A 288358-nucleotide genomic window follows, 5' to 3' on the forward strand; every position below is an offset into this window, starting at 1 on the left:
TCACATTGACACTTCTGTCTTCTTTAATGATGTCATTAACCCTTTCCTTGTTGCATTCAGTGCAGGCAATGCGAGGGCAACTGCTATGAGGCTGATCTTGGATGCTCATGTTTCCATCTTTGAAATGTTTCACCCGTCTCCTAACACTGCTAGCGTCCATGCACACATCTCCATATGCACGCTGAAGTCCTTGGAGAATTTCTGCAGTGGGAATTTCCTGTTTAAGAAGAAATTCAATGACATCATGTTGGCGAAATGAAACATCAGTGGAGGCCATTTTGTATCTACTGCCTGTGGTCCCATGATAAAAGCTAATGACTTCACAATACCTAAATGCATAGCTTAAAATCTGTACATTAAGAAGATGTACTTGTTTTTCCTACATTAATAAATTCTGATTTGTAAAAAATTGTTGCTCATTAATTTCAGTATGACCCTCGTACTAGCTTAGCACACATTTTGCCTAATTCTGTACAGTGTGATCAAAGTTACGCCTGCAAATACGTGCACATTGCCAATTTGTGTACGCAACTTAATTGTTTAACTAGCCAATCAGCGCCAATTATTGACAATTAACAAGTAATAATTAGGTGAGCTAGTTTGATACCGAATAGCTCGGGGGTGGGGTCTGGAATTGGGAGATGGGTTCAACATTTATTGATTGGAATTGTTAAGTTGATTTTCATAGTGAATTGTGGTTATAAAATACTAACCAATATCAACAACTGGGTAAATGAGTAAACTAAATATTGTTCCAAAGTGAGTATAACAAAACAACAACAAAAAAGGAACAATAGTGAAAGTTATAAATATCTTTCTAGAGCGGCGCTCAGACTCCAAGAATGGAACTTGAAAGTTCAGCGTGGGGACCTAACCCCTACAGAAACTTTCAGTGAATCTATCATTGCACCGTCTAATTTGAAAGGTTATAAAATAACTTCATGAAGTGGTAAATGATTTTTAACTCTGAAAAAGTGCATAAATGTCCAGTGCTTAACAAGTGCAAAGTTCAAACTACTTAGCTTCAATGCTTAAACAGCGATGGTCCAGCGGGGTTCTGACGCGTTTTGCCGAACTGGCTTCTTCAGAGAACCCGCTGTGCTGTAAGCCTCAAATATTAATACTCCCTAAACAAAAGAGACAAAGGTGATGCATTTCAAAATCAAATACTTGAAAAAGCAAATTAAACACAAACTCACGACTCTGTCAGCTGGGTACCTAGTTCAAAAAGGAAGGACTCTCTCATATCCTGTGACATCTAACCTCAGCTGAGCACCCAGTACTTATGCAGTAATCAGCTGTCTGTCATCTGTGAAGGAACGTCCACCATTCAACTTCACGATTCAAACCAGCAGGAGTGACTGTCTTCCAATGGTAGATCCATCTCTGTTCTCTTTTCCACAACCAAGCTTGGATGTTACCTCCTCGCGTCAGCTGAGCTACTTCCAAAACTATAAATTGAAGGTCAGAAAGCTGCATAAGTACTGGGTGCTCAGCTGAGGTTAGATGTCACAGGATATGAGAGAGTCCTTCCTTTTTGAACTAGGTACCCAGCTGACAGAGTCGTGAGTTTGTGTTTAATTTGCTACAATCCTACCCCCCCACCCCTTCCTTTCTCTCCCCCTCCCCTCTCTTGGTTCCCTCTCCCTCCCTTTTCTCTTCCAATCCAACTATGATAAACATCTGCTAAATCCCCAATACTTCCTTCCTCGTTGCTTGTAATTCCGACAAAATTTTGTAAATCCGTGTTCAGACCGGATCCTAATTTAATTGATGTGAACTGCCTAGAACTCTTTGGGTATGGCGGAATATAAGAACTTAATAATAATAATAATGTCACAGGATATGAGAGAGTCCTTCCTTTTTGAACTAGGTACCCAGCTGACAGAGTCGTGAGTTTGTGTTTAATTTGCTTTTTCAAGTATTTGATTTTGAAATGCATCACCTTTGTCTTTTTTGTTTAGGGAGTATTAATATTTGAGGCTTACAACACAGCGGGTTCTCTGAAGAAGCCGGTTTGGCGAAACGCGTCAGAACCCCGCCGGACCATCGCTGTTTAAGCATTGAAGCTAAGTAGTTTGAACTTTGCACTTGTTAAGCACTGGACATTTATGCACTTTTTGAGAGTTAAAAATCATTTACCACTTCATGAAGTTATTTTATAACCTTTCAAATTAGACGGTGCAATGATAGATTCACTGAAAGTTTCTGTAGGGGTTAGGTCCCCACGCTGAACTTTCAAGTTCCATTCTTGGAGTCTGAGCGCCGCTCTAGAAAGATATTTATAACTTTCACTATTGTTCCTTTTTTGTTGTTGTTTTGGTATAAAATACTAACACCATAATATTATAATTATTATATCAATTATTACAGTGAAACTCGAGTCGAAGGGAGACTTGTGTTTTTCGGCTTCCAGGAGCTTTTTAACAAGATGCACGAGTACTTTATGACACAGAGTTGCCTGTTACGTGACCATCAACTGCGAGTTTTCCACCATAAGAGATAAGTCACTGTGTTATTTATTACAGAATGAGGTTACTATGATATATGGTGGTACAGACACTAATAGTGCTATGATGGTCTGATGGCAACCTGTGTTTTGTTTTATATACTTGAACACGATAGGTTGTGGATCTGAGCATTATTTATATATTGCTGTAATAATTGATATAATAATTATAATATTGTGATGGTAATATAGTTGTTGATTATATATTATTATTGTTCCCAAGGTATAGTTCAGTGGTCTGAAACACGCGGCCCGTCAGGTACTATTTTGAGGCCCTCGGTATGTTTATCATAATCACAAAAGTAAAATAAAACAGTTTCTTGATCATTTGTCTCTTTAGCTATAAATTACAAAATTATTATTAAGACTTAGCCAAAAGGAAAGATTTATAAACTATGAAGAGTTTTGCCTCATGCAAAATTGTCAATTCTTTAATAACACATGAACTATTTTTTCTGAGGCCTTCCAAGTACCTACAAATCCAAAATGTGGCCCTGCAAAGGGTTTGAGTTTGAGACCACTGGTGTAGTTGATATAAAATACTAACGCCACCGCCATGAATTTCTGGGTTATTTTTGCTGCTAGAAATGTAGACAGTTAAACCGATATTCTTCAACTGACTATAGCTATAGCAAGATAGCAAAGATAGACCTGCTATTTATGCGGGTCTACATGGTCGCTAAACATAACCATAATTTGTAGAAGTTCTCTCTTTATTTCCTACATATGTTATGTACATGTATGTATACATATATAATGATAAATAAAAATTTTTTTTTTTAAAAACATAACCAGTCAGTAGTAATAAAGATGTGGCCAAATATTTTACCACTTATTAAAGTGTGAAGAATAGTTATTGGCTACAGTTGATGTTTACAATGTGATTGATTGATAATGTCTAGTGAGAGAGACAATGTTATGGAGCCCTCAGAAACAAGCTGAAGGAGCAGAGAAATAGGTCTATAGGATCCCAGCTGATCTTCCGCCCGACCCGGTTTCGGTAGAACCACAATGTTAGCGTGAGTTAGTCTATGTGGAGGCAGGTCGCCTCTACTAAGAGCCCCACATAGGGCTTGAAATGGGCCCACCACACGTGCCCCCAACAACTTATAATATTCAGAACCCAGCCCGTCAGGCCCAGGGGCTTTAGCCAGTTTTAGGGCCCGAATAGCTTGTTGAATTTCCAACCCTAGCACCGGGGCATTTAACAACTCTCGCTGCTCATGTCCCAAGGACGGAATCTGTAGGTCCTGAAAGAAAGTCGTCCTCTGTGCAGTGTCACAAGTCCCCCGGTCATACAGAGCCCTATAGTAATTAACAAAACTCTGTTGTATCCCCGCTATTCTTCTGCTAACGTGTTGAGGGCGCTTTCGGTGCTGCAGAATCCTGGACTTGTTGGGCAACACCCGGGACAGAAGAACGCTCTTATAGTTAGCCTAGACGCAGAAAAAGCGTTCGATAAAGTGTTATGGGATTATCTTTCTTGGGTTCTTCCTCAGTTCGGCATTTTGGGGAGCTTTCTGACTGGGATTCGATCATTATACGCTCATCCTACGGCCCAGATCCTGATTAACGGGGAGCTTACCTCCTCTTTTGAACTCAAGAGGGGGACGCGCCAGGGCTGTCCCCTCTCCCCGATGCTCTTTGTCTTGGCGCTAGAGCCCCTTGCGGCTAAGCTACGTCAGAGCCCCGATGTGCGAGGTATTCGGTTGGGTTCCCAGGAATTTAAAATTAATTTGTTTGCGGATGATATGCTCATCTTTCTGGGAGACGCTGAGGAGGGGGTTCCTCGATTAATAGATCTTATACAGAGATTTGGAGCCTTTTCTGGGTTGCGCATTAACTTTGATAAGTCGGAGGCTCTGGCGATCCGCCCCCCATGTGCTTTGTGGCATGATCCTTCCTTTCCCCTGCAATGGTCTAAGGGTACGCTTAAATATCTGGGAATATATCTGCATGCGGACTCGGGGGTGGTTTACTGGAAAAACGTACTTGATAAATTAGATGCAGTCCGAGCTTTGTGTAAGCGGTGGATGGAATTTCCCCTCTCATTCCTGGGGCGCGTTGCCCTTATTAAAATGGTCCTTTTGCCGAAGCTCCTGTATCCTCTACAAATGGTGCCCCTTTGGATCAAACAAAAAGATGTGCAGGCTTATAGGGGGGTTGTTTCGTCCTTTATATGGCGCTCCCGCCGGGCGAAAATTGGCTATAACAAACTGATTAGGGGGCGCGAGCAAGGAGGTGTGAACTTGCCCGATTTGCGTCTTTATAATGTTGCTGCTTTGTTGAGATGGGTGCATGAATTATGTACGGGTGTTGACAGGTTTGCTCCGGCTGGATTCTGGTACCTTTTGTCAGCTCCGGTGTCAGTTTTTAACCTCCTGTGGCATGGGGCGGGGCCCTGCCCTTCTATGCTTCGACCCTTGAGAATGGCCTGGTGCTGGTGGCGGTCTTCATTGGGGGGAGCGGTGGGACTTTCGCCTTTCACGGAATTGGTGGGCAACCCTAAGTTTCCTGCTGGATCGTTACATGCATTTTTTGCTTCAGTTTGGACGTCTGGGTGTCGTTTTGTGGGGCAGGTTGCTGAAGTTGAGTCGGGATCGGTTCCCTCTTTTCTGGCGTGTCGGGACCGCTGGGGTTGGACCGCAGGGTCTCTGTTTGCATACTTGCAGCTGCGTAGCTATTGTTTGGCGCTTCGTTCACCAGAGGGCAGTTTACCCACTTTCACTTCCCTGGATCAACAGTTTTTGTCTGCCCCGTCTGAATTCAACACGCTCTCGGAGTGGTATAAAGTGGGGAGGGAAAGACGGTCTGGTAGGTTTCTTGATGCTATGGCAACGGATTGGACTCTAGCTTTGGGAGAGCAGGTTACTGCCGATGAATTAATTCTGTGTTTTCAGGAATGTGCCTCTGCCTCCCCTAATGTGAGTCTACGGGAAGTACATCTGCAGATTCTGCACCAATCTTATTTAACGAGATGTAAGGGGCGAAAGATGGGGTTATGGCTTGATGACTGCTGCCCCCGTTGCCCGGCTCGCCGGGACACCTTGGTACATCACTTTTTGGAATGTTCACATGTAGGGCCCTTGTGGATATTTGTGCTTTGGGAGCTGGAGAAAGTTATAGGATTATCTATAGACTGGTCTTATAAGACGTTGCTGTTGGGTGTCACAAGTCCCCTGGTGGAAGCGGGTGTTGGCGAGCCTGGAAGGCGCTTTCTTTTAGTGGCCTTAGGAATCACAAAGAAACTAATTCTTCGTTACTGGATTGGCACCACGCGGCCAACAGTCCAACAGTGGCGGGCCAATATGTCTTTGATGGCTGGTTGGGAGCGACAGCACCGCCGGGGTGTTGCGAGCTGGAAATCTAGGACCTATTTGGATTATTGGAGTTCCTTTTAGTGCTGGTTAGAGATCATGGGTGCTGGGGGTGGGGGGGGGGGGGCTGGAAGGGGTGGGTTTCACTTAAAATTGGATCTGCATGGGAGCTGATATGTTGTGGATTTGTCTATGTTTATTTCCTTTTTACTTGTACCCTTGACTTTTGTACATGATGTCTTTCTTGGATGGTTGCATTTTGTATTTTCTCGTATGCATTGATCCTTTAATAAACACATTTTCAAAAAAAAGAAACAAGCTGAAGGGCTGTTAACATTGGCTGAGCCTGGCATGGAGGGAAAAAGGTAAATTTGTCAGTAAAGAGGGGGAAGCAAAGGGGAGGGGTAGGGAATGGGGCAAGAGCAGAGGGTAGGTTAATAGTGATTAGATAAGAATGTATCTAGGGAGAAGTTTAAGGGGTAAAATGGAATGGGTGAGTGATGATTAGGGAGATGGGAGTGGAGCGTGAAAGATAGGCTTGATAGTTTGATTGGGGGAGGAGCCAGGAGGATGTTTTGTGTGAGAAGTTAGCGGGCTGTTTTTTGTGGGGCATTTGGAGATGGTGGGAGGGTGAAGTGGGTTGGGGAGTTGTGGAAAAGTCCCTGGCTCCCATCCCAAGATTGATGGGGAGGGGTTATTGTTGTTGTTATAAGTTTGTTTTGTCTTTTGGGCATGGGTGAGTGGGTGGGTGGGGGGCACTAGAAGAAATGTTGTACCCAGGGCTGAAGTGGTGTATGGATTAAGGGGCTCATACAAAAGAAGATCTTAGGGCTCTTATGCGCCACCGCCATGAGACAAGGTGTGGCTCTTCGACACTGCAGTCCATCCTGATGTTATTGGATGGAAATGTTAATATTTAATTAGGTGAGATAGTTCAACAACAAGTAGCTCAGGGGTGTGGTCTGGAATTGTCGGGAGATGGGTTCAATATTTATTGATTGGAATTGTTATGTTGATTTTCATTGTGAATTGTGGTTTTGGTAGTACTACCACCCTTCCTGTTGTTTCTTAATGACTTAAGAAGTAATGTACGTCAAGTTAGTTAAAGCTGTTTGTCTTCCTGTAACCTCATAAATTTTTAAATTTTATTGTACAATGCTTTGTACCTTAGGATAATCAAATATTCAAATAAACTTGAAACTTGAAACTTGAAAACTTGATACTAAAGCTGCGGCCAAATATTTTGCCACTTATTAAAATGTGAAGAATAGTTAATGGCAATGGGTGATGTTTATAATTTGATTGATTGATAAAAGCCAGTGCAAGTGCCAATGTTACGGTAAATCAATTTTAATATGTACTAAGGGCTCTTTTTACTAAGCTGCGGTAGCGTTTTTAGCACGCGCTAACCCCCGTGCTACGTGGAAAAAATGGACGCCAGCTCTATGGAGGCGGTAGTGCCTAGCGCAAGTGGCGCGCAGCTTAGTAAAAGGAGCCCTAAATTTTTTAAAGATGTAACAATGAACCAAATGCATGCTTATAAATGCAAATATCTGTTAAATACAATATCAGGGAAGGCATATTTTCAAGCATATTTACTAGGGAACAGTAGCTTGACTGAAAACCCCCTGTGTTCAAATGTGCTTGAAAGTACAGTAAAACCTTGGTTTGCGAGCATAATTCGTTTCAGAAGCATGCTTGTAATCCAAAGCACTCGTATATCAAAGCGAATTTCCCTATAGGAAATAATGGAAAGTCAGACGATTCGTTCCACAACCCAAAAACTTTAATACAAAATACTATACGTTCTTGTTTTGCAAGGCCTTGCTCATTTAAAACAGTCGCTACACTCCCGCAGCATCAGAGAGAGAAGAACCATCGGCTCAGTTGTGATGATGTGACGCGTGTATACTGTATGTACTCGTATTGCAAGAATTTGCTCGTTTAGAACGGTCACTACACTCCTGCAGCGTCAGAGAAGAACCATCGGCTCAATTGTGATCATGTGACACGTGTATACTATATGTACTCGTACTGCAAGACCTCGCTCGTTTAGAACAGTCACTACACTCCTGTAACGTCAGAGAGAGAAGAACCATCGGCTCAGTTGTGATGATGTGACGCGTGTATACTGTATGTACTCGTATTGCAAGAATTTGCTTGTTTAGAACGGTCACTACACTCCCGCAGCGTCAGAGAAGAACCATCGCTCAATTGTGATCATATAACGCGTGTATACTATAAGTACTCGTATTGCAAGACCTCGCTCGTTTAGAACAGTCACTACACTCCTGCAGCGTCAGAGAGAGAAGAACTATCAGCTCAGTTGCGATGATGTGACGCGTGTATACTGTATGCACTCATATTGCCAGATTTTGGGCTCCTTTTTCTAAGGTGTGCTAGGGCTTTAATGCGCAAATAGCGCGCACTACTTTGCCACGTGTGCTAGACCTTAACTAAACCGCTAGCTCACCTTAGTAAAAGGAGCCTTTTGTTTGTTCGGAAGTCACTACACTCTTGCAGCGTCAGAGACAAGAACCATCGGCTCAGTTGTGATGTGTGTATACTGTATGTACTTGTATTGCAAGACCTTGCTGGTATATCAAGTTAAAATTTAATCAAATGTTTTGCATGTCTTGCAAAACGCTTGCAAACCAAGTGACTTGCAATCCAAGGTCTTACTGTATATGTGCATTGCGTTGCATGCAAACATTGGTAGCAAACTATGCAGCATTGTGCGCGCCTAGGGCTCGATATTTAGATCAAGGGAAGTAGCCAGCTATCTCCCATGGTCAGCGGTGAACCGAGAAATTCATTACCAGGCCATATCTGGTGACTGACATTGAATTTCTGGGTTATTTTTGCTACTAGAAATGTATCCAGTTAAGCCGATATTCTTTGACTGACCAGCTAAGCTATAGCGGGCAATGATAGACCCGCTATGTATTTGGGTCCACGTGGCCACTAAACATAGCCGGTCAGCCAATGAATATTGGCGCTGACTTACTATGTCCCATGACACTTTACATAAATTTGAATCATTATTAGTTGTGCACTGGCGAGGCCTTCCAAGCCGCCAAACTAAACCCTTGGCTAGCCCAAATGGTCCTCAAGGCCCACAACTACCTCGACTTCAGAAAATTACTCAAAACTCACCTATTCCGAGACCAAGACCCTTAATGCCCCTTCCAATCCTCTTCCCCCCCCTTCTGATCCTCGCCCCCCCCTGTTCTCCCTCCTCTTCCCACTACTTCTCTCCTTGCTGTTCGCAACTCTATGATCAATTCGATATGTAATCACTTGTAAATACTCTCTCCTTGCTGTCTGCTACTCTATGATCAATTTGATATGTAACCACTTGTAATCTCTGTTTAACTAATGTGAACCGCCTAGAACTCTTCGGGGTATGGCGGTATACAAAAATAACGTTATTATTATTATTATTATTATTATAATGATGCACAGCGGAACTTGAGAAAGAGTCCCGCTTTATTACGTTAAGCAAGGAGCACGGGTAATCAGTGTTGCACTGAGGTTCCACTATTATATATTACAGTATATTGATATTTATTGAAAGACAGTGTTCCCCTCGTTTGTAGGGTATTGGTATGGGATTGCAGTGCTACCCACCTTTCTTGGGTCAGACGTGGGGATTTTTGTGATTCTTGTTTGATCAGTATTCCACCTTTGGGTATTTTTGTTAGTTCCTATTTTTTAATGGCATTCTTTTCATTTCTTGTCTTTATATATTTTGTGCACCGTGCTGTCGACAAACCGAAGTGTAGTTAAAACTTTTAAGAAGATAAGAATTGCCGCTGCTGAATCAGACCAGTGGTTCATCGTGCCCAGCAGTCCGCTCAAGCGGCAGCCCTCTGGTCAAAGACCAGCGCCCTAACTGAGACTACCCCTACCTACGTACGTTCCGGTTCAGCAGGAACTTGTCTAACTTTGTCTTGAATCCCTGGAGGGTGTTTTCCCCTATGACAGCCTCCGGAAGAGCGTTCCAGTTTTCTACCACTCTCTGGGTGAAGAAGAACTTCCTTACGTTTGTACGGAATCTATCCCCTTTCAACTTTAAAGAGTGCCCTCTCGTTCTCCCTACCTTGGAGAGGGTGAACAACCTGTCCTTATCTACTAAGTCTATTCCCTTCAGTACCTTGAATGTTTTGATCATAAATAGTCTCCCAATAACCATCAGATCCGAACCAAATTACCTCACCTCTTCGACTCCCTTATGCTCTACTGACAATTAACTCCTGGACCCAACTCAGTGCCCTCTTTCTCAGTGGTACATATACTATGTAACCTACCAGCTCCAGTTGCACCATTCAAAACTGAACAATCCCCATCTCTCTACAGAACTGTATCCTCTCCTACTTTGTTTTGCATGATACCAACCCGTAAACACATAATTTCAAATGTAAATCGCTTTGTTTTGCGATGTACCAACTTGTATACACATAGGGGTCCTTTAACTAAGGTCCGCTAGCCGTTGTAGCGCGCGCAAAATGCAAACGTTTCCGTTGTAGTCTATGGACGTGTTAGCGTGTAGCGGACGCTATATCAGCTAGCGCACCTTAGTAAAAGGACCCCATAATTTCAAAATTGTAAGTTGCCTTGAATCTGTTTTGGACATACCGTAGTGCGACTCAGAAATCTCAGATTAGATTAGATTATAAGATTGACCTTTTTTAATTGTGGTGAAATGACTTGTTCCTCTGGGCATATGGAATAGATCAGGGGACAAAAGCAGCATGTAGACAATCAATTTGCACATGTACATTCACTACTGTGACCTCCATCACTGCTGCCTACACACATAGCAGGTGAAAATTACAAAGATGCCTGTGTGCTGCATACTTTGCATGTGTTAATTTCTAAAAAGAATCAACACGGATGACTTCTCACTATCATTGCGCATAAGACAGTGATGTTTAAAGTTCTTGCATAACCTGAAATTATGAGGGCTATTGGAAAAACTTTTCCTGAGAAGACCCCTGTATTATCTTCCTATGTATCAAGATGTCCTCCTTCTTCTTCCAAGTCATAATGAACTTATTTTTTTTTTTTGGTATTTTTGCTTCAAGGATCTTAAATATCTTCAAACTCTGATTCATCTGCGTTTTTAAAAGTGGCCATTTGATGAAGCATTAAAATTCACCTTAATGTGTTGGACAACTAGGCACATTTTTATTACCACCTTCAATGCACCAGTTATACCATATTAGCATAATTTTTTTTTTTTTTTTAAAGGAGAGTGGTACATAAAAGTAAGTTTGTAGAGGAAACCAGGTGGATCAGCAGAAATGAAACCCCGAATTGCTTTGTGGCTGAGAATGCAAGAAATTCCTAAAATAAGCAGTGATAATTTGGGGCTGCTTGTAAAAATATTAGGATTTATTTATTCAGTCTTGTCCTTGTTTTCGTTCCCATCTTCTTCCCAGGCTGCATCCCATTATCACTCCACTATTCTAATATTGCTCCTGCTGCTTAAAATTAACGCTCTTATTTCTCAGAACTTGGCTTCCTACTCTTTGATTCATTAATTGGTCATGATAACCCTTTCTCAGGTTGTTTTTTTTCCTTACCTGTGTGCCCTTCAACCTTTTTTGACATCTAACATAAGAACATAAGAAGTTGCCTCCACTGGGTCAGACCAGAGGTCCATCGCGCCCAGCGGCCCGCTCCCGCAGCGGCCCATCAGGTCCGTGACCTGTGAAGTGGTTTCTGTCTAATCCTATAACCTACCTCTACTTCTTTCTGTACCCCTCAATCCCCTTATCTTTTAGGAACCTATCTAGACCTTCCTTGAACCCCTGTAGCGTGCTCTGGCCTATTACAGCCTCCGGGAGCGCGTTCCATGAGTCAACCACCCTCTGAGTGAAAAAGAACCTTCTAGCATTTGTTCTAAACCTGTCCTTTTTCAATTTCTCCGAGTGCCCCCTTGTGCTTGTGGCTCCCCACAGTCTGAAGAATTTGTCCCTGTCTACCTTCTCTTTTCCCATTCAGGATTTTGAAGGTTTCTATCATGTCTCCCCTAAGTCATATGTGTAGCCCTCATTTACCCTCTCTTTTACCAGATGTCCGGGAAAGCCTGGATATGTCCTCTTTTTAGAGGACTGTCTGGGTGCCTGAATGGATTTTCCAAAACCTAGCAGTTTGGAAACCCCTGACGAGCTCCGACCGCATCTGGAGGGCCTCTGGGCATGCACAGATGATGTCGCACACATCCACACATGCTCGAGGTCCTCCAGACGCGGCCCGGAGGTCGGAAAGGAAGAGACAGGGTTTTTTTTTAATGGGGGGGGGGCGAGGCCGGGGGTGGAACGAGGCAGGGCTGGAGGCAGAACAAAGTGGGGCTGGGGGTGGAATGGGCAAGGCTATATGTCTGGGATTTCGCGTTACTAAATATGGTAACCCAAACCCTGATATTTAATTCAGACAGCGATGCGGGTCTGGCATTACATTTCCAGTCTTTGGCCAGGTACAGAATGTATAGGGTTGCCAGATTTTCCAATCGGAAAATCTGGACCCCTGGACCTGCCCCCCAGGCACGCCAACCCTGTAACTTCCTATTCCCGCCTCCGCTGCCTGCTCTTATTGGGCAGGGAGGAAGTCCCTGCATGCGCGGGTGCCATGCGATGACCGCATGTGCGCGTGATGTCATCACGCGGCACCCGCGCATGCACGAACTTCCTCCCTGTCCGATGCAATTTGAGGAGGCTTTTCGAAACCCGTACAAAGTGTAGGGTTTTGAAAAGCTATCCGGACCCCTGGGCTGAATATAAAGTTAGCTCCTTATGACCCCCCCCTCAAATCGCTTCCCATCCCCCAACCATGAATGTACCCTTTCTTCTGATCTCTCTCTTTGCGAGCAGCCCCTATCTCAGACCGTCCTTGCAGTTCTTCCCTGTGACCCGCCTTAGGGTAGGGTTACCGGACATCCGGAATTCCCCAGACAGCTTTTCAAAACCTGGCACTGTGTCTGGGTTTTGAAAAGAAATCACGTTGGGAGGGGGCATAAGTGCACGTGCGGATGCAACGCGGTGACATAACACGCATCATTGCATCACATCCATGCATGCGCGGATACCTTTCTGCCCAAAAAAACAGGCAGCAGGGGGGGCAGGGCTGGGGTATAATTGTATTTTATTTTGAATTGTTTTTTCCTTTTAAAATTACTCTCCACGGTATGACTTGTGCTTATTTGTTGTAAATCACCTAGAGAATGACACGGTGACAAAATTCATCACTGTCCCCGCAGATAACCGCAGGAAACCATCTTCATGTCATTCTTTAAGGAGAGAGGGAAGAATCAGAGTATAATTGGGCACAACCACTGACCCGCAAGCTTTGCTCTGAAGAATGCTGGTGTAGAAGGACTGAGGTTGAAAGAGACACTACAGAATGACAGTCTCTGGTATCCAGAGCAGATATTGTGATGTCATAATGCCTCATTCCACCAGTGCCTAAGAGCCAATCACATCAGTGATGTCACAATGGCTTCATTATCCTTGGCTCACATAAGAATCAGAGTATGAATGGCCACAACCACTGACCCGCAAGCTTTGCTTTGAAGAATGCTGATGTAGAAGGACTGAGGTTGAAACAGACACTACAGAATGACAGTCTCTGGTATCCAGAGCAGATATTGTGATGTCATAATGCCTCATTCCACCAGTGCCTAAGAGCCAATCACATCAGTGATGTCACAATGGCTTCATTATCCTTGGCTCACATAAGCACAGCCACTGACCCGCAAGCTTTGCTTTGAAGAATGCTGGTGTAGAAGGACCGAGGTTGAAATAGACACTAGAAAATGACATGGGATTATTTTATCGTAGTTATCCACGGGGACGGGAATAGTGATGAATTTTGTCACTGTGTCATTCTCTAAAATCACCTAGAACCGTTTTTTGGTTAGGCGGTATATAAAAATAAAATAATTATTATTATAATTGAACACACAACAAAAGTATCATTCAACAACCACACTACAGACACGTTTCCTAATAACTTTGGTATACCTCAAGACTCTATTCTGTCCCCTCTTCTTTTCAATATTTTCCTGGCCCTTCTGATCACTCTTGGGCAGTCTGTCGGCTTCTCCGTCTTTGTATATGCCGACGACATCTCACTAACATTGATGATATTCTTACTATCAATAAAAAACTGGAAAAAAATACGTGACTGGCTCTACACTAATATGCTCTCTTTTAATGTAAACAAATCCAAATCCATGGTCTTCCCACTCAGGCATGGCCAATCGCTACTCTCACCCATTGAATTTAGGTCTATCCCAGTTCAGTCAGTTAAAACTATGAAGCTTTTGGGCATTAGTCTAGATGAGAAATTTACCGTAGGCCAGGCTGTCTTACGGTGCATTTCAGAAAGAAATTAAGACTGTATTGTTTGATAAATTCATTTCCTAAATAGAAGTTATATTAATAACAATAATTCTACTCTGACTATTCTTAAGAAATATGTTGTACTTTTGCTATTTGTATTTTGTACTTCGTTGATTGTCCAGCTCTCTTCGGTGTAAACCGCCTAGAAATCGTCTGATTGTGGCGGTATAGAAGAATAAAGTTATGTTACATTTCATGATCACATCAGTTCAGTCGTAAGGAAATGCTTTCACCGTCTCCACATGATTCACTCTCTTGCAAAATATCTAGACCACGCCTCGCTTAACATTCTCACTCATTCTTTAGTAATCTCTTGCCTAGATTATGGCAATGCTCTATTTAAGGGAATTTCAAAAAAGGAAATTTGACGCCTTCAGATTATCCAGTACACCGCCGGCAAAATTATCTTTAATGCAAAAAAATTTGACCATGATAGAAACCTTCAAAATCCTGAGGGGCATAGAGAAGGTAGACAGGGACAGATTCTTCAGACTGTGGGGAACCACAAGTACAAGGGGTCACTCGGAGAAACTGAGAGGGGACAGGTTTAGAACAAATGCTAGGAAGTTTTTTTTTACCCAGAGGATGGTTGACACATGGAACGTGCTTCTGGAGGTTGTGATAGGCCAGAGCACATTACAGGGGTTCAAGGAAGGTTTAGATAGGTTCCTAAAGGATAAGGGGATTGAGGGGTACAGATAGAAGTAGAGGTAGGTTATAGAAATGGTCAGGAACCACTTCACAGGTCATAGACCTGATGGGCCACCGCGGGAGCGGACCGCTGGGCGCGATGGACCTCTGGCCTGACCCAGTGGAGGCAACTTCTTATGTTCTTATGTTACCCCTCTGGTGGTCAAAGCACACTGGCTGGTATGTATGTATGTGCCGCGATCACGCAAAAACGGCTTGACCGATTTGAACGAAACTTGGTATGCGGATCCCTCACTACCCGGTATGATATGTTCTGGGGGTCTCGCGGCCCAACTGCACACGTGGGCGGAGCTACAAACATAACTTCAGATTTCACCCATTCAAGTCAATGGAAAAAATGTAAAAAGCTGCCATTCTCACAGTAATTCACAAACGGCTTGACCAATTTGAACGAAACTTGGTATACAGATCCCTCACTACCTGGGGTGATATGTTCTGGGGGTCTCGCGGCCCTCCTGCACACGTGGGCGGAGCTACAAACAGAAAATCGGATTTCACCCATTCATGTCAATGGAAAAAATGTAAAAAGCTGCCATTCTCACAGTAATTCACAAACGGCTTCACCGATTTGAACGAAACTTGGTATGCAGATCCCTCACTACCTGGGGTGATATGTTCTGGGGGTCTCGCGGCCCTCCTGCACACGTGGGCGGAGCTACAAACAGAAAATCGGATTTCACCCATTCATGTCAATGTAAAAAATGTAAAACGCTGTGGGACCGATTTGAACGAAAATTGGTATGCAGATCCCTCACTACCGGGGGTGATATGTTCTGGGGGTCTTGCGGCCCACATGCACACGTGGGCGGAGCTACAAACAGAAAATCAGATTTCACCCATTCAAGTCAATGGAAAAAATGTAAAAAGCTGTGGGACCGATTTGAACGAAAATTGGTATGCAGATCCCTCACTACTGTGAGTGATATGTTCTGGGGGTCTCGCGACCCACCTGCACACGTGGGCGGAGCTACAAACAGAAAATCAGATTTCACCCATTCAAGTCAATGGAAAAAATGTAAGAAGCTGTGGGACCGATTTGAACGAAATTTGGTATGCAGATCCCTCACTACCTGGGGTGATATGTTCTGGGGGTCTCGCGGCCCACCTGCACACGTGGGCAGAGCTACAAACAGAAAATCAGATTTCACCCATTCAAGTCAATGGAAAAAATGTAAGAAGCTGTGGGACCGATTTGAACGAAACTTGGTATGCAGATCCCTCACTACCTGGGGTGATATGTTCTGGGGGTCTCGCGGCCCACCTGCACACGTGGGCGGATCTACAAACAGAAAATCAAATTTCACCCATTCATGTCAATGGAAAAAATGTAAAAAGCTGCCATTCTCTCAGTAATTCAAAAACGGCTTGACCGATTTGAACGAAACTTGGTATGCAGATCCCTCACTACCTGGGGTGATATGTTCTGGGGGTCTCGCGGCCCACCTGCACACATGGGCGGAGCTACAAACAGAAAATCAGATTTCACCCATTCATGTCAATGGAAAGGATGTAAAAAGCTGCTATTCTCACAGTAATTCCAACTATAAAACACTTTCTATGACACTATAACCACTAGGGACATCGTTTCTATTCTACCATGGACACCATACATATAGAGTTTGTATGTTCTAACTGTGTTTGTAACTGTTTCCTTCATGCACCCCAGTTCATAATGTTATTACATTACATGAGTACTCACATATGCTGAACTAGGAACACAGGTTCCATTCTGAACCGGGAAAAAAATGCATGGAGTTTCTTTTCAACCTGAGTTTCCACATATTGAGTTGTTTAAATCAATACTGAAACTTTTGGATGCCACTTATTCCAACAGATCTTCCTTTTCAGTTTAAGAGATTGCAAATTCCAGTGAGACTTGCATTCTCTATCACAATCAACAAATCACAGGGACAGACTATTTCATACTGTGGAGTGGATTTAAGATCCCCCTGTTTTTCCCATGGACAACTCTATGTTGCTTGCTCAAGGGTGGGTTCACCCATGAATTTATATGTTCTTGCTCCTGGAGGTGAAACTAAAATTGTTGTTTATAATCAAGTTTTGTGTTAGTTGTATTGTATTCATTTTGTCAAATATTTCACATTATAATTTGAATATTGTACTTTTTATAAAGCTGTTAAAAAATAATTTCATTCACCACTATAAAGTATCTTTATTTCAATCCATTTACTGTGTTATTGCTATAATTAAATACCCGTGCAACGCCGGGGCATCAGCTAGTCACCTATAAAATAATGCTGCTAACCTTCAAAACTAGATAAACAGAACAGCCAGAATTCATCAATAGACTTCTAGTACCCCTAACCTCACAACATACTCTCCGGTCATCAAATCAAAATCTGCAAATAATCCCATCGCTAAAAAGGATCAATACTATGTGCAATAATATTTTCTCTATTACTGCTCCCACGCTCTGGAATTCAGCACCGGCATACTTACGAGAGATCTGCACATGAGATAAATTCAAAACCAGCTTAAAAACAATGCTTTTTAACGATGCATTTGCATTATGACTGTCCTTTTAAGGATATTTAAATTGATTTTTAGCCGTTTTTGTTGCAATTATTGCAATACAGGTTCAATTTTTACCCCTCACCTTCTGTTTTTTTCCCTTTAAAGCAGGGGTGTCCAACCTTTTGGTTTCCCTGGGTTGCATTGGCCGAAAAAAATGTTTCTGGGGCCGCACAAACGCGCAATGCTACAGCAAGACAGAGGAGGGAGCCGGCAAGATGGTAAACACCCGGGGGCAGCAGAGGAAAACACTGAATTGCCCTCAACCGGGGCCGCTCTAAATTCTTCATGGGGCCGCATGCGGCCCTCAGGCTGCAGGTTGGACACCCCTGCTTTAAGGGCTCCTTCTACTAAGCTGCACTAGCGGTTTTGCCACGTGCGCTAGACACTAATGCCAGCATTGAGCTGGCATTAGTTCTTGGCGTGTAGCGTGGGGGTTAGCACATGTTAATCGGCAGCGCGTGCTAAAAACGCTAGCGTACCTTAGTAAAAGGAGTCCTAACTGTTCTTTTCTTTCTGTTTATTGTAGTTCTGCCCTTTTTCCTCTCGTGTGAGTTTGATTTATGAGACTTTGTAGATGTCTTTATTGGATAAAAATTAGTTACCAATTTTAATATGTCTGTACGCCCTGTTTTCTGTTTTTTATTTATTGTAAAAGCCACTTTGTAATTTAAAAAGGCGGGATAACAAAATTCTTAATAAAACTTGAAAAACTTAAAACTTGAACTGTGCAGACCTGGGGGGCTGGTCTAGGGGGTACGGATTTTACTGATGTAAAATCTGGTAACCCTACCTTAGGGTTCCTCGTGATCTAACAGGTAGCTGGACAGGAACAATCCCTACTCTATTCCAATGTTTCTCAACCCAGTCCTGGAGTACCCCCTTGCAAGTCAGGTTTTCGGGATATCCACAATGAATATGCATAAACTTGGTTTGGATACTCTGCCTCAATTGTATACACATTTTTTTTCATATGTATTCATTGTGGATATCCTGAAAACCTGACTGGCAAGGGGGTACTCCAGGACCGAGTTGAGAAACACTACTCTATTCTGCCCATACCAGCCCCTGAGTTCAAAATGGCTGCTATGACATCTAGTAGCAGTCTAGAGGTCAGAGAAGCCATTTTGAACTCAAAGCCAGCCAAAATCTATTTATCTGTGGCATGGAAAGGCCCGGTCCCTGCAAATTCACCCAAGCCTTATGCCCTCTTAGTGTCAGCCTTGCTCATATGCATTCATAATTTCAAGTACCTTAAAAAAAAAGTGTTTACAGCAGCAAGTGCTGAAGACTTCCTACTTAGTCTGGAAACTCTAATAGCAATTTCAAAGTATCATACAGTTTTAAATTACATCGACTACATCTTTCAGAAAACAGATCGAGTGATGCCTGAGCAAAAGCACTAAAATCTTGGCATACAGTCTAAAGCGATAAAGTGAGGCAGGATAACATTTGATCTCATTCTAAGGCAAGGCAAAAAGGAATTCTTTAGCAGAAATCTTCTATCCACATCAAATTTATTAATATAAAATTTCTTTCCCCGTTCAATAAAGGATATATTGCTTTTGCCATATACCTATGAAGCATTCATCTGAAGAGTTTCACAGTATATGGGAGAGATGAATAAGTAAATTTAGGCTTATAAAATTCAAGTTCTTTTTATTAAAGTTATCACGCGACACTCTGGCACAGAGCTTCCAGAGCACTAAAGAAGCCTTGGAACAAATTTCTGTTCTAAAGCTACTGACCTTTTTAACATTAAAATAAAATCTTATATTCTTTTTGCTTGTGACAATTAAATTACACTATCTGGTTAGGATATAGCCCCTGAAAACACGAAGCAAAGAAATTCAATCAACACACATCCTTTCCAGGCACTTAAAATATATATATTTTTTCATCTATCATGAAATTTCTGATATACATTCAGGCAAAATGGTTTTATCGTTTACTGGTTTGGGTCAGAAACAATGTTTAATAGGAATATTCACTAATGATTTTTTTTTCTTTTCGCATATTATTGCTATAGTATAGTGGTCTCAAACTCAAACCCTTTGCAAGGCCACATTTTTTTTAATTTGTAGGTACTTGGAGGGCCGTAGAAGAAATAGTTAATGTCTTATTAAAGAAATGACAATTGTGAATGAGGTAAAACTCTTTATAATTTATAAATCTTTCCTTTTGGCTAAGCCTTAATAATAATATTGTAATTTATAGCTAAAGAGACATATGATCAAGAAACAATTTTATTTTACTTTTGTGATTATGATAAACATACCGAGGGCCTCAAAATAGGACCTGGAGGGCTGCGAGTTTGAGACCACTGCTATAGTAATTATTATTATTATTTTTTTTTACCTGGAGACTGTGATAACCAAACTAATACATTGCTACAATGTAGGTTTACAATTGTAAAAGTTAAATGTGAATATTGTTTTCTATGAAATAATTACTCACTAGCATATGTTTTTAAGGGCCCTTTTATTAAGCTGTGTTAGGCAACTAACAGGGGGTTAACTGTAGGGAGGACAGTAGTGTAAACCCATGCAGCTGTCTATATTACAAAGTCAATCGTTGCGTTAAAACCCCAACTTGCCATGCGAGAGGGCGGGATCTGGGCAGGACATGGACAGGAAGAGAAGTTGGCTGGCTGTGACAGCTACGGCACTCATCATCACCGTGCACTGTCAGGAATGTCACTAGCACAACCGGTCCCTTTACCTCCCCCTGATTAGGGTTACCAGATTCTGCATCTGGAAAAAAGAGGCTACAGGGCCCCGCCCCCACCCCTGGCCCCGCCCCATTCCACCCCCAAACCCCAGCCCCATGCGTACCTTATCTCTTTGGGCTGAGTCTGGAGTGCATCTGCACGGGATGCGACGCGATGATGGCGCACACTTGTGTCGTATCCGCGCATGCCCAGATGCACTCCAGACTCGGTCCCAATCTCAACAGCTTTCCAAACCCGGATATAGTGCTGGGTTTTGAAAAGCTGTCTGGACGCCCGGACAGTTCTCTCTTAAAAAAAAAAAGGACATGTCCGGGTAAATTCGGATGTCTGGAAACCCTACCCCTGATGCAAAACCCTCACCTCCTAACACAGACCTGACCCCTCCATAAATGGAAAAATATATCCCAGCAGTAATACCGTGAGACTACTGCTAGGGATCATCAGTGCCCTTTTGGATTTGGGCACCAACCCAGGTAGCAGCAGAGGAGGTTTCCTGGTGCCATGGTCTACTCATTCACCAATGCTGATCCCAGGAAAGTCCCACAGTAGCATCAGATGTGGGAGGAGAGGGGGAGGTGTTAAAGTCAAAGGCCTAGGGTTTGAGGAAGGGGCAGGCTAGTTGGAACCCAAGCACAGTACAGGGTAAAGCTTTGGATTCTTGCCCAGAAATAGCTAAGAAGAAAAAATAAAAAAATTTAAATTGAATCAGGTTGGGCAGACTGGATGGACCATTCGGGTCTTTATCTGCCGTCATCTACTATGTTACTATGTTACTATGTTGTGCCAGCACTCCTATGTTGTTAGGGGTCAGGGCTGACTTGGGGCTTCAGGAAGAGTCAGGGGTCAGGATGTGTCATTGGGATGCTGAAATTATGCCAAGAGGTACAGGTGCCACATCAGGGGGATCAGGGTTAAGTCTTGTTAGCAGTGTGGGTACTGCATCGTGGGGGGGGGGGGGGGGGTTGAGTTTGTGGTAGGAGGATGTGAGTGCTATATTGGGGGAGGTCAGGTCTGTGTACTGAGGAGTTTGAATGTGCCATTCGTGTGATGGCAAAAAAGCGGATTGATATAGGATATTCATCACCAAGAAACAGCAGAATAATGAAGAAAGTCCATCATTAGAAGTTTATTCACCATATTGATATTAAAATATAAAAAAGCCTGACATAGGCATGTTTCAACCTCCTAAGGGTCATTTTCTTTTGGAGTAATACAGTATATGCTGCATTGGCTGCAAAAGTGACAGCTTCTTTTATATCATACTAGCTGATGACCCGGCGTTGCACGGGTATTTAATTATAGCAATAACACAGTAAATGGATTCAAATAAAGATACTTTATAGTGGTGAACGAAATTATATTTTTACAGCTTTATAAAAAGTACAATAATCAAATTATAATGCGAAATATTTGAAAAAATGAATACAGTACAACAAACACAAAACTTGATTATAAACAACATTTTTAGTTTCACCTCCAGGAGCAAGAACATATACATTATTGGGTGAACCCACCCTTCCCACGTGTGCAGGTGGGCCGCGAGACCCCCAGAACATATCACCCCAGGTAGTGAGGGATCTGCATACCAAGTTTCGTTCAAATCGGTCCCACAGCTTTTTACATTTTTTCCATTGACTTGAATGGGTGAAATCTGATTTTCTGTTTGTAGCTCCGCCCACGTGTGCAGTGGGCCGCGAGACCCCAAGAACATATCACCCCCGGTAGTGAGGGATCTGCATACCAATTTTCGTTCAAATCGGTCCCACAGCTTTTTACATTTTTTCCATTGACTTGAATGGGTGAAATCTGATTTTCTGTTTGTAGCTCCGCCCACGTGTGCAGGTGGGCCGCGAGACCCAAGAACATATCACCCCAGGTAGTGAGGGATCTGCATACCAAGTTTCGTTCAAATCGGTCCCACAGCTTATTACATTTTTTCCATTGACATGAATGGGTGAAATCCGATTTTCTGCTTGTAGCTCGGCCAACGTGTGCAGGTGGGCCGGAAGACCCCCAGAACATATCACCCCAGGTAGTGAGGGATCTGCATACCAAGTTTCGTTCAAATCGGTCAAGCCGTTTTTGAATTAATGTGAGAATGGCATCTTTTTACATTTTTTCCATTGACATGAATGGGTGAAATGTGATTTTCTGTTTGTAGCTCCGCCCACGTGTGCAGGTGGGCCGCGAGACCCCCAGAACATATCACCCCAGGTAGTGAGGGATCTGCATACCAAGTTTCGTTCAAATCGGTCCCACAGCTTTTTACATTTTTTCCATTGACTTGAATGGGTGAAATCTGATTTTCTGTTTGTAGCTCCGCCCACGTGTGCAGGTGGGCCGCGAGACCCCAAGAACATATCACCCCAGGTAGTGAGGGATCTGCATACCAAGTTTCGTTCAAATCGGTCAAGCCGTTTTTGAATTACTGTGAGAATGGCATCTTTTTACATTTTTTTCATTGACACGAATGGGTGAAATCCGATTTTTTGCTTGTAGCTCGGCCAACGTGTGCAGGTGGGCCGCAAGACCCCCAGAACATATCACCCCAGGTAGTGAGGGATCTGCATACCAAGTTTCGTTCAAATCGGTCAAGCCGTTTTTGAATTACTGTGAGAATGGCATCTTTTTACATTTTTTCCATTGACATGAATGGGTGAAATGTGATTTTCTGTTTGTAGCTCCGCCCACGTGTTCAGGTGGGCCGCGAGACCCCCAGAACATATCACCCCAGGTAGTGAGGGATCTGCATACCAAGTTTCGTTCAAATCGGTCAAGCCGTTTTTGAATTACTGTGAGAATGGCAGCTTTTTACATTTTTTCCATTGACATGAATGGGTGAAATCTGATTTTCTGTTTGTAGCTCCGCCCACGTGTGCAGGTGGGCCGCGAGACCCCAGAACATAACAACCCAGGTAGTGAGGGATCTGCATACCAAGTTTCGTCCAAATTGGTCACAGTGAGAATGGCAGCTTTTTACATTTTTTCCATTGACATGAATGGGTGAAATTTGATGTTCTGTTTGTAGCTCCGCCCACGTGTGCAGGTGGGCTGCGAGACCCCCAGAACATATCACCCCAGGTAGTTGGAATTACTGTGAGAATGGCAGTTTTTTACATTTTTTCCATTGACATGAATGGGTGAAATCTGATTTTCTGTTTGTAGCTCCGCCCATGTGTGCAGGTGGACCGCGAGACCCCCAGAACATATCACCCCAGGTAGTGAGGGATCAGCATACCAAGTTTAGTTCAAATCGGTCCCACAGCTTTTTACATTTTTCCCATTGACTTGAATGGGTGAAATCTGAAGTTATGTTTGTAGCTCCGCCCACGTGTGCAGTTGGGCCGCGAGACCCCCAGAACATATCATCCCGGGTAGTGAGGGATCCGCATATCAAGTTTCGTTCAAATCGGGCAAGCCGGTTTTGCGGAGGCAGTTTTTACATTTTTTCCATTGACATGAATGGGTGAAATCTGATTTTCTGTTTGTAGCTCCGCCCACGTGTGCAGGTTGGCCGCGATACCCCCAGAACATATCACCCCAGGTAGTGAGGGATCTGCATACCAAGTTTCGTTCAAATCGGGCAAGCCGTTTTTGCGTTGGCAGCTGTTTTACATTTTTTTCCATTGACATGAATGGGTGAAATCTGATTTTATGTTTGTAGCTCCGCTCACATGTGCAGGTGGGCCGTGAGACCCCTAGAACATATCACCCCAGGTAGTGAGGGATCGGCATACCAAGTTTCGTTCAAATCTGTCAAGCCGTTTTTGCGTGATCGCGGCACATACATACATACATTCGATTTTATATATATAGATTTCAATTCCCCAGTTGGATCTTGGTTAATTAATGTATAGTATTCTGGATCAAAAATTTATCATTCTATTTCATTGATGCAGTTGGTCCTGGTCATGCTATATTATGCCTCCGGCTGCCTTACCTTGGTTACAACAGAGCTCCAAAATATGTTTTATGTGATTCAGTAATGTCACAGAACTTTATTGTTGTTTATATTTCTTGTCAGGATATGTAAGTTAAGCTTTGTGGGCAATATAGACATATATGACACATCCACTTCTGCTTGCCTATAAGCATCTCTGCCAGTGGTCTTTCTTCTAAGACCACCTCCCTTTCTTCACTTAGCTAAACTTGAATTCTTGTATCACTTCTTAATTCCTGGTCATTTCTATACCTTTACTCTGACAATGTCAGTAAGGTGTGTCCTGCCTTCTGCTACCTGGTGCTAAGCTCTCTGTTGCCCTTTCACCTGCCTTGGCTGCTGCTCTCTGTCCCTTTGTGCAGAGTCACTCGTGCCCTCTGCCTGCATCATCCATCAGCCACATGTCTGAAACCCCTTTGATTATAGGACTGTATGCATGGCATCTGACCTCACACAAAGATAATTCTGCTTTTATTCCCTAGAATCTGGAATATTTCACTGCTCTGCTTTCTTCATCCCTGCTCTCCAAACCTTTGTCTATTTTTCTACACCATTTTGTAACCAAGAAGCCATGCCCAGAGACTGCCAACCTCTGAGAACTGCTGATTGTGAATACAATTGCAATATTTATTCAATAAAGCACAATTCAGAAGATTAAAAGGATTTTTGTGTATGTGTTAGCATGCTAATGGTTTAACTTTCTGATAAGTGCATCTTTACGTCAGGGACACTAAAACTAAAAATTTCACCTCCTTTATCCTAGGACAAACCGGTAGCATATTCTCATATGTGGGTGATGTCATCCACAAAGCCCGGTATGGACAGTGAAGCTTTGCAAAGCTTTTGGACTGCCCGCACCACAGATGTGCGAGTGCCTTCCCACCTGATGTCAGCTCGTAGTTCCTCAGTTATTCATTTTCCGTGGAGTGAAGAAGTTGTATTTTTTGGGGACTCCATTCAAAATTGCGTTGCCTTTCTTTCAACATTTTTTTGCCTTCAGTTTTGCTTGTTTTTCTTGATTTCTACTTTTTCGTTAGTTTAAAAAAAACCAAAAAAAAACCCACTCAGCTACTTACCTGTCTGCAGAGTGTTCCATGGTTAGAGAATCACAGTCAGCACTAAAGGCTGCCTCTCTGGCTCTTGGAACATTTCCTCTGCTGCATTCCGCCCACAGGAAATTGTATTAGTGCAGTGGGATGAGGCAGAGGAAAAGTCCAGCTGGCCAAAGTGGCAGCTTTTAGCGCTGTCTCTGACACTGTAGCTGTGGAGGACCCGGTGGGCAGGTAAGTAGCTGAGCACTGGTGGGGGGAGGGGGGGAGGTGCCAAACCTCGGCACATGGAAGGAAGAGTTCAGCTACAGGTGACCCCCCTACCATTATGGAACCCTGGGTATTTTGCCAGGCTTCCTCAGTGGTAGCTAAGCCCCTGATCCAAATTCTGTTTTGTTGCCTTCACACATGGAATGTTTTTTTCTTAAAAGTTCTACAAAACTTATCTATTTGACACAATTCATTTTTATGGCATTGCACCAACTATCCATCAATTTGACCTACTCTGTCGTGATAGAATTTGTGCCCTGGAATTATTGTTTCCCAATGGTTATTCACCTTCTAATTGGTCTCTGAGATGATATATATACAGTATATATAGAGAGAGAAATACTTTTTTAAATTCTGTTGGAAAATCACTGGACTAAATGTATAGCTAGTGTGACCATATGGCTCCAGAAAAAAGGGGACGGATTGAGACATCCGGGTTTTACTTCCATTGAAAGCAACCAAGATGTCTCAATCTGTTCTCCTTATTTCCACTGCTTTCAATGGAAGTAAAACCTGGATGTCTCAATCCGTCCCCTTTTTTCTGGAGCCATATGGTCGCATAGAGAAACTAGTTCCCCTGAGCCTGTGAGTGACCAGGCTTATAAGAGTGTATAAATAAAAGTTTTTCTTATACTTTCCAACTGTATCTGCCAGGGGATTCCTGAAAAATCCGGCCAGGATCTCTCACACATACAAATATTTTAAAGTACCTTAGGTTTTTTTTTTGTTTGCATTTAAAACCTGCCTAGAAGGTAACAGATAATTTGGTCTTTTTATTCAGATTTTAAGGAACCTCAGCTATTTTGGTCTATATTGCAACTTAATTGGAATCTTTTTAAATTACCATTTCATTATTATCCTACAGAGATTCTTCATTCCGAACCATACTGAACATGTGTCAATTTTTTTTGCCACTGGGAATTATTGGCAATTGGAATCGGTATACAATCACACATCAATTGATGAGGTACATATTCTATTATCTTACTGATACATTGTTTTGATACTTGCTGCATGGTGAAGAAATCTAGAAGATTCTGCTTATGGTAACTCAGAATTTGGTACACAGAATCTCCACTGATATATTTGTAGCATGTAACTTAACCTTATATTGTATCTATATAAACATACTAATGTAACCTGTTTCCCTGAAAATAAGACCTATCCCAAAAATAAGCCCTAGCATGATTTTTAAAGATGCTTTGTATAAAAGCCCTACCCCTAAAACAAGCCCTAGTTAAGATCGACCCCCAAAGTCCCCCTCCCAATGAATGTACCCGACACTCCCTGACTCCATCCCTGACAGTAGTGCTGCCTGATTTGCTGAGAAAATTGGACTCATCGATTCAGCAACCCTCACCCCTGCTGCTTTAGGAGGCCTCAGAGCGGAGGTATGTCAGTCTCAAGGTGGGAGGGTTGGTGGGGTTCTGCTGCACAGGGGAATGGGAGGGAGGGATGGAAAGATGATGCACAAAGAGATGGGTGAGAGGGGTGGAAAGATGCTGCACATGGGGGAGGAGAAAGGAAAGAGGAAGAATTAGAGTAGAGGAGAAGAAGGGACTGTATCTAAAAAAACTCAAAGAAGCACTGATTAAAGATAATACAATTCTTAGGAGAAAGAATGAAATGTTGGAGAACCATTCCAGAAGTAATAACTTAAGATTGGTGAATTTCCCTAGGGTTAGTACTGTAACACCTAGAGAAATGTTAAAGAGATATCTTACAGAGATTTTGGAGATTTCTGAGGAGGTTTTACCTCCTTTTACACAGGCCTACTATCTTCCAAATAAACCACAGGAACAGAAACAAGAAAACGTTCAAGACCTGAATATATCTGTATTGCTTGAATTGTCTGATAAGGAAATGGCTGTACCTGCTATATTGTTGTTAATGGTTGCTTTGACACCAGATAAAAATTGGTTATTGAAAATGTTCTTTAAAAATAAGCAGAAGGAATTTTTGGGATTAAAAATTCAAATGTATCCAGATTTGTTCAGAGATACGCAGAAGCGTAGGGAAGAATTTTTGTTGTTAAAGCCAGGAGTGTTATCTCTGGGGGGCATCTTTTTATTTGCAATATCCTTGTAAATGTATTATTCATTATTCCTCTAAAAAATATGTCTTCTTTGAGTCCTTTCAACTGTCTACCTGGTGTCAGGTTAAAAGCGCGCCGGGACAAAGGCGCGCCCAGACAATTGAGCGCAGCGCAGAGGCACGCACCGCTCTAAATTACTGTTTTTAGGACTCCGACGGGGGGTGCGTGGGGGGAAACCCCCCTCTTTACTTAATAGACATTGCGCCGCGTTGTGGGGGCGTTGTGGGGGATGTGGGGGGTTGTAACCCTCCACATTTTACTGAAAACTTAGTGAGGAGTGTGTGGCGCAGTGGTTGGATCTACAGCCTCAGCACCCTGGGGTTGTGGGTTCAAACCCCGTGCTGCTCCTTGTGACCCTGGGCAAGTCACTTAATCCTCCATAGCCCCAGGTACGTTAGATAGATTGTGAGCCCACCGGGACAGAGAGGGAAAAATGCTTGAGTACCTGATTGTAAAAACCGCTTAGATAACCTTGATAGGCGGTATATAAAATCCTAATAAACTTGAAACTTTTTCCCTGTTTTTAGGGAAAAAGTTCAGTTTACAGTAAAATGTGGAGGGTTACAACCCCCCATATCCCCCATAACGCTGGCGCGATGTCTATTAAGTAAACTGGGGGGGTTCCCCAACAAAACCCCCCGTCGGAGCCCCTAAAAACTGTAATTTTGTGCAGCGCGCGCCTCAGCACAGCGCTTAATTGTCGGCGCGCGCTTTTGTCTTTCGCGCCGTTGTCTATGAACCTTCTTTAAGATATAAATCTCGCTTTGTAATCTTAGATCATACAAGATAGAGGACTTAAGCTGAATTTAAGCATAAAAGAATATCTTGATTGGAATATTATTTCTTATTTTTGTGTAATGCTCAAATTTGCTTTCTGTACAAGTTTATACTTGACTAGCTGATGGCCCGGCGTTGCACGGGTATTTAAATATAGCAATAACACTGTAAATGGATTCAAATAAAGATACTTTATAGTGGTGAATGAAAATATTTTTTTACTTTATAAAAAGTACAATATTCAAATTATAATGTGAAATATTTGACAAAATAAATACAATACAACTAACACAAAACTTGATTATAAACAACATTTTTAGTTTCACCTCCAGGAGCAAGAACATGTACATTATTGGGTGAACCCACCCTTCCCATGTGTGCAGGTGGGCCGCGAGACCCCCAGAACATATCACCCCAGGTAGTGAGGGATCTGCATACCAAGTTTCGTTCAAATCGGTCCCACAGCTTTTTACATTTTTTCCATTGACTTGAATGGGTGAAATCTGATTTTCTGTTTGTAGCTCCGCCCAAGTGTGCAGGTGGGCCGCGAGACCCCAAGAACATATCACCCCCGGTAGTGAGGGATCTGCATACCAATTTTCGTTCAAATCGGTCCCACAGCTTTTTCCATTTTTTCCATTGACTTGAATGGGTGAAATCTGATTTTCTGTTTGTAGCTCCGCCCACGTGTGCAGGTGGGCCGCGAGACCCCAAGAACATATCACCCCAGGTAGTGAGGGATCTGCATACCAAGTTTCGTTCAAATCGGTCCCACAGCTTATTACATTTTTTCCATTGACATGAATGGGTGAAATCCGATTTTCTGCTTGTAGCTCGGCCAACGTGTGCAGGTGGGCCGGAAGACCCCCAGAACATATCACCCCAGGTAGTGAGGGATCTGCATACAAAGTTTCGTTCAAATCGGTCAAGCCGTTTTTGAATAAATGTGAGAATGGCATCTTTTTACATTTTTTCCATTGGCATGAATGGGTGAAATGTGATTTTCTGTTTGTAGCTCCGCCCACGTGTGCAGGTGGGCCGCGAGACCCCCAGAACATATCACCCCAGGTAGTGAGGGATCTGCATACCAAGTTTCGTTCAAATCGGTCCCACAGCTTTTTACATTTTTTCCATTGACTTGAATGGGTGAAATCTGATTTTATGTTTGTAGCTCCGCCCACATGTGCAGGTGGGCCGTGAGACCCCCAGAACATATCACCCCAGGTAGTGAGGGATCTGCATACCAAGTTTCGTTCAAATCGGGCAAGCCGTTTTTGCGTTGGCAGCTCTTTACATTTTTTCCATTGACATGAATGGGTAAAATCCGATTATCTGTTTGTAGCTCCGCCCACGTGTGCAGGTGGGCCGCGAGACCCCCAGAACATATCATCCCGGGTAGTGAGGGATCTGCATACCAAGTTTCGTTCAAATCGGTCAAGCCGTTTTTGCGTGATCGCGGCACATACATACATACATCCGATTTTATATATATAGATTATGTCATTGAAAATTATAAATTAAAAAAAAATTATATATATATATATATTAACAGAGATTGATGGTACTGAAAAGTGCTTTAACATTACAGAATAAGATACAAGCCATTTATCAGCAAGCAATTTCCCCACTCTCATAGAACTTTGGATTAAAAGCTGGTTGGCGGATGGAAACAGAGAGTGGGGGGTAAATGGACAATACTCGGATTGGAAAAGCGTCACGAGTGGAGTGCCGAGGGGTTCAGGGCTCAGGCCGGTGCTCTTCAACATATTTATAAATGGCCTGGAAATCGGTACGACGAATGAGGTGATTAAGGGCTCCTTTTCCAAAGCCGCACTAGGGCGCTAAATTGCCACGCGTACTAGCTGCTACTGCCTCCTTTTGAGCAGGCGGTAGATTTCCGGCTAGCGCGTGCTAAGCCAGTACATGTGTTAAAACCGTTAGCACGGCTTTGTAAAATGAGCCCTACATTTGTGGACAATACGAAGTAGTTCAGAGTAGTGAGGACACAGAAGGATTGCGAAGACCTACAACGAGACATATACGCACTCGAGGAATGGGCCACGAAATTGCAAATGAGGTTCAATGTGGATAAGTGCAAGGTGATGCATGTCGGTAACAAAAATCATATGCACGAATACAGGATGTAAGGTGCTGTACTCGGAGAGAGCCCCCCAGAAAGAGACTTGGGAGTGCTTGTAGACAAGTCAATGAAGCCATCTGTGCAATGCTCAGCGGCGGCGAAAAGGGCAAACAGAATGCTAGGAATGATTAACAAGGGGATCACAAAAAGATCAGAGGTTATTATGCTGCTGTACCGGGCCATGGTGCGCCCCCCCTCCCCCCCCGGAATATTGCATCCAACACCGGTCGCCGTACATGAAAAAGGATATAGTACTGCTCGAAAGGATCCAGAGAAGAGCGACAAAAACGGTTAAGGCCTGGAGGAGCTGCCATACAATGAGAGGATAGAGAAACTGGGCCTCTTCTCCCTTGAAAAGAGACTGAGAGGGGACATGATCGAAACATTCAAGATATTGAAGGGAATAGACAGTAGAGAAAGAGAGAACGAGAGGGCACGCTCTAAAGTTAAAAGGGGATAGATTCCGTACAAACATAAGGAAGTTTTTCTTCACCCAAAGAGTGGTAGAAATCTGGAACACTCTTCCATAGGCTGTTATAGGGGAAAGCACCCTCCAGGGTTTCAAGAAAAGGTTAGATAAGTTCCTGCTGAACCAGAACATATGCAGGTAAGGCTAGATTCAAATAAAAACATAAGAAGTTGCCTCTGCTGGGTCAGACCAGGGGTCCATCGCGCCCAGCAGTCCGCTCCTGCTGCGGCCCATCAGGTCCGTGACCTGTAAGTGATCCTTTGGCTAAAACCTTACAATCCTCATTATTCTTCTATCTATACCCTTTTATGAACCAATCTCTACCTCTATCTACATCCCTCAATCGCCATATCCTTCAGGAACTTGTTCAATCCCCTTAATGTACTCTGTCCTATCACAGCTTCCGGATGCGCATTCCAGGTGTCCACCACCCTCTGAGTGAAGAAATATTTCCTAGCATTGGTTCTAAACCTGTCCCCTTTCAATTTTTGTCCGAGTGCCCCCTTGTTCTTGTAGTTCCCAATAGGCTGAAGAATCTGTCCCTTTCCACCTTCTCTATGCCCTTCATGATCTTGTAAGTCTCTATCATGTCTCCTCTGAGTCTCCGCTTTTCCAGGGTGAAGAGCCCCAGCCTTTCTAGCCTCTCAGCGTATGAAAGGTTTTCCATACCTTTTATCATGATGGTCGCTCTTCTCTGAACCCTCTCAAGTATTTCCATGTCCTTCTTTAGGTACGGCGACCAATATTGGGCACTGATCTTTGACCTAAGGGCCGCTGCGTGAGCGGACTGCTGGGCACGATGGACCACTGGTCTGACCCAGCAGCGGCAATTCTTATGTTCTTATTGACTAACTTTTACAGATGTTGAAAAATTGGAAATTCGAACAATAAAACTTCTCCATGCCCACAAACTAATATATAAGAATCAGTGTATGATAAGACTGTACATTCCCTATATCAAAGGAGGAATTGACCTCATAAGCCTCTGTATTACATCTAGAGTTACTATCATAAGCCTTTCCTCCAACAAGAGACCTTGTTTCCCTGATCAAAAATGAATGTTTCAGGGAAATAAAGATGGGCCGAGCACTGACAAAACTTCCAATGGAGCTCAGAACAACGTCTTTCAGTGGGCAATCTTAATCCCCAGTCTCATGATGCCATTTCCATGACTGCGAGAGAATCAAATCAACCAATCCCTTTTATTTCTCATTAAAATAATGCATTCCACTCTATTCTCTGGTTTAATCCATATGGCTTTAGGCACCTGGGCCAACTAGTCTTAGGCCTCCTTCACAGTGCATTCTGGGATGCACTGGGAGTGTCGTAAGACTCCGATTAGTCAGATCCCTATGGGAAGGATCTTAGGTGCCTGGGCCAATCAGGACATTTAAGCCCCTCCTCGTGAAAGGGAAGGCCCACCATTCTGAAGAGGTGGGCCTGCCAGCCAGAGGGAGTGGGCATCCCTCCAGCCAGCCTTCAAGAAAAAGATACGGGGGTAAGTTTTGGGGGGTGGGGTGTTTGGGGGGGAGGACATCCCTTCTGCTGAGGATATTAGGGGAGTGCCGGCCTTCCAGAAAAATATATGGGGTGGGTTTTGGGGAGGTGCCGGCAGGAGGGATTGGGCATCCCTAGGGGGTTGGGGGAGTTTGGGGGTTCTCTGCCGTGGCTGCTCAGCTGATTATGGCAGGGGAATTCCTCCCTTCCCCATCAGCTGAGCGTCAGGGACTCCACAAAGCCGTGATTCTATAACCGGCATCCTAAAATGATTGACAGGCGATCAGCAGCCGCTTTTAAAGCAGCCACCGACTTGAGCGTCAGCTACAGAATCCGTTACAAAGCGTCTCCAATGTGTACAAAATGCATCAATCTGACTACTGAAGATCCTTTGCACTTGCGATTCAGTATCCCAAGCTCCGGCATCGGCCTACTGGCTGCCCATAGCCAAACACTGCATCTTCAAAGGCTTAGTACTTGCTTTTTAAGTCCTTATACAACATGGCACCTGGCTGCATAACAGCCAACCTCCCACCTTATGTCCCAAACAGAACCCTCCGCTCCCAGAAGGAAATGTGTCTTCAAATACCCCCTGGTCGGAGCCTCCAACTAGAAAGTGCCAGACGAACGTCATACTCTCACTTCTTACCAAAGTAATGGAATCAGTTCCCTCCTAACGTCAGATCCTTTGATGGACTTTTGAGCTTTAGAAAAGAAATAAAAGCCTACCTCTTCACCTGAATCCTTAGGACAAGCTAGCATTCAGATTGTTACTCCCAAACCACTGTATTCTTAATAGATGTTCAACTGACTCTCTTTCTGTGCACTCACGGACTCTCTCTGTGCATGCTTCAGGCTCCAAGTATGTGCTAATCCAGAACAATTGAACTAGACACATCCCGCTGTACTCTCCTATTGCCTTAATCTTCTGTTCCCTGTTGTTAATTGTTATGTGTCTTGTTTGCTAACTGTTATGTAATATGTTACCTTGTAATCCGTTCTGGACTCCTTGGGGAGGATGTGAGATAAATCGAAAGAAAGCACAAGCTCACTGACAGTACACATTTGGGAGAGGAGCTTATCTTTTGCAGAAATAAAATTACTTTTAATATATCTACTGGATGGAAACAATACACGCAGACATTTGAATGGAACATATCAGAAGAATGATGTGCCTTGAAGCAGCATAATCCAGTCTAATCCAATCCCTTTGATAAGGTCCAAAGTGCATTACGAGACATGCATTTAGATATAACAATTAAATATCACATATAAAGAGATAACAGAAAACAAGTCCAATAAACTAGAGATTCTAGTCCAATCCTTGGTTTTATATACTTGTTCATCCCTTACAAAAAGGGCTCGACTCAGTTAACAAAATTTCCTAAATTCAGCTAGAGAATGAGATAATTCTACTCCAAAAATATCTTAGAACAGAAGAATCGACCAGAGATTTTTGAAACAAGTGGCAGATGAAATTTAATGTGGACAAATGCAAAGTGATGCACATTGAAAAGAATAACCCAAATCACAGTTATAGGATGTTAGGGTCCACCTTGGGGGTTAGCGCCCAAGAAAAGGATCTGGGTGTTATCGTAGACAATACAACGAAACCTTCCACCCAATGTGTGGTGGCGGCCATAAAAGCAAACAGGATTTTAGGAATTATTTAAAAAGGAATGGTTAACAAGACTAAGAATGTTTTAATGCCCTTATATCGCTCCATGATGCGACCTCATCTGGAGTATTGCATTCAATTCTGGTCTCCTTATCTCAAGAAAGATATAGCGGCACTAGAAAAGGTTCAAAGAAGAGCGACCATTATGATAAAGTGGGATGGAACTCCTCTTGTATGAGGAAAGACTAAAAAGGTTAGGGCTCTTCAGCTTGGAAAAAGAGACGGGTGAGGGGAGATATGATTGAAGTCTACAAAATACTGAGTGGAATAAAAAGAGTACAAGTAGATCAATTTTTCACTGTGTCAAAAATTACATAGACTAGGGAAATACTTTTTAAAACCAATTGGAGGAAATTTTTTTCACTCCGAGAATAGTTAATCTCTGGAACGCATTGCCAGAGGTTGTGGTAAGAGCAGATAGCGTAGTTGGTTTTAAGAGAGGTTTGGACAAGTTCCTGGAGGAAAAATCCATAGTCTGTTATTGAGAAAGACATGAGGGAAGCCACTGCTTGCCCAGGATTGGTAGCATGGACTATTGCTACTCCTTGGGTTTTGGCCAGGTACTAGTGACCTGGATTGGCCACTGTGAGAACGGGTTACTGGGCTAGATGGACTATTGGTCTGACCCAGTAAGGTTGTTCTTATGTTATCAGTTTTTCAACTGGCTAAGAGATTACTGAAGACAAGTACACAATGGTGTCCTTTATTAAAGTGCAGTAAGATTTGGAGTTATTGTGGATTAACATGGGCCTTTCTTATGTGATAGCTGCAAATCCTAAAGCTCACAGTTAACATGATAAATGGTCCTGCATTAATCATGTTCGCCAGTTAACATTCGGTAAGTGCACTACACTACCTGGATGATGCTTCCCTGCTTATTCCCAGCCCATGCCATGGCCTCTATTAGAGAAATTCAGAAATGTGTGGGAACAGGCAAACTACTGCACAGGCCCTTAGTTAAGTGGAGGCGTGACCTAGTGGTTAGAGCAGCTGCCTCAGTAGGGTCGCCAGACGTCACATATCCTCTTTTTAGAGGACTGTCTGGGTGCCCAGAGGGATTTCCGAAACCCAGCAGTACCTGACCTCAGGGCCGCATCTAGAGGGTGTCTGCGCATGCACGGACGTCAACGAGATGACATCATGCACATGCACACGTGCGTGATGTCACTGCGTCAACATCCACGCATGCATAGATGGCCTCATGATCTCAGGGAGGTTCATGTGGGGGTGAGGTGGGAGCGGAGCTGGAGGTAGAATGGGGCAGGGCTGGGGGGGCAGAACGTGGGACCAGGTGTCCTCCTTTTTAATAGATGAAATCTGGCAAGCCCATGGCTCTTCACCCTGCGGTTGTGAGTTCAAGTCCCTACAGCTCCTGAATGTAAATGGAAAAACAATAACCAAGAACACACAAGAGCAGCATGGGAAAAAAAACTAAACCAACAATACAAACTAAAACTAAAAGAAAAAAGAAAAAGACATACTACACAAACCAAATAGGCATAGAAGCCCAAATCACAAAAAAACTATTCCAATTACTAAAAGAACTCACAGACACCAAATCCTACCTAGCCAAAATGACAGCCCTCCCCCTTCAGCCACTCCTTTAGCTGAATACTTTAAAAACAAAATTACAACTGCTAAGACAAACTTCGCAGGACCCCCAACCCACCTAGAAGAGATCACAATGCCCCCCCACAGAAAAAGAATCAGCTGCAACAGATAGAACTTGGTCCCACTTCTCCATTATACAATGGTCCGACCTTAACAAACTCTATAAAAAATACAGCCACGCAGCTTGCGAATTCAACCAATGCCCTCCATACCTATTAAAAACCTCCAGCCTAAAATTCCACACTCTCCTCCTTCAATGGATACAAACCATGCTCACAAATGGCCTTTTCCCACAAGACCTCTCCGAAATCATCGTCACCCCGATCTTAAAAGACCCAAAAGGAGCAACAGATCAACTATCCAACTACAGACCCATAGCCTCAATTCCACTATATGTCAAGCTAATGGAAGGCCTCGTAGCTAAACTCCTCATCAATTACCTAGAAAACCACAATTTGCTCCATCCTACACAGTCTGGATTCAGAACCAACTTCAGCGCTGAGACACTACTAGGATCCCTTCTGGACACAGCTAGACAACACCTCAGCAGAGGCAAAAAAAAATGCCGGTTATTCAACTAGATCTCACCGCAGCATTTGACCTGGTAGACTACGACATCCTGCTACAAATATAAGATACAATAGGAATCACAGGCAACGTACACACATGTTTCAAGGATTCCTACAATTCAGGATCTACAGAGTAAAGACAAACAAAGAAAAATCAGAACCATGGTCCAACCCCTGTGGCGTACCCCAAAGATCGCCATTATCCCCAACACTCTTCAACCTCTACATTGCATCCCTCGGCACCTACCTAAACAAAATAGGCTTAACCTCCTATAGCAATGCAGACGACATCACCATTCTCCTTCCTTTTGATCAGCCTACGCCCACCATGACAGATACACTACACAGAACTCTAGCAACAGTGACAACATGGATGAAAGACCACAAAGTAAAACTGAACCCAGACAAAACAAAATTCATGCTCCTCGAAAAAAATAAAACCCCAACCATAACAAACCTAGTAATAAACTCAATCACATACCCTATTCATCTCTAAAACTTCTGGGAATGACCATGCACCATGCAACCACAAATCAACAAAACAATACAGAAATCATTTGTGGTCATGAGAAACCTAAGGCAAGTTCGAAAATTCTTCGACAGAAAACAATTCCAGCTCATGGTCCAGTCCCTAGTCCTAGGTCTCCTTGACTACTGCAACGTCCTCTATCTCCCCTGCCCCGCAACAATGATAAAACAACTACAAACAGTACAAAACATAGCCCTGAGACTAATCTATTCCCTAAGAAAACACGACAACATCACCGAGGCATACCTCGATTCATACTGGCTCCCAATTCAAGCAAGAATACTATTTAAATTCTACTGTCTATTATTTAAATCCATAAATGGTGACATCCCAGCCTACTTGAACAACCGCCTACTCCAAACTACCGCAACAGGAGAACCCAGACACCATTCACATACCCTCCAATCAGAAACATCAAACGGAAAAAAAATGTACGATGGCCTTCTAGCCACACAGGCAGCAAAACTAGACCAATCTACTAATCGCGACCCCAGACTACAAAACTTTCAGAAAAGAAATAAAAACCCTGCTATTCAAGAAATCCATGAAGACTAACACCGTATGAAAGCAAACCGCTCTACTCTGTAACACCTCTGGACATGTCCACAAATCCTTTTCTGTAATCCGCCTTGAACCGCAAGGTAATGGCGGAATAAAAATCACTAAAGTAATGTAATGTAATAAGTGGTATATAAATACTAAAATAAATAAATATGCATTAGTGCTTTCTGCGGCTTAGTAAAAGAATTCCTACGTGTAAACCATTTTTCACATGCGAAATATGGGTGAGGGCTTAATGCCTTTTAGTAAAAAAAAAGGTCCCAATTTCTTAAGGTGCATTAATGAACCAAATATATCCTATGGAATATATGTCCCTATTTTTCACTAGCTCAACAAAATCACCAGGATTTCCGCTATCTATATCATTACATTAGTGATTTTTATTCCGCCATTACCTTGTGGTTCAAGGTGGATTACAGAAGAGGATTTCAGAATTACAGAACAGGATTTCTGGACATGTCTCAATCACACAGACAGAGGACCCGACAGCGCAACCTCTAGCTGAGATGGGAACACCCCAGCCACCGCCTCATGAAGACCTGTCATATACAAAATTCCTCCAGAAAGTATCCACAGCTCTAGCCCTATCGCCAGCAGAGACTCCAGTCCAAAGCAATGGAGATCGGGGCATCATCAAGTACCTCGACATACCCAAACCCGCCACAGCGCTACCAGTTCACAGGCTGGTAGAGTGCCGCGACAAGATCTGGCAGACACCCTCATAACAACAAAAAAATCCTATCACAAGATTAAAAAACATTCAAAATGTATCTTACTCAAAGTGTAAGTGATAATAGTGCTCAGTCAATTAACACCAGTACATCTCAGGCAGTGGCGTATCAAACATCACATCCTCCCTACCGCCATAAGCCTTAAAAATATATATGAAAGAATTCAAAAGGTCACTTATCTTCATGATTGATTGAAAATTCTTCACCAGGCATTTCCGGGAGATTGTAAGCACTGCTCAATTTGATTTTCCATTGTCGGGTAATCCCAATGTGTAAAAGGTCAGTGTTTGATACAGCACTGCCTGAGATATACCGTTGCCGGTGTAGGTGGTGTTAATTGACTGAGCATTATTACCACTTACATATTTGAGTAAGATACCTATATCTCACTATTCATGTTTTAAATTTAGTTTGCTAATAATCTAATCTGATATGGGATTTATGCGTCGGGCTATGCCTAGAAAAGGTTCAAGGTGACTTACAGTATAATTTACAGAGAACAGTTTAGTACAGTGCAAGGAAGCTTAGACAACATTACAGTACAATGATGCACTAGAGATACATTAAGATCTTTGGGATTCTTTGAGGTAGAGATTGTCGAACCATGCAGTGAAAGAGGTAGTTTGGCACATTTAAGGGAGGAATAAGTACAAGAGTTAATATGGTTCAATGAAAGATGTCATGAAGTAGAGTCTGTTTCAGTCATTAACTAGTGGTTAGCCGAGTACTTGGTTCCATGGTGGTAATAGGATGAAGAGTTTGGCGTTGATGGAAGTTGGGCTTAGTTATTGGTAGAGTTTGTGGAGTGGAAAAGGATGGTCTTTAGTTTCTTGCAAAACATGGTATAGTTAGATTCAGATCTGATGGTTCTCAGGAGGTCGTTCCAAGCTTTCACACCAGAGAATGTGAACATTGAGTGGAATATACATTTGTACTTGAGGTTTTTTGTTGTGGGGAGGTTCAACTGTATCCTGTCGATATTTTTGCATGAGGCGGACCATGCCAAAGAGAATAGGTGAATTAGTGGTGCAGCGGAGCTTCCGTTGAGTATGTGGTGCATAATGCAGAATGTGTTTAATTTTATTCGAGATGAGACAAGTAGCCATTGAAATTGTGTGCAAAAGAAAAGACTGAAAGACAAAAAAAAAAAAAATCCAACCTCTGTAAATCTATGCACAGCTAATAGAAATTAGCAAAAGTTTATTTAGATACAATGCAAATGATTCTGCAGTTAATCTAATTTAAATTATAGGTTTCCTTTTTAACACTTTTTTAAAATGTATATTAATCAGACTTGAATTACTTTACAGATTTCCAATGTGTTGATCTCTTTGTACAGGTAAATGTTAAATTGGGAGTGTTGTGTGTAAATCTAGCAAGAACAGCAATAATTTAGTATTAAACAGGTCATTTCTAAAGGACGATAACTTGCTTCTGATCACATGAACACAGAAGGTGGTGCATCATTCAGTGAATAGTGCATCATATGTTGGACTGTATACAAGCAGTTTAGAAATCCGCATCCAATGTAATGATAAAGTCTAATAGTGATAAAAACATAGAAACATAGAAATAGACGGCAGATAAGGGCCACAGTCCATCCAGTCTGCCCACCCCAAAGACCCTCCCCTACCTTTCTCTGTGAATAGATCCCTCGTGTCTGTCCCATTTGGCCTTAAAATCAGGCACGCTGCTGTCCTCAATAACCTAAAGTGGAAGACTATTCCAGCGATCAACCACCCTCTCAGTGAAAAAAAATTTCCTAGTGTCCCTGTGCAGTTTCCCGCCCCTGATTTTCCACGGATGCCCCCTTGTTGCTGCGGGACCCTTGAAAAAGAAGATATCTTCTTCCACCTCGATGCGGCCCGTGAGATACTTGAATGTCTCGATCATGTCACCCCTCTCTCTGCGTTCCTCGAGTGAGTACAGCTACAACTTATCCAGCCATTCCTCGTACGGGAGATCCTTGAGTCCCGAGACCATCCGGGTGGCCATTCTCTGGACCGACTCCAGTCTCAGCACATCCTTATGGTAATGCGGCCTCCAGAATTGCACACAGTATTTCAGGTGGGGCCTCACCATGGATCTACGAAACTCCTGCGTATGCAACCTATGATTTGCCTTGCCTTGGATGAAGCTTGCTCCACTTGATTGGCAGTCTTCATGTTCTCACTGACGATCAGCCCTAAGTCTCGTTCTGCTTCAGTTCTTGTTAGGATCTCACCATTAAGGGTGTAAGTCTTGCATGGATTTTGGCTGCCCAGGTGCATGACTTTGCATTTTTTGGCATTGAAGCTGAGTTGCCAGGACCTAGACCAGCGCTCCAGTAGGAGTAGGTCGTGCATCATATTGTCGGGCATTGAATTTATGTCCGTTGTGCTATTGCCCACTACATTGCCCAGTTTGGCGTCATTGTCGAATAATGTCATTTTACCTCGCAGCCCTTCTGCTAAGTCTCTTATAAAGATGTTGAATAGGATCGGGCACAGGACCGAGCCCTGCGGCACCCCACTGATCACCTCCATTATTTTGGAGGGGGTGCCGTTCACCACCACCCTCTGAAGCCTACCTCCAAGCCAGTTCCCAACCCATTTCGTCAATGTATCGCCCAATCCTATAGAACTCATCTTTCTCAGCAACCTGCGGTGTGGTACGCTTTCGAATGCTTTGCTGAAGTCCAGGTATACGATGTCCAGGGACTCCCCATTCATCCCTCCCCCCCTTTTAATAGGCTGCGGTGCAGGTTTCTTCTGTGGCCCAGAGCGTCAAATGCTGCAACACTGCTCCCATGCTCATTGGGTCAGTTTGTAGTTTTGTTTCATACAATTTTGTGTTTGCAAAGAGTGTGCTTTGAATTCACTTTATGCACTTAAAACATCTGAATTAATCTTTATAAAGTTGATTTACCGTATTTTTCACTCCATAAGACACACTTTTTTTCCCACCCAAAAGTGGGTGGAAATCTCGGTGCATCTTATGAAGCGAAGGTACAAATTTTGTTACCCCTCCCCCCATACCATTTTAAAACCTGCCTGCTGCCACCGCACCACCTTTCTAAACCCACCCACCCTCCCGCTGCCACTGCACCACCTTTCTAAACCCACCCACCCGCTGCCACCGCACCACCAGCCCGCTGTTGCTGCACCACCTTTTTTTTTTTAACCCCCCCCGGTCCATCCGTCCGTCTGCCGTTGCCGTTCCCCCTTTTTTAACCTGGTGGTCCAGCATCCAGCCAGCTCCTCATTTCCTGGCCAGCGGTGAAACAAATCAGCAGCACAGCCATCAAGAGTAAGCTTTACGCTCTCCTGCTCGGCCCCGCACTGCTTTCTGAATGGCTGCCATAAATTCTCGCGAGTCCAACGAGAACCTAAGGCAGCCATTCCGAAAGCAGCGCAGGGCCGAGCGGGAGAGTGTAAAGCTTGCTCCTGATGGCCGTGCTGCTGATTTGTTTCGCCGCTGGCCGGGAAACAATGAGCCCAGAAGAGCGAAGGCTGCTATGGCAGGCAGGGAGGGAGCGAAGCCGGCTGATGGCAGAATTTAAAAAGGTATTGGGGGGCTTGCCTGGCCCTGGCTGGTTGGCCTGGAGCTTGCTGGCTGGATGGCCTGGGGCTGGCTGACTGGTCTGGAGCTGGCTTGGGGCTGGCTGGTTGGCCTGGAGCTGGCTGGCTGGTTTGGGGCTGGCTGGTTTGGGGCTGGCCGGGGGCAGGCTAGCTTGGGGCTGCCCACCACTAGATGTGACCTGTACCTATCCCGGCCTACCATTAGACCACCAGAGGGGGGACAGGGTACAGGGCACAGTATTTGGTCAGAATTTTTTTGGTTTTTTTTCCTCCTCTGAGGTGGGTGCGTCTTATGGTCAGGTGCATCTTATGGAGCGAAAAATACGGTACATATATGTAAACATTTTATACATGATAATTAACTCCCTCCCTCTTGGATCATTTATTGATCTATTGTCCATTGATACTGAAATTTTGGAGATCCATTTGGGGGTCAAGTGAATAATGTATTGGAAAATCCAGTGGCATTAACATACGATACTGTGCTATTTGGCATGTTAATGAGGGCTAAAAGCCAAATATACTCAAATAATAATAAACTTCTATTCATTATGACAGGGGTTGCCATATAAATGATTATGAAGAACTGGAAAAATTGGGACCGGTTGGATTATACCTTCTGGTGGAATTCTTTATGCCATATTTTTTAAAATGGAGCGTATGATAGCCATACAGCAGGGGTATTATAAGAAATTTAAGGATGTTTGGGAGCTAGTAACAAAATTTTGTAAGGAATGATTATTATTTTTCCCTTTGAATATACATGTCCGGGGGGGGGGGGGGGGGGAGATAATTTGATCTATTTATGGTTGAGGGTAATTGTTGGGTGTATAATGGGGGGGGGGTGATATATATAATTGATATGTACTATAATTTGATAGAATATTAAGTGCTGTTTAAAGTGTAAAATGTTTTTATTAATTATGTTGCACTTATTGCTAGTTTTAAACTGAATAATGAATTAAAAAAACCCAAAACACAACAACTTTGCAAGAGGTTTCCCAATGATGCAATGTACCTGGGGCAAAGGGAGGATTAAGTGACTTGCCCAGGGTCACAAAGAGCAGCGTAGGTTTGAACCTACAACCTCAGGGTGCTGAGGCTGTAGCTTTAATCACTGCTCCACACTTTTCCCCCTGTGATGTCACATCATATGCACAGCACCCGGAAGTGATGTCAGCGAGAGAGCCGATGGTTCGTGAAGAGCACGTTGTTGACCGTTGCAAACAACAATTTCAGCTATAGGTATGGGGGGAAGGGAAGGGGGCGTGCGTGGAGGGGAGGAATTGGAAGAGGGGGGTGGCAGAGAGGAGCAGGGGTGAGTGCTCCCACCAATATGGTGCCTAGTGCCCTCGCCCCCCCCCTCCCCTTACTACGCCACTGAGCGCAGGCTATATTGTGATGCCAATAGAGAATGAATGGGCTTTGGAGCATTTTCCACACGGCACTTGATCGCGTGGCTTTGTAAAAGAGGCCCTGATTTTTTTTTTTTTGCCTGGTTTAATTTCTGAAATAAGCCAAAATATCCCCAAACTGGCCAACAAAATCTAGAAAATGATTAAAAAATGAAGCAAACTTTTTGGGGGTTTCCCCCCTGGGTATTTTTATACCTTTGGTTTCATTAACTTGGAATGCCAAAAGATCTGGATTGGCGAATACACAAAGACTAAAGCTTTTGTTAGATCTGCGGGAAAATTGGTGAGTTCCTATATGTTTAAACTTACGAAGATTAGGAATGCAACTCCACCTACGATAAGAGATTTAAATTATTTTCAACCATTTCATAGAACCCTGAAAACATTATCATTTTCTCAATATTTAACGAACCACTCCTCTTAATCTTTTTTTAATGACTTCTGGTTTATATTCCTTTTCTTTACTTCAATCAATCATTATCATTATCAACTTTATGACTGTTAAAATGCTTGAGTACCTGAATTAAACCTATGTAAACCATTCTGAGTTCTCCTGGGAGAACGGTATAGGAAATTGAATGACTAAATAAATAAATAAAATATTCAGGCACCGGCATTGGACTTTGGGATTTCCGGAGCTTGCCAATGAATAGCTGGTTAAGTGCAATATTCAGCTCTTAACCGGTTATGGGTTAATTACATAAACATAGGACTGATGTTTATGTGGTCCTATTTATACGCCATCAAAAATAGCCAGTTTTCAGTTCAGTATCAACTGTTATTTTCAGTAGCGCAAACCGGTTAAGTGCCAGTCAAAACTAGTGGTTAGCTCGGAACTGGCAATTTAACCAGCCAGATGTTACTTCTGGCCTGTTAAATCACTCTGACTATCGACCCCTACAAGTCAATCAACTAGTATGTTTAACTCCTTTTAACATGACTTCTTTCAAGAGCCTTTTTTCTAATTTATCAATTTGTTCTCCCCTCTTTCTCTCCTTGAATTGCAACCTGGTATTTCTCATGCTGGGTCCATGAGAACAGGCTGCTTAAATTCAAGAATGGATTTTGCGAGGGTGAAGTGTGCAAGGATTTTGCATTCTCATTGTAAATCACTGGCAGTGAGCCAGGAAGCCCCCTCTCCCCCCCCCCCCAGAGGTAAGAAACTAATGAAGGGAGGGGTGCAGGAGAGCTGAAGACTGTCCTGGGTAATGCAGTATTCATTTAATTGGGAACAGGGACTGGTGTAAATTTCTTCATTTTAATTGCAAGAGGGGAAGGGAGTTGTTAAGGGAGAAGGGAAGAAGGCTGCATAAAGTTTTCCAGCCGAGGAGCCACAGGCAGGCTAGTATATGCCAGAGAAAGAACTCAATTTAGGGCAATTTGCTCTGCAAGCTGGGCTGCAGTCTCCCCTGGGGGACAGCAACGAGGAAGAAAATGAAACCAAAAGAGAGCTTGATAAAATCACCTTGCACAGACAATCTCAGCAGAATAGGTTTTAGTGAGTTAAATCTGCCTCAATCAATATGATTCTTTTCATACAAGTTACAAATAAAAAGGCACAAGATTACATTGAAAAGCGAGAATGTAGAGCTTGCCTGATGTTGCACAGGGGAGCTTTAGAGGACTTCTTGTGGAGGGATATATGTTCTTACAGCCATAATATTTTTTTCCCACCCTGGGCAACAGAAAAGCCTTAGATAAGAGTTTTCCCAAGATTAATTTCCATCTTTTGATCAGGGCTTAGAGGCTTTGGGTTGTGAATCCTAACTGTCTTGATGTCTTTTAACAATTAGATACATAGGATTCACATTCAAATTCTAGCAATTCATACGATAACCGAGTCAATAAAGGAGGCAGCATGTTTAGCAAGGAGTAGTAGGCAGATTTTGTACAGGAATCCTTTGATTTATGGAATAACTACACTTATGCTATTTTTTTTTTTTTTCAATATACCTTCGCTGCATATATTGAAACCTATTTTCCTACAGACATTAAAAACCCAAAGAGGTATTCATATATATCTATATATACATACGTGTGTGTACTACTTAGATACATATATAGATACATAAGTACTACTTATATGCATATACTTATATACATATACATAAGTACTACTAATATATATATATATATATATATATACACATACAGTGTTCCCCCATGAATTCATGATTCACGGACTCAATTATTTGAGGTATCTTCCAGTCAGAAAATACAGGGAATGAGTCCGCGAATCAGCCTTCTGCACAGCTGATTCCTCATCCTCTCCCCCCCCCCCCCGGTCAGCCAATCAGCCTTCTGCACAGCCAATTCCTCCCCCTCCCCCCCGAGCATACTGGGTATGATTTATTGCACCTGCCGGCACCCCAGCTGCCCTCTCCTGCCTTTTTACACACTCAAAACCGCATTTGCGGTTTTTCAAAATTTGCGGGTGTTCCTGGAACAGAGCCCCTGTGAATTTTGGGAGAGTACTGTGTGTGTACTGCTCTATTTATTTTGATTTCTATCCCGTTCTCCCAGAAGTCTTTACTGCTCTGCGGAAGGTCATTAGTGAGTCTAGCGACCTGATCTGTGTGGGTAGTCGGTTCCACTTAGTACTACTTAGGAGCTTCATTGTATGTTACCCCCCCAGCTCCCGTCCTAATATTTTTGGAAAGAATAAACAAGCAATTTTCATCTACTCTTTCCACTCCACTCTCTATTTTATAGACCTCTATCATACCTTCCGTGAGCCCTCTTTTCTGAGCTGAAGAGCCCTAGCTGCTTTAGCCTTTACTCATAGGGAAGTTGTCCCATCCCCCTTTATCATTTTGGTTTCCATTCTCTGTACCTTTTCTAATTCCACTATACCTTTTTTTGAGACACTGTGACGAGAACTGCACACACCATTTGAGGTGCGGCCGCACCATTGGATGCTAACAATAAATTATTGATGATGATTGGCACTGATTAGGATTTGTGCATGCATCTGGATGTGTGCTGTAACAATGGGCACCTAAAACCCACAGCGCCAACCCAAAAGTGGCATGGATGGGTCAACAAAGTAAACAGCCAATATCTTTGAAACGAATGCCAGAGAGACGCTGCCGCCATTTTGAAGATTCATTTTCAAGAATGTGGATGTGAAATGAAGGTGTTTGTTTAGTGAATTGGTTGATCAAATCATTTAGTTCTACTACTTTTTTGTTTTGCAGTTATGTGGGTATGATTAATGTGACCATATATCCTGTTTTGAATGGGTACATCCTGTTTTTAGATCATCTATCCCGTTGTCCCCACGCACAGCTTCGGGAAGCTGAAATGTCCCATTTTCAGAAAGAGCATCCCGAAGCTATGCGTGGGGACAATGGGATACCGAAATGTCCCATTTTCAGAAAGACCGTCCTGAAACTGTGCGTGGGGACAACGGGTTAGGCGATCGCGGAGCCTGGGATTTCTCCCTGCTTCCCTAACGCCGACGCAGCAACAGATCAGGTGCGTGCAGTGACTGCACAAGCCTTCTCCCCCGATGTCAATTTTAACATCGGAGAGGAAGTTCTGAGGGGGGGGGAGGTTTGTGCAGTCATTGCATGCACCTGGCCTGTTGCTGCGTTGGCGTTGGCTTGGAGAAATCAGCAGCGGCGATGGCTTGTGGAAGGGGGAGGGGACAGGGAGAGAGAAAGAAAGAAAGAAATGAAAGAAAGAAAGGATGCACAGTCAGAAGGAAGTTCAACCAGAAACTCATGAAATCACCAGACAACAAAGGTAGGAAAAATGATTTTATTTTTAATTTAGTGATCAAAATGTATCAGTTTTGAAAGTATATATCTGCTGTCTATATTTTGCACTATATTTAACGGGATCCGGGGTAGGACCCGCCCCGTTTTGAGGAAAAAATATATGACCACGTTAGGTATGATAGACACCTCAGCCCTGAGGAAGGAAATTAAATGTGATTTCATGTCAGGAGAGGTGCTCAATGTTTCCACAATTAAAAGATAAGTTGAACAAACGTTGAACAGAATTAGAAATAAACTTTAAATTTGAGTTAAAGGTAAATCTGCACTAAACCAGTAGACTATATCTGCTCTAAAGAAATATTGAGAAAATTGGTAAAAAATGAACAATGGATTAATGAGGATTTGAACTGGAATTTCTGAGTAATATACTTAGACTGGCTGTCTGAAGATCCATTAAAACTATTTTGTGGCATTGGGATAATTATTAGTAAACTGATGGGTCAGGGGTATTCCTAAAAGCTGGGTGCAATATTATAGGAAAACAGGTCCAAGGATAAAACAGGGGAAACAAAACCACAACCTCAAAAGCACAGAACAAAGATGGAATTGTCCCAATCAGAATGGTGCACAAAAAAGTGTCTTTCAGCTCATCTGATAAATCCAAATGCATTTATTCATCCAAAATTCATAAAATGACTCTACAACTCGACATGCGCATGTTTCGGCCCAAACGGCCTGCCTCAGGAGTCTACAAGTTTATACATAAGCAAAAATACATTAAAAAATAATACATATTAAACATAAAAAACACATATTTATTTAAAAAGACAGCAAAGGATAAAAACTATATATAAAAACATTAAAAAAGAAAATCTGACGTCAAGTGTTAAAATGTATAAATGTCACCATGGCACTGCATCATACAAAGCAAATATGAAACAATACATAAATTGCATCGCATATCAAATATTTGATAAGAAATAATCATAACAGTTCATCATGCAAAACGGATATAAAACAACCGTAAAGAAATACATCAAAAGATAATCATAACAATTCATCATGCAAAGCAAATATAAAGCAATTCATCACATGAAGCAATTATTAAAGCATGAAAGATATATAGCAAAATAGGTCTCCATACCTTGGGTATTGGGATTTATACCAGGTTTCAGCAGGTGTGTCCGGCACCCAGATTGGGATTTGGAAGTTGGCACCAAGGCCCAGATTCTGTAAACTGTGCAGTCATTGTCAGCCGCCATTCGCAAGTCAATCGCACGGCACCGTTGTTTACAGAATCGTGTCTTCAGGAAAGATAGGCGCTGGAAATGTAGGCGAGGGTTTACAAGGCCTACATTTCGTGCTTACAGAGGTGCTTTAAGATGCCTAACGCCACTTCCGACATTAGCCACACCTACAATGGCATTAAAGCATCATAAAGTGCCTCTGTAGGAGTATTTCCAGCACCAGTTTTTTGTAGGTATAGATAGGCGCCTACATTTTCCTTTTAAAAGCTTTTTTAAATGGCGTTTTCAACTTGTTAGGTGTTGGTAGGCGTAACTTAAAGCTAGGGTTACCAGATTTTACGTTTTAAGGTCAATTATGCTTTACTGTTTATGTTATTGCATTTTTAATATCTCTTTACTGAACCTTGTTGTTCTAATACAATCTTTATTTATCAGCCAATTAAACTGTTGTAATGTACAAGGGGCTGCTGAAAAGTTCTCAGCCCAACCAAGAAGAGAATGACGTGGATACGGTTCAATCAATGATCTGAAACAATGTGAAAATAAAGAATTTTGTTTCTGCAAATTGGCACTTAATGAAATAAGATAACACCCTTTTCAGCTACAGTGGCAAAATAATGCTCAAAATTTAGGAAGTTGGTTGGTTGGGCTGAGAACTTTTCAGCACCTCCTGGTATGTAATAAAAGTGAGCCAAGTACAGGACAATGAAGCCATTGTGACATCACTGATGAGGTTGGCTCTTATTGGTGGAATGAGGCATTATGACATCACAATCTCAGCTCTGGTTACCAGAGACTGAGGCCCTGATTCTGAATAGGACGCCCGGGAGAGGCGTCCTATTCAGAATCGGCCTAAACTAAACCCCGATTCTGTAACCGGCGTCCATGTTACAGACGCGGGTTAGAGAAACGGGTTAGATTAGACACGGCCCGCTACACTTATCGCGGCAAGGGATCTCTCTGCCGCTATAAGTATAGCGGGCCGCGGCCCCCTGACCAGGAGGGTGCCCAAACCCTCTGCCCGAAGACGCACCCCCCCCCACTACCGCCCGCCCCCCGACACTACCGATCTCCCCCCCCGACAATATCGATAGCTGGCAGGAGGGTGCCCAATCCCTCCTGCCCGAAGACGCACCCCCCTCCCCGCCGCTAACAACCCACAAACCTCCACTCCACCAAACCTGTTCTTAGATGGGTCTTGCACGCCTCGTCGAAATGAAGCGGGCCCGCCCCTTCCCGGCCCATCCCGCTGAAGCCTAAGGCCTGATTGGCCCAGGCTCCAGAAGCCTGGACCAATCAGGCCTTAGGCATAGCGGGTCCGCCCATCCCCACTAAGTCTAAGGTCTGATTGGCCAATCCACACCCGGAGGACACCAGGAGGATTTAACATGAAAAAGAGGATGACTGTCTTGAGAAGGATCAATAGAGGTATCTTCAAGAGACCGGTAAGATCCAAAACGTCTCGGCCACAACCATGACATCCAATATCTTTAATCTCTCCCGACGTGCTTTATCCTCTATAGAAGTATCTGTACTCAATAAGGGTCTCTCTTTTGTACCTACCAGTCATTATGCGGCTTTTGACACCAGAGTGGCTGTGTTCAAATTTATAAGATCTTGCAAACTTAAAAAATTTTTTTACACAGAAGATACCTCTATTGATCCTTCTCAAGACAGTCATCCTCTCTTTTTCATGTTAAATCCTCCTGGTGTCCTCCGGGTGTGGTTGATCCTCACATTCAGACCTTTGAAGATCTAATATTGAGGGATATTGGTGGTTTAGAGAGCTATTCTCCTCGTACTCGTTACAACTTATCCAGACAACAACAAGCTGCAGTATCATCTCTGTCATCTGACACCAGCATCGTCATCTTTCCAGCAGATAAGGGTGGCGGAATAGTTATCCAAGACACTAATTCGTATGTTAGTGAAGCTCAACGTCAACTATGTGACTCCACATCAGGGCCGCCATCAGGGCAGTACTACCAGTCCTGCATTCAGGGGCCCGGAGGTGACAGGGGGCCCGGGCTCCCCCAGGGTCCTAGGCAGTATTCCCTCTAAGGCAGCGGTCTCAAACACGCGGCCCGCGTGTGGCTCTCCAGGTTTTATTTGTGGCCCGCGGTCTGGAGGCGATCATTCTCTTCCTTTTGGAGCAGCAGCCGGCTCGTTCGTTCAAAGCCAAAGCCGCGGGTTGGCGGCTCCTCGCGTTATCCACTCCTGCATCGGAAGCCTCTCTGATGTCACAACATCAGAGAGGCTTCAGACGCAGGCGCGGATCTCACAAGGAGCCGCCACCCGCGGCTTTGAACGAACGAGCCGGCCAGACACGCTGCTGCTCCAGTGGCGTACCAAGGGGGGGGCGGTCAACTGTTCTCCTTAGCGTGCGGCTCGCGGCTCGTCTAGAGCAGTGGTGCCCAACCTGCTTCCCTTCCCTTCTCACTGCTGCCATCGGGGATCAGGCCGGCACCGTGTCTTCGATATCCCTGATTCTCTTCCCTGCTGGGCCGACCAACTCTCGCGGTGGCCCGACGTCAATTCCGACGTCGAGAGGACGTTCTGGCTAGCCAATCGCTGCCCGGAACGTCCTTTCCGACGTTAGAATTGACGTCGGGCGGCGAGAGTTGATCGGCCCCGTGCAGAAGAGAAGCAGGGAGATTTCGGCCTGTTCCCGATTGCGGCAGCGGCAGCAGCCTATTCCGCGGCGGTGGTGGCAGGAAGGAAGAAAGAAAGAAAGAAGGTGTGTGTGAGGGGGGACAGGGAGCCAGAAAAAAAAGCAAAAAATGGGGCACGGAGGAAGGAAGGAAGAAAGAAAGAAGGGGGGGGGGGACAGGGAACCAGAAACAAAGCAAAAAAATGGGGCACAGAATCAGAGAAAGACAGACATAGAGAAAGAAAGAAAAAGTTAGGGGAGGGAATGAGGTCTGGAGGAGAGGAAGCATACAGGAGGCTGAAAGAAGGGAAGAAATATTGGATGCACAGTCAGAAGAGTAAAGTGCAACCAGATGAAATTACCAAACAAAGGTAGGAAAATGATTTTATTTTCAATTTAGTGATCAAAATGTGTCTGAATTTATATATGCTGTCTATATTTTGCACTATGGCCCCCTTTTACTAAATCGCAATAGTGTTTTTTAGTGCAGGGAGCCTATGAGCGTCGAGAGCAGCGCTGGGCATTTAGCGCAGTTCCCTGCGCTAAAAATTGCTATTGTGGTTTAATAAAAAGGATGGGGGATATATTTGTCTATTTTTGTATGGTTGTTACTGAGGTGACAATGCATAGAGTCATCTGCCTTGACCGCTTTGAAAAAACCCAGAATTGGAATGATAATTAACATTTTCTCAGCTTTGTGTTTTTTTATTTTATTTTTGGTAGATCATTTTGACTTGGTCATTTTAAAGTAGCTCGCAAGCCCAAAAAGTTTGGGCATCTCTGAGCTAGAGCGTTGAAACTGTGTATTTCTATTTTATCCCCCCTTTTACAAAACTGTGGAGCATTTTTTAGCACCAGCCGTGGTGGTAGCAGCTCTGATGCTCAGAATTCTATGAGCGTCAGGGCTGTTACCACCGTGGCTAAAATCCTCACTACAGTTTTGTAAAAGGGGGAGGGGTTGGTTTGTGATGACATATTCTATACTAGGCGAAGGTGTTTTCTGTGTTCTTTGTGTTTGAAAGACATGGTTTTCTGTTAGGATTGAAGATGTACGATTGATCTGTGCTGGTCTGGCTTGTTTAGTTTTACAATAGGTGTATTGATGTACTGCTCACTGCAATATTTAAGATGCTGCCTTTTCCTAGGTACTCATGTGTGACGTGTGGCTTGTTACTAAAAATCATGTTTTTCTTACAGATGTAGGGGGTGCCAAAAAATGATGGGCCCCGGGTGTTACATATGCTAGGTACGCCACTGTATGTAAAGATACCAGAAAGCTGGCGTAGCAAAAACTTTAAGTAAATTGTTATTCTTCTAAGTTTTGAGTATTTAACCCTCCCACAATCTCACAGGCACTCGTTTCAAGTTTCAAGTTTATTGAGATTTTGATTTAAACGCGTATAACAAAAATAAATTTGGGGAAATAAATAAAACCATTTGAACAATAAACATACAAACATATCCATAGATGATTAAAAATACATAAGGAGTACAAGGATAAACTACATTTGTTTAAAAATGCGTCCTCCGTGCCTGCTCATAAATTTGTGGAGTATGTAACTTGTCACGCATGCATATTTTTTTTTGCACACACCTCATCAATCCTTAGAGGAAACATTGGTCCTAGGCCACCATAGCACAAATTCCTGTATTATGTTTCTGCTGTGCACAACAATAAACAATAAACACTGCTGTCATACTTTTTTTTGTCCCCTGCCAATTTCCTGATAGCACCCCTCCGGACAAAAGGGGGGGGGGGGGAAGGTGTGCGTGGGGGGGCCCAATAGGATTGCTCAGTAAGGGGCCCAGAAATTTCTGATGGCGGCCCTGCTCCACATATTACACATTATTGCAGAATGATCCTACACAAGCTATCTAGGATGTGATTTCTCATGTCCTGGTGCAGGTTCTTGAAACTAGTGTAATCACTGATAAAGAGTTCAGGTTCTTGAGTTGTAAACATCCTCGTATACCTGTGATCTATTTTGTTCCAAAGATTCACAAATCCTTGTTAAACCCTCCAGGTCGACCAATAGTTTCTGGTATAGGATCACTCTTGGAACCTTTATCTGCTTTTTTGGACTTGTATCTCAAACACAGGGTTCCTCTGGCGCCCTCTTATGTCCTTGACTCCACTAGTATGATTCAGTTTTTAGCATCTCTCCAGGATATACCAGCTCATGCTACACTTCTGACCCTTGATATTTCAGCTTTATATACTAACATCCCTCAGAAGGAAGCCATTGAGGTTCTTAAAATTGAATTACAAGCTCAAGAAATGTCAGACATCAGGATTCAGTTTTTGTTAGATTTGGCCAATATAGCACTGGGTATGAATTATTTTCAATTTGATCTAGAATTCTACCAACAGATCAAGGGCACTGCTATGGGGTCCAAAATGGCCCCTTCTATTGCATGCCTTTATGTATCTCAGTTTGAGGCTAAATTTTTGTACCCTTCTGAATTTAGGAAATTTTTTCTATTTTGGAAGAAATACATTGATGATGTGCTGGCAGTTTGGATTGGCACTTCAGAGGACTTGACATGCTTTTTTGATTGGCTTAATTCTTGTGATTCCAACTTGCAGTTCACTATGACCACAGACTACCACCGGGTCTCCTTTTTGGACATTAATATCACGCTGACTAATGGCTGTTTTCACACAACTATCTATCGCAAGCCTACTGATAGGAACAACCTGTTACAGTATGACAGCTTCCACCCTAAACATCTAAGGAACAACATACCAACTGGACAATTTTTACGTCTGAGAAGACTCTGTTCCACGGTGGAAGAATATGTTCATAGAGTGGATGAAGTCACACAAAGATTTTTAGTGAAGGGTTATCCCCCTTCAGTGCTCAAGAAAGCTTACAAATGTGGCTTATATGTTCTTTGCTATTGCAAGCTCATCATACATCAGAAGTCAGTTCGTTGGTCTGTGTGTTACCTTATTCCATTCATGCTTTTCAAATTAAGAAAATAATCAAAAAACACTGGTCTATTATGCAGTATCATGAGGCTTTTCAAGAAGCTCCCAGATTTGCCTTCTCTAAATCTCCTAACTTAAGACAACAACTTACACATTCCCAGTTTTTAAGACCAGGGGTTTCTAGCCTTGTGAGGGGTCAGCACTCCCCATGCGGACATTGTAAAGTTTGTCAACTCAGTGTTACCACTCAACAAATGTTATTACCTTCTCGACACAAGTACACCCAGCATGTGACTAACTACGACTCCCATCATGTAGTTTATGCTATATCCTGCCCTTGCCAGCTGGTATATGTGGGAAGTACCACCCGTGCTTTGAAGCTCCGTATCAGTGAGCATATGAGCCGCATACGCACTGTAGTGCAAGAAGCCCCCCTGGTGCACCATTGGCACAGTAAAAATCATGCCTTGTCAGATTTAAGGTTTACAGTATTGGATCGATACTATAACACCAGGGGTGGTGATACAGCGCGTATGCTGTGGAGGAGAGAGCAGAAGTGGATTTTTGACTTGAACACTCTCCACCCATATGGCCTTAACAACGAGATTGAATGGGTTGCTTTCCTCTAGTCCGGTCTGGCTTGATCAGTGTATTTTTGAAGTTTTTTGCTCACGTCAGAGTTTCTCATGATGTCATCACGTTTATCACGTCCGGTTGCCTTCCCCCCTCTGGTTCAAATATCGGAGTGGGTGCCGGCGTTCTCTGTTGCATGGAATTCCTTTGACATTTTGCACGGTATGTACTGTGTTGTGCTCCTTTCTGTTATGGCAGCTGCAAAGCATATTATATTCAGCATAGGTATGTGGTCTTGTGAAGCCCGTATCTATAGCTTTTTTGACATATATATTTTTTTGCATTTCAGATAACCTTTGAACAATGCTATGGTTGTTACCCTCTATCAGAATTAAATCTCTTTTCTGGCGGGGTCTCCTGAAGCAGACACCGAAACGGGGCCGCGTCGGGACCCTGATGAGCTTTTGCTTTATAACCAAGTCAAGCTAAGTACAGTTAAAAGTATTAGTGGCAACTTGAATGCAAGAAAATTTCTCTTTGACCTATTTGCATACAGTATTTTCAATCAAGTAATTAAGAGATATATACCTAGTTGAAACATTTTTACACCTCTGAGCTGGTCTCGCTTTTAACATTGATTAAGCAATGATTGGAAGATAAACTCTTTTCCTAAGAGGGGGTTACCTCTCCCTCTTCAGAGTTTTATTTCTCTGAGCTGAGTTTTTGTACAGCGAGCCCTCCTCTCAGGTTGTGTAGATTACCGAGTCAGTCTGTCTCCTTCTATAGTTCAGTGCCTTTTCTGACTCATAGCAATTTTGTCCCTGCTGAAGTGGAGACTTATATTACAGGCAAAAAAAATAAATAAATTAATAGTGAATCCTCTCTTAAAGAGGCCTTCACTGGTTAAATATAGAAGCCCGCATGAAATACAAACTTTGGGCTCCTTTTACAAAGGTGCACTAACGTTTTTAGCTCATGTACAGGATTAGCGTGCGCTCTGGTGTGCACTAAACAAAAAACTACCCCTTGCTCAAGAGGAAGCAGTAGCGGCAAGCGTTAAGGCCCTAACACAACTTTGTAAAAGGAGCCCTATGTAGTGGGATTTTGGGGATTGTCCATGGTATGACGCCATTACTCTCTATGTCCATGGTTTCATTTCTACTGAATCTGATCTGTGCTTGAAAAATTCTTTAACACTGTTTTTTTTCTGTCAGCAAAGCAAATTTGCCATAAGAAACATAGAAAAACATAAACACAGATAAATGAAGGCAGATAAAGGCCATATGACCTATTAAATCTGCCTTTCCATGCCATCTACTATCCTTTCCTCTCGTTTTGAGATCCAATGTACTTGTGCCAAGCTTTGTTTAATTCAGATACATTTTTCATCTTCATCACCATTGATCTTCAGGGGTGGGTGGGGGGGTTTCCAGCAGGGGGAACTGGACATCCCTCCTGCCAGTGATCTTCAAGGGGGGGGTTCTGGCAGGAGGAATTGGGCACCCCTCCTGCTGGGGATTGTTTTGAGGTTTGTGGCAGGAGGGATTGGGCATCCCTCCTGCCACGGTCAGTGTGGGGTGGTTTGGGGGTGGCATCCCTCCAGCCAGTCAACTTCAAGGGGGGATGGGTTCCCGGCCGCTAAACTGATCGCCGCAGGGAGATTCCCTTGCGGCGATTAGCTCAGCGGCAACGCGATTCTCTAACTGGCACTTGTGACATGGACGCCAGTTAGAGAATCGGGATGGATTTAGGCGGTTCGGCGATTCTATAGAGGATGCCCGTGTGCGATTCTCAAAAGCCACTTAGGTGGCTGCTGAGACTGGGCATCCTATACAGAATTCAGCCCTGAATGCTAAGTAGCCCATAGCAATAAAATGGGCTTTTTAGCCTTTAGCACACACTAAAGACCTGATTCTCTTTAGGACACTGATCTAAGCAGACGCCTAAGAGGTGGCCGCAGATCATTATTAAATTACGTATTGGCGTCCTAAAGAGAATCGTGTTTATATTGCTGAAGCTGGCATTTTGCAGGCCTCCTTTTAAGGTGTCTGTCTCACGCATACGGATACTTAAGCATGCCCAAGGCCACTTCCAGGTGAAACCACGCCCATGCCCCTCCTTAGGCGTGCTTAAGGGTACCTATGCGTCGCCGTAGATGTGCTGTAGATGCCTACAATGTAGGCGTCCTTCCTCAAACAATGAAAAGAAAAAGTACATCCCGATTGGCTGCCAGATGGTGGGAGGACGTTTACCGCCGCCTTCCTTTTTTGAGAATCAGGACCTAAATCCATTAGCTTACCTTACTAAAAGGAGCCCTAAATATGAAAAATTTTAGGAAAAAATTAAAAACCTATTATTTCTTTCTTTTTTTTTTTTTTTTAAATCTTTATTCATTTCAAATCTTAAATCAAGTACAATATTGACATTTATCAATTAAGCATTCAGATACACTTGAAATCCTATAATAATAATAATAATAATAATAATAATAACTTTATTCTTCTATACCGCCACAATCTTGCGACTTCTAGGCGGTTTACAGTCAAGAGAGCTGGACATTCAGCGAATTACAATATGCAGATAGTCAGAGGAAATACAGAGAGCAGATACTTTAAGAAAGCACGGATATAGAAATACAATTTGTTGAGCAAGAGTATAAGATATACAGTTTGGTAGGCAATGTCTGAGAGGACCTGTTTGGAATAAGCCGCACATTTCAGAAAATACAGCGAAAAATTACGATATGATAAAGATAACAGTTTATATGTATCACAGTACCGTGAAATTCAAGTGGGTTAAGGAGGGTAGAGGGGATAAGGGTAGGAGGTCAGGGGGTACCGTTATTGGGGAGAGCGGGTCCATTGTTTAGGTATTTCAGGAACAGGTATGTTTTTAGGCACTTCCTAAATTCCCCGTAGGTAGTGGGCGAAAGCAGTTGATCTAGGTCTTTACCCCATAAGGCTGCTTGATGAGAGAAAAGGTGTTCGTGGTGTTTTTTTCAATTTGCAACCTCTAACTGGAGGGGAAATTAATTTTGAATGTGTGTTTCTCTTGCGTTTGAATAATGCCCTGTTTCAGCACCAGCCCAACCTAACCCCTTCCCCCGTTTTTACAAAACCGTAGAGCAGCTTTTAGCACCAGCCGCGGCGATAACAGCACAGACGCTCAAAGAATTCCTATGAGCATCAGAGCTGTTACCACCGCGCCTGGCACTAAATAGCGCGCTATGGATTTGTAAAAAAAAGGGGGGGGGATAAGTCAGCAGATTCGGTGGGGCACAGCAAAATAGAGACCCTGAAAGCCATAGGCTCAAAAAAACATCAATGTAGTATAATTTTGTTGATCCATCTCAGTTGAAAATTTTCTTATAAGATAAACCTAAAGTAGATAAATTACCTGAGATTATTAGAGATTGATAAGAAGTGATAAAGTAAAGAAAGGAATATAGTTGTGTCTGTCAGATTATAATTTATTGATCATCATAATATAAAATATTACCCCCCTCCCTTATTTATTTATGAAAATGATTTGTTTCAAAAACCTATTATTTCAATGAATATATATATATTTTTTTTAATCTGTCTTAATCTTTTTGTAAAACGCTTTGAACCATTCAGGTGGGATTTGGCAGAATATGAGTAATTTCAATTCAGCTCAATTCCAAATAGATATGTTCTGTGCACTTTTAAAATAGGCATCCTTTTATAGAATTATTGTCAGCATGTCTAAGGTGAGAAACTGTACATTTATTAACAAAGTCAGCACAGGTTTCCTTTGTATCTTTGTGGGCAGTCTGAAGCTTTGAGTCCTACAAGTCTGAAGATGCTATCAAATGGAACTTTTGCAAGAGGTAACCAACAATTTAAATTATCTCTTCCTTCCATAAAAGGGATTAAAGGAGTCAAGATTTTTAGTCTGTCTCTGATCTTTAAGTTTTCACAGCTTTGGAATGATCTTCCATTTCTTTTAAGGAGTTCCGGCTCATTTCAATTTTTTTTCCCCGCAAATCTTTAAAAACTACTTTATTTGCTAAACACTTTGAAAATTAATTTTCAGAAATTTAGTCTTATTTTTTATGGTTTTTATAAGTTAATTATTGTAAACCGAGTCAAGCTTTCTTAGAATGATGACTCGGTATATAAAGCCAAGCCTTAGATTAGATTAGATTAGATTAGAAACTGATACCAGTCTTCCTCAGGGTTACTGGGACATATATCACCAGGACATTATACAGTACGGTACTGGAAGAAGAAGAACTGCTTAAAAGAGACAGGAAAGCAGACTATGATTTTGACATACATCATCCCTCTCAAACACTGAAAAAAGGGCAATGAGGAACTGCTACACTAATAAAAGACAGATGCAACCCTCTGTTTGCCTTTAGGCATTCAGACAGCTGGTTACCACCCTCTGGCTGGTAGGGAAACCCCTCCCCAAAGTGTCATTTACAATATACCCATGAGTCCTCCTTTAATTCTAATATTGCCTCAGCTGGTCATCCCTAAATAATGAAAGGGCTGTACAGGAACATCACTTCTTTTGGCAGGGGTATTCTTCCAGTAGTAGCATGGTAGCCCCCATATGAAGATATTTTACTTATTGGTAAATTTGCCCCTATGAGAAGGGGTTTGAGAATCCTAATGCATGCATTTGCTGAATCAAAAATAGATGTACGTGGAAGATACTGCTGAGGAAAAAAAATCTTGCTTGTGACTAACACCTTTTGTTGAGATATTGTTCACATAGCATTTCATCCCTGCGAAAGTCTCAACCTTGTGATGTTGTCAAGGTCAGTGACACCTTTCATATACTGATCTTGAAAAGATGTGTTAAATAAATTTTCGTAGCCAGCCCTGGGAAAAAGGGAGATTCTTTTTCATCATATTTTTAGACCTATTCTTTGGAGGAAAGACGGGAGAGGGGAAAATGCACATGGGTCGAGTCTCTTTCATTTGACAGGAAGCTCTGGAATTAGAAGGGCATAGGATGAAGTTAAGAGTGATAGACTCAGGAGTAATCTAAGGAAATACTTTTTTACAGAAAGGGTGGTAGATGCGTGGAACAGTTTCCCGGAAGAGGTGGTGGAGACTGAGACCATGTCTGAATTCAAGAAAGCCTGGGATAGGCACATGGGATCTCTCAGACAGAGGAATAGTTAATGGTTACTACGGATGGGCAGACTGGATGAGCCATCTGATCTTTATCTATCATCATGTTTCTATGTTAATTATTTTTTTGGTCTGTAATTTAATTCAAAGACTATATTCAAAGATATAGACTTACAGGAAACAATCTAAATAATTTTATGCCTCAAACTTTGCAAGCACTTCAACATACTTATAAAAGTCGTACTACTGTTAATTGGTAGAACATTTTTTTGTATGTGTTTGTGTTTTATATATCTACTAGCTGATTATCCGGCGTTGCCCGGATATTTATTTATCCCAAAATGTCCAACCCCCTACATGTCCCACCCCCTATGTCCCACCCCCCATGTTACCCCCCACATGTCCCATATGCCCCACCCCCATGTCCCAACCCCCTACTCTCCACATGTCCCAAAGGAATGTCCCTCTCTATGGGGCTGAACTTAGACTTAAACGGCATCGGGAGTGTCGGTATTCATCTCTGCGAGCCCAAAAACTATGGATTGAACATTAATATCTGTCGCTTTTGATAATTTTAACATATCACCCCCTTCCCACCCCCACAGTATTTTACCCCGTCCCACCTGCACAATATTTTTCCCCAGATAGTAAGTCATATGTGTACCAAGTTTGGTTGAAATCTCTCCATGTGTTTCAGAGTTATGCTGAGTATTCATCTGTGAGCCCGAAAACACTATGGGGTAGATACTAAAATCTGTCATTTTCAATCATTTTTACATATCCCCCCTTCCCACCCCCACAGTGTTTGTCCTCAGATAGTAAGTAATGTGTATGTCAAGTTTGGTTGAAATCTGTCCATGCATTGAAGAGTTATGCTGGAACATACATACATACACACACACACATATATTCAAATTATAATGTGAAATATTTGACAAAATGAATACAATACAACTAACGCAAAACTTGATTAAAAACAACATTTTTAGTTTCACCTCCAGGAGCAAGAACATATAAAATCTTGGGTGAACCCACCCTTGAGCAAGCAACATAGAGTTGTGGGCCGCGAGACCCCCAGAACATATCACCCCAGGTAGTGAGGGATCTGCATACCAAGTTTCGTTCAAATCGGTCAAGCCGTTTTTGCGTGATCGCTGCACATACACACACACACACATACATACATACATCCGATTTTATATATATAGATTGTGTGTGTGCATATATATATATATAGTCATCCCTAGGGGCCTAACGCCCTCTGTTAGGGTGCTTCGGCAGTGACATCTAGAGGACCCCTTCAGGACTTGGACTAGAACTAGGCAACTGCCTAGTAGTGCATTTACTGGTAAGTTTGGGCTTCTACAAGCAATGACCAAACCACAAGTCAGAATGACTGAACAAAAATAAAGGTTTATTAGGGCCACTGGCCAAATTATGTTTTCACACTGTGTTAATGTTCCTGGCACACAGCATGGATAACTCTCATGAAAATTGCAAAAAATAGTTCAACTTCCATACACTGGTCACAGTCTCTTTTTTTGTGGTCAATCTTTTAATTTATTTATCAATAAGTACAAGAAACATGGAACCAAGAATAAGAAAAAATAGTACATCATGGTTACAGCACTACTCATAATAACAGATATGAAGGTACAGAATATCACATACATCGTTGCTCATAGATACTAATGAAATGTTAAGGGCAAGTTTGGAGGAGGAAACAGGAACAACAGAGGACTAAGTAGACTGTATACATAATACTAGACTTCCGTTACCATGTCTCAATTAGAGATGTAACAGGTGACCATATCGCACCAAAAGTGGCCAGAGACTTCATTTTTTCAGTGGCCACTTTCTCATATTTAACATAGAGGCATACAATATTCCACCAAGCATTAGTGTTTAGAGATGTAACATCTTTCCATCTCTAACATCTAGTATCGTCTTAGGAGCCAATTGTAAGAGACAAGATAACAATTTCAATTGGTACTTATCTAAACTTTCATCAAGGGCTAGCCCACCAAAAATGACCACAGCATAGGAAATCCCTGATTGTATTGGTAAAATGGTACATATTACAGACCAGATGTTGGACCAGTAAATGGCTACATTAGGACAATTATACAACATGTGATCTAGTATACCCATAGCAGAGTGACACGACCAGCATATGTTAGAATTTTCAGGTGAGATCTTAGACAGTTTGTTAGGGACGCCCGATGATGGTGTGCAGGCGGGGTGATTCACCTCCGTCTTTGTAGTGGAAGCGCTGGAGTTTGTTCTCCCGTCGCTAATAACCTCACACTGAGAGCGTCCCTACTCCTCAATTGACATTTGGTATTTGTGTGGTTTGGTCTGTTAGTAGTGATTAGCTGATAGACACACTCATAAAGTCCTTACTGACATCTTTTGCCTTCTTTTTTGTATAGTATAATAATGAGGCATTGAGTAAAATACATCCCATATAAACCTAGAAAATACCTTCATCCCCCATCAAACCCCACTCAATCTATGTATGACTACATGTTTTAAATCATTTAATACCCTCTACCCATCCCTCCCCAAACCCTCCCTTCCCTTCCCCATTCAAAGGTACTCTCCATCCCCCATCAAACCTCAATAGGACTACATGTTTGAATCTATTTAATACCTTCTACCTTCCCTCCCCAAACCCTCCCTTCCTTTCCCCTTCCAATGGTACTCTCTACCCCTCCTCAATCTCAGATAGGACACCCATCTTAAAACTGCACTACGACCTTTAGGAAATAAGGCTTGCAAATATGGATCCCATATTTGCATAAACAACATATTTCACTTCCTCATCCTTCCAGCATCTCTAGCTTCCCAGATGGCCAACTGATGCAACTGCTGAAGATTTAAAGGTACAATGCCAGGAGGAGGCAAGTGGGAAGAGTTCGCACCGTAGGATTCTGCGAGGCTAGGGCGGAGCCCCCCCAAACCAAGCAGCGTTCCGTTGCCTATGGTTACAGCTGTAGAATTAAACCGAGGTTGCCATAAACCTGTTGTATATGTCGGAGCAACCTCAACAAGCAAATATGGTTCTCATTTTCATGACACCCGGATTCACCGCGTTTTGCATTGAATTACAGTGAATTTATTCATAGAAAAAAATCCTGCAGGACACTAGTGTGTGTGTGTGTGGGGGGGGGGAGGTCTAATAAAACAAGGATTAGCTCATCCTGTCAAGGCTGGCCAGATCTGTGTGACAACACTTGTTAATAAATAAGGATGGAAGAGAAACTGAATTTTGCAAGTATCATCCGTGCTCTGTATAGTATTTATTACTGTCTGCAAAACAGCAAATCTAATGGCCTGGGGATATTCTGCTGTTGCCCAAGGTTGAATACTCACTCACTTGCTGAGTTAAACATGCAGGCAGCTGGGTTGCTAAATGATTGCCTAATGCATAGCTTTATGAAGCGAGATTTAATGGAAGCGAGAGGAAAGGATGTCAACGGTCAGAATACGTGGCTTGATGTGTTTTGTGTTCAGCATGGATTACAAGTATTGGACATTGCATCTACAGCACTTTGCAGCTTAAATAGTTGGATAATAATTATAGGAAAAGAAAAGCCAGTGCTGATTAAGTTTTCTAATCACTTGTCTAGTGGTCTACGAAATTTTAAAACTGTTTTGAAATGTACTATGTTCTAAATCTTAAGGGGCTCATTTCCAAAACACTTAAGACATCCCCAAAAGGGCACAAATCGACACTTGAATGTTTTTCTCACAAAAACATCCAGGTGCCGATTTTCAAAAAAGACTTTCTGGACGTCTTGCTAGGCTTCCTAGCCGCTGTGCATCCAGAGTTCGGGTGTTTGTGTGTGTGTGTGTGTATTGGAGGTGAGTTATGGATGAGCTTTGGGCATGCTTAGTACTTGCTTGCAGTGATAATTGAACCTTTCGCAAAACATCCAGGATGGAACTTAGATGTTTGGAGCTAGACCTATCTTAAAAACATCTTAAGTACCATTAAAGGAGCCCAAACTTACCAGATGACCACTGGAGGATTAAGTCCTGATCCCCCCCCACTCTCCCCCAGTGATCACTGATTCCCCCCCCCCCCAAGATCTGAATGAAACAGTACATACCTGTCTCTAGGACAGCATCAGCTCGTATGAGAAATCCAACAGGTTTCTTAAGTAGCAGGGTGGGTTAGTGAACCATAGAGAGGAGGACCCAGGCCCATAAGCCACTCTAACCACTACATGTATGTTGAAAAGTCTGAGTCCACCCAAACCCTACTACACTGCTATATAGGTGCCACCTGCAATCATAAGGGCTATTGGGGTGGTAGGCAGGTGGGTATAGTAGGTTTGGGGGGAGATTTGGAGGGCTCACTATAAATTATAAGGGGGGTTATGATGAGATGCTCATCTAGTACCCTTTATGTGAAGTTCACAGCAGTGCCCTCTATGGTGTCCTAGTGCTCTGTTGGCATGTCTGTGTGGCCAGTCCATTATAATGCTGGCCCCTCCCACGTCCAAATGGTCTGGATATGGATATTTTGAACTTGGATGTTTTTGTGGTTAAAATGGGGCATCCTATGGTTTTATTTATTTATTCAATTTTCTATTCCATTTTCCCAGGGGAGCTCAGAATGGTTTTACATGAATTTATTCAGGTACTCAAGCATTTTTCCCTGTCTGTCTTGGTGGGCTCACAATCTATCTTATGTACCTGAGACAATGGAGGGATTAAGTGACTTGCCCAGAGCTACAAGAAGCAGCATAGGTTTGAACCCACAACCCCAGGGTGCTGAGGCTGTAGCTTTAACCACTGCACCACACTCTCCTTTAGACATCCTGATAGCCAAGAAGTCTAAATAACATAGAAACATAATGGCAGCTAAAGACCAAATGGCCTATCCAGTCTGTCCATGCGCAGTAACCATTATCTCTTCCTTGCTCTATGAGATCCCACATGCCTATCTCAGGCCCTCTTGAATTCAGACATAGTCTCTGTCACCACCACATCTTCCGGGAGACTGTTCCACGCATCTACCACCCTTTCTGTAAAAAGGTATTTCCTTAGATTACTCCTGAGCCTATCACCTCTTAACTTCATCCTATGCCCTCTCATTCCAGAGCTTCCATTCAAATGAGACTTGACTCATGTGCATTTATGCCATGTAGGTATTTAAACGTCTTTATCATATCTTCCCTCTCCCGCTTTTTCTCCAAAGTAAATAGATTATGATCTTTAAGTTTGTCCCCATACGCCTTATGACGAATACCACGTACCATTTTAGTAGCCTTCCTCTTGACTGACCCCATCTTTTTAATATCTTTTTGAAGGTGCAGCCTCCAGAATTGTACACAATATTCTAAATGAGGCCTCACCAAAGTCTTATACAGGGTTATCAATACCTCCTTTTTCCTACTGGCCTTACCTCTCCCTATGCACCCTAGCATCCTTCTAGCTTTTGCCGTCACCTTTTCAACCTGTTTGGCCACCTTAAGATCATCACATACAATCACACCCAAGTCCCGCTCTTCTGTTGTGCACATAAGTTCTTCACCCCCTAAACTGTACCGTTCCCTCGGGTTTTTACAGCCCAAATGCATGACCTTGCATTAAATTTTAGCTGCCAAATTTCAGACCATTCTTCAAGCTTCACCAGGTCTTTCTTCAAGTTATTCACACCATCCAGGGTGTCTACTCTATTGCAGATTTTGGTATTTGCAAAGAGGCAAATCTTATCTGACAGCCCTGCTGCATTATCATTTATAAAAATGTTAAAAAGTACAGATCCTAGAACAGGACCTTGAGGAACAACACTGGTAACATCCCTTTCCTCAGAGTGATCTCCATTGATCACTACCTTCTGTCACCTTCCACTCAACCAGTGTTTGACCCAACTCCTCACTTTAGGACCTATCCCGAGGGCACTCAGTTTATTTATTAGACGTCTGTGTGGAACACTGTCAAAGGCTTTGCTAAAATCTAAATACACCATATCTAGCACACTACCGCTATCTAATTCTTTGGTCACCCAGTCAAAGAAATTGATCAGATTTGTCTGATAAGACCTACCTCTAGTGAATCCATGTTGCCTCTGGTCCTCAGGTTTTAGAGTCAATTATTCTACAGAACATTCTATGATAGGTCTTACAACCAACATTCAATAAATCGGTACTTTTGATTTCACTCGATCTATCTGCAGCATTTGACACTATTGACCATCATTTACTCATCAAGAGACTGTCCTCCATTGGTATTTCTGAACAAGTTCTAAATTGGTTTAAATCATATTTTCAAGACAGGTCCGCCAAAGTTATTTTCAATAATTCATCATCAGGAAACTATACAAACTCTTATGGTATTCCTCAAGGTTCTATTCTGTCTCCCCTTTTATTCAATATTTTCTTAGCTCCACTTCTCACACTAAGTCAATCCATTGGATTCTCCATTTTTGCTTAGGCAGATGACGTCCAGATCTTACATCCAATAAATACTGCCGATTCTAATGAGATAACGAACATAAACAATAAGTTAAAACAAATTAGTCAATGGCTAAAAGATAACATGTTGGCTCTGAATCCATCCAAATCTTCAATAATGTTTTTTCCATGGAAAAAGGATCACAAATTTTCTTGGACAATTGCCCACTACAAAAAGTGAAGACAACAAAAATATTAGGAGTATTATTGGACCATGAATTATCCTTCCATGATCAGATTAGTTCTGTAGTTAAAAATCGTTTTTATAAACTACGTCTCATTAGATCCTTAGCCAAAATCTTAGAACCCAAAGCTCTTAATGTTCTAATTCATTCCTTGGTTATTTCCAGGCTGGATTACTGCAATACATTATACCAAGGCATAACTCAGAAAGAAATAAGAAGGTTACAAATTATACAAAACACAGCAATAAAAATTATTACTAACTCAAAAAAAATGATCATGTCACTCCTCTCTTGCAAAAAGCACACTGGCTACCTATCTCACACAGAATAATATATAAAATTGCATTGTTAACCTTCAAAATTCAACAAACCAATACACCAATATTATTACATCTTTATTTAATACCATATTCTCCAGCTAGATTTCTAAGATCAACAGATCAGCATCTGCTCACCATTCCGTCTTTGAAAATAATAGGCACTAGAAGAGCTACAATTTTTTCTATCCTAGCACCCCAGCTTTGGAACATGCTACCAATTTATCTACGTGCTGAAACCTCTTTAGAAAAATTTAAAAACACATTAAAAAGCCACCTATACAAAGATGCATATGAGTAATAGATTGGATAACTTTTTCTATCAACAATCTTAGGATCAAACAATTAAATTTAACCAGATCCGTATATAGGTCACATTCTCTCTAATTCATTCTTAGACCTAGTTTTATTTAAAATATTTTTAATTACCCTCCTGATGTTGTTTCCCCTTAATTGTTTAACTCGGCAGTAACTCGGCAGAGTGAATTCATGGACGGACAAGGCCAAAGCAGCCTGTTTAGAGTGCTGCCAGCCTGACACTACTTAGGGAGGTACCCTATGTAGGACTCGCTTGCGGTCGGCAGGGTTCGGTTAGGAGGGAGGGAAGGATGGGTGTTCGGGTGCTCGCAGGGGGGGGGGTGCCTACTCAAGGGTTCTGATGCACAAGGGATGGGAGGGAGGGAAAGGAAACTGCCAGCGAATCCCGGGACTAGGGCTTATTTTCGGGGAAACACGGTAGTTTGGCAGTGGAGCCATGTAGACTAGCTAAGTAGAAAATAAAAGATAAACAGGGGGGTTCCTACCTAGCCCTCCTAACACATAGAGACTTCTTTATTCTTTTTCAGTCTAGCTTTTCCCACCTATCCTTCACTCACTACTTTTACTGGCTGACTATCCACTAAAACTTCCAAGAGACACGCTTTTAAGTAACTTTCCAGAGTAAACTTTTTAGAGACAGGCTTCTAAATATACTTCTCTGAGGCAGGCATCAAGAAGAGGGGGGGGGGGGCATTCCATCAGTGGCTTCCTCTGGATAGGTAGACGCACAGGTACACTGGGAGCAGCTTGGGGCTCACCTGGGTTTATATGGGCTCTCTTTCCCTCTGTTCTGCAGCCAGTGGGGTTCCTCCCTGCTTCTGCCTTTCATTCTTCTCCTACAATGTTCTTCCTCCTCTCTCAGGGCCAACCTGTAGCTTAAGAACATAAGAATTGCCATACTGGGACATACTGAAGGTCCATCAAGCCCAGTATCCTGTTTCTAACAATGGCCAACTCAAATCCCAAGTACCTTGCTAGATCGAAAGTAATAAATGAGCACACCTACAACTGGTTCCTGCCTGGGCATATCCTGCATCTCTTGGGCTCTTCCCTCTCCCTCTCTGCTCCAGCTAGGCTCTTTCTTCTGCCCAGGCCCTTCATCTCCCATGGGGCTCACTTGTTTTCCTCTGTTGGCCAGGTTCTTCTGGATGGGCTTACCTCCTTCCCTCTTCAGGAGCTCCCTTCAGCATCCTCTCCTGGCTTGCTGGAGCTCCTCTTTAGACTGACTCTCAGTCTGCTTCTCACCAGACCCTCTCATGGATAGCCCCGGCTTGCCTGCTCTCCTGTCCTGACTCATCTCTGTCTCTTAGACTGTGAATTATTCCAGCTAGAGCTGGCATTTTTCATAAGCAGCTCCCTTGGCCTGCCTCTCTGTTCTCCGCTTACTGGTCCGAGTCTCTTTCCCAGACTCATCTGGGGTTCTTCTTGCTTTCTCGGCCTTTTTGGTGTAGGATTTGCACCAGTCAGGGCCCCCCTCCCCCTTCTTCCCTCTTTGATTGGTGCCAATTTGGCACTGGTCTGCCAGATTGGCTGCCTGATCCTGTGCTCCTAGTTGGCTCAGCTCCTTTCCACTGTCAATTTCCTCCTTCTGATTGGTCCATCGGCTCTGCCCTCTCCATGGCCATCTTCTGGGCATGTTCTGTCTCCACCGCAGCTGTCTGCACTTTCCCAGGTGTAGCTGATGGTTTTTTTTTCTCTTTTGTGCTTCAGCTCTCTTCTACCTCCCCACGACCCTTACTGCCTCCTCTCATGTCCAGGCTGCCTGTATTCTTCCCCATGACTTGGAGTGCAGTTGTGATGCATGCCTGCAGCACTTCTGGGTTCACAGGGTACCATTGGCTGTTATCTCCTTTGACGCCGGTTCTTTCCCAAATTGGCCCTACAGGCCCTGATACTGGCAAACCCCCTTTTAAGGGAGACAACCTTTTCTTTCTGCTGATTTATAATACCTACAAGCTTTCCGCTGATTTATAATATCTACAAGCTTTTCTTTAAGCTGATTTATAATACCTACAAGCTTCTTAGCATATAGCACATGCTAAATCTGTTAGCACACGTTAATAAAAGAACCCCTAAAATTCACAGCTGAACAACAACAAAAATCCAAAATATTTCATTGTTAAAATCATGAAGGTAAATACAAATATAAAATATTCTTAAAACAGAATTTACTTTAATTTTAATAACAGTGCATAAAACAAATAGTTATCAATTTCTCTTTTTTTTTTTTCAAATAAGTTTTGATCTATCAATGAGAAATCTGGCACAAATGCAGTTGTGACAGGGTGAAGATCGTGTCACTGGCCACTGGCCAGCAGAGGGAAGCCTCAGCAATGGTAGTGGAGCTCATTTGCATATGAGATCCTGCAAAGGCACCTGAGAGCTGTCCACTCAGCCTGAGTGGAAAAGGGTGCTGAAAAAAAACAGTTCCAGAACAGAGAGCTGGGGAAAATAAGAGTTCTTTCAGCAGTAGAGAGTGATGTAGGGACAAAAATTCATCTCCACTTCCTGTTTCCGCAGTGAAGTGCATATTTCATCCCCGTCCTCGCAGTTTTCATCCCTGTTCCCTCCCCGTCCCTGCAGAATTAATTTTTTTTGTGTGTCTCCCCACTCAAAGCAGAAACATGATTTTATGCAATTTTTATGAGCCTAGGGCATTGCAAATAAATATTTTAAGCCTATACATATATATCAGTGGTCTCAAACTCAAATCCTTTGCAGGGCCTCATTTTGGATTTGTAGGTACTTGGATGGGCCTCAGAAAAGCTAGTTAATGTCTTTTTAAAGAAATGACAATTTTGCATGAGGTAAAACTATTTATAGTTTATAAATCTTTCCTTTTGGCTAAGTCTTAATAATAATATTGTCATTTATAGCTAAAGAGACAAATGATCAAGAAACTGTTTTATTTTACTTTTGTGATTATTATAAACATATTGAGGGCCTCAAAATAGTCCCTGGCGGGCCGCATGTGGCTCCTGGGCCGTGAGTTTGAGACCACTGATATATATATATATATATATATATATACACCTTGGATTCCGAACATCCCAGAACTCAAACAACTTGTAATCCCAACTTTTGTAAAATAAAATTTTGCCCTGGAATCCGAACATATGGGAACTGCAAGCGTTGCTCAGTCCAAAGCTTCCCTTCTGACGCAGCTTCCTGTTTCCGCCTGGGAGGGAAGCTTTTAGCTGCGCACCGCTTGCAGTTGTCATTGCTGATCCTGCTGCCAATGCCAGTGGAGGCCCGATCCTGCTGTCTATGCCGGTGGGGGCCCCAATCTTGCTGTCTATGCCAGGGAAACCCGATTTTGCTGCCTCAGTCAGGGGGGGGGGGCGATCTTGCTGCCTCTGCCACGTGGGCCCGATCTTGCTGCCTCTGCCAGGTAGACCCGATTGTGCTATCTCTGCCTGGGGGACCCAATCTTGCTGAGTTTGTGGGACCAAGGAATGGATTAATAATAATAATAGCAGCTTATATACCGCAGGACCGTGAAGTTCTATGCAGTTTATAATGATTAAAAAAGAATGCTACAATTGAGTAGAACTTACATAGTTGGAGATTAGTAACTAACAGTATATGAGAGCAGTTGTTGTGGGAGAGATTGTGTGGATCAGCTACCTAGGTAATTCAAGAACAGATATGTTTTTAGGTGTTTCCTAAATTCACCATAGTTGTTTGTATGCCTAAGTAGTTTTTCCAGGTCTTTGCCCCATGACGCAGCTTGATATGAGAGGAGATGTTGATGGTGTCTTTTAAATTTGCATCATCTAACCGGTGGAGAGACGAACTTCGGGTGTGAGCTTCTCTTATGTTTATTGGTTGAGAAGGAGAAGAGGTCAGTTATATATTTAGGGGCTAAACCGTATAGTGCCTTAAAGCAGAAACATCCCAACTTAAACTTCGCACGTGCCTCTATTGGCAACCAGTGCAGGAGTTGGTAGGAAGGGGTTATGTGATCGGACTTCTTCAACCCAAAAATCAGCCTAACCGCTGGGTTCTGCACCAGTTGTAGTCTCTGCAAGTTCTTCTGAGAGATTGCCAGGTGGGTGATACTACAGTAGTCAAGATGGCTTAGTATAAGGGATTGTACCAGAATTCTGAATGATGAAGTGTCAAAGTATGCTCTGATGGACCGAAGCTTCCAGAGAGTAAAGAAACCCTTTCTAACCAATGATTAATCCAGTTTCTATTATTTTCAATGGGAAAAATTGTCTTGGAATTCAAATGTTTTGGAACTCGAATGGGGTTTTGAAACAGATTAAATTTGGATTCCAAGGTACCACTGTATATCTATCTATCTGTCTATCTATATATATACACTTCTCCCTCCATATCCACGGTGGTTAGGGGCAGAGCCGGCCAGCGAATATTAAAAAACCACAAATAATATTCGGGCTGGTTCTGCCCCTAATTCCCGCTTCCCCCTGGCTATTTTAAGCCCTGTAAGCCCCTCCTTAAGCCTTACCTGGTGGTCTAGCAGGTTTTTGGGCATGAGCGATCTTCCCGTGCAGATCGCTCATAGGAAATGGCTGCCTTGAGCTTCCGTCGTAGTCTCGAGAGACTACGGGAGCTCAAGGTGAATGTGGAGGGGAAAGTGACAGTGACAGGGAAGCTCCTGTCACTGGTTTAAAACTTGTTTTAAACCCTGCCACTAAAACAGCTGTGCCTATTCCTAAGCCCATGAAGCTGCCCATTAACTCTGTTGCCAGTGTTAAGAGCAGACAGGCAGGGCAGGACAGAGAAGGGATGGCAGAGGAGAACAAAATACCTGTTCTAAGTCACTATAATCCCTTTTATAAATCACCTGGTAATTCTCTAGCTAAACCTCTGGTCAGGAAATCTGCCCCAGTAAGGGTTAAGGAAAGGGGTGGAGCTGACAGGCAGAAGTGGCTAGAGCAGGAGTGAAGGTTACTCTGGAGAATAAATCAGGGCCAGCTGAGCACCCCAGGAAGCAATCAGAAACTTGGGGGAAAGGGAAGGCTAGGAGCTCTGTCTCACTGCCCTGGCTAAGAAACTCCCTGACCCACAGCACTGGCAGAGTAACAAAACGTTGCTTTCCAAGCAGAGGCTAAGTGAAAGGGAAAAGCTCCAGGAGCAGGACTGGCCAAATGCTGCCTCAGAGAGCGAGGAATCTCTTATAGAGGTAGAGAGGGATATCTCTGGGAGAACTGAAATGGACTGCAGCCCTGAAGCCATGGACTATATGTCTGATTACAGTAAGACTTACTCATACACAAAAGAATCACCACTTAATATGAAAAATACACTGGGTAGGTATCATAATCCTATTAAAGAAACCAGGCCTCAGATTCGGAGCATACGCAAAGTCCTATCATGGACTAGACGGTCAGCGTATTCTTACAGCTCCATACTCCAGTCATAGGCCAAATAGCTTAAATTTAGTTTTTTAATAATTTTCTTAAGTGAAGCTTAAATATTGTGATTAAAAGTCCAAAACTTTTAAAAGTGAAACTTAAATGTTATCCTAAAATTCAATCGTATAAAGTTTAAGATTGAACCATCTACAAAGTGTATTATTTATTTGATAGGCAGCTGAGTTACTTATCTCAAGCAGTTTTTCTTTATGGCTTTCACGTCCGATTCTTTATTTAGCCTATTTAATGGCTAAGCCGAAGCGGCCAGTGTTTCGTGGACATCGTTGTTGGTCCACTGCGTCAGGGCCGATAGCCAAAAGATATCTCTCGCAGCAGCAACGTTGCCGAGCTAGGCTGGTGCAGTCCTGAGGGCTCGCTCTCGAGTGGACCTGGGCTCGGATGCTGACGCAGCGCAGGGAGTGACAGTGGGAATGCGCAGCCCGCACCTCCAGCCTCAGCAACAGCTGCACTGATTCAACTCCTGAGGCCAATGCCAGGAGGATTCAACTTGGGTTGATTATATTTAGTTTTGATTACAGTAAGAGCCAGTAAGGTACTGAGTGGGGGAAGGGAATGAAAGTTTGTTCTGTAACCAACATCTAACGTACTTCAAAGAAACAGTTCTGTCCTGAGGGATGAATGTGAGGATGGGTTAGTAGCAGAGAGTAAATCCCTGTATGCAAGCCAAGCACAGTGAGTGGGGGATGGGTAATGGTCACTAACCTAAAAGGAGTAATAAAGCCCGGAGTGGATTCAGTGGCCTGACTTTGCGTAACCCTGATAAGAGGAATTTTGGGAGGGGAATCTTAGACCGTGAAAACAAAGGGCGGATGGTTCTCAGCCCCTGCCCTGAAATAGAGCGGGTGATGGGGGCATTTAGAATTCAGAAGGTCGGGTAGGGAGAACTTCCTGAAGCAACCAAAGGCAATACAATAGTCGTTCCAAGTCCAAGGAGGGGACAGCTTAACTTTGATTTGGGGTTCTTGAAACCCGAAGGCTGCCCAGAACTGTGAAAGCCTGGCAGCAGTACTAGGAGAAAGAGAAATCCTGTTATAAAGGGAAATAGTTTGTTTGGGTTTTTTTTTTTTCTTTCCTGAAGAAAGCATGGACTTGCTATAAAAGAGAACTTTTGTTTACGATAAAACTTTTCCAAGCCTCATCAGCCGGTGTGGCTGCCTTAGAACCAGTGCCTTTGAACTGGGGAATAAAACTTGGAACTGGCAATTATTTGTGGAGTTTTTTTTCTGCTGCGTTTATCCCAGAGTGGCCCTCCAAAGAGCGCTAATACTTGCGCCTGCGGTGGGAGCCGGGTTGCAAGCGCTAGGCTTACCCCTGGCCCCGTCACTATATATATACACACTCGCAGGGAAGTTTAAAGAATGCCATACTCTGCTTTCCCTACATATTCATATGTAATTTTATAGCTACGCTGAATAAAATTCAGATACTGGATATTTAGGGCAGCTTAAACAGAATATTGCTCCCCTCTGTATGAGCAGAGCACCACTCTTTAAAAAAAAAAAAAAGGGACAGCACTTCTGTTATCGATTGTTTTATGTACACTGTATATACTCCAGGAAATTATGTATAAAAAAATAATCAAAACAATGTACAGAAAACCAACATATTGAACAGAATAATGTTTGCAGAATTCTGGAAATATATGGAGTTATTATAATACTTAGCTTGCTAGTCCAGTATCTTCCTATTGGCCATGTAAAAAGTGATATTTCAGCAGCACTAACCAAAAATCCGGATGTCACTAGCAACCATAAACCTTAGGGCTCCTTTTACTAAAGCGTGCTAAGGGGCTCATAATAAAAAAAAAAATCTATAAAGTGGCCTAAATGGGTACTTGGACGATCAAAAAGCCTGATCGTCCAAGTACCCATAATCAAAGCTGGTTTTAGACGTATCTAAAACCAGCTTAGGCCTTTCCCCTGCCTCTAAACGCACAGAGAGAAAAGAGGCGTGTTTAGAGGAGGGGAAAGGGCGGGCGGTGGGCGGGAGGTGGGCTGACCTACACCTAGGCGTGCAGCAGGTATAACCAAAACTTTAGGCAGGTTGCCTAGTCGGCACTTATACGTTTTGACTTAGACCAAGTCAAAACAGGTATAAGTGCCGAAAAGGGGCCGCTGAGCTGATTGTGGCTGCTGCGATTAACTCAGCGGCTCCAGCAACCTGCCTAACCCCTACAGCAATGATCGCGGTAGGAGAGATGGCTCATCTCCCCTGCCGCGATTCACCCTTCCCCTCCTGACAATGATCAAGGCAGGAGGGAGCCCAAGCCCTCCTGCCCCGGGCACCCTCGAACTCCCCAACAGGATCGGGCAGGAGGGAGCCCAAGCCCTCCTGCCCTCGACACAAGGGCCCCTCCTGAACCCCGATCGCCCCCCCCGCCAACTCCACGACCCCCCCATCGCCCCTCCCCGTACCTTCAATAACGTTGGTCGGACGGACGGATAACAAGCCCGTCCGTCCGACAGGCCAGCCATCCGTTGAATGGCTAGCCTTAGGACCTGATTGGCCCAGGCAGCTCAAATATCGCCCATAGGTGAGGCCTGAGACGCCTGGGCCAACCGGAATAGGCCCCATAGGCTTAGGCCCCTCCTGTGGGTTTCTCATAGTGGCGAATGATGTTTTTATTATTCTGTTGATTTGTGTTTGCATGGTACCACCTCTTGTCTATCAGCACTCCGAGGAGTTTGAGACATGGTTGAATGGGGTATGAGTGTTGGTTTGTGGGTTGAATGGGGTGTGGGTTGAATGGGGTATGAGATCGAGTTTATTACTAGGTTAGTCAAGGTTGGGGTTTTGCTGTTTTCAAGGAGGATGAAGTTTGTTTTGTCCGGGTTAAGTTTTAGTTTGCGTTCTTTCATCCATGTTGCTACTGTTTCAAGTGTTCCATGTATTGTGCCTATCATGGAGGGCTCAATTCGGTCGAAGGGGAGGAGTATGGTGATATCATCTGCGTAGCTGTAGGAGGTAATCCCTAGTGTGTCTAGGTAGGAGCTTAGGGAGGCAATGTATAGGTTGAAGAGTGTGGGAGATAGGGGAGATACTTGTGGCACTCCACATGGGTTGGACCATGGTTCTGATTTTTCTTTGTTTGTTTTGACTCTATAAGTTCTGGATTGTAGGAATCCTTTAAACCATGTTAGAACTTTTCCTGCAATTCCTATTGAGTCGAGTTTGTAAGAGGATGTCATGGTCTTGCGATGTAAGAGGTGTTGTCTTGCGATGTCCATGAGTGTTCCTAGTAGGGTCTCAGTGCTGTAGTTGGATCCGAAGCCAGACTGTGTGGGGTGGAGTATGTTGTGGTTTTCTAGGTATACATTTAGGGATTTAGCTACTAGGCCTTCCATTAGTTTGACATAAAGTGGGATTGAGACTATTCTACCGTATCATAATAGCAGTAACATCCACGAGTCACATAACAAGGACCTACTTAGGAAAGCACAGCACCAAACGCTTCAATGCGTACTAGAACCTCAATAAATCTATTGGAAAACTAAAGAAGCCAAATTAGTACAGATCCATCCTGCACAGTTAATGCTAACAGAAAACCATGTCTCAAATTCATATGCAGAAAACATAGACATACCCTCAAACAGTATAAAATAACTAACCACTAATTAAAACTAGAAAGACAGAGAAAAATATTAAATGGAATCCCCAAGCAGCTACAATCAAACACCAGAAAAAAGTGACATCCTCCCGTACTTTGCAAAATATAAAGATAATAGACGTATATTTTAAAAATGGACATATTACAATCACTATATTAAAAGTTAGCACCTGTTGTATTATTCTTTTCCTCCTTCTCATGCACCTCCATGTTCAATATCTCTCCCTCTCCCTCCCTTGCACCCTTGGTCCAACTTCTCTCTTCTCCCTTCCCCAGTGCCACATTCTCTCCCTTTCTCTGCCATGTCCAACATTTCTGCTTAGCTCCCACTATCCACCATCTCTCTCCCCCTCTTTTGTGCCCTAGGTCAAACATCTCTCCTTTCCACCAAAATGTTTAACATTCCTCCCTCTCTCCACATTTCTCCATCTCTTGCTCTTCTCCCTGCAGTCTGTCTCCCTCCTCTCTACCTCATATGTGACTTTTTACCTTTCTTGTCCCTCTCCACTCCTTTGCAGTACCTTTCCCTTCCTCCCCTCCACCCCATGTCCTAAAATCCTTCTTCTCCTGTCCTTTCAACCCGGTGTAGCATCTTTCTTTCCTATCCCTCCCCTACCACACTTACAGCTAACTCTGTCTCTCTTGCTGGCTCCTGCACCTCCCTGTCTTCACTCTGGCTTCAATGGGTTAGAGTCAGCAGTCGCTACAGGCTGCCTGCCACTAACCCAGAAGCTTCTCTTCTGCTGCATCCTGGCCGGGCAGAAACATGAAGTTGTAATTAGCGGCAGAGGAGAGGCTTCCAGGTTAGCGGCAGGCAGCCTGTAGCAGTCGCTGCCACTGACTGGCCCGTTGGACCCATGGGACCCAATCTGCTTCCCTGTCGCCAATGTGGAGAGGTGGAAGGCGTGCCACCCATTGTTATACCCCTGCCCCCCTTCCTGTGCCATCCGTCTATTATTCTTCCCTCCCTCCCTCCCTGCTCCGCCTGCCTGCCATCCATCCATGTCTCTCCCACCTACAGTGTTCCCTCTAAGCCAGGGAGCCAGCTGTGCAAGTCATGATATGTTCTGAGCAAGGGTTGGATTGGGCTGGCCTGGCATGTGTGTGGGGGGGGGGGGGGAGCAAAACCAAGCAATTTTTTAAAATTATGTTAAATTATATTTAAAAAAAAATTGAAAAGTTAAATCATTTCTATTGAACTAAAAAGAACAAATAAAAAACTCAGCAGTCATTTTCAGAATCTTCAGACTGGCAGTGGCAACGGCTCTAGCAGCAGCAGGAGGCAGGAAAGTTAGGCTCTTTCCTGCTCCTGAAGAAGCCACTAGACCACTGGGGTCATTAAAAGGTATTTGGGGAGTGTGCCCTTCATCTTCCTTGCTGTGGTATTACCGTGGAAGTGGTTCCTGTTCCTGTGGCACTACCATGGAATGGTCAGCTGTTGCTGCAGTAATACCGGGCAAAATTGGCAAAGTTTCCCTGTGACTGCAGGAAATCCTGTGGTAAACATGGATTTGGTAACAGTTACCGTGTCACTCTCTATTCAGGAGTCTGGGCGACCCTCAAGGTGAGGAATGCTGGCTTTGGCCTAACCCTCCGTAAGCCTGACTTAGAATGGCCTGTCTGGTAAAGCTTGGAGTGATCAGAGAGAGGATCAAGCTTGATGACTGGCAGAGGGCTTGGTGGACTGAGACAGCGAATGGAAAAGTCCTCAAGGAGAGTGTCTGAGGGACTGGGAGAGTCCTCAGGAAGAGTGGCCGGAAGAAGAGATTGAGTGGCTGGGAGAGTCCTCAGGGAGAGACCAGTGATAGGAGGGTCTGTGGGAAACAGTGTACCAGTAGCTGTGGGTGATGGACAGGTGACCTGCGGAGGAAACAGAGGAATTGTCCAGAAGACCCAGAGAGAGGCAACCAGAGAAGTCAGGTCCTAGCTAAAACTTGGTTTCTTGGTTTCGACGTGGCACATTTTGTTACTCTGCGTCAGGAAACCAGCCAGCAATGTAATCAACTGTTCTTTGCTAAAGGAACAGCAATGGCCGGTATATTTCTCTCAAAAAAAGGGCATTCCTCAAATACATTCTCAGGCTTGACTTAACGGCCATTGCTGTTCCTTTAGCAAAGAACAGTTGATTGCATTGCTGGCTGGTTTCCTGACGCAGAGTAACAAAATGTGCCACGTCAAAACCAAGAAACCAAGTGTTAGCTAAGTTTATTTTTTGCACATATTTAACAAATTGGAGAAATTCACTATTATAACTCTTTGAAAAACGTTTAAAAATCAGCTTAAAAGTATGAAGGATTAAGCAATGATTGGGTGGTGAGGGGGGTTGGAGGGTTTTCTCTCCTTTTTTGCCCCTCCATGTCTCTGAGCTATCCTATCATAGGTAAAGCTGGAGGAGCGTGTGGCGCAGTGGTTGGATCTACAGCCTTAGCACTCTGGGGTTGTGGGTTCAAACCCCGTGTTGCTCCTTGTGACCCTGGGCAAGTCACTCAGTCCTCCATAGCCCCAGGTACGTTAGATCGATTGTGAGCCCACCGGGACAGAGAGGGAAAATGCTTGAGTACCTGATTGTAAAAACCGCTTAGATAACCTTGATAGGCGGTATATAAAATCCTAATAAACTTGAAACTATTGATACACCTTTCTATGTCTTTGTGGGTTGTGTTGTTGGATATATATATTGAGAACTTTCACACCCCATTATGGGCCCCTTTTACTAAGGTGCGCTAGCATTTTTAGCGCACGCTAACCACGCGCTAAATGAAAAATACTAATGCAAGCTCTATGGAGGCGTGTGCGGCATTGTAGCGTGCGCTAAAAACCGCTAGCACACCATAGTAAAAGGAGCCCTATATCTTGTGATATTGTTTTTGTATCCTGAGATAGTCTCTGACTATGTAGACATCTTGGCATAATTTTCACTTCGGTGTGGGCTCTGATTGTACACCACTTTGAAACCTACTGAGATTTTGTGGTGTATAAATCCTAGAGACAAGAATATGGCTAACTTTAAGCAGTTATTTCAGCAGCCCAGTTAACTAGTTAGCTTTGTCTGTTCTACTGTTGCTGAATATCGACCCGCATTTGATTTGAGGTGCTTTCGTTACTGCATGTTAGCCTTGGGGCCGCAGTGGAACTCACTTTGTATTGCTCATGTCCTTTGTCTGTATTTCTTCCATTTTCATGTCTAAGGCTTGGCAGGGTTGATCCTGGAGAGTGACAGCTTTTCTAGCCTGGAGGTTACTTTTTCTCCCCTCGCTGTCAGTGCTAGCCTGAAGCTATTTTAAATAGGAGCTCAGGCCCTGCTGGAAAAATAGAGGAGGAGGAGGAGGAGGAGGAGAAACTGCCTTGGATGTTGGCGTGATAGGATTAGGTGCTCCTGTGTAGATTTTGCACGGTATGGTGATGAGGTTGTAGGATGGTATTGAAAGGGAAGATTGCTGGGTGGCTACAATAGGGATAAGGATGTCCATTTGATGGAAGCAACATAAGAAATAGCAAGTACGTTTCTCATGTTTGACGTCATTGCTCACGACTGTATGCACTGTTGCTCAATGGTGTGATCTATTGCTAAAGAGTGCACACAGTATCGTATACTATTGATGACATTGCTCTGAAATAAAAAAAAAAAAATAACTGGAATGAAATAAAAAATTATATAAAAATTGAAAATTTTATTTAAAAAATTGAACTTTTTGGTCTGCACACTAGAGAATGACACGGTTACAGAATTTGTCGCGGATATCCACAGGAAACCATCTCCGCGGATCACCACAGGAAACCATCTCTTATGTGATTCTTTAAGGAGAGAGGGAAGAATCAGAGTATGAATGGGCCCAGCCACTGACCCTCAAGCCTTGCGTTGAAGAATGCTGGTGTAGAAGGACTGAGGTTGAGATAGACACTAAAGAATGACACCAGGTGGTTAGAACATAAGACCATAAGCATTGTCATACTGGGACAGAGTGAAGGTCCATCAAGCCCTGTTTCCAGCAGTGGACAACCCAAACCACAAGTACCAGGAAGAAACCCAGAGTATCAACATTTAGCCTCCTATATGTACACTTACCTATGAAAATGCCATTTGGGTGCCAAAGCCGTATTTCACAAATAGACCCTCAAATGGCATAGCATTTATTTGCAAGGGATGCATTCTTATGGATGGGCCATAGGCAGGGCAGAGACCTAGGCAGGCAATTTACAGAATTCTATAAGTTGCCGACATCCCTGCTACATATAGGCATCTCCATTTATGCCACATCTATGATAGATGCAAACAGGGACTCCTAAATGTACACTAGTATTATGTAGGTATACTTGGGCACCTAAATGTCCATACAAAATAGATTCTCAACGTGTATTATTGGGGCACAGGTGGAGGTGCCCTGTTTAGAGCTGCCCTCTCTTGTCCCGATTCTATAAATGGCACCTAAAACGCTGGCGCCTAGGAATGCGACCCTTAGCGCATGCCAATCTTAAGTTAGGCACCATTTAGAGCACAGGTGTCAAAGTCGGTCCTTGAGGGCTGCAATCCAGTCGAGTTTTCAGGATTTCCCCAATGAATATGCAAAGAGATCTATTAGCATGCAATGAAAGCCGATCTCGTGCATAGTCATTGGGGAAATCCTGAAAACCCAACTGGATTGCGCCCCTTGAGGACCGACTTTGACACCCCTGATTTAGAGAATCGCAGCTAAAGACGCCTTAAGTGGACTTAGGTGCCGGAAGGCATCTGAATATTAGGTGTACCCTTTTTTGCCAGGCTGTGATGTAGCGAGGGTGGGAGGTGCATGGGCGGTGGCGCCCCTTCCCCACCCCCCTGCCTTGAAAGCACACCCTTTCCCTATCCCGAACCTCTTTTAACTTCTGCATCACCAACGTGCAGCCCGCGTCGGGTCAGCTTTCCCTCTGACATCACTTCATAGGCGCGGGACCCAGAAGTGACATCAGAGGGAGAGCCGACGCTGGTGCGAGCAGCAGGTTGGAGTCGCTGCTTGCTCTGGCGAAGAGATAGAGGTACGGTGGGGGGGGGGTAGTGAAGGTACATGCGACATTGGGGGAGGAGTGGTAAAGAGCAGGGGGGATGGCGGAGATAAGGAGGAATGCCGGTGCTCGGGGCATGGTTTTCTTGGCCTAAATACTGATGCCCAAGTCCAAAATGGTGACCCGTCAAAAGCGCGCCAGTCATTGGTGTGCCGACAATCGCGCCCAGGACAAATGTGCGCCGCTGCTCTGACCGCTATCAGGCCTTCCCGTTTGTGATCTGAGGGGAGGGTGTGTGTGGGAAATCTCCCCACTACACTTACAACTCCGTTCCCATTGAGGGGAGGTCTGGGGGGGGGGGGGAAAACCCCCAGTACACTTAAAACTCGCGCTCTCCTCCCTAAGCCCGGCTCTTCCGCTCTGAGGGGATGTGTGTGTGGGAAACCCCCCTCCACAATCGCGCTCTCATTCGGGGAATGCCGATACGGTCTCAATTTTAAAATTGCCATGAACCCCCCCCCCTACACATACAATTGTGCCCCCCAAATCCCGCTCCCTTCATGCGTGCACTTGTCGGGAGCGTGCATTTGACGGAGCGTAATTGTTGGGGGCGCAATTGTCCTGCGCGTTACTGACGGTGTACCATCCAAAACGGGCACCTACATGAAAAACACACCCATGATCCACCCCTAACCATGCCTGCTTTCTGGTAGGTGCCTTGGACTAGGCGCCTACCTAAAAGTGGTATGTGCCTAGCGAGTTAGGCACCCACTACCCAATTAATTTTAATTTAAGCCAAATATAAGGTGCTAATTGCTTATTATCAATGCTATTTAAGCTTTCTAAATAATCATGTTAGGCACCCAGATTGGCTAGGAACTCCAATCTAGGTGGACAACTTTAGGCATCTTTTCGCAAATCTGTCTGTGCTTATGCCATGCTTTTTTTGAATCCTCACTACTGCTTTTACCTCTGTCATTTCCTTTCTGTTAACTGTATGTTTGAAAAAAAAAAAATAGAACCTGAATCATTATGAAACAGGAAGTTGATTTAAGAATGCCTGGCAATTCAGTCATCAAATTATAGGCACTTACTTTATCAGTGAGCTTTACAAGGCTGTAACAGTGAATTACTGCATGGAAAGCGCAGTTATTGAAGGAAGTGGCGTTCGACACATACAGTAGATGCTCTCTTTAGGACATAAAACTCTTCTTAAACACTTGATCGTATTGTTCTTTCAATATCTTTAATGTCAGTACATTTGCAAGGGAAAAATACGGTACGTCTTCTGGAGGACATATTTTAACCTAATATTAGAGGCTTGTAACTCGCAGTTTCGCCCCACACGGTCTTTAAATTTCCAGATATATTTTTTTTTTTTAGATGTTCAGAATAAATTGTGAAGTTTTCTATGAACTAGATTTTCAAAACTGGCCTCTTTTCTTTCAGCCTGGTGGAAAGAAAAAAAGAGAAATATGCATGTGGAATACAACGGATGTATAGGGGACAGTAGTTGGAGCTAGAGCCTCAGCACCCTGGGGTTGTGGGTTTAAACCCCACACTGCTCTCTGTGACCCTAGGCAAGCCACTCAGTCCTCCATGCCTCAGGTATGTTAGCTAGATTGTGAGCCCACCAGGACAGATAGGGAAAATACTTGAGTACCTGATTGTAAAACTGCTTTGATAAAGGGGATGGGATCTGACATACCACCTTTCTATGGTTACAGTCAAAGATAATATATAGGTACTTGTACCTGGGGCAATGGCAGATAAGAACATAAGACTAGCCTTACTGGGTCAGACCAATGGTCCATCTAGCCCTGTATCCCGTCTTCACGGAGGCCAATCCAAGTCACAAGTACCTGGCAAAAACCCAAATAGTAGCAGCATTCCATGCCACCAATCCAGGGCAAGCAATGGCTTCTCCCATGTCTGTCTAAACAGCAGTCTATGGACTATTCCTCCAGGAACTTGTCTAAACCTTTTTTTAAAACCAGCTATACAATATTAACTGCTCTGATCACATCCTCTGGCAATGCGTTCCAGAGCTTAACTATTCTCTGAGTGAAAAAATATTTCCTCCTATTGGTTTTGAAAGTATTTCCCTGTAACTTCATCGAGTGTCCCCTAGACTTTGTAATTTTTGACGGAGTGAAAAATCGATCCACTTGTCCCTGTTCTACTCCACTCAGGATTTTGTAGGCTTCAATCCTATCTCCCCTCAGCCGTCTCTTTTCCAAGCGGAAGAGCCCTAACCGTTTTAGTCTTTCCTCATACATGAGGAGTTCCATTCCCTTTATCATCTTGTTTGCTCTTCTTTGAACCTTTTCTAGTGCCGCTATATCTTTTTTGAGATAAGGAGGCCAGAACTGAACGCAATACTCAAGGTGAGGTCGCACCATTGAGCGATACAGAGGCATTTGTAACTGAATGGTAAACTGTGACCAATAAGACCACTTTTGGTCCCCCCCCTATACAAAGCAAATAGGCATGGATCCCAAATAACCCAAAATCCATCAACACAATTCTTTTACTTGGCGCCAAAATGTAGGATTCATAATGGGGGTCTAGTCTACTTAGTGGCAATTCTATAATGGCTTTAGGGTGAATCAAGCCATTAAAGAATACTAGCCCAAAACTTTGTTGGTGCACCAAAATATAGGCACACCCAATTTAAGTTGATGCACCTAAGTATGCCATGCAATGCATGCATCTGATAGTATTATTTAAGTTACCCATGTTGTATGGTTGATATGCCCATGGCTTGCTCACATGTATACCCCCTTCACAGTTATGCACTAACCAACTTTAGCACATATATTACGGAATAGCATGTTGCACTTTACAAATAAATAACAATTGCCTCTGATACTTATAAACATTGATATTAGCACATCATGAAAGGTGGGGTGAGTCTCCATATTTTTCACTATTAGCAGGATTATATGCACCCACTAGACTTCTCAGGTTATTGAATGATAATGGAATGGTTATGCCATGTATCTCTAGAACATAAGAACATAAGATTTGCCGCTGCTGGGTCAGACCAGTGGTCCATCGTGCCTAGCAGTCCGCTCACAAGGCGGCCCTTAGGTCACAGACCAGTGCCCTATTTGAGTCTAGCCTTACTTGTGTATGTTCTGTTCCAGTAGGAACTTATCCAACCTCGTCTTGAACCCCTGGAGGGTGTTTTCCCCTAGAATAGCCTCCGGAAGAGCGTTCCAGATTTCTACCACTTTCTGGGTGAAGAAGAACTTCCTTACATTTGTACAGAATGTTTTCCCTTCTAACTTTAGCGAGAGCATGTCTTGTGTCTACCAGGGTTGCACATATTTTTATGTAGCGCTAACATTATAAAATATTCTTTCTATTGCAAAACGAAGAATCTAAAAGAAATTTAAAAGGCAGCTTAAGGAGGGTGGGGGTTCTGTACAGGCTCCACAGGCCACCCAAGAGGTCTCAGAGGGCTGCCACTGGCACACAGGCCTTGCATTGGAGACCACTGCTTTAGAGCATTCCAAATTGCCCATAGCTCCAGGAAGTTGATGTGGAAATCCTTCTCCTGAGCTGACCTCATACTTTGAGTGTGAAATCCAAGATGAGCTCCCCAACTTAGGGTGGATGCATTCGTGTGTTGTAGTGGTTAGAGCTACAGCTACAGCCTCAGCCCCCTGAAGCTATGGGTTCAAACCCACACTGCTTCATGTGACCCTGGGCATGTCATTTAATCCTTCACTGCCCTAGGTACATTATATAACATAACATTTGTATACCACATTACCCTTCAGATCTATATGATTTAACAAAGTAAAGAACTGCTACAAACACAGAGTAAAATATAGATTCAGTCTTTCAAAAATTTCCTAAATAAGTAGGTCTAACAATTTCCTGAAGTTTTGATATGATGTAGATATAAAAAAAATTACTGACGAAAGTTAGCATCCCAAATGGCTGCTTGAAATGACAGTAATCGATTATGATCTTTTATATCGGCAATCTTTGGGCGATGGAAAATCAAAAAGTGTAGCTATTCGAGTAGAACATCTATGATGGGAACAAATGAGTTGATCTACTATATAGGCTGGAGCCATACCAGGGCCATAGGCCCCTCCCACTGCACCCCAAGATGCATTGGGAGGAGGAAGGGCCATCATTCTGAAGATGCAGCCCTGTTGGAAGAAGGGAGTGGGCTTCCCTTTTGCTGATTTTGCTTCAGAAGGTATGAGGGTGTTGGCTGATGTAGGAGTGTGTCAGGTGATGTGGGGGTTGTTGGCTGATGTCAGGTGATGTCAAGGTGATGTAGGGAGATGTTAGGATGATGTCTGGTGCTGTTGGGGGGGGGGAGGGGTAGAGGGCTCAGAGAAAGGTTGCTCTCTTTGGAGGGAGGCTGGGGGAAATCAGTGGGTGTGAGGGAGGGAGAGAGGAATCACATTCTCCCTGCTGGCTCAACTGATCCTGGCAGGGGAATGCATGATTAGCTGTGTCGGCAGGACTCCAACTCAGCTAACCATGATTCTTCAGTCATGATCAGCTGATGGTAAGCCTATGGTTTTTTTCCCTCTTTGGGTGATAGGGGGTCGTGAGCACTGAGGGAGTATGGGAGGGGGGGAGGGGGTCATGCCTTAAACCCTCCAGTGGTCATCTTGCCAGTTTGGTCACCTTTGGAGCACTTAGACCTGTTTTACTTTCATCTAAGTCCCGGCATGTAAGTTCCGCCTAGGATCTCCTAGGAAAGCTTCAATTATTGCTTCAGGATGTTCAGGTTTAAGCCCGTCCAATGCCTGCCCATAATATACCTCCCAACACACCCCATTGAGCTCTGGACACACAGCAGCTTAGAAGTGCTGATGAATGACCAGAAAGTTGTTTTTGATTATGAGCACTTGGATGTCCCTGCTATTAGGATGCCCAAGTTGACTTGGGTTGATTTTTGGATGTTTCAAAGTTTTGATTATGAGCCTCATAGGATGATTGTCCTAAGGTATAGATGCTCAAGACAAGCATATACAGAGGATGAATTTAATGTACATATAGAGTGGAGATAGGGTGTACATTATATATAACATAGTAACATAGTAGATGATGGCAGATAAAGACGTGAATGGTACATCCAGTCTGCCCAACCTGATTCAATCTACAAATTTGTTTGGGGGGGGGGTTATTCTTCTTAGCTATTTCTGGGCAAGAACCCAAAGCTCTACCCAGTACTGTTCTTAGTTTCCAACTACTGAAAAGTTCTTTTTATTCAATACTGGTCGCCGTACCTCAAGAGGGACATGGCGGTACTCGAGGGAGTGCAGAGGAGGGCGACTAAACTGATAAAAGGTATGGAAAATTTTTCATACGCTGACAGGTTAAAAATGCTGGGGCTGTTCTCCCTGGAGAAGAGGAGACTTAGAGGGGACATGATAGAAACCTTCAAAATCCTAAAGGGCATAGAGAAAGTGAACAAGGACAGATTCTTCAAACTGTGGGGAGCCACAAGCACTAGGGGTCACTCGGAGAAGTTGAAAAGGGACAGGTTTAGAACAAATGCTAGGAAGTTCTTTTTTACCCGGAGGAGGTGATAAGCCAGAACTCTGAACATAAGAACATAAGAAGTTGCCTCCACCGGGTCAGACCAGAGGTCCATCCTGCCCAGCGGTCCGCTCCCGCGGCGGCCCATCAGGTCCGCGACCTGTGAAGTGGTCACTGACCAATTCAATAACCTACCTCAAGTTCTATCTGTACCCCTCTATCCCCCTATCCTCCAGGAACCCATCCAAACCCTTCTTGAACCCCTGTACAGAGTTCTGGCTTATCACCTCCTCTGGAAGCTTGTTCCATGTGTCCACCACCACCCAGGGGTTCAAGGTAGGTTTGGATAGGTTCCTGGAGGATAAGGGGATAGAGGGGTATAGATAGAACTTGAGGTAGGTTATAGAAGTGGTCAGAAACCACTTCACAGGTCGCAGACCTGATGGGCCACCGCGGGAGCGGACCGCTGGGCGGGATGGACCTCTGGTCTGACCCAGTGGAGGCAACTTCTTATGTTCTTATATAGACTTATACCAAAAAAGCATTACAATTCAATACATTACAAAGTGACAGCAGCAAATATCATACAAATAATACAAACATAAATTGACATTTCACTATCCCCACACCAAACCTGTACATATGAAACTAAACATCCCCAAACCCTGTACACAAAATGACTAGAAACCCCCCCCTCCCTCCCAGCAATAAATAAACATAAATACAAAAACTCAGTTAAAACAAAAACTGTAACACGCGTCAGGGAGGCCGAAGCCGCACCCCCTTCCACAGTAAACGCCACTGCTGTTCACTCCTTCTTTTTCTCTCTGCTTCTGCAACTTGGCACACTGCTCGCACCACATCCATCGCCACTGTGTCCGGTGCCAGCTGTCGCTGCCTCAGCGACATCTGGCAACGTGCCATCCAAATGAAATACTTCATTAAAGATAAAATAATAAAAAAAGTTTCACCATACACCCTCTTCCCCCCACCACCCCCATAAACCCAATCCGCATAACTCAGACTTTCAAACAAACCCACCTGAAACCCCAAATCCCTGGCCACCCTCCTCCCCACCTCAACTGAAAAGGGGCAAAAACACAAAAAATGTTCCATTGTCTCTAACACTCCCTGGCATTCCCCCCTTGGACACTCCCTGTCAGTCACAGGTCTACACTTTAGATTCGCCCGGACATACATCTTGCCATGCAGTGCCAGCCATGCCACATCGAAGTACTTAGGGGGCAGGCGTGGCATCGCCACATAACGGAGTGCCTGCTGTTGACGTATCCCCGGGCAATCCTTCAGCAGAGGTTCCACCGCATAACACTGGTGCAGCACTCTTTCCGTCCATGTCTTCCTCCCCTCCACCACTTCATCCACCGTTACCCTCCAACTCCTAACTAAACGGGCCATGTCCGCCTGACCCGGCACCGCTGCCAAAACCCCCACCACCCGCTTCTTCCCTATTTCCACTCCCCCCAACCAGTCTTTCCAAAACACTGTTCCCCACGTTTGAACACTTTCTACCCATGCCACCCTTTCCTGCTGTCCCTTCACCAACCCCCCCAAATGGAACTGGAGGAAGAGGGAGGAGAAAAAAAGAATGGGGTTCACCATCCCCAAGCCCCCTTGTTCTTTTGCCAAATACGTTACCCCCCTCTTTATTGGATTTAAGCGGTTACTCCAGAGGCACTGAAAAAAAAGACTATACATCGTAGCGTGCAACCCCTGCGGGAGCAAACACACATAACTAAGGAATAAGAACAAAGGAACCAAATATACTTTCATTAGACGCACCCGTTCCAGAAATGTCAGCTTCCACTGCTTCCAGGCTTTCACCTTCTGCTGCCCTTCCTGGATTTTTCCCTTCCAATTCTCCATTTGATACGCCTCATCCCCACTGAAGACAACCCCCAGCACCCTAACCCTCCCCTCTGGAGGCAAGAACCCACTTGTACTCTCCACCTCCCATGCCGGATCCCCGAGTTTCAACAAATGACTCTTTTCCTGGTTAATGCATGCCCCTGTGGCACCTGAATACTTTCCCAGTTTTTCCTCCATCCACCTAAACTCTCTATTTGAAGACACAAACACAGAGATGTCATCGGCATATGCCACCACCCTGATCTTTGTGCCTTCCCCCATATCTATCCCTGTTAAACCCCCACCCTTCTCCAGCCGCTGCAGCAATGGATCGATGGCAAATACATATAGCAATGGACTTAAGGGACAGCCCTGTCTCACCCCTTTCTCAATGGAGAAACGCTCCCCTCTCCACCCATTCACCAAGGGAAAGGTTGCTGCCTCCCTATACAGAGTCTTCAACCCCTCCACAAACTGCACAGGAATCCCATACTTTGTAAGAACCCCCCACAAATATTTGTATGGCACCCTATTAAAGGCTGTGGCTTGGTCCAAACTAACAAGCACCCGCCCCCCCTGGGCCCTCCGACCCCTCTCAACTGCCTCTCTTATTGTTACCGCTGCTTCTATCGCCCCCCTCCCCTGCACGCCACACATCTGTGCTGGTGCCAGTACTGATGCTGCCACCTCTCCCAGTCTTGCGCACATCATCTTTGCTAAAATTTTCCTATCTGTATTAAGCAAAGAAATCGGCCTCCAATTTCCCACCCTTGACCCTTCCTTCCCTGGCTTCGCAATCAAAACCAATACCGCCACCCTCATGGACCTCGGCAGAACAGGCTGACAGCTAAGCTCCGTAAACAGCCGCACCAAGAAAGGTATCATCTGCTCACAAAATGTCTTAAAAAACTCGGCTGTCAACCCATCTGGACCGGGTGATTTCCCTCTGGTCAGGCCGGCTATCGCCCGTCTTACCTCCTCCACCGTCCATGGGCCATTCAGCGCTTCTGCCTGCTCCTCTGTTAACCCTCCCCCCACCCCCGGGGTCCCCTCTATATATTCTTCCCACCCCTCCCTTTCCTCTTGCCCAACTTCAAAGAGCCCCCCAAAATGCTCTCCCACCACCCTCAATATCCCTTCTCGTGACTCCTGCTCTATCCCCTCATTCTCCCACAAACTCCCCACCTTCCGCCGCATGACCCTCTCTTTGCATGCCCTGAAAGGGTCCAGTGAGATGAAATGCCCATAGTCCCTCTCCCACACTAAAGACCTATATCTATCGTACTGTAGTGCTTCAATTTTTCCCTTGAGTACCTGAATCCCCTCCCCCTTTTCACCCCCTTCCACCCTCCAATTTAATTCCTTCCTCAGGGCTACCAGCCTCCCCTCCCTGTTTTGTGATGCCCTCCTACTTATTTTCTTGAAAAAACCCTTGATCCTACCCTTCACAACCTCCCACCATCCCCCCAATGACCCGTATGCGCTTACAGTAGACAGCTGGTCTGTCCAGAACTCCCTAAAGGCCTCCTGTACACTCTCCTCCTGGAGCCATGCATTGTTGAGCCTCCACAGACCCCTACCCATAACTGGGTTCTTCCCCCCTACCTGTATGCTCACCAAAGCGTGATCTGTAAATTCAACATGCTGCACTTGGGGAGGGTCCTGACAGTCTTCCCTCCTTACAAAAAACCTATCGATACGACTGCGGCATTTCCCCCTGCCAAATGTAAACCCCCCTTGCTTCCCAAAAACTGTATAAATATCAACCAGCCCTGCCCCCTCCCCCACCTGTTTCAAAAATAATTCATCATATCCTAAAGAAAATTTCCTCCCTTCCCTATCCTCCTGCCTCACCACTGCATTAAAATCCCCTCCCCACACCACCCTCCTGGCCGTGTATAAATATGGTCTGATCCGGGAGATTAGAGCTTTACGCTCCCACTTCCTCTGAGGACCGTAGATGTTCACCAACCTTACCTCCTCTCCCTCCACCCTTACATCCAATATCTGCCCCCTCCCCCCACCCAATTCCACCACCCTATGCACTTCCACCGCCCTGGAGTTAAACAGAATTGCCACCCCCCCATAAGCCTCCTGGGCTAATACCCAGTATGACGGCCCCCATTTCCAGTCCCTTTTAGCTTTCCACAATAAACTTGGGTGGTCAACCCTTGTTTCTTCCAACATGATAACATCCAATTGTTTGGAAGCCAGGAACTCATAAACCAGAAACCGCTTTCTCTCCGTTCGGAGACTAGCAACATTCAAAGTTGCAATATTCAAACCGGGACCCCCCATCATGACACTAATTTAGATTTCTTCCCCCCCTTCTCTCCGCTCCCTTCTTCCATTCCCCTCTTCACCACCACCCCTGGCGGGACCGCCTCGCCCTCCGCCAGAATCAACTCTTCCCCAATTCCCTCCCTTTCCTTATCTTCCCCTTCCTTAATCACATCCCTCCCCACCAGCAAAACATCCCCTCCATCTACTTCCATACCCTCCTTCCCACCCACCTCTCTATTTAGAAAAGCCCCTCCCCATCCCCTTCCTCTCCCACTGTCTCAACCCGCAACCTCTCCAGAATCACCACCGGGTATTCCTGCTGCTCTCCCTCCCGACTTTTCTTCCCTTTCCTCTTCTGGGACACCCCACCTCCATCCTCTTCCTCCTGTGCCAATACACTAAACCTATTAGTATCCTCAACCCTATCTCCCCTTCTTTTCCTCTGGTGTTTCCCCACCTTCTTACTACGTACCTTTTCCCATGTACCCTCATCACCACCCCCACCCTCTCTCTCCCCCTCTGCTTCCTGCACCAGCCCTTCACCCTGCCTCACCTTTTCCTGGCTATCTTCCTGACCACCCTCCTGATCCCGTTCCTCCTCCTGTGCCCGCTCCTGCGGTTCCTCCCCTCCCCCATCATTTTCCTCTCGCCACCTGTTATGTGCAGCCCTCGGACATTTGCTGAACGGGTGCCCCAGACATCCACACAAGTTGCACCGAACGAGGTCACACTCCTCCCCAATATGCCCCTTCCCTCCACATTTTACACACATCAGGGTAGGACACACCATACTTAGATGCCTAAACGATCCACATCGAAAACATACCCTGGGCTGCCCCTTGTAAAAAAATTGGATGCGCTCTCTCCCAATGTATGCCACTGGTGGAACATGCTGTATCACATTACCCACTTGACTTAGCTTCATGCTGGCCGTCCATCCACCAGCCCAGACCCTACTCGGGTCCATGATCTTCACTAATGGAGTCCGAAGCACCCCATACCGATTCAACCAGTATGTAAGGTCTGAACTGGGGATGGACTCATTTCTCACCAACACTGTCACTTGCACAAGGTCAGGCTTACTCACAGGTATGGCTTTAAATTCTGCCCACTGCTCCCTCCCCCTCACCCCCTCATATTTTTCCCAAAATAACTCTAAACCCCTCTGTCTCTGGAAACTGATGTCATATTCCGGAACCATTACCGGATGAATACAGGCATACAGGTCCTCAGGGATGAAGCCCAAACCCAGAACCATTCTCAACACCCTGTCCCTTGTTGGCATATTCCCCACCCCCACCCACTTCAACTGAACCACATTTCTTCTCTTAAAAATACCCCCCTCTCCCCCTCCCCCGCTACCCCACCCCCCACCACCATTCCCATTCCCTCCACCATCCTCCCACCTCCCCCCACTCTCCCCTTGCGCATTCCCCCTCCCCCGATTCCCACCCCCCTGTCCCGATCCCCCAGCCACCACATCTGCAAAAGATATTCCCCGTTTAACCCCTTTCCGGGCACCATGCCCACCACCACCAGATCCCCCACCCTCTCCCACCCCCTCCCCAACACCCACATTCACATCCATAGGGATCTGTCCTGCATTCAGTTCTTTCAACTGCAGTTCTTTAGAACAAGGCAAAACTTGCTTTGTCCATTGCTGCCGTTGTGGCAGCACAGCTTCATCACCTACAGCCACCTCCTGCTGTATTTCTCTCTGTAGATTCTCAGGTTCCAGCTCCTGACTCCACTCCACTCCTTCAAACACACTGGAAACACCTCTTTGCTGTACTCTGCACTTTGAATTAGGCTGAGTTCCCTCAGCACAGCTCAGAGAAGACTCCACCCCTTTCTCAGTCACATTCTCAGTCACACAAAAGATTCCACCCACCAGTTCTTGGGAACTCCTCCCCTGAGCTGCATTCTGGGATTTTTCTTGCCGCTGGAACTCAGGTGTTTCCAATCCAGGCTGCTGATCAATCACTTTCAAATCACATTCTTCCTCCTCCTCCTCCAAGAATTTTAGCAAGTTACTGGGCAAACTAGTCTCAGCTGCCTGCTGTTCCAGCACTCCCTCAGGTGCTTTTATTAAAGTTTGTGGTAGCTCAATTTCTGTTTGTGGTTTCTCAGTCTCTGCTAACACTTGCTCAAACTCTATATGAAGTTTTTCAGTCCCTGCTTGTTCCTGGTAGTTCACTCTTTGTGTGGCTTTCTTCTTCCTGCGCTCCTTTGTCCGCCCCTCCTCCACTCTGGTTTCTGCTGTGTCTGCACTCTTTTCCCAGCTGTACCAATTCAGGCTGTCTCCCAACTTTTCTCCAGTAGCCTCTGTGGTAGCTTTTTCTTCCACTGCTGTGGGTGTTTCCTGCACCTCTTCCAACTGTCCTGCTTCTGCACAGGGTTCTTCTGCAGAAACTGCTGCCTGTAATTTCCCCTGGTGTCCCTGCAGCCCTGCCATTCTCTCTCTGTTCCGATACACTTCAGCCATGGGGTTAGACACATCTTTTGTAATACCAGCCATCTCTGTTATGCAGTTCTCCACCTGCCGCTGAAGGTATTGCTGTTCTTTCTTATACTTTTTCTTTTGCTTCTCTGGAGCCAGCTTATACAGAGTGGACACCATACGTTGTTTCTTTTGTAATTCCTGCAGCTTTTTCTCCAGTCCAGCCATCCCCTTAACTGTTAATATGGCTCTTGTGGCCAAATCCATGTCCTTCTCCACCTCCTCCTCCCCACTGAAAATATCCTCCTCTGACCCTTGTGAGTCCTCCATATCCTCCACCACTGTAACAGCCTGGGCTTTCTTCCTGCCCATCTCCACCTCCAACTCCCAGGCCCTACCAGACCCCTGTTGTACCTTTATGCTCCTTGGAATCAATTCTGGAACAGGAACCCTTCCTCTAGGAGCTCTGGGGTCTGGCTCTTCTGGCCTCCTCCAGCCTGATGGCCCAGGCTTTTCACCATCTGGTTCCCTCCTTCCTTCCATAGTAGGCCTTCCAAACCAGGACCTTTCCTGGGAAGGGACCCCAGGCTTCATAGCTCTGACTGGGGCACAGAGCTAGGCCCAGCTCCCACCTTCCACAGGCCTCTGGTTCTCAGTTGCAGCTCTCTCTTCAGCTCCTCTCACAACCACAGTCACACACAGACTGGTTCCAACTACTGAAGTCTCCGTCAAAGCTCACTCCAATCCATCTATACTCTCCTAGCCATTGAAGCCCTCCCCAGCCCATCCTCAACCAAACGGCCATATACAGACACAGACCGTGCAAGTCTGCCTAGTACTGGCCTTAGTTCTTCAATATTTACTATTATTTTCTGATTCTATATTCTCTGTGTTCATCCCACGCTTTTTTGAACTCTGTCATCGTTTTCCTCTCCACCACCTCTCTCGGGAGCGCATTCCAGGCATCCACCACCCTCTCCATAAAGAAGAATTTCCTTACATTGCTCTTGAGTCTACTACCCCTCAACCTCAAATTATGTCCTCTTTTCCTTTGTCTGGAAAAGATTTTGTTCTACGTTAATACCTTTCAAGTAATTGAACGTCTGGATCATATCTCCCCTGCCCCTCCTTCCCTCTATATAGTGGTTGGAGAGTATTCTATACTCTATACTCAGTCAATAAACCCCCAAAACAAACCCAAACTGTATCGATCTGTCTTAAAACCATCACAGAAACATGCTAACTCTGTATTAGGCCACCATCGCAGAAGCACGTGTATTGTAACACAATTACAGAAGCTCATGTAAACCGCTCTGAATGGACTCCCCAGTCATTAGTAATGGCTTAGAAGCTTTCAATAAACAATAAACACTACTGATGTTCTTACAACAATAAGGCGCACGAGCAATAACTCCTGTTAATGCAGAATCTCTCCGAGCGACTTCAACCCTCCACAGGAGTTCAAATTGACCTCTTCATAATAAATACTCCTGTCTAACTAATCTGTAAATCTCACCCTGGCTTCAAAGAGCAGTTGGTATTGGAATACACATTTCATCTTAAAACAAAGCCCCTCTACCCTCGCCCTCCTTAACAAGAACAACAACAAAAAAAAGGCAAAAGCAAATAAAGAAAGATAGTGAATAGATTTTTGAAACAGGTGCTCTAAATCTGCACTAATTAGATTTCTGTTAATTATTCTGCTTTTAGGGAATACAAGAAAGGACTAGAAAACTTGAAAAAAAAAAAAAAGTGTTCCGACATGTTAATTGCTCTAATATTATTTAAACGAAGTAATACATTAATATGACTGTAGAGGGAGAAGGCGATTAAAGAAAACTGTGTGTAGAACTTCTCACGCTATCAAATGGATAGCTGTATTTATTAATCGGTTTGTGCCACTTCGACAGACACGGGGCTCCTTTTATCAGGCCGCGCTAGCAGTTTAACGTGTGTAATGCCACGCGCTTAACCGCCGGCCGCGCTAGCCGCTACCGCCTCCCTTGAGCAGGCGGCAGTTTTTAGGCCAGCGCGGGGGGTTAACGCGTGATGAAAAGTCACGCGCATTAACCCCCATAGCGCGGCTTGATATAATGAGCCCATAGTTTAAAAAAAAAAAAGGTGCACTACCACAGAAAGCACAAATAACATTTAATGTTCCTGTTTAGTGGTTGAACAGGGTAAAATAGAAATTATTTTTGTGCTTATGAAGCCCCCCTTGGGAATGGGTTTCCGACAGAGCTTAGAACGAGGTGTATGTGAACAGGGGGGTTTGAAACCGGCAATTATCTGTCTGTGTTAAAACTGCAAAAGAGGTTTTCTGTCTGCCACTTATCTGACTGCAGGAGGATTGTATCCAATTTATGAAAGTTACATGGCTGAGTGTGCAGAAGAGGGTGGGAAAATCCAAACTCAAATCACGCACTGAGGGATGAATAGAGAAAGACACGGAAACAGAATTTGTCCCTGTCCCCATAGATAAGGTTACCATATTTTTTCTCCAGGAAACCCTGGGCACCTGACCCCGCCCCATTCCGATTTCAGCCCCTCCCCCTGTTCCACCCCAACCCCCCTCCCCCCCTGCAAAGTCTCCTCTTTTCTTCCAGATGAGCTCCAGCCGTGTCTGGAGGTCCTGGAGCTTGCGCAGATGTGTATCACGTCATCCGTGCATGCACAGAGGTCCTCCTGATGTGGCTGGAGCTCTCCAATCTCCAAATTCCAGGTTTTGGACATGTCCAGGTTTACCCGTAGGAACCCATCCCCATCATTCTTTAAAAAGGAGAGAGGGTGGAATCAGAGTATGAATGGGCACAGCCACTGACCCTCAAGCCTTGCATGAAGAATATAGAAGAACTGAGGGTACCCATGGTAAACCACGGGGAGAAATTTTGTCCCCGGAACACTCAAATACTTGGGTGAAATGTGCATTTTAAGAGGTTGGCTAATGAATGGGAATGAAGCTTGTGGGCTCAAATGAATGTGGGGATGTGAGCTGAGCAGAGAAGAATAACAGAAGTGGATATCTACTCCCACAAGTTCAAAAGAGAGCAGAAATGGTGGGGATAATTCACTTGCTATCTAGTGTTAGGGTAAGGTTTATGTCATGATTATCGGAACCCTAATCATGATATAAATCTTACCCTAACACAAAGGCCCGGCTTTTTTTTTTTTTTTTGTAAATCTTTATTCATTTTTATAATTACAATAAGTATGATAATACATAAACACATTTGCACATTGAGAGTATCACTTAATATTCAGCAATAATACCAATCATAAAATCTTATCTCCCTCCCCACCCCTTCATAACAAGTAATTGCAAAACACTCGCAAACCGGGTTACTCGCAAACCGAAGTTCCACTGTACTTTATACATTATGTTATACTTAAAATCTCCCCCTCCCTGAAAAATGAACTTTAAGAATTAAAGGAAAAGTAACAACTAATCATTACAAAATTTTGTTAATGGCTCCCACACATCTTGAAATTTCCTAATATATCCTCGCTGTGTTGCTATTGGTCCCTAGCGCGGCTTTGTAAAAGGAGCCCACAGAAATATGACTGCAGATAAAGGCCAAATGGTTTGAGTCTTATTTAAGGGATAGGTGTCAGTTGGTGAATTGGGATAAACAAATATCCAATGAAAAAAGTAAGTAAAAGGGATTCCTCAAGAATCATCTTTATCACCATAGTTAAGCAGATTCTTTTCTTCAAATACCAACTAAGAAATCACACAAATGCAGTAACAAACGGCTGAGTTTTTAACTGCTTCTTAAACTGAAACCGGTTTACACACAGTCGCAATTGGCCCACCAGTGCATTCCACATTTCAACACCAGCAATACAGAAAGTCGTCGCTCTGGTTTCTGCATAATTTCCCTGCACTATTGGATTAAGGCCTCCTTTGCCACGCTGAATGGCCCGCGTGGCTCGCGCGCTAGAAACTGCTGTAGCAGTTTCGTAAACGAGGGGGGTTAATAGTCTTTGATTATCAGACCATAAGGATCTATTAGGCTTATAGAATGCCACGACTTGTCGATGTGCCAAGGTGTTTGATGGTAAATGGTCTGGTGGACCACAGAAATAACTTTGTTGCACCCAAAATACAACTGGTAACCAATGTAATTGCTTCAGAATTGGCGTAATTTGTGCCATCCTGTCAATTCCCATTACTAACCTAGCTGCGGCATAATTCAAGAAGAAATCTTATTTTTTAAAAAAACTTTATTTATTTATTTTTTGTATACCGCTATACCAAAAGTTCAAAGCGGTTCACAACAAAGTAAAAAACACATACAATCTATATATATATAAAATCAGATGTATGTATGTATGTGCCGCAATCACGCAAAAACGGCTTGACCGATTTGAACGAAACTTGGTATGCAGATCCCTCACTACCTGGGGTGATATGTTCTGGGGGTATCGCGGCCAACCTGCACACCTGGGCGGAGCTACAAACATAAAATCAGATTTCACCCATTCATGTCAATGGAAAAAATGTAAAAACTGCCTCCGCAAAACCGGCTTGCCCGATTTGAACGAAACTTGGTATACGGATCCCTCACTACCCGGGATGATATGTTCTGGGGGTCTCGCGGCCCAACTGCACACGTGGGCGGAGCTACAAACAGAACTTCAGATTTCACCCATTCAAGTCAATGGGAAAAATGTAAAAAGCTGTGGGACTGATTTGAACGAAACTTGGTATACGGATCCCTCACTACCCGGGATGATATGTTCTGGGGGTCTCGCGGCCCACCTGCACATGTGGGCGGAGCTACAAACAGAACATCAGATTTCACCCATTCATGTCAATGGAAAAAATGTAAAAAGCTGCCATTCTCACTGTGACCAATTTGGACGAAACTTGGTATGCAGATCCCTCACTACCTGGGTTGTTATGTTCTGGGGGTCTCGCGGCCCACCTGCACACGTGGGCGGAGCTACAAACAGAAAATCAGATTTCACCCATTCATGTCAATGGAAAAAATGTAAAAAGCTGCCATTCTCACAGTAATTCAAAAACGGCTTGACCGATTTGAACGAAACTTGGTATGCAGATCCCTCACTACCTGGGGTGATATGTTCTGGGGGTCTCGCGGCCCACATGAACACGTGGGCGGAGCTACAAACAGAAAATCACATTTCACCCATTCATGTCAATGGAAAAAATGTAAAAAGATGCCATTCTCACAGTAATTCAAAAACGGCTTGACCGATTTGAACGAAACTTGGTATGCAGATCCCTCACTACCTGGGGTGATATGTTCTGGGGGTCTCGCGGCCCACCTGAACATGTGGACGGAGCTATAAACAGAAAATCACATTTCACCCATTCATGTCAATGGAAAAAATGTAAAAAGATGCCATTCTCACATTAATTCAAAAACGGCTTGACCGATTTGAACGAAACTTGGTATGCAGATCCCTCACTACCTGGGGTGATATGTTCTTGGGGTCTCGCGGCCCACCTGCACACGTGGGCGGAGCTACAAACAGAAAATCAGATTTCACCCATTCAAGTCAATGGAAAAAATGTAAAAAGCTGTGGGACCGATTTGAACGAAAATTGGTATGCAGATCCCTCACTACCGGGGGTGATATGTTCTTGGGGTCTCGCGGCCCACCTGAACACGTGGGCGGAGCTACAAACAGAAAATCAGATTTCACCCATTCAAGTCAATGGAAAAAATGTAAAAAGCTGTGGGACCGATTTGAACGAAACTTGGTATGCAGATCCATCACTACCTGGGGTGATATGTTCTGGGGGTCTCGCGGCCCACCTGCACACGTGGGAAGGGTGGGTTCACCCAATAATGTATATGTTCTTGCTCCTGGAGGTGAAACTAAAAATGTTGTTTATAATCAAGTTTTGTGTTAGTTGTATTGTATTCATTTTGTCAAATATTTCACATTATAATTTGAATATTGTACTTTTTATAAAGTAAAAAAATATTTTCATTCACCACTATAAAGTATCTTTATTTGAATCCATTTACAGTGTTATTGCTATAATTAAATACCCGTGCAACGCCGGGCCATCAGCTAGTTCAACATAAATATGATGACTGAGATAAAGTCAAAACCAGTAAATGGAAACTTATGAGGGGACACTGAAAAGTTCTCAGCCCAACCAACCAACTTCCTAAATTCTGGGCATTATTTTGCCACTGTAGCTGAAAAGAATGTAATCTTATTTTGTTAAGTGCTAATTTGCAGAAACAAAATTCTATGTTTTTTGTCATTGTTTCAGATCATTGACTGAACCGTATCCACATCACTCGCTTCTTGGTTGGCCAGAGAACTTTTCAGCACCCCCTCATATTAATAGGACCACCATGTATATCAAAAATATACTTATTAACCGCAGAGAGATTCAAATGAGAGGGATATAATAAATACTAAACGGGAGACATAATCCTTATGAAACATCTAATAAGCACAAATCAGAACATTCAAAGAACACAGATGCGGCACTACTGCTTTTCTATAATACAGGCTATCCTAAAGCCGAGGAATCAAATGCAGATATTGAATGGGGACACCTCCTACCTACCTGCACCCGACTTCCTAAGCCACGCCGATTGACTTGTTTATAACCTCTCTATCTCCTTCTTGCCTGCTCCCGACTTGCTAAGTTATATTGATTGATTGACTTATTTGTAAATTTTGCTATAGATGTACAGTCTCTTGTCATGTAAACCGCTCTGAACTATTCTGGTATTGCGGTATACAAAAATAAAGTTATTATTATTATTATTATACAGAGTAGAGAATGACAAGGGGACAATTTTCTCCCTGTCCCCGTGGGAACTCATTTTTCCCATCGCGGTGAGTGCTTTTCCTCTCCCTGACCCATTCCCTACAAGCCCTGTCCTCATCTGCACAAGCCTCACACACTTTAAAATCATAAGTGTTCGAGATTTAAGCGGTTAAGGCTGAGCTTACAGGAATGGGGCAGGGACACGAACAGCGACAAAACTCATGGGGACGGGACGGGGAAAAATTTGGTCCCGTGTCATTCTCTATGGCAGAGTGCTTTGGGATAAACAGATGGGCGGCTAAATTCAAGGCATTTATACAATTAAATAAGAAATTGATTTACTTCTTCTTTTACAAAGCCGCGGTAGAGGTTTCTACTGCGATCCTGGGCGCTAAATGTTAAGAACATAAGAATAACCTTACTGGGTCAGACCAATGGTCCATCAAGCCCAGTAGCCCGTTCTGGCCAAAACCCAAGGAGTAGCAACATTCCACACAACCGATCCAGGGCAAGCAGTCATCCCCCATGTCCCCTAAGCAGTAGCTTCCCTCGTGTCTTTCTCAATAACAGACTATGGACTTTTCCTCCAGGAACTTGTCCAAACCTTTCTTAAAACCAGCTACACTATCCGCTCTTACCACAACCTCTGGTAATGCGTTCCAGAGCTTAATTATTCTCCGAGTGAAAAAAAAAATAAAAAAAATTCCTCCTATTGGTTTTATAAGTATTTCTATGTAACTTCATCGAGTGTCCCCTAGTCTTTGTAATTTTTGACGAAGTACCCGTTCTACTCCACTCAGGATTTTGTAGACTTCAATCGTATCTCCCCCTCAGCCGTCTCTTTTCCAAGCTGAAGAGCCCTAACCGTTCTGCAATCCTGTATGATAAATACCATGCCTCCTTCACTTGGCAGGGAAGTACATTCAGGATGGAGTCGGACCAGAGGAAAGCTACTAAAATGGTGTGTGGTCTTCGTCATAATGCGTATGGGGACAGACTTAAAGCTCTTAATCTATATACTTTGGAGGAAAGGCGGGAGAGGAGAGATATGATAAATACATTTAAATACCTATATGGCGTAAATGTGCATGAGTCGAGTCTCTTTCATTTGAAAGGAAGCTCTGGAATGAGAGGGCATAGGATGAAGTTAAGAGGTGATAGGCTCAGGCGTAATCTAAGGAAATACTTTTTTTACATAAATTGTAGTTGATGCATGAAACAGTCTCCCAAAAGAGGTGGTAGAGACAAAGACTGTGTCTGAATTCAAGAAAGTGTGGGATAGGCACGTTTTAGTCTTTCCTCATACCGTTTTAGTCATACCTCATCCCCTTTACCATCTTGCTCACCGCTCCTACGCTCATAGAATTCTATGAGCATCAGAGCATTTATCACTCTGGGCGGGGGTAGAAACCTCTACGGCGGCTTAGTAAACGCGGGGGAGGGGGTTAGTTATTGTGTGTGGCAAGCTAATGCTGGTTCAGAATGAGAGCGGAATGAATGTTTAGTCACTTTCCTTTGTTGCCTTTGTTATAGGAAATATACATTTCTAAATAAATAAATAAAAATACGGCTACATTTAAAACTTTTTTTCTTTAAATTATCATCGTGGAAATAGAGCAAATCTTCCTGCGATACTTCCTCTTCTCTTACATAACACCATCCAAATTCTCTCCATGCCCTTACTGAAATGTGGAGTTTCGCACGCAATGCCACTTTGGAATGCCGGAGAACCCAGCTTCCCGTGTGAAAACTGCTTTTGGCATAGCCTAATGGTTCACATCTTATGCATAACAGGCATGCCATGTAGCTTCTTAATACAAACCATTTCATGCACGGCATGCGCATTACCTGTTCTATCCTAATCTAAGCCTTCTCATTCATAACATACGCGGCGCTGCTTTCATCCTACACACTAAACTTCACCTCTTTATTCACTCTCTTATTCTCTCAGATTCATGCCTCTTTATGCTTATTCTCGTAAGCGTGCGCCTGCCGCGTGCACACAGATCCGTTTTACACTTCTATACCTCTCGGCTGCTCAAATGCACAACGCACATCTATCTGACTCAGTATTCCCAGAACTACAGGAAGATCAAACCACACATCTGTCTTGTGCACTTCTAATTCCAAAATATGTTGTATATCGCTTTGTGTGAAAGATGAAGGCTGCGTATAAATGCGATGCTGAACGTGCTCTGTCACATTAGCGAGTATGACTTGCCTCTGCTGGCTGGAATTAAAAATTAAAGCACGTGAAGGTGCCTGATATATACAGAAAAATCTGGATAGAGTGGCTGCTGTGGCTGGTTGGATCTCCCCAAATGCATCTTTTGTATTTTCTGAGGCTTGCCGGTATTTCTTTTCTTTTGATCTTAGTTCAAATAGCGTTGTTTTGCAATAACGAACTCAAATGACTAACAAAATGGTAGGATGCCACCAGCACAAATAAATAATTGCAAGGTAGTCAGAACATAGGAGACAACATATCATCCATTTGGCATTTCACAGAATCTTTCAGTGAAGCCCAAACTTTCCCATAGCGATACAGAGCACTGGTTCTTAAATCTGCCCTGGGGACCCCCAGCCAGTCAGGTACATAAGAACATAAGAATTGCCGCTGCTGGGTCAAACCAGTGGTCAGTCCCGCCCGGCAGTCCGCTCACGCGGCAGCCCCCAGGTCAAAGACCAGTGCTCTAAATGAGTCCGGCCTCACCTGCGCACGTCCCAGTTTAGCAGGAACTTGTTAAGCTTAGTCTTGAAACCCTGGAAGGTGTTTTCCCCTACAACAGACTCTGGAAGAGCGTTCCAGTTCTCCACCACTCTCTGGCAGACCCCCAGACAGTTGGGTTTTCAAGACATCCCTAATAAATATGCATGAGGCATATTTGCATATAATAGAGGTGACAGGCATGCAAATCTGCCTCATGCATATTTATTAGGGATATCTTGAAAACCCAACTGGCTGGGGGGGGGGGGTCTGCCAGGACAGGTTTAAGAACCACTGTTGTGTGCTTGAGGCGGGACTAGTGGTGCAGTGGTTAAAGCTACAGACTCAGCACCCTGGGGTTGTGGGTTCAAACCCACGCTGCATCTTGTGACCCTGGGCAAGTCACTTAATCCCCCCATTGCCCCAGGTACATTAAATAGATTGTGAGCCCACCGGGACAGACAGGGAAAAATGCTTGAGTACCTGGATAAATTCATGTAAACCGTTCTGAGATCCCTGGGAGAACAGTATAGAAAATTGAATAAATAAATAGTGTGAAACATTTCAGCCTCTGATAACCAGCTGGTATTGTGATGTCATAATGCCTCATTCCACCAATGCCTAAGAGCCAACCTCATCAGTGATGTCACAATGGCTTGATTGTCCCTTACTTGGTTCACTTTTACAACATTATGATTTGTAGAGTGGTGCAGTGGTTAAAGCTTCAGCCTCAGCACCCTGGGGTTGTGGGTTCAAACCCACGCTGCACCTTGTGACCCTGGGCAAGTCACTTAATCCCCCCATTGCCCCAGGTACATTAAATAGATTGTGAGCCCACCGGGACAGACAGGGAAAAATGCTTGAGTACCTGGATAAATTCATGTAAACCATTCTGAGATCCCTGGGAGAACAGTATAGAAAATTGAATAAATAAATAGTGTGAAACATTTCAGCCTCTGATAACCAGCTGGTATTGTGATGTCATAATGCCTCATTCCACCAATGCCTAAGAGCCAACCTCATCAGTGATGTCACAATGGCTTGATTGTCCCTTACTTGGTTCACTTTTACAACATTATGATTTGTAGAGTGGTGCAGTGGTTAAAGCTTCAGCCTCAGCACCCTGAGGTTGTGGGTTCAAATCCATGCTGTTCCTTGTGACCCTGGGCAAGTCCCTTAATCCCCCCATTGCCCCAGGTACATTAGATAGATTGTGAGCCCGCCAGGACAGACAGGGAAGAATGCCTGAGTACCTGAATAAATTCATGTAAACCGTTCTGAGCTCTCCTGGGAGAACGGTATAGAAAATTGAATAAATGCATAAAAAATAAACGCCAATGCTCAGACGTTACACAGCGCTGTATGCGTGTCTTAGCAACACAGTGTTAGTGCAACTGAACTCACTCATAGGGGCAAGCGCTCAGTGAGCCGCTTTGCAGAGAGCAGTATAACGTTGTATTTGTGTGTTTGAGGCAGGGGCAATGAGATACAGCAGTGCCGGTATGCTATGTAATATTCACTCCTAAGTAGAGAATGACACGGTGACAAAATTCATCACCGTTCTCGTCCCCGTGGATAACCGTGGGAAACCATCTTCATGTCATTCTTTAAGGAGAGAGGAAAGAATCAGAGTATGAATGGCCACAACCACTTATCCTCAAGCTTTGCTTTGAAGAATGCTGGTGTAGAAGGACCGAGGTTGAAACAGACACTACAGAATGACAGTCTCTGGTATCCAGAGCAGATATTGTGATGTCATAATGCCTCATTCCACCAGTGCCTAAGAGCCAATCACATCAGTGATGTCACAATGGCTTCATTATCCTTGGCTCACATAAGCACAGCCACTGACCCACAAGCTTTGCTTTGAAGAATGCTGGTGTAGAAGGACCGAGGTTGAAATAGACACTAGAAAATGACATGGGATTATTTCTCGCGGTTATCTGCGGGGACGGGAACAGTGATGAATTTTATCACCTTGTCATTCTCTACTCCTAAGCTCAGGCTTTCAGGCAGTGGCAGCCACGCACAACAGTGCCCACTGTGATGTTTGCGTTTCAGTGCAGCGCTATTTACTCACAGGGGCTGGCACATCAGTCATGCCCTGCGGAACTCAATGCCCACAGAATTGTGCGAAGAAACGATAATAGACCGATTTAAATCGAAACTAAACATTTTTATTCCAAGATGCCTTCGATCTTTAATTAACGGTTCTCTAGACCTTTATTTACAGATGGGTCCCCTCCTGCTATACTACCCTTAATTGGCTACCTATCCTATTTAGAAATGTAATTCTTCCCCCTCCTCACCTCTGCTCCAGCATGTCTGTGCATCAAAATTCATGTACCCCGATTTTATATTTTTATGTATACCGCTTAGGACAATGGTTCTCAATCCTGTCCTGGGGACCTCCCCCAGCCAGTCAGGTTTTCAAGATATCCCTAATGAATACGCATGAGAGAGATTTGCATACCTGTCACGTCCAATATATGCAAATCTCTCTCATGCATATTCATTAGGGATATCTTGAAAACCCGACTGGCTGGGGGGGGGGGTCCCCAGGACAGGGTTGAGAACCACTGGCTTAGAAGCTTGATAAGCGGAATATCAAATTTGAATAAAACTTGAAAGAGAAGGAGGGAAAGAAAACTATGGCTGTACTAGGTGGCACTAGAAGCACCATTAGTCCCCCCAACCCCTATATGTCCTGTCTGTCCAAATTAGATTGTAAGCTCTTCGGATCAGGGTCCGTTTATTTCCTGTTAAATGTACAGCACTGCATACGCCTTTCAGCGCTATAGAAATGATCAGTAGTAGTAGTACATTAGTTATGAGACAGAGAAGCTGGACTTGGGCTGCAGTCGTAGAGGAGCAGAACAGCCGCAGGCAGAGCCAGTGCAGTTCTTATTTGCCCGGCCTGTTTTGGAGAACAATCTTTTTATTTATTTATTTATCATATTTCATTCATTATATCAAGCAAAACACTTATACAGAAAAGAATGATATCGTCTAGATTCAAATTAAGAAAGGAAAAAAAGAAAAAGGCAAGAAAATATAATGCGCTAAAGTTTCTGAAGTCCGCCATTTTGGATCCAAAATTACACAGAGTATTTGAAGAAATTATAGGATCATCTGTAGAATGTTCAATCCAAACAGTGCCAGGGAGGGTCCTGGAGATGGATCTGGCTTGCTTGCAGAAGAATATATTTCAGTATATATAGAAGGCCTCAAACTTTGGATGGCGTGAATAATTTTACAGCAAAGACATGAATTGGAGGTAGGAGCAGTGCTCACTTTTAACACGGTGTGTTTTTGCAGCACAATTAAAACGTATATTAGAACGGAGCATTGTAAAGGGCATGTTAACCATTAGGCTGGAACAACAAAAGTATATTAGCGGCCCAATTAGGAACTTGTTATGTGGGTAAAATAAGGGGAGAGAGCAGAGAGCAATAAAAAATCCATTTATGCAACATTTGTTAGAAGTGTGAAGGGAGGTATTGAGAATATTTTTTTTGGGGGGGAGGGGGAGGGGGAGGTGCAGAATGTTTCTTTCATGGCAGTGTATGTCATGACTCTATTTTTATATGGGATAGGGGTAGGGGGTGTTTAAAAAATGTGGGCAGATCAAGGATTAATTATGTTTAAGCATATGCTAGATAAGTGGTTCCCAACCCTGTCCTGGAGGGCCACCAGGCCAATCGGGTTTTCAGGCTAGCCCTAATGAATATGCATGAGAGAGATTTGCATATAATGGAAGTAGCAGACATGCAAATCTGCTCTATGCTTATTCATTAGGGCTAGCCTGAAAACCCGATTGGCCTTGTGGTCCTCCAGGACAGGGTTGGGGACCACAGTGCTAGAGGATGGAAATTTGAAGTTATTGAGGAGCTGAGGGAACAGTTTGGTGTGGTATTTGGAGATGGGGGTGGGGATAGACATTTTACATCTGTTATAAGTACAGTGCTACATGAAAGCTTAGGGGCTTTCGGGGCTGGACTTGTTGGATAGGGAGAAGTTAGAGAACTTATGGGAATTTATTAAAAAAAAAAAGTTGAAGGATCAATAATAATATTGTACAATTTTTTGTTTGGTAGAAGATTTCATAAGCATAAATATGTGCTTGCATGGGAACAGGACATGGGAGAAACAGTGGAAGAGTATATTGTGGCAAGCCTAGTGCATCTTCTGACTTGCCAAGGTGTAAAATAAAATGAATCCAGTGGCAAAGGGGAGAAAAGCTCACCAGGAAATTTTCCCTGGTTCCTAGACAGTTGGGGCTGACTATCCAAATACAGGTCCTTCTAGTCCCAGTCCCTGGCAGGATAGGTTTGCCCAGCCTAAAGGAAGAGCTAATAAAAACCAGCACAGAAAATCATTTAAACCTTCTCCAAGGAAACAGTCCTATTTCCCTGACAGCAATCTGAAGCTTGGCCAACAGGGGAGCTAGAGGGAGTTTTTGCCCATGCTGATTTCACATAAGCGTGGGCGGGGCTTCCACCAATTTAAGGTAGAGCTTCAGGAAGGGGCAGAGGGAGGTGAATCGAACCAGGCAAGATAGAAGGAGGCAGAGTAGGCGTTGCCATATACTAGGACCCAGCCTAAACTGTGACCTGATGTGGAAATGTTAGAGCAGGAGGAACCTGCCCAGCTAACTCCGGCAGAACTGCTAGCCCAAGAGGAATACATGGAAGTTACTGAGGAACTACCTTTTCAAGATTAGGGTTACCAGACATCAGGATTTCCCCATACATGTCCTCCTTTTGAGGACATCAACGGGAATCCGGACAGCTTTTCAAAACCAGGAATTCAAGACAAAGTTAGACAAGTTCCTGCTGAACCAGAACGTACGCAGGTAAGGCTAGTCTCAGTTAGGACACTGGTCTTTGACCTAAGGGCCACCGCTTGAGCGGATCGCTGGGCACGATGGACCACTGGTCTGACTCAGCAGCGGCAATTCTTATGTTCTTATGTCCCCTAGTCTTTGTAATTTTTGATGGAGTGAAAAATCGATCCACTTGTACCCGTTCTACTCCACTCAGGATTTTGTAGACATCAATCATATCTCCCCTCAGCCATCTCTTTTCCAAGCTGAAGAGCCCTAACTATTTTAGTCTTTCCTCATATGAGAGGAGTTCCATACCCTTTAGCATCTTGGTTGCTCTTCTTTGAACCTTTTCTAGCACCACTATATCTTTCTTGAGATAAGGAGACCAGAACTGAATGCAATACTCCAGATGGGGGTCACACCATGGAGTGATACAGGGGCATTATAACATTCTTAGGCATGTTAACCATCCCTTTTTAAATAATTCCTAGCATCCTGTTTGCTTTCTTGCCGCCACACATTGGGCGGAAAGTTTCATCGTATTGTCTATGATGACACCCAGATCCTTTTCTTGGGCGCTAATTCCCAAGGTAGACCCTAGCATCTGGTAACTGTGATTCAGGTTATTCTTCTCAAGGTGCATCTCTTTGCATTTGTCCACATTAAATTTCATCTGCCATTTGGACGTCCAGTCTTCCAATTTCCTAAGATCTGCCTGCAATTTTTCATAATCTGCATGTGTTTTAAGAACTTTGAACAGTTTAGTGTCATCTGCAAATTTAATCACCTCACTCGTCGTTCCAATTTCCAAATCATTTATAAATATGTTGAAGTAACACCAGTCCTAGTACAAACCCCATGCAGCACTTCACTGTTTACTCTCCTCCATTGAGAAAAATTACCATTTAACCCTACCTTCTGTTTTCTATCTAACCAATTCTTAATCCACAACTGAACTTTGCCACCTATCCCATGACACTTTAATTTTCTCAGGAGCCTCTTGTGAGGAACTTTATCAAAAGCTCTCTGAAAATCTAGATACACTATATCAACTGGCTCACCTTTATTCACATGTTTATTCACACCTTCAAAGAAGTCAAGCAAATTAGTGAGGGAAGATCTCCCTCAGCTGAACCCATGCTGACTGTCTCATTAAATCATGTTTGTCTACGTGTTCCACAATTTTAATTTTTATTATTTTTTCTACCATTTTGCCTGGCACTGAAGTGAGTCTTACTGGTCTGTAATTTCTTGGATCTCCCCTGGAGCCCTTTTTGAAAATTGGCATATCATTGGCCACCCTCCAATCTACAGGTACTACAGATGATTTTAGCACCAGGTTACAGATCACTAACAGCAGGTCAGCAATTTCATGTTTGAGCTCTTTTAGTATCCTGGAATATATACCATCCGGTCCTGGCGATTTATAGCTTTTTAACTTGTCGATTTGGCTTAGTACATCTTCCAGATTCATCAAGATTTCTTTCAGTTCCTCCACATCATCACCCTTGAAAATAGTTTCCAGTTCAGGTAGATCTTTTACATCTTCTTCCGGATGCCATCCCGACGCACAAATATGCTAAGGGGGGCGGGACGCAGGCAGAACTGAGGAAGCCTGGGGGTGTGGCCATGGGTCCAGGTTTTCCTTCGGGAAAACCCTATTCAAAGTGAGCAAGGGGAAGTAATGGATGCTGATATGAATAATATTGCTTTTGTGTTCTTGAATTGCCAAGAGTATTGCTCTAACTTAAGGAAACTTTCTTTTTGGAATATGTCTGTGCACAGGACAGAGGGAAATCTCCTTAATTACTGACACTTGAAAGCTGGATAAGTATTTTTTTCTTTTTGTGTGTGTGGTTTTTTCTCTGGAACTGTTTGGAGTATTGCGCACAGAACTGTTTTGACAAATTTCCTTGCACAAGTATAAGAAGGAACTATAAGGCTGTGTGTGCAAGGAAGGACTGTTTGAATGGAAAGTTTTTGGTTTTCACTTTTTGCCTTTTGGCATCAATGTTTTGCCTTTGGGTTGTTTAACTGACTGGGGAACTGCAAACCTTACCTGTTAGTGACTGTTCATGACTGTTACCATAGAAACATGATGGCAGATAAAGGCCAAATGGCCCATCTAGTTTGCCCATCCACAGTAGCCATTATCTCTTTCTCTCTCTGAGAGATCCCAGTGCCTATCATTACAATATTTTGTCTTTTGTTTCTTCTGAGATAAACCTCTGGCCCTAAGCATTGCTGCACTGAGGAGCAGGGGTGTGGCACAGCTGCAGGAAAAAAACTCCAGAGGTCAATTTAGACCATGCTGCTGTGTTTCCTTTTTCCACTGGAGAGTGTTTTTGTTTTTAAATGCCATATCTTTCATATGTTTTTTTTACCTTATGTGTTCTTGCACCTGTTTATTTTGTGAAACTGCTTTTGTGCAGCTTGTACAATAAAAGACTCTATCTATTTGTTGTTGTTTTTTTTAAACCAAGTCATCTGCCACTGCCCCTTGTGTGTAGTGTCTGGGTTGGTCTTAAAACGGTGCGACTGCCCTTCTGAGCCAACATCCCCCTATAGAGCTTCCACCATTTTGGGAAGCGTGCCTAAGATCAGTAGTGCCACCTAGTGGAGGGCTGCTACAGTGCTGGTAGCGGACCCTGGCAGGTGACAATATGTGAGGAGGTCATGAAGTGATCTGTCTTTTAGTGTTGGAAAACATATAGACAGTAATAGCTGGATGGTATTTTGTACCCAAAAGTCAAACACGTTGATTCATAGTTTGAACCCAAGACCTAATTGTAGAGCTTCTTCTAAGGGGATAACCCCCAAAAGGAATGATTCATTGTACTTGATAGTTAAACTATCTATATATATACTACCTCCCCAGTTGGACAGAGTGTCTGGTACTTTTGAATGCATACACCAAAATGTTGCTGCTGGTTCTTGGAGCAGAGACAAGTGTTCCCTAGTGCTGTCAGACAGAAATGATTAATGAGGATTTGGCCCCTTCTGAAAGAAGCCTAGTGAGCATTGTTCAGGGCATCTGTGGACGTGTCAAGGGAGACAAGGACACCAGTGAACAACCAATTATTTGGCCATCACAGAAATGGTAAGAAAAAGACATCAAGTTGGATAGAGACGCGCAACATTTTGTGATCATAATTTTTAGGTATTAATAGGAACTGGGGAGGAGAGACAGAGAAAGAAAGAGAGAGGGAGAATCAGTCATTTTTAAAATTAGTTTTGATAAGATTAAGTGAAATATAAAAAGATTCCTCCTGTTCTTAAATTTTAGAATAGTAGTCCAGATCACTGACTTATGCACCGGTTGTAAAGGTATACTATTATGCCTGACTGACATCAGGGGGCAGCGCAGATTAAGGGCTCCTTTTACAAAGCCGCGCTAGCGGGGTTAACGCGCGTGACTTTTCATCACGCGCTAACCCCCCCCCCCCCCCATGCTGGCCGCAAGAGGAAGCGGTAGCGGCTAGCGCGCCCGGCGGTTTAGCACGCACTATTAAGCGCATTAAACCGCTAGCTCGCCTTTGTAAAAGGAGCCCTAAAATGTGCAATTTTGAATAGGCTGTCCTGTTTTCATTCTGTGTGGGCACCTTTGGCCCACAATTGAACCACCTGCACTGTTCTGCTTGCAAATTAGCAGCTCACTAAAATTTCATGTGCACTTTACAGTGCCTTTTCTGGCCACGAACAACTGAGAAGAGAGGGAAACCATAGAGGTAAATTTGGAAAACCGAATGCGCAATTTCTGTTTTCCTGCCTTGACTAACGCACATTCGTGGAAATGCCTTTTTTAAAAAACCTGGTTGAAAGAAAAGTGTGATATCAGGCTCCAAATGCAGTTTCAGGCAATAATTTTCCAATAGGATGCTCAAGGAAGAAGTCCCACAATGTACCCATTTTAGGCCTGTTTCCAAAATTGTGTCTCTTTTCTTCTACAGACGCCTTAAATGTAGGCATTAGGAAGAGGTGACGCGGCAAAGAAAAGTCTTTCACTAAAGCTTATTGCAGATAGTGAAGATTAAGAATATAGTTATTGGTAACTTAAAAATATTTATATGAAGATTTGAGAAGACACTAATATATTATATATTTAAGCACAATGAAAAACAACATAGTAACATACATAGTACCATAGTAGATGATGGCAAATAAAGATCTGAATGGTCCATCCAGTCTGCCCAACCTGATTCAATTTAATTTTTTTTTTTTCTTCTTCTTCTTAGCTATTTCTGGGCAAGAATCTAAAGCTCTGCCCAGTACTGTTCTTAGGCTCCAACTACTGAAGTCTCACCCCAGTCCATACACCCTCACAGCCATTGAAGCCCTCCCCAACCCATCCTCCACCAAAAGGCCATATACAGACACAGACTGTGCAAGTCTGCCCAGGACTGGCCTTAGTCCTTCAACATTTACTATTATTTTCTGATTCTAGATCCTCTGTATTCATCCCATGATTTTTTAAAACTCCGTCACCATTTTCCTCTCCACCAGCTCTCTCGGGAGCGCATTCCAGGCATCCATCACCTTCTCCATAAAGAAGAATTTCCTTACATTGCTCTTGATTCTCTCACCCCTCAACCTCAAATTATGTCCTTTGGTTTTACCATTTTCCTTGCTTTGGAAAAGATTTTGTTCCACGTTAATACCTTTCAAGTATTTGAACGTCTGAATCATATCTCCCCTGTCCCTCCTTTCCTCTAGGGTAGACATATTCAGGGCTTCCAGTCTCTCCTCATAGGTTTTTTTTAATGCAAACTTCCTATCATTACATCACCCTCCTCTGGACCGCTTCAAGTCTTCTTGATCGATGACGATGGCTACCAAGATGGATGATGCTATTTTATTGGCATTCTGAAGATCCTAGTTAGATGTGACATTGCTTTATTGTGGGTTCTTTTTGAAACAGTACAGATATTAAATGTAGGCCGGCATTTTACAGGCCTAAATTTAAGGCATCTGACTTTTGTCTACGAGAAGCGCCTAGGCACACCTTTGGATGCCTAAGGCCACTTCTGGTATAAACCACGCCTATGCTGGCCTTAGGCATCTGTAGGCATGCCTAGACATTTCTGTATGCATGCGAGCAATGTCTACATTGTAGGTGTCCTTTGCCCCATTTATATATATATATTTTAAATGACCATTAGACGGTAGTAGGACGCCCACTGCTGCCTACAATTGGGATGACATTTTTAGAATCAGGCCCTTTAAGTCTATTTTATAAAGACGTCAACAATAAACACCAAAACAAATAACATATTTATCACAAATTATTATCACAGATTTTATTTTTGATTTATGGTCTATCATAATTGAAGTGAGCACTAAGCTATCAATGGCATCAACTTTATAGTCGTCAACTCATATTTAAAACAATTTTTTTTAAAAAATGTAAATATTTTTATTGTTGGACTCTCACAGGGTAAGGTATATTAAAAAGAATTAAAATAAAATGTTTATGCACAGAAACCACCAATGATATGAGAAAAATAGAAAAAGAACACCCAGCTCAAGATTGCTAATTGCAGACATAACTGTGTCTTGAGCACACACTGCATCTAGGTAATCTTCCTTGATGAGACCATAAAAATTGCCATACTGGGACAGACCAAAGGTTCATCAAGCCCAGTATCCTGTTTCCAACAGTGGCCAACCCAGGTTCCAAGAACCAGGCAGAAACCCAAAGAGTCTACCCACCTGTCTACCACCCCAATTCTAGAGCTGAGATTGTGATGTCATAATGTCTCATTCCGCCAATGCCTAAGAGCCAAATTCATCAGTGATGTCACAATGGCTTGATAATCCGATACTTGGCTCACATAAAAAGATAAGCGTTGCATACTGGGACTGACCGAAGGTCCATCAAGCCCAGTATCCTGTTTCCAACAGTGGCCAACCCAGGTCCCAGTACCTAGCTAGAACCCAAGTAGTAAAACAGATTTTATGCTGCTTTTCCTAGGAATAAGCAGTGGATTTTTCCAAACCATCTCAATAATGGCTTATGGACTTCTCTTTTAGGAAATTATCCAAACTTTTTTAAACCCTGCTAAGCTAATGGATTTCACCACATTCTCGGGCAATGAATTCCTGAGTTTAATTACACATTGTGTGAAGAAATATTTTCTTTGCTTTGTTTTATCTACTACTTAGTAGCTTCATTGCATGTCCCCTAGTCCTAGTATTATTAGAAAGAGTGAACAAGTGATTCACATCTACCCTTTCTACTCCACTCATTATTTTATAGACCTCTATCATCACCCCTGGCGCTGTCTCTTCTCCAAGCTGAAGAGCACTAGCCACTTTAGGCTTTCCTCATAAAAAAGTCGCCCCATTCCTTTTATGTTCAAGAAGATGAAAATCATATTCAGAAACAATGATCTAACGTATGGCCCAAACTCTACTACAGTGTCGCACTGTGGAAAAAAAGTCACTTCAATCCACTTTTCAAAAACTCAACATGGCATCTAAGCATATTAATCCAATCAAAGCCAGTCATTCAAATGCATCCCCAATCGAATCAGAAATTTCTTTATCATATGAGACTTTCTTCAACACTTGAGAATTACATCCAAACAAATACAATGTATGTTTTCCTTAAAACAATGGGAAATAAATAAAACCACCTCAAAGTAGCAATAGCCATTCCATATTATCACTTAAGCCTTCTGGGTGCAAACACTGTAATGCTTATATCTAATAGTGCTCCTGAAGATTTGACTGACACGGTAGCTTAGTAAAGGGGGTGAGGGAGCGGGGGGCAGTTTGCCCCGGGCACCGTCTTAGTGTTGGCATCGGCACCTGTCCTCCTCTTTCCCCTCCCCACTCCCAAAGACTATGGGACACTCGATGAAGTTACAGGGAAATAGTTTTTTTAAGTCAATAGGAGGAAATTTTTTTTCACTCAGAGAATAGTTAATCTCTGGAACGCGTTGCCAGAGGTTGTGGTTAAGAGCGGATAGCGTAGCTGATTTTAAGAAAGGTTTAGACAAGTTCCTGGAGGAAAAGTCCATAGTCTGTTATTGAGAAAGACTTGGGGGAAGCCACTGCTTGCCCTGGATCGGTAGCATGAAATGTTGGGTTTTGGCCAGGTACTAGTGACCTGGATTGGCCACCCTGAGAATGGGCTACTGGGCTTGATGGACTTTTGGTCTGACCCAGTAAGGCTGTTTTTATGTTCTTATATACCCTGACAGCCATCTAAAGATCTAAGAAAAACTTAAATAAGGGAATGTGAATAAAAAGCAATGTATGCAGAGAGAGAGAGAGAGAGAGAGAAAATCAGTTTCAAAACTTATTTTTTTGTGTGTTGATAGTTTGCGAAAATAAATAGGATTAAACGGTGATCAGATCTGAGACATAATGAGTTATCTGGATGTGTTGTAATGTGGCTTTTAGAAGTGTAAAGTTAATATAATTATATATAACAAGATTATGACATAAGATAGGCATCATGTCTTTTTAAATCAAGAATGTTTTTACTGTAATTATGGTGTCAGGTCAAAAGCGCGCCGGGACAAAGGCGTGCGCAGACAATTGAGCGCAGTGTGGAGGCGCGCGCCGCAGAAAATTACTGTTTTTAGGGCTCCGACGGGGGGGGGGCGTGGGGGGGAACCCCCTTTACTTAATAGAGATCGCAACGCGTTGTGGGGGGTTTGGGGGGTTGTAACCCCCCACATTTTACTGAAAACTTCACTTTGTCCCTGTTTTTAGGGAAAAAGTTAAGTTTACAGTAAAATGTGGAGGGTTACAACCCCCCAAACCCCCCACAACGCCCCCATAACGCGTTGTGATCTCTATTATGTAAAGTGGGGGGTTCCCCCCCAAGCCCCCCCGTCGGAGCCCTAAAAACAGTAATTTTCTGCGGCGCACGCCTCCACGCTGCGCTCAATTGTCTGCGCACGCCTTTGTCCCGGCGCGCTTTTGACCTGACACCATAATTACAGTAAAAACATTCTTGATTTAAAAAGACATGATGCCTATCTTATGTCATAATCTTGTTATATATAATTATATTAACTTTACACTTCTAAAAGCCACATTACAACACATTCAGATAACTCATTATGTCTCAGATCTGATCACCGTTTAATCCTATTTATTTTCGCAAACTATCAACACACAAAAAAATAAGTTTTGAAACTGATTTTCTCTCTCTCTCTCTCTCTCTCTCTGCATACATTGCTTTTTATTCACATTCCCTTATTTAAGTTTTTCTTAGATCTTTAGATGGCTGCTTGAATTGAGGCAGCTTGAAGTTGTGGGGAGCCGCAAAGAGGTCTATCTGAGGCGTTCCCCACTGAGAAAAGATCTGATGAAGGGGCCTGGAATGGAGGGTCCATTCGTGAGGTTGGAGAAGACGACTCAAGTTGTCCGCCAGGGCATTGTCCTTCCCCTGAATGTAGACAGCTTTGAGGAAGGTGTTGTGGCGAATCGCCCAATCCCAGACTCTGAGAGCTTCCTGGCAGAGGGAGGCCGATCCCGTGCCCCCCTGCTTGTTGACATAATACATGGCAACTTGGGTGTCCGTGCGAATGAGGACCACCATGTCGTGAAGCAGATGTTGAAACGCTTGAAGAGCATTGAAAATCGCTCTGAGTTCTAGAAAGTTGATATGATATAGCCGGTCCACGCTGGTCCAGAATCCCTGAGTGCGAAGACTGTCCAGATGAGCTCCCCATGCATAAGTCGAAGAATCTGTCGTGAGAACCTTCTGGTGGGGAGCAGTGTGAAACTGCAAACCTCTGGATAGATTTGAAGAGGTCATCCACCAAAGTAGAGACTGCTGAAGAGCAGGAGTGACTATGATGTGACGAGTCAAGGGATCTGACACCTGAGTCCATTGAGAAGTCAGGGTCCACTGAGGAATTCTGAGGTGAAGTCTGGCAAAAGGCGTCACATGAACTGTAGAGGCCATGTGGCCCAGGAGAACCATCATGTGTCTCGCTGAGATGGACGGGCGAGAAGACACAGACTGGCAGAGACGAAGAAGAGTCTCCAGGCGCTGAGGCAGAAGGAATGCTCTGAGCCGAATGGTATCCAGAACCGCCCCGATGAAGGGAAGAGACTGGGTAGGCTGTAGATGAGATTTGGGGAAGTTGATCTCGAAGCCCAAACTCTGCAGGAACCAAATCGTGGTTAGGGTCGCCGAGATTTTTTAGGGAAAAAGTTAAGTTTACAGTAAAATGTGGAGGGTTACAACCCCCAAACCCCCCACAACGCCGGCGCGATCTCTATTAAGTAAACTGGGGGGGCTCCCAAACAAAAACCCCCGTCGGAACCCCTAAAAATAGTCATTTTCTTCGGCGCACGCCTCCGTCTTGCGCTCAGTTGTCGGCACGTGCCTTTGTCTTTCGCGGTGTTGTCTATGAACCGTAATTATTTATGATTTTATTAAACTGCAAAGATTTTTAGATATGTTGATTATGAAATAATAAGTACATTTTTTAAAATCCTTTATTGCCAGATGCTGTCCTATAAGGCTGCTTTCTTATGAAATATACAATATAGATGCTTGTAACTTGCTCCTTTCACATGAAAAACAGATTATAGTGAATAATTTCCCTTACACCTTCCTAATGCCTCTTTAATATATACCATTATCTGGTATATTGAAAATGTACATAGAGTATAACAATTTACAAGTTAAAAATTTCCACCTTATTAACTTTATTGTCTAATTACACATAATGTTTTCCACTTGCTGATTTTGCTATTGCTGTTTTATTTGAGGAGAATTCAGCATCCGATGACTCATCTCTTATCATTTACAATGAATATTTTGCCAACATATTATCCTAGGTATCCAGTTTGATCCAGGCTGAAGCAGCCTTGTTTGGTTTTCTTTTTTTAATTTTTTTTTGTTTTGTTTTAGAACTCTTTAAACATTTTGAAACAAATTTAGTACAAGTGGGGGTTGCTGCTGTCATAACTGGTTTTGGTTTTTTTTTCCAGTAGCTATATAAATCAAACATACATTTCCCCTCTTTTCTAAGGTGCACTAAGCATTTTAACGCATGTTTAGCGTGTGCTAAATTAATGCATGTGCTAACCGCTAATGCGGCCATAGCATGCACATGTTAGCGTTTAGCGAGAGCTAATATTTACCGCACGCTAAAAAGCATAGCGCACCTTAGTAAAAGAATGGGGCAGTTACTGTATCCTACTAGTTATAACTCTCAAAAGCATTTTAATTCTGTTCAACATGGTATGCTTTCCTCATATTGATATTTTGAAATAAAATTTAGTTTGAAATTTTCCAGATGTAACAATATATATGGTGAAGAAAATGTTATAGTATTTCTTGTTTGGCCTAAAACAATTCTGAGCTCAGTGAGATAAGTATTTCTTATCATATATTGACAATTACACAAGTGCCAATGGCTTTGTCTCATTTGGGGGTGGGGGGTGTCTCTTCATGCCTCATTAACTGTGGTGAATGTGATTTAAGGTGTTTTCCTCTGCAAGCCCATTAGGGTAATGCCATTTTGTTTTCAAGTTTATCCCCTTCCACGATCGCCCCCCCCCAACCCCCGATCGGCCCCCCTGCCGAACCTGCGACCTCCCCTCCAACCCCTCGACGCCACCCCCAACCCTCTACACCCCCTATACCTGAAAATCAGTTGGACGGGTCCCAAGTCCGTCCGTCCGGCAGGCTTGCCATCCTTCAAATGGTAGGCCTTAGGGCCTGATTGGCCCAGGTGCCTCAACCCCACCCACAGGTAGGCGGGTGCCTAAAGTGGGGCCTAAGGCTACTGGGCCAACTCTGGTTGGCCCAGGCGCCTCAGGCCCCACCTGTGGGCAGGGTTTGAGGCACCTGGGCCAATCAGACCCTAAGGCCCACCATTTGACGGATGGCGGGTCTGCCGGATGGACGGGCTTGGGACCCGTCCGTCCAACTGTTTTTCAGGTATGGGGGGGTCATGGGGTCGGCGGGTGGGGGGCCAATTGGGGGTTTGGAGGGGGCAATCGTGGGAGGGGATGAACCGAGGCAGGAGGGTCTGGGATCCCTCTTACCCGTATCTTAGTGGGGGTTGGGGATAGGGGGTTTCACTGGGGCTGGAGGGGTTGGGCTCCCTCCTGCCCCAATTGTTGTCAGGCAGGTGGGTAGTCACCAGGGCAGGAGGGCTTGGGCTCCCTCTTGCCCGATCCGATCGGGAAGAGGGGTGGATCGTGGCAGGAGAGATGGCTCATCTCTCCTGCGTGATAGCAATCCCAAGTGCTGTTCTTGGCGGCACTTGGTGGTATTGCTATAGCGGCAGGGGAGATGAGCCATGTCTCCTGCCGCGATCGTTGATGGTGGTGGTCCCAGGCAGGTTGTCGGGGCCGCTGAACTCATCGCAGCAGCGCGACCAGCTCAGCGGCCCCTTTTTCGGTACCTATACCTGTTTTGACTTGGTCTAAGTCAAAACGTATGAGTGCTGACTAGGCAACCTGCCTAAAATCTTTGGTTATACCTGATGTACGACTAAGTGTAGGTCGGCTCACCTCCCATCCTTTCCCCTCTTTTTGCTCTATGCGTTTAGAGGCAGGGGAAAGGCCTAAGCTGGTTTTAGATACTTCTAAAACCAGCTTTGGTTATGGGTACTTGGACGATCAGGCTTTTTGATCGTCCAAGTACCCATTTCAGCCACTTTTTAGACTTTTTTTTGTTTTGATTATGAGCCCCATAGTCCAGTGATTTTCCACTTTTTTTGTGCCGTTGGAAAATTGAGGAATGAAAAAAAGTGGAAAACCGCTGGACTACCCCCCCCCCCCCCCCTTTTTACAAAACCTTAACATGATTTTTAGTGCCGGCCACGGTGGTAATAGCTCTAATGCTCATGGAATTCCTAAGAGCATTGAACATAAGAATTGCTGCTGCTGGGTCAGACCAGTGGTCCATCGTGCCCAGCATTCCGCTCACGCAGCGGCTCTTAGGTCAAAGACCAGTGCCCTATGTGGGTCTAGCCTTACTTGCATATGTTCTGTTCCAGTAGGAACTTATCCAACCTTGTCTTGAATCCCTGAAAGGTGTTTTCCCCTATAACAGCCTCCGGAAGAGCGTTCCAGATTTTTACCACTCTCTGGGTGAAGAAGAACTTCCTTACGTTTGTACGGAATCTTTTCCCTTCTAACTTTAGCGTGTGCCTTCTCGTTCTCTTCACCTTGGAGAGGGTGAACAATCTCTCTTCCCTTCAATTCCCTTCAATAACTTGAATGTTTCGATCACGTGCCCTCTTAGTCTTCTCTTCTCAAGGGAGAAGAGGCCCAGTTTCTCTAGCCTCTTGTTGTACGGCAACTCCCCCAGTCCCTTAACCATTTATGTCGCTCTTCTCTGGACCCTTTCGAGTGGTACTATGTAATTTTTCATGTATGGCGACCAGTGTTGGATGCAGTATTCCAGGTGGGGGCTTACCATGGTCCGGTATAACAGCATGATAACCTTTTCAGATCTGTTTGTGATCCCCTTCTTAATCATTCCTAGCATTCTGTTTGCCCTTTTCGCCACTGCCACACATTGCGCGGACGGTTTCATTGACTTGTCTCTAAGTACTCCCAAGTCTCTTTCTTGGGGGCTCTCTCCGAGTATAGCTCTTGATATCCTGTAATTGTGCATATGATTTTTGTTACCGACATGCATCACATAAGAACATAAGAACATAAGCAGTGCCTCCGCTGGGTCAGACCACAGGTCCATCTTGCCCAGCAGTCCGCTCCCGCGGCGGCCCGAACAGGTCACGGCCTGTCTGAGACACCAGAAGGGGCCCTCTTGCCACCTTGGTTTCCCATTGAGTTTTATCTTCCCATCGAAGTCCTAACCCTCTGGTCTTGCACATGCACGACCTGGTTGGCTTTCTATACTTATTACTTGGTTTGCTTTCTATACCTGTGTTACATCCCAGCACCTCTCTCAGTATCCCACGATCCCCCTATCTCTCAGGAATCCGTCCAATCCCTGTTTGAATCCCTGTACCGTACTCTGCCTGATCACTTCCTCCGGTAGCGCATTCCAAGTGTCCACGACCCTTTGGGTGAAGAAAAACTTCCTTGCATTTGTTCTGAACCTATCTCCCTTCAGTTTCTCCGAATGCCCCCTCGTGCCTGTTGACCCCTTCAGCCTGAAGAATCTGTCCCTATCCACCCTCTCTATGCCCCTCATGATCTTGAAGGTCTCTATCATATCTCCCCTGAGCCTCCTTTTTTCCAGAGAGAAGAGCCCCAGCCTATCCAACCTCTCGGCGTATGGGCAGTGTTCCAGCCCTCTTACCAGTTTCGTTGCTCTCCTTTGGACTCTCTCAAGCACTGCCATGTCCTTCTTGAGGTACGGCGACCAATATTGAACGCAGTATTCCAGATGTGGACGCACCATAGCTCTATACAATGGCATGATGACTTCCCGCGTCCTGGTTGTTATGCCCCTCTTTATGATGCCCAGCATCCTGTTGGCTTTTTTCGAGGCTGCTGCGCACTGTGCAGATGGCTTCAGTGATGCATCTACCAGCACACCCAAGTCTCTCTCAAGACTGCTGTCTCCCAATAATGCCCCCCCCAATTTGTATTTGAATAACGGGTTCTTTTTACCTATATGCATGACCTTGCATTTTTCCACGTTAAAGCGCATTTGCCATTTGTTTGCCCAGTCTTCCAGCTTGTCCAGGTCCCTTTGCAGGTCCACACTCCTCCCTAGACCTAACACTGCCGCACAGTTTGGTATCGTCTGCAAATTTTATAACCTCGCACTTTGCCTCTTTTTCCAGGTCATTGATAAATATGTTGAAGAGTAACGGCCCCAGCACTGATCCCTGTGGCACACCGCTTGTGACTCCCCGCCAGTCAGAGTATTGTCCCTTTACTCCGACCCTCTGCAGTCTACCCGACAACCAGTGCTCGATCCATCTGTGCACATCCCCTCCCACCCCGTGGTTCCACAGTTTCCTAAGCAGCCTTTCATGTGGCACCTTGTCGAAAGCCTTTTGAAAATCAAGGTAAATGATGTCTATATGTTCCCCATTGTCCACCCGACTGCTTATTCCCTCAAAGAAGTACAGAAGGTTCGTTAAGCATGACCTTCCCTTACAGAATCCATGCTGGCTTGTTCTCAGTAGGCCATATCTCTCGATATGCTCGCAAATACCATCCTTGATCATAGCTTCCACCATCTTCCCTATAATTGAAGTCAGGCTCACCGGCCTGTAGTTTCCGGGGTCTCCCCTCGATCCCTTCTTGAAGATAGGTGTGACATTCGCCAATTTCCAGTCCTCTGGTACCTCTCCAGTTTTCAAGGATAGGTTGCAAACATGCTGGATTGTGCCCGCTATTTCTTGTCTTAGTTCTTTCAGAACCCTTGGGTGGATCCCATCCGGGCCCGGCGATTTGCCGCATTTTAACCTGTCTATCTGCTTGAGGACATCCTCCTTACTTACCTCTATGTGTTCTAATTTTTCAGCCTGTTCCCCACTCATGAGCTCCTCTGAGTCCGGTATATTAGATGTGTCTTCTCTCGTGAAAACCGACGAGAAGAACGTGTTCAACCTCTCAGCTACCTCCTTATCCTCCTTGATCACTACCTTCCTATCCCCATCGTCCAACGGCCCCACCTCCTCTCTCGCTGGTCGCTTCCCCTTTACGTAACTGAAGAATGCCTTGAAGTTTTTCGCCTCCCTGGCCAGCCCCTCTTCATATTTCCCTTTTGCTTTTCTAACCTCTCGGTGGCATTCCTTTTGGCATTTCCTGTGCGCCTGGTGATTTTCCTCCGTTGGGTCCTTTTTTCATCTCCGGAAGGACACTTTCTTGTCGTTTATTGCCCTCTTTACTTCTGTTGAGATCCAAACCGGGTCCTTTGACCGCTTGTTCTTGCCTCTTTTCCTGAAACTTGGGACGTACATTCTTTGTGCTTCCTGCAAGGTGTCCCTGAATAGGGTCCAGGCGCTTCCTACAGTCTCCATCTTAAGGACGTTTTTGAGCTTCCTCCCCACCATTTCCCTCATAGCAACATAGTTCCCTTTCCTGAAGTTGAGCGCAGTTGTTGCGGTCCTCTTTACTGTGGGTGTCCCCCTTTCTAATGTGAATCGGATCACGTTGTGGTCACTGTTGCCTAGTGGACCTCCCACTTCTACCCCTCTTGCAGGCCCCCCTAATCCGTTTAAGATGAGGTCAAGAGTAGCACTCCCTCGCGTCGGTTCCTTGACTAGTTGCTCCATGAAGCAGTCCCTCACAGCTTCTACAAATCCTGTTTCCTTAGTGCAGTTGGAGTGACCCATACTCCAGTCAATCCCCGGGTAGTTGAAGTCCCCCATCACTGTTACACTTCCAGTCCTGCATTCTTGTCTCAGTTCAGCTTCCAAGTCGTGTCCGATTTCCTCCGGCGTACCAGGTGGGCGATAGTACAGCCCCAGTTTTATGCCTGTACCCTTGTTTCCCGGCAATTTGACCCATAGCGATTCCAGCCCCTCTGCCTTCTTTGCCATATCCATCCCGACCGAGTAGATAGAGTCCTTTATATATAGTGCTATGCCTCCCCCCTTCTTGTGGGTCCTGTCCCTCCTGTAGAGCTTGTACCCTGGCAGCGCCACATCCCATTGATTCTCCTCTGTCCACCATGTTTCTGTAATTCCAATTATATCCAGGTCCTCCCCTTTGGCTACGACCTCTAGTTCACCCATCTTGGCCATGAGGCTTCTTGCATTGGCGTATAAGCACCGCAGGTCCCGTCGTTTTTCCTCCACCTCCGTATTTACCTGGGCCGCCTCCCCTTGAATTTCGGGCAGTTCTCCTGTTTCCTGTGCTTCTGCTTTGCCCTTAGCCTTTACTCTCGCAGCTTTCGGTTTCCCCACATTTCCGCCACCCCTCTCCCCAGCTTCTCCTCTGGGTTTTCTAGCCCTACCGGTCTCCTCCTGGGCTATCATCCCTTGAGGCTCTGTTTGATCCCCCTCGCCTTGTGTCACCCCTATATTGCCCTCAGTTTTCGCCCTCGTGCCACCCAGTCCCCCTGTGTCTCTATGCCCCTTAGTCTCTTCCCAGCAAGCTCCCTTTACCTGGTGTTTCCCTCGCTGTCTGATCATAAGATTCACCGGTCTCTCTACTTCCTCCTTGCAGTCAGCCCGTTCAGCATCTGTTCTGGATACTGTTGTCCGAAGCGTCAACATCAGATCAGCTGTCGGCTTTCCCCCTCTCCTCAGTTTAAAGCCCTCTCGATCTCCTTCCTCACATTTGCTGCCAGTAGTCTAGTTCCCGCTGTGCTAAGGTGCAGGCCGTCTCGCCGGTAGAGCTTGCTCTTTCCCCAGAAGGACGTCCAGTTCCTCACAAAGTGGAAGCCCTCCTCCTGGCACCATCTCCTCAACCATGCATTCACAGCCTGGAGGTCTGCCTGCCTCTTTGCATCTGCTCTCGGTACAGGCAGGATCTCTGAGAATGCTATCCTCCGGGTACTCCGCTTCAGCTTTCGTCCCAGGGCCCTGAACTGGTCAGTCAGTGTGGCCATGCTGAAGTTCCTCCGGCTCACATCATTCGTTCCGATGTGGATTATCACCGCAGTCTCCTCTGTCTCTGCTCCGTCCAGGATCCTCTCGATCCTATCAGTGACATCTCGTGTCTTGGCCCCTGGGAGACAAGTCACTAGCCGGTCCTCCCTTCCTCCAGCTACGTGACTATCTACCTCTCTCAAGATCGAGTCTCCCACCACAATAGCAGACTTCCCTTTCCTCAGCAACCTCCTCTGTCTCAGGTCTGTGTCCTCAGTGTAATGTGGTGTCTCTCCCTCGGTGTCCCGGTGGGTCACGGTCTCCTCCTCTTGCGTGATTCCTCCGCTAGGTCCTTCCTCGGTGTCGCCTTGTGGATCCTGGGTCTCGTCTGCCAACATATGTCTGTGCAGCTGATGGTCCTGTTCCTCCACCTTCCTCCTATAGGCCTCCTCGATGAATCTCTCGAGGTCCCTCACTTGGTCCACCATGGGGTCTGCTCCGTCTGTGTCCTTGGTTGACCAGTTCGTCTCCTCTGTGTTGCTCAGTCCCTCCAGTCCCTCGAGTTCCTGGACCTTGACCCTCAATCTGTCGACCTCCATCCTCAGGCTTTCCAGTTCCTGACACCGACTGCATATGTACTCCCGCCTTCCCAAGGGGAGATAGTCGTACATATTACACTCTGTGCAGTATACTGGAAAGTACCTCTGGGTTCCTGGGTCCTCCATTGCTCTCGTGAAGTGCTGGTGTGCTCCTGCTGTGTGTAAGAGAGAAAAAATAGAAAAGGAGAACAGAGAAAAGTGAATTACTTGGCGTTTCTGGTTCCCTCGCAAGGCTCCTTCGCAAAGGCGCTCTCGCTAAGGCGAGCGCCTTTGCCGCTCGCCTTCGCCGCGCGCCGAACGGCCGCGCGCCGTTGGCTCGCCCCCTTTTAAGGGGGAGTCTGGGCTTTCCGACGCTGCTGTGACGCTGGGGGGTGGGCGGAGCTTCCTCTCGCCGCTACCCCACGCTGTCTGCCTGCCTTCCGACCTGCCTGCCCTCGCCCACGCTGCTCCTCTCTCCTCTCCGCTCGCCTCCCGGTGCCTACAACCACCCGCACCAGCTAGCTACAGAAAGAGAAAAAAAAGAAGAACGAAGCTTCCCAGGCTCAGCCTTTTCCTCCCTTTTAAGGGGGAGTCTGGGCTTTCCGACGCTGCTGTGACGCTGGGGGGTGGGCGGAGCTTCCTCTCGCCGCTACCCCACGCTGTCCGCCTGCCTTCCGACCTGCCTGCTCTCGCCCACGCTGCTCCTCTCTCCTCTCCGCTCGCCTCCCGGTGCCTACAACCACCCGCACCAGCTAGCTACAGAAAGAGAAAAAAAAGAAGAACGAAGCTTCCCAGGCTCAGCCTTTTCCTCCCTTTTAAGGGGGAGTCTGGGCTTTCCGACGCTGCTGTGACGCTGGGGGGTGGGCGGAGCTTCCTCTCGCCGCTACCCCACGCTGTCCGCCTGCCTTCCGACCTGCTTGCCCTCGCCCACGCTGCTCCTCTCTCCTCTCCGCTCGCCTCCCGGTGCCTACAACCACCCGCACCAGCTAGCTACAGAAAGAGAAAAAAAAGAAGAACGAAGCTTCCCAGGCTCAGCCTTTTCCTCCCTTTTAAGGGGGAGTCTGGGCTTTCCGACGCTGCTGTGACGCTGGGGGGTGGGCGGAGCTTCCTCTCGCCGCTACCCCACGCTGTCCGCCTGCCTTCCGACCTGCCTGCCCTCGCCCACGCTGCTACTCTCTCCTCTCCGCTCGCCTTCCGGTGCCTACAACCACCCGCACCAGCTAGCTACAGAAAGAGAAAAAAAAGAAGAACGAAGCTTCCCAGGCTCAGCCTTTTCCTCCCTTTTAAGGTGGAGTCTGGGCTTTCCGACGCTGCTGTGACGCTGGGGGGTGGGCGGAGCTTCCTCTCGCCGCTACCCCACGCTGTCCGCCTGCCTTCCGACCTGCCTGCCCTCGCCCACGCTGCTCCTCTCTCCTCTCCGCTCGCCTCCCGGTGCCTACAACCACCCGCACCAGCTAGCTACAGAAAGAGAAAAAAAAGAAGAACGAAGCTTCCCAGGCTCAGCCTTTTCCTCCCTTTTAAGGGGGAGTCTGGGCTTTCCGACGCTGCTGTGACGCTGGGGGGTGGGCGGAGCTTCCTCTCGCCGCTACCCCACGCTGTCCGCCTGCCTTCCGACCTGCCTGCCCACGCCCACGCCCACCTTGCACTTCATTTGCCATTTCGCGGCCCATTCCTCGAGTGTATTTAGGTCTTCTTTGTAGATCTTCGCAATCCTTCTTTGTCCTCACTACTCTGAATAGCTTTGTATCGTCTGCAAATTTAAGCACCTCGCTCGTCGTACCAATTCCCAGGTCATTTATAAATATGTTGAAGAGCACGGGTCCAAGCACTGAACCCTGCTGCACTGCACTCGTGATGCTTTTCCAGTCCGAGCATTGTCCATTTACCTCCACTCTCTGTTTCCTATACGCCAGCCAGTTTATAATCCACGTATTTCACCCTCGATTCCATAGCTTGCAATTTTTCGAAGTAGTCATTCATGCGGGACCTTGTCGAATGCCTTCTAAAAATCCAGATATACAATGTCAACCGGGTCACCCTTGTCTATCTGCCTGTTTACTCCCTCGAAGAAGTGCAGCAAGTTCATCAAGCAAGATCTTCCTTTGCTGAAGCCTTGCTGGCTGGTCCTCATCAGATTGTGTCCATCTAGGTGATCAATGATGCGGTCCTTTATCAGCGCCTGTACCATATTTCCTGATACCGAGGTCAGACTTACCGGTCTGTAGTTTCCCGGTTCTCCCCTCAAACCTTTCTTGAAGATCGGCGTAACATTCGCCACTTTCCAGTCTTCCGGAATCTTTCCCGATTTGATCGAGAGATTGATTATTAGTTGAAGCAATTCAGCTATAACTCCTTTCAGTTCCTTGATTACCCTCGGATGGATGCCTTCCGGTCCAGGGGATTTATCGATTTTAAGCCTATCAATCTGCCTGCATACCTCTGCTAGACTGACCATCAACCCTGTCAGTTTCCCATCTTCGTTTCCTGCATATAGCCTGTCGACTTATGTCATTAAACCCCCCCCCCTCCACCCTTTTTTTTTTTTTTTTTTTACAAAACCGCATAAGAGGGTTTTAGTGTCAGCTGGTGCGCTGAATGCTCTGCTCTGTCACTCTTAGGAACTCTATGACCATCGGAGCAGCGCAGAGCATTGGTACTAAAAATCTCATGTGCAGTTTGTAAAAGGGTGTGTGTGTGTAAGTTTGTAACTTGTTATAATGAGTTGTTTTTAGAATTGCAAACCGCTATAGCTGTTTTTAGTGGTATTAAGGGCTCGTTTTACAAAGGTGCTTTAGGGCCTCAACGCGCAGAATAGCGCGCGCTAAAATGCTATGCGTGCTAGCCGCTACCGCCTCCTTTTAAGCAGGCGGTAATTTTTCAGCTAGTGCACGCTATAGCGCGCGTTAATCTTGTGCGTGCGCTAAAAACGCTAACGCACCTTAGTAAAAGCCCTAAGTGCTTTTTAGTAGTACATTATGTGGTATATTAAGTTGTTTTTAGCGGTATAGTGGTTTTTAGTAGGACAGTATATTAAGTATTAAAACCAAATTAATCAAATCATCCTTTTTTACCACTAACTTTTGCTATTTTCACACAGGTCCTGTTTTATGTAACGAGACTGGGTACTGATGCACCTAACATTTGCCACAAAAAAAATGGAGTAATGAAAATAAGAAGAGGAGAAGAAATACTAGAAAAAGAAATCCCCACTAATACATTTAAACAAAAAAAATGATATTATTATATCCATAGGATCCACCCCAAATATAATAATCATCTAATTGCAACCCTCATTTTGTAACTTGACAATTAAGAGCCTTTCTAGAACGTAAAAAGATTTCTAGTGGTTTACAGGTTTAACTGGAAAAAAATAAATGTTTGGTTTTTGCTAATCGTATTCAGCTTTCTTAAGGGTTCATAGATATCGGCGCGAAAGACAAAAGCGTGCGCCGCTCTAAATTGCAGTTTTTAGGGGCTCCGACAGGGGTTTTTGATGGGGAACCCCCCCCCCAGTTTACTTAATAGACATCGTGCCGGCGTTGTGGGGGGCGTGGGGGGTTGTAACCCTCCACATTTTACTGTAAACTGAACTTTTTCCCTAAAAACAGGGAAAAAGTGAAGTTTTCAGTAAAATGTGGGGGGTTACAACCCCCCCCAACGCCCCCGCAATGCGGCACGATGTCTATTAAGTAAAGTGGGGGGGGTTCCCCCCCCCGCCCCTCCGTCGGAGCACTAAAAATAGTAATTTAGAGCGGCGTGGCGGCATGCGCTGCGCTCAATTGTCTGGGCGCGCCTTTGTCCCGGCGCGCTTTTGACCTGACACCTTCTTAAGTATTGGTTTCTTCTCTTGAAAGTTCCCTCCATGGGTTTAAAGGATGCCTTCTGTTAAATGGTGGTCTAAGAAAGAAAATATTTTGAATTCTTCAATTATAAATTTTTCTTATTTGTAATTAATTTGCCTTTTCTATTTTTCTGTAACAAGTGTTTACTTGTGATATTATTGCAAATGTAATAAAAATAAATTTTTTTTAAAAAATAATTGCAACCCTCATTATCAAATCCACTCATCTATATATATAAAATCGGAGGTATGTATGTGTGTGTGTATGTGTGTATGTGCCGCGATCACGCAAAAACGGCTTGACCGATTTGAACGAAACTTGGTATGCAGATCCCTCACTACCTGGGGTGATATGTTCTGGGGGTCTCGCGGCCCACCTGCACACGTGGGCGGAGCTACAAACAGAAAATCAGATTTCACCCATTCATGTCAATGGAAAAAATGTAAAGAGCTGCCATTCTCACAGTAATTCAAAAACTGCTTGACCGATTTGACCGAAACTTGGTATGCAGATCCCTCACTACCTGGGGTGATATGTTCTGGGGGTCTCGCGGCCCACCTGCACACGTGGGCGGAGATACAAACAGAAAATCAGATTTCACCCATTCATGTCAATGGAAAAAATGTAAAAAGCTGCCATTCTCACAGTAATTCCAACTACCTGGGGTGATATGTCCTGGGGGTCTCGCGGCCCACCTGCATACGTGGGCGGAGCTACAAACAGAACATCAGATTTCACCCATTCATGTCAATGGAAAAAATGTAAACAGCTGCCATTCTCACAGTAAATCTAATACGGCTTGACCGATTTGAACGAAACTTGGTATGCAGATCCCTCACTAACTGGGGTGATATGTTCTGGGGGTCTCTTCACCCAAGAATTTATATGTTCTTGCTCCTGGAGGTGAAACTAAAAATGTTGTTTATAATCAAGTTTTGTGTTAGTTGTATTGTATTCATTTTGTCAAATATTTCACATTATAATTTGAATATTGTACTTTTTATAAAGCTGTAAAAAAATAATTTCATTCACCACTATAAAGTATCTTTATTTGAATCCATTTACAGTGTTATTGCTATAATTAAATACCCGTGCAACGCCGGGGCATCAGCTAGCTAACTATATAAAAGCCCTCAATAAATAGCTGTTACCTCTAGCATTCTGCCTCCCTTTACTATTATCCATGTTATAATGTTCATTCCACAATACAAAAGTTTTCCATTTGGGGTCAAATCGATAGAATACTGGAAAATCCAGTGGCATTGACATATGATTACAGTGCTATTTGGCACGTTAATGAGGGCCAAGAGTCCAATAACTTCCCATAACAACAAATTACTTTTCATCATGACGGGAGTCGCTAGTCAACTTATTCTGAATAACTAGAAAAATTGGGATAGATTAAACTATAATTTTTGGTGGGAATCCTTGCGCCAAACTTATAAATTTGAACACATGAGAGCAATACAATTGGGACATTATAAAAAATTTAAGGATGTTTGGGACCCATTGACAAAATTTTGCAAAGATTGATATTTGGATTTAGCTCTTTGATTATATGCATCCAGGATGGGGTGGGGGTATGTAATTAATTTATTATTGGATTGCAAGGTTGTTTATCTTGATCATTTGCATTATATTAAATGTTTTTACACTTTTAGGAAGGATGGGGGGGGTTATTTATTTATTGTATCATTAGAAGGAATTGAGTGCTGTCTATTGAGTTAATTGATTGATAATATGTTGCACTTTATGCTGATTTTAAAATGAATAAAGATTTTTTAAAAAGTTTTCAGTAGAAAGCCACGTTTTCAGTAGCTTACAAAGACCCAAGTAACTTTCCATTGCGCAATTCAAGTGGCCACTTATATTTCAAGTTAGGGCCAGCATAACTGAATGCTCCTTTATTTATTTTATTTATTTAGATTTTTATCCCGTCCTCCCAGTAGCTCAGAACGGTCTACAAGTAAACATTCACAATGGAGTGTAATTGGACATACAAGATTATACAGTAGATTTAAATGTTTGGACATACACGACTGTGCAGCAGTTTAAATACAGGGACTATACAGCAAATTAAGAGCAGTAGTTTAAATATAAGTAGTTTAGTTTAAATATAAGTTATTTGAGTACAGGCTGAGAGAGGACTATAGAGGAATTAGGGGGAAGATTAGAAAGGAGAAGGAAGGGTAGAGGTGGGGCTTAAGGGGGAGGGGTGTAGACTAGAGAATGACAAGGTGACAAAATTCATCATCGTTCCCGTCCCCGCAGATAACCGCAGGAAATAATCCCATGTCATTTTCTAGTGTCTATTTCAACCTCGGTCCTTCTACACCAGCATTCTTCAAAGCAAAGCTTGCGGGTCAGTGGCTGTGCTTATGTGAGCCAAGGATAATGAAGCCATTGTGACATCACTGATGTGATTGGCTCTTAGGCACTGGTGGAATGAGGCATTATGACATCACAATATCTGCTCTGGATACCAGAAACTGTCATTCTGTAGTGTCTGTTTCAACCTCAGTCCTTCTACCCCAGCATTCTTCAAAGCAAAGCTTGTGGGTCAGTGGTTGTGGCCATTCATATTCTGATTCTTCCCTCTCTCCTTAAAGAATGACATGAAGATGGTTTCCCGCGGTTACCGCGGGGACGGGAACGGTGATGAATTTTGTCACCGTGTCATTCTGTAGTGTAGACTGAGGCTGACCTTTAGTTGAAGAGGAGGGTCTTTACCATTTTCCGGAATGTCATTAAAGAGTTCTGTAGTCTGAGTTGAGGGGGGAGTTGGTTCCAGAGATGGGGAATGAAGCGGCTGTAGGAGCGTTTGCGGGCGGTTTCTGAGAGGAGGGACCTTCCGGGGGGGAATGCACAGGCATGTCTCTGATTCTGAGCGTTTTCCAGCCAATCTCACTGTATCCAATGATGGCAACTGAAACAGGTTCTTCAGAGTTGAACGCAGAACACCTGCCGGAGCGTATTTATCTGACGAATCCTCTGTTCGTTCCACTTCAAAGCTTTAAACACCAAGCATAAAATTTTACGAGGGGCCGCTGAAAAGTTCTTGGCACAACCGAGAAGAGAGCGATGCGGAGCCTTTATAACTTACAAGTTGTTCCACACTTTTCTTGACACTTTTTGTTTTAGTTATTAAAGCGTGCACAATCTTTACCAAATCGGATTCATTCAAAAATGGGCTTAGTTGTTTATAATGAACCACAAATGAACAAAAGCAACCCTTGACCACCATTTCTATTTGAGATTTAAAATTCAAAGAACTACCACAATGAATCCCCTAGGTTTTAATTTTTTTTCTACCAGCATCAAATTCATTTTATTAATCTTAGGCATAGGCCATAATGGTCTATGCTGATGTGATACCCACATTGCTACTGATGGGATTTGTATATTGCTTTTTCTGTGTGGTTTACACAATCAAAGTAGTTTGCATATTTCAGACATATTTATTTTGTGTCTGGGGCAATGAAGGGTTAAGTAACTTGCCCAGAGTCACAAGGAGTTACAGTGGGAATTGAATTCACAACCTTATACCACTCCTTCACACATAACACATCTTAAGAGTAGCCCACATTAATAACTATGCTCCTGAATGCAAAGTCCTTTTGGTACATTTAAGAACATAAGAATAGCCTTACTGGGTCAGACCAATGGTCCAGCTAACCCAGTATCCCATCTTCGCGGAGGCCAATCCAAGTCATAAGTACCTGGCAAAAACCCAACCCAAAACCAGTAGCAGCTACCATCCCATGTTTGTCTCAACAACAGACTATGGACTTTTCCTCCAGGAATTTGTCCAAATCTTTTTTTAAAAAAAACCAGATACAGTAACTGCTCTTACCACATCCTCTGGCAACGCATTCCAGAGCTTAACTATTCTCCGAGTGAAAAAATATTTCCTCCTATTGTTTTTAAAGGTATTACTCTGTAACTTCGTGCAGTGTCCCCTAGTCTTTGTAAATCTTGAAGCCGTAAACAAAATCGATCCACTTGTACCATTCTACGCCACTCGGGATTTTGTAGACTTCAATCAGATCTCCCCTCGGCTGTCTCTTTTCCAAACTGAAGAGCCCTAACCTCTTTAGTCTTTCCTCATACGAGAGGAGATCCATCCCCTTTATCATCTTTATGGCCTCTTATAAAATACCAACTGGTATATATTTATTTATTTTTAGTCTTTACTATATATACCACGTATAGTCTAAGTGATTTACATTCAGGTACTCAGGCATTTTCCCCTCTCTGTCCCAGTGGGCTCACACTCTTATCAAACATACCTAGGGTAATGTGGGACTTGCCCAGGGTGACAAGGAGCAGCATGGGATGGGATGTATACAAAATGACATGATGGCATGAATTTTCTGGTAGACGCACGAGGGAGTGGAGTGTGGATGGAATTGTTAAGTAAGTAGACAGATTATTATGATAAGACTAATATACATATCTACTTGAGTAAACTAGGCATACGAGACAAATTTCACCTTCTTAAGAGCACGCTCAAGACAGGCAAGATTTTTGCTATTTACGCTAGTATTTTATAAGGACACATAGGATCGAATATCATTCAGCCCTATTACAAAATTACCCTTTAAAAAGAGAAGGGGGCCAGGCACAGGGGAAGAAAGTTCACAGCTAGTTGCATGGCTTAGCTCATTCTGTTTCGTGATGTCTATTCATTTATTTATTTTTCAAAATCATTTTCCATTCATGGTAGGCCTAATTTTAAAGTGCAGGAAAGCTGTAATATTATAAGCATTTTATTCTTAGGGACGCCTTCCTTTTTCAAATTGCACTGAACTGGAACATACACTCATTTCTGCAAGAAAAAAATTCTTTCTACTCGGTTGGCAAACTGAATAGCATTAACGAAGAATATTTAAGAATTTTAGTCACATCCGCGTCTCCGAGCCTATAAGAAGCTTTTCGTGCTTTTGGGCTGGCGTTAGATCTTTAATACCCTTTTCCTTTTGTGTCAAGGAGCTCACGAGGCATAAAGAAGCACTGATAAACCCACTTAGATCCCTTCCCGGGCCGTCACCTTCTCCCTGCCAAATGGCTTTAGGTGGGAACTGATCTGTGACAGGCTGCCAGTCAAACAGAGCCTTTCTGAAGGCTGACACAAAAGACTGAGAGCAACGACAAAAGGAGAAAGAAATAAGAAAAGGAGTCGCACCGTATCTGTGCCACACTCCCTTGACCCCCCCCCTTCCCCTCTCAGCCAGACTCAGGGCAGAGGCAGTTTATAGTCAGGGAGATAGTGATTCGCAGTGACCCATCCAGAGCTGGAGGCTGCCCCGATTTATCAGGGATAATAGAGGCAAAAATATAAACATATATGTAAACACGTCTGTCAGTACTGTTTCCTCTCATGAGCGCAGGAGGTGGGGGAGGGAGAGAGAGAAAAAGTGAAGCTGAAATGTCACTGCAAGAATTTCCCCCCCCCTCTATATGGGGTGTTGTGTCATACCATATGAGGTCAGCTATTTTTATTTTTTTTTCCAAGACAGGCAGCGCTTGGCACTTGTTTGGAGCCTGCGAGATGTTCTGAGGGTTGAAAGGGTGGTGGTCGGTGGCGTAGCGAGGGTGAGAGGTGCCTGGGGCGGTGGAGACCCTCCCCCACCCCATCTTCTCCGCCCCGCCTCCTGCCACATGCGTGCACCCTTCCCTGCACCTCATTAATGCTCACAGCACGAGCAGACACTCCAACCAGCCGCTTGCGCTAGCGTCGGCTCTTCCTCCGAGGTCACTTTGTAGGCGCTGGCCCAGGAAGTGACGTCGGAGGAAGAGCCGACGCTGGCATGAGCAGCAGGTTGGGGCTATGAATGTTAATGACTAATACAAACAGGGCTTTAAATCACTTAACATGGCTTCAGCTAGATCAACAATAAATACAGTGGAACCTTGGTTTACGAGCATAATTCGTTTCAGAAGCATGCTCGTAAACCAATTTACTCTTATATCAAAGCAAGTTTACCCATAGAAAGTAAGGGAAACTCGCTTGATTCGTTCCACCTCCCATTCCCCCTCCCCCCGGCCACCGGCGCTGTTCCACCCCACCCCACCACATCCCCAAAAGACCCCCCACCACTGAGTCCACTGCTGCGCTTCCACTTCTCACCCCCCCCCCCGCGAACCGGCATCGCCCCCCTTGTGAATGCCCCCCCCAAGCGAACTGGCATCCCCCACCCGCCCAAACTGAAAGCTTACCCCCAAATGTGGCACCGGCATGCAGCACCAACCCACAGGAGGTGCCTGTGCCCGAAGATCGTGCCTCTCCTCCGGAGAGAACGAGAGCCAGAAGGCCTTGAGCATGCGCAGGTGCTCAAGGCCCAGTCGGAGGAGAGGCACGATCTTCGGGCACCGGCACCTCCTGTGGGTTGGTGCTGCATGCTTGTGCCACATTGGGGGTAAGCTTTCAGTTTGGGTGGGCGATGCTGGTTCGCAGGGAGGCAGCGTTTGCGGGCGGGGGGAGCGATGCTGGTTAGAGGGCGGGGGGACTCGCAAATCGAGTCAATGTTCAGTTTGCGAGTCACGATTTGCGAGAATGTTTTGCCCAGAGGACTGGAAGATAGCCAACATTACGCCCATCTTTTAAAAGGGTGCTGAGGCTGTATCTTTAACCACTGTACCATTCTAACAAACCAAAATTTAGCATGTGAGCCTACTATAGGACAATGAAGTCATTGTGACATCACTGATGAGGCTGCCTCTTATTGGTGGAATGAGGCCTTATGATGTCACAATACCAGCTCTGGTTATCAGAGGCTGAAGCCAGGAGGGATCTCTCCCACATCCTATCTCAGCTGACTCTAACAAGTCTCACCACCCTCCCACCTCCCCAATTAGTAAAAATGATATATTTAAAATCCCTGGGGGTCCAGTAGTGAACTGGGGCAGGAACAATATTTCTATGTTCCTGCCTCATGCATAGCTGCTATCTGAATGGCTGTCATGAGTTCTCGTGGCAACCGAAGACCGTGGGAATTCAAGAGGTTGCCGCGAGAACTCGTGGCAGCCATTCAGATAGCGGCTCTGCACGGGGCAGGAAGATCTCTCCTGCCTCGATTCACTGCTGGACCACCAAGGATTTGAAAAGGTACCATTTTTACTAACTGGGGAGGCATTTTCACCCCCTTTGAACTCATAAGGAGTAGATTTTCACTCCCTCTATTCTGTATCAACTCTTCTCAGTTTAGATTCCCCACGTTCATTTGGGCCCACAAGCTTTATTCATTTTCATGAAATAGTCTCTTAAAAGGTATAATATTCCTCCCAAATGTCTGTGTGTTCATCCCTCAGTGCATGATTTGCATAAGGTGTTATCCAGCCTCCTCTGCTATGTAACCTGCGTGAACTAGATGTTGATATCCTGCATCACAAATAGATGGCAGTCACAACTGTTCCCATTCAGTTTTAATGCAGACAGATAAATGCTGATTTTAAACCAACTATACACAGATTTTCTTCCTTTCAATCTCTGTCAGAAACCCATCCACATTGGGGGGGGGGGGGGGGAATTCATGCAGAACACAATGTCAGATACGAACAGCCTTGAAATGAGGGTTACCCGACGTCCAGGAAAACCCAGACATGCCTCTTAAGGACTTTGCCCGGGTTTTGTAAAGCCACAACGAGCTCCGGCCGCATCTGGAGGACCTCTAAGCATGTGAAGATGACGTCACACACATCCGCGCAGGCTCGAGGCCCTCCAGACGTGGCCGGAGCTCATCGGGGAAGAAGACGAGGCTTTGAGGGGGTGGGCTGGAGGTGGAATGGGGTGGGACTGGAAGCAGAACTGGGTGGGACTGGAAGCGGAACAAAAGCGGGGACAGGGACAGAATGGGGCAAGGCCATGCTTCCTAGTTTCTAAGGCTCCAAATATGGTAACATTACTTGCCTGCTACTTGCATGTATCGTTCCATGGTGCGATCTCATCGGAGTATTGCGTTCAGTTCTGGTCTCCTTATCTCAAGAAAGATATAGTGGCACTAGAAAAGGTTCAAAGAAGAGCGACCAAGATGGTTAAGGGGATGGAACTCCTCTCGTTTGAGGAAAGACTAAAATGGTTAGGGCTCTTCAGCTTGGAAAAGAGATGGCTGAGGGGAGATATGATTGAAGTCTACAAAATCCTGAGTGGAGTAGAACGGGTACAAGTGGATCGATTTTTCACTCTGTCAAAAATTACAAAGACTAGGGGGACACTTGATGAAGATACAGGGAAATACTTTTAAAACCAATAGGAGGAAATTTTTTTGCACTCAGAGAATAGTTAAGCTCGGAACACGTTGCCAGAGGATGTGGTAAGATTGGATAGCCGTAGCTGGTTTTAAGAAAGGTTTGGACAATTTCCTGGAGGAAAAGTCCATTGTCTGTTATTGAGAAAGACTTACTAAAGCTACCAAAAAAGCTATTTGCTTTACACAAAATTATGGTGAGGGAAGGAAAAGACTTCAAGGAAGCACGGCTTTAGAATATTCTGGTTTTACCAAACAAAGGAGCCATCATTAGTCAGAAAAACCTCCTCTATATCCAACATACCTAATATTAATTTATCAAATCCTTTTATGAAATGTTCATTAAATTAATTATAGAAAATGAGTTACTTGACTGATAGAATGGAATGTTGCTACTCTTTTGATTTTGGCTAGGTACTAGTGACCTGGATTGGCCACCGTGAGAACGGGCTTGATGGACCATTGGGCTGACCCAGTAAGGTTATTCTTATGTTCTTACATGAGCCAAGTATTAGACATTGGCTCTGAGGCACTGTGGAATGAGGCATTTTGACATCACAATCTCAGCTCTGGAATGTTGCTCTCATTGGGGTTCTGGAATCTTGCTATTCTTTGAGATGATGGAATATTGCTACTCATTGGGTTTTGGCCAGGTACTAGGGACCTGGATTGGCCACCGTGAGAATGGGCTACTGGGCTTGATGGACCATTGATCTAACCCAATAAAGCTATTCTTATCATATTTGATATGGTGTCCAATACTTTAAAAACATATGAGTCCTAGTAGTGCTCTTCATGCAATACTCTGCAATGTTCAATGGAGCTTCCCCGTTTCACCCAAATGCTTCTTCAGAAGCAAACACTATGCAAAGCCTTTCTAAAGCATAAAACATATGAAAGTATGAAAAACATATGAAAGTATAATAGATCCAGTATGCCAATAGACTTTTAGACAATCTTAATGCACACAACCTCTAACCTGCTTTAACAAAAATGATATTCTCGCCGCTTGCTTTTGTTACTATTCACAATCTTAAAAGATGGTGCTACAGCGTCTTATCGAGCTCGGAAACTGAATGCCGTCATTCCATAACAGAAGTCTCACTCAACTTTATTTGAACTTTCCCGGCAAACACCAGTTCTCCTTACTTCTGATGTCCAAAATAGCGCTATTAATGGACCCAGATGACATAGGAACCGCATTCATTGACAAAACCTGTAGAACTCCTTAAAAAAATATCTGCCAGTCGATTTTTAAGTTTAAGCTATTCGGATATACAGTTTTAAGTCAGTGGATTCAACGTCCCTGCCCCTTCTCCTTATAGTTTCCTTGACCATGTCAATGACAAAACATCAAAGTTGTTGAAAACAATGACCCTGTTCCAAACAATGTTGAACTAACTGCATTCTACTGTGGTTTAGTAAAAGCCAAGGCAAGTGAATTTAGTGTGGAAACTGGTGACTGTGTGTATCTGTATATATACTGAGAAACTAAACTAAGATGAACATAAGAATTGCCATCTCCAGATCAGACCCTGGGTCCATCAAGTCCGGTGATCCGCACATGCGGAGGCCCCGCCAGATGTACCCTGGCATAGTTTTAGTCCCCATATCACTGTATGCTTCTCAAGGGAGATGTGCATCTAATTTACCCTTACCTGTATCACTCTATGCCACTCTTAAGGAGATGTGCATCTAGTTTCCCCTTAAATCCTAGAACGGTGGATTCCGCAATAACCTCCTCTGGGAAAGCATTCCAGGTGTCCACCACTCGCTGCGTGAAACAGAGCTTCCTGATATTCGTCCTGGACCAGCTTCAGTCTATGTCCTCTTGTCCGTGTCGCATTGGACATTGTAAATAATTGCTTTCCCTGCTCCATTTTGTCGAATCCTTTCAGTATTTTGAAAGTCTCGATCAGATCCCCTCGCAGTCTCCTCTTCTCAAGGGAGAACAACCCCAGTCTCCTAAGTCGTTCCTCGTAGTCCAGGTTCTCTATACCTTTCACTAGCTTCGTTGCTCGTCTCTGCACCCTCTCTAGCAGTTGTATATCCTTCTTTAGGTATGGAGACCTAATGAAAATGTTTGTGTGGGTGAAAGAAAATTAACTTGGAAGTTTTTTGTGCGACTTTTGAGGAATGTGAAGTGGATTTTTAAGCATTTTACCCTAAAAAAAAAAAAAAAGTGAGAGAAACTTTTATAAGCCTCTCGACAATAGAAGCATTGCTCGCAAGTATCAGGAATGTAAGAGCTGAGGCACTGGACAACTTGTGGAGCTGAGAAAACATATGGTGACTTTATTTTGAACAAGATTTCAAAAAGAAGGAACGAGTCACTAATTCCCTCCGAGAGAGACAGTGTTTGTCTAATGAGCAAATGGTTGCACTGAAGGTTCTTTGAATGCCTGAAAAGCACAGTTCTGTGTGCCGAAATATAAGTCCTGGCTAATAAAGCTGAATAACTGCAGGTCACGTCGAGGCCCTCGTAGTATTTAGCTTAAGAGCCGTATGTGAGAAATTGAACAGATGCACCAAAGATGCTGTGAATTCCTGAGTGACCTAGCTCTGTGTGCTAAAGTGTAAAGGCTTGTTTAGTGCAAACTGAAGTCCTTGTGGCTTAGAGCAGTGAATCGCAACCTTTGTGCCATGGCACAATAGCGTGATGCGGCAAGATTCCAGGTGGGCCGTGGCGAGATACGAGCCTGTCACTGCTGGAATAAGTGCCGGCGCCTCTCCTCCTCTCTGCCCCCGCCCCCGGCGATGGAGGGATTTTCAAAACCTGGCAGTTTGTCTGGGTTTTGGAAGGCCTTCCCCCCCAAGCTCAAGTCCACGTCTGGATGGCCTCTGAGCATGCATTTGACATCATCGGTCGAGGACCTCTAGACTTAGCCCCGAGTTTAGGGCGCCGCAGTGAAAAAAAAGTTTGCGAGACACTGGCTTAGAGAACCAGTGACTAGAATAGGAGGAAGAACTTAAGAAAGCTAACAGGATGTTGGGCATGATAAAGAAGGGAATCACAAGTAGATCGAAAGAGGTCATAATGCCGCTTTAAAGAGCAATGGTCAGACCACACTTGGAATACTATGTCCAACACTGGTCTCCGTACCTGAAGAAGGATATAACACTGCTGGAGAGGGTGCAGAGGCGAGCGACGAAGCTAGTAAAAGGTATGGAGAACTTGAGCTACAAAGAACGCCTCAGAAATCTGGGATTATTCACCCTTGAGAAGAGAAGACTGAGAGGGGATCTAATAGAGACTTTTAAAATATTAAAAGGAATCGACAAAATGGAGCAAGCTCTCTCACCGACAAGGGGAAAGGATGGAGAGCATGAAACAGCGTTATTCACTTTGTCAAATGTGACTCAGACAAGAGGTCATGGACTGAAGCTGAGAGGAGTCACGGCCATGACAAATGTCAGAAAGTTCTGCTTCGCACAGCGGGTGGTGAAGGCCTGGAATTCTCTCCCAGAAGATGTGGTGGAGGAAACCACCATTTTAGGATTTAAAGTAAAATTGGACGCACATCTTCTTGCGGGACACATTGAGGGATACAAATGATTAACGTATTCGCCCAGGTACGCCTGGCTGAGCCTCCGCGTGTGCGGACCACCGGACTGGATGGACCCCAGGTCTGATCCAGTGCAGGCATTTCTTATGTTCTTATTAAAAATGAATTTTTTTTTTTTGTATCTTTTTAGCTAGGCTCAGTGAAACAATTTACCATAGAACATCACAAGACCACCCACACCTATGAAAGAATAGGAAGACAGGTTTGTTTTTTGTTTTTTTTAAAGATTTAATTAGACAGTAAGTAACAGTCTCAAAGAACAGGAACCTGTGGATGAAAGGAGAAAATGCATGGGTCTCTATGCCAAAATAGATCAAAGATTCCAGAGAAAAGACAGAGGAAAGCTAAGTAACAGACTTACACACAAGGAAAAAAATAAAAAACAAAAAAGCAAGACAGAAAAAAAATTAGAATAAGTACACTTCCTGAAAGATATTTATCTGGGTACAGAGTCAGGGGAGTCCTTGAGAGTTCCTCAGGAGTCTGAAAATTCAAAGCTGAATATATACAAATGATTTCTCTTAACCTCTAGGGTTTGGGGAAATAATCAAAGTCAATATTTGTCTTGTAAAACGGTGAGTGGAGGACTTATCCAGCAACATTAATTTCCAGGTACTTTAGTTAGATTGTGAGCCTTCGGGACAGTAAGGGAATTTTTTAAGTACCTTCTTACTTCTCATTTATAATCTTAATGTATATTTTCTTCAAACCGCTTAGAACCTAACGGATGTAGCGGTATATAAGAAATAAATTACATTACATTACATTACATTACATGCTTGTAGTATGTTTATTAAAACTTTTTGACCGCACTTTGGTTTAGGAACAGCTTGGTTTACGAATAGTAAAATAAAGAGAAAGGAATGCCATTAAAACATAGAAAAGGTAAAAAGCAGATAAAATCCAAAAAGATTAAAATTATTTAAAGTCTAAATAGTTGCCAAAGAGAGGATTCTACTCCCAATATTTTCAAGGAACTGCTAGGCCAAAAAGATGAGTCTTAACCAATGACTTGAATTTTATATAACAAAGCTCAGAGCGAATCACAACTGGAAGAGACTTCCATAAATTAGGAACAGATACAAAAAAAAGAAAAGCTACGTGTTGAACCCAATCGCACCAAATGAACTGGAGGCAAAATCAACTGATAGGTGGATACCGATCGCAAATTACGAATAGGCCTATAAAGAATTAATCATTTTCCCAAATAATCAGATTGACCGGATTGTAGTGCTTTAAAAGCAAGTGATAAAGCCTTATGAATAAGATGAAATTTGACAGGCAACCAATGATACTCCTTTAAAAAAGGAGAGAGATGATCATATCTCTGAGCATTTACAAGCTTTGGAGTAACTAAAGTATAAATGAGAGATTCACAACTCAGTTTATCAATATAAGCACGGATAGAATGAATCCTGAGTACAGAAAAGCAGCAGGACTTCACAACCGATGAAATTTGTAAATGGAACGCGAGTGCAGAGTCCATGTAAACACCTAAGTATTTCAAATAGTTTGAAAGTTTAATAGGTTGGGATCCCAGAAAAGGCGATATGGAAGGTGGTTGAGATGAACTGGTGACCCACAATCAAACTGTTTTCTGAGGATTCAGAATCAGTTGCATAGGTGACAAGTCTGGATTAACAATAGGTTGAGGAAAAACCAGTAAAATATCATCTGCATAAAAATAGTTTTTAATGTTGATGTTTCTGAATTCTCATAGCTAAGGGACTCAGAAAAATATTGAACAGTAAAGACACACCACAAGATAAATTTCTAGTTGAAGAACAGCCTGAAGAAAATGAAACTTTAAAAGTTCTATCTGAGAGGAATGACTTAAACCAGTGGTCTCAAACTCAAACCCTTTGCAGGGCCACATTTTGGATTTGTAGGTACTTGGAGGACCTCAGAAAAAAAATAGTTAATGTTTTATTAAAGAAATGACAATTTTGCATGAGGTAAAACTCTTTATAGTTTATAAATCTTTCCTTTTGGCTAAGTCTTATTATAATTTATAGCTAAAGAGAAGTATGATCAAGAAACTTTTATTTTACTTTTGTGATTATGATAAACTTACCGAGGACCTCAAAATAGTACCTGGCGGGCGGCATGTGGCCCCCGGGCCGCGAGTTTGAGACCACTGACTTAAACCATTCTAACATCACACCAGAAATACTGAAGATTCCAAACAACCTATGAGAAGAGAATGACTTACAGGGTCAAAAGCTGCTGAAAGATCCAAAGATCCAAATAATTTTGCCTTACCCTGGTCAAAAGTTGTGTAACAATCATTAAGTAATGAAGCTAAAATTGTTTCAGTGGAATGGAATTTTCAGAAACCAGATTGTGATGGGTACAGCAGCATAAATAAAGATTCTGCATGTTCTGAAAGTTGAGAAAAAAATGATATTTTCTAAAACCTTTGGAACAAAGAGGAAGATTTAGAAACCAGACGAGTTAGAAACTTGTGAAAAGTCAAGCATGGAGTTTTTCAGAATAGGATAAACCACCACTGTTTTCCATTCTGGGGGAATAACCCCTGAAGTCAAGCTATTTTTAATCATATTCCATAGCAATGGGGACAGACCATGTTTATATTTGAGGATCCAAGATGAAGGAAGAGGATCAAGTGAACAGGTTGTCTTCTTCATTAAGTGAACAGGTTGTCTTCATTCTAGGTTAGTAAGAGAGGGGAGTGTAAATTTTGACAAATTAAGAAGTTCTCAGATATCGAACAGGTATCTTGTCCTGGAGACAATGGCAATGGTGAAGAAGGAAAAACCCTTCTCAGTGTTGAAATTTTGGTTGTACAAGAATCTGCTAAATTCTGAGCTGTCGGTGTAGAGTCAATAGAGAAAGAAGATTTAGGATTAGATAATTTAAAAAAAACAAAAAAAACCCCCTAAAACTTAGTTTTATAGACTGAGACATCAACCAAGAGGAGTGTAAAACATGATACATAAATTTGACAAGAAAAAGTAGACTGAAATAGTTAATTTCCAAAAGTTTTAGCAAACGAAAAGTTTTCAGAACTTTCCAGAATAAAGCAAAAGAATCTAAACTTCTTAATGTAAGTGGTAAAGCATTCCAGAATTCGGTTAATTTAAAAGCAAAAGAATAACTAAATCTCTTAAAGGTTCTGTTTTTACCACTGAGAGAGGGAAATGTAAGTTTTAATTTTTGAGAACTTCTGGCAAGATGAGATCTATGAACATTCCAGTCTAAAGTAATCAAAGTGGCAAAAATGCCAAATAGGATCTTAAAAGCAATACAAATGCACTTAAATTGAATTCTGAGATACACTGGAAGCCAATGTATTTCCTTGAGCAGAGGGGTTACGTGATCAAATGTACTTTACCAAAGATAAGTTTAGCTGCAGTGTTCTGTATTAATTGAAGTCTCTGCAGACTAGCCTTTGAAAGACCCAAATACACTGAATTGCAGTAATCCAGCCTTGACAAAATGATTGATTGAACCAATACAGAGAAGTGTTGTTGGTGAACAAGTGCTCTCACTCTTCTCAGAGCACGGAGACTAAAAAAACACTTTTTAATAAGCAAATTTAGTTGGATCTTAAATGTAAGTGAAGAATCGATAACAATATCTATTTAATATAGCAAAAAGTTTCTTAGGACGATTATTTGCACCAATAAGGTTTCTGGATTTATCCTGAAGAAAATACAGAAACAGAACTTTTGTACCGGTATATTAGAAAAATAATTTGTGTAAAAATTCAGCTGTAGTTACTTTAAACTTGCATTTTGACTGCAGTTTAAATAAGAACATAAGAGTAGCTTTACTGGGTCATACCGATGGTCCATCTAGCCCAGTAGCCCATCCTCACAGTGATCAATCCAGGTGTGATCAGGGCCGGATTAAAGGATAGGCTCAGGAGGCACGTGCTTAGAGCCCGGAATTGTCAGGGGGACCCTAGGGCCGGCGTTAGGGGATAGCAAACAGGGCAGCTACCTTGGGCCCAACAGATCCAGGGAGCCCCGTGGTCCGAACTTCTTGATTGAACTCTTACATTGTCCTTTTCAGAGGGGCCCGGACACGGCAGCTGTTCTCACAAGCTGCCGGCGGCTGCCCCAAAGTTTCCCCACTGCCGCAATGTGCACTGTCGGAAACGGGAAGTTGCGGCAGAGGGAAAACTTCGGGCAGCCGCCAGCAGCTTGTGAGAACAGCTGCCGTGTCGGGGCCCATCTGAAAAGGACAATTTTGGCTGCAGGGAAGAAGTGATCTCTTGCCTCGCCTCCCCCCCCCCCCCCCCCCGTCAGAACACCTCATCTTTCCCCTCAAGGCAGGGCCGACGTTAGGGATGAGAAGGAGAGCAGCTGCCCCGGGCCCTTGCCTTCTCTTTTGAGCTGTGATGGTCGTCTGCTTCCCCGACGCGGCAGGCCTAAAAGCCTTCTTCCTCTCCCCCCTCCCCCTCAGATGTCAATTCTGAAGTTCCGGGCCAACCAGGCAGCGATTGGCTGGCCTGGAACTTCCTCTCCAATGTCAGATTTGATGTCGGGCAGGAAGGCTTGTGGGGCATCAGGGAAGCAGGAGGAAATCGAGGGCGGTGGCTTGGTGAAATCAGCAGCAGTGGCGGAGAGAGAGAAAGAAAGAAAGGGGAGGAGCAGGAAAAAAGAAAGCCTGAAAGAAAGAGACAGGGAGAGGAAGAAAGAAAGAGGATAGGGAGAGAGGAAGAAAAAGTTGGATTCATGGAGGGACAGAGAGAGATGTTGGTTGGGATGAGGTCTGGAGGAGAGGAAGCATGCAGGAGGAAAAAAAAAAAGGATGCACAGTCAGAAGAAAGTGCAACCAGAGACTCATGAAATCACCAAATAAAGGTAGGAAAATGATTTTATTTTCAATATGTGTCTTCAAATTTACATCTGGTATATTTATATTTTGTAAAGTATTAGGGGGCTTACGTGTCATTGTTTCTGTGGTATTTCACTGTTTGCAGTTTGGCTTCTTGGTGGTCCAGTTTAACCATTATCTACATATTTCTATTTTTAGTTTGTGATTAGTTATTCCATACTGGGTGACTGTGTATCTGTGTTCTGTGTATATGAAAGACATGGTTTTCTGTTAGCATTGACTAGCCTTGTTTGGTGAAATGCATCAGGCATGGTTCTTGGGAGCACCTTGAATTAACCTGATTTGAATCTTCTTATTTTCTGCCAATCTTCTTTTGTTTCACGTTGGATTCTTTGGTGGACTGCTTGCCTTGTTGTTTCGTTACAAGTTAACATACATGGAGTGGAACGTACTAGAGGAGTTACAAATTTGGTTGTTTATACATACATATGGGTTACAGTTGGTTGACGTAGAGTAAGGCGTTGTAAACATGGTTATTAATATAGACTTATATTGTAGATAATATTACCGCTTTACAATATATTCGAACACTTTTATATATGTATGGAAAAGGTTCAGAGTTAAAGTACTGGGTAAGTAGGTGGGAAGGGAAGGAAAGGGAATTTGTTCAGAGATGTTTGGGGGTTGCATAGAAGAAAAACTGTGCACTGGTATGCTAATCATTGCTTGTTTTGAATTTATTATTATTATTATTATTATAAAACTTTTTTTATTGGCAAATGGAATAACATCTCACAAGCATAGAATACAGACAAGGATTAGAAACATTTCCAAAAACAATCAAATGAGGACCCCCTCCCCCCAAAGAGGACTGGACTCTGATGTCCTCTTCAGGAAACAAAAGGGCCCAAACTCCCCCCAACTAGCCCAAACCCCCCCCCTGAGCCCCCCCAACCCCCTCCTCCCCCACCCCCACAGAAAATGTCCCAGGTCAGATAGGTGGTGCAGAGTACAGTTGCAATCTATTCACAATTTGACTACGACTGCGTGGGGGCAAACAGTCCAAGTAAGGAGACCAAGTGCAGATAAAATCACGGCTCTTACGAGCAGAGGAACAAGCCAGCCGGGCCTCCCAACATATCAACTCATGTATTTTATTTCTCCAATACCAAATGGAGGGAGGCACGTCGGCCAGCCAATGGTTCAAGATACATTTTTTCCCCACAATATAACATTTGCTCAAAAATAATTTTTCAGCAGAAGAAAAAACAGAAAAACCAGAGAAGTGAGCAAACAACATGTGATAAAAGAAATACAAGTGGAAATAAAGAAGTAAATAAGAAAACAGATAAATGTGGGTGGGGCAAGGCCAGGGAGGGCGCAGTGTACTTGTGTGCCTAGGGGCCCTCGAAGAATTAATCCTGCCCTGGGTGTGATTGGAGCTCCAGGCATTTCTGGTCTTCTTTCTCACTCACACACAAATTTTGGTTATCCAATAAAAAAAACATTTCAGGTTTAAACCCCATTGTCCTCTTTTTCTGAGTCATTTGTAATACAGTATATACAGGTACACAATCCTTTATCGAAAGTCCTTGGGATCAGGCATATTTTGGTTTTTGCAGCTTTTCGGATTGGAATATTCAGCTCTTTTTGTCATTTTTTCCAGCCCTCTGATATGACTTGCACAGAGAAAACACACATGTATCATGTCAGGGAAATTGACTCGTTCTGGTTCACATCATATTTCGGTTTTAGGAGCTTTTTTGATTTTTTAATTTCAGACAAAGGATCTTGTACCTGTACATCTTCTGGATGCCATTTTTCTAGATTTATCACCTATTTTTCTCTATGTTCCTTTGAGGAGCACAGATGAGGTTAGGATTTTTTTAAAAATATATACTGACCCACGTCTTGGGGAAATAGAAATTTCACCTGAGGTAACTGCCATGACTAAAATCTACAACAAGCAGGTAATTGTAGAGCAGGATCATGTTCTTTGGAGGCATGGCATGGCACCTTATTTTATTCTCTGACCAAGCTGACCAAAATGGGTCCTGTGATAGTTGACTTCCTCTCGTACTATCATATCAATCTCTAATGTACTTACTCAAATTTATTTTTTTTCTGGTCACTGCATGCTCTTTGAAAGCCTTGGTTATCTGTGTTGCAGCACTGATACCTGGCCGTTCTTTATTTCTGTGGAAAACATTCTCCTCCTCCCTGTCTTGTCAGCTTGCAACTTCAGGGTAATCTTTGACTCCTCTCTATCCTTCTCCACTCAGATCTAACAAACTGTTAAAACCTGTCAATCCTCTGTAATATTACCAAAATCCGACCTCTCTTCTTCGAGCACACTACCAAAACCCTTATCCATACTCTCATCACCTCTCGCTTAGACTACTGCAATATACTTAGATGGCAACTTCAGCAGTTGGAACCTAGGACATTACCAGGTGGACCTTAGTCTATGGCTCAGAAATATCAAAGAAGAGACAAGTATTTCTAATGAGAATAACTAATGGGCACACTGGATAGATTGTTCAGGTCTTTATCTGTCGTCATTTACTATGTTACTATGCTATAATTGTGTCTACTATTTTGCCCGACACTGATGTCAGACTCACCATTCTATAATTTCTCAGATCACCTCTGGAACCCTTTCTAAAAGTTGGCATTACATTGGCCACCCTCTAGACTTTGGGTACCATGCTGGATTTTAAAGATAAATGACAAATTACTAACAATAGCTCTGCAAGTTCATTGTCAGGTGATTTGTTACTCTTCAATTTGTCAAATTGCCCCATTACATCTTCTACTGTTACAGAGATTTGTTCCGGTTTCTCTGATTCATCTGCATTGAATATAATTTCTGGCACCTGTATCTCCCCCACATCTTCTTTGAAGACCAAAGTAAAGAATTCATTTAATCTCTCTGCTATTTTCTTTGGGGGTTCCCCCCCCATCTTTCTTGGTCTAAATAATTCTGTGCAGTTAGCTACTGAGTGAGCATTATGACAGCTTGGAATATTTGGAGTAGCAAAGTGCATTGAAAAGAAAGTGAGAAATGAAAAGCAGAATTTAAGATAATTGATTGGTTACTTGATAATTTGAATTAATTGGATTGTTCAGGCACACGATGGACCAGTAGGAGATGAATTAGAGATGGCACAAAATAGTTGGGGTTATATATAGAGAGGCACAAACCAAGGAACATCGATTGAGAGTAACACACCATTTTCTGAATGAAGTCTGAATAAAAGTAAGTACAGTAGTTTGAAAGATAACAGTTTTATACAATTGGAAAAAATGTCTCTAGCAATGCAAGATAGCATTCTGTCTCTTATTTCCAAGGGTTACCATATGGCTCCAGAAAAAGGAGGACAAACAGACATCCAGGTTTTACTTCCATTGAGAGCAATGGAAATAAAACCCAGTTGTCTCAATCTGTCCGACTTTTTCTGGAGCCATATGGTAACCCTATTATTTCCTGATTGACATTACAGCTAGAATCATGAGCACATGATCAGTTTCCCATGATGCAGTGCAAAGCAACTGTCAGCATTGGAATGTTTTTGGATTGAAATGAACTGCACATATTCTGAAAGAAGAGTGCCATAAATACTAAGCTGATGAGTTCTGATTGGATATAAACTGCTCTACTTATGTTTTTTCAATAGCTCAGCATAGCTGATAGTAAATTTAGGCTGCATATATTATGCATATTCATTATACAGTAGTATTCTAAACACCAAACTAACTATGGTGTTCCTAAGGACTGGTTTGAATCCCTGAAGATGACGTTAGATTATTGTAACAATCTTTTTGTGAATTTCTTGCCAAGGGCACCACTAATCTATATAAAAATTAAGAAAGCTTTTCTTGGTTTTAAAGGGTGCTTCAGCCTGAGAAACACTTTCCTCACAAATGTTATTTTAGTAAATTGCTTTTGAAGTCCAGATTCCCTAATCACTTCAGGACTTATATGCTTATCATGAAAGTCAATGTGCTTTGATCATACTTACAGTCCCTGACTTTCTGAAACAAATAATCCAAACATATTGAAACCGAAGTGCTCTTACAATAGTAAAGTATGAAGCACATAATTCCAGATTAATTCAAATTCATATTTATTGTTCTTTCACCTCCTCCTCAGGGCATCTATCAGGCTCATAATTAAAAAACATAGATGTCCTAAAAGCATCATAAATCAACACCTGGACACCCTAATCGCCAGGATGTGCAAGTGCTGATAATTGATACCATCTTTCTGTACGTCTAGCGAGGTGTTCTAGCCTCTGTGCGCTCAGAGCATGAGATGGGCGTGGTGGAGGCGTGTTATGGGCAGGATGTCTTGCAGCGATAAAATTGTAGGAGGTTAGAAAAGAAATGGAAAAAATCCCATTCAGATACAGATAAATTAAACTGGAGATCTGCAATTAGAAAATATAATTTTGAACTTAGGAAAGCGAGAAAAACCTACTATGGATGTAAAATAGCTAAGTCCAATAATCAGAGTAGTACTCTTTTTAAACTCTGGCGTTCTTTGACTAATTCTGATCCAAAGTCTGAGCAATCATTATCTTCTTCTGCCGACATTTTAGCCTGCTTTTTTCAAGACAAAATCTCTCTTATTAGGCAATCTTTTCCTGTAGGAAATATTGGATATTTCTCCTCTTATTCCAAAAATCCCACACTGGAGATACCTGTTGATCGCTACTATCCCCTCTCATTACACAGGTCTGCAAAAAACTTTTTTTTAAAAGCTGTTTTGGTTATTCCACGTAATCTTTATGCTTTTTGGTGTGCTGAATCCAAAAATGACCTCTATTTTGTCATAGGACATTACATTTCCTGACAATTTAGATAACTATGTTAAATAAGGCAATACCTCAAAATAAATGGAAATAGACTTCTAAAATTAAAGTTTTATTACAATTTTTTTCATGAAAATCCTTTTTTGAACTGAAATGAGCTCACCTACACACACTAAACTCAATTCTTCTTCCCTGTGAGGCTCCTCTTGGTGCAGTTACGCTTGTGAGTAGCATCTGGAATGTCTCTCTGAAGCATCCAACAGTAGTCTGCCATCATTGTAATGCTCCATTTTCCTTTCCATCTCTTTAATGTCTTGATGGAATCGTTCACCTTGTTCCTCACTCACAACTCCCAAATTTTCAGGAAAGTAGTCAAGGTGGGACTGGAGCAAATGCACTTTCAAACTCACCAGGCAACCTAATGCTTGAAATGCGACAATCTTTTTGTAGTGAGGATCTTTGTTATTGCCTAAAAATTTCTGTACGACTTTTTTAAATGCAATCCACCCTTCTTTTTGAGGATCCATCATGGTATTGACATACTCTTGATCAACTAAAAGCCTTCTAATATCTGGTCCGACAAACACACCTTCTTTCAATTTTGCCTCCGACAGGCCTGGAAACTTGGTGACCAAGTATTTGAAGCATTCTCCATCTCTTGGAAGTGATTTTACAAACTGCTTCAGCAATCCCAATTTTATGTGGAGAGGTGGTAGAAGAACTTTTTGGGAAGGTACCAAAGTTTCTCAGAGGACATTTTTTTCACCGACTGTTAGCAACCTCGGCTGCCAATTCTTCTTGGTCCAGTGATTTTGTCGGTCTCAACTGTCCCATAGACACAGAAAACAAGGGTATTTGGTATACCCAGCTTGTTACCCGAGCAGCATGCACAAGACCTTCAGGTCCCCACACACTTCTCGTAGGTATGAAAGTGTAAAAACCACCGTTGTGGAGTAAAACTGCTTTGAGACTTCTTTTTGACGCCATTGCTTTGAATCATATTGGATTTTAAATTGACCCATCAGACCTTCAACATCGATGCAATAAACCAACTTGTCTTCCTGGGCAAAGTAAGGAACAAACTCCTTTTCACGATGTCTGAACCATGAAGATGACACTCCTGGCAACAATAAATTCCTGCTTTTCAGCCTTGATCCGAGTAACTCAGCGGCATCTTTGGGAAGATTCAAGTCTCTTACCAAATCATTCATCTCCTCCCGAGAAAACAATTTTGGTCTTGTATCATCTTCAAAGTAAGAACTTGATTCATCATCTGGTTCAGGTATGACTTCACCTTCATCAGAGCTAGGTATCTCTTCCAAGGTAGCAGGGGACTTGGGTACTGGTATATCTGTGCTATGGGGGATGGGACGAATTGCTGAATGAAGATTGGGGTATGAAATGGAATGCTTCCATTTGGAATTAAACCCTTTCACATCACATGAACAAAAGTAACAGTCGTCACTATGGTTCTTTTGCTCTCGCCATACCATAGGAATCCCAAAACGGAAAGAATTTTTCTTACCCCTGAACCAGTTTCAGAGGTCCTCAACATACCATTTGCACACTTTATGAGGTGCCCAAATTTTATCTTGATCTCCAATTTTTAATCCAAAGTATGCGAAGTATACTTTTTTCACAAAGTCTGTAATATTCTGCTGTTGCTTCAACACTTTATATTCACCACAGATGAAACAGAAACTGTCTGGCGAATTAATACACTTTCGCAGAGCCATAACATAATGGTTGAAGAATGACGAGCTAACGCGAACTGCGATAAAAAAGTGTGAACAGCCTAGAACCAAGAACCTGATGATGATTTGTGCAGACGTATGGACTGCAGGAGAGAGGAGCTCTTTGTCTTTATACGAGAAATCACAGCTCTGGCCATGCCCCCCTGCACTGACTGGAGCTGCTGCTATCTGCCCTGAGTCTCCCTCCCACTGGATTCTTCTGGAAAGATTAACTCACTTCTACCATTAAAAGCACAGATTCGGGGCTGAGGCTTACACATACAGCATGCTGCTGAGTATCCCAGTAGTCAGACATGTCACTCAGATACTCAGAGCAGCACTTGGGGGAGGGGGGTAAGAGATTGTTTACCTGTAAATAACAACAAAGGGCCAGAAGATAACTAGGGAAATGAGGAAATAGAATTTTTTTCCCTAAAACTTGCTTAGCTTATGTATATATTGCTGACCATCAGATTTACAGTGCTATATTTTTTTTTACCTAACTCGGACAACCCCTTTAAGGTTTTTTTTGCATTTTATATCTTAAATGCACTTATGTGAATTAATTAATATTAATTTGGACTTTAAATTTGGTTAAATCCCATAATATAAAAAATTGATAAATTTGAAGACAATTTTGCATTTTGTGGCAAATCATGATGTCTAGGTGTTTTTTCAATATTTTATTTGTTTTCAGCACACCAAAATACATAGAAATTAGATGAAAATAATCAAACAGCTTTTTAGTCGCACACCTGTGTATCGACCAATCGCCAATATACCATTGTTGACAAAGTTGCTAGAATCAATTACTTGGAGAAATTCTCACTGCTTCAACCTTTTCAACATGGACTTCGTTCTAATTTTAGTACTGAAACCTTTTTGATTTCACTTCTTTCTAAAATCCAACAATTACGACTACAAAATAAATGTTCAGTTTTCTTCAGTTCGATTTGACTGTGGTGTTTGATGTAGTGCATAATGATATCCTGCTTCAATTACTTTCAGATATCGGACTTAATCAGGTTGTCCTTGTCTGGTTTTCTAAATTTTTACTGTCTCGTTCCTACTCAGTCAATATTGATGGCAATATTTCTAACTCCTGGCAGCCTCCTTGTGGGGTTCCCCAGGGCTCTCCGCTTTCCCCAATTTTGTTCAATCTTTATATAACTACTTTGAACACGTATAAGTTGTCAGCTTGAGAAACGCTTTTTACCTATGCGGATGATATCTTAATATTGATCGAGATTGACTTAAATATTACCAATTTAACTTTTAAAATAAACCACTGTATTTCCAAACTTCAAGCTTGGGTTATGTCTGTCCAGATGAAGTTAAATGCAGCCAAAATGAAACTTTTGTGGTTAGGCCCAAAACTGAACTATCTCCCTTCCACTGTCCTTCTGGACTCTGGAGCCTCCCTACAAATTAAGTTCTCCTCCAAGATTTTGGGAATATTTTTTAACTCTTCCCTTACCTTTAAGGATCAAATAAACTCTCTGGATAAGAAATGTTTTTTCCGTTTACAAATGCTGAGGAAGGTAAGATCTCTTTTCCATCAATGTCATTTTTCTGTCCTGGTCCAATTAATTATACTATCTTGGCTAGATTACTGCAATGCTATTTATCTTATTCCTTCATTTTTACAAGTGCAACACATCAATAACTACTAAAAAAATAGGCCAATGTTAGATCGAGAATGTCTATGTAAAGATATTGAAGATAATAATAGAAACAATGGATCTCAAGTGCCCGTGGTTATTTTGCCATTAGAACCAGTCTTGCCATATTTATAGGTGCATATAGAGATAATTGCATCTAAAGAATAAAAAAGAATAACAGCATAATAGAACAACAGTAAGAGTTTCTACATAAAATAAAATTAAAAATTTTTAAAAAGAGACTTTTGGATCGATGAAAGCCCGCATGTAGGTTACTAGCCAAGATTGGTTCTAACAGCAAAATAACCGCAGGCACTTGAGATCCGAAGTCTCTATTATTATCGTCAATATCTTTACATAGACATTCTCGATCTAACATTGGCCTATTTTTTTCAGATGCTATTTATCTTGGCATCACAAAGATTTGCCTTCAAAGATTACAATTGATTCAGAATATCACTGTGAAGTTGATTTATGGAAAAAGCAAATTCGACCATGTGACTCCTTTGCTTTTGAGCCTCCATTGGCTCCCGGTTTATCTCAGAATTCAGTTTAAATGTGTATATATTATTTTAAAATTTTATATGGTATTTTTATTCCTCTTGTTCCTCTTCTATGGAATGTTTATAGATTTTCATATGCGAGAGGCACTCAACGGTTTAAACTTTCCCTCCCTTCTAGGAAAGGAATTAAAAGAGTCAAGAATTTCAGCCTTTCTTTAGCTTTTAAATTTTCCCGATTATGGAATGAACTTCCTTTAATTTTGAGATGCCCCAGTTCTTTCCAATCTTTCCGTAAATCTTTAAAAACTTTTCTATTTGCTAAACACTTTGGGCTCCTTTTACAAAGGTGCGTTAGGGCCTTAACACGCGGAATAGCGCGCGCTCAATTGCCGCACGTGCTAGACCTTAACGCCAGCATTGAGCTGGCATTAGTTCTAGAAGAGCAGCGCGGGTTTAGCGCGCGCTAAAATCCTGCGCGCACTAAAAATGCTAGCGCACCTTAGTAAAAGGAGCCCTTTGAAAATTAATCTCCTCGTATTTTAGCATATTTTTATTAATTTATTGTTAACCGTGTCGAGCTTCCCCTGGTTGAAGACCCGGTATATAAAGTTAAGTTTTAGTTTAGGTTAATCAAACATTTTGCAGGACATCCTGGATGGAACTTATGCGTTTGGATCTAGACCTGTTATAGAAGGGTCTAAGTGCTACAAAGGTGACCAGATGACCACTCCATGCGTCAAGGAAAGACATCCCCACACTCCTCCAGTGCTCACCGACCCCTTTCCACCACACAAAAAAAGAGCAAAAATGTACATACTCGTCTCTAAAACATATGGGGAAGCCAAGTTGAGCTGCATACAAGTGTCTTAAGTAGCCTGGTGGGTGAGCTAGTGAACCATAGAGAAGAGAACCAAGGCTCATAAGCAACTTTAACTAATACATTTATGGTAGAAAATGTGAGCCCAGACAAAACCTACTATACTGCCATATAGGTGCTATCTGCATCCATAAGTGCTATTTGAGTGGTACACAGGAGGTAGGTTTTGAGAAGGAAGTTTGGGGGGGGGGCTCACCCCTAAATTATAATGGGGTTATGGTGAGATGTACATTTGGCACCCTCTATGTGAAGTTCACAGCAGTGCCCTTTAAGTTGTCCCATTGCTCTGTCAGGATGTCTTTGTGACCAGTCCATTACTATGCTGGTCCCACCCATGTCCAAATGGTAAGGATTAGGATGTTTTCAACATAGATGTTTTTATGATTGAAAATAGGGTATAAAGTTAGACATCCCGGTAGCCAAGACGTCCAAGTAGACAATTTTCAAAAATATATATATATTTGGCATACAGCAGTTTACCATTTGAAAATGGCCATTTTTATTCCTCCAACATTGGACATTCAGCTGGAAACGTCCAAGTTGAACTTAAATGTTTTTTTTTCGAAAATGCCCCTCCACATCTTCTCTTTCAGCTCTAATTGGGGAGTATCTTGAATTCAATATTTTACCTCCTTTCTCTCATGTTTCCTTCCTTTATGAGAGCAATTATATAATAGAGTCCATACAACTTTCTAAAATTACTCTGCTGGAAAGTAGGTATGGAGGGGCATTTTTAGAGAAACGGACATTTTTGAAACCAATTTTGGGGGGGAAATTGCCTATTGAGACATCTTGGCCGCCAGGACGTCCAACCTTAGGATGGCCAACTTTGTTTGCATTTTTGACCATGAAACCATCCAAGCCCACGACATCCTAATCCAGACCATTTGGACATAGGAGGTGCTAGAATTATAATGGACCGGCCACAAAGACATGCCAACAGATCAGTGGGGCATCTTAGAGGGCACTTCTGTGAACTTTATATAAGGGAGCCAGAAGAACTTCTCACCAAAACTCCCTTATGGTAAGCCCTCCAAAACTTCCCCCCAAACCTACTATACCCACATATCTCCCACCCCATTATGACTGCAGGTGGCATCTATTTGGCAGAATAGTAAGGTTTTGGTGGGCTCACAGTTTCCACCATAAATGTAGTGGTTAGAATGAGTTATGGACTTGGGTCTTCCTCTCTATGGTTCACTAGCCCACTCATCAGGTTACTTAAGATACCTGTGTGATTCTCTACTAGGATTTCCCATATTCGGTTCTGCTGTTCTAGAGACAGGCATAATTGTTTCATTCAGATTTTTTGGAGGGGTTGGGAGGCAGTCAGTAACCATGGGGGGAGTGTAGGAGGCTCTGGTAGTTTGGGCTCCTTTTTGGCACTTATATGCTTTTAAAATAGGTCTAGCTCAGAGCACCAAAGTTTACATACAGGTACTTCAAGCAATTTTCATATCTGTCCTGGTTTGCTCACAATTAGAGAATGACACAGGGACAAATTTTTCCCTCATGCCCGCGGAAACTCATTTTCCCGTCCCGGCGAGATATTTTCCTGTCCCTGCCCCATTCCTGCAAGCTCCGTCCTCATCTGCACAAGCCTCAAACACTTTAAAATCATAAGTAGCAATATTCTAGAGCTCAGATTACGATGTCATAATACCTCATTCCACCAATGCCTAAGCTCCGTCCTCATCTGCACAAGCCTCAAACACTTTGAAATCATAAGTAGCAACATTCTAGAGCTCAGATTGTGATGTCATAATGCTTCATTCCACCAATGCCTAAGCTCCGTCCTCATCTGCACAAGCCTCAAACACTTTGAAATCATAAGTAGCAACATTCTAGAGCTCAGATTGTGATGTCATAATGCTTCATTCCACCAATGCCTAAGCTCCGTCCTCATCTGCACAAGCCTCAAACACTTTGAAATCATAAGTAGCAACATTCTAGAGCTCAGATTGTGATGTCATAATGCCTCATTCCACCTATGTCTAAGCTCTGACCTCATCTGCACAAGCCTCAAACACTTTAAAATCCTAAATGTTCGAGGCTTGTGTAGTTAAGACAGAGCTTACAGGAATGGGGCAGGGACAAAACATGTGGGGATGGGATGGAGAAATTGAGTTCCTGCAGGGACAAATTGTCCCTGTGTCATTCTCTACTCCCAATCTATCTAATGTACCTCAGGCAGTAGAGGATTAAGTGATTTGCCCAAGGTTACAGAGCAAGGTTTGAACCACAACCTGAGGGTGCTGAGGCTGTAACTCTGATCACTATGCCACACCCTCTACAACAGCGGTCTCAAACTCAAACCCTTTGCAGGGCCACATTTTGGATTTGTAGGTACTTGGAGGGCTGCAGAAAATATAGTTAATATCTTATTGAAGAAATGACAACTTTGCATGAGGTAAGAACCCACAAATCCAAAATGTGGATTATCTGAAATCATCTGAAGCAAATAAGGAAATATTTATAAACTATAGTTTATAAATCTTCCTTAATTGCTTCTGATAATTTCAGCTATACACAACTGAAAGCAGTGCAACATGCAGAAAGTGAAAAACTATCAAAGAATCAACTGCAAGAGACAAGATTTTGGACCAACTATTCTGAGGTCCTTGGTATTATAAAGATTGATTCTTTATGGAAAACTTGTGCCTTAAGTGTCCGGTTGTTGCATCCGTAACCGCCTTCACCTCCCCCAGCACAGGACACAAACACAAGCTGCACCTCCTCCAATGGTTACCTTACATTCTGGAACATTGCCCGCCTCACTGCTGTACCCTCGAACAGGTGCTTTCCTGCATTTGTACATGATTGTGAGGTGGAGTGGACAATCGCGTACAGACGCAGGAAAGCGCTTGTGTGAGGTTACAGCAGTGAAGTGGGCAACGTTCCAGAATGCAACCGCCGGTCACTTAAGGCACAAGTTTTCCATAAAGAATCATTCTTTATAATACCGAGGGCCTGGCAGACCGCATGTGGCCCCCCTGGCCGCAAGTTTGAGACCACTGCTCTACAACATACTTACTGCCATAAAAAAGCTTCTATTTCCACCAAAAACTGCTGACAATGTGCCAAAGTTCGAAATAGATAATGATAATTGTGATTAACTGAAGCAAATTTTGTGATCCCCTGAAGGTGGTCATCATTATGCGGAGATTATAGCCGCTGCTTCAGAGCTCATGGGATCATCTGAAAAGCCAAAAATATCACTGTCAAATTTTCAACACTAATTTTAAAAAAACCAATACATACCGGGCATAAACTGCTCTCACTGTAACTCTCTTGAGTTAGTCTTCAAAATGGCTCTTCAGCGTTTATGTGAGATTTGCCATTCACATACTCATACTGTGATTGGACTTAGAAAATTGACAAACATGGCTTCCAGCCAATCCGCATGTAGTTCTGGATTCCACTGCTGAAAACATAAACCCTTTTAAATCAGAGATGCAAAACAACTGAAAAAGTATCAAAGAACACACACACAACAGTCCTCAATTGCCCATAACTATTAAAAATAGAACCAATCAATAGCCAAATTCAGGCCATTTAGATGTGCTGTACCAAGTTCAATTTAATCCAGAACAACAAGCTGAGTGGGAATGGAAGAAGTTTGCATGGGATTCCTGTGGAAGTCTAATTAAAATTTCTGGTGACTCCAGAATGAGGCTTGGAATGCACTGAGAGAGACAGCTGGAGCAACAGAATGAGGCTTGGATAGTGTGACCATATGGCTCCAGAAAAAAGGGGACGAATTGAGACATCCGGGTTTTACTTCCATTGAAAGCAATGGAAGTAAGGAGAACAGATTGAGACATCTTGGTTGCTTTCAATGGAAGTAAAACCCGGATGTCTCAATCCGTCCCCTTTTTTCTAGAGCCATATGGTCACACTAGGCTTGGATAACACGGAGAGATGAAGTTGGAGCACCAGAATCAGACTTGGAATTCCTAGCAAGACAGCTGAAACACCAGACTGAGACTTGGAACATTCACTAGTTAATAGAGAACACCATCCAAAAAACCATGGGAGGCTGGGAGGAAACAGAGGACTGTGAGCAAGTAAATAATAGTGTTGACCCTTGTGGGGGTGGAGGAAATTAATTGTGGGGATGGAATGGATCCTAACAGGTAGGGATAGACATGGATTAGATTCCATTGGGGATCGGCAGGGATAAGTGAAATTTCTGTCCTCGTGCAACTCTCTAGGCCAGGGGTAGGCAATTCCGGTCCTCGAGAGCCGGAGCCAGGTCAGGTTTTCAGGATATCCACAATAAATATGCATGAGAGAGATTTGCATCTCAAGGAGGCAGTGCATGCAAATCCATCTCGTACATATTCTTTGTGGATATCCTGAAAACCTGACCTGGATCTGGCTCTCGAGGACCGGAATTGCCTACCCCTGCTCTAGACCAAAAGAAGGCTGAGGTTCTGAAAGAGTGAATACAGATTATGTCTCTGCTCTGTGAAATCTGTGAATCCTGATAGGGTAGTGTAGGTCACAGATAACAGAAAATTGGAAAATCCTAAGATAGTTAAATTCACAGAAATGTTTGTTGGAATTTTTCTGGAAGAAGGGAAAAAAATCTCACCCACTAAAATCCATCTACCTCAGGTTGAGGAACCAGGCGCCACCCATAAATGGGCAGAGATGGCTCAAGTGTGTGTATGTGTATGTGTTTGTGGGTGTGGGTGCCCCTGCCGGGTTCGGTCATTACATGTAGATAAATTGTGAAGTTTATTCTTCCACTTTTCCATCCTCATAGGAAAGCCTTAAACACAGCTATAAATCAAACAGCTCAAACCCTGGACATACCAATAATGACATAGCGCTGCCTCTGCTCTACTGGTACATTCAAAGTGCATCGAAGGGATATTCTTTGGGCACACCACTTCAGATCATGCCTCTGCAGTAACACACTGCAGTGTATGGAGCCCTATAAGTCCCAAGGAGGTAGCTTAGGATGACATAATGGAGATATCTTTTTCTCTGTTTCAATATTCATGTTGCACAAGTCTAACTCGCATGCCAATCCAGGGGAGACAGCTCAGGATGACATCAGAGAAACATAAAAACATGATGGCAGATAAAGGTCAAATGGCCCATCCAGTCTGCCCATCCACAGCAGCCACTATCTGCTACTTACCCAAAGAGATCCCACGTACTTGTCCCACTCTTTCTTGAATTCAGACAAAGTCTTTGTCTCCACAATATCTACTGGGAGATTATTCCATGCATCTACCACCCTTTCTGTAAAAAAGTATTTCCTTAGATTTCCTGAGCCTATCACTTCCTAACTACATCCTATTCCTTCTCATTCCAGAGCTTCCTTTAAAATGAAAGACATTTGCCTCAAGCTCATTTATGCAACGTAGGTATTTAAACATCTCTATCATATCTCCCCTCTCCAACCTTTCCTCCAAAGTATACATATTGAGATCTTTAAGTCTGTCCCTATATGCCTTATGATGAAGACCACTGACCATTTTAGTAGCCTTCCTCTGGACCGACTCCATCCTTTTTATATCTTTTTGAAGGTGCAACCTCCAGAATTCTACACAATATTCTAAATGAGGTCTCATCAGAGTTTTATACAGAGGCATAAGGACATAAGAATTGCCGCTGCTGGGTCAGACCAGTGGTCCAAAATGCCCAGTAATCCGCTCACGCGGCGGCCCTTAGGTCAAAGACCAGCACTCTAACTGAGACTAGCCCTACCTGAGTACGTTCTGGTTCAACAGGAACTTGTCCAACTTTGTCTTGAATCCCTGGAGGGTGTTTTCCCCTATGACAGACTCCGGAAGAGCGTTCCAGTTTCCTCTGGGTGAAGAAGAACTTCCTTTTCCTACTGGCCATACCTCTCTCCCTATGCATCCTAGCATGCTTCTAGATTTTGCTGTCACCTTTTCAACCTATTTGGCCACCTTTAGATCATCACCTAAGTCCCGCTCCTCTTTTGTGTGCAAAAGTTCTTCACCCCCTAAACTGTACTGTTCCCTCGGATTTTTGCACCCCAAATGCATGACCTTGCATTTCTTTGCATTAAATCTTAGCTGCCAAATTTCAGACCACACCTCAAGCTTCATTATATCCTTCCTCATGTTATTCACACCATTAGGGATGTCTACTCTATTGCAGATTTTGCTATCATCTGCAGAGGCAATTCAGCAATATCACTGATAAAAATGTTAAAACGAACAGGCCAAAGAACCGAACCTTGAAGTACATCAAGATGACGTCCCTTTCCTCAGAGCAATCTCCATTGACCACTACCTTCTGTCGTCTTTCACTCACCAGTTCTTGACCGTCACTGTTGGGGCCCATACCAAGGGCACTCAATTTATTTATTAGATGCCTGTGTAGAATACTGTCAAAGGTTTTGCTAAAATCTAAATATACCACATCTAACGCATTCCATCTATCGAATTCTCTGCTCACCCAGTCAAAGAAATTGATGAGATTTTTTTGACAAAGACCTGCCTCTAGTGATTCCAAGGCCTCCTCCTTCCTGCCCCAATGTCTTCGCTAATTTTAAAATTGGAGCCACTAGGGACCGAAACAAGTTGAAGGAAGGCTGTCAAATAACAAATACCTTTTGATGTTGGGCTGCAACATGGCTACCCAACATGTGTCAATAACATCTATACCTTCCGGCACCCCCCCCCCTTTCATACTTTTCTTAAAGGATGTCTTCATCGAGGTGAATATTTCCAAATGCAATCTCATTTTTTTTCTTGAGAAATGCTTTATTCTTCAAACAATTGCCTCTTGCCTCCTCTTTCTATCACAAGCTTGGGCTGAGTAGCGAAATAATAATACTACAAAAAATCAGAATGACCACAGGGGCTGCCCCAGAGGTCTTCATGGATCACCATTGGCTGTTGGGCCAATGGGCCTTGCATTGAAGAACACTGCCCTACCCGGTGTTCAGCGGACAGGGCTGTTCTGTTGAACAAATCCCCTGCTGAGCAGTTCAGACTCAAATGCTGATTCAGCTGCCAGCATTTCCGTCTCTCGGCTTGTCTCATTTTTGCTGCTGCTGCAACAGCTGCTGTCCGGCCTGCTCTTGCTGCCCTGCCACTCTTGTAGCTCAGTGTCGTGCTGGATTGGATACACTTTTCTTGCTGCCTTGCTCTTGTGGTCTTGATGCCTGAGTTCTTGCTTTCTTGGTGCCTCATAGAATTCTGGTGCAACTGCTTTGGTGCCCTTTATCTAGGGTTACCAAGTTTCAAGTTTTATTTATATTTGATTAATCGCTTAATTAAAATTGTTTCTAAGCGAATTACAATATATAAAAGTAACATATAATTAAACATAATATTAAAATAAGAATTAACATATAAGATATTATAAAACTAGCAATTTATACAATGAATACAATTAAAAAAAAAAAAGGGCGAATTTACATAAAAAATTTATACAATGATGAGAAAGATATAAACATAAAAAAGGAAGAATAAGGAAAAAAAACATGAAAAAAAAGAAGAAAGGGAAAGAGGAAGAGCTCAAAAATAATTTATAAGTTGAAAGCATCCTTAAATAAGAAGCATTTTAAATTCTTTTTAAAATCGTTTAAGTTATTTTCATCTCTTAACTGTAAAGGTAATGAATTCCAGAGTTGCGGCGCTAATACAGAGAACATATCTTGTCGGCGAATTCCAATAATTTTTAAGGAGGGAATCGTTAAGAGTTTATGGTTGGTTGATCGAAGAGAACGTGAGGTACTATATTTTACCAGATTTTCCAGAGCGAAAATCCGGACTCGTGGCCACGCCCCCAGTCCCACCTGTCCCCGCCCAGTTCTGCCCAAGTCACACCCAAGTTCCGCCCCCCTCATCCCCGCCCCCTCATCCTGGTCACTTGTCGGGAGGGCATGCGCTGAAGTGACATCACCGCATGGCGTCCGCATGTATGCAGATGCCATGCCGATGTTGCTCCTAGCTGGAAGCTTTTCAAAACCCGGACAGTGCTGGGTTTTGAAAAGCTGTCCGGATGCCCGGACATGTCCTCTAAAAGGTGAAATCCGAATGTCTGGTAACCCTACCTTTATACCTTTGGAGCTTTTAGATGTTAATTTCACGGATACTGGGGCCCTTTTCTCATCTTTAGTGCCATATAGTGATTATGCTCATCATACTGGATCAGAGCAATGGTCCATCTAGCCCAGTATTCTGTTTCCAATAGTAACCCACACAGGTCACAAGTACCTGGCAGAAACCTGTCCAAACCTTTTTTTTTTTAAATCCAGCTATGCTAACCGCTGTCTCTGTCTGTGCTGCTTTTGTCCTACTCAGTGCCCTTTTCTCCTCTTCTGGTTACCCATAAGAACATAAGAATTGCCACTGCTGGGTCAGACCAGTGGACCATTGTGCCCAGCAGTCCGCTCCCGTGGTGGCCCCTAGTTCAAAGACCAGTGCCCTAACTGAGACTAGTCCTACCTGCATACGTTCCAGTTCAGCAGGAACTTGTCTAACTTTGTCTTGAATCCCTGGAGGGTGTTTTTCCCTATAACAGCCTCCGGAAGAGCGTTCCAGTTTTCTACCACTCTCTGGGAGAAGAAGAACTTCCTTACATTTGTACGGAATCGATCCCCTTTTAACTTTAGAGAGTGCCCTCTCGTTCTCCCTACTTTGGAGAGGGTGAACAATCAGTCTTATCTGCTAAGTCTATTCCCTTCAGTATCTTGAATGTTTCGATCATGCCCCCTCTCAGTCTCCTCTTTTCAAGGGAGAAGATACCCAATTTCTCTAATTTCTCACTGTACGGCAACTTAACCATTTTAGTCGCTCTTCTCTGGACCCTTTCGAGTAGTATCGTGTCCTTCTTCATGTACGGCGACCAGTGCTGGACGCAGTATTCCAGGTGAGGGCGTACCATGGCTCGGTACAGTGGCATGATAACCTTCTCTGATCTGTTTGTGATCCCCTTCTTAATCATTCCTAGCATTTTGTTCACCCTTTTCACCGCCGCCACACATTGCGCGGACGGCTTCATTGACTTCTCGACCAGTACTCCCAAGTCTCTTTCCTGGGTGGGTCTCTCTAAGTACTGCACCGGACATCCTGTATTCGTGTATAAGATTTTTGTTACCGACATGCATCACTTTACACTTATCCACGTTAAACTTCATTTGCCATGACGTGGCCCATTTCTATTCACATGCCTTTTGGTGTGTATCGTATGCGTTTTTAACATATGTATTTTATACATGTTTAACTTCTGCCTGTATGATTTGCATGTTTTGTGCCTTCCCGTATTCATTTTTCTTTCAATGATTTTATTTGCCAGTATTATAAAAAGGAGTGCTTTTAGGCCTGTGCCTACTAGCCTCCCACTCCTTGCCGAGGAACCTCGTGTTGATGGATGTTGTCTCAAGGTCGTTAACAAGAATGGCCAGCTCCAATGCCGAGGCTCCTCTTTGCAGCCCTACTCCAGAGCCATCGACTTCAAAGTCCGACCGTACCTCGGCTACTTTGGTACTGCCGCCATCGGGAGACCCACATAACAAAGCTAAGAAGTACAGGAACTGTACCCCCTCCAGTGCTGCTGCATCACGAGTATCTTCTCCATCAAAGAAACAACAAATCGATAACTCTGCACATGTGCTTTCTGTACCGACTACCGCACAGGTGCAGATTCCAGTTTCTGGGCAGCAACGAGCGCATTTTGTGCTGCCTACCACACAATTGCTATTTCCAACCCCCCCCACCCCAACCCGGCCCTTGTGCTTAAGGCCCCGCCCACAGGAGGAGCCTAAGGCTCCTGGGCCTATTCTGGTTGGCCCAGGCGCCTCAGGCCCCACCTGTGGGTGGGGTTTGAGCCACCTGTGCCAATCCGGCCCCATTCCTGAGCTGGGTGGCCTGCCGGACGGGCGGGCTTGGCACCCGTCTGTCCGGCCAACAATTTCAAGGTATGGGGATGGGGGGGTCGTGGCATCGGCAGGGGGGTCACGGGTCGGCGGGGGGTGATCGGGGGTTCGGGGTGGGCCGGTCGTGGGTGGGGTGCGTTGAGGGCAAGAGGGCCTGGGATACCTCCTGCCCGTATTTTAGTGGGGGGTGGGGGTTGGGGGGTGTCACCGGGCCAGGAGGGCTTGGGCTCCCTCCTGGCCGGATCATGGGGGGGGAGGGTGGTTGGAAATCGCAGGGCCAGGAGGGCTCGGCTCCCTCCTGGCCCCATTGGACTCGGCAGGGGAGGGGAGTTGGGGATCGCGGGGCAGGAGGGCTTGGGCTCCCTCCTGACCTGATAGTGTTGGGGAGGTCGGGGGTACCGCGGGGCAAGAGGGCTTGGACTCCCTCTTGCCCCGATGTCGTCGGTGAGGGGGTGGTGGATTTTGTAACCGGTGTTGTTTTTGACAGACACTGGTTATAGAATCCAGCTTTTAGGCGAAGGACTGGCTCCTCCTTCGCCTAAAAGCCCTTGTGTTGGACGTTTGGGACTTAGGCGTTTTTTAGGTTCATTATGGGGTATAAGTTTAGATGTAGTGTGGGGGTCTGGGCGTTTAAACAGGTGAACGTAGAGGCAGGCCATTATCAAAAAAAACCTCCTTTTGGACGTTGTTTTTTTTTTTTGATAATTGACATTTTCCCTGCTTCTACTTTCAACGTTTAAGGCCTTAGGCCAAAAGGGGACTTAGACCTTTTTTTTTTATTATGCCCCTCCACGGCTGTATCTCTAACCACTGTGCCACACACTCCCTCTACTGATGATGCCTTTTAGCAAGGTCCATAAGACCCTGATGGTAAACTTCACTCCTTGTGATCTTGGCCAAATCGCTTAATCGACTTTTACCTTCAGGACAAACCTACCCCCTCTTTTACAAAACCCAATAGTGCAGGTCGCTGCGATAACTGCCCCAAAACCCATAGGGATTTAAAGGGCTTCGGGCTTTTGCCACGTGACTCTGTAAAAGGGTGGGGAGGGGTTAAATTGTATGCCTCCTGAGGGGATATACCTACTCTATCTGAATGCAACTCACTAAAAAAAAAGCCATGAGCTAAATCTAAAATCTTTTCTCTTTCCAAAGTAAAAATTAATTGCTTCCCCATGTCCTTTTTTTCATCGTATGCAGTATGCAAGAGGTGGCAGTTTTCGTACAGCGCATCATGTGATGCCCTATTGACTTTTGGATTTTTCTTCTCTTTGATTCACACGCAGACGTGTGAGACTCCTGAAGCAGGCCATTTGGGCCGAAACATGTGCATGTCGAGTCCATATTTATTGAATTCAAGAGTAAAGAATCTTGTGAAATACCCAGAGTTCACCAGTCTTTGTTTGCATTTATCCACTCCATCGTGTTTGAGTTCTTGTTTGAAAATGAAATAAATAAATGAGCTTGTCATTGAAAACCAAAAATGAAAAGACGGAAGAGGAGAGCAATCAACAGGAACATTTTTTGCTTTCACGTCTTTACCCCGCCCCCTTTATTCAAGCTGCACTAGAACTGTTTAGCAGGGAGGTAAGTGCTCCGACGCTCATAGGCATTCCATGAGCATCGGAGCATTTACTGCACCGGCTTGCGCCAAAAAAACCTCTGGTGCAGCCTGATAAAAGGGGCCCTTACCCCCTCGTCTGCGAAAACACGCCAGCGGTTTTTAGCTCAGAGAGCCGCGCTGAACGGCCCGCGCTGCTCCCGACGCTCATTGTGCGGGCCATTCAGCACGGCTCCCCCTGCTAGAAACCGATAGCGCATTTTCGTAGAAGAGGTTAGTCTGTAGATATGGCAAAATATGTTCTAAAAGGATTTTGTAAAATTTTATTAATTGCAGAATAACAGGCTGAGACGTGATCTAGGATCCATCCATTTTCTCCTAAATGTGTCCCTTCTTTGAAATTCTGAACGTGGAAGGCAGGATTACTCCTTTTGAACGGAAGCGTCAGTAGCAGCCGAGCGTTCCAAAAGCCGGTTTTTTTCCCCCCCTCTGGCCAGAAATCTGGGCACAATCCTTAATGTGTTTTCAAGATGAGAAGGGGGCAGAGCTTGTTTTGCGGCCTTGATGAAACCAAGCGACCACACACTTGGAAGAACTGTCATTCCTGATCATTAGCGTCGTTAGCTGCAGTGAGAGCTTGAAGGTAAGCCAACAGCTAGGAAGAGATATGAGTTCCCTCACACCTGCTTCCAGTTCATTTTCTCTCTCTTCCTGATAGCAAGCAACAGCAATTAATTAGCAGTGAAAAGCAACCAAACACATCTCAGAGCCTCAGCGATCTCAGGAAAATAACACACATGATTCTATTATTTTTATTTTCTGTACTCGCACCAAATGATGTGTCTAAACAAGCAAATTATAAACATTAAACAGTTGCACTTTTGTCTTTTTTTTTTTTTTTTTCTATTTTTAAATCCATATTGAGCAACAGAAGAGGAATTGGCTGCCTTTTCTTATTTTAAGCATGTGGTAATTACTAGCTATGTGCTTTGAGTATAATAACAGGAATTAAAAGAGGTTGGAACAAGCTTTGAAAAAAAAAAAATATGAATTATAGTTGTTGGCAAAGCAAAGGCACATTTTCTCGGGAAGACTGGACGAGCGTATTAGTCGCAGTCTGTTGCTATTGTTTTTCGTAGAAGCATGCGAGATTTCACATAATCCTTTTCTGAGACTGCAGTTATTTTAACTGTACTGAAAAAAAAAAAAAAATCGTCAGCCTTGCTGTGAACCAAAATCTGGCAGTGCATTAAGGGGTCTTTTTTTTACTGAGCTGTGTTAGACACCAACATGTGCTTAATGCAGTATGTGGGACATGTTTAAGTAACTGTCAAATATGTGCATGCTAACCACGCACTGATTTTTTTTTTAGGGGATGTGTCAGGGTGTGGAGAATGGAGGTTTCTGCACTAACCAGTTAGCACATGGATAGCATGTGACTCCTTGCTGCCTTCAAACTGGGTGGCAGTAAGTGCACATGCGGTACATAAGAATCTTAAAATACCACACTGGGTGAGGCAGTGGTCCACCTAGTCCAGTATCTTGTTTCCAACAGTGGCAAATCAACATACCAAGTACCTGGCAGAAATCCAAATAGTAACAACATTCCATAATACCCATTCCAGGGTAAGCAATAGCAGGCTTTTCCTCCAGGAACTTTTCCAAACTTTTTTTTTTTTTAAACCCAGTAACGCTAACACTGTTACCTCATCCTCTGGCCATGAATTCCAGAGCTGAACTGTTCTTTGAGTGAAAAAAATATGTCCTTTTATTTGTTGTAAAAGCATTACCATGTTATTTCATGAAGGGGTCCGTTTACTAAGGCGCGCTAACCGATTTAGCGCATGCTAAAGATTAACGTATGCTAAATGCTAAGGTGCCCATAGACTATAATGGGCGTCTAATGATTTAGCGTGCGCTAATCTTTAGCGCATCTTAGTAAAAGGACCCCTGAGTATTCCCTGGTCTTTGGATTTTTTGAAAGTGAAAAATTGGCTCACTTTTATTTTGGTTGCTCCTCTTTGAACCTTTTCTAATCCCACTATGGGCTCCTTTTACTAAGCTGCGATAGCGTTTTTAGCGCATGCAGATTTTTAGCGCGCACTAAACCTCCGCTACGTGGCAAGAACTAACGCCAGCTCAGTGCTGGCGTTGAGGTTTAGCACGCGCGGCAATTCAGCGCATGCTAAATGCATGCTAAAACCGCTATCGCAGCTTAGTAAAAGGAGCCCTATATCATTTTTGAGATAGTGACCAGAACAGAACACAATATTCAATGTGAGATTGCACCATGGAGCGATATAAAGGCATTATAATATTCTTGGTCTTATTTACTATCCTTTCCCTAACATCCTGTTCACTTTTTGGGCTGCCACCGCTAACTGTGCAGAAAATTTCAGTGTAATGACACCCAGATCTTGGGTTTGGAAGTGGTAACCCCTAAAGTGGACCCTAGCATCTGATAAATATTATTACTGATCTTCATCAGTTTGCATTTGTCCACATTAAATTTCATCTGCTGTTTGGATGCCCAGTCTTCCAATGTCTTAAGGTCTTCCTGCAAATTTTCAGAGTCTGCATGTGTTTTGACAGTTTTGAATAGTTTTGTGTCATCTGAAAATTTAATTACCTCACTTGTCGTATCAATTTCCAGGTCATTTATGAATATGCTAAATTACACTGGTCCCAGTACACAACCCTGTGGCACTCCGTTATTGAGTTTCTTCCAATGAGTAAAATGGCCATTTAATCCTACCCTCTGTTTTTTTGCCCAATAACCAATTCCTAATCCACGACAGAACATTGTCTCCTATACCTGACTTTTTAATTTTCTCAGGAGCCTCTCACGAGGAACTTTGCCAAAAGCTTTCTGAAAATCTAGATACATCAAATAATCATGAAGAAAAATATACTTATCCCACACGATGGTAGGTATGTAGAGCAAGTGTCACATCAATGCGGTACCCAGCGTTTTGCCGGAAACAGCTGCTTCAGGATGTGCCGGCTCCTATGATCAGTACAAAAACCCAGCTCGGGGATTATGAAGGCAAAAAAAATCAAAAGAAAATTAAAATGAAAACAGAAAAAAAATGACGTGAGATGTTTTGGAATCATACCCTCAACACTGAAGAACCTGTGGGTCTTAATATTCGTATAGATTGGAACCAGATGTCCTAATATGAGGGAGAATCTTTTGCCTGTTTGTGTTGCATTTTCATATTTTCGCTCTGTCTCCTTAAAGGGGTGTGGCTTATTTGACCTTTATCACCATTGGCTGGTTCTCGCTGATGTCAGGGATTTAAGTGGTGAGGTTCTCTGCGACCATGTTTGGGAGGCCATTTAGGAGCAGAGGAGTCTCAAGTGGTCGGTAAAGGTTTTTGTTTTAATTTTCTTTTGATTTTTTTTTTTTTTTTTGCCTTCATAATCCCTGAGCTGGGTTTTTGGACTGACCATAGGAGCTGGCACATCCTGAAGCAGCCGGTTCTGGCGAAATGCTGGGTACCGCATTGATGTGACATTTGCTCTACATACCTACCTTCGCGTGGGATAAGTATATTTTTCTTCATGATTATTTGAATGAAGAGAGCATGTAATCGAGAGAGCTTGAGTACAAAATTTATGTTTTCCCTGCATTGCTTAAGGCTTTTAACATCTCCCAATGTGAAAGGTTTTTTATGCCACACTTTTTTCACTCGAGACGGTGTATGTATGTGTGTGTGGGGAGGGGGGAGGGGGCTCTGAGGCTTTTTTTCCTTTGCATTGGTTTGGCTAAGATGTTTTTGAAGCCTTCGCACTGACAGGGATTTTGACATTTATTCCCACCTTGTCCTCTTTTCCGTGGAGTGTGTTATTCAGTAGAAGGGGGTTGTATTTAGTATTATTTTGTCCTTCCACACTTGTGTTTGTGGATCTAGTAGTCCAGTAGGCCAGAGTGGGGGCAGTCCCCTTTTGCGTCCTTCCCTTTGCTGCCACATATGACCCCTAGTACAGTGCTCCCCCGGTCATTCACAGTCGGTGATTCGCAGTCCCAGTCATTCGCGGTATTTTCCGACCACAAATGACTGGGCAGGAGAGGGCAGCCTCTTCCTGCACTAAAGTCCAGCCTCACCAATCAGAAGCTGTGTGTCAAAGCAGCTCCTGATTGCTGAGGCCCAACTTTAGTGCAGGAAGAGGCAGTTGGAGCATACCGCGAGTGATTTCCTTCACTCTATCCCCTCCCCATCTTCTCTTTCCTTACTAAATTATGTAACTTCTCCCCTCCTTCCCATACTTTCCTCACTTTCCAGTTTGTCTAGTCTATGTCATTTACGTTCACTTCATTTTATAAATTTTTTAGCCTTTACAAAACATTGTTAACCGGCCAGACATTTGCTTTATGGTCGGGATATTAAAAACTAATAAACTTGGAAACTTGGAACTTACCGGCACTCCGGCTGCCCTCTCCGGCTGCCCTCTCCTGTCTCCTCTGCTAAAACCATATTTGCGGTTTTTTAACATTCGCGGGGGTTCCTGGAACGGAACCCCCATGAATATCGGGGGAGTACTGTATATTTTGTGAGACTGTGACTACCGCTACTACTTATCACTTCTATGGTGCTGCTAGACATACACAATGCTGTACATTAACATGGGGCCTTAGGCACCATTTTCAATGCAGAGCAGCACTAGGGCAGAGGCAGAGGCGATACACTCCTACCAAGTGGTTTATTAGACTGCAGGGAAACCTAGAAGATATGAGCAGAGTCTGGAAATGTTGGAATGGGGCTCCAGGGCAAATTGCAATTGGGATGGGGAACCTACTGGAAGGACTAAAGGAGTCATTTTTTTATTGCATTTGCCTAAAGGTAGGGGACTGGGTCATTGGCCGTGGGGGGGGTGAACGATGACTAGGTGAGGTTTATGGAAGGTTGTTGCCTAATGGGGTGGACCAGGGGATCCATAGAAGATCCCGTAACTAAGACATGTCAACATAACCAGTGGCGTACCAAAGGGGAGGCGGGGGGTGGGGTGGTCTTCCCCAGGTGCAAGGCCCAAGGGGGAGTTCAGCTGGCCACTTACCGGGGAATAGGCTGCCACCGGGGAAAGAAAGAAGCCGGCGCCGAATTCTCCCTCCCTGCTGCTTCTCTTCCCCGAGCCGAGCAACTCTAGCCGTCCGACGTCAATTCTGTCGTCAGAGAGGACGTTCTAGGCCAGCCAATCGCTGCCTGGATGGCCCGGAACGTCCTCTCCGAAGTTAGAATTGACGTCGGGCAGCCAGATTTGGTCGGCCCGCGGGAAAAGAAGGAGGGCGAATTTGGCGCCGGCCTGTTTCCGATGGCCAGTGGCAGCCTTTCCCTGGCGGTGGTGGCAGCATGGTGGTGGTAGCGGCGGTGGCATGGGGGAGGGAAGGGAGAAAGAAAGAAAGGGGGAGGGAGCCAGGGCGCCAGAAAGAAAGCAAGGGGGGGGGACAGGGATCCAGAAAGAAAGAAAGGGGGCAGGGTGAAAGAAAGAAAAATATGGGGCATGGGGAAAGAGAGAGAAAGACAGACATACAGAAAGAAAGGGGGCATGGAGAGAGAAAGAAAGAAGGGGGCAGGGTGAAAGAAAGAAATGGGGCACGGAGAGAGAGAGAAAGACAGACATACAGAAAGAAAGGGGGCATGGAGAGAGAAAGAAAGAAGGGGACAGGATGAAACAAAGAAAAAGTTGGGGGAGGGAATGAAGTCTGGAGGAGAGGAAGCATACAGGAGGCTGAAAGAAGGGAAAAAATATTGGATGCACAGTCAGAAGAATAAAGTGCAACCAGAGACTGATAAAATTACCAAACATAAAGGTAGGAAAAATGATTTTATTTTCAATTTAGTGATCAAAATGTGTCCGTTTTGAGAATTTATATATGCTGTCTATATTTTACACTATGGGCCCCTTTTACTAAACTGCAATAGCAGTTTTTAGCGCAGGGAGCGTCGAGAGCAGCGTGGGGCATTCAGCGTAGCTCCCTGCGCTAAAAAACGCTATCGCGGTTTAATAAAAAGGGAGGGGGTATATTTGTCTATTATTGTATAGTTGTTACTGAGGTGACATTGCATAAAGTCATCTGCCTTGACCTCTTTGAAAACCCGCGGACTATAAATGATAATTAACATTTTCTCTGCGTACAATGTGCTTTGTGTTTTTAAAATTTTATTGTTGGTAGATCATTTTGACTTGGCCACGAAGGTAACGGGGAGGGAGGGAGGGGAGCTGCTGAAAGACATCTAGTAATACTTGCAGGCTTGACTGCAGGGAATTATTTTTGTAAAATCATGTTTTGTTATGTGACTGGCATTATTTAGACTTTAATTTCTATGAATGAATAGAATGAAAATGATATAAAATTACTTGCTTGTTTTATGTGCGTGTGCTGAAGGAAAGTGGAGAGAGAGTGGGCTGAGGACGCTGAAGGGAAATGGGGAAGAGAGAGTGGGGAGAAGACGCTGATTTATAAATTGACAATTGTACAGAATATTGTTTCTTTTTATACTTTAATATAATAAGTTCAATATAAAACAATTCAAGGCTTGTATGGATTGAATCAGGTGGTTTGTGGGGATGAGGACCGAGCTTACGGGGATTAGTCCAATAAAATGGTATTTTCATATTTCTCATTATTTGTTTTATTTTTATTTGTTAATTTGTAAAGTGGTGATTGTTATATATCAGTTTTTCAAATTTACATCTACTGTCTTTATATTTTGCACAGTATTAGAGGACATGTATTACTGTTTTTGTGGTGTTGTGGTGTTGCATTGTATGCAGAGTCTGGTTTCTTGGCAGTTCAGTTTAACTTTTGTCTACATATTTCTATTTTTAGTTTGTGATTATTCCATATTGGGCAAAGGTGTATCTGTCTGTGTGTATGAAAGGGACATGGCTTTCTGATAGCATTGACTATACTGGATCAATTGACTGTGCAGGATCTGGTTTGTTTACTTTTACAATGTATGTGTTGGTGTTCTAGTGCTCACTGCAGTGTTTAAGATGCTGCCTTTTCCTAGGTACACTCTTGTTGTGCGATATGTAGATTGTTACTAAAAATCATATTTTTCATATAGATGGGGGGTGTGTGTTAAAAAATGATGGGCTCCGGGTGTCACATATGCTAGGTATGCCACTGAACATAGCCCACCATTGAATAACTGAAGCTAATCTAGCTGGCCACGTTCAGGATCTTAAAAATAATAAGCACTGACTGACATCACCTGAATATTGACGGCACATTTTTTTCCTGATCTTTATGATTTTCTGTCATTTTAAATATTATTAGGCAAGGTGTATTGGAATTCTAGGGTCATTCTGCAGTATTTGTGGTCCCGTATTTTCATACATAGGATTAGCGCCATTTGAGTTCCGTTAATACACGTGGAGGGGCATAATCAACACATATGTCTAAGTCCGAAAGTTGGCAGCGGGAAAATGCCCATTTTCAAAAACTACATTTAGAATTTTTTTGTTTTAATCGTCTGTCTCGACATCCAGGCTATTGTTCGTCCAGACCTCCATGACATCTACCTTTTATACCACATTTTCAGCCAAAATTTTGTCCAAGTCCCAAACGTCCAGAACAAGACCATTTGGACGTGGGAAAGGCCAATCTTGTAATGGACTGGCTACCCAGACATGGCAATAGAGCAGTGGGGCACCTTACAGGGCACAGCTGTGAACTTCACAAAAAGGGTGCCAGATAAACATCTCACCAGAACTCCCTTATAGGTTATGGTGAGCCCCCCAAAACCCACTATACCCACCTGTCTACAACCCCAATAGCTCTTATGGCTACAGGTGGCACCTATATGGCAGTAGAGTAGGGTTTGGGGGGAGGGCAGTTTGGAAGATACACATGTTCCACCATAAATATAGTGATTAGAGTGGTTTATGGGCCTGGGTCATTCTATCCATGGTTCATTATCCCACTCCCCAGGCTATATAAGACACCCATGTACAGTTCTATTAGGCTTTCCTATACCAGGTGCTGATGTTCTGGAGACAGGTATGTACTTTTTTATTCTGATTTTTGTTGGAGGTGATGGAGTCAGTGAACACTGGGGGCATGTGTGTGGCTCTTTACTTTGTCTCTGCGGTGGTTATCTGGTCACTTTTGATACCTTTTTGGCACTTATATCTGTTTTTACATCTTCGAACTCACAATATTTAAGTTTCATCCGGGATGTTGAGTAAAACATTCGATTATCCCTGCAGGATGACTAACGGCCTCTTTTACAAAGCCGCGCAAAGCGGCTGCGCTGCGCTAACGACCCTGAAGCCCTTAGAGATTTAAAGGGCTTCGGGGCTATTGCCGCACGGCAGCCGCTAGCGTGGCTTTGTACAAGAGGCCATAAGTCTAGGTCGGCCCCCATCCCGTGCACATACTGCCCTAACCAGTCCTCCAGAAACGCCCCTTTCAGCTCTGGGCACACAGTGGCATTCAGAGGCATTAAAAGTCCCGTGATACGTCCAGAAAGTCGGTATGATTATCGGCACTTGGACGGGTTTTTAGGCGTATTTATGTTTTGATTATGAGCCCCTTAGAGTACAGGGTTGCTATATTATGAGTGCTCTTTTTTTTTTTTTTTTTTTTACAGGACTTTGCATTTGTTTATAAACCCCTCTTTTACAAAACCCTAGCGCATTTTTTTTAGTACCGGCCGTGGTGGTTACAGCTCTAATGTCGGAGCAGACACCTTGCTGGATGCACAAGATTGCTGACATCAGAGAAGAGTCTTGGCTCCTCTCCTTATCTTGGTGTCTGCTCCGCAGTCACCTGGCTGTGGGCGCGTGCCCCTCCAGAACACCTAGGAGTATAGAGTGTGTTACTCTGTTCCATTCCTATGGGGAAAAGAAAAGGAGAGATTAAGGTGAGTATTGATCCGATTGTGGTTAAAGGTCCTATGGACAAACATTTATCAACTTTGGCTCCACAATCTGATTTTCCCCTCCTTTGGAAGCTTTCCTTTCTTCTGGGGGTCGTGCCTCTCCCCCACAACCATTATATCATTTGGAAGAATCTTCTAGACAATATAATAGGGATGATGAAGTATCACAGGATCTTATTGCTAGACAAGACTCTTCTATATTGGTAATACAAGGAGGCTCTTCTGCTGAGACTGTTACATTACATTAGAGATTTCTATTCCGCCATTACCTTGCAGCTCAAGGCGGATTACAAAAGAATTATAAATGGTGGGTTACAGTGGAAGATCATTTGTCATTTCTAGAGAGGTAAAGAGTGTACGTCAGGTAGTTTCAGTGTGGCGGGAAGAGGGAGGGAGGAACCAACTTCAATACTTTTTAAACCTTGACCTATAAAAGATTTTGTCTCTAGTACCCAGGAAATTTCACTTCAAAATATATTCCTTACAATTACAAAAATGGATCAGACTTTACAGGATAATTTAATGTATAGTAGTGCTGCCCGATTCAGGAAAAAAATTTTTGATTTGATTCGATTCAGCCTATTGAATTGGTTTTTCGATTCGATTCGGTTTTCCTGCCCAATTGGGTGTTTTTGTTTTTGTTTTTCAAAACATCCTGGTGGGTTTATTTTATAGCCTCTTCACCCCCTTTGCTTTCTACTAATCACACTGGCGCTGTGGTGTAAACAAAATAAACAAACAAAAAAGATTTTTCCTCTCTCTGTTAAATCCTAGCTCATATTTGCGGTCTAACACCAGCTCTGGCAGGATACACGTTTCAAATCTGACATATTGTAATCACAAAACAGAAAATAAAATTATTTTTTCTACCTTTTGTTGTCTGGTCATTATTCAAATCTTGTTGGTCCTAGGCTCTGGTTGTCTTCTGATAACTTGCTTGCTAACCATCCATCTGCCACCTCTGTCCTCCCCTTCCATTTTCCTTCCCTCCCCCGGGGATCTGGCATCTTTGCTTTTTTTCGTCTCCATCCACAGATCCACCTTTTCTCAACTACCCTTTCATCCAGCATCTCTCCCTCCTTCCCCACCACCCCAGGGTCCACCATCTCTCCCTTTCTGTTCCCAACTACCCTCCTATCCAGTATCTCTATCCCCCCTCCACACCATCCCTTGTGTCCAACCTCTCTCCCTTTCTGTTCCTTCCCTCCCTAAATCCCATTGTCCATCATCTCTCTCCCTCTCCTCTATTTTTAGACCCATTATTTTTCCCCCCCAAAGTCCGGCATATGCATATCTCTTTGAACCCCCCCTTCCCTCCCTCCCTCCGTGTACTTCTATACCAGGGACCCCTCCCCTGAAGGTCTTTCCCCCCTGAAGGGCTGTACCTCCTCCTGAAGGCCTGCACCCCAACCCTGAAGGCCTTCCTGTCCCCCCTGAAGGCCTGTGCCACCATCCCTGAAGACCTGTCTCCCTTGAAGGCTTGTCCCCGCCCTTAAAGGCCTGTTCCCCCCCGAAGGCCTGCATCCCACCCCTGAAGACCTGTCTGTCCCCCCCTGAAGGCCTGTGCCACCATCCCTGAAGGCCTGCTTCCACCTTGAAGTCCTGTCCCCCCCTTGAAGGCTTTTCCCCCCCCCTTAAAGACCTGTCCCCCCTGAAGGTCCGCATCCCACCCCTGAAGGCCTGCCTGTCCCCCGTTTAAGGCCTGTCCCCCCCCCCTTTGAAAGCCTGTCCCCCCTGAAGGCTTATCCCACTTCCACCCCGAAGGACTGCGCACCCCTCTTCCCGGGAAGGCCTCTGTGTTCCCCCTGGCCTCCCGCACACCATTTACCTAATTGGAGCAGCCTGCAGAAACGATCGCGGTGCTAGCGATCTTTGCAAACTGCTTTTAAGCTGTTTCCTCTGCCACTGTCCCGCCCCTCCTCTAATGTCAGAGGCAGGATCGCGGTGGAGAAAACAGCTCTGAAGCAGCTTGCAAAGATCGCTAGCACTGCGATCTTCTCTGCAGGCTGCTCCTATTAGGTAAATAGTGTGCGGGAGGCCAGAGGGGAAGCTGGACACCAGGGGGGAGGCTAGACACCAGCACTTCCCGACTGACCCTCCCCTCTCGCCTTCTAAAGCAGGTGCGGCAGCGGCAGGCCAGCAAGAGCAGCGCTGCCACTCCTGCTTTAGGGGTCGAGGGGGGAGGGTCAGCCGAATCAAGAAGCTGATTTTTTTTTTGTTTTAAATCGATTCGAATTGATTCACATGAAGTGAATCGGTGAATGAATTTGAATCGTGAATCGGGCAGCACTATTGTACAGTAAATTTACTGCAAAGACAACTGAAAAATTTATTGATCAAGATAAGAAGCATTCTACTTTTGAGAAAATAGAGTCTCAGGCTAAAACTTTTCAGTCTGTATTAGCGACGTCAGTTAAAGAAAATTTGCTGATTCATTTACAAATCTGAGGCTGCTAAATCTTCTCAAACACACTATCTCTCCCCTAGAGAGATCTTTAATATGTATGTGAAAGATATTTTGCAGTTGAATCTAGAAACTACAGATGTAGTCAATGCTTGTTTACCTCATGCTATTAGGAAGGAAGCTCAAGAGGGAGAGATAGATATTCTAAATTCTCCAGATAGTTTAGACCAGGGGTAGGCAATTCCGGTCCTCGAGAGCCGGAGCCAGGTCAGGTTTTTAGGATATCCACAATGAATATGCATGAGATAGACTTGCATCTCAAGGAGGCAGTGCATGCAAATCCATCTCATACATATTCATTGTGGATATCCTGAAAACTTGACCTGGCTGCGGCTCTCGAGGATGGGAATTGCCTACCCCTGGTTTAGACTTAACAAAGTTTTTGTAAACTTCACAAGAAACTATTCAGTAAAGATCTACTTTGTTAATAGTATTGTCTTAAGTTGAAAAAAGATGGTTATTAAAAGAACTTTTTTTTTAAAGAAAGGAAGAGTATACCTTTTTTGGTCAAACTATACTGATATTCCCTGTTTCTACACAAACTCAAAAATATCGTAACTCCTTCCTCTCATTGAAGCTGAAGGTATTGGAGGGAGGTGAAACTTTTTTCCTAAAGTTTCCTTGCAAATGTCTGGTGACATTGGGTACAGAATCTTATGGGTTTTTCTGGGATCCAGTACATTTAGAATCTTTTATTGTTAATAAAGAGCTGAATTTTCCGGTTCATAGACAACGGCGCGAAAGACAAAAGCACGCGCCGACAATTGAGCGCTGCGTGCGCTGCCACGCCACTCTAAATTACAGTTTTTAGGGGCTCCGACGGGGGGCTTTGTTTACTTATTAGACATCATGCCGGCGTTATGGGGGGTTTGGGGGGTTGTAACCCTCCACATTTTACTGTAAACTGAACTTTTTCCCTAAAAACAGGGAAAAAGTTAAGTTTTCAGTAAAATGTGGGGGGTTACAACCCCCCACACCCCCCACAACGCCCCCACAACGCGGCACGATGTCTATTAAGTAAAGTGGGGGGGTTCCCCCCCATGCCTCCCCGTCGGAGCACTAAAAACAGTAATTTAGAGCGGCGTGGCGGCGCGCGCTGCGCTCAATTGTCTGGGTGCGCCTTTGTCCCGGCGCACTTTTGACCTTACACCGAATTTTCTTCTCCCCCACAACCATTATATCAGTTGGAAGAATCTTTAAACCCCCCTCCTTTACAAAGCCGAGCTAGCGTTTTTAGTGCCGTCATAGCAGTAACAGCTCGGACGCTCATAGGAATTCTGGTGCTATAAATGCTGGTGCTATAAACGCTAGCGCAGCTTTGTAAAGGAGGGGGTATACGATGTCATTTATTTCTTTTCTTTGACTCTTCGATGTTAACCTTGAAGTGGACTAGTAGGAAATAATGTGGAAAAACTTTCTGGCTTATTTCCAAATTTTCTGCTTCGCACAGCGGGTGGTGAACGCCTGGAACTCTCTCCCAGAAGATGTGGTGGAGGAAACCACCATTTTAGGATTTAAGGTAAAATTGGACGCACATCTTCTTGCGGGACACATTGAGGGATACAAATGATTAAGGTATTCGCCCAGGTACGCCTGGCTGAGCCTCCGCGTGTGCGGACCACTGGACTGGATGGACCCCAGGTCTGATCCGGTGCAGGCATTTCTTATGTTCTTATGTTATCAGTTACTCGCGTTTACTGCAACATTTAATAATTCAATAAAAACAAAGAAGAAGAGAGCAGCATTGGATATTTCTCTTGCAAACCGTGATACCAAGAATGCATCTATAAAATGGAAGGTGTTTTTGTGAGTGGCTGGAGGGATGGATGCCATATTGACATGATGTTTTCCTATTTTAGGGTAGCGTCTAGTACAGACGGACAACTCCGGTCCTCGAGGGCCGGAATCCAGTCGGGTTTTCAGGATTTCCCCAATGAATATGCATGAGATCTATTTGCATGCACTGCTTTCAATGCATATTCATTGGGGAAATCCTGAAAACCCGTGGTGAAACAGGGTACTTTTGTTGGGACTGGATTCAGACTAGATGGGCCATTTGGCCTTTATCTGCCATCATGTTTCTGTGTTTCTATGTAAAAGCATGTTTGGATTGCAATTCTTTTTGAGTGAAGATGGCTACAGGAAGCTAAGTATGTTTGTGCTTCTCTTAGGCTTCTGCGGCTGGTGTCATGATTGTAGCAGGTTTCTGGGTCTTGCCGCATCGGTGTAGAAAGAACCGAAGTTTCAGCCATCACGCTGTGGCTTTCTTCAGCATATAGCTGTGTGGTCTGCGGTCCGTGAACCCATTAGATATAAAGACACACCGCAGACCTCACAGCATACCCTGAAGAAAGCCATAGCGTGATGGCTAAAACGTCGGTTCTTTCTACACAGACTCGGTAAGACCAGGAAACCTGCTACAATCATGACATGAGCTACGGAAGCCTAAGAGAAGCACAAAAATACTTAGTTACCTGAGCTTCCTGTAGCAAGACCCAGAAAGCTGCGACAATTATTTTTGTGCTTGTTTACAATTGACCAAATTTTTTTGAGGGGCTCATAATTGAAACTGAAATACATCTAAAAGCCGGCCTAAATCGGCACTTGGACAATTAGTAACACAAGTCGTCCAGGTGCCAATAATTGAACCAGGTTTTAAATGTATCTAAAAACGACTTAGGCCTTCACAGTGCCCAGAGCTAAAAGGGGCTTTTAAGGAGGAGTGTCAAGGGTGGGATTTGAACGGGACATGGGCCTTCCTAGACTTAGTCGTACTGCATGTATAACCAAAAGTTATACAACACTGCCTAGATGCAAAATGGACGTTGTGACTTAGGCCATCTAAAACCAGGTCTAAGTCCACAGGATACTGCCCCAGGGTACTGAAAGAACTGAAACATGTTAATTACCTGAATATTGTAGGGTGGACTATGTAATTCTGATTTTTAATAAGGGTTCCAGGGGTGATCTGGGAAAATATAGTCCAGTAAGCCTGAGTTCAGTGCTAGGCAAAATAGTGGAAACTATTATAAAGAATAAAATTATGGAATATGTAGACAATGGTTTAATAAGACAGAGTCAGCATGGGTTCAGCCAAGGGAAGTCTTGCCTCACCAATTTACTTCATGTTTTGAAGGTGTATCTATGTTTTCAGAAAGTTTTTGACAAAGTTCCTCATGAGAGACTCCTAAATTTTTTAAAAATGGGATGAGGCAATGTTCTGTTGTGGATTAGGAATATGTTACTGGAGAGAAAAAGAGGATAAGGTTAAATGCCAATTTTTCCCAATGGAAGAGGATGAATAGTGGAGTGCCGCAGGGATCTGTACTGGGGCCAGTGTTATTACCATGTTTATAATTATCTGGAAATCAGAATGACAAGAGAGATGATTAAATTTGCAGGTGATATAAAGGGTTCCTTTTACTAAGATGCCTTAGCATTTTTAGCGCAGGCGGGATATTACCGCGCGCTACACTGCACGCTACATGGCTAGAATTAACGCCAGCTCAATGCTGGCGTTAGCGTCTAGCGCGCACGGCAATGTAGCATGCACTATTCCGCGTGTTAATGCACTTAACGCAGCTTCGTAAGTATTCAAAGCTGTTTAAACCCATACGAACTATGAAAAGTTTCAGGAAGACCTTAGAGAGTTGGAAGACTGGGCATCGAAGTGGCAGATGAAATTTCATGTGGACAAATGCAAAACGATGAACATAGGGAAGAATAATTAAAATAATATGTAACCAAATGCCAAAGTCCATCTTAGGAATCAGCATCCAAGAAAAAGAACTAGTTGTGTGGTGTGTATGGTGAATGCCCCAAAAAAAGCAAACAGGATGCTAGGAAAGATTAGGAAAGAGACGGTAAATAGAAACAAGTATGTTATAATGCATCTGTATCACTCCATGGTGTGACCTTACCTTAGGTATTGCATCCAATTCTGGCTGCCATATCTCAAAAAAAAAGATATAACGGAATTAGAAAAGGTTCAAAGAAGAGCCACCAAAATAAATCAAGGGGACGGAACTGCTCTTGTATGAGGAAAGGCGAATGAGGTAAGGGCTTGGAAAACAAATAGATGAGGAGGGATATGATTGAGGTCTACAGTATCCTAAATGTTGTAGAACAGGTAAAAGTGAATGAGGTTTTTACCCTTTCAAAAAATTCCAAAGACTAAGGGCGCAGCGTCGGGAGCAGTGTGGGCCATTCAGCGCGGCTCTCTGCTCTAAAAACTGCTAGCGGGGGAGTAGATGGAAGATTTCTTGTAAGGGATATTGTTGGGTAGGGGTTGTTGGCTGTTTGAACCTGTGGGAGGGTTCGCTATTGGTGAGGGTGGTTGTTGGGAGGTAAACAGGAATGGACTTGGGTAGGATCATAAAGGGAAACTTTGAGGCGGCTGGCAAGAGTGAGTCTGCAGGGGCTGGAGGATGCTCCAGGGAAGCTTTGTAGTGCTGGGGAACAGTGTCTTAGGTGGCTTTTATTGGCTCAGATCAGGTGTAAATTCCAACATCATGGATTCCTTAACTGTACTCCTGCCCAGACCACTCTCCCAGCTTTCCACATGCCCCTTGTCATCTAAATGCATTCCACTTCCCTACATGTGAATGGACACTTCTGAAATAGCATTTAAAACTCTGAGCCTCTCCAGACGTTTACATTCTGCCATTTAAACATGGCAATGCTTTTAAAATAACCACCATAATCTGCAAGATCATTTTCTTTACATTATAGGTCATTTCCATTGCTCTTAATGCCATTTCTGAAAGATTAGAAGACAGGGAAAAAGGCAAGAGAAATAATATAAAATTGTTGCATGTTCCCTATTGATTGCAATTGTAATTCTTCCTTCCAGAGAGCTGGGTTGACAATAGACAGGACCCCCTATGAAATATAAATAATTTGTGATACTTCTGTAAACATCTTGCAATGATAGGATGGGGGGGTCAATTTACTCTCATTTCAGTGTTTCATTATAAAAGAAAACAAATAGCTTTCAGGGAATGTAAACTGGGACCAGAGTAGGTTAAACACTGCACCACACAATCTCTCCAAGATTGTGCAGTTAATTTTAACTGATTTGCATCACTTTGCATTTATCTACATTAAATTTCATCTGCCATTTGGATGCCCTGTTTTCCAATTTCCTGATGTCTGCCTGCAAATTTTTTGCAGTCTGTATGTGCTTTAAGACTTTGAACATCTTTGTGTCATTTGCAAATTTAATCACCTCACTCGCCGTTCCAATTTCCAGTTCATTTATAAATAAGTTAAATAGCACAGGTCCCAGTACAGATCCCTGCGGCACTCCACTGTTTACTCTCCTCCATTGAGAAAAATGACCATTTAACCCTACCCACTGTTTTCTATTCGATAACCAATTCTTAATCCACAACTGAACTTTGCCACCTATCCCATGACTCTTTAATTTTCTCAGAAGCTTCTCATGAGGAACTTTGTCAAAAGCTTTCTTAAAATCTAGTTACACTACATCGACCGGTTCACCTTTATCCACATGTTTATTCACACCTTCAAAGAAGTCAAGCAAATTGATGAGGCAAGATCTCCCTCAGCTGAACACATGCTGACTCTGTCTCATTAAATCATATTTGTCTACGTGTTCCATAATTTTAATTTAAATAATTGTTTCCACTCTTTTGCCTGGTACTGAACTCAGGCTTACCAGTCTGTAATTTCCCAGATCTCCCCTGGAACCCTTTAAAAAAATTGGCATATCATTGGCCACCCTCCAATTTCAAGTAATAATAATAATAATAATAACTTTATTTTTCTATACTGCCAAGTCAGTCAATTTGTACCTTTGCTTAATCTTTTGTAAACCGCATAGAACTTCACGGTATTGCGGTATATAAGCTGTTATTATTATTATTATTAGCTGTACAGACAGCGAATTACAGTATACAGATAAAGATGAGATTACAGCAATTACAGTGTGCAATTAGGGAGAGATCACTGGGCGGTCAGTGAATGTATAATGCAAATTGGCAAGAGGAAAGAAATACTTAGGCTACTATATATATATATATATGGGTTTTTTTTGGGTTTTTTTTACAACTTACATTGAAATGGTTGTAAAAAAGCCAGCGTATAGCTGGATATAATTTAAGAGGAGAAAATTGAAATAGTACTACAGACACTTTTAGCAACAGGTTACAGATCACTAAGAGCAGATCAGCAATTTCATGTTTGAGTTCTATCAATACCCTGGGATGTATACCATTTGGTCTAGGTGATTTATCACTCTTTTGCTTGTCAATTTAACTTAGTATGTGTTCCAGGTTCACCAATATTACGTTCAGTTCCTCCACATCATCATCCTTGAAAATCATTTCCAGTTCAGGTAGATCTCTTGTTTCCTTGTTATCAACAGCAGATGAATCCAGAGACAAGTGGGATTATATCCATCTACCAGCAGGTGGAGATAGAGAGAACTGAGTTGTGTTCAGCCTTATTGGATATACAACCTCCTGGCCAATCAGTATACTCTATCTCCAGCAGGGTGATGGATATGTTCCTCATAGCTCCTGGTTTCTGCTTATGGATTTTGGTCCAGGTCTACTTGGAAAAGAGGGGTGTTATGGCTTAATGGTGCCAGCTTTAGGGGTTATACCTAGGCCCCCCAGGTACGTGCCTCACCCTTTTCAGAGATACGCCTGTTCACTGCAGGTCCCTTTCCCTATCTGACATGGTGCCTTTCATGCTTCTCCTTTCCTACTTTAAAAAGAAAAAACAAAGAAGGCAGTTTTGAGGAGAAATGGCTTTCAACAGCTGTTTTAGACCTCAGGCTTAGGCTTAGTGAATTTAAACGACATGTGTTCCGGCTTCTTCGGCTGACAATTTCTTGTTAAGTGTGGGTGAGGTTTTATTTTTTTCTTGGTTCTGCTGTTAAGTCGGGGTTTCTGTGCGGTTCGAGGTTTGGTAGCTAAAGGAGCCAGCATGGGCTTGGTGAAGCATTTTCGGCAAGCTCCGTTGTGCTTAGGTCGGGGAGCTACGCTGTCTCCATCCCTCTACAGAGGGCACCGGCGGGAGGTATCTGTACACTTTTCCCACGCAGGAGAGATGAGGCCGATTTTACTTCGGTATTTTGCAGCCATTTGGAATACCATACAGCGGCCGTGTGGTGCGCGCATGGTCAGCTGTTACTTGCGGTAAGCATGCTATTTCGATATTTTAGATTTAGTGCCTGCTTGCTGCTAAAATTTGGTATTTGGGCGTGCTAGGTATGTTCAGGGCGCTGGAGCGGGGGCTCTATGGAGCCGACAGTCACCGGGGCTTCTATGGCATTAGTCAGATTTTGGCATGCTTCAGTGGCGAGTTTGAGTTGTTTCAGGGATTCACCACATGTTTTCCTTGCCTTTAGTGGAGTTTATGCCTCAGGGGTGCAGATTGTTACTCCTCTTCCTCCCTGCATGTCTTTTTCTTGCAGGAAAGAGGTTTATTTTTCGCTTTCATTTTTTTTTTGCTGTTTTTGGGGCAAGGGTTGGAATTTCCATTCTCCTTTGGCGGTCACGGGCCATTTCGGAGGTGTGTGTGGGTGTTTACAGCAGCTGTGCACCTTTCATTTATCTTTCTGTCACATAACTGGAACATAACTGGCCCTTCTATTGCTACTCTCAACTTCTTTGGGGTTGTTTGGGGGGTTGTATGAACCTTCAGCTGGATTCTTTCGGTTCTTCATGGGTTATAGTACCGACAGGGACCCGCGGTAGGGTCGGTCACAGGTCTGGCTGTTTTTTTTCTTTCAGCCGTGCTGGAGCAGCAGGAGGTAGACTGTCATGGCATTGGGTACTTAACCAGAGCACCACTGGGTCCAAGTTAGGTTTCCAGTAGGCAAGCTGTCGTGGCTTTCCGATGGGTGCATTGCTGTGCTGTGTTTGGTTTTGGTTTGTGGTCAGTTCCTCAGTCGAGGGGACATTAAATTTCATTGGTTTTGCTGTCTTTTCCTCACTATGGGGGAAATGGGTATTCTTTCCCTGATGGTTGGCAGTAGAGATGCCTTAGGACAGTGAATGGTTAAGGGACTGGAGGAGTTGCCATACAATGAGAGGCTAGAGAAACTGGGCCTCTTCTCCCTTGAAAAGAGGAGACTGAGAGGAGATATGATCGAAACATTCAAGATAATGAAGGGAATTTTCTTAGTAGAGAAAGAGAGAGATTGTTCACCCTTTCCAAGGTGAAGAGAACAAGAGGACACTCTCTAAAGTTAAAAGGGGATAGATTCCATACAAATGTAAGGAAGTTTTTCTTCATCCAGAGAGTGGTAGAAATCTGGAACGCTCTTCCGGAGGCTGTTATAGGGGAAAGCATCCTCCAGGGATTCAAGAAAGGGTTAGATAAGTTCCTGCTGAACCAGAACGTACGCAGGTAAGGCTATAATCAAATAGGACACTGGTCTTTGACCTAAGGGCCGCCACATGAGCAGACTGCTGGGCACGATGGACCACTGGTCTGATTCAGCAGCAGCAATTCTTATGTTCTTATATTTATGCTACTGGTTTCTGCTTCCCTTTCGAGATATTAGGTTGAGGCACTGGCTTGGGGCATACATGTTGGATGTTTGTTTCTTGTAAATGCATAGTCGTTGGAACTTTGATGGGTCACTTAACCCATGTTTCTACCAAGCAGGCATGGTACCAGGATAGGACTGGTACACCCACTCAGATTCTTTTTTCGGTTAGGTGAGCTAGAATATTCTATCTCTAGTTACCGACGCCTGGACACCTACTCTTATCTTTATTCTCCTAGACACGGTTGCATGTATATGTATGTCCGGGCTTTAGGACTTCCAGTGCTGTCTTTCTTATATTCTTTACGAGATGGACGTTGCTGGCACTGGGTATTGGCTTCATGTTTTATATGTTTTAGCATAGCCCTTTTCTCTGGCTACCTGATGCTGTTCTTTTTTTTTTCCTACATTATGATGACATTTTCTGGTCATGGAGTCACTCCACTTGTGATGGACGGTCAGGCCTTCGGGCCTTTCTGTTTGGTCTTTTCGGTATATTTTTTATGTGGACAACTGGGGACTGGTATATTTCGATGCCATCCTTATAGTATAGACTGAGTAGGCTCTGGGACCAAGTAGTCTATATAGGGGCAGTAATTGCCTCTGGTTCATGATACCCTGAATCTTTCAGCTTCTTTTGCATTGCATCAGTGGGCTTTGGGGGTGTTCTGTCATCCTGCTCTTTCAACAAAAACTTTTTTCCTCCTGTCTTTTGACAGTTTACTGGGTGCCATGCTGTCCATATAGAGGGATATGAGCTTGCTTCTCTTCTCTCTTAGTGTTGAGGGCCAGTGTTTTTGTTGGATTCTGCCTAGCAGAATGTTCAGTCATATTAGTCAGTTTTCTTCTCATGAGGTTTTGCTTTTGGTTCTGTCTTTATCTGGGTTACAGCTTTCGCTTCTTCTCTTTGGTTGGTGTGGTTTGGTTGTGACCAGACTAGTTATTCCTGCGTTCACAGTTTTTTTTTTTTTCTTTCTGGTGGAAGTTTCTGGAGTTCGTATGGCTGCAATTTCTTTTTGGTCTGACAGCCAAGCAGTTCTTCAGCAACCACAGGTGAGCATCTGGGGTTTAAGTGGCTGGCGATATTCTTTTCAGGCCACTGCCTGGGCAAAAATTTCCAGTTCCTACTTCTCGTGTCTGAGTCTCATATGCCACTCTTGGGTTGGTGCCTCGTTTCTCCATTTTCAAATAAGAAAGGCATTCTTTTGATGTATCGTGTATACATTTTCCTGGAATGACTGCTGTGCAGGCAAGCACAGGGCTGAGTTGAAGAGGATGCATGTAAGATGCAGTTTGTCCTGTCATTCTGTGAGCTCGTGCTCCTTGGAGACAGTCAGGCGGGGAGGTGGCCGCTTTGGTCGGTACACAGGCCTGTGGCTGTGGATAATTGGTCTGGAACTATATTGGAGCTATTGTTCCTGTCGTGCTCTATTTAGCTATTACGGTCAATTACTCCCCTAATACTGGTTTCAGTTTCTACATTGCTTGGATAAAGGTTCATGCCTGTTATTCTACTTTTATTCCATTTGGGACATTAAATTTGTTGACCAATCCTGAGTATGGACAGGAGAAACCTCTCTTTGGGGTTTCCTGAGGGCTCTTTTGTGAGAGCACGCTCAGGTGGCCTGGTGTCTTGCTTGGAATATAACTGAATTCTGTCTCTCTTTTCAACAGAGGCTACCACCAACTCCGTCACTTGGGACTTCATGAGTGGGGCTGTAGCGACGACAATGGGCCTGGCCTGAACTGGAGCTTTCAGCCACAGGAGGAGAAACGGAAGATATTGGCGCTGTCTATTTCTTTCTGTAGTAGTTGGGCTGTGTTTATTTTTTTCTGCACCTTCCTGAGGGACTTTTCTTTCTCTCACCCTTTTCTGGATCACTGGTATATAAATCTCGGTAAGTCTCCTTGCCGCTTTTTCTCCTCATTTTCTATGGGGCTTGGATCTGTTACCGTTGGTACCAGCATAACGGTTACTATTCGACGGTTTTATATAGCCCATACTTTAGTGAGGGCGGTGATTACAGACATTCTCGGTACATCTGGTTTGTCTCACATGCTGAACTCCCCTGCGGGACAGGGTTAATAATAATAATAATAATAAAAGTTTATATACTGCAGGACCGTAAAGTTCTATGCGGTTTACAATAGTTAAAAATACTACAAATTGAGTAAAACTTACAAAGTTAAAAACTAGTAACAAAAACCTTAAAGATCAGTTACTGTATAAGATTTTGCAAATCAGCTACCAATTGTAATCGCTGCATATTCTTCTGAGAAATTGCTAAATAGGCGATATTACAATAATCTAGTTGACGTAATATAAGGTTACTCCATCTGCATATACTATATTGATTTTCTTTGCTGTCTTCATAGCTTAGACGATATAGGTGGTCTACATTCTACCCTCTCACTTCAGATATGGTCTAGCTAGTCCGTACAACTCTACCTGGAACTGAATTTGTTTCTCTCCAATAGTATCAACTATTTCCTCTCACTTGATTTGGTACTTCTAAGTTCCACCAACTTTCTTAGTGGTTTCTGGAGTCTAGCTTTGCATCCTTCTTAAGGACTAAGCTGGTAGAGGGTGGAGGCTGGATTCGACCATGCCCATCCTATAGCATTCTGTATATAGGTATATGGGGCATTTCCTCTGTTAGGTGAGGATTTCTTCTTGATTTTATTCAGCAGTTCGTCTCTTTGCAGAATACTATTGGTTTAGTAGTTTCAGATGGCTCTTCTTTAGATTGTGAGCCAACAATTTCGATGTTTACTGGCTTGGTCTCCTACAACTTTGCTAGGGAAGGGGGTCTTTTATACTGTTGTGCCCTTTCCTGAATATCGAGGATTTCTCATGGGATAGGTTCATTGGGGGATGTTATGGTTTCTCTCGACAGGAATTCTTATGGATCTTTAAAGTCCAGTATATCTAGTGCTGTGCACTCGTTCTATTCATGGGGGACTGTACTGTTGTGGTTGTTGCAGCATTGTGTTTTAAGGCAATGATTGTCTTACTAACAGGTTTTCTGAGGGTTAGCCTAGGTATCAGATAACCTCTGTGGGGTGCATAACCTCTTCTTCAAAGAATGCTGCCTGGCGGGTATTAAAGATGAAGGATTTCACTATCTTGGTTGTTGTTCTCTAGGTAACCGCCATTGGAGTCTAGATGTGTGGCAACTTCTGATGTGGCCGTCCGTATCTTGGAACTTGTAGAGTTGTGTTCATTTCCTTCCCTAAGTTAGGATTGCTTTGCTACATCGCACTAGTCTCTGGATTCACCTGCTGTTGATGACAAGGAAGGAAGAATTATGTTCATACCTGTTAATTTTCTTTCCTTTAGTCACAACAAATGAATCCGGAGTCCCAGCTTCTGTTGCTTTTCAGCACGGTTTGGGCATGCTGTTTCTGCTGGGTTGTCTTTTCGGGTTTTTTGAGTATTTGTTTTTTCGTATATCACATGTGTGGGAAAGGAGTTTACTGAGTTTCATGTGTGTAATTTTCAGATGCTCTGAGAATAGTTATACTGATTGGCCAGGAGGCTGTGCATCCAATAAGGCTGAGCATAACTCAGTTCTCTCTATCTCCACCTGCTGGTAGATGGACGTAATCCCATTAGTCTCTGGATTCATCTACTGTGACTAAAGGAAAGAAAATTAACAGGTAAGAACATAATTTTTCCATATTCTTCCATAAAGACTGAAGCAAAGAGTTCATTCAATTTCTCCTTTAAAGTTTGAGAGCTAAGTACACATTACTTGTTCTAATAAGCTTTTTGAACATTGTGAGTTTCACTGATTGAAACATTAATTAGTATTTTTTACATATGCGATGATTGGGTGATGGGTCTGGCTATAGGGACTTCGGTCCTTGGCAAGATTACACATCTCTGAGGCATATGTTTTTGCTTTAATTATAAAGTGTGTGAATACTTTATACTTTCAACAAGAGATCATTGCATTTTGTTTGAAATAACACCAATAGACAAACCAGCCTACTTTACCATCAAAGAGAAAAGTAAGCGATAGAGGAACACCACTTTGTAACATAGTAAATGACGGCAGATAAAGACCTGAATGGTTCATCCAGTCTGCCCAACCACACAATCTCTATAAATTAATGGCCAGAAACCCAGAGCTGTGCCTGGTACTGTGCTTGGGTTCTTATCTACTGGAGTCTCCATCAAAACTCACTTCAGCCCATCTAAACCATCCTAGCCTTTGAAGCCCTCCCCAGCCCGTCCTCAACTGAATGGCCCAGTACTAGCCTTAGTTCCTATTTTCTAATTAGAGATCCTCTGTGTTCATCCCATGCTTGTTTGAACTTTGTCACCGTTTTCCTCTCCACCACCTCCCTTGGAGCTCATTCCAGGCATCAACCACCCTCTCCGTAAAGAATTTCCTAACATTACTCTTGAGTCTCCCACCCCTCAACCTCAGATTATGCCCTCTGGTTTTACCATTTTCCTTTCTCTGGAAAAAATTTTGTTCTACGTTAATACCTTTGAAGTATTTGAACATCTGAATCATATCTCCCCTTCCTTTTTGACAATTTTGAGAAATGCTTCATAATAATAATTCTGATATTTAAGCACCCCCTGGGTGAGAGTTCTCCAGATCCAGAGAAGGATGAAAGACGAATGCAGGCTGCTCGAACGACTGCTTTACTTTTCCCCCTGGAACAGATGCTTATTAACCCTAGGGGGCAATGCAGCCTTGTCAGTGGAACTGTAGCTTGCATCTCAATGTATGTATCAAGTGCCAGCTATACCGAGTGCACACAATAGGAACCCATTTAGACTCAAATACAGATTCTCCCTTTGTAAATTGCAGACATTCTTCTACTAAACAACTAGCTATTCTTTTAGAAACTGCAGTTTTCAACATTTCATCATTTTTTTTTTTTCCTTCTCTCTTCCTTTGCCTCAGAGAATGGAATGCAGGCTAGAGAATGACATGGGGACCCTAGTTTCCCCATGGGTTTTGTTGTTGTCCCTGTCATAAGAACATAAGAATAGCCTTATGGTCCATCAAGCCCAGTAGCCCGTTCCCACGGTGACCAAGTCGGGTCACCAGTACCTGGCAAAAACCCAAAGAGTAGCAACATTCCTTGCTACCAATCCAGGGCAAGCTGTGGCTTCCCCCCCCCCTTGCAGGAACTCAATTTTCCCATCCCGTCCCCGCGAGTTATGTCGCTGTCCCATTCCTGTAAGCTCTGCCTTAACCGCACAAGCGTCAAAACACTTTTGATTTTAAAGTATTTGAGGCTTGTGCAGCTGAGGACAGAGCTTGCAAGAATGGGGCAGGGACAGGAAAATAAGTTCCCGCGTGGATGGGGGAAAATTTGTCCCCGTGTCATTCTCTAATGCAGGTAGAAATCAAAGCTTGAGTGCCCCCCCCCCTGTAGAATCAGTCGAGAGCTGCACATAATCTCCAGTTCAGTTCAAGAGTTTCTAAATTTTATGTCTGGGACTTACTCTTTCTCAGAGACCGACACTGGGGATCAAGCTCATGTTAAGAGGTTTGAGTTTTTCCTAAGGAGCACTTTTGCATGACTGTTTTCACAACACTAGTGAAGCTATTGATGTATTCTTGTTACTTAGATGAGTCTGCATTGATTAAAATGTACCTAGTCATCATTAGAGAGCAAGGCGTGGAGAAGCTGGTGATGATGATGGTGATTACGATGTGTGTGTGTGTGTCTGAGAGAGCTGCAGGGGAGAGGAAAAGAAAAAAGAGGAAAAGAATGCACAATGACAAAGAAGTTGGAAGATGAGTGGGGGTTAGGAATATTCCTAAATTATAGATTTTTTTCAAGGTACAGTGGTGCCTCGCATAACGAACGCCTCGCACAGCGAACGCTGCGCACAACGAACTTCATGTCTTGCTTCCTACAACGAACTTCGTTTCACACAACGAAGTCGTCCGAGCTGCATCCTTCCGCGCAGGCACTGCGCTTAACTGCCCTCTCTCCGCCTGGCTCCCTGTGCAGTGGCGGACCGTCGGCTCGCAGAGGCCCGGTGCCTACTGCTGATGCGTTGGGGGGGGCAGAGCTACTCTCGCCGCTTCCCCGATGCTAGAAAAAAAAAAAATGAACAGTTAAGTCCCAGTTTTTGCCGCTGAGACTCTGCCCTCTCTCACTGTAAAATTAGACTCTACTTAGTCTGTCTTTAAATTTAAAAAATGTGTGTTGTTTTAAAAAACAATTATGTTTTTAGATGTATCTAAATAAAAATAATAACAACAAATTTATCTTTTTTTATGTCATCTTAGCATATTTTATGCTACAGAACGAATTATTTTTTTTAACATGTATTGTTATGGGAAAACGCGTTTCACATAACGAACTTTTCGCATAACAAACTTGCTCCTGGAACCAATTAAGTTCGTTGTGTGAGGCACCACTGTATATATAAAAGGTAATATGTGTTTCAATGAAAAAATATAAACAGAGAGTTATGGGGGCAAGACTATAAAGCTACCAAACCACACCAACACCCCATTTATTGAAAAACAAGAAAGACTGGCCGGGCACCTAAGTTCTCAATACAGGCGAAAGAAAAAGCTTCAGATTCTTGGTGAGGTGAAACCACCCTCTGCCAACCCAACATCACTGCTGTAGACAGGAAGCCATCGTGCCAGCACAGGATCCCCCAATCCCCTGAGGAGTCAGGAGGAGGAATCCGATTGCTATGCTCAGTGCTCTGCATGCTGATTGGTCAGCATGTAGTCTTTTAAGGGGATTCAGTTTACAACATTGAGTCTCCGGAAGATGAGCCTATGATTTGAATATCATCAGCATAAATGAAAAATCATAGCCCCAATTGTCTTTACTCATAATCAAAGGCACTTTAAAAAAAAAAAGAAAAGCATAGGAGATCTGTGTGGGATTTCACATGAACAAGACCAGCGATTTGAAATAAATCCAGATTTAGAAGCCGCAGAGTTACTTAGGTATTAATGTTAAGAACATAAGCATTGCCTCTGCCGGGTCAGACCATGCATCCATCATGCCCAGCAGTCCATTCCCGCGGCGGCTCCCCCAAGGTCCATGACCTGTAAGTGATCTTTTACTTAAAACATGTTATTCCCTAACTGTTAAATATCCTGTATAGTAACCCTCTAACTATACTCTTCAATCCCCTTTTCCTTCAGGAAATCATCTAACCCCATTTTGAAACCCATAATCGTACTCTGCCCTACCACCTCCTCTGGAAGCGCATTCCAGGTGTCCACCACCCTCTGAGTGAAGAAGAACTTCCTAGCATTTGTTCTGAATCTGTCTCCTTTCAATTTTTCTGAATGCCCTCTTGTTTTTGTTGCCCCCGCTAGTCTGAAGAATCTGTCCCTCTCTACTTTCTCTATACCCTTCATAATCTTAGAAGTTTCTATCATGTCCCCTCTAAGTCTTCACTTTTCCAGGGAAAAGAGCCCCAGCTTTTCTAGCCTTTCAGCATATGAAAGGTTTTCCATGCCTATTATCATCCGTGTTGCTCTTCTCTGGACCCTCTCGAGTATCGCCATATCCTTCTTAAGGTACGGCGACCAGTATTGAACGCAGCATTCCAGATGCGGGCGCACCATCGCTCGATACAGTGGCAAGATAACCTCCTTCGTTCTGGTAGTGATACCTTTTTTGATAATACATAGTAACATAGTAACATAGTAGATGATGGCAGATAAAGACCGGAATGGTCCATCCAGTCTGCCCAACCTGATTCAATTTATATTTTTTAATTTTTTCTTCTTAGCTATTTCTGGGCAAGAATCCAAAGCTTTACCCGGTACTGTGCTTGGGTTCCAACTGCCGAAATCTCTGTTAAGACTTACTCCAGCCCATCTACACCCTTCTAGCCAATGAAGCCCTCCCCAGCCCATCCTCCACCAAACGGCCATATACAGACACAGTTCAATATTTAATATTATTTTCCGATTCTAAATCCTCTGTGTTCATCCCACACTTCTTTGAACTCAGTCACAGTTTTACTCTCCACCACCTCTCTCGGGAGCGCATTTCAGGCATCCATCACCCTCTCCGTAAAGTAGAATTTCCTAACATTGCCCCTGAATCTACCACCCCTCAACCTCAAAATTATGTCCTCTGGTTTTACCATTTTCCTTTCTCTGGAAAAGATTTTGTTCTACGTTAATACCCTTCAAGTATTTGAACATCTGAATCATATCTCCCCTGTCTCTCCTTTCCTCTAGTCTAGGGTATACATATTCAGGGCTTCCAGACTCTCCTCATACGTCTTCTGGCGCAAGCCTCCTATCATTTTCGTCGCCCTCCTCTGGACCGCCTATTAGTTATGGAATATAAAAGTAGTCCTAAATTTTTAGAGAAGATATATAACTATGCAGCCTCTAGGAACAAATTCTATTATTAGTTCACATTGAGTATCTACATGGAAAGGCTAGGATGGCGCAGAATGTAGGGGTTTCCTCCGACTGCTTCCTATCTGCTGAAGCTATCAATCAGTTAAGCTGAAGACACCTGACCTTTAGGAATCATAAAGACATAATGCCCAACATTCTGTTTGCCTTCTTTGAGGCCGCTGCGCATTGTGCCGCCGGCTTCATTGTTTTATCCACCAGAACCCCCAAGTCCTTTTCTAGTTTGCCTTCCCCCAGTACCATCCCCCCCCCATCGTGTAGTTATACATCGGGTTTCCTTTCCCTATGTGCAAAACTTTACATTTCTCTACATTGAAGCTCATCTGCCATTTATTTGCCCAGTCACTCAGTTTGTTCAGGTCCCTTTGTAGTTCTTTGCATTCCTCCACAGTTCTAACCCTACTGGAGAGTTTTGTGTCGTTGGAAATTTTATAACTTCGCACTTTGTCCCTGATTCCAGGTCATTAATGAATATATTGAAAAGCAGCGGTCCCAGCACTGACCCCTGTGGGACACCACTCGTGACCCCTTTCCAGTCTGAGTAATGTCCCTTAACTCCTACCCTTTGTTTCCTGTCTGACAGCCAATTTCTGATCCATCTGTGCACGTCTCCCTCCACCCCGTGGTTCCACAGTTTCCTTAGTGGGCGCTCATGGGGTACCTTGTCGAAGGCTTTTTGGAAGTCCAGATATACGATGTCTATGGGGTCACCTTTGTCCAATTGTTCGCTTATCCCCTCAAAGAAGTGCAGTAGGTTCGTTTGGCATGATCTTCCTTTACAGAAACCATGCTGGCTTGTTCTCATCAGATTATTTCTTTCTATATGCGCATTGATACTGTCCTTGATCAATGATTCAGCCATCTTCCCCGGAACTGAGGTTAAGCTCAAAAGTATGTAGTTCCCTGGGTCGCCTCTTGATCCTTTTTTAAAGATAGGTGTGACATTTGCTATCCTCCAGTCCTCCGGGATTACCCCTGTTTTCAAGGATAGGTTGCAGATCTGCTGCAGTAACTCCACTGTTTCGTCTCTGAGCTCTTTCAGTATTCTCGGGTGGATTCCGTCTAGGCCCGGAGATTTGTCAGTTTTTAATCTATCTATCTGTTTGAGTACGTCTTCAAGGCTTACCTGCATACATGATAATTTTCCCTCTTGCTCCCCCTTGAAGATTTTTTCCGGTTCCGGCACGTTGGATGTGTCCGCTTTTGTGAAGACCGACGAGAAGAACGTGTTTAGTCTTTCTGCCACCTCTTTTTCCTCCTTCACCACTCCCTTCCTGTCTCCCTCATCCAGAGGTCCCACCTCCTCCCTCGCCGGCTGTTTTCCTTTCACATATCGGAAGAATAGTTTAAAGTTCCGTGTCTCCCTGGCAAGTCTCTCTTCATACTCTTTTTTTGCTTTTCTGACCACGCGGTGACATTCTTTTTGATACTTCCTGTGCTCTTTCCAATTTTCCTCGGTTTTATCCTTTTTCCACTTCTGGAATGATTTCTTCTTGTCTCCTATCAAACTTATGAACCAGTCCCGCAAAAGGCTCGCCTTGCCCCATTTATAGTCAGGTGCCTTCGATCAAGTAAACTTTCACTACTTCTCTCCTGTATTTCAAAATGTGAGTGTCACTGCCCCAAAGGGCTGACTGCACTTTCTGTTCTCAGGGCTACTAAAACTTCATTCCAAATATCAGGCCATTTTTTTTTTCCTTGTCTGCATGACACTCAGCACCATGTCAGAGTTCAATTTCCTGGTCTTTTTCATAGCTGCTGCCCCTTTCAAACCTTTGCTCCTCCAGGGCCTTTAAATGAGCAAAGAGGAAGGCACCACCTTTTACTTTTGGGAATCTTCCCAGATGTTTCTGTGGCAGACAGCAACAAAACAAAACAATGGCAGGTTCTCTTTGACTTCAAAACACAGCATCCAAATTAAACCTTGGTTTCTCTCAGTTCATCTTCCTCACTAACTAATGTCCACCTTGCCTGAGAAGCATCTTAGTGTAACCAGTGATTACAATTACATTTTGTTTACCCACCCCAGCATACTGGGGTTCTGACCTGAACTGCCGTTGGCTCATCCATGGCATCGGTGGGTAGTAGAAGACCTTCTTCTAGGTCTGGAACAACTCTTGAGATTTTCAGGTAGAGAGCACCAGCGTCGGCTTTCCCTCTAACGTCATGTCCGGGTCCTAAGCCTAGGAAATGACATCAGAGGGAGAGCCGATGCAGGCAGCAAGTTGGTGATGCTGCTCGCACCAGGGAAGTTAAAAGAGGTACGGGGTAGGGAAGGGGTATGCACATGCATCAGGGGGACAGGGAAGGAGTGGAGGGGCACCACCACCTCTTGTGCCTCTCACCCTCACTACATCACTGTGGGCAGCCAATATAGTTTCATATAGTAAGGTTGTGGGTGTTCTGATTTCCATAGCCTATATATGAGTCTTACTGCTGCATGTTGAACTTCAGTAGTTGTAAATGTGATAGCAATGTTTTAGAGCAAGGAACCAGTGTTGCATTACAGTAGTCTAGTCGAGATAGGATTAGGGATTGCACTAAAATTCGGAAAGCCTCTGATGGATCTTAGGTTTCTCATCACAAGGAAAGATTGTTTTATTATTGATTGTATGTGGATCTTCTTGGATAGATGGTTTTCAATTTCAATTCCTAGGATTTGGGATTGCAATTCTAATGGAAAGTCTATGTCATCTACTGGAATCCTTAGAGTGTAGCTTGGGTCAGGTGAGGGTCCTAGCCAAAGGAATTTGGTTTGGTTCTTATTTAGTTTGAGGCGGTGGGTTGAGGCCCAATTTTCTATGATGTGGACACATTTTTTGACAGTGGTGAGGGTTTTGCCTGTTGCAACTGTTACAGGTAGCATGATTGTTATGTCTACATAGGTAAAACATTTTATTCATGTGAGATCTAGGTTGGCTCCCAAGGATTGCATTAGAAAGTTGAATACTGATAGTAAAAGTGGTGATCCTTAGGAAACCCAACTGGGAGGGTGCCAGCTGTCAGAAAGTTCACCATCCTTATGTACAGCATAGTGCCAAGAGGTAAGGAAGCCTTGGAACCAGGAGAGAACTGGACTGCTAAATCCAAAATCACTGAAGATCTCAGACACTGGATCGAAGTCTACGAGGTCAAATGTGCTGCTTAGATCGAATTGGATTATGATTGCACTGCGACCCTTGTTTGGTATTTCTTTGTCTTATGTTACTAGTGCTATAATCACAGTCTCAGTGCTGTGATTTTTCCTGAATCCCGATTGTGAAGGATGGGGGATATTGAAGCATTGTAAGTAGCATTCCAGTTCTTCTGTGACATCATTCCTTCATTTTGGTAAATAGTGGAATGGCAGCTACTGGTTGATAATTGGTCACATCAAAAGGGCTGAGTTTTGGGTTTTTGGGAATGGGCGTTAAGATAATTCCTCCTCCTGATTTAGGGAAAAGGTCAGTTTTTAGGTGATAGTTGAACCATTGGGGTTTTGAGGGGCTATTTGATCTACTGTTGGGGTGGGGGTGGGGTGGAGTAAGCTTTGGTTCACCTGGTGCTGATCAGTAGGCAGAGATTTGTTATGAGATACCAACTCATTTTGGTTAGTTCACTGTAGAAGATAAATTGGGTGGGTGTTATAGATGTATTTAGGTGAACTAACATGCAGAGATTAATAACCTGCTTTTATAGCAGGTAAGTTTGTTTAGGTGCTGTAATTGTATTTGAGTTGGCTTACATTCCGAGGTTGGTTCACTATAGTCTGTTGGAGTGATTAGTTGCTTGGAGAAGAGTTGACTCGGGGGTGATATGATAGAGATCTATAAAATAATGAGTGGAGTGGAAAGGGTAGATGTGAATCACTTGTTCACTTTTCCCAAAAATACTAGGACTAGGGGATATGTGTTGAAGCTACTAAGTACTAGATTTAAAACAAACCAGAGAAAATATGTTTTCACACAACGTGTAATTAAACTCTGGAATTCATTGCCGGAGAATGTGGTGAAATTAGTTAGCTTAGTGGGGTTTAAGAAAAAAGGTTTGGATAATTTCCTAAAAGAGTAGTCCATAGGCTATTATTGTTTATTGAAAGTTTCTATACCGTTATCAATTCAGAAGGCTTGGGGAAATTCACTGTTTATTCATAGGATATCCTGTTTTACTACTTGGGATCTAGCTAAGTACTTGGGACCTGAGTTGGCCACTGTTGGAAACAATCAAGCCATTGTGACATCACTGATGAGGTTGTCTCTTAGGCATTGGTGGAATGAGGCATTATGACATCACAATCTCAGCTCTAGAATGTTGCTACTCTTTAGGTTTTTGCAGGTACTAGGGACCTGGGTTGGCCACTGTTGGAAATAGGATACTGAGCTTAATGGACCTTTGGTCTGTCCAGTATGGCAAGTCTTATATTCTTATTGTGTCTGAGCAGGCACTGAGTAACATCAGCATTGTGAGGGGTGAAGTGATTCTCCCATACCAGCCCCGACTCTCTTCACTCTTCCAGTGTTTTTTGGGCCACTACAGTCATTTGGGGGCTTCATTGGGCAGCTCTTGGTGGGTGAGGGGCTGCCCCAATGTCCTGCTTCCCAGTGCTCTGGAAGATGGTTTCCATGGACACCGCAAGTCACATCTGCTTGGAGGTGGGGGGTGGGAGAGAAGATCAATTTTCTCAAGCTGGCCCAAACTCTCTCTGCTCCTCCACTGCTTTTTGGATCTCTGCAGTCATTTGGAGGCTTCAACAGGCAGCTCCTGGTAGATGAGGGGCTACCTCAACATTCTGTTTGTATCCCAGTGTTCTGGAAGATGGCTGTTGCAGGTTCCACAAGTGACATCAGCATTGGGGGATGGAGCAATTCTTCCATGCCAGTCCTGATTCTCTGTACTCTTATGATGCTTTTTGTGCTGCTGCAGTCATTTGGGGGCCTCAACAGGCAGCTCCTGGTGGGTAAGGGGTTGCCATGATGTCCTCCTTCTTCCTGGTGCCCTGGAAAGTGGTTGCTGCGGGCACCACAAGTGACATCAGCATCGGGGGACAGAATAATTTTTCCCATGCTGGCCCTGACTCTGCTTCTCTGTTGCTCTTTGGGATGCTACAGTCATTTGGAGGCTTCAAGGGGAGTTCCTGGTGGATGAGGGTTGCTCCGATGTCCTGCCTGCATTGCTGTACTTTGGAAGATGGTTGTCGCGGACCCCATGAGTGACGTCAGCATCAGGGGGCAGAGCAATTCTCCCATGCCAGTCCTGACTCTCTCCAGTCCTCTAACGCGTTTTTGGGCCACTGCAGTTATTTGGGGGCTTCAATGGGCTGTGTCTGGTTTGTGAGAGGCTGCTCAGATGTCTTGCTTGCTTCCTGGTGGAAGATGGGAGGAGCACATAACTTAGGAATAGGTATTTAGGTGAAGAAAACCCTGGCAAAAATTGGGTGCATCTAAAGTTAGACTGCCTAACAATGAATAATAATAATAACTTTATTTTTGTACCATGGCAGTTCAAAGCGGTTAACAGAGGAAGAGACTGTACATTTACAGCGATGTTACATACATGACAGTGATGAAGCATATAAGATAATGGTGTTACAAGACAAGGCATTAAGTTAAACTAAGCGAACAGTTTAGCTTGGACATTATGTTAGCTTAACCAGACAGGAGAAGTTGGTAGATCCGTAGGCATATCAAAGATCAGGTAGGGAGCAAGGAAGCAGGGGGTGGGGGGGAGTCAAAGGAATTTATCAAAGAGATAGATTTTGATTGACTTCCTAAACGTTTGGTAGGATGGAGAGTTAGAGATGAGGGCGGTTAGGCATTTATTCCATTTGCCAGCTTGGAATGCTAGAGATCTATCAAGGAATCTCTTGTAGAGGCAGCCCTTTAGGGATGGGAAGGTAAACAGGTAGGCGTTTTGTGTGCGAGAGGGGCCTGCAAATTTAAAGTGTTCAGAGAGGTAAATTGGGGAAGAGCCTAAGACTGTTTAGGTAGCGCTAAGCGTGATTCCATAGAGTGTGCCTAACATTTTTACAATCACTCTTAGCATAGTGCTAGTCGACACAGATTTTTTTAGGCGGATTGTATAGAATTTGACCTTGTGTGTGTAGCTGGGAGACATACCCATGACCTACCCTTGATCTGCCCTTGTGAATGACCCCTTGCAATTAGGTGCTGTCCTAATAGAAAAGTGCCTGGTTCAGGTGTAATAATAATAATAACAACTTTATTCTTCTATACTGCCATAGTCAGATGACATCTAGGCAGTTCACACCAAAGAGGGCTGGACAATCAGCGAAATACAAAATGCAAATAGTGGAGGTACAACATTTTACATTTGTAAAATCCGGACCCCTAGACCTGCCCCCCCAGGCCTGCCCATCCCCATCCCGTTACATCCCAGTCCTGCCTCTAATCCTACCCTAGCCTAGCTCTGGTCGGGCAGGAGAGCATGCGTGGATGCCCTCTTGCCCAACGCAATTTCGGGGGAAGCTTATCAAAACCTGGACAAAGTGCTGGGTTTTGAAAAGCTGTCCGGATCCCCGGATGTGTCCTCAAAAGGAGCACATGTCCGGGGAAATCCGGACGTCCGGTAACCCTACTCTGTGGCATCTTTGACATACATAAGTGGTGTCTACCTCTAAGTACCCCCATGGTGTTGCTAAGTTAAACATTTTATCTTCCTTAAGAGCTGAACCTGTAGGCCAGAACATCTAAGGCAGTCGTACCGTACTTTGAGCTGCATTGATATCACAATGTAATGCTTGATCAATCTTAGTCAGAACATTCTAATTGCCTGTGGATTATTGAGTTCAGGGATTGCGCTCCCTATTCATGATATCATTAGAGGGAGAAGACCGATCCTTATCTGATGATGACATGAGCGAAGAGAATGAAAGGCCGGTCAAACAATCCATTGTTTGTGGAACTAATATACAAAGAGCTGTTAAAGAATATTGAGCTCGAAAAAAGGGTCGAATTCATGGAAGAGGCTCACAGAGCTCAAACGTCCCATTTTTACGATGTGACTTTAGGTAGCACAGATGTTTTTTTTCAAGTCATAGTCTAATTAGTATGGGGGATCCTTTGTGGTGCTTGCCTTCACTTTTTTCCTATACTGTTCAAGCAGAGCCGTTGACAAGTAATATATTCTGCGCTAAATTCAGCAGCGCTCTGGACTGCACCTGAAGAAAAGAATACCAATTAACAGAAGAGACATCTCTACACAAGCAACGGCGACCCACTGAAGTCAAAATGACTTCATCTTGGTTGTCATCTGCATTTTAATTTCAAGGGTGGAGGAGGAGGAGGAGGAAAAGGCAAGATAAAAAGAAGCTGGAAAGAGTGTTTCCTGCTGACTGTGTGCGTGATTGCTGCTGCTGCTTCTTTGTCCCCTCCCCCTCTGTATTTACATTGGGTCATTTATTGCCCATTAAAGGAGTAACACTATGTTAATGTAAGGGGTGAAAAAAAAAATAAAAATCAATGCTACTCAGATCAATAGCTGGGGGGGGGAACAGTGCAGCAGCTGGTTTGCAAACAGCAAGCCCACACGGATCAATGACATTACCAGCTAAATCTGCTGATGCTCACAAACTGCTCCGGCATTGCGACGGCTAACCTTTCTCAAGTTCAAGATCTCTAGCAGCTAAATGCAAAAGAAAGTTAAAAAAAAAAAAAAAAGAAAAGCCACACACAGAGTGGATGGATTTGATTCAGATCTATGCAGGAGTAACTGGTACACTGTTCGTTTTAGTATAGATATTAACATTGGGAATAGTTTCTAGAGCAGCAAAGCTACGTATGTGTATGAGGGTGTGTGCATGTGTGTGTGTTGGGGGGGGGGGGGGGGTGTCGGATTTTATTTTGTCCATGAGAGTATTCCAGTCTGTCACATGCTTCCTTGAACTGCAGCATTAACAACTTTGAGATCTCCATTAATACTCATAGAGGAATGTGTGGCGCAATGGTTGGATCTACAGCCTCAGCACCCTGGGGTTGTGGGTTCAAACCCTGCACTGCTCCTGGTCATCCTTGTGACCCTGGGCAAGTCACTTAATCCTCCATAGATCCAGATACATTAGATAGATTGTGAGCCCACCGGGACAAAGAGGGAAAATGCTTGAGTACCTGATTGTAAAAACCACTTAGATAACCTTGATAGGCGGTATATAAAATCCTAATAAACTTGAAACTTGATAGTAAGGGAAGTTTGAGAGTGACGCTTTGTGAACACGTTACATCAGTGATTCTCAACTCGGTCCAGGAGTACTCCCTTTTCAGGATATCCAAAATGAATATGCGTGGCCACACCTTCAAAAAAGATATAAAAAGGATGGAGTCGGTCTGGAGGAAGGCTATTAAAATGGAGCGTAGTCTTCGTCTTAAGGCGTATGGGGACAGACTTAAAGATCTCAATATGTATATTTTGGAGGCAAGGCGGGAGAGGGGAGATAAGATGGAGATGTTTAAATACCTACGTGATGTAAATGCGCACGAGTTGAGTCTCTTTCATTTGAAAGGAAGCTCTGGAATGAGAGGGCATAGGATGAAGTTAAGAGGTGATAGGCTCAGGAGTAATTTAAGGAAATACTGTTTTACAGAAATAATAATAATAATAACAGTTTATATACCGCAATACCGTGAAGTTCTATGCAGTTTACAAAAGATTAAAAAACATTATAAGTTGATTGAGCTTAAAGAGGTGAGGGAAAGAATCTTATTGAGGAAACAGAGAGTACGGTTCAGCTGTCTAGATATTTCAGGAACAGATATGTTTTTAGGCGCTTCCTGAATCCCTTATAAGTAGTGGACGAAAGCAGTTGTTCTAGGTCTTTACCTCATAGTGCTGCCTGATGTGAGAGAAGGTGTTCATGGTGTTTTTTCAGTTTACATCCTCTAACTGGAGGGGAAATGAAGTTCGAGTGTGAGCTTCTCTTGTGCTTGTTGGCTGAGAATGTGAAGAGGTCAGTTATGTAATTAGGGGCTAGTCCGTATAGTACTTTAAAGCAAAGACAAGCGAACTTAAACTTTACACGTGCTTCCATCGGCAGCCAATGTAGCTGCCGGTAGTAGGGTGTTACGTGATCGTATTTCCTTAGACTGAAGATTAGTCTGACCGCTGCATTTTGCATCAATTGTAAGCGTCGTATATTTTTTTGCGAAATTGCTAAATAAGCGAAAGGGTTGTAGATGCGTGGAACAATCTCCCGGAAGAGGTGGTGGAGACAGATACTGTGTCTGAATTCAAGAAAGCGTGGGATAGGCACGTGGGATCTCTTAGAGAGAGTTAGAGATGAAGGTTACTGTGGATGGGCAGACTGGATGGGCCATTTGGCCTTTATCTGCCATCATGTTTCTATGTTTCTAAATTTACATATAATGGAGGCAGTGCATGCAAATCTTGAAAACCTGACTGGCAAGGGGGTACTCCAGGACCGAGTTGAGAAACACTGTTTTCTGTCCACTTTCTGTCTTCTAAAACAAGCTGTACTCTGTTAACAAACTAAGCAGCAATGGTTTGAGGTCTCCAGTTTGTCTGAGACGGAGGAAATGTGTTGCTGGTTCTGAACTGGTTGGTGGATGGTTCATCAGAAGTTTAAAATTCCCGGAGACGAGGTTGTTGATACTCAATGTTCGTACATGTCTTTTCTGTTCCTACCCAAACCAGCATTTTGCAAAAATATTTGAAGGGAGTTTAACACATAGGGCTCCTTTTATCAAGCCGCACTAGCGGGGTTAGTGCTTCGGACATTTCATCACGCGCTAACCCCCGCGGCCGGCTAAAAAACTAATGCAGGCGTTAGCAGCTAGCGTGGCAGGTGGTTTAAAGCGCGGTATTGCGCTTTAAACCACCTCATAGTTAAATGGATTTCAATTCTGTGGCACTTTGGCCCTAAATCCTTAAATTCTGATTTACAGATAAAAGCCTCACAGGTGCTTTTAGCACAAAATATGCTTGCCTGATTAATATTCTGATTCCTTTCAGAAATCTTCGATAACACAGTCCTCCTCAGGGAAAAGATGCAGGGTCTTTTCCAGATAAGCCCCGCCACTAATGCAAAAAGTGCACGGGCGAAAACTTAAGCCCCACCACCACTAATGCAAAAAGTGCACGGGCGAAAACTTAAGCCACGCCACCACTAATGCAAAAAGTACACGGGCGAAAACTTAAGCCCCGCCACCACTAATGCAAAAAGTGCACGGGCGAAAACTTAAGCCACGCCACCACTAATGCAAAAAGTGCACGGGTGAAAACTTAAGCCACGCCACCACTAATGCAAAAAGTGCACGGGCGAAAACTTAAGCCACGCCACCACTAATGCAAAAAGTGCACGGGCGAAAACTTAAGCCCCGCCACCACTAATGCAAAAAGTGCACGGGCGAAAACTTAAGCCCCGCCACCACTAATGCAAAAAGTGCACGGGCGAAAACTTAAGCCCCGCCACCACTAATGCAAAAAGTGCACGGGCGAAAACTTAAGCCCCGCCACCACTAATGCAAAAAGTGCACGGGCGAAAACTTAAGCCCCGCCACCACTAATGCAAAAAGTGCACGGGCGAAAACTTAAGCCCCGCCACCTTATAAATTATTAAACTATTGAAGCCCTCCGAGGAAATTATTCACATGATTTGAATAATGACTCGGGGGAGTTCAAGGGGGGGCGGAGTCCCCCCTTGTATATCACTTTCCCCAAGTATTCACTTAGCATGGTGTAAGCTAAAACTGTGGCGGGGGGTTAACTTTTTGGCGGGGCTTATCTGGAAAAGATCCAAGATGCACCAGTTCACAGCTGTGAAAGCAAACTAACTTTATGTCCTTTGTGCAATTTACATTTGTATGAAACTTGTACCTGGTTTGGAAATGAGAAATCGGTTGCATTTGTGGAGGAAATGAGAGAGGATGCCACTAAAATCCAGCATTTTTGTATCTGGGAAGGGATTTTTCAGTGTGGACTGTGACGATCACCTGTTACAAAGTTCTGATCATGGCTCTCAGTAATTAGGGCTGGGTTTCAAAGGCAATTTTTAATCACGATTAATTGCAGAGACTTTGTTCAAACTTGGACTCCATATTTGAACATTTTGACCCCTGAAAGTCGTAGCAGCGTATTGAATAGGCTCCATTTGTGAGTCCGTTCCTCTCGACACCATTGCTGTACCCTACTTGAGAGTTGTATGTTCATTGGGGGGGTGGGGTGGGATGGGGGGAGCTGGGGGGGGGGTTTTCTTCTGTGAGGTGGGGGCGGTGTTCAATCGCGGGGGACATCAGAGTCCAGTCCTCCGCGGCTGTTGTTGGGTGACATTGTATACCATGTTTTACTATCGCAGTTGTGCTTTCTGTTGTTTTGCATAATAAAACAGATTTGAACATAAAAATTTAAATCATCATTAGTTACACAACTGAGGATTTTTTTTATACATTTATTTATTTCCCTCTCCAGCTCATTGTGACCCTTGGGAAAATCACGTAATCTTCCATTGCCCAAAATAAAAAAAATTAATCTCAAGCGCCTTCAGACCTTGCAGAATATAATGGCGAGGCCCTTATGCTGATTTTTTTTATTTATTTATAAATTTCAAATTATATATCAAGCATAACTTGTACAGAAAGCAATTTAAGACTTACAAAAATTATCCCAAGAAGAAACCCCATCCCCCAATATTTATACAGTAAGCAACCAAATACAGACTTAAATTCAGCTCAAGTCCTCAATTGGGATCCAAAATCTAATATAAGAAAGCCCTAAGCGCGCATGCGCTCTCCCACCTGCGTGCTCCCATTTTCTGTGCGCTGTAGGGCACCACAGGTAGGAGTGCGCATGCGCGAGAAACCCCCAAGGCGGATGTCGGCTGCGGCAGCTGTCGGCGGCTGCAGGCCGCGGCGGAAGATGGCTGAAGGAGCCGCGAGAGCTCCGCAGAGGCAGGAGGTGAGGAAAGAGAGACAGAGACAGAGGGGCTACTAGGGGGACCAGGAGAGATGGTAGGGGATAGGGAGAGATAGACTTCAGGGAGTGTGGAGGGGGCAGGAAAGAGAGATGGTCTTGGGGAAGGACAGAGGGGGACAGGAAAGGGAAAGATGGCAAAAGAGGTGAAACAGGGTCAGAGAGAGATGGTAGAGGGTGTGAAAGGGGGAAAGGGAGAGATGGAAACGGTAGGACCACTGCTGCTTTGGAGCACTGAGGGAGGAAAGGTTGGTACGTCAGGACTGCTGCTGCCGCCTCGGGTAAGTAAACACCCTGTCAGGAGGGCCAAAAGGGTACAAAGGAAATGGTGAAAGGTGAAGTGGTGGGACTGGGATCAGTGGGAGGCAGGGTCCGGGCATGATAGAGGCGGGGCATGGGTGGGGTCAGAGTCAGGGTATAAGTGGGGCTATTCTAGCACCCGTTACTGTAACGAATGTAATGGGCTAAAACACTAGTGTTGATATAACAAGATTAAAAAAAAAAAGAATAAAGTTCATGGTAAACATGGCTAATTAACTGAGACAAGAGTATCATATTTCATTTACAGAGCACTCAGGATTTTTCTTTCTCCGGTTGTGGCAACGACAAAAATGTTGTTAATTGAAAAGGCTCAAAGAAAACATATGTATTTTTATGTACGATAATATACAATGTATGTACATGGGTGACAAAGATAGAATGATGCCCCTTAAGCTATAACACCAGGCTTTAACAAGGCGAGGCTCTTAAGCTGATTTGACTATCTCCTCTATTCCAAACTTTATATCCTGTTCAATATCATATTCTATTTAAAATTCTGTTTGGAGGGAATGTTCTTATAGAGTTTTACATAGGGCTTATTTTTCCCAAATTTAAGCTTTTCATGCGGGTTTGGTAAATTCCCCAATCTGTATCAAATGAGATAAGGATCTTGGCACATTATTTCATGCTTTTTGGTTGTGTCCTTCCTATTATATTTGGGTTCTTTATGGGGTTGTCCTGTTGTGGGTTCTCCAAGGGGAGTAATTTTTGGTAAATCAACAGCTTGTGGGGTATTTGGTCAAAGGAAATGTCTTTTATTTCAGAAGGCATGTATTATTGGGCATAAATGTATGATGCAATTTTGGTTACAGAAAGAATCTCCAAGTTTCTGGCATTGGAGGAACCAGCTGCATCGTTTACTTTTGTTTGAGATTTGGGAGGTTAGGCAATTGTCTAGAAGAACTCGTCTTTTTATGGAAGTTTTGGATCCGCATATTCAAAACCTTTCACCTAGAGCAAGAAGTTTAATTCTCAATGATTTACGTTGAAGCTAAGGTTGTTTAAATTACATTCCAGTTCTTTATTTTTGTCAGCTTTCATCCGGGGGGGGGGGGGGGGGGTGAGAGAGAGATTTGCTGGATGGAAGGGAGGAAATGGGGGGAATGGATGGGTGGGATTATGGTTTATTATATAAAACGTTTGAAGGAATGACAGAATGTTATATAATATATGGATTAGAATTTTAACATTTGTGAAGTATTTATTATTTGTAAAGAATATCTTTCTGTATAATTTATATGCATTTTTACTCTAGTCCTTTAATAAAATGTTTGAACATAAAATTCTATGCCTGACACACAAGGCTTACCATCTAGGAATCCCTCTGTACTTATCTGCACTCATAATTAGGGCTGAACAATTAACATGTTAATAATGTTGAGAAGGGACAGAAACTAGATTGATTTGAAGAGGAGGAAGAAATATGAAAGAAAAGCTGATGGATATAGGGCAGGAAGTAAAGTGGGGGGAAAAAAAGAGTGAATAGACAGAGCACAGGGAAGCAGAACCAGAGATGTGGAACAAGATGATTAGAAAGATATAATCACCAGACAACAAAGGTAAGATAAATGATTTTATTTTTAGTTTAATAAAGGGGTAATGGGATTTGATATACCACCTTTCTATGGGACAACTGAATTGAAATGTGTCAGTTTTGAGAAATTATGTCTGCTATGTATGTATTGTAGCATACAGGAGAAAATGTGGGGAGAGTTTTATGCGATTAATCACACAAATATTTTTATTGTGATTAATCATTCGATTAGAAATTTTAATTGATGTACAGCCCTGCTCATAATCCCTTACACACATATAGATGTTGCCTAAGGCAGTGTTCTTCAACCACCGGTCCACGGAGCAGTGCCGGTCCACAGAAATTTCCTGCCGGTCCACAGGGCCAACATGTGCATCAGGCCCAAAACAGTGTTCGTCAACTGCCGGTCCATGGTGCAATCGATGCGGCGTTATCTTCGAGCCAGCTCCCTCTTCCTAACTGATTCAGTGCACAGGCAGTGGCTCCTACGGACATTCTGCACCTGAACCGGAAGCCTTCTCTCTGACGTTGCCAGATGAGGCAAGGGACGTGCAAGGTGCAATTAGTACTATTATGGGGGCGGGGTCTGGGGTGGACATTGGGTAGAGATGGGCAGGGTCTGGCCCACGACTTAGCCCCGTGTTCTTTAACCGCCTATCCACGGACCGATGCCGGTCCACAGAATAATTTTTTTTATTTCTGCTGGTCCATAGGTGTAAAAAGGTTGAAAAACACTGGCCTAAAGTATCTTGACACTTATTGATTAGTGCTGCCAGGCATCCTTCTGCTGTTTATTGAAAACCTGGAATGATCTCCCACCATCCATTTGGGCTGTACTCACTAAGGGCTCCTTTTATCAAACCGCGCTAGCGGGGTTAACGCGCGCGACGTTTCATCATGCAATAGCCCCCGTGCTGGCCAGAAACTACCACCTGCTCAAGAGGAGGCAGTAGCGGCTAGCGCAGCCGGCAGTTTAAAGCACGCTATTACGCGCGTTAAACCGCTAGCACGGCTTGATAAAAGGAGCCCTAAATTTAAATAATTTCTTCCAGCTTTCATTTGATAAACATAAGAACATAAGAACATAAGAAGCGCCATCTCCGGATCAGACCTTCGGTCCATCAAGTCCGGCGATCCGCACACGCGGAGGCCCTGCTAGGTATTCACCTGGCTTATTTTATAGCCAACCATATCTTTATATGCCTCTCTCAAGGAGATATGCATCTAGTTTGCTTTTGAAGCCTAGGACTGTCGATTCCGCAATAATCTCCCCTGGGAGAGTATTCCAGATGTCAACCACTCTCTGTGTGAAGCAGAACTTCCTGACATTAGTCCTGAACTTGCCCCCCCTTAGCTTCATTTCATGTCCTCTTGTCCGTGTCAAATTGGACATTGTAAATAATCTTCTCTGCTCTATTTTGTCGATTCCTTTCAGTATTTTGAAGGTCTCGATCATATCCCCACGCAGTCTCCTTTTCTCAAGGGAGAACAATCCCAGTGTTTTAAGTCGATCCTCATATTCCAGTTTCTCCATACCCTTCACTAGTTTAGTTGCTCGTCTCTGCACCCTCTCCAGCAGTTTTATATCCTTCTTTAGGTAGGGAGACCAATGTTGGACGCAGTATTCCAAGTGGGGTCTGACCATTGCCCTATAAAGCGGCATTATAACTTTCTCCGATCTACTCGAGATTCCTTTCTTTATCATGCCCAACATTCTATTTGCCTTATTTGCCGCTGCCGCGCATTGTGCCGACGGCTTCAGGGTCCTATCTATCAGTACACCCAGATCCCTTTCTTGTTCACTTTTCCCCAGAGTTGCACCTGACATTCTGTACTCGTATTCCTTATTTTTACTGCCTAAATGCATTACCTTGCATTTCTCCACGTTGAACTTCATCTGCCATTTCTCCGCCCATTTTTCTAACCGACACAAATCGCTCTGGAGTTCCTCACTGTCCTCCTGCGATCTGATTGCCCGGCAGAGTTTTGTGTCGTCTGCAAACTTGATGATCTCACTGGATGTTCCATTTTCCAGGTCATTGATATAAATATTAAAAAGGATCGGCCCAAGTACCGAGCCCTGGGGTTATTCTTAAATTAAGGTGGCCATTGTTTTAATCCAGTCTATGTCTAAACATGATTTGCAATTTTATTTATTTATTATTCCAGCGGTCAACCACCCTTTCGGTGAAGAAATATTTTCTGGTGTCGCCATGAAGTTTCCCAGCCCTGATTTTCAACGGATGCCCTCTTGTTGCCGTGGGTCCTTTAAGGAAAAAGAGATCCTCTTCCACCTCAATACGGCCCGTGACATATTTGAACGTCTCGATCATGTCTCCCCTCTCTCTGCGTTCCTCGAGTGAGTACAGCTGCAACTTACCCAGTCGTTCCTCATACGGGAGATCCTTGAGACCTGAGACCATCCTGGTGGCCATTCGCTGAACCGACTCAACTCTCCGCACATCTTTTTGATAATGCGGCCTCCAGAATTGTACACAGTATTCCAGATGGGGTCTCACCATGGATCTGTACAACGGCATTATGACCTCGGGCTTACGACTGACGAAACTTCTACGGATACAGCCCATGATTTGTCTAGCCCTGGATGAAGCTTTCTCCACTTGATTGGCAGTCTTCATGTCTTCGCTAATGATCACCCCCAAGTCACGTTCTGCTACAGTCCTTGCTAGGATCTCACCATTTAGGGTGTAAGTCCTGCATGGATTTTTGCCGCCAAGGTGCACGACCTTGCATTTTTTGGCATTGAAACTTAGTTGCCAAGTCTTTGACCAATGCTCCAGCAGGAGTAGGTCCTGCGTCATAGTGTCGGGCATTGAGCTTTTGTCGGGCACTGTGCTTTCATCTGTTGTGCGGTCGCCTACTATGTTGCATAGTTTGGCGTCATCGGCGAATAATGTAATTTTACCTCGAAGCCCCTCAGCAGGAGCCGGGTTGCCAGCACTAGGCTTACCCCTGACCCCGTCACAGCAGGTGCGGCTTGATGACATCATGCGCGCGTGCAACGTCATCACGTTATGTCCACGTATGCGCAGACGCACTCCTGTCCTGGGCCCCGATCTCACCAGCTTTTCAAAACCCGGACAAAGTGCCGGATTTTGGAAAAGCCGTCCGGACGCCTGGACATGTCCTCTAAAAGAGGACATGTCCGGAGAAAATCCGGACATCCGGTAACCCTATCTCTATGACTACTATCCTCCTGAACCTTCCCTAGCGAGAATGACCTGAGAATCAGGGTGACCAGGTTCAATTCCCACCGTAGCTCTATATGACTTCATGCCAGTGGCTTAACGGTTCATAGACAACCCCGCGAAAGACAAAGGCACGCGCCAACAACTGAGCGCAAGATGGAGGCGCGCGCCGAAGAAAATTACAGTGTTTAGGGGATCTGACGGGGGGGTTTGTTGGGGAGCCCTCCAAGTTTACTTAATAGAGATCGCGCCGGCGTTATGGGGGGATTGGGGGGTTGTAACCGTCCACATTTTACTGTAAACATTACTTTTTCCCTACAAACAGGGAAAAAGTGAAGTTTTCAGTAAAATTTGGGGGGTTACAACCCCCCAAACCCCCCACAACGCCCCCACAACGCGGCGCGATCTCTATTAAGTAAAGTGGGGGGGTTCCCCCCATGGCCCCCCGTCAGAGCCCTAAAAACAGTAATTTTGTGTGGCGCGCGCCCCCGCGCTGCGCTCAATTGTCTGGGCGCGCCTTTGTCCCGGCGCGCTTTTGACCTGACACCGGCTTAACCCTTCATTGCCCCATGTACAAAATAAGTACTTCTCATATATTATGATATGTAAACCGCTTTGATTGCAGCAGCTGAAAGATGGTATATTAAATCCCATCCCCAGCATCTCAGAATGGCACAGCCTTGTAGAAGTAACGTGGTAGATAAAGGAAAAAACATATGTCACAACAAATATTGAAAAAGATAATATAAAACAAGCAGATGATGTGTCACACCGAGAGTCTCTGCAAATAGTAAAAATCGCTAGAGTTACCTGGGCTTTGAGCATCTGCGCATGCTCAAGGCCTTCTGGTTCTTGCTTTCTCCGAGATTCTCCGAGATCTCTCCGAGCCTTGAGCATGCACAGATCTCTCCGAGATCTCCGAGAATCTCGGACAGAGCGAGAACCAGAAGGCCTTGAGCATGCGCAGATGCTGAAGGCCTAAGCAAGAGGCAGGAACTTCTTTCACCGGCACCGGCACGTCCTGTGGGCTGCGTGCCGGTGCCAGATGGGGTAAGGCTGAATGCTGTTCGGGCAGGCGGTGCCGGTTCACGCGGGGGAGGGGGGAGGGAGCGATGCCGGTTCTCAGGGGGGGCTCGCAAATCGAATCAATACTCGGTTTGCGAGACAAGATTTGCGAGAATGTTTTGCTCGTCATGCAAAACACTCACAAACCACATTACTCGCAAACCGAGGTTTGACTGTATTTGCTTTCTTAGCCACCGTCACACACTGAGCTGGCTATGTTGGGGGGTGTTGCGGGACAGAGTTAGCACATGGTTGCTTAAGGGCTGATATTAATCCCTTAAGCAGCCAGATTTAGCACATAGACCTACACGTAAATGCGGAATTTTGACTTAAGCTTCTATGCATTAGCTGGCTCAAAAATAACTGGATATTCAAAGCCAAATAATGTTTAAATCTAGATTGTGACGTTTCCCTGCTAGCTGATCAAGCTCTTTTAACAGGAGACATGATTATTCTATCTCTTGTACTTGACCATCCAAATCCAGTCTGAGATTCCTGTTTAAGTACACGATTCCCAGCCCTGTCAAGAATGTTTCCCTATTGATTTTTGTAGGCCGATCTGTCAGCGCTCCAGAGAGATAAATTATTTATTGGTGTGAAAAACGGTTTCTAAAATATTGTGATTTTAGGACAGCTTGCTCCAGTCTAAATATGTCCTAGGATGAATGTTCAAACCTAAGGAGAATTAGATGCTTCAGCAACACTGAGTCTGTGAAAAAGTTTGTGTTCAATAAGTTTTATTGATTTTAATACAAATAACAAAGGAAAAGGAATTGGGATCCTATCTTGGACTTATGATATTTCTCTTTTTCTTTTACATTGAGATATTTTATTACCATTTTGCATAGCACTATATTTGTGATGTATTATTCCTCTTGCCTGATTTTACTTGCATAATGCCTATTCACTATTGTGTGTATATTATGTCTTTGAGCAGAAACTGTTGATTTTTGTCCATCTTTACATATGGCTAGCCACAGGTGATCATTTGTGAAAAAGTTTGGAAAAAAAAACCCAACAGCATAGAAAAGAGAGAGAGAGACAAAACATGGAAAATTGAATTACTGTAGGAAGACATTTTGAACCATTACATACTATAGGGGACACTCGATGAAGTTATATGGAAATACTTTTAAATCCAATATAAGGAATTTTTTTTTTCACTCAGAGAATAGTTAAGCTCTGGAGCACGTTGCCAGAAGATGTGGTAAGAGCGGATAGCGTAGCTGGTTTTAAGAAAGGTTTGGACAAGTTCCTGAAGGAAAGTCCATCATCTATTATTGAGAAAGACATGGGGGAAGCCACTGTTTGCCCTGGATCGGTAGCATGGAATGTTGCTACTGTTTGGGGTTCCGGAATCTTTTTTGTTACTCTTTGGGATTCCAGAATCTTGCTATTCTTTAGGATTCTGAATGGAATATTGCTACACCTTGGGTTTTGGCCAGGTACTAGTGACCTGGATTGGCCACCGTGAGGACAGGCTACTGGGCTTGATGGACCATTGGTCTGACCCAGTAAGGCTATTCTTATATGAATGTGAGCTGTTATAGGGCATTTTAATCATATCCTTCATCTGTTGGGATAAGCTGGGCCTGAATGTATAGGCGAAATTGAGCACAATATCACATGTACAGCTATAAGCATGTAGCAGCATCATTTGCAGTGCCGGCTCAAGAGATTGTGGTACCCTGAGTTGATTTTTACATTGGTGCCCTCTCTCCCCGCTTCAATGTCCCACCCCCACATTGGTATTTCAAGCCCACAATATGGTATCTGCTCTTTTCTTTCATGCCCCTCCCTCCCAGTCTACCTTCAAAGTTGTTCTTACTCTTAGAGGTCAACGGCAGCGGTTCACCCACCCTGAATATGACCAGCCCTGGAGACTTCCCTTTGCCATGTGCAGCCCTGGTGAAAATTGGAAAGCTCCAGACTGACTGTAGGCAGTGTGTATGACTTTAAAGTGCGCCTGGCTGCACAGAGTCCCTCTTTAAAGTTTTTGATCAGTTCTGCGACGCCCTGAGGCAGCAGAATTGTGAAACGTTGGACCATCGTTGGTATACCGATCGTCCTTTAAGATAAGTTGAACGTTTCACCTGTTTTTATCACATTAAGCTTTTTTCACTGCACTACACAGAGAGCTTTTTTTTTCCAGACATTAGGGGAGGTTTTTTTTTTAAAAAAAAATGCCAATGAGGTTATTGCCTGAACACCTTTAACTGCCACTGTAAGGTGGGAGGTTCATTTCTGAGGCTTTTCCCTCCTCTGTGTTTTGGTTTGGACTCATGTGTTAGCTCTTGTGTTGGGCTTGTGTGTTAGCTTTTTATTCTCTACTAGCTGATGCCCCGGCGTTGCACGGGTATTTAATTATAGCAATAACACTGTAAATGGATTCAAATAAAGATACTTTATAGTGGTGAATGAAATTATTTTTTTACAGCTTTATAAAAAGTACAATATTCAAATTATAATGTGAAATATTTGACAAAATGAATACAATACAACTAACACAAAACTTGATTATAAACTACATTTTTAGTTTCACTTCCAGGAGCAAGAACATATAAATTCTTGGGTGAAGAGACCCCCAGAACATATCACCCCAGTTAGTGAGGGATCTGTATACCAAGTTTCGTTCAAATCGGTCAAGCCATTTTAGATTTACTGTGAGAATGGCAGCTGTTTACATTTTTTCCATTGACATGAATGGGTGAAATCTGATGTTCTGTTTGTAGCTCCGCCCACGTGTGCAGGTGGGCCGCGAGACCCCCAGGACATATCACCCCAGGTAGTTGGAATTACTGTGAGAATGGCAGCTTTTTACATTTTTTCCATTGACATGAATGGGTGAAATCTGATTTTCTGTTTGTAGCTCCGCCCACGTGTACAGGTGGGCCGCAAGACCCCCAGAACATATCACCCCAGGTAGTGAGGGAATATGCATACCAAGTTTCGGTCAAATCGGTCAAGCAGTTTTTGAATTACTGTGAGAATGGCAGCTCTTTATATTTTTTCCATTGACATGAATGGGTGAAATCTGATTTTCTGTTTGTAGCTCCGCCCACATGTGCAGGTGGGCCGCGAGACCCCCAGAACATATCACCCCAGATAGTGAGGGATCTGCATATCAAGTTTCGTTCAAATCGGTCCCACAGCTTTTTACATTTTTCCCATTGACTTGAATGGGTGAAATCAGATTTTCTGTTTGTAGCTCTGCCCATGTGTGCAGGTGGGCCGCGAGACCCCCAGAACATATCACCCCAGGTAGTGAGGGATCTGCATACCAAGTTTCGTTCAAATCGGTCCCACAGCTTTTTACATTTTTTCCATTGACGTGAATGGGTGAAATCTGATTTTCTGTTTTTAGCTCTGCCCACGTGTGCAGGTGGGCCGCGAGACCCCCTGAACATATCACCCCAGGTAGTGAGGGATCTGCATACCAATTTGCGTTCAAATCGGTCCCACAGCTTTTTACATTTTTTCCATTGACTTGAATGGGTAAAATATGATTTTCTGTTTGTAGCTCCGCCCACGTGTGCAGGTGGGCCGCGAGACCCCCAGAACATATCACCCCAGGTAGTGAGGGATCAGCATAGCAAGTTTTGTTCAAATCGGGCAAGCCGTTTTTGCGTTGGCAGCTTTTTACATTTTTTCCATTGACATGAATGGGTGAAATCTGATTTTCTGTTTGTAGCTCCGCCCACGTGTGCAGGTGGGCCGCGAGACCCCCAGAACATATCACCCCAGGTAGTGAGGGATCTGCATACCAAGTTTCGTTCAAATTGGGCAAGCCGTTTTTGCGTTGGCAGCTTTTTACATTTTTTCCATTGACATGAATGGGTAAAATCTGATTTTCTGTTTGTAGCTCCGCCCACGTGTGCAGGTGGGCCGCGAGACCCCCAGAACATATCATCCCAGGTAGTGAGGGATCAGCATAGCAAGTTTTGTTCAAATCGGTCAAGCCGTTTTTGCGTGATCGCGGCACATACACACATACACACACACATACACACATACATACCTCCGATTTTATATATATAGATTAAAAGCCTCAATTTTTGACCTAATTGTTTCAGACTTCTGGCGATCATTTACAGATATTTGCGACTTTTGGCGTGACATCAACGTTATCTTTCCAGTTTTTTGGGGGACAATTTTTTTCTTTCCTTCTTTTTTACCATGGACCCCTGATGAAGGTTGTCCAAAACACGGACCGTGTTGGGTCCCTCGCTTGGTAAAAGGTTTTTAGATATGATTTATTTGTCACAATAAAATTTGCCTGCATCGTGTACAAGCCTGCAGTTTTGGTTTGTTTGCTTAGCTTTTTATTCTACCTTGCACTGGCCATGTGAACGTGTTATGTATTATTATATGAGTAATAGCAGCCATAAATCTCATGAAGCCTGGCCAGTGTACTTCAGTTTAAGACACCAGTTGATCTCAAGCCTTTTGTAGCTAAGGATCATCTGCATTTACCTCATACATTTTTGAAATTTTCGCTTTCGTGCTACCGCATTCAGGCCTTTCCTTTTATCCTCCTCCTTTTTTCAAAGCAATCAAAGAAATAGTAGCATCCTCTATGTCAGGTTTGTCATCTTCACATGTAATGGCAACACAGACAGAGCAATTAGTGATCAATTTAACTGTCATGTGTATGTCAAAATTCTTTATCAGGTTCATTGAATAACTTGATAGGTTGATGGTCATTGGCTTCTCTCAATTTTTTTAAAAATATGAGATGCACTTGCTAGGTAAGTGTGTAATTGATGATAATGGTTGATCGTTTATAAAAATTTAATGTTTCAAAGTAAGAACTTTTTTTTTCTTTAAATTGCAGATAATTTTACTTAACGCCGTTAGAAAAATGTTTGGATTTCTGCAACTCCCGGATTGCGGGAAAGGATTGAGTACTGAATCCGGAAGCGACGTAACAGAAGAGACCCTTCTCCAGCCATGGCAGGATTAACGCATCCAACCCTGAGCTTCTGGGCTTGTATCTTCGGCTGTACAAGAAAGCTGCCTTTGTGTTTACTGCTGAGGCCATCAGATTCATCTGTAGATGTTTCCACCAACGAACAATGGAGTTGAACGCCTGGGGAAACGGTGACCATTTCCCCGGGTTGAGAGTCTGCTGACTGATAGAGGCCACCACTGCCCCATTGTCCGAGAAGTCTCCGACTGCCTTGCCTTCCAGAACCTACTCCAGTGCCCGCAGCGCTAGCCAAATGGCATTATAAGTGGTTTAAAACAAGTATTGTACAACGTGTGTGTCCTTCTAGGTCCATGTAGGAAAAACATTGTTCAGGATTACTGTATTTCCCCCCAACGATAAGTTGCCCCATGTTATAGGCCGCCCAATTCTATTAGCCACAGAAAATGTTCATTTATGTTTTAAAACTCTAAGATAAGCCACCCCATGTTATTAGCCGCGGTGTTACTGAAGTAAAAGCATCTAATTTGGCACGCCCCTGTAGGCTTTTGCAACTCTATACTGAACAATTAAATTGATAAAATTTTGCACTTACCAATATCATGCCACCATGCAAGTCTTACGCTGCGAATTTAAACTCCAGATCGTTGCTGTTGTGAAAGAAAACGGCAATTGTGTAGCTGGACGCCATTTTGAAGTAGATGAAAAACAAGTGAGAAATTGGCGGAAAGATGAGGAAGCTTTGCACGTGTTTCTACCACTATGAACATTGTCACTATCTATGATTTTTGGAAGTAAACGGTACATTTAAATTCAATGAATCATTTGGGTATGTTGCCTTATTGTGCACTGAATTATACTTTTAGCAAATGAGTTTTCATATTTTTAGATAGGCCGCCCCATTTAAACAAGCCACACCCAATACACAGGTTTGTACAATTAGGATTCTGTATAGGACGCCGGTCCTGGGCGTCCTATACAGAATTGGGCCTACACCCGCCCAAAGTTAACCCGATTCTGTAACCGACGTCCATGTTGTAGACGCCTGTTACAGAATCGGGTTTAACATGCCCAACCCCCCCTCCCTGCCCCGCCCCAATGGCCCCCCTGAAGATCGCCGGCAGGAGGGTGACCAACTCCTCCTGCCGGACCCCCCAATGCCCCCCCTAAGATTGACGGCAGGAAGGTGCTCAACCCTTCCTGCCGACAGAACCTGCCTCCCCCCCTGACGATCGCTGGCAGGAATGTACCCAACCCCTCCTGCCGACCCCCTAACGGCCCTCCCAACAATCGTGGCAGGAGGGTACCAAACCTCTCCTGCCGCCCCCCCATGGCCTCCCCTAAGATCGCCGGCAGGAGGGTGCTCAACCCTTCCTGCCAGACCCCCCCAATGAACCTCCACCCTGAAACCCCTGCTTGGTCTTGCTTTCAAGTTGGATCGGATGGCTCCTCGCATGTCCGGCCAGCAGGCCCGCCTCCGTCCAAATGAGGCGGGCCCACCTCTCCCCTGCCCAATCCACAGGATCCTAGGGCCTGATTGGTCCAGGCGCCTAAGGCCCCTCCCTCTATAGGAGGGATCTTACGCACTTGGGCCAATCAGGCCCTAGGATCCTGTGGGTTGGGCAGGGGAGGGGCGGGCCCACCTCATTTGGACTGAAGCGGGCCTGCTGGCCAGATGTGCGAAAAGCCGTCCGGTCCAATTGAAAGTAAGACCAAGGGGGGGGTGTTCCGGGGTGGGAGGGTTCGTTGGAGGGTCCGGCAGGAGGGTTGGGTACCCTCCTGCTACGATTGTTGGGAGGGCTGTTGGGGGGGGAGGGTTGGCAGGAGGGGTTGGGTACCCTCCTGCTGCGATTGTTGGGAGGGCTTTTGGGGGGTTCGGCAGGAGGGGTTGGACACCCTCCTGCCTCGATCGCTTGGGGGGGGGGGAGACTTGTGGCTGTAGCTGCAGCCGCTAGACTAATCACGGCAGGGAGATCCTTTCCACAATTAGGTACAGCGGCCGCGCTCTTCTGGCCTGCCTCCAGTGCATATAACTAGCCACAGGGTACCATAGGAGACCAGGAGCTGCACCTATAAAGCCTTAAAACCTGATGTGTCTGAGCTGGTCTTAAGAACTCTTTAAGGATGGAAACTGTTTTCAAATCTAGCTAAAATTGTTAGAAGCTTGGACTAAATTTTCCCCAGTATATAGGGTAATTTATTTTTCTATGTTGCCCTAATTTTAAACTGTTTGTCTTCATGCTTGCTTTTTTTAACATTTCCCTGGTCTCTTTACACTCCACATGTTTTTAATTATAGTGTGTATATACTTAATGCAGGCTTACTGCTGCTTCTATTCAGATTAGGAATTAACATTTCATGTTAATCCTGGAGGGTGTGTTTTCACCATGCATGTAGTTTTACCGCTCATGGTGGCTTGACCTGGAATCTCTCACTCGATTTGCAATTTGGCTTCTCAATTCTTTTAGTCTAACATATTTATATTCATATTCCTTCCTCCTCATATATCATTACATAAGGTTACTCTCTGACACTGCAAGGGGTTACGACTAAACTAATTTACAAAATTACAAGATTGGATGAAGAAGGACTTCCGGTTTGGGCATAGACAGCATGGCTGCATGAGCGTTTCGGCTCCCACTTCCTGTTTGGATAATCGTACTATTTGGCTATTACCAACCATTATTTTGATCTACCTAAATACAGCCATCTACCTCTCTGTGCACGCTGTATATCATGGCAACGAAAAAAAACAAATCAGAGGCTTTACCGTCCAATAAACGCCTTAAGTCTGCTCCTCCTTCACCAGACAAGAACAGCTCTTCCTCGGACCTCGTGGAGGAATGCGACCCGGTGCTGACAAAACTACAACAAATTAAATCGATGATGAAATCGCATATTGACATCTCCAAAGATATGCGTATAGAACTCGAGTCTATACACTCACAACTGGCCGCCTCTCAACAGCATTTTGACCTACTTGCTACTAGAGTCTCGGCGGTGGAAAAAGACGTCCCGGCGATTTGCGCCAATTCCACGGCCATCTTGAAACTTTCAACGGAGCTTGAGGATATGGCTAATCGTAGCCGAAGATCCAATTTACGTATTCTTAGCGAATAACATTAAAAAGGGGGACAAATCTTTCTTCAGGTATATTAATGATAGAAAAAGAAACACAGATGGAATAGTACGCCTCAGAAAACCTGACGGAAAATATGCAGAATCGAACACAGATAAAGCCGAACTACTAAATAAGTACTTCTGCTCAGTCTTCACCTGCGAGGTGCCAGGGTCAGGTCCAAAGTTAAAGGCGAAGCATAACTCGAGAGACCCATTTCAGAACCACGAGTTTACACCCAGTGACGTCTACGACGAACTATCGAAACTCAAGGTGAACAAAGCCATGGGACCGGACAATCTGCACCCAAGGGTGCTCAGAGAGCTGTGTGACGTTCTGGCGGAACCGTTAGCCGTACTCTTCAATCTCTCTCTCAGTACGGGAAAAGTCCCATTGGACTGGAAAACAGCTAACGTCGTTCCTCTGCACAAAAAGGGCTGCAAGGCAGAAGCTGCAAATTACAGACCGGTGAGTCTCACTTCGATTGTGAGTAAGCTCATGGAAACACTAGTCAAACACAAACTAGACACGATCCTTGAACCTACGCAACCCCCACCAACACGGTTTCACCAAGGGTAAGTCATGCCAATCCAATCTTATCAGCTTCTTTGACTGGGTAACTAGGAGGCTGGACCTGGGAGAGTCCCTAGACGTCGTGTACTTGGACTTCAGCAAAGCTTTTGACAGCGTCCCCCACCGTAGATTACTGAGCAAGATGAAATCAATGGGATTGGGTGATACACTGACTGCATGGGTCAGTGACTGGCTAAGCGGGAGACTTCAGAGGGTGTTAGTTAACGGTACCCTCTCTGAAACGTCGAGGGTGACCAGTGGAGTGCCGCAGGGATCGGTCTTGGGCCCGATCCTTTTCAACATATTTATAGGAGACATGACTCAGGGGCTTCAAGGTAAAATAGCATTATTCGCCGACGATGCCAAATTATGTAACACTGTGAGTGACACCGCAAGTAAAAATGATTTGTCCGACAGCATGAGGCAGGACCTGCTTTTACTGGAACATTGGTCCACAACCTGGCAGCTGGGCTTTAATGCGAAAAAATGCAAGGTCATGCACCTTGGTAACAATAATCCGTGTAAGACATACACACTGAATGGTGAAACCTTGTCCAGGACTACAGCAGAGCGGGATTTGGGGGTAATCATTAGTGGAGACATGAAATCAGCCAATCAAGTAGAGAAGGCTTCATCTAAGGCTAGACAAATGCTGGGATGTATCCGTAGAGGCTTTGTTAGCCGGAAGCCAGAGGTCATTATGCCGCTGTACAGAAGCATGGTGAGACCTCATCTGGAATACTGTGTGCAATTCTGGAGACCGCACTACCGTAAGGATGTGCTGAGAGTTGAGTCGGTTCAGCGAATGGCCACCAGGATGATCCTGGGGCTCAAGGATGTCTCGTATGAAGACAGGCTGCACAAATTGCGGCTATACTCTCTCGAGGAACGTAGGGAGAGGGGAGATATGATAGAGACGTTTAAGTACATCACTGGTCGAATAGAGGTGGAAGACAACATTTTCCTTCTAAAAGGGCCCTCGTCCACAAGGGGACATCTGTTGAAAATCAGGGGGGGGAAATTTCATGGGGATACCAGGAAGTACTTCTTCACTGAAAGAGTGGTGGACCATTGGAACGAGCTCCCGGAGCAGGTGATCATGGCCAGCAGCATACAAGATTTTAAGAATAAATGGGATGCCCACGTCGGATCCCTACGAGGGTAGCATAGAGGAGGGCAGATTGGGGACGAGTGATAGAGTGTAGATTAGGGGAGGGTTGTTGGAGTGGGCAGACTTGATGGGCTATGGCCCTTTTCTGCCGTCATTTTCTATGTTTCTATGTTTCTATGTTTCTATTCTTGGAGTACCGGAGGGGGCCGAAGGAAACGACACTCTATCCTTCATAACATCCTGGCTCCCTAAATTTTTGGATTTCGATCTCACCCCCGCGCTGGAACTCGAATGGGCTCACCGCTCGCCCTCTACTCCTCAACAAGGCGCCAGACATCCACGACCTATCATAGTTAAGGTGCTTCGTTTCCAACAGGCGCTGATGATCCTGACCACAGCTAAAGGAAAGGCTTCGATGCTCTACCAGGGCAGGAAAATAATTATTGTTCCGGACATGGCTCCCGCAACTGCTGCCAGGCGCAAAGCCTTCCTGGCGTTGCGCCAAGACCTTAAAGACCTGGGGGCACAATACGGCCTTTTTTATCCGGCCCGACTTCGAGTGACATATCGCAACAAGACTGACAATTACTCCGATCCTGAAGTTCTGCGATCGTGGATCCACCAAACGAAAATGGGGTGATCTAGATTTTCCTGCCATCACAACCCTCATCTATCAAGACCCTGAAGATGCATCCCCTAGAAGATTTGACTGCACCAGAACACCAGACGTCTAGATCTCCTTAGATTTTTCTCCTTTGAACTTTACCCTTCTATTACTCCACCCTTGTTGTACTTTACCTGGTATATATGTCTGTGGTCTATATTCCTGAATGGATCCTCCATTTTGTTTTTCGGCCCCTGTTTATTTTTCCCCCTTCTCCTTCTCTCTCTCTTCTAGTTGCACTTTTCTCTGTTTGATTTCTACAGTTGTCTCCCTTTTCCCTTTTATTCGCGACCCTTCCTTTCCTGTTAATTTGCTTGTCCTCATTCAATACATGTACTATCTTTACATATATGCTTCCCTCTCTTTCCACTTTTCCCCTAGATTCCCTCTCCAAGCCCACTTCTATTTGAACGGTCCATTGTTGTTTTCTTGCCTTTCTCATTACTATCTGTACTGAGGTAATGTCTCTTGTCTATGTCTTGTCTTTGCTCTCTTTTCTATTGTTTTCCCCGTTTCAGTGGTCCCTCCTAACTTGCTGCTATACCTCTTTGCTCACCTCATGTACTGCTATGAATCTTCTGTGGTCATGGCTGCTTCTTTTTCCCCTCTGCTTTCCCTGATATACCATTATATATTCGTAATGAACTGTCTATCATATTATGAATTTATGCTTAGACCCTCTTACTGTTTTTGCTATTTCTCATATGATTAATAAATTTCACTTTATTATCATGCCTCTGCTGCACTTATAACATAATGAATTACTAGTACCTATTATGAACTCAGGTTTAGATCTTCTTCCTAATTAATGTATTTGCTTGATTGATGAATTCCTTTTTGTTGTTATGCTCATTCTATCCTCTCAGTACAATGAATTCTCACTATAGTTATGAACCTAGGCTCAGACCTCCTTAATGTTTAATTGTATACGGATTTATCAATGAATTTTATTCCGTCCTCATGTCCCTGCAGCCTTCTTATCCTTATGAAATAGCCATTTTATTATGAACTTAGTTTTAGGTCATTTTTCTGATTAACTGTACCCTGCTTGTTTGATAAATCTCTTTATATTATTATACTCTCTCTCTCCCTCCCACCTAATGTCCTGTCTTTAATATTATGAACTGGTTGATTAACTGTACCCTACCCGATTGTTTTGGTATTATGCTCCTCCTGCCCCTTTACCACGATGAATTGTTTTTAAAATCTTGCATATTCTCTATTTTTCTACTACAATTATATTTTATTATGAAATAATTTTTTTTTCATCAGACCGATATATTCTTCCTTTTTGGGTTACCTACCCCCATCTTTTCCCTTCTCTATTATTATGACATTACCCCTAAATCTTCTTACCAATTAGTTGCACTTGGATGTCCTTACATGTTTTCATTATGTTGATGGAGTATTTAAAATGTCTCACTTATATTTTTTATATATGATGGGATTGATTTCTTCAAGGATGATGGCTTGGTGTTCGCTCTCAGGGATTGATTGTATGGGTTGTTTTATTCTGTATTATGCCTGTTACTCTCCCTTTGATTCCTCTTACTGATGGAATCTCTACTACGTTATATAGTATACATTGTTCTCTCTATAGCAATGTTTCACTATTCATCTCTTTTATATACTCACATGGTTGTTGCTAACTTTCTTTTCATGGTTGGAAAGTTTATCATTTTTATATTTACCATTGTTGGTATTTATTCTGTTCATTTACCAAATCACACTGTTAAGAAATACTTCTTTTTGTATAAGTATTTCCTCTGTTATCTTTTTCATTACCATTGTTGGTATTGGCGTTATCTCTTTTATGTTATTGGTGGGCCGCTTACTGCCTTCGCCACTGCTTCTTTGACAAACTGGCATTCTCTGCTCTCTCCCTCTCCTCCTGGAGTTGGTTCCTGACCTTTATTCTCTCCTGGGACTTCTTTCTTGACTTCTTTTCTTCTTTGCTCTTTCTCGGGGCGGGCATCTCCTTCTGGGATATACACCTCATACAATCTCTATCATACTACTATGACTTCTATTAAGATTGCCTCCTGGAATGTCAACGGTATAAATCAAGCGCTGAAATGCAAGAAAATTATGGACTATCTTAAACTGAAAAATTATGATATTCTTCTCTTACAGGAGACTCATCTTAACTCTAAAGACTGTTCTCTACTCAAGATTCCTGGATATCTTACCCGCTTATTTTCTCCAGCGTTCCATAAGAAAAGAGGAGTATCCATATTGCTCAAATCATCTCTTCAGGCCAGTATCCTTCATCAATCTTCAGATATTGAGGGTTGGTGGATAGCTGCTGCCGTACTCATAGGAGATATAAAGCTCTCTATCCTCAACATCTATGCGCCCAACATCGATACTCCCTCTTTCATTTCCACCTTGCGAGATACTCTTTTGAACTTCTCTGAACATCCTCTGATACTTGGTGGAGACTTTAACCTACCACTGGATGTCCTTCAGGATAGACAATCTTCGTCTCCTTATCGTACTTCTAAAATGGGGACAGAACTTCATCATGTTATTACGGATCTAGGTCTCTGTGACCCTTGGAGACTTTTACATCCCGATGAACGTTCATTTACGTTTTACTCTGCCCCTCATCGTTCTTATTCTAGAATCGACTTCTTTCTTATCTCCAAATCTCTACTCCCTCAAGTTCGAGCCTCTACTATACATTCTATCATATTATCTGATCATGCTCCTATTGGACTCCATATTGAACTACAGCATACTCTTCCTAAACGTATCTGGCGCCTTAACACCTCAATCCTCTTAGAATCCACTTTTCAAGATAAAATTCATAGCTTTATATCTGATTTCTTTACCAACAATGCTTCTTCCACCCCCTCTTTTAATACTGTCTGGGAGGCTTTTAAAGCAAGTCTCAGGGGTGAAGTGATTAGCTTTCTCGCTTGGAAACGGAAATCTGATTCCTTTAAACTTGATGCATTGGAACGAGATATTTCTACATTGGAAAAACAACAAATTCGGGATAATTTGACTCATGTTTCCCCAGAATTAATTCAGAAAAGAGTTGAATATAATTTGCTCTCTCGCCTCAAGGCTCAACAGGACTTTCTCATCTCTAAAACCGGTACATATGTCTCAGCCAATAAAGCAGGCCGTTCTTTAGCTCGATATTTGGCGGCCCGCAAGCAACGCTTGAGAGTGGCTGCCTTAAAGAAAGAGGATGGCACTTTTGTTACCGAGGATACAGCTATCTCTCAAATTTTTACTTCTTTTTATGAGAAGCTATACTCCTCCTCCGCGAATGCTTCTGCAAAGTCTGTCACTTCCTTTCTCCAAAATATATCACACCCTTCTCTATCACACTCTCAGGCATCTTGCCTTGGGGCCTCCATTTCGGAATCAGAGATCTTGACAGCTATTAAATCACTCGCCTCTCATAAATCACCAGGGCCAGATGGCTACCCAATTGAATTTTATAAAACTTTTTCTACTGATCTTGTTCCCCTATTGAAACAGCTTTATGATTATCTTTTTTCATTTCCGGATGACCAAGGGAATTTCACGGAGGCCCACATTATTGTTCTTACCAAAACCGGGAGAGATGATGCATATGTAGCTAACTACAGACCCATATTGTTACTAAATACAGACTGTAAGATTCTGGCGAAAATCTTGGCTCTCCGTCTGGATAAATTTCTTGGTCTCCTTATTCACCCGGATCAAGTTGGCTTCATGCGACACCGCTTTATTGGAGATAATGCACGCACTTTTAATGCTTAGCATTATCTCCAATAAAGCGGTGTCGCATGAAGCCAACTTGATCCGGGTGAATAAGGAGACCAAGAAATTTATCCAGACGGAGAGCCAAGATTTTCGCCAGAATCTTACAGTCTGTATTTAGTAACAATATGGGTCTGTAGTTAGCTACATATGCATCATCTCTCCCGGTTTTGGGAAGAACAATAATGTGGGCCTCCGTGAAATTCCCTTGGTCATCTGGAAATGAAAAAAGATAATCATAAAGCTGTTTCAATTTTGGATCTGGCTCACTCCTCTTCCGACCCTCTGGTCACGATTTCCTTAGACGCGGAGAAAGCATTTGATATGGTTGAGTGGAATCATCTATTTGCCTCCTTGTCGTGGTTCGGATGTGGCTCGGACTTTAACAGATGGGTTCGGCTCCTCTACAATAAACCTTTCTCTAGATTGTGGATCAACAACTCTTTATCTTCTCCTGTTTACCTTCATAGAGGTACACGCCAGGGCTGCCCTCTATCTCCCCTCCTATTTAACTTAGCTCTTGAACCTCTCCTATTAGCTATCCGTCAACATCCACATCTCTTAGGTATACAGGTTGGTTCTCTACAAGTTAAAACACTGGCCTACGCCGACGACCTACTTGTTTTCCTTTCTAAACCTGCCTCCTCTATCCCTATTTTACTTCAATTGGTATCCGACTTCTCCTCTGGCTCGGGCTATCGTATTAACTGGGACAAATATGAAATCATGCCCCTTAACGATATCACCTCATTAGCTGATTGCGGTCCGATCTCCTTTCGTTGGGCTGGTTCTTCTCTGAAATACCTTGGTACTCTTTTTCACCAAGATTCCGATACTATGATGTCCATCAACTTAGCCGCTATAACTTCCAAAGTGGATGCTCTCCTAAAAAGATGGTCGCCTCTTTCGGTGACCTGGTGGGGGCGGCTGGAAGCTATTAAAATGACCATTTCTCCGATTATTAACTACTACCTTTCCATGCTGCCTAGATTAGCTCCAAAAGCTTTTTATAAATCTATGGAGAGCAAGCTATCGGAATATCTTTGGTGTAAAAAAACTCCTCGCATATCAATGAAGATTCTTAAATCATCTAAGGAGGATGGGGGTAAGGGTTTTCCTGATTTTTTTCTTTATCACATTGAAGCACTACTCTGATACAGTTCTATTTGGATGCTAGATGATGATCCAAATAACGATCACGCTGCCTGGGTACATATTGAACAACATCTTACAAACCCCATTCCTTTACACTGCTTACCATATATTTCCCCTTCCTCTCTCCCTTGCAAATCTGTCACCATTTCTGCAACTCTTCAGGCAATACAATATTTTGATGACATTTCTAAATCTGATAGAAGATGTACTCTATCTGCTCCCCTATGGTACAACTCTTTATTCAATATAGATAATCGTTTTATTCATTGGCATCTGTGGATTGATAAAGGTGTGCTGACATTGGGTCAAGTGCTAGATAAAGATACTCTCTTGTCCTTTTCTCAGATAATGGATAAATTTGCTCTCCCTCCAACGGAATGTTTTCGCTGGCTTCAACTCTCCCATTGTTTGAAGAAATGTTCTCCTTCTATTTTCTCCTTCTCTCAGACCTCTCATTTCATCACTTTATCTCAACACGGATTTCTCCTAGGACATTCGATCTCTCTCTTCTATAAAGAACTCAGATCGCATCTTCATCCCAGATCTAAAAGGACCACTGATAATTTGGCGGCCTTCATCACTTGGCATGGCTCTGACAAGGATTGGGACCGCTATTTCAGCAAAATTGTTCGACCTACTGCCTCTGCGAGCCTATCACAATCTCTCTACTTCCTAGCATACCAAGTCTTTTGGACACCTCACAAGATGTTCCGTGCTGGCCTTAGGGATTCCAATCTTTGTTGGCATTGCTCTATAGAACTGGGCGATCTTTACCACATGATTTATTATTATTGCATCATTCTGGACTGAAGTCTGGTGCCTTATCCGACGGATACTACCTATTACTTCCAAATTTAATTTTGATATCCTCCTCTTTAGAGCTCTGGCAGTGATGGACCCACTCACTTCTAGTCAACAATCTCTCCTTAACATATTGATTGCTCTCACGATACAGATGATTCTCCACAACTGGAAATCCGCAGATAATCTAAACATTGTATTCTGGTGGAATACTATTCTCATGACTCATCTATACGAGCTTAAAGCAGCAGAATTCTCTAATAGATATCGGACTATTTCTAGCATTTGGGAACCTATACGACACTTCTCTCCATAACCATTGACATTCCTGATGATTCTATTACGATCTCCTGTGTTTTGCAATCGATCTACAACTCTCTGTGAATGTTGATGCCCACCCCTTTCACTTCACTTTACTTCCTGTCTGTCTCCTTTTCTCTTTCCTTCCTTATCTATATGCTTCATTTTACTGTTTCTCTTTCTTCCTTCTTTCTCCTCCTCCTCTCCAGGATTATGTTACAAATTGTATTGGGGTCTTTTCGTACCCTATTTTTGTATAGACGATACCTATCGCATATTTATCCTATTGTATTTCATCACTTCCTTACTGATTGTTAATTGATCTCAATGCATTCCTTGCTGAATATTTTTGTGAATTGTTTTGTCTTTGAAAACTCAATAAAAACATTTGAAATCAAGATTGGATGAAGAAATTCTCTAAACATTGCATAGTTTTAAAGGAATCTTAGAATAAGGCCCCTATAGAATCAAGTGAGTGGTACAGGTAAGCTGTTTAATAATGGGGATATAGTCTGGTCACATAATTTCAACATACGGTACAGTATAATCTCGTTATAAAGGACTTCAAGGGACCTGGAAAAATGGTTCGTTATATCCAGAGTTGCATTTTTAAAAAAACTTTATGTAGGTCAACTTGAAATAACGTTCAATCAATGAACAACAGTCACTGCACAACCATATCAGCAACATCAAGAACAAAACTCAGCAAAACATTGGTATGGCACGAAATGATTGCAAAACCAGAACACTAAAAGATGTTCTAAAGCATTATATTGTACTGTACTGGAAAGAAAAATACTTTCATTTTCTTCTGGGCTGCATTTTGATACTATATCACCGGCACGCCACGCGCCTTGTAGGTGGAGCCTGCATGTCTGTTATAGCTGAAGAAAACTACAGCTAAAAGCGGCTCTGGGGACCAAATCGGTTGTATGTTATATCCGAAAGTCTGTTATATGCGAGTCCGCTATATGCAATGATTTTCTGTATGTTTATAAAGGCGCACGGCCGGGACCAGCAGACCTCGTCCGCTATAGGCGAGGTTCCGTTATAAGCGAGTCCATTATAACGAGATTATACTGTAATACAGAGCTGCCCAAGTCCGGTCCTCGAGATCTACTGGCAGGCCAGGTTTTCAGGATAACCACAATGAATATGTATGAGAAAGATTTGCCTGCACTGCCTTTTTGGTATGCAAATCTCTCTCATGCATATTCATTGTGGATATCCTGAAAACCCGGTCTGCCAGTAGATCTCGAGGATTGGACTTGGGCAGCCCTGCTGTAATATCTTTTGGCACTTAAAATAAATTTTCCTTTTTCACAGCGAAGTAAATGAGAGTTAAAACTTCAGGAGGACAAATAAAGTTCCAGCGCTACAATGAAAGCAAAATTGTTCGGTACAGCTGCATTAGGAGACATCCATACGGAATCCATTTGCAAACATTAGCAGGCAAAGTATGTTGACGTAAACTTCTTTTCTTTCTTATGTTTAATAGACACTTTCAATGTGCTTAAAAACCTGTCTTGCCTTGGAAGTAACTTTGCCATACAGAAAATCAGGGTTAATGGCAAAGGAAACCACTGAGCTAAGCCAAGAACAGTTTATGATGGTGCCTCGTCAAATGCGCGAAAGACATTGGCGTGCCAACAATTCCGCCCTGACATTTACATGCAGGACAAATGTGCACCACCCTTTGCCTTCCTGTTTGTGCTCTGAGGGGAGGTGTGTGTGTGGGGTAACCCCTCCACTACACTCACCCTCTCATTGAGGCTGCGTGTGGGGGGAACCCCCCCCCACTAAACTTACAACTCGCGCTTTGAGCACTTACAACTCGCTCTGCCGCCCTATGCCTTCCCGTGTTAACACTCGTGCTCTCGTAGAGGGGGGTGCAATTCTGAGGGGTTGACGTGCTCTGAGTGGGTGTATGTGGGGGGAAACTATACAATGATGTGCTCAGGGGGGTGTTCAATGCCGAAACACTCTGAATTAGAAGATTGCCACAACCCCCCCCCCCCACTACACACTTTTCAGTGCACGCATTTGACGGAGCGTAATTGTCGGGGCGCAATTGTCCTGCACGATATTGAAGGTCTACCGTTAATGACATTGACTTCCACCAGAAGATTTCCAGCAGGATGCACTGGAGAAGTAGCTGCTTTAGTAGACACAACAAAGCTGAGAAAGCACTGCTAGAAAAAAAGCCCAAATCAAATAATATGTTGCATGTGAAAGCTTTGCGCACTACCGAGAGGGTTTTGCTGTCTTCTTTGTACTCAATGCGTTTTGTGGTAAAACACTGGCAATGAATGAATAGCTTTTCTGATCATTCCTCTCCAAAAGAAAATATTTTCCAATAATAATAAAAAAAAGTCCTGCTCCATGAAATGACAATGTTAATAATAATGGTTCCAAGGTCACAAAATTACTTTGCCCACTTTCCAGTTTGTGTTGGACACAGAGGGGCCTAATAATAATAATAATAATAATAAAAAGGTCTAAGTCCGTTTTGGGTCTAGAACATTAGTCATCCAAAATCAGCTGTGTCCAAAACTCCATTCTTGAAAAACATGTCCAAATTTTTTTTTTTTTGAGAATCATCTAATTATACATCCAGCCCTTTGATCTTCCAGACCGCTAAGTCATCTATCTTTATACCGCATTCTCATCCAAAAATTGTTCAAGTTCCAAACACCTAGAAAAAGATCTTTTGGATGTGGGAGGGGTCAGCAAAGTGATGGATTGGCAACAGAGCAGTGGGGCACCTTACAGGGCAAGTTCAAGTTTTATTAAGGTTTGTTATCTACGCAATATCATATACTTCAATGCGTATAACATTTTTTTAAAAAAGGAGGACAAAACAAAATGTTTTTATACTATTGAATACAAATTATATACGTTCTAATACATAACTGGTACAGAAGGCAAGGGGGATGAACTACAATCTTTAAAGAAAGAGGAGAAATATTTAGGGAAGAACACATGGTGGGAACACATAAGAAAAAAAAAGAGGAGATATAAAGGCAGAAATAATCATAGAAAAAAAAAGGATAAGTTTGCGACCTACTCGTAGGTCTGATTAAGGTCTAAAAGGTTTAGTGATTGGTAAATTATGTTGTCTATGTTCCAAATGCGTCCTTATACAGGAAACTTTTTAAGGAACGCTTGAATTTTTCTAAAGAAGGTTCATTGCGTAAGTATAATGGTAAATTATTCCAAAGCTGGGGGTGCTATAACCGAGAAAATGTGAACTTCACAAAAAGGGTGCCACATAAACTTCTCACCACAATTCCCTTGCAGGTCATGGTGAACCCCCCAAAACACCCCCAAAACCTACTAGACCCAACTGTCTACCACCCCAATAGCCCTTATGCCTGCAGCTGGCACTTATATGGCAGTACAGTAGGGTTTAGGGGGGGGTTTGGCAGGAGCACATGTTCCACCATAAATGCAGTGGTTAGAGTGGCTTATGGGCCCTAGTCTTCCTCTCTATGGTTCACTAGCCCACCCCTCCAAACTACTTAAGCCACTTCTGTGCAGCTCTACTAGGCTTTCCTATGCCAGGTGCTGTTGTTCTGGAGGCAGGTATGTACATTTTTATTCCAACTTTTATGGCAGGGGCGGGGGCGGGGGGTCAGTGATTACTGGGGGAGTGTGTGGGGGGTCTGTACTTAGTCCCTGCAGTGGTTATCCAGTCACTTTGGATACCTGTTTTTAGATCGCCTAAAAGTCACAACCTATAAGTTCCTTATAGGCAGTCTCGTCAAACTTTTGATTATTGTTGCAGGACGACTAAGTTCGGTTGGCCCACCTCCCGCCCACCTCCCGCCCTAACCACTCATTGAAAAACGCCCTTTTTCACTCTGGATGCACTGCGGCAATCTAGAGGCCTAAGATGCCTTTAGATACATCTAAAACCCATTTCAATTATCGGCAATTGGATGACCTGTCTTTTTGATCATCCAAGTGCCGATTTAGGTGGGTTTTTAGACATATTTTCATTTTGATTATGAGCCCCATAGTTTATACATTCAGATACTTGCATTTGTGGCCTGCTGTTTAGACAAAGCCTCTTTCTGTTGACATAGTTGCCAGGGAGGATCCTGGAGCTTTGTTAACCCTGAGTTTGAATTAACTCTCAGAACTTATACAGGTTGTGAAAAGGCCTCTAACTACTACCGCTCCTTTCATTTAGACCAGAGTTCCTTCAACCCTTTAGAAAGGACTGGCATGGTAAAATTTGTTGTTGTTTTCGAATTTTAAAAGAACCCCCCCCCCCAAAGAAGTAAACAAGCAAGTAAACAAATAAATAAATAAATGGAGGTGTGGACATGGGACCAGGGGGCTCAAGAGGCCCAGTGTACTTGTGTCTAGGGCCTATCAAAGGATTAATCCTGCCCTGTATACAGCACAAACTCAGGATCAAGCTAGACTGCTAACCAGGATTTTTGGAAGAGCCATGTTTTCAGGTTTTTGCAAAACAGAACATACGTAGTGGAGGTACGAATCTCTATGGGTACTGAGTTCCTCTCTTTTTTTACATTTTGATAGTTAAATGAGTTGCCGTGAATCATCTTATATTTTACACCTTTCGGAGATGGAAAGGGTAATATCAAACCACGTAGGGATCCACTGTGTTTATCTAGTAGGTTTTTGAATATGGCCATTGGTTTTGTCACCACCACCTTCTCCAGGAGACAGGCTACCGAACTAGATGGACTATTGGTCTGATTCTGTAAGACTATTCCAATGAGAATATTCCAGTCCTCGCAGGGATTGTCATGAGTTTTAAGGAGACTGGAGGAAAGCCTGCCTACTGTGCATTCTGGTGGGGATTCATTTATTTATTTATTCAACTAGCTGATGGCCCGGCGTTGCACGGGTATTTAATTATAGCAATAACACTGTAAATGGATTCAAATAAAGATACTTTATAGTGGTGAATGAAAATATTTTTTTACTTTATAAAAAGTACAATATTCAAATTATAATGTGAAATATTTGACAAAATGAATACAATAGAACTAACACAAAACTTGATTATAAACAACATTTTTAGTTTCACCTCCAGGAGCAAGAACATATACATTATTGGGTGAACCCACCCTTCCCACGTGTGCAGGTGGGCCGCGAGACCCCCAGAACATATCACCCCCCGGTAGTGAGGGATCTGCATACCAATTTTCATTCAAATCGGTCCCACAGCTTTTTACATTTTTTCCATTGACTTGAATGGGTGAAATCTGATTTTCTGTTTGTAGCACCGCCCACGTGTGCAGGTGGGCCGCGAGACCCCAAGAACATATCACCCCAGGTAGTGAGGGATCTGCATACCAAGTTTCGTTCAAATCGGTCAAGCCGTTTTTGAATTACTGTGAGAATGGCATCTTTTTACATTTTTTCCATTGACATGAATGGGTGAAATGTGATTTTCTGTTTGTAGCTCCGCCCACATGTTCAGGTGGGCCGCGAGACCCCCAGAACATATCACCCCAGGTAGTGAGGGATCTGCATACCAAGTTTCGTTCAAATCGGTCAAGCCGTTTTTTAATTACTGTGAGAATGGCAGCTTTTTACATTTTTTCCATTGACATGAATGGGTGAAATCTGATTTTCTGTTTGTAGCTCCGCCCACGTGTGCAGGTGGGCCGCGAGACCCCCAGAACATAACAACCCAGGTAGTGAGGGATCTGCATACCAAGTTTCGTCCAAATTGGTCACAGTGAGAATGGCAGCTTTTTACATTTTTTCCATTGACATGAATGGGTGAAATTTGATGTTCTGTTTGTAGCTCCGCCCACGTGTGCAGGTGGGCCGCGAGACCCCCAGAACATATCACCCCAGGTAGTTGGAATTACTGTGAGAATGGCAGTTTTTTACATTTTTTCCACTGACATGAATGGGTGAAATCTGATTTTCTGTTTGTAGCTCCACCCATGTGTGCAGGTGGGCCGCGAGACCCCCAGAACATATCACCCCAGGTAGTGAGGGATCCGCATACCAAGTTTCGTTCAAATCGGGCAAGCCGGTTTTGCGGAGGCAGTTTTTACATTTTTTCCATTGACATGAATGGGTGAAATCTGATTTTATGTTTGTAGCTCCGCCCACATGTGCAGGTGGGCCGCGAGACCCCCAGAACATAACAACCCAGGTAGTGAGGGATCTGCATACCAAGTTTCGTCCAAATTGGTCACAGTGAGAATGGCAGCTTTTTACATTTTTTCCATTGACATGAATGGGTGAAATTTGATGTTCTGTTTGTAGCTCCGCCCACGTGTGCAGGTGGGCCGCGAGACCCCCAGAACATATCACCCCAGGTAGTTGGAATTACTGTGAGAATGGCAGTTTTTTACATTTTTTCCACTGACATGAATGGGTGAAATCTGATTTTCTGTTTGTAGCTCCACCCATGTGTGCAGGTGGGCCGCGAGACCCCCAGAACATATCACCCCAGGTAGTGAGGGATCCGCATACCAAGTTTCGTTCAAATCGGGCAAGCCGGTTTTGCGGAGGCAGTTTTTACATTTTTTCCATTGACATGAATGGGTGAAATCTGATTTTATGTTTGTAGCTCCGCCCACATGTGCAGGTGGGCCGTGAGACCCCCAGAACATATCACCCCAGGTAGTGAGGGATCAGCAAACCAAGTTTAGTTCAAATCGGTCCCACAGCTTTTTACATTTTTCCCATTGACATGAATGGGTGAAATCTGATTTTCTGTTTGTAGCTCTGCCCACATGTGCAGGTGGGCCATGAGACCCCCAGAACATATCACCCCAGGTAGTGAGGGATCCGCATACCAAGTTTCGTTCAAATCGGGCAAGCCGGTTTTGCGGAGGCAGTTTTTACATTTTTTCCATTGACATGAATGGGTGAAATCTGATTTTCTGTTTGTAGCTCCGCCTAGGTGTGCAGGTTGGCCGCGATACCCCCAGAACATATCACCCCAGGTAGTGAGGGATCTGCATACCAAGTTTCGTTCAAATCGGGCAAGCCGTTTTTGCGTTGGCAGCTGTTTTACATTTTTTCCATTGACATGAATGGGTGAAATCTGATTTTCTGTTTGTAGCTCCGCCCAGGTGTTCAGGTTGGCCGCGATACCCCCAGAACATATCACTCCAGGTAGTGAGGGATCTGCATACCAAGTTTCGTTCAAATCGGTCAAGCCATTTTTGCGTGATCGCGGCACATACATACATACATCCGATTTTATATATATAGATTTTCTATACTATTTTCCCCAGGGAGCTCATGAAGGAAGCTCTGGCATAGCAAAGGAACATAAGAACAGCCTTTCTGGGTCAGACCAATGGTCCATCAAGCCCAGTAGCCTGTTCTCACAGTGGCCAATCCAGGTCACTGGTACGTAGCCAAAACCCAAGGGGTAGCAACATTCCATACAGAATCTGAAAAAATAGCAAGATTCCGGAATCCCAGAGAGTAAAAAGATTCTAGAACCCCAAAGAGTAGCAACATTCCATGCTACCAATCAAGGGCAAGCCGTGGCTTCCCCCGTGTCTTTCTCAATAACAGACTATGGACTTTTCCTCCGGGAACTTGTCCAAACTTTTCAAGAAGGTGCAGTTTCCAGAAATACTGTAAAGCAAGGGGAAAAGCTTAAAAGCAAAACTAAGTTGGCCAGTAGCAATCTGTCATTTATCACTTTTTTTTTTGTGCTACAGTATTTAGCTCTTTTCTCAGCCCTGAAACTATCCCATTGCCCATGAATTCTCTATAGGGTTTCCCGCTGACCACAGTAACTACCTACCTTTGAGGAAAGGAAAGCTGATGAGCCATAGGCTTCCCTGCTGTTAATTCATCTAACAAGGCAGGGTTGATGTTTTCTTTTGCTTTAAAGGCCAGCAGGAACTTAATAAGCTGTTTCACACTCTTCTCTGTGTAGTGCCTATCCAGAAACTTGTCAGTTTACAGAGAAAACAAAGTATAATTACAGTACTTCTGGGGAAGGCTCCACTGGGGGGCACATCATTTAGAAACACCTGTTTTTTCCCAACTTGTGTTGACTAAAATATGGGCAATAAATAACGAATGTGATATCTGGAAACCCTGCTAGGTTTTCTTTTTTTATATTTTATTTAAATTATAAAACCGCAGTCTTGAATTCTCTGGAATACTTAGATTAAATTTCATGCTAATACAACACTGTGAGGAGGTGCTAAAAAGTTCTCAGCCCAACCAAGCAAGGGCTAGATTCACTAACCCTCCTATCCGTATGCGATCCGTGTGCGATTGGAGGCAGGCTGACCGATTCGCCAACCATCTGCGTGCAAATGGGGGCGATCGGAGGCACGCCACCAACTGACTGCACGAATTGCTAAAGCCCTCTCAGTAGTGACAGGAGAAACAGCCTCCTGTCATTACTGTCAGGGCTTCTGCCGGCTTTTTAAATTTTTTTTTTAAATCGGGCAGATATTTTGTGTGTTTTACACATGCAAAATATCAGCCCGATTAAAAAAAAACTAAACCCCCCTCTCTCTCCTGACAAGTGCCCATTCCCCTCTCCCTCCTCGAACCCTGAACCCAAAATATCGACCTGAAGCGAGGGTCCCACTCCCGCCGGCCCACCGCACCTCCGACGGGCCTACCCCTGGTCAGGCCTGCCTGCCTGAACCCACCCCCTTCCCTCCCTGCAGCTCCAACCACTGCGCCACACACTTAGGGCAACAAGCTTCTGAGAATCTACAAACTGTGAGTTAATTAGCTACATTTTATTCAACAAAGTAAATTTCAGAAAAGAACAGAGACTTCTTTACTGAAATTTATTTTATTGAATGCAATGTAGTTAATATACTCACAGTTCGTAGATTGTGCATGATGGTATCTTAAGGTCAATACTCTCTAGAAATTATAGCTCATGTCTGCATAAGAGTCCAGGATCAAGGGCAGGACATTCTGCTTTAAGAACCCAGACCAGTATTACCATTAAACAGTATCAAAAATATGCATATTTAACAACAGTGAAGTTGAAATAACAGATAATGCAATGTCGGCATAATACTTATGTAGGATACTGCAGAGTCACCAATTCAAATATATATAAGATTTAACTTATCTATAACAATCTTAATGGATCTCAAGTGTTCACAGTCATAACGCCACTAGAACATGTCCGGGCGTAAGACTAAATCGTGAACTATCATCGGTCCATAGAATTGTTTAAGATTATGTTAACTCGAACTATGTTCTTAAAATCTCATTTATTAAACACTTTTAAAAAATTTTAAATATTTATATATATATATATATATATATATATATATATATATATATATATATATATATATGTATCTTTATGTCTATAGCTATGTTGCACTGCGTAGTCACTAGTTTCATTCAAAACTTTTTATCTATTAGTGATATAAAGGTACTTAGCTCAGGTCTTAATGAACCCGATCAACCCGACGGAAGATCTCCATTTCGCTCTGTTAGAATCAATAGAGCTTCCTCAGGAACAGTGTAACAAATTTTGCAGCACTAAACAATACAAAAGTGTACAAAAATATATCATTAAAATCACACCCAAATATTGCTAAAAAATACATTTAATACTAACTCTTACAACTAAGAAGAACTACATGGCGCCACCTACGATTAAACTCCCAAGCCCCACTTGTGTAATTGATACATAAATCCTTACATTTAATGTTTAATAAATGTGATTTTAAGAACATAGTTCGAGTTAACATAATCTTAAACAATTCTATGGACCGATGATAGTTCATGATTTAGTCTTACGCCGGGACATGTTCTAGTGGCGTTATGACTGTGAACACTTGAGATCCATTAAGATTGTTATAGAAAAGTTAAATCTTATATATATTTGAATTGGTGACTCTGCAGTAGCCTACAAATAGTATTTTTGAGAAGTGGGTGCGTAGCACGTCAACATTGAAGAAGGATTTATTGGCATAATACTTATGAAACATTTAATAAGTACACGTTAGAACATTCTAATACGGGGAGGGGTTGCTGAAAAGTTCTCAGCCCGATCAAGAAGAGAATGACATGATCACATATCCCATAGTATCTACCATCAAAATATTAGGTGTTCATTTGAATAGGAATCTATCTATGGTTAATCAAGTTGATACATTGTTGAAAAAAATGTTTCTTCATGCCTTGGAAAACTTAGGGCTCCTTTTACTAAGGTGCGCTAGCGTTTTTAGCACATGCAGGATTTTAGCATGCATTAAACCCACGCTACGCTTCTAGAACTAACGCCAGCTCAATGCTGGCGTTAAGGTCTAGCGCGCAGCAATTTAGCACACACTATTCCACGTGTTAAAGCCCTAACGCACCTTTGTAAAAGGAGCCCTTAGAATGATCATAAGAGCATAAGAACTGCCATCTCCGGATCAGACCTTTGGTCCATCAAGTCCGGCGATCTGCACACGCGGAGGCCCAGCCAGGTGTACACCTGGAGTAATTTTAGTCGCCCATATCTCTCTATGCTTCTCGTAAGAATTGCATCTAGTTTGCTTTTAAATCCTAGAATGGTGGATTCCGCAATAACCTCCTCTGGGAGAGCATTCCAGGTGTCCACCATTCGTTGCGTGAAGCAGAACTTCCTGATATTTATCTTGGACTTGTCCCCCCTTAGCTTCAGTCCATGTCCTCTTGTCCGTGTCACATTGGACATTGTAAATAATTTTTTTTCCTGCTCTATTTTGTCAATTCCATTCAGTATTTTGAAAGTCTCGATCATATCCCCTCGCAGTCTCCTTTTCTCAAGGGAGAACAATCCCAGTCTCTTAAGTCGTTCCTCGTATTCCAAGTTCTCCATACCTTTTATTAGCTTCGTTGCTCGTCTCTGCATCCTCTCCAGCAGTTTTATATCCTTCTTTAGGTTGGGAGACCAATGTTGGACACAGTATTCCAAGTGTGGTCTGACCATTGCCCTATAAAGCGGCATTATAACTTTCTCCGATCTACACATGATTCCTTTTTTTATCATGCCTAACATTCTATTTGCTTTCTTTGCCGCTGCTGCGCATTGTGCCGACATTTTCAGGGTCCTATCTATCAGTACACCCAGGTCCTTTTCTTGTTCGCTCTTACCCAGAGTTGCACCTGACATTCTATACTCGTGTTCCTTGTTCTTTCTGCCTAAATGCATTACTTTGCACTTTTCCACATTAAACTTCATCTGCCATTTCTCCGCCCATTTCTCTAACTGACACAAGTCACTCTGGAGTTCCTCGCTATCCTTCTGCGATCTGATTGACCGGCATAGCTTTGTGTCGTCTGCAAACTTGATGATCTCACTGGATGTTCCTTCTTCTAGGTCATTGATGAAAATGTTAAATAAGATGGCCCCAAGTACCAAGCCCTGGGGCACACCGCTAGTCACTTTCGCCCAGTCTGAGAACTTCCCATTTATGCCCACTCTCTGCTTTCTGTTCTCCAGCCTATCCATCTTAGTATACCTCCGTCTATTCCATGGCTTTGTAGTTTCCTGAGAAGTCTTTCATGTGGAACCTTGTCGAACGGTTTCTGGAAGTCCAAGTATATTATGTCCACCGGTTCTCCACTATCAATTTGTTTGTTCACAGTCTCAAAAAATTGAAGTAAATTCGTCAAACATGATTTCCCTTTCCTGAAGCCATGTTGACTGGCTCTCATCAGGTTGTGTGTATCCAAGTGCCGGGCTATGCTATCTTTAATCAGTGCTTCAACCATCTTTCCAGGGACAGACGCAAGCCTCACAGGTCTGTAGTTGCCCGGTTCTCCTCTTGATCCTTTTTTGAAAATTGGTGTGACACTCGCTATCTTTCAATCGTCCGGTATCTGTCCAGTTCTAATTGACAGGTTGGCAAGTTTTTGCAAAAGCTCTCCGATTTCAACCTTCAGTTCTTTTAAGACTCTCTGGTGAATTCCATCAGGTCCAGGGAATTTGTCCCTTTTAAGATTGTTGATCTGGTAGTATATCTGGTCCAAGTCTATTTCTACTGTGGTGAGGCTGTCCTCTATTCCTCCTTTGAACACTTTCACTGCTTCTGGTATTGTTGCGGCGTCCTCCTTTGTAAAAACAGATGCAAAGAAGGAATTTAGTCTGTCTGCAATTTGTTTGTCTTCCTTGATATACCCTTTTCTTCCCTGGTCTTCCAGTGGTCCCACCGCCTCTTTTGCAGGTTTTTTTCCTTTTACGTATCTAAAGAAGGGCTTGAATTTTTTGGCCTCTTACGCTATTTTCTCCTCATAGTCCTTTTTGGCATCCCTCACTGCCTTGTGACATTTCTTCTGATCATCTTTGTGTTTGTTCCAAGCTACGGTTGTTTTCGTGCGTTTCCATTTTTTAAAGGAGTCCTTCTTTTCTTTTATGGCTTCCTTCACCTCTCTAGTAAGCCATGCCGGTTCTCCTTTGCCTTTAGTTTTCCTTTCTTTGGATATCCACGGAATGTAGAGATTTTGTGCTTCCGTGATAGTATTTTTCAGTAGGGACCATGCCTGATCTACCGTTTTAACTTTGTCCAACTTTTTCTTGAGCCGTTGCTTCACCATGGCTCTCATGCTATCGTATCTTCCCTTTTTAAAGTTTAAGGTCGTGGTTAAGGTTTTGGTACGTTTCCCTTTCCCGATGTCAAGTTTAAAGTTGATCATGTTGTGATCGCTCGTCCCCAGCGGGACTGTGACTTCTACTTCTTTTGTCGGTCCTGTAATGCCATTTAGGACCAAGTCCAAGGTGGCGTTTCCTCTCGTCGGCTCTCCCACCATTTGTTCCAGGAAGCAGTCCCCTAGCGCTTCCAGGAACTTGGCCTCCTTGCCGCAGTTCGAGGTTCCCAGGTTCCAGTCTATCCCTGGGAAATTGAAGTCTCCCATGATTATTACATTACCTGTCTTACATTCTTGTATAATTTCCTCTATCATTTCTGAGTCTGTCTCCTCTGTCTGTCCTGGGGGTCGATAGTAAAGGCCAATTTTTATGTCTGCACCATTGTGTCTAGGAATCTTGATCCAGAGGGACTCCAGCTTCTCTGTCCTTTCCGTCGTAGCCTCTCTAACAATTTCTACTCCATCCTGAACATATAGAGCAATACCTCCACCTTTCTGCCCTACTCTATATCTTCTGTATAGTTTGTATCCCTGTAGTACTGTGTCCCATTTGTTTTCATCATAAGAACATAAGAAATGCCTGCACCGGATCAGACTTTGGGTCCATCTAGTCCGGCGATCCGCACACACGGAGGCCCAGCCTGGTCTACCCTGGCGAATACCTTAGTTACTCGTATCCCTCAATGTGTCTTTCACATCCAACTTGCCCTTAAATCCTTGAATGGTGGTTTCCTCTACAACCTCTTCCGGGAGAGCGTTCCAGGCGTTCACTATTTGCTGTGTGAAGCAGAATTTTCTGACATTTGTCCTGGCCATGTCCCCCCACAGCTTCAGTCCATGACCTCTTGTCCGAGTCACCTTTGACATTGGGAATAAAGTTGTTCTTTGCTCTATTTTGTCGAATCCTTTTAAAAGTCTCTATCAGATCCCCTCGCAGTCTCCTCTTCTCGAGGGTGGATAATCCTAGTTTTCTGAGGCGATCCTTGTAGCTCAAGTTCTCCATACCTTTTACAAGCTACGTTGCTCGCCTCTGCACCCTTTCCAGTAGTATTATATCCTTCATTAGGTAGGAAGACCAATGTTGGACACAGTATTCCAAGTGTGGTCTTACCATCGCTCTGTAAAGCGGCATTATGACATCCTCAGATCTACTCGTGATACCCTTCTTAATCATGCCCAACATCCTGTTTGCTCTTTTTGCCGCCACTGCACATTGAGCCGACGGCTTCAGGGTCCTGTCTATCATTACCCCCAGGTCCTTTTCTTGTTCGCTTTGGCCCAAAGTTACATCAAACAAGGTATACTGGTGCTCCTTGTTTTTCCTGCCCAGGTGCATCACTTTGCATTTTTCTACATTAAACTTCATTTGCCACTTCTCTGCCCATTTCTCCAGTTGTCTCAAATCTCTCTGGAGTTCCTCGCTGTCCGTCTGTGACCTGATTGCCCGACACAGCTTTGTGTTATCAGAAAACTTGATGATTTCACTGGTCGTTTCTTCTTCTAGGTCATTTATGAAAATATTGAATAAGATGGCCCGAAGAACCGAACATTGAGGCACTCCGCTAGTTACTTTCTCCCAGTCCGAGAACTTCCCATTTACGCTCACCCTCTGTCTTCTGTCTTCCAGCCATTTTCCTATCCATCCATGTTTCTGTTATGCCAATGATTTCCAGTTCATCGTGTCTTGCTATTGTCTCTAATTCTCCCATTTTGTTTCTCAGACTTCTAGCATTCGTATACATACATTTGAGTTCCCTTTGTGTTACATTCTTGGACTTTCTAAGCTTAGCAGTCTCTACTGTTTCTTTCACGGTATCCTTTTCTGCTCCTGTGTTGTCTCCCTTATTTGCTATGTGATCGTCCCCTCCTATGTCTGAGTAGTTGTCTGTAGTTCCTTCTTCGGGGCATCGACTGGTGGTCGACTGTTGGCTTTCCCCTGTCCTTTAGTTTAAAGCCTTCTCGATGGCCCTCTTCATGTTGCCTGCCAATACTCTTGCTCCTTCCTTGTTGAGGTGTAGTCTGTCCTTTCTTTAGTACTTGCTTTTTCCCCAGAACGCCGTCCAGTTGCGCACAAAGTCAAAGCCTTTCTCTTCGCACCATCGTCTCATCCAGGCGTTGATCGCTTGCAATCCCCCTTGTCTCTTTCCATCCGCTTTTGGTACCGGGAGGATCTCGGAGAAACCCTCCCTGATCTTCAGTTTTCTTCCGAGTGAGCGGAGCTGGCCCTTCATCTCTTCCCTGTCATACTTCCATCCGCTCACATCGTTGGTTCCCATGTGGATAAGCACAGCAGTGTCCTCTCCCCCTGCACTGTCTATGATCCTGGAGATCCTGTTGGCCACATCCTTCACTCTTGCTCCAGGCAGGCAGGTGTGGCTGTCCACATGACGTATAATGGAGTCTCCTATGATGATCCCCATCTTCTTTATTTGGAGGTTCCTTGGGGGTCGTAAATCCACGTCCATGGTGTAGGGCCAATCTTCTTCCTCCTGTGATATGCTTGAAGTTGTTTTCGGCTCTTTGTGTGGTGGGATGTCTTCATGCGTTCTCTCTCTTTCTCCTGGTGTGCAGTCGTCCCCTATCTCAGCTTCAGTCTCTTCTGAATTTGTAGGGGTGTCTTCTCTCCTCTTGTCCAGGCCATCTTCCTGGGTTGCTCGGGTATAGTTCTCCAGCTCTGGGATCTCCACATGTTGCTGGTGAGCTTCCTCGATGAATCTTTCTAGCTCCTTGACCTCTTTGTTTGCACTGAACTCCACTAGAAACTTCTCCTGTTCGCGGATTCTATCTTCAAAGGTGAGGAGTTCTTTTAGTTCCATCACTGTCTCCTCTAGTAGCCGGACTTGCCGTTTCAAGCTATCCAGCTCCATGCACTGACTGCAAATGTATGCCCGAATCCCTGAAGGGAGGCAGTCATACATATTGCAGCCGGTACAGAAGACTGGAAAGCTCATCTTCTGACTTCCTTGGGCTTCCATTTCTTGCTTCCCTTCTGAGTTGACTGAGTGATTTGTTGTGAACCTTCTGTCTCTGTTGACTGGATGATTTCTGACTTCCTGTCTGCTGTCTTCCTGTTTATTGTGAGTCTGCTTGTGTTGCTGTGTTGGTACCTGTGAGTGCTTGTCTCCCCTCTAGGTGTGTAATATGTGAGAATGTGTGCCCTGCTGTGAAGCTAGCTAAAACTAGGACTCGTAGCTTTTGTTCTAAGTCGCTCTGCTGGGCGACCGAGTTTCCCGGCTCTTTCTTAAGGCTCCTTCGCAAAGGCGAGCTTGTGTGTGTGTGTGTTCTCTTCTGTGCTTGCTGCTTGCTACTTCCCTATTAGTAGTTTGACCAGTGTTGACTAATGTTGTCGTGTTCTGTGTTGGTTAGTGCTGGTGTCTGCTGTGTCCTCCTTCTGCTCTCCTTTAGTGGTGCGTGGTTGTGTGTTCTCTGTACCCTCTGAATGCCTAGCTATGTGTTGTACCTGCTTTGACCTCTGCGCCTGCTGTGGTCCCCTTCTTACACTCCTTTAAAGTGGCTCGTCCCTTCTCAAGGCCCTTCGCAAAGGCGCTTTCACTAAGGCGAGCGCCTTTGGCCCCTCCCCTTTTAAGGGAGAGCTTCGATGTCTGATCGTATTTTGATGACAAATATTTTAAATTGTTAGTTCAGTCCTTCGTCGTGAGTACTCTGGACTATTGCAATATAGTTCATCTGGCTGGTAACCCAAAAAATCAGGTTCGACTTAGATTAATACAGAACACAGCAATCCGTTTGATTTTTAAATTGAAGAAATCGGACCATATAACTCCCTATTATAGGGAGCTGCACTGGGCTCCCTATGGAGGTTAGAGTGAAGTTTAAGTTTGGCTGCTTATGTTACAAAATTATATCTGGTATGGCTCCAGACTATTTAGTAGATCAATTTATTTTTTCCCATCATAGATGTTCTACTCATATAGCTACACTTTTAGATTTTCCATCGCCTAAAGGTTGCCGCTGTGAAAGATATCATAAATCGATTACTGTCATTTCTAGCAGCCATTTTGTGATACCAATTTTCGTCCGTTATTTTTTTTTTTATCTGCATCATATCAGGAAATTGTTAAAAACCTGCTTATGTAGGAAATTTCTGAAAGGCTGAATCTGTATTCTACGAAGGGCTCCTTTTACTAAGGTACGCTAGTGTTTTTAGCACACGCTAGCCGAAAAATTACCCGCCTGCACAAGATTAGCGTGCGCTAGCTGAAAAATTACTGCCTGCTTATAAGGAGGTGGTAGAGACTAGCGCGCACGGCATTTTAGCGCACGCTAAACACGCGCTAAAACCGCTAGCACACCTTTGTAAAAGGAGCCCTACGTGTTTGCAGTAGCTCTTTATTTTGTTAAACTGCATAGATCTGAAGGGTAATGCGGTATACAAACGTTTCGTTATGATCTGAAACAATGTCAAAACATACCCCCTCTTCTATTAAACTGCGGTAGCAGTTTTTAGCACAGAGAGCTGCGCTGAATGGCCCACGCTGCTCCCCATGCTCATAGGAACTCTATGAGCATGGGGAGCAGAGCGGGCCATTCAGCGCGGCTCCCCGTGCTAGAAACTTCTAGCGCAGTTTCGTAAAAGGAGGCCATAGAATTTCATTTCTGCAAATTGGCATTTAACAAAATAGCACTCTTTTCAGCTACAGCGGCAAAATAACGCTCAAAATTTAGGAAGTTGGTTTGTTGCGCTGAGAACTTTTCAGCACACCCCTCATAGCATAGATGCAGTACAATACAGGGCTCAAATGTAGATATATAGATGGAGGTTTGGTACATATACCACTGTTCAAATAATGTCCGTGGCATTTTTGCCCAGCTATATAGATTTCTATCTGTATAGTTATGTGATAAAAACTGCCCTAATTTAAACTGCTTTACTCTAGGGATAGGAGTTAAATATCATTGCTGTCCATTTAGTTGCTGGCAGTGAATGATGCCCAGAAGATATATTTAGTGTTCTTGCTACTGAATATATGTGTAGGTGAATTTTTTAAATGATGTGGCTTGCTCCCTGCTAGTGGTTGTGGGTTCGCAGTGCGAGATTGTTATGGGGAGCTATAAACCCCGTTCGCAGCGGATCATAGAACCGATTCCCTATTTGAAGGGGGCGTGATTAGGTTCATAGAAACATAGAAGATGACGGCAGATAAGGGCCATAGCCCATCAGGTCTGCCCACTCTACCGACCCACCCCCAAGTCTACTATCCTAGGGATCCCACTCCTGGTGACAGGTTCCCTTGGCTTAACCCTCTAAGGGATCCCACATGGGCATCCCATTTGCTCTTAAATTCTTGCACGCTGTTTGCCTCGATCACCTGCACCGGGAGCTCGTTCCAAGGATCAACCACTCTCTCGGTGAAGAAATATTTCCTGGTGTCGCCATGAAATTTCCTGCCCCTGAGTTTGAGCGGATGCCCTCTTGTGGCTGAGGGTCCTTTGAGAAAGAGAATCTCTTCTTCCATTTCGATACGGCCGGTAATATACTTAAACGTCTCGATCATGTCTCCTCTCTCCCTACGTTCCTCGAGTGAGTACAGCCGCAAATTTTTCAGCCTTTCCTCGTACGATAGATCCTTGAGTCCCGAGACCATCCTGGTGGCCATCCGTTGCACCGACTCTACTCTCAGCACATCTTGAGAGTAGAGTCGGTGCAACGGATGGCCACCAGGTTGACGCTCATAAGCTGCTAGCCAATCGATTCAAGCCTCGTCGTCAAAGGGGGCGTAGCAGGTTTTTCAAGTTTGCCGAGGCATGGGGTAGCTTCACAGACGCCATTATTCAGGCGTTCTAGCAGGATAGTAAAAGCAGGTCAAGCTCTTCAGAGATGTAGTAATATCTTTTGCAAGTATGTGTTATTTGTATGTTTAGGGTTTAAGATGTTTAATGGTTTGGATGTCAGCGGTAAATCATATAGATATAGTTTTTAGGCTTGCATAGGGCAGATTTTGTGGCATTGATTGGTGGGAAAGATTGAACTTATATGGGTTGCTTGACATTTTTAGTTCCTGCGCCAGTGAGACACTTGTTTTGGTATCTTTTATAGAATGGTTATGATTGAATAGGTTCTTCCTCTGTTTTCTTTTGACTCACAACAGTTGATATATAATGAGTTTTAGTAGTGTCAATGGCAGTTCTTCCAGTATGTGACATCAATGGAAGTTCTGATTCACGAGCCCAGCTGTTGTACCATAGCCTTTTAGTGTGGAGGTGTAGGTGAGCAAACATGTTTATGGAACACACGCAATCAGTTAATTTAAGTTATTTTTATATGCTATCAATGATAAATATTTTATCAGTATGCTGAAAAGTTGAAGTCATTTTATCGGTATGGGTTAGGTTGTCTGTAGCTTGCTAATGGGGTTGAGTGAATGTGTAAGATGGTGATATGTGTGTTTTTTGTACATTTTTTGTATCATTTTTAGGTACTAAGGTGTTTGATGCAGACAGGTTGTCTGATCTGCATCGTTGATCTGATTCTCTGAAGAAGAAGTAGTGAAACAGGCCCATCAGAATCAGTATTCAGAATGATTACCATATTTTTCGCTCCATAAGATGCACCTGACCATAAGATGCACCCTAGATTTAGAGAGGAAAACAAGAAAAAAACCTATTCTGAACCAAATTCTCCCTGCCAGGCTCTGTACCCAAACCCATACTCCTTGTCGGGCTCTGTATCCTGTCCCTCCTCCCTGCCAGGCTCTGTACCCTGTCCCCCCTCTGGTGGTCTAGTGGTAGGCTGGGACAGGGTATAGGGTGGGCAGGGACAGGGCAGGCAGGCAGGCCTAGTGGCCTAGTGACAGGTAGGCTGGCCTAGTGGCAGTCATGCAGGCCTAGTGGCCTAGTGGCAGGCTGGCCTAGTGATAGGTAGGCTGACCTAGTGGCCTAATGGCAGGTAGGCAGGCAGGCCCTATACCCCCACGTACTCTAAATCATCCCTCCATACCCACACATACCCCCATTACCTTAAATCATTCCCCCATTCCCCCAGTACCATTTTTAATCATACTCCCCCGTACCTTTTAAAATCCCTCCCTCCCTAGATGACTATCTTGGTATTTTAAACATCCCCCCACCCCACCCAGGTACCTTTTAAAATCAGCGCAGGACACAGGAGTTATATGGGTACTCCTAGGAGTTTTTTGAATATGTCAGACAACTTGAGGGCATACCATCACACACATTTTGAATTCCATTTTTGTTTCAAATTTTTGCAATTAGAGTTTCAAAGAAACATTTGCCGTGGCATTCAAACTTTGGACCGTGATCCATCTTGGATAAAGGCAGAATATGAATAATAAACTATATAGTTTGCCACTGAGACTGAAACAGTGCTACCTCACTGTCTCCCAAAGCGCTATCTTAATTTGTGAATGACTTTTGTTTGAAATCTTAACAAAGTTGTCTTTTTGTCTGCCATTTTTTAATCTCCAAATGCACAAGAGAAATTGGTGCTGGAGTACATTTTATTTTATTTTATTTTTTTAGGCTCCTGCTGAGCTGCTGTCATTATCAACCATGTGATTTGGGAGAAATGAGGCAAGGATATGCTTGTCTGGTTACTTGTCAAAATGTCTGAATGTGATTTGTGAAGTGACTCGTTTCTTTTGTTCTTTTGTTCCCCAACAGACTCCACTGTATCTGATGCCAGAGGCTTCATTGTTTCTGAAAACGGATGGTATAAATGAGCACTCAACTCATTCCGGGGCCGTGGTCATTCAATCTGATTAAAGATAAATGTCACTATTATTTTTCAAATGAATGTACAATCCTAGTATGAAATAGTGTCATGACAGTGTTTTGAGCTATCTGAATACACATCAAATCATGAGCCTTTTTTCCAACAGGGATAGAATTAAGCTGCATGAGGTTCTTGAACATTTCCTTTATCTTTCATTCAACCTTTTGCCAAATTTGTTCTCTTTCTCAACCATTTTGTGTTAATATGTGTAGCACATCTGTAAACCACAGATCTGATGCTACTGGGGGATATCATATTCGAGTCTGTAGTGGAGGATGATATACATTACATTGTCAAAAACTAGAAAAGAAGAAGAATTAATATAATGTTTAAATGGATTAAGGAGTAGTAACAAAAAGACACCTGAGGCTAAATTCAATAAAGATAAACCAGTGCACTTTCATCACAGAGAAAACAATCAGATCTCACTCCCAGTTCTTATAACTTGTGAAATAAAAACCTACAAATACGGTTTAGACTTTCAAGTGTGGTGTTAGATGAGAGCATAAGAATAGTCATAATGGGGAAGATCAAAGGCCAATCAAGTATTTGCCGAAGTGCTTCCTGTTCCACACGCAGGACCCAAGAGACAGGCGGAGCTCTGGATCCTCAATGCATGGATGAGGCGATGGTTCAGGGAGGGTTTTTTTTAGATTTGTTAAGAACTGGTGACATTCTGGGTGCAGGGGGAGCCTATTCTGCAAAGATGGGCTCCACCTTAACCAAGGCATCTGTAAAAAGGATATAGAGTAGCTTTTAAACTAGAAACCGGAGGAATCCCTGCACAGGAAAAAAGAAGAGTATATCATTTGCATAAAAGCGATAGTGTATTTCCAATCCTTCTATGGTCTTTTCTAATGATGCTGCTTACATTACATTGGTGACTTCTATTTCGCCTGTATCTTGTAGTTCTAAGCGGATTACAGAGTAAGATAGCTGGACATTTCCAGGAAGTTACAATTTACAGCATAAGATAGCTGGACATTGCCAAGAAGTTGCCTTTTTGGGGATGATTACATAGTAGATGCAGGGGATGCTTACATAGTGGATGCAAGGGAATTACAGAGTAAGGGTGTTGAATAGAAGGGAGAAAGAGGTTTAGGGTTGGTTTCGTGATAGGGTCAGAGGGGAGATACAAGTAGAAGGGGGAGGTTAGCTGGTAGTTTGTGTGGAAGGCATAAATGTTAAACAGTTATAGATTTGCTTTAGTTATAGATTTGAAAGGATGAATGCTGAGAATTTGGGGCATGGTAATTTATCTAAATTGATATGGCGACCATTGACTTCGTATGTTACATTATAATTGATTATTGAATGTGAGTCAGTTTTTGATATTTTGGTACATATTCAGGGAAGGGTGGGAGAGGGAAGGAGAGTTATTTCTGTTATAAACTGATTTTTAAATATTTACACTTGGGGTGATTGGGAAGATATCAGTATTTTGAATGGGGTTAGGTTTTTGAGGTAATATATGTTTTTGTGTTTTATTGAATAATCATTTGGGTGGGTGGGGGAAAATGGTTGATTATGAACATGTGTAAGCTGAATGTGCTTTTATTGTATAATTATACGTTACATTTGTTATATTGCACTATTGAAGTTTTGAAAATTAATAAAGTTAAAAAAACCCCAGTATTTATTTTTATTTATTTATTTTAAAAATTTCTATACCGTTTACAACTAAACGGTTTACAAAATTTACATACATAGTTTTAAAACAGAAATATAAATAGACATAAAATAAAATAGACATAAAAACCAACCTTAAAAATCATGACTAAGAAATAATGGCATAACTTTGCACAATAACAATCCTAAGCAGTTTATCAATTCTACCAGAGAAGAAAAATTATGTCTAGAAAAAGGCATCTAACAATAACTGTGTTTTAAGTAGTTTTCTAAACATACCCTTTTCACGACAGTTCCGTAGCTGACCTTCCAAAGAGTTCCATATCTTAACTCCCTGAGGTACTTCCTTATTTATTAACATCACAGAAAACAATTTATTTTCATTTGTAACCACATATTTACGATCCCTCAAGAACTAATGAAAACATTTCAATACTGTGCATCCTAGCCCTCCTAACCGTATCGTATAAACCGAACGCCTATATCCATAGTATCAAAGTCTGCAGAAATGTCCAATGATGCCATACAAAATGTCTTCCTCGTATCAAACCTTCACCAGAGCACATCTGAAGTTGACAGCATAAGACTCCACCCCATGCCGTTTCCTAAATCCATATTGGTGCTTATTTAACCAATTTTTATTTTGTACATGCTCTTTTAACCTCAGTAACACCACTTATTCAATGATTTTCATTATAGATGGCATTATTGAAATTGGTCGATAATTATTCAAACTATCTGGATCTAAATGCTAAATGCTGACTGTTCGACAGAGGCTTCACAATCACAGTCTTACAGTCTTACAGCTTTCAGAATGTTACAATGCCTTTGTAATGTTCCATGGTGCGACGGCACTTTGACGGATGGTGTGAATAACATGAAGAAAGACATGGCGAAGCTTGAAGAATGGTCTGAAATTTGGCAGCTAAAATTTAATGCTAAGAAATGCAAGGTCATGCATTTGGGCTGCAAAAAACCCGAGGGAATGGTACAGTTTAGAGGGTAAAGAACTTATGTGCACGACGGAAGAGTGGGGACTTGGGTGTGATTGTATGTGATGATCTTAAGGTGGCCAGACAGGTTGAAAAGGTGACTGCGAAAGCTAGAAGGATGCTAGGTTGCATAGGAGGAGGTATGGCCAGTAGGAAAAAGGAGCCATTGATGTCCCTGTATAAGTCTGGTGAAATCTCATTTAGAATATTGTGTACAATTCTGGAGGCCGCATCTTCAAAAAGATATAAAAAGGATGGAGCTGGTCCAGAGGAATGCTATTAAAATGGTGTGTGGTCTTCATGATAAGGCGTATGGGGACAGACTTAAAGATCTCAATCTTTATACTTTGGAGGAAAGGCAGGAGAGGGGAGATATGATAGAGATGTTTAAATACCTGCGTGGCGTAAATGAGCACGAGTCGAGTCTCTTTCATTTTAAAGGAAGCTCTGGAATGAGAGGGCATAGGACAGGGGTGTCAAATGTCGATCCTCGAGTGCTACAATCCAGTTGGGTTTTCAGGATTTCCCCAATGAATATGCATGAGATCTATTTGCATGCACTGCTTTCATTGTATGCTAATAGATCTCATGCATATTCATTGTGGAAATTCTGAAAACCCGACTGGATTGCAACCCTCAAGGACTGACATTTGACACCCCTGGCAGAGGATGAAGTTAAGAGGTGATAGGCTCAAAAGTAATCTAAGGAAATACTTTTTTACAAAAAGGGTGTTAGATGCGTGGAACAGTCTCCTGGTTGAGGCGGTGGAGACAGAGACTGTGTCTGATTTCAGGATGTCAGGGGCGGTACTTGGAGAGACATCCCAGGAAAGAGACTTGGGAGTTCTGATCAACAAGTCGATGAAGCCATCTGCACAATGCGCTGCGGCAGCAAAAAGGGTGAACAGAATGCTAGAAATGATAAAGAAGGGGATCACGAACAGATCGGAGAAGGTTATCATGCCGCTGTACCGGGCCATGGTGTGCCCTCACCTGGAGTACCGTGTCCAGCACTGGTCGCCATACATGAAGAAGGACACGGTACTACTCGAAAGGGTCCAGAGAAGAGTGACTAAAATGGTTAAGGGGCTGGAGGAGTTGCCGTACAGTGATAGATTAGAGAAACTGGGCCTCTTCTCCCTTGAAAAGAGGAGACTTGAGAGGGGACATGATCGAAACATTCAAAATACTGAAGGAAATAGACTTAGCAGATAAAGACAGATTGTTCACCCTCTTCAGGGTTGAGAGAACGAGAGGGCACTCGCTAAAGTTAAAAGGGGATAGATTCTACACAAACATAAGGAAGTTCTTCTTCACTCAGAGAGTGGTAGAAAACTGGAACGCTCTTCCGGAATCTGTTATAGTGGAAAACACCCTCCATGGATTCAAGACAAAGTTAGACAAGTTCCTGTTAAACTAGAACGGACGCAGGTGAGGCTGGACTCATTTAGAGCACTGGTCTTTGACCTGGGGGCCGCCCCATGAGTGGACTGCTGGGCACGATGGACCACTGGTCTGACCCAGCAGCAGCAATTCTTATGTAACCTGTGAATCTGTATATTACGTATGTTTAACCTGTAACCCGTTCTGAGCTCTTTGGAGGACAGTGGGATAGAAAACAAATTACAGAAATAAATGAATAAAATAAAATTTGTCATACTATGTCTACCGTGCTACGATTTCTCATTTCTCTATCTGTTACACAATGTTTGCTGTCCCGTGTCTACCGTGCTAGGTTTTATCATACTACATGTCATACTGTCGTGTCATACAAGGTTAGCCATGCTTGTAATACTGAGGGGTCCTTTCACTAAGGCGTGCTATATGCTAACACGTCCCTTAGAGTCTATGGATGCGTTAGCGTTTAGCGTGTGGTAATATTTAGCGCACGCTAAAACGGCTAATGCTTCTTAGTAAAAGGACCCCTATGTTTGCCATACTATGCTCAAGGAATAAATCAGGGGAAACAAAACCACAAACTCAAATATGGATTAAGTTTTAAACTGGTTTATATACAGTGGTACCTTGGATTACGAGCATAATCCGTTCCAGGAGCATGCTCGTAATCCAAAATGCTCGTTTATCAAAACAAAGTTCCCTATAGACAATAGTGGCAACAGCAACGATTGGTTCCAGAACCCGGGGTCTGTACCTGTCGGGGCCGGGTGCTACAGCGCCGTCTCCTCCGTCTGCCTCCTCCGTCCGTCATCGGAAGAAGAACCCGACAGTGCCGCTTCGGGGGGCATGCCAGCCGCTGGAGAATCCCACAGTGCCGCTTCGGGTGGGAGGGGATGCCAGCTGCCGAAGAACCTCGCAGTGCCTTCAGAGGGATGCCTCCTCTATCCGCCGGCCAGCCCGCCATGTCGGATGCCCCTCGCATGCTGGAGAGCCCCCACCCGAGCTCAAGCAGGCAAGCGCCGCCCCACCCGCATGCCGCGCATGACACACACAACGCCGATGATTGACGCTGTGCGCGTCACATGCAACGCACAGGAGGGACAGCACCTGGCCGCGCAGGCCCAGACAGAGGTCCTCCAACCTGCGGAAGGCACCCGATGTAGAAGGCTGGCCAGAAGACGGAAGAGGAATCCCCTGTAAGTGCTTATTGATCGGGGCAGTGCTCGGTTTGCGAGTCAAAAGTTTGCTGAGTGTTGTGCTCGTCTTGCAAAACATTCGCAAACTGGGTTACTTGCAAACCTAAGTACCACTGTATGTATTTGTAGACTCCTGAGGGCAGGCCTGTTTGGCCAAAACATGTACATGTCGAGTCATTGAGTTATTGGATGAATCATTGAGTTATCTAATCTAATTTCCGTCTTATATACCAGATCATTCTAGCAAGGACTCGAGCCGGTTAACAAAGATTTAAAAGAATAGAATAGAAAACAATAATGAGGGTAATAGAAAAATTTTCAATAAATTAGATCAGTCCTCAGTTAAGAATCTCTGAAAGAGATAAGTTTTCAGATTTTTTCCTAAAAAGTGATAGAGATAAAGACGTTCTGATAATCGAGGGAAGATCGTTCCAAACTTTTGCCAAGGAATAGGATAAGGAATGTGAGAATTTACCTAGGGTTTTAATCCCTTTAACAGAAGGGAAGAGCAATTTAAATGTATGTGTATTCCTGGTAGTGTGAAACCGAATAAGACATTTGAACCATCAGATGAGTTGAAGGACACTTTTTTTGGTGTACACCATTCTGATTAGGACAATTCCACTCTGTTTTTTTTGCCATACTATACTCACCATGCTATGTCTCACCATACCATGTTTTGTCATATTAAGGGCTCCTTTTACAGACATTGCAAAACACGGCTGCTTGCTTATTATGTTCCAGAAGTCGCTATAACAAAGCCTCTCGTTGACTTGCTGGACTTCACTGGCTCCCAATGCAAGAACATGTCATCTTTAAATTATGTACTATAGTTTTTAAACTTTTAAGGGCAGAAGCACCAATTTATATGTTTTAAGTACTACCATTAATTAGGTAATAATAACAGATCTTCTTGCAATATGTCTCAATTCCATTGTTCGGTTTGTAAAGGAGTCAGATGTACATGAAGAAAGACACGGTACTACTCGAAAGGGTCCAGAAAAGAGCGACTAAAATGGTTAAGGGGCTGGAGGAGTTGCCGTACAGTGAGAGATTAGAGAAACTGGGCCTCTTCTCCCTTGAAAAGAGGAGACAAAGAGGAGACATGATCGAAACATTCAAAATACTGAAGGGAATAGACTTAGTAGATAAAGACAGACTGTTCACACTCTCCAAGGTAGGGAGAACGAGAGGGTTGAAAGGGGATAGATTCCGTACAAACAGAAGGAAGTTCTTCTTCACCCAGAGAGTGGTGGAGAGCTGGAATGCTCTTCCGGAGTCTGTTGTAGGGGAAAATATCCTCCAGGGTTTCAAGACTAAGCTGGACAAGTTCCTGCTAAACTGGGACGTACACAGGTGAGGCTGGACTCATTTTAGAGCACTGGTCTTTGAACCTGGGGCCGCCGCGTGAGCGGACTGCTGGGCACGATGGACCACTGGTCTGACCCAGCAGCGGCAATTTTTATGTTCTTATGTACAAAGATAAGTGAACAAAGTCTTCCATTCAGATAGCAAAAATTTGGTACGTTCTTCCACTTTGCTTAAAACTATGTAGCAATTATACGTCTTTTGTCAACAATTACAAACGTTTTTATTTCAGAAAGCTCTCAATATGTCATGACAACGTTATAGTTTTTGATTATATTACGGTAATTCTTAGCCATGATTAGTTCTCTTGATGTAATCCACAGTGAGCTTTTAGATGATGTGATCAATGATCGCGTTGATTAAAGGCAATTAAACCAATTAAGTTAGGCGACGGTAGGGTGGCGATTGCCAACTAACTTGTGGCGGCTGTTGTAGAATCCGCCCATAATGCCATTCCACTAAGGCTGCTCCATAATGAGCATTCCTCCAAATTCTGCGCTCGATTTCAGGTGTGAGAACTTATGCCAGCTGAAGCCTTGTGGAAGTCCTGGAGTAGAAGCTGGATGTGGATCCCTGCTGTTCTGTAACTCTTCATACATCCTTTGGGAATGCATCTGTGGCCATGCCCTCTTTGAATCGCATGCAATCCAATTTAGCTCCCATTGTTACAGAATAGTGCGCAAGCAGATCAATGCCCAAGTCATAATTAGCATCTTTTTAGTGCTTGTTAATGCCAAGAATTAAATCGTTGGAGGTGCTTAATTAGTTTGGGTGCTGATCTGTGATCTCTGCCCAATTTTGGGTTACCGAATGTGGACACCCGTTATTGAATTCAGGGATATAAGTGCTATTATTGTATTATATTATATGCTCTTTCTGGACACCTGCTCTAAGAGTGTTGAGAGAGAGAGAAAAAAGGAATGACATGTTAGCTTCCTGATATATCCTACTAAGGCTCCATGGTGAGACCTCACCTGGAGTACTGTGTCCAGTTTTGGAGGCCACATTATCAAAAGGATGTGAAGAGAATGGAGTCAATCCAGAGAATGGCCATTAGGATGGTCTCAGGACTTAAAACATCCCATATGAAGAACGTCTGACCAGACTGCGCTTATATTCTCTCGAGGAGCGCAGAGAAAGGGGGGACATGATAGAAACATTTAAATACATCACGGGTCGCATTGAAGTGGAGGAAGAAATCTTTTTTCTAAAGGGTCCCAGGGCGACAAGAGGGCATCCACTAAAACTTAAGGGGGGGAAGATTCCATGGTGACACCAGGAAATACTTCTTCACCGAACAGGTGATTGATCGATGGAATAACCTTCCATGCCAGGTGGTCGAGGCCAGTAGCGTGCTCGACTTTGAGAGTCGATGGGACAAACAGGTGGGGGTGCTACAGAGTTATGCTTAAAAGATGGATAACCCAGGGAGGGAGGGTTCCTGAGTAGGCAGACTTGTGGGAGGGAGGGTTCTTGAGTGGGCAAACTTGTTGGGCCGCCAGCCCTCTTCTGCCGTCATACCCTATGTTTTTTTGTTTACTTTATCAATTACAGTGCAACAGAATGGCTCTGGATGGAGAAAAATAATTTGCTATAAGTAAGCCATAAAAGAGAACAATCTCTGAAAAGACAAATGTGGAAGAAAAATATGCCATGCTTAGCGCAGATAAATGATTACAAGGGAAGAGCTAATACAAAGAAGTGCAGATGAGCGAAGGGTGTGCCTTGTCACAACATCAGATTTATGTTATCTGTGTCTCCCTTATTTTTTCCTTTGCATAAACTGTCTAGTGGGAACTGGAAATTAATGTGGTAGATAGACTGCCTTTGACATTCATTTTCATCATTTTGAATCTCCTAGTGCCCCCCAACCAACTTTCTGATAATGACATTCATTCTGGAAGGACATCGTAGGCTTTTATATATTAGGTTCAATTTGTTTATGCTGGACTAATGCCACGTTTTCAGTATGTTTCTAGAACCTATGAGCTTTGTACAAAATGCAAAAATATTAAATATACCTAGTAGGGATATTTAGGGCAAAAGTTTTTATGCCATTTTGACTGTTTTATAATTTTTAGTTGTTTTTTTTCTGTTTGTTTCATGCTTTCCTTTAAAAAATTTGTTTTCAAAATGTATTAAAATAGATGCTGGTCAACATGTTAATTCATCATTTAACATGCACTCATTCTTTTAAGGGACAGTAATAACCTAAATGTTCATAATAAATACTGTACACATACCTAATAATTAGCACCCTTTATCGCTTTATACAACTTTTTCAGGGAGGCAAGAAATATGTTAACCCTTTCAGGACCAAGGGACATATTTGTCCCATAACTTTAAAATCCTATACATTTTGATTGGGATAGTCTACAGTTTTAAATTTGATATGTACGGATTCCATAGGATACTGCCTTTATGTAAACAAACTGGTTCCGACATTCATTCATTAGCGTCGTTGCCAGATTGACGAGAAGATTCATTCGCCACACTGTCCATAAGCCAGAAGTGTGATTTTTTTTAAATAAAAATAATGATATTTCACAAAAAAAATCAATTTTTTGGCATCTGCAAGCCCTTTTTACCATAAAAATGTCGTCAAAACCACAAAAATTGGCCTACGATCCTTATGGTCCTGAAAGGGTTAAGAATGTTAAACTTGTGTGAACCTTCAAAGGTCAGACTATGCTGTGACACTGAAAATTCAAATGTAATTAATTGGAGATTTAGGGGATTGTATGGCAATCTGCTCATAGCTTAGAAGTGACATGGTATCTAACCTTTGGCAATCTCAAAGGAGGTTCACCTAGATGTGAGGATAAATAGTATATAAAGAGAAGAATTTTCACAGAAGTATAACAAAATGACTGTTAGTATCCCAGGCAGCCAAACGATGCACTAGGTTTCCACTACTTTCATGATTCCTACATATAAATATCACCCCCATTTACCCAGAAAATATTTAACACAATCTTAGATGGAATAAATTGACATCTGCAGCTTTAGAACACAAGAGCTGCCATACTGCAGATCCATCAAGCCCAGTATCCTGTTTTCAACAGTGGCCAACCCAGGTTACAGGTACCTGGCAAGATCCCAAAAGAGTAAAGCAGATTTTTTTTGCTGCTTTTCCTAGGAATAAGCAGTGGATTTTCCCACATCCATCTTTTAGAACGTTATCCAAACCTTTTTTTAAACCCTGCTAAGCTAACTGCTTTCACCACATTCTTTGGCAACAAATTTGAGTTTAATTACATGTTGGGTGAAGAAATATTTTCTCCCATTTGTTTTAAATCTATTACTTAGTAACTTCAATACATGACCCCTAGTCCTAGTATTTTTGGAAAAGCGACTCGCATTTCCCTGCTGCACTCAGTTATAATCAGCAACTTGTCATTTTACCCATCTCCTTATAACTCTCCATCCTCTATCAGACCATCCAGGTGTAGTATATGGCATAGTTGGGTGGGGGGGGAGGGATAGGGGGCAAGGGTAACAGTTGTTCTACCAAATGCCTATGTGAATTGGTCCTTCAGCATAACACTGTTGCCTATTTTTACAAAAGGTCTGCTCCCTTGACGTCAAAACCAGGATGTTTTGCCTGATGGCCATTGCTTCTTTCATTCAGTGCTTCTATCACTTAGGCCCTGGCTCAACTATCTTATTTATTAAAATGTATTAACTGCCTTTATGAAGACATTCGCCCAAGATGGTGTAACTGTTAACATTACAATAGTAAAACGAACAAAAATAAGCATGAATACAATTAAGGGGTCTTTTACTAATGCGCACTAGCTGATTTAGCGTGTACTAAATGCTAACACACCCATTATATTCTATGGACGCATTACCATTTATCACGCGCCAAATCGGCTAGCGTGCATTAGTAAAAGACCCCCCTTAATGAGGTACAGTGTTCCCCCGGTCGATCGCGGTCGCTGGTTCGCGGTCCCGGTCATTCACGGTATTTTCCGACTGCGAACCACCGACAAGGAGAGGGTAGTGGGAGAGGCAGGAGAGAGCAGCCGGAGCGCCGGCGAGTGCAGGAAATCACTCGCTGTATGCTCCGACCGCCTCTTCCTGCACTAAGTCGGGCCTTATCCAATCAGGAGCTGCGTGTCAAAGCATTTGCGGTTTTTCAAGATTCACGGGGGTTCCTGGAATGGAACCCCCACGAATATCGGGGGAGTACTATATATCTGGAGATGGCAAATTGAATTCTTGTAGGAAGGCTATTTTGAAGCTGTGTCAAAAGAGTGAACATATAACAGCACCGTAAAGCAATCGTACAACAGATATTCAATGTTAGGTCCCTAGCCTGTCTGCTCCTCCATCCAAGATTTTGATAATTAAAGTCTACAGTCATGATCACCCTAACAAAAATTATATAAAAACAAATAATTAGGCGTAACGCTTTTAATTAGTAAACATTTTTTTAGCAGGCTGATGGTTCTTTTAGTTTGTGTGGATGTAGGCATAGTTATCAACATAACATGGCTTTCCTCCATCAAATCGGCCTTACAAAACCTCAAGTAAATATACCAATACTAAGATAAATCCAAATCACAAAAAATTGGTAAACAAATATTATTCTCCTCAACTAGACCCACCATGGAATGCTGAATGCACCATCAGCTTTATCCTAAAGTAAAAAACAGATTCAAAAAAAACCAATAAATGGTAATCAGTATGGGCCTAATTCTCCCTTCGTGGTAACCAATAGCCCCGGGCAGGTATTCATGAAGTGACACGCACTTAGACCGCAGTCTAAATAAATCCTGCCCCATACATCATTGTACCATTATCTATATATATAAAATCGGATGTATGTATGTATGTGCCGCGATCACGCAAAAACGGCTTGACCGATTTGAACGAAACTTGGTATGCAGATCCCTCACTACCTGGGGTGATATGTTCTGGGGGTCTCGCGGCCCTCCTGCACATGTGGGCGGAGCTACAAACATAAAATCAGATTTCACCCATTCATGTCAATGGAAAAAATGTAAAAAGCTGCCATTCTCACTGTGACCAATTTGGACGAAACTTGGTATGCAGATCCCTCACTACCTGGGGTGATATGTTCTTGGGGTCTCGCGACCCCCCTGCACACGTGGGCTGAGCTACAAACAGAAAATCACATTTCACCCATTCATGTCAATGGAAAAAATGTAAAAAGCTGCCATTCTCACAGTAATTCACAAACGTCTTGACCAATTTGAACGAAACTTGGTATGCAGATCCCTCACTACCTGGGGTGATATGTTCTGGGGGTCTCGCGGCCCACCTGCACATGTGGGCGGAGCTACAAACAGAAAATCAGATTTTACCCATTCATGTCAATGGAAAAAATGTAAAAAGCTGCCATTCTCACAGTAATTCACAAACGGCTTGACCGATTTGAACGAAACTTGGTATGCAGATCCCTCACTACCTGGGGTGATATGTTCTGGGGGTCTCGCGGCCCTCCTGCACACGTGGGCGGAGCTACAAACAGAAAATCAGATTTCACCCATTCATGTCAATGGAAAAAATGTAAAAAGCTGCCATTCTCACAGTAATTCAAAAACGACTTGACCGATTTGAACGAAACTTGGTATGCAGATCCCTCACTACCTGGGATGATATGTTCTGGGGGTCTCGCGGCCCACCTGCACATGTGGGCGGAGCTACAAACAGAAAATCAGATTTTACCCATTCATGTCAATGGAAAAAATGTAAAAAGCTGCCATTCTCACAGTAATTCACAAACGGCTTGACCGATTTGAACGAAACTTGGTATGCAGATCCCTCACTACCTGGGGTGATATGTTCTGGGGGTCTCGCGGCCCTCCTGCACACGTGGGCGGAGCTACAAACAGAAAATCAGATTTCACCCATTCATGTCAATGGAAAAAATGTAAAAAGCTGCCATTCTCACAGTAATTCAAAAACGACTTGACCGATTTGAACGAAACTTGGTATGCAGATCCCTCACTACCTGGGGTGATATGTTCTGGGGGTCTCTCAGCCCACAACTCTATGTTGCTTGCTCAAGGGTGGGTTCACCCAACAATTTATATGTTCTTGCTCCTGGAGGTTAAACTAAAAATGTTGTTTATAATCACGTTTTGCATTAGTTGTATTGTATTCATTTTGTCAAATATTTCACATTATAATTTGAATATTGTACTTTTTATTAAGCTGTAAAACAATAATTTCATTCACCACTATAAAGTATCTTTATTTGAATCCATTTACAGTGTTATTGCTATAATTAAATACCCGTGCAACGCCGGGTCATCAGCTAGTATATAATAAATAAGCTGATAAATATCAAGTGCAAACATCCATCCAAGGTGAAAACCAGGGAGAGAAAAATATAAGAAAAAAGGAAGTAAAAGAAAAACCCTTCCAAAAAATTATATGATGAAAAAGTGAAAAATCACAATAAAAAATAAAGAAAATAAAGAAACAACTCTAGAAAAAACAAATAAAAATTACTAAATAACGTCCAGATGGACTAAACCCAAACAGCAAAAAAAAAATACAAGTGAAAAAAGTCAAACATATCCCAAACTCTATCACACCTCCGTTTGAAAGTCCATATCCATTTAAGAATCCTGATCAAAGTCCATATTCCCGTAGTAGTTTTACACCTATAAACTTAGCTCTTATCAAAGTGTCAAATATAGTCCGAGTTGTAACAAAAAATAGAAGCATCAATCATTAGCTCAATAAATATAAGACTTAATACTGTAAGCTTGAATGTTGTTTGCACCTGATTTATTTCACTTATTTTTATCTATTTTTTCCACATTGTTTTTCATCAATATATTTTCCTGTTTAAGTCCATTTAGTTCATTTCTTTGTTCTGAGAATTTCTCTTCTAATACTTTGTTGAGAGCGAGTAAGATGCTAGCAGAGACCCGAACAAAAATTACCTTTCACTTTATCGATGCCGAAGAGGAGAGGAAAAGGCGCATCTGGAGCCTCAAGGCGCCCAGAAACTCCTCTCCAGACGACCATGGAGGATTTCTTGCGGTGACTAAATCAAGAGGTAGTTGCGTCGGGGAGTCGCCAGCTGGAACCGCCAGGAACGAGTGAGGCCGCGGCGAGTTTCCTTGGGCTAGAATCGACTCTGAGCCCCGACGCCAGGACCCCGCCCCCTCAACCGCAGTGTGTTAGCTCTCCACGGGAAAGCAGCCAGTCCAAAGTGGCAGACTCCGTTTCCCGGGAGGCTGAAATGGGCGAAGCACTTGAGGAGAACGTAACTGCGGTGGGAACAACGAAGGTATTAGAATTGGAGCAAGGCATGCAGCGAGAGAAGACTGCCATCTCAGTGGAAGTTGGGACAATACCTGCAAGTTTATTTTCTGTTCCTAAACCCACGAATGTTATCCTAGACTCTATATGGGACTTAGTAATTACTCTGGGACAAACATTGTCACCACAAATTAAAGTATTAGAAGAGAAATTCTCAGAACGAAGAATTGCAAAGGGACTTGAACAAACTAGGGGAATGGGCGACGAGATGGCAGATGAAATTCAACGTTGAGAAATGTAAAATATTACATGTGGAAAGCAGAAACCCGAGGTACAACTATATGATGGGAGGGATGTTATTGAATGAGAGTACCCAAGAAAGGAACTTGGGGGTAATGGTGGACATGACAATGAAGCCGAAGGCACAGTGCACAACGGCTAGGCATAATCAAGAAGGGTATTACAACCAGAACGAAAGAAGTTATCCTGCCGTTGTATCGGGCGATGGTGCGTCCGCATCTGGAGTACTGCGTCCAATATTGGTCGCGGTATCGTAAGAAGGATATGGCGTTACTCGAGAGGGTTCAGAGGAGAGCGACAAATCTGATAAAAGAGATGGAAAACCTTTCATACGTTGAGAGATTGGAGAAACTGGGACTCTTTTCCCTGGAGAAGAGGAGACTTAGAGGGGATATGATAGAAACTTATAAGATCATGAGGGGCATAGAGAGAGTAGAGAGGGACAGAAAGAGAGAGAGAAAGCGAGACAGAGAGAAATATAGAGAGAGAGAGACAGAGAGAGAGAAAGGGAGAGAGACAGAAATAGAGAGAGAGAGAGAAAGAGAAAGATTGGAGAAACTGGGACTCTTTTCCCTGGAGAAGAGGAGACTTAGAGGAGATATGATAGAGACTTACAAGATCATGAGGGGCATAGAGAGAGTAGAGAGGGACAGATTCTTCAAACTTTCAAAAAATAAAAGAACAAGAGGGCATTCGGAAAAGTTGAAAGGGGACAGATTCAAAACGAATGCTAGGAAGTTCTTCTTTACCCAACGTGTGGTGGCCACCTGGAATGCGCTTCCAGAGGACGTAATAGGGCAGAGTACGGTACTGGGGTTCAAGAAGGAATTGGACAATTTCCTGCTGGAAAAGGGGATAGAGGGGTATAGATAGAGGATTACTTCACAGGTCCTGGACCTGTTGGGCCACCGCGTGAGCGGACTACTGGGCACGATGGACCTCAGGTCTGACCCAGCGGAGGCATTGCTTATGTTCTTATGTTGCCTCCTTGTTTCTTAAATGGGAACAGAATAAGACTCTTTTGGGCCATAAAGCCATACGTGGACCTAATTTGTGCATGTGATATCTACCTCATTCCTGTGTGCTTAGATCAGTGTTTCTCAAGTCAGTGCTAGAGTACCCCCTTGTCAGTCGTATTTACAGGATATCCACAATGAATATGCATGAGATTGATTTGCAGACTGCTTTCATCTTATGCAAATCTCTTTCCTGCATATTCATTGTGGATATCCTGAAAACCTGACTGGCAAAGGGGGTACTCCAGGACCGAATTAGGAAACACTGGCCTAGATAATTAAGATCCTGATACAGAATGATAAATCAAATAGTCTTCATGCATATAAAAATAATTCAGTAAATTAGGCCCTAATCCAAAAGTTATAGGCCTTGATTCTATAAACAACACCTACTGGCAGGCGCCTAGATTGAGATGCCCACTGATGTAGGTACCTAACTATTTTTTTAATTGGTTTAATTGGTGCTGTCGATTATAAATTAATTTTCCAGTAGGTGCCTTCATATAGACGTCTACAATGAGATGCCTACCTGCACCTACCTGAAAAGAAGGTGTGGTTAGGCATAGATTGCCTTAAGTCGTTAGTAGGTGTCTATGTTAGGTAACGGTAAATTATGCCAAGAAAATCTTGGCGCCTACCATTACGATGCCTACTGTCGCCTAAGCTAAGCTAGGCACCACTAAGGCCCTCTTTTACAAAGGCGCGCTAAGCGTTTCAGCGCGGATTTAGCATGTGCTAAATCAATGCATGCGCTAACTGCTAACGTGTCCATAGGATAGCATGCACGTGTTAGCGTTTAGCGAGCGCTAATATTTAGCGCACGTTAAAAAGCTTTGCGCACCTTTGTAAAAGAGGGGGGGTAAGTGCGATTCTACAAATGGTGCCCAGTTGTTGAATGACAACCGCGCCGAGCCGCACCTAGCCTCTAGATGCCGCTTGTAGAATTAGGCAAATAGTGTTCTGATTTTCACGATGCTCGTTTGAATAAGTGCATTCATTCTGCAATACTCGATTCACATCACATGCTCAAAATCTTCACCACTGCGATGCCGTGCAATTAAATGTTGTGACTAGAATCAAGGGTCTTATGGAGATGAAAATCAGTGGTGCGTGACAGAGAAAATGAGATGAAGAAGGACTAGGCGTTAGGGATAAAATAAGAGAAACAAAGAAAAGAAGAAGCTATGCATGGAGACAGGTGGTGTGAGACATGAGGAAAGGAGAGAAGGGAAAGAAGGATGAAAAATAGGAGAATAAGACATTACACATAAGGTGAAGGTGAAAAAGAAAGAGAAGGGGGATAAAACAGAGCAAAATGACCTAAAGAAAATAACCCCCTTCTTTACAAAGTTGCACTAGTGTTTTAAGCACTGGCCTTGGCGGTAAGAACTCCGACGCTCATAGTATTCCTATGAGCGTTGGAGTCCTTATTACGGCGATTGGCGTTAAAAAACATGAGCAAGGCTTTGAAAACGAGGGATAGATTTGGTAGGAAAATGACAACATTACAGAGGGAGGTACAAATAGAGAGACGGAGCATAATCGGAGCTAGAGACATATAAACATGTCGAAGTGTTTATGTTCGTTTTTATTAAGACCACATGCTGCTTCTGTATATTATATACTAAATTATATAACGATGTGGGTTTCACTGACCATCAGGCATGAGCTCTAGGAGTTCTTTTACTAAAGTGAGGTAGGAGTGGCGTAGTGGTTAGATCAACAGCCTCAGCACCCTGAGGTTGTGGGTTCAAATCCCACACTGCTCCTTGTGACCCTGGGAAAGTTACTCAATCCTCCATTGCCCCAGGTACATTAGACAGAAGCAGGGGTAGGGAACTCCGGTCCTCGAGAGCCATATTCCAGTCGGGTTTTCAGGATTCCCCCAATGAATATTCATCGAAAGCAGTGCATGCACGTAGATCTCGTGCGTATTCATTGGGGAAATCCTGAAAACCTGGCTGGAATACGGCTCTCGAGGACCGGAGTTCCCTACCCCTGAGATAGAGTATGAGACCACCAGGACAGATAGGGAAAATGCTTGAGTACCTGATTGCAAACCACTTAGAGGACTTTGATAAGTGGTATATAAATACCTAAAACAAATAACATTAAAAGGACTTATCATGGGATGTGTGCTGCCATCCCAGGGTAAATTACCCTGTCTGTGCACACACACTCACATAACTTTTTGTAATTTTCTCTAAAGGGGCACATTTGAGGTGGAGAGTGGGCATGATGGCGCTAATCAGTTAGCACAGTGGTTCCCAAACCTGTCCTGGGGGACCCCCAGCCAGTCAGGTTTTCAAGATATCCCTAATGAATATGCATGAGAGAGATTTGCATACCTGTCACTTCCATTATATGCAAATCTCTCTCATGCATATTCATTAGGGATATCTTGAAAACCTGACTGGCTGGGGGGTCCCCCAGGACAGGTTTGGGAACCACTGAGTTAGCACATGAGGCATTGCCACATGCTAATTGATTAGCATGGCATTAGCATGTGGACCCTTAGGGCCTGATTCTATAAATGGTGTCCAAGCTTGCCTACATTGTAGGCATCTGTTCACTCAGTTTGTCAATCAACTGTTAGGCGCTGCTTGTAGAATCATACCTCATGGTGCCTAAGTGGACATAGACGTCACTAGGAGCCATTGAGGAAGGTGCTGGTACATTAGACTGGGTTTTACTAGGCCTAATTTTCCGGCACTTAACTCGGACAACTAGCAATGCTTAAGTCAACTACACCTGTTCTCCATCCTAACCACGCCTGCTTTCAGGTAGGCATCGTTAGGCGTCGGAGGTCGACTCGACTTAAGGCTCCTTTTATCAAGCCGCGCTAGAGGTTTAACGCGCGTAATACTGCGTGCTAAACCGCCGGCCGCGCTAGCCGCTACCACCTCCTCTTGAGCAGGCGGTAGTTTATAGCCAGCGTGGGGGTTAACGTGTGATGAAAAGTCTCGCGCGTTAACCTCGCTAGCGCTGCTTGATAAAAGGAGCCCTTAGGCATCACTAGGCATCCTGAGAGTTCCACTTGGAATTCTTAATTGGTAATTTAATTTTTTTTTTTTTGATTGGTTGAAAACTGGCATTGTCAATTACTATGACATAAACTAATAATTCCTTGTCTGAAGTTATGAAAATCTCAACATACACATGAAAGTCTCTTGTCCGTTTATAACTTATAGTGTTTTAGCCCGTTACATTCGTTACAGTAACGGGTGCTAGAATAGCCCCACCTATACCCTGACCCTGACTCTGACCCCACCCATGCCCCGCCTCTGTCATGCCCGGACCCTGCCTCCCACTGATCCCAATCCCACCACTTCACCTTTCACCATTTCCTTTGTACCCTTTTGGCCCTCCTGACAGGGTCTTTACTTACCCGAGGCAGCAGCAGCAGTTCTGACGTACCAACCTTTCCTCCCTCAGTGCCCCAAAGCAGCAGCGGTCCTACCATTTCCATCTCTCCCTTTCCCCCTTTCACACCTTCTACCATCTCTCTCTGACCCTGTTTCACCTCTTTTGCCATCTTTCCCTTTCCTGTCCCCCTCTGTCCTTCCCCAAGACCATCTCTCTCTCATGCCCCCTCCACACTCCCTGAAGTCTATCTCTCCCTATCCCCTACCATCTCTCCTGGTCCCCCTAGTAGCCCCTCTGTCTCTGTCTCTCTCTCCTCACCTCCTGCCTCTGCGGAGCTCTCGCAGCTCTTCCTCGTCCTCCTCCAGCCAGGCTTCAGCCATCTTCTGCCATAGCCTGCAGCCGCCCCGGCCTTCAGCCGCCAACAGCTGCCGCGGCCGACATCCGCCTCGGGGGATTCTCGTGCATGTGCACTCCTACCTGCGGTGCCCTACAGCGCACGGAAAATGGGTGCACGCAGGTGGGAGTGCGTATGCGCGCTTAGAGCTTTATTATATTAAATGCTCAGAGACCCTGAGCTCGTCAGGGAATAAAATCCCCATTGAAGGACTTACCACTCAATCATCGCATATGTGAAAAAGATTTTTGGGTGTTTTTTTTGTTTTTTTTTTCTTTTATAAAATGAATTTGTCTTTCAATCATAAAATTAATAAAATGAAGCACTTATCTTAAAGACCCTCGTTTGTTTTTTTTTTTAAATTTCACTTATCTTAGAGACCATCTAAGATAAGTGCTTCCTTTTTTTGTGGTTTTTTTTTTTAATTAATTTTGTAGGGTTTTAAAAAATTAATTTCATGATTGAAAGACAAATTCACTGCAAAAAAAGAAAAAAAACCAAAAAAACCTTTTTCACATATGCGATGATTGGGTGGTGAGTCCTTCATTGGGGATTTTATTTCCAGACAGGCTCCGGGTCTCTGCGCATATATTATAAACGGACATTAGACATTTTTCATGTATACTGTATGTTGAGATTTCCATAATTTCAGATAAGGGATTATGAGTTTAAATCATAGGTGTCGGAACGGGGGAGGCCACAGGAGCCACGGCTTCCCCAAAAATTCTCAGTCGGCTGTTTTTTTGTTTTCTTCTTCTTCGATTTTTGCCCTCCCCCTGGAGGACTTGTTTAAATCCCGTTGGGAGTCTACCGCATAGCGTCAGACAGCAGGCCTGCCCCGGAACCCTTCATTCTACTTCTGGGGGCAGGCCTGCACGATGCCAGGAAGAGGTGGGTGGGAAGCTCGGGAGCTCCTGGGCCCCTCCAAACGAAGCAGCGTCCCGCTGTCTATGTTTTAAATCATTTTTCTTGCTAGCCCTTTTTGTATTAAAAGGCTATTCCCTGACATATAGTTCTGATAGCCAATTAAAAAAAAAAAAAGTTATTCGCGTGGATACTGCAAGTAGGTATCGCTAGACATCCTTGATTAGAGCACCTAATGTAGGCATCCTATACAGAATCTGATCCTTACTGCCTATGAAATAGATGTTGGTAAGTGCTCAAGCAGTAACTTTGTTTAATTGCTGCGGGCCTTATGGACATGACCAGAACTGAACCTTGCCACATCATCTTCCGAAGAAAACTGAAAACCCATCTGTTCGACACTTAATCTCCTGTACCCTCTCCTCTTCTCCTCCATTTCCCCTCCCACCTCCTCTCCCCCTCTTTTCTCTCCCCTCCCTCCACTTCCTACCTATCCACCTCCCCTCTCTCCCTCCTTTCCTCCCTCCCCATCCTCTCCCTTCTCTTTAAAGTCGCCTTGAGCCTGTATAGGTATGAGCAACTCACAAATAGAAGATTAGATTAGATTAGCACATGGCCATTAATTAGGAAAATGAAAGATCAGCCCTTTTCCGGTCGCTGCACAAATGGCCTTCGTATGTGGGAAAGCCCTGCGTAAGTGACACGCTAAGGCCACTTTTGTTGCAGCTTTAGCTAAAGGACCCTTTAGTGTCAGCTCATGTGTTGCACTGTCTGATTCTCCCGCTCCGAGCACTTGACAAGTCTCCCCCCGCCCTCATATTAGCGTCTGCTAAACACTAGAGTTTAATTCTTTTTATTTTCCCAGTTACCTCCTTAGAAAAGAGCATTAATCAATGCCGAGCATTAAAAACGAAAAGCAAACTAGAAATGAAATGCACATCAGTGCCAGACCTTTCCAGTGGGTTCCCAATGAGTTTGAAGGTAATATAGATCTGACAGCCACTAGCCTAAATACAGTCTACAATCAATACTGCATTCCATCTTGACAGAAAACTGAATTTTTATCTGTTAAATGTTTGAGCTTGGGGCAGCAATGTGTCTGGAGTGGTTTAAACCTGAAATGTGATGGGCTCCGAAGAAAGATGATTGACATCTCTGTTTATTGAAAAGTATTACATGAACAACAAAATGCACAGGCAGATCCAGGACACCTCATTGCGAAGTGCGGTCATGTTATTTCACTCTCTCGTGCGCTCTGTCCCTTTGATGCTTGTCTGGTGTAATAAAGCCAAAGGATATAAAACAAACAGGAGTGAGCTTTGATTCAACAGTTGCAGGCCTGGGTGTGCGTAATTCATTTGGTTCCAAGGGAGAAAAAGCAATAATTAAAGAAAAAAAAATAAAAAAATCCAGGTGGCCAGTTTTTATGTATTTGCTGCTGTGGCCTTGTTCATCAGAGCAGATACAGTATATAAAATTTGAATATATTTCCGAGGAAAGCTGATTTTTGGTACTTTTTTTTTAAGCATGTGCTAAAAGGTGAAAACATTTTCTGATATTATATAAATTCTAAAGCTGAAGGGTGCTAGATAAGGAATTTGATCCTTTTTATTTACTCTTAAGTTTTGAATAAGGCATTATTTTATTTTCTAGACTGTTCTCCCAGGGGAGCTCAGAATAGTTTACATGAACTTATTCAGGTACTCAAGCATTTTCCCTGTCTGTCCCAGTGGGCTCACAATCTATCTAATGCACCTGGGGCAATGGGGGATTAAGTGACGTGTGCAAGGTCACAAGGTAAAGCATGGGCTTGAACCCACTACCTCAGGGTGCTGAGGCTATAGCTTTAACCACTGTGCCACACTCTCCCCATGCTCTTTTTGCTTGGGCTGAGAACTTTTCAGCAACCCCTCCTATTGTGATGTCATAAAGCCTTATTCCACCAATGCCTAAGAGCCAACCTCATCGGTGATGTCACAATGGCTTGGTTTCCCTATACTTGTGACCATTTACTAGATGCATTTGCCTCATTGAAACGAGAAATGTCAAGAAAAGTATGGAATAACTTGTAAGTTCCTTGTCTCCACATCATATTTATTTAATTTTCTATACTGTTCTCCCAGGGGAGTTCAGAATGGTTTACATGAATTTATTCAGGTACTCGAGCATTTTTCCCTGTCTGTCCTGGTGGGCTCGCAATCTATCTAATGTACCTGGGCCAATGGGGGGATTAAGTGACGTGTCCAGCGTCACAAGAAGCAGCATGGGTTTAAACCCACAACCTCAGAGTAGCTTTAACCACTGCACCACTGTTTGGAACAGAGATAACCAAAAGAAAATGACAGAAGTTTATAAAATTGTGAGCAGGTGTGCACAGTTAAATTTAATTTTTCAAAACAATAAAACAAAGGACACTCCATGAAACAAGCTAAATGAAAAACCACATAATTTTTTCTTTCACGCAACACTACTGTGGAATCTGGTCAAGGTGACTAACGGGTGTATTTCACTAAATATTAACATGTTATCTGCCATGCGACCAATTTTATTCCTATGAGCTCTGCTGCAGATATCATGCTATCTTTAGTAAAAGATCTTTAAGCTAGAACGATTCAAAAGATTTGGTCAAGTTCCTGAAGTAAAAGTCCATAAAAATCACGTTAAGCATTTTCCTAATATTTAGTATTTATTTTGAAATTGGATCTCCCTATCTTACTTTCTTGTTTCTCATCTAGGTATTATTGAGGTCTAAGAAAGAGTATTGCAATATTTGAACCTTATATGATTTAGTTTTTATTTTGCATTCAAATGCATGTAATTAATGTTCAAATGTTTTTCTTTGTAAACTTATATATACATTCTTTGAATATTTATTAAACTCTGATTTACTGTTTCAAGTGGATGCTTGTAAAAGATTGGAAATTAATAAAATATAAATTAAAAAAAAAAAAAAGTCCATAAAAGCTACCACCCAGATAGACACAGGAAAACAATTAGCTTATATCGGGACGTGTGCCATAAGCTGTAGTGCTTGGTTATTTGGGATTCATGTTCACTGCATACTGGATCTTGACATAACATAGGTCTTTTTAGTTTCTGCTTTGTTTCATGGTGTTTTACTATGCAGTATTTAAAAGCAGAGCCCAATGTGTCCCACTGAAACACAAACAAAAACGATGTGGGACCAAAGATCTGCATGCTTTGACCCCACCCCCTCCCCTTTTTACAAAGCTGCGCAGCAAATGCAACAACACCCGCTACATTCCTATGGGCTTCAGAGCGATTACTGCAGTAGCAGCCGCTACCTTGGCTTTCTATAAGGAGCCCTTAGTTTATTAATCTTCCAATTGGGCAAAAAAATGGTCCAAAAATGGAGATCCCGGTTTATATTCGAGTCTTACTACTTAGCGTTTCTATAGTATTAGAACATAAGAATTTGCCTCTGCTGGGTCAGACCAGAGGTCCATCACGCCCAGCAGTCCGCACCCGCGTTGGCCCATCAGGTCCACGGCCTGTCAGGTTATCTTGCTTTAGCCCTAGCCCCCTTGTTTTTATCTATACTCTTTCCATTCTCATATCTACCCCTAGCTGTATCCCTCAATCCCTCTATCCTTCAGGAATCCATCCAATCCCTCTTTGAATCCCTGTATTGTACGCTGCCCGACCACTGTGCATTAAACATGTAAGAGATCATCCCTGCTTAATAGAGCTTATAATCTAATTAAGACAGACAAACAGAACAAATAGGGGTTAGGAAAATTCTCACAGAGGGAATGATAAAACAGACATGGACCCATCTCAGTTCTCTCCCCAGGCCTACCTTAAACTTTGCTGGTCCAGTGGTGAGCCAGGTCAAGCGCAATCATCCTATGCTCCTGCCCCATGCAGTCTCACTACTCAAAATGGCTGCCAAAAGTTCCCACAGTAACCTTGTGAGACTCCTGTGAGTTCAGTTTATATTCGAGTCAACCTTTTTCCCCTCTTTTTTGGGGGAAAAAGCTTACCTCAGTTTATATTTGAATAGGTTTATATTTGAGTATATACGGTACTTACATGAAAGTAGTGTGGTTTTAATAGCATGTCACAAGCACAGTAAGAAGGTTTGGCACTGGTTATTGCATTTAAGGAGGAATTCATCAGTGTGTGCTACTGTTAAGACAGGATATTTTACCACAAGTTATATGAATATCAATAACTACTACGCTCTACTTAATCAGCTGAGAGTATTGTCTCAACGGAAGAAAAAGCCTCAGGTTTGTTTAGGCTCCACCCACATCATCGGCAGAAAAAAACATCCATGGAGACCATACAATTGCCGCTGAGCTCGTTTTAAATATGGGATGCGAGTCGTTCTCAACAATATTGACAAATGTGTGTTGAAACAGCCAACGTTTCACGGTCTAAAACCGTTTCTTCAGGGCTTCTTGACACCCACTTTCTTCACACAACTCTGTGAAAAAAATGATATAAATCTCTATCACATATCCTTTACAATCTCCAACCATCTTAAAAGGGAAAATACAACTTACTCCCTGCATTATTTGCTTGCACGATCTCACCAGCATCCTATTTACCAGGTGGCTTCCCAGAAAGTTTTAAAAGGAGATGCACCAATCACTCACCTCCACGTCACTGCTAAGGAGAGAGCTTGGACTATCTTCATTGGATGACACATACAGCCAAAGCCGTACTGGATTGTTTCTCTGGAATTGTGGCAAACTCAATTGTTCAAGACAAAAACAATTCCCATTAGTAGAAGTAACACCAGTTTATGCTCATATTCAAACCTGTGGAGCGTAGTAGTTATTGATATTCATATATTTATCCACTTCACTTTTGTTGATTTAGTACCACAAGTTATATGCCATTTCAGCACAAGGTCTCATTGGATAAAAAAGCACGACTTCTGGTAAAATAACTCATCTTAACAGTAGCATACATTGATGAAGTCCCCCCTTAATTGAATTTATTAGATTTACAAACTGCTTATGAGGGATGCAGAAAAGTTCTCAGCCCGACTAACTTCCTAAATTCTGAGCATTATTTTGTCAGCCCTTACTGGTTGTCAATGGAAGCAAGAGTACTTTTCAAATTTGCTTGTATTTGCTTTAAAATGTTATTTGGATTAGCTCCGCTATATCTTGTAGCGTGGCCGTCCCTTAGGGCATAGCAGGGACCGGCACACAACCACTAAATAGCCCCAGCGTGCTTCTTCAAACGGGAGGAAGATAGCTTGCACTGTGCACACTGAATAGAATGGCTCTCACATGTAAGTATCAAAAGGATAAACTTAAATTTATTTGTTATCCAGTCAGGATCAAAAAAAATGCAAGGAAAAAAAACAAAAGTGCACAAATAATAGTAACAACAACTGACAGTTCAATAATGCTGCGCTCATCAGCCTGGTCTGATTAATACTCAAAGCTGTTCAACTTATGTCCCAGGTAAGTCTTACTTCCTTGTAGCAGTACTGCAACAAAACTTAATTCAGTCTCTTGTAGTCCTCAATGCAAACAGACAAACTTATCACATTGCAATGTCATAGATCTTCCCTTCTTCTCAGAGTTCCAGAGTACAAGGTTGGCGGATTTGCCCAAAATTGCTCCTTATCAAGACAAAGAGCAAAATGAACCCTCAAATCCCTCTGCATAGATGTTGGGCAGATCCTGCCCCAGCCTTCAAGGTTTTTCAACTCTAAGAAGGACACTGCAAGTATTTCCTCACTGCAGCCAAGCCTCAGCTTGCAGTAGCCATCTTGGCTAAAAAAAACCCCAACCAACTGCCAAATAAGAAGAATAAATTACTAGTACACTTCCCTCTGCTAGCATACACAGAGAATTCACTTATTCAGCAGTGACTTCCTTCAAAACATCACAGTAGTTAAATTAGTGTCCCAGCAGTCAAACATCCAAAAACCCAAAAAGTTCGCAAAAAGAAAACTTTTCAAAAACACAAGCCCACAATTCAATCAGCTTACTTCCATCTCTTCAGCAAGCACAAATTCTGGCAAAGCACTCCAGTCCATTTCCTCAGGTTCCTGGTTTATCAGGACTGCTTCTTCTGACTCTGGGTTCAACATTTTCACATCAGCGGGCTCTGGAGGAGGTGCAGGCTCTTCCAACATGAGAGCTTCCTTTGACTGCCCTCTCCTCTGAGACAGCCAGCTCTCTAAATGCTCAAGAGCTGCTTTGCCACGCCCAGCCCTACGCGGGGGAAGGGCTTTCTGCACCTGAGGCTGCCTTCTAACCTGTTTGGTCAGCAATTTAAAGGGATTTAAAGAGGATTTAAAGGGACCAAACCGTTTTTTCCAGGGCTATGTACTGAGTCTTGCCTAAACTCAGCCTGAGCTTGCTGGTTCTGTTCCTGCCCAGCAGGAACATACTGGTTGGCTCTAATCATTTTCACTGGGCGATTTCTGGGGCTCTTAACTGGCACAAGGCCGTAACGGGAGTTGGGCTTGTGACAATATCCTCTCTCATTTTGAATGGTAACATTCAACTAGGCCAGGGGTAGGCAATTCCGGTCCTTGAGAGCCAGAGCCAGGTCAGGTTTTCAGGATATCCACAATGAATATTTATGAGATGGATTTGCATACACTGCCTCTTTGAGATGCAAATCTATCTCATGCATATTTATTGTGGATAGCCTGAAAACCTGACCTAGCTCCGGCTCTCGAGGACCGGAATTGCCTACCCCTGAACTAGGCCTACTCGACGTACAGGTTTATTTACTTTTACTAATCTCAAAAATTGCCGTTATAAAAAATATTTTGATCGATCTTTGGCTTGTTAAGCAGGTAAAGTTCAAGTATGGTTAGATGACCTGATTCAACAATCTGCATCTTATTGCACCTTTAGAACAGTGGTTCCCACCAGGCCAATCGGGTTTTCAGGCTAGCCCTAATGAATATGCATGGAGCAGATTTGCATGCCTGTCACTCCCACTATATGCAAATTTCTCTCATGCATATTTATTAGGGCTAGCTGAAAATCCGATTAGCCTGGTGGTCCTCCAGGACAGGGTTGGGAACCACTGCTTTAGAAAATTGGTTAAGAGGTATTTATTCAAAAAATGTGTTACTTGATTGATAACTATGTCATAGTTTCTTATTGTATTTTTCACTATTGAAATATTGTACTGCTTTTCTGTGTGCTTTGTATCATCACTGGAATGTCCAGTCCTCTTCATTCTGTGAACCACCTAGAACTTTTGGGGTGTTGGTGGTAAAGAAAAATAAAATTATTATTATTATTATTATTAATGTACAGGCTCGTAATGCTATGTTTTTTTGACATTGTTTCAGATCACTGATTGAGCCATGTCAATGAAAAGTATGGAATTTTCAAGTGTAGAAAGGAAATCCATGACTGCATGATGCAAACACTGAGTGACAAATGCCCACAGTGGAGAAGTAGTGTGCAAACGTTCAGTGTGTTGATTTTCATTAAGGTCGCATCAGTCCTCAAACGGGAGACCTCAAACAGTGCCAGCTCCTGAAATTGTTGACCATGTCCATAGCCTGATTTTGGCAGATCGGCAAATATTGCCTAAAACAATTGTTGAAATATCCAGGAGTCAAACACTTAGGCCCAGATTCACTAACCTGCCCGATCGGGCCTGATCCAGGCAGGTCCGACGAATTCACTAAAGAAAAATATACAGATGGGGGGCTGCCGGTGGAAAGCCCCCATCTGCCTGCCCGGATCTCTGGTGTGTGATCCACGCCCATGTGCAGACCATCTGCTTTCCCTGCAGATGGTCTGCGTATATGTTTTGTGTCTGTTTGGTTTTTTTTGGGGTGGGCCTGACTCTCCTCCTGTTATCCCCGGCGGCAGCGGCAGCCTCTTCCCTCATGCTACTTGCTCTCTGCACCTTCCCTGCAGTGTGAGCCCGTAGGTTTAAAGCAGGGCTGCACTGCGGCATGCAGCCCCGCTTTAAACCAGCGGGCTCGCACTGCAGGGAAGGCAGCAGAGATCAGTCTAGGCAGCGAGAGGAGCAATTTCAAATTCAGGGAGCCAACAGGCACTGCTCTCCCCCCTGCCCCTGAGCTTCTGCGGTTCCTGAAACAAGCAGCAAGATCAGGGTAGCAGAGAGCAGGGCGGAGGCGGCAATGGTCCAGGAGAGTCGGTAGAGAGGTGTGCGACTGGTCCCCAGCAGTCGCTTTAGGAGTTGATCGGCCAGCCCAGTCAGATTGAGAATTTTGTGTAGTGAATCGCTGCCTTCCCTACTTTTGAATGTCCCTCTCCTCATTTGCATGCACAGATCGGAGGATGGTCGGCAGAGAGGTAAGTGAATCGGGCCGGAGGGAAATTTGGTCGCTAAGGTGTCTCAAACCGATCAGTACACGATCGGCTTGCTTTGTGAATCTAGCCCTTAATGCAGAATAACTTGCTATGCCAATTAAAACTAAACTAAACCTTAAGTTTATATACCGCATCCTCTCCACGGAAGTGGAGCTCGGCACGGTTTAAAAGAACTTAAAATATAAGAAGAGAAAGGAAGCATTGACAGAAAAATAGATGGAAGCTGCGGAAAAGAGTTCTCTTTTTGCAAGACAACACACCTGCTCACAAGGCTGGCAAAATGATGGATGTTTTGACGCAGTTGAGGTTTCAGTGCCTAGATCATCCACCCTGCTTACCAGACCTTGCTCCATCTAACTATTTTCTCTTTCCAAACCTTAAAAAGAGTTTGAAAGGGTGACAATTTTTGAGTGATTCAGAGGTGATTGGAGCAATATTTCAGTGACCAGAGATCAAGAGTATTTTTTATTTTTTGCAAGGGTTACAGAATCTTCAGACATGACGCACCAAGTGTGTTGAACTTAGGGGGTGAAAAGCTTGTAAGTTTCATGGCTCTACATCATTCCCTTTTTGGTTGGGTTGAGAACTTTTCAGCGCCCCCTCGTATCTTCAAAACAACAAAAGGATCACGAATATCAGAGTCAAGAAGAAAAAGAAGTACTAAACAACCATGTCTTTAATGATTTACGAAAACCCAAATAGCTTGTTATACTACTAAAAGACGCAGCAAAGGACCCAGATAACAAAAGGCTCGCTGTCTAGTTGAAGACAATCTAATCATTTGAAGTGTAGGAAGCCTCAGTAAACACTGTTGAGAAGAGTGAAGAAAAAAAAAAAAAAGCATTGTTGATCTGGCTTAGGGCTAGATTCACTAAGCCCACTGATCAACTTCCGACCACTTAGTGACCCCTTTATGACCCGATATCCCTCCGACCCGATTCACTAACCTCTGTCCCGATCATCCTCTGATCTGCACATGCAAATGAGGGGGAACGGCATTCAGATGCAGGCAAGAAGCAATTAGTGATTCTATAAGAAATTGGGAGCCGGTGTGCATTTTTCAAAAGAGGTGTCACATGGTCAAACTTTTTAGAATTTGTAATGACTTTTATTGCCGTATTTTGAATTATTTGTAACTTCCTCAATTCTTTTTGTGAAATACCTTTGTATAGTGAATTACAGTAATCTAATCTCGAAGCTTATAAAATCAGTTTTTTGTGTTTGTTTTTTTGTTGTTTTTTTTTACCATGGAGCTGATCTGGTCGTGGTAGGAAAGTTTGTGATCATGCAGGCACCATTTGCCCAGAACTTTCTAGAATTACCTCCTGACTGATTAAAAAATGCTTTCTCCTGTAGCCACGCCGCAGTCTCGGACCGGGACTCAGCGGCACTCCCAGTGGCTAGCCTTAGTAAGAACAGCAGCGTGTGACCCGGACTGGAGCCACCCTGCAGGACCGGACTGACACACAAGTGGGAACTCAAAAATAATCAAAATCACACCAAGAAGGTATCAATGAAAATGCTTCACTTTTACTTGGTAAACCACAAATGTCAGGATGTCACCAATAAAGATAACAATGCTCAAGGCAAAATTCAAAAGAAGGCAAATAAACAAAACAGGAAAAAACTCCAAACTTTTCTTCCTTAAACTCAGTCAGTAATGCTTTGAGCTAGGGCTCTTCCACGAGCCAACACAGCTTGTATTTCAAACAAAGTGCAAAAACAAATTCTAGTTCTGTCTGTTGCTTCCCAACAGTTCACGCTTTCACAAATCAAAGCCTCTAGCTGCAATTTTGCAGCACTGCTAGGATTAGGAGAGTGTCTTAGGTTTGCTAAGAAAAGCTTTTTGCAATGGCTTTCAAAATTCCCTCCCAGGGTGACGGCAAACCTCTCCCCAGAGACACTTCCAGCTTTATAAAGAAAAATCAAAATACTGAGCTCAAAACCAAACAGTTCCAAAAACAAAACTCACTGTTTGTAGATTATTGCCTGCAGCTGGAGGATAAACCAACCTCCATAGCTTCAGAAAAGTGCTCCAATTCCTCAGGCAAAGATTCTTGTATTTCCATTGGAAGTTCCACATCAGGCAAAGATAAATACAGGGCTTCTCCGGCCTCCTCCACCTCCATAGGTGTGCCACTGTTGCTCCTGCTTGGCCCAGGGAGATCCTCAGGGAGTAAAGGCCTTAATCTCCCTATCCTGCCTGTCTGTTTGTTCCCCACTGCTGGCTTTTCTATTCTAGGGCCATGCCCTAACCTAGCTGAGTCAGCAGGGAACTAGGTAGCTCTTGGGTTCCTCCGGTGGTGACCCAAATACTCACTACCTACTAAATTCTCAGAAAGATTAGGCTCCCCCCTGGTGGTTGACTGGGAAATTGTCAGGATCGGGGCCAGGACAGACCTTATAAACTCCCTTCCTGGGTTTACCCTTTACTTTCCCTTCTGACTTAACTGGGATGCTGGCAGGCCCAGCGCCTGCCTGGTCACACTCCGTTCTATCTTTATTTTTGACTGACCTGTGTGTGTGTGAAGGATGGCTCTCCTGGTTGTAGCAGAACTAGCTTTTCCTTGCCTCATAACTGGAAGCACTGATTACATAGCTGTCCATGGTGTTTAAATATTACACTCCAATATTCTTACAGGAAAGATTATTGATTGCGAGAATCACTTACAACGGTAGAGCTCTCTTTTAATCCATCTGTTCAAGTCTCAAAAGGCTTCCCCGCTTCACTTACCAGTATGACTGGAATATTAGTGCTTTATGATTAAAGGATACCATCATTCTTTTCATCCATCATTCTTAAGCTCACTGCTAATTATACTGTGGGGATCTCTTTTTTTTCTTTTCTTTTAGCATTTCTTTAGAATGTCATATAGAGTTTTTTTGTTTGTTTTTTGTCTTTGCTCTTCCTCTCTGGATATTCTTGCTGTGAAACTGGCTACTTGCCGGATATTAAGTCAGAGAGGCACAGGGGATCCCATCAGTACTGTACTGACAAGAGTCATCTGTTTTCAGTTCTAGTTGAGCCTGCTGAAGAGAGGCTGCAAGAAAATTAAACTGAGGTGGAAGGAACTGGGGAATGCAGTACAAAAGAGAGGATGTCCCCTTGCTAGTGAATCTAATCTAAGACTTGGGTTTATATACCGGGTCATCACCAAAAGGAGCTCGACCCGGTTAACAAAAGTCGAAGAGTAACCAAAAAAGTTTATTAGTTACAAAAATTTAGAAGAAGATAAATATTCTTAATAATGGGGACCTTTTACTAAGGCACGCTTCTATTCTATATTCTACTATTCCATATGTTCTATATTCTATTACTCTATATACTAGTCTTTAAGTCCATTACATTAACGGGTGCTAGAATAAATGTGTGTGTCTGCCTTTCTTTCTTTCTGTCTCTCTCTCTCCTTGGCCTGTCTGTCTGTCTTTCTTTCTTTCTCTTTCCTCGGCTGTCCACCACCACCCCATGCCTGCTCCCCCTGTCCAGTAGTAGCCCTTCTCCCTTCCTTTTACTTCCCCCATGTCCAGCAGCACCCCTTCCCTGCTCCCCCTGTCCAGCAGCACCCTTCTCCCTTCGTTTTACTTCCCCCCTGTCCAGCAGCACCTCTTCCCTGCTCCCCCTGTCCAGCAGTAGGCCTTCCCCCTTCCTTTTACCTCCCCCCTGTCCAGCAGCACCTCTTCCCTGATCACCCTGTCCAGCAGTAGGCCTTCTCCTTTCCTTTTACCTCCCCCACTGTCCAGCAGCACCCCTTACCTGACCCCCCTGTCCAGTAGTACCCCTTCTCCTTTCCCTGCTCCCCCCTGTCCAGCATCCACTAGCCCGGGCAGCCTCTGTGGCTTTTGCTAGGCCGACCCACCTTGCATTATCAAAGTGAGCCGGCCTAGCAAATGCCCTGCGGCTGCTGCGTTTGCTGGTCCGGTGGGTGAGAAGAGGCATCCCAGCAGCGGCAGCACAGGAGTCAAACCGCCGCTGAAATCACTGCACGCACCTCAAGCCATTGCACGCGCCGCAAATAGAATACGGCACGGAAGCACACACCACGCTGTCAGGGATCACGTGTGCATGCGCGCTTAGGGTTTTGTTATAGAGGATTCTATATTCTATGGACGTGTTAGCATTTAGCATGTGTTAAATCAGCCAGTGCGCCTTAGTAAAAGAGGGCGAATATGCGGCTAACCTAATACGAGATAAGGTTCATCTAGAATGATTACCTAAATATTGTGCAGATAGTGATGTTTAGTCTTATGAACCCGTTGTTCTAATAAAAAAAGGGATTCCATTCCGTTTCTCCGTTAATTTAACCCACCTCTTCTACAAAGCCGCGCAATAACGGCCCCGAAGCCCATAGAGGTTTAAAGGGCTTCGGGGCTGTTGCCGCACAGCAGCCGCTAGCGCGGCTTTGTAGAAGAGGGGGTTAAATATATATTGCTGCCATAATTTCCCAACACACGCAACATGAATTTATCTTAAGCTGGGACATTAGATCATTTGTTATTCTATGAACCATTAATACTTGCTTTTTGGAAATCAATATGGGGGTCAAATAAATAATTTGTTAGATAATCTGGTGGCATTATCCTATGACACCATATTGTTTGGCATGTCAATGAGGGCTAAAAGCCAAATATCCTGTAATAACAATAAGCTTCTAATCATTATGACAGGGGTTGCCATACAACAGATTACGAATAACTGGAAAAATTGGGATAGGCTGAATTAAAGCTTTTGATGGAACTCTTTGTGTCCCATTCAAAATGGAAAGGATAATTGCCGTGCAGCAGGGAAATTTTAAGAAATTTCAGGTTATTTGGGAGCCATTAACAAGATACTGTAAAGATTGAAATTCCTGCATAGAATAAATATTACTTTTTTCCCTTTTGTTCATACACGTCTAGGGTGGGATGGGAGGGTGGGGATATTTTATGATTTCTCCTGCTTATGATTAATTGTTGGATATAAGGGAGGGGGATATTTGATGAGAGCTATGATTTGATGATATAATAAGTAATGTTAAAGCATACAATGATTGTATTTTGTGTTATACTTATTGTGAGTTTAAAAAATGAATAAAGATTAAAAAAAAATTTATCAGAAATAAAATAGAAGTTGAGAAGACATTAGTTCAGTTGGCTTTGTATTTCATCTTTTATAAAATCAATAAAACTTTTTGAACTAAAAAAAAAAAAAAAAATTATCTTCAATGTATTTTCTTACCAAACCTTCAGAAGATCAGTTAAAACTTATCTTTTTGATAAATTTGTTTGATTGTATACCCTTGCTGATGTATTATCTGAATGCTTTCTGTAATATCGCTGTCTGTATGCGGTCTCTTTTCTATTGTAAACTGCTCTGAACTGTTTGTGGCACTGCGGTATATAAAAATAAAGTTATTTTTATTATTATTAAACACACGCAATGATTAATTTGTGTAAAAATGCATTCGGGTAGGGATGAGTATTCGTTAGCACACATTCAGAAGAGAATGGCATAATTCCCTGCGATATGCCAAGCTGCAAAATTGTGTCAGCTCATATCACAGCCCACGTGAGAAAAAAAAAATCTTAATATGCGGGCATCATACTTATGCTCTTCCTCAAATGTGGTGTATATTGTTCAATGCCGAAAATGTACAGAAAGGTGCTCTACGGGGAGACAGATCCATGGCAAGACTCAACTCACATAGGCCCCATATCAGATACCACAAAGTAAAGCACAATAACTCCTCTGCGGGGGAGCATTTTTTCAAAACAAAAGCACTCCATCAATGACCTTATGATCAAAATACTAAGAAGAAAGTTTAACAAAATCCAGCTACGCAAAACCTTTGAAGATGAGGAATACTTTGCCCCAACAAGAAAGGAGTTAGCAAAGTTCTAGGTTTCTATCGTATCATAGACATTAAAACTTATACTGCTTTGTCACCTCCTGATTAAATAACCATCCATCTCTTCCTATTTCTCACCCCATCCCCAAACAATACCTTTCCCACTGAAACTATTATTGGAATATTTTTATGTTTCCTCTTATACTATGCAGCAATATGCTGCTTGTAACCAACCTAAGGTTTTAGCGGGATTTATGGCCGCAAACTGCTTTTAAACGAGCACTTGATTGAGGTTGAAGAAGAGATTATGGCGCTGGGGGTGATTCTTGAAGCAAAGTTGTCTTTAAATTTACAAGTTGCAAGAGTGGTACAGTTCCTTCTGATATCACGGGGGTAATACTAGTAAAAACTAGGAAAAGTCAGAAATTACTTTAGTCAAAAATGTGAACAGACTTTGCTGTTACAATAGTAACCTATCTATGGTGTGATCAAGATTTTTTCCAGGTTACTCAGAGGCATGAAACTCTACAAGGAAGGGGTTTACCCTCCCAAGAATGGAACAGAGTTCACTTTCCAATCATTGTAACTGTTTCAATAAAGATCACACTTCAAGCTAGGATACAGAGCTAGGATACAGATAAATAAAGAATGTATCACAATTTTTCAATGCTTCAATGTGTCATGGCTTTCTTTTCTTCATGAATAGTATTAAGTTAACATCACTGAAACTGTAAGTTATAAAATAATAACTTAACTTTATGAAGGGTTTGGGGGTACAGTTGGCTTATTTTGCAATGAGAATGCCGTCTCAATTGAGAAATGTTCTCACCGGGTGGGATTTTAGACAAATCCTGCAATCCATGATACGATCAAAATCTTGACTACTGCAATAGTGCCAGCAATCCGTATGAAATCTTTACAGATTGTACAAAATTCAGCAGCCCAGATTTCAATGGGAAAATCCTATTTTGAACATATTACTCCAATTTATAAAAACAACATTTATTGACTGACGGTATATCACCGAGTATAGTTTAAAATTTTGAAGATAGGCCAACAAGGAATTTATGGTTCTTTACCAGGGTATTTTTCTAAATGTCTAGTCTAGTTAGGTCATTAAGGTCATTAAGATCAGAAAATGGCATGTTTTTAGACATACAAAAAAGAGATGAAGTAAGGTATGTTAATACCATGAAATCCTCCCTTTCTGTTGCAGGACCACTTTTGTGGAATGGTATCTCAGAAATAATTAGAATGTGTAAGAATGTGTTACAATTTAGGAAACTACTTAAAACATTTCTTTATTAAAGCATTTGTCTGAAGTGCAATTGTGAAGAGCTACCTGAGTTGGATAGTTTGATTAAAGATGTTCTAAGAACATAAGAATTGCCGCTGCTGGGTCAGACCAATGGTCCATCCTGGCCAGCAGTCCGCTCACGCAGCGGCCCCAAGGTCAAGACCAGTGCTCTAAATGAGTCCAGTCTCACCAGTTCAGCATGAACTTGTCCAACTTTGTCTTGAATCCCTGGAGGGTGTTTTCCCCTTTAACAGCCTCCAGAAGAGCGTTCCAGTTTTCTACCACTCTCTGGGTAAAGAAGAACTTCCTTACGTTTGTACGGAATCTATCCCCTTTTAACTTTAGACAGTGCCCTCTCGTTCTCCCTACCTTGGAGAGGGTGAACAACCTGTCTTTATCTACTAAGTCTATTCCCTTCATTATCTTGAATGTTTCGATCACTTTATGTATTTTTATTTTTAAATTTAATTGTGTATTACTGTACATTTCATATTTCAATTTTGGACTGTTTATTATGTTTTGACCGCACTTTGCTGTACAAGATGTATATGCTTGGTAATATTATAAAATTCTATAAATAAAATTTTTTTAAAATTTTTTTTGATAAAACGCTAATCATAAATTCTAAGCATTTTACAGTAAATATGGGGGGGAAAATTTATTTATTTATATACCACTTATATCCTAAGTGCTTTTACATTCATGTACTTTATCATATTTCCCTATCTGTCCCGGTGGGTTCAAACTCTATCTAGTGTACCTGGGGCAATGAGGGGATTAAGTGACTTGCCCAGGGTCACAAGGAACAGTGAAGGATTTAAACCCACAGCCTCAGGGTGCTGAGACTGTAGCTCTAACCACTGCACCAAAACTTGACAAATGTAAATAACAAGAGGAAAGTAGGGAGAACTACAATTTTAAAAGAAAAGTAGACACAGAGGGTCAAAAACAGAAGGGAGGTAAGAGGAGATCAGATTAGTAACAAACCAAGGCAAATATGGGGCCAGATCAGCAATCATATGCATCTTTGAAAAGGAAGCATTTTAAACTTGCCTTCAATTTATTTAGGTTTTGTTCTGCCCTAATATGAGATGGTAAAGAATTCCAAATTGGGATAGCAGTAATAGCAAATGAAGATGCCCGACGAGTACTAATGATTTTTAGAGAAGGTATATGAAAAAGATGTTGAATAAAGGCTTTGAGGCTAGGTTTGAACTTACTGGTGATAGTCTCCCATCTTAGGGCCAAAGAGAGGACATTCCACAATATGGGTGCAACTACTGAATAAATAGTCTTGTGTGTTGAATAGTAGGATAATTGTCAAACAGAAGATGTTGTTGTGAAGAGTGGAGTGATCGTGAAGATTCATACGGGATCAAAAGCCTGTCGATAAATGAAGGAGTGTGGTTAAATTGGACTTTGAAAGCAAGGAAAATAATTTAAAATGTAATTCTATGGTTGATAGGTAACCAATGGGCTTTTTTCAAGAGTGGAATAACATGGTCAAATTTCTTTGTATTAAAGATCATTTTTATTGCAGTGTTTTGGATAAATTGTAATCTCCTAATCTCTTTTTTGAGCGATGGCCTGACAGAAAGAATTGCAATAGTCTAAAGTGGAAATTACCAATGAATGAATAAGAATGTGAAGTGATTTTGAGTCTAGTATAGAGGAAAGAGACCTGTTACCAAAGCCTATCCATAAAAGAGAGGAAGGTCTCACTACAAAATAGTTTAATAGTCACCATTCAAGTTTAAATATAAAGGTTTGGAAAAGCCTTAGAACATTGTAAAGGAGTCACAGAGACACTAGACTCTCAAAAGCTCCTATTCTTCAATCATCGGCATAAAAACCCATCCTTTAATATATTTTTATTTTTGAAAATATTTTATATATCAAAAATTTCCACAAACAATTGATCTTAATGACAATGCATTGCTTTCCTTAAAGCAAAAAATGCTGTACTTATCTTATAGAAGTTCAAATTCCAAACAGACCCATTTCAAAGAAAGGGCTCTTCTGACAATGAACAGTTCTTTTTCCAAAAGTCATTTCAACTGTAAAACATTCCACAATCAAAAAGATATTTAGAAGTGACTGCACATAACTTAACATTTTGAAATTGTCATTCATACTGTTCTGACTTGAGGAAGAAGGTTCTGCATATTGAGAGCTAGTCAAAAAATGTATTAAGTTAATCCAATAAAAAGTATCATCCTATTTTTTTCTTTGCTTTTTTATTATTTATTTAAGAACATAAGAATAGCCCATCAAGCCCAGTAGCCTGTTCTCAGGGTGGCCAATCCAGGTCACAAGTACCTGGTCAAAACCCAAAGAGTAGCAACATTCCATTCTATCAATCTAGGGCAATCAGTGGCTTGCACCATGTCTTTCTCAATAACAAACTATGGACTTTTCCTCCAGGAAATTGTCCAAACCTTTCTTAAAATCAGCTATGCTATCCGCTCTTACCACAACCTCTGGCAAGGCATTCCAGAGGTTAACTATTCTTTGAGTAAAAAATATTTCCTCCTATTGGTTTCAAAAGTATTTCCCTGTAACTTCATTGAGTGTCCCCTAGTTTTTGTAATTTTCGACAGTGAAAAATTGATTTGTCGTGGCTGCTGGTCGCTCTTGTGACCCTCTGTTTTCTATCCGATAACCAATTCCTAATCCACAACTGAACTTTGCCACCTATCCCATGACTCTTTAATTTTCTCAGGAGCTTCTCGTGAGGAACTTTATCAAAAGCTTTCTGAAAATCTAGATACACTACATCAGCCGGCACCTTTATCCACAGTCAAGCAAATTTGTGAGGCAAGATCTCCCTCAGCTGAACCCATGCTGACTCTGTCTCATTAAATCATGTTTGTCTACATGTTCCACAATTTTATTTTTTATAATTGTTTTCACTATTTTTCCTGGCACTGAAGTCAGGCTTACCAGTCGGTAATTTCCGAGATCTCCCCTGGAACCTATGCTACTTTAAATAACAACAATAATAAAATATAGAAAACAAACAATTATTATGTTTAGCTCTACAAGCTGTATCTCAGTAAGGATATGAATAAGTTAAAGGCAAGCAAATTAGATGGAGCAGGCAAAGGGATGTGCATCAGAAGCCTTATCATATGATACCTGAGGATTTAAATAGATGTTTCCCAGGAGATAATAGAAGACAGTGGTGATTTGACACAGACATTTAAATACCTGAAATGGATTTGCAATGCCCAGGAAACCAGCAAAAAGAGTTTCTAGAACTAGGGCTCATGACACGAGGTTCCAGAGGAACCTCAATAAAAATATTTTCACAGAAATGGGAGCGGATGTCTATAAATGTCCATCTAAAGGTGGTGGCAGAGACAATTTAGGGCCGCTTTCGAAAAACCGTGGTAGCGATTCTCATGTGACAAACGTGATGCAGCCTATACAGTTCTGATGGGCTGCGTCGCATTGGTCTTGCTGGGAATTGCTACTGCCACTTTGTAAAAGGGGCCCTGAGTTAGTTAGGGATCGTTTTACTAAGCTGCAGTAAAATATGGCCTTTGTGCGCGCCCTTCCGCGCTAAGGTCATTTTTACCGCAGCAAGAAAATGACCAGTTTTCTATTTTGTCTATTTATGGTCTTGCACTAATGTTCCGGTAACTAATAGAGCTTGACAGTACTTTATAGTGCTTGACAGTACGAAGCGTGATAAGGCAGCACATAACAGAGCTTTGCAGTGCATTAAGATGCATGCGAGAACAGGGTATGGCAGATAATACAAGAGCATGGCAGGAATGTGACAGTGCATGGCATGGCAGTACAGTACATACCTGTGAATGAAAATATATGCTGGGTGTGGTATAAGAACATAAGAATTGTCGCTGCTGGGTCAGACCAGTGGTCTATCGTGCCCAGCAGTCCACTCCCGCGGCGGCCCTTAGGTCACAGACCAGTGCCCTAACTGAGTCTAGCCTTACCTGCGTATGTTCTGGTTCAGCAGGAACTTGTCTAACTTTGTCTTGAATCCCTGGAGGGTGTTTTCCCCTTTAACAGCCTCCGGAAGAGCGTTTCAGTTTTCTACCACTCTCTGGGTGAAGAAGAACTTCCTTACGGTTGTACAGAATCTATCCCCTTTTAACGAGAGTGCCCTCTCGTTCTCTCTACATTAGAGAGGGTGAATAACCTGTCTTTATCTACTACGTCTATTCCCTTCATTATCTTGAACGTTTCGATCATGTCCCCTCTCAGTCTCCTCTTTTCAAGGGAGAAGAGGCCCAGTTTCTCCAATCTCTCGCTGTACTGCAACTTCTCCAGCCCCATAACCATTTTAGTTGCTCTTCTCTGGACCCTTTCGAGTACTATCGTGTCCTTCTTCATGTAAGGTGACCAGTGCTGGACGCAGTATTCCAGGTGGGTGTGTACCATGGCAAAGTGTGGAAGTATCAGCAATGACAGTCATGGCATGGCTAGATAGTACATAGCAGCGTATTTGTTAGGTATGGCATGGTATGGAATGTACGGCAGGGCACGGTGGTAGCAGTGATGGTTGATCTTGTTGCGTAGACAGCGGTATTTAGATTGGAGCTATTTTATAGAAGGT

At 43.4% G+C, this 288358-nt stretch overlaps 1 long non-coding RNA gene across 2 annotated transcripts; it reads left to right on the forward strand.

The window, feature by feature from the left end:
• Positions 1-26330: 26330 nt before the first annotated feature.
• LOC117358064 lies at positions 26331-217568 on the forward strand. 2 transcript variants are annotated; one of them, XR_004538940.1, is made up of 3 exons: positions 26331-26434; positions 105346-105466; positions 216678-217568. It is a non-coding gene; the product is annotated as an uncharacterized LOC117358064 (long non-coding RNA). The 2 variants fall into 2 exon arrangements; XR_004538939.1 differs by lacking the exon at positions 216678-217568 and adding an exon at positions 127144-127491.
• The last annotated feature ends 70790 nt before the right edge of the window (positions 217569-288358 follow it).

The sequence above is a fragment of the Geotrypetes seraphini genome, chromosome 3 (genome assembly GCF_902459505.1).
Source record: "Geotrypetes seraphini chromosome 3, aGeoSer1.1, whole genome shotgun sequence".
NCBI lineage: Eukaryota > Metazoa > Chordata > Amphibia > Gymnophiona > Dermophiidae > Geotrypetes > Geotrypetes seraphini.